This window comes from Melanostigma gelatinosum (genome assembly GCF_949748355.1).
Source record: "Melanostigma gelatinosum genome assembly, chromosome: 7".
In the NCBI taxonomy this organism is placed as follows: Eukaryota; Metazoa; Chordata; class Actinopteri; order Perciformes; family Zoarcidae; genus Melanostigma; species Melanostigma gelatinosum.
In genome coordinates this window covers 11,242,699-11,528,909 of record NC_136640.1, presented here as the reverse complement: position 1 = coordinate 11,528,909, position 286,211 = coordinate 11,242,699, and the positions used below count along the sequence as shown (strand labels likewise).

The following is a 286,211-nucleotide window of genomic DNA, read 5'->3' as shown; positions in this document are numbered from 1 at the left end:
AAAGATTTTTTTTTTTTTAAATCTCAAATTCCACTTTTCTTAAGAGGTCAAAAGCCAAAAGAGCTGGAAACCACAAACAAACAGCAACACGACTCTTGTGATCACTCATCCGTGAAAAGATCAGAAATGATTAACCAATCATTGACAAACCACGTGTCATATTAAGTGTTAAACAATGATTTCTATGTTTTGTCATCAGATACTTTCTCAACGCGTATCTCTCAAACACAAGAATTTGAGACATGAAGAGACTAAAACGAAGGGATTTTTGGAGTGATCAACACCGACCCATCGCTCTCCCAATCCCCCCCCCCCCCTCCCGTCATGGTCCGAGACCCTCAGTTCGCCTTACTCAGCAGTTTGGTGGGCCCCTGTCAGGTCCCATCACCGCCACATAATACGAGATTAAAGGCCGGCCTCTGCAGCAGAGAGCATCTTGGTTGTGTCTGTGACATCATCACGCCACATTAGACAACAATGTGGCCGAGGATAAACGTGGACACCATGAGGGGGAAGCAGAGGGGGACAGCTTGTGTGTACGTGTTTGTAGGAGTGTACAGAGGAAGTGAGGCAGGCGCAAGTCTAAAATGAGTGTGTGTGTGTGTGTGTGTGAGAGAGACACACAAGAGTAAAACCGGCACTAATGGACAAAAACAAAACATGGCATGCAGACACACGATGATGAGGAGGGGGGACATTAAAGATGACAGTTTGAGACCGTGAGTCGTCATTGCCGCTGCCTTGTCTCGTCAACACGGGCCCCTTCTCCACAAAAGAGGCAGCGACCCACTGAGAAGCACCAATGGAAGGAGGACGCTCCATTTGGTAGAGACACAAAGCTGATATCCCCTAACATGGCCCCCCCCAAAGCCTCAGGCCTCCCCCGATCCAAACGCTGAGGTATCTAACAGCTGACCCCAGTTACAGCCTAGCCCCTCGTGGAGCACACAGAAAAGATGGCTTTCCCCTGGGATGATGGGATACAAGGGAGCAAATGAAAGATTTATACCTCTCCCTTTTTGTCCATGAGCTGCGTGACGCTGGTAGAAGGAGCACAGGTCACGGGGGCTCGCCTCAATTCAAACATCTCCTTTTACAATAACGGAAAGAGATTTGTCACAGTCGTTCAATAACACACGCTGATCCAAGGCCAGGGAAGGTGATCGTGTGACATTGGGTGGAAAGCAGGAGGTAAAAAGGTAACGCGTTTTCAGTCACAGAAAGACAAGAAAACACTCCAAATATTTAATTTACACCCTTGCTGTTAAAAATACTTGGCCAACAGCAGCAACTAATCATTCTTTTAATTATTTAATTATTTTTTCAATTACACTATTTTCTTGAGAAAGTTATTGATCAAGAAAAACGTTGGTCAGCATAAATTTGCGATAAGACTAATAGTTATACTGAATTTACCTCCAAGGATATGTTATTGAATTATTTCCCCAAGAAACAGTGAATATCATCAACATTTCCAGCTTATCATCCAACAATCATACTCTCTCTCCATTCTGGCATTTCTTATCCAGTAGAGATTTATTTATATGATGGTAGGCTGTGGACCAGTTTCTTGCACAAGAGTCAAACTAAATTAGCAAAATGTGCTAATCTAATTTTCCATTGCTTCAGAGTAAATAATGTCATACATTTCAGATTATATACATTTACTTGTTTTAACCTTCAGTGAGTAGATGAAAGAATGAACAAAGACATGCATCAGACACAAGACAAACTCATTGCTTGACTTCAGTGTTCCCACAATGTGCGTCTGCTGCAGGAATGATATTGTACTCAGAAGGAAAACACTCTGACCTCACTTAACATCTACTTTCCTCAACTGCTGTCGAAACAAGTCAGCACTGAACCATGTGACTAACTGGCACACGTCAACATTGCTTTTAAATGCAGCCGCTTCCTCAAATGCACCAGGATGAAGAGTCATAGCAAAGCTTTCCTCTCGCAGTCGGAGCTTTGCTGTTGCTTGTAAACATTAAGAATCCTTTCTCGCTCAGGTTTCTGTGGTGCGATAACACGGACGCCCTCCTCCAGATTCCTGTCATGCTTTAGTTACACTTTCACAATTAGGATATCGTGTTTCAAGCTCTCTGAAACCTGCATCAGCTCCAGCGTACACTCACAATCTGTGAGATGCATACTTACTGGATCCAACATGGTCTTCTGGTCCCAAATGTGAATATTTGCTGATTTTCTTCGTCTTCGATCACAACATAATAAATATCTATCATAGTTTTGTGTTATTAGCTGGGTAAAGATGTCATATTGGGCATTCTGTCACTATATTCTGCCATTTTACTGAGTAACCGATCAATAAATTCATTGAGAAGATAATCAACAGATTAAGCACACAGAACTAAATCCCCTGTTCCAGTCGTAACTGTGGGAGCGTCTGAACAAACACATTCACAGAAAGACACACACAACTCACCACGGCAGAAACAACAGCACCCTTCACAACGTCTGGTAAAGACACGTCAGACATGGAGCTTCTTCTTGCTGCAACACATTCGCCCTCTCTTCTGACTTTTTACAACCGAAGAGAGTCCAGAGTGAAACATGTCTGATGCCAAATAAAACATTCCCTCCACTTCCCTCTCCCCGAACAGCCCGAACAGAGATAACACTTTCTTTTTTAATCTAAATTGACTTTTTCCTGAACTTCTAGGGAGTCTGTTTTCCTCAGCCCGGCTACAGAGGGGGAGAAGACAATCATAGTTCCTTATTCTGCGGACCTTGACTCGTGGGAGGGCTGTACACAGTTGTTTGGATTCATTTTTAACTTGCGTTCAGGTTTGTTGCAGCACAAGGAACCGCTTTACCGAGTAATCGGCCGTGTGTGACGGAACACGTCACCGCGACTGTAATGTTTCGTAAAAACATTCCCTATTTTCGCAGTCTGGAAAAATGCTCAATAAAAAGGTGTCCCGCTGTGGGATCCAATCAGCTCCTCCATGTTAACTGATAAGAGGCAGTGAAATACTGTGTCGCCGGTTTGATTTTCCACCCAGTGTGAGCTCAAGAACACTGCTGATCATAAATGTTTGAACACATACAGCTGATAATGATATGAATCAGCCGTTATTTTGTCAATTACGTCACACCTGTACTGTACCTAAGCGCCTTGTTAAAACTTCATGTTACTGAATAAACTGGATCTGGGTAAATGGATTATACTGTTCTCATGCAGGACAGAAATGGAGGATTATTTTCATAACCTATTTATCTAATAAATGAATTATTAATATTACGTGACAGAAAATTGCACAATTCACTAAAGCCCAAGGTGAAGTCTTCAAATATCTTGTTTTATACAGTCAAAAACTGATGAAAGATGTTCAGTTTACAATGATATTAAAAACTGAAAAGCTGGGGAAAGAGCATGTTTGGCATTTTTTCTCATGAAACTAAACAAATAATTAAATGAACAAACATGCATCTTCCAGATCTTTTCTACCTCCCTCTGTCCTGGATCTAAAATCAAACCATGGGATTAACTTTCCCTCCCCTTCTTGTTTACATGTCGTTTACATTCTGCGCCACAACAGCCCGGGTCATTTGCCTGTAGCCAACAGCTGTGTTTCATAGCTACTGACTAACCAACTTCTGTCTCTGCTGCTCAGATGGAAACTCTTCCTTTTTAACACCTGTGTTGGTGAGCATTTTGTCACGGCCTTGTTCCGAGTCTGTGAACAGCCTGAGAGTTCGGCCTTGCTCTCGGGCAGATTGCAGAGTCACACCGATACCCGAGCGGTTTGCAGAGAACATTGTGTTTCAGTGTGAGGATCGGGTGACAGCTCGTCTTATCTAGTTTGACTCAAGAGTGCCAGCAGCTCAGGTGTTTGTTTCACAGAGGCTCAAGTCACCTGTCGCAGCCAGGGAGCTTCTTTGAACCGAAGACCACAGTTCTATCGCCTCTAGTTCAGACAGAATACCATTAAAAACACACAGCATCTACAACCACAGGCCTTTCATCCAGGTACGGGACTCACAGTGTTGAGCTGCTCCCTGAGTCGCTGTGTGAGCTCGCTGTGCTCCAGCTGGGCTCGATTCTTGTCCCTCTCGGCCTCGCTGAGGGCCCGGGTGAGCCGCTCCACCTGGGCGCTCAGCTCCCTCACATCCCTCTCCAGGTCCAACACCTGGCTCTCCCACTGGGACTGGCAGCCATCCAGCTTCAGCCTCAGCTCATGCCTGCCCTGCTCCAGCGCCTGCACGGGGGGGGGGGGGGGGGGGGGGAAAGAAGTAACGTCAATCCATGAGAACAGTTGATTCAACACGGCTGTTTATACCAACCATAGGTTTGAAATCCTCCTTATCAGCAACAGGATACAATGACAACGTGTGGTTTGAAACAGACTCATTCAGAGCTGTGAAGAATCATGGGAAATGTATGACAGCTGGAATCTGAATGATATATTCCATTAGGCCTGAACCTATAAGTCAATTAATCGATCAATCGGTCGACAGAAAATGAGTCCACTACTTCGATAATTGAGTAATATCTCGAGGCATCAGTCTTTGTCTTAAGTGGTAAAAATAGACTAGTAGCGGATTATGATGTATGAAAATAATAGTTAGTGGCAGCCTTATATTCCAGTCAAGTAGATCTATTCATTAAACTATCTCTCCAGCATATTCGATCAGTTTCAAGGCAGAAACGTCTTTATTGCACTTTGCAAATTACTGCTTGAAGTCGTAGTCACACATGATGAGATTGAACATCTGAATCATCAGCATTCACCCTGAGGAAAGCAACGAGGCCGTGACTTCGTCTGTCGCAACCACTCAGGTGTGTGATGCTGTGCAGCTTCACTACAAATACAAACTTGTTGACAACTTCCGTTCACCTGTCTCTCGCTTCATTGCTTTTAGATTTGTTGTCTTGAAGACAGTCATTCAATTTGGAGAATCCTCTCTGAGGCTCCCTGCTGACGCCCTATAACTGCAGTTTGCTGCGTGTATTAAGTGAACTGCTGATGTTTCGGGGGGAGTTCGTGTGATACTAGTTTGATTCCTCAGCAGCAGGTTGACTATTTCTTCCACAAGCTGTGAAGATCGCTTGCCTGACAAACATTTCAGTAGAGACGTTTCTCTGGGCTAGAAATACTTTTGTGGTCAGTGAACAAAACAAAAGAGAGAGAGAGCAATCAGAGCACAGAGGCATGGACCTGATCAAGGGGAAGTTTAGTAAAGCAACAATTTCACATGGAACATTTCTGCCTGTTTACATGACAGCTACATTTCGGTGGATTCCCTATAAATATATAATACATTGATTTACAATGTATTTTGGACTGTATTGAATTGCTGCTGTAGATCATACAGTACAGTTACTATTGTTTCTCACCCCACCAATGTGTATTTCCTCTATTATTTGATCAGATGATGCTCTCTATTATCAAAATTTAGTGTTTGAAGTTGTCATTTGGACATATAACAATAAAGAAACAGCCAAGTGGGTGTATTTCACATACATATACATAATAAAAACAAGCTGATCTATGGTCTGTATAATTCGTGAAACCCTATTATTTAATATACTGGATTCTTTATATTGGTAAAGTTGCTCTGTCTGGTACAAATGATATCTAGCGTTGTTATTGGCTTCCTTTTTTTAAATCAGGAAACATCCCACTCACTTCAAATATTAGCAGCAACCACGTTGTCAAATCTTTGATAACCACATATTTCACCAGAAGGATTTCACTGTACATGAAAATCATTTGAACTGTTCAATAAAAGCAGATTCATTTTACCTCCAGCTCGTCTGCGTACTCTTCATGAAGTGTGTCGCTCCGCTCTTTCAGCTGACGGTTTTCCAGGAGCAATGCGTTCCCCAGCTGGGCCGCCAAAACAACCTCTTCCTCCTTTTGTTTCAAAGCAGCCACAAGTTCATCGGGCTCTTGATAATCTGTCATTTCCTCCGCTCGGTAGTCGAAGTAGAAATCCTCCTCCAGGTCCATTTTCTTGGACTTGAAGCTCCATTCATCCAGTCGATCCATAACCGACAGGTGACTCAAACAAACGCACACCTCCGGGATAGATTTTAAACACACTGACAAGACGCAGAACCACGTTGACACAGTGCCGCGCGTGTGCCAATAAATTGTCCGTCCATGACACCGGCGTGCTCTGTCAGTGTGGATGTGTGTGGCGCTTTGAGGTTTGGGTTCCACGGCGTCGGTAGGCAGCTCCGTCTGTCACCAGCACATGACTTGTGCGTCTCTTGAGGGATGTGGCTTCACCTGAGCAACTGTTGCCAAACAGACTGACACCTGTCCTCGCGCTCACTGGTTTGTAGTGGAAAATTACCACAAAGCATGGAAACACCTGTGTGAAGAGTGGTGGATGAAGTCTTTTTTTTTTCATTCAGTAAAAGTAGCAGCAGCACTGTGGAAAATGATTCTGTTACAAAGTCCACAAAGTGTTAACATAAAAACATGCTGAAGTACAAGTAGTAGAGAATTGTTCAATTCAGAATTATGTATGTTATATTAATAGATCATAATAATGCATATATTAATGTATGTATCACTTTAATGTTGTAGCTCGGTGGAGCTCATTTTAATTACTTATATACTGCTGTGTAGCGTAATCCATAATAATCTATCATATCTTTTTTGGTGATGATGTTCTGTATAAATAATCTGAATCTGTAACGTAACAAGTAACTAAATGTATGAAATAAATGTACAAAGTACAATATTTTCCTCAGAAAACACATCACCACAATGTATTACCTCAAACATACCCGATGCATTCGATCAACACCTCGCTGGTGTAGTATAAAATATGCAATATAAGAATAAAGTAAAAGTAAAGGTTTCACCAACTCTTAAAACATATGTGGAACATCTAATTGTCCAGTCAGCAGAACATTTTCTAATATCCAGTCTTTCTAATTCTGAATATATTAAACAGTTTCTAAATGGATTTTGAAGAAAATGTATCATATAACGATGTATATATATTAATATTGTGTCGTAAAATGTCAACAAAACCCACTCCTAATCAACTCTTGATCACCTGACAAGATATATTGAATCATATTTAAATGAGTGATACATTTTCGACACTGCACTGTCTGCATGATCTTCACTGCACATATAACCAAAAAACATGTTTTGGATGCCCAGAATATATAATACTTAGGCCTATTGATGATATTTTGACGTATGGCAGTGAATATGACTGTGAGGAAATCACTGTTTCATGCATCCATCCACCCAACAAGTGCTCAACAAGTCCACCGAGAGGGGAGTGTCTGGCTGCTTTGTCTGGCTGCTTGCCAGAGGTGAAAGGTCAACACCCCGCAAGGTTTCATGGAGCAGAGGGCAGTGTCGGGGGAATAAAAGACGCAGCATCCTGACGCATGGCAGGGCCTTTGTTGTCGAGGGGCGGCACAGTTTCTGTATATGGCAGCAGGGGCCAGGCAAACGGAGGAGGCTCAATCTTGATGCACACCGCCACCGTGTTCATTGTTCCTTTTCAGTTTACAGGCTGCTGATGGAGGGGATTGTTGCAGCAAGTGGGACACATGTGGTCAAGCTGTGCTCAATAAGGAGAGGAGACAACACAATCAGACAAAGCTAATGAAGCAGCACGCGTGCTTGTGTGTGTGTATGTGTCAGAGGAAGGGACAGTCTTATTTGTTAAAAGCTGAATATCAACTTCTTTCACCACAAATAAAGATGACCTTTTCTTCTGCTGAGTCAGACCACAGAGGACTCTGCTCTCACAGTGATGGCACCACTCAAGTCCAATGTTTTCTGCTGTACCAGCTTCTGCAGGAGCTGTGAAGAAGAAATTGACCCAAAGCTACCGAAGCACAACCGACAACCATAAAAGCATGGCTCTCTGCCTGCATCAGCAACACCTGTGATGGTGTTGAGGGTGCTGAGGGTGCCAACGAATGCCATTTTTGTCAGAATGAAGATGAAGAGAATAATGTAGCTGAGCCAAAACATGGTGAGGGACATCATGATTTTCTAAGATCACCTCCAGTAAATAAGATCCCCATCATTACGTCCATCAATGACCAGAGGATGAAGGCTGATGTCATTACATCCATAGAGTGGGAGAAATAAATGAAGTTGGGTTTGTGTTTGGCTACTACTCATTTCATATATCCATATTTTCACAAGATGCATTAACAGCGAGTAACACAGTAAAACGCAGAATAGCTCCCAATATACTGGATGATATTTTCACTGTAGCATTAACATGTTGTTGAGGTGGAGCCAATAACAACCTTATCCAGTGCTTCATTGTCTTATGAGTTTTAACTAAAGCTCTCAAATAAATGAGGTGAAGTAAAAAGTACAATATTTCCTCTGAGATGTGGTGGCTTAGAAGTATTAAGTAGCATTGAATGGAAATACACAAGTAGTACAAGTACCTTAATATTGCACTGCAGTACTTGAGTAAATTAGTGTTTGAAGGCCAGTTGTAACGCCAAAGTGTTATTTTATCATTAGTTGTAGTAAATATACTCCAGCCCATCACGGACCTCTAGTGGCTCCTGGTGGACACAAATGTGAAACACAACCCTGATGGATGTGTTCGTAAAGTAAAGAAACTGTGACGCATGTTATATCAGTCTCACTTTTTTGTTTTTTTGTTTTAATACTTCAGTTTATGAGATAGTAGTGTATTGTCAGACAAGAGGAGGCTGGAAAGTGTTCATCTTTAGAAAATAGTTTTAAACTTTTTTTTAAATGTATTACTTGTGTATCAGTGACAGCTTAAATAACTTCTCAAAGTGATCTTTAAAAAAAGCTCTTTATTAATAAGAGCACTGTTTTATTTCCAACATCTTTGATCTGTTTTTTAATTATTGATTTTATCTCATGTTATTGTTGAGTACTTTATTCCATTTTATTTTGTATTGTTTTAATGAAGCCCTTTGTAACCTTGTGCTGATGTGCATATGATGATTATTATCAGAAATATTGACGTTATTATTATCATCATCATGATGATCATTATTATTATTACAATTTTCCATTTTGTATTTTTCTACATGTTTTTATTCGTTGCTTATACTTTTATTGAAATTATTCGATTTACCTTATTCCACATATTTTTGTTGTATATTTTTTTGTAATTTATTTGTACTTGTTTTAAAGCTCGTTGTTGCATGAATTCTTATTTTTATTGACATATTATAGAAGCACTACATACTCCGGCCAGCAGGTAGCGATATGCGACCTTTCATTAAACAATGTAAAAAGAGGAAGCACAATTTATAAACACGCTTGAACTTTCACGAGTTGGGAAGAGCAGCTTTTCTGTAACAGATTTACATCAGCTGTTTCTCATTACAGTGACAATGGACAGGAGCGAAGGGACAGTTTCATCTATTAAAGCTTTGAGGTGAGTAACTGCTTCCTTGTTTGCTGCGTAGTCTCCCAACTTACCTTCGTGCGTAGCAACCAGATCATTTCACCTGTCGTCTCTACTTCCTGCTCAGGTACCCGGGCAGCTCCTGCCTCGCGCGGTGTACCTGTGATGAGCTTCCCTGTCCGCTGCTCACCTGGCTGACCACAGAGCTGACGACTCTCTGTCCGGAGCTACAAGGTTTGAGTTATAACCCTCTGTATAAATAAATAATAAACTGCCTCATCACTATGACCTGAGGTCTTTCACAACGTTGTCCACGTTTAAAAACAAACTTTGTGTCCGTTAAAGTGAGTGTGTCTGTAGTTTATGTCTGGGGTTTGTTTTTGTGGTTCTCCTCTTTGGGAGGGTAGTGGTTTTGTATTTGTTCTTCTTCTATTGTTAAGATAGAATAAGTTAAATGTGTATTCATCCTGAATGAATTAAAGTTGTTGTGTGTCAAGATGCTCAGTGTAAAAAGATAAATAAAAATATATTTATTTATATAAATATTTACCATATGTTCATGGTCAAATGAAAAAATCAATGAAGGATTTTTTTTATGCCAATATCAATATTTGTAAATTCAAAAATGCTGACAATGAGATATTGATAGTATTTTATGTTGTTGCTGTTTTACAGAACCACATAACATACACATTTTTAACAACATTTTTACAAGGATGCCTAAATTGTGTACCCAATATCCAATTTTATAGTTGGCCCATACATCACTCTACCTCTAATAGAAAATATTGCTGTCCTGCACAGACTGGTTGTTGTACTTAGTTAATGGTATTCTTCTGTACTTGTTGCTGCATTCATCTCAATATAAAGGTCTTGTTATAATGTGCTGTATATAAATAAAATGTATTTGTCTTTTTTTTTTTTAGACTCGAGCAGGACCGGCGACGTCTTGCTGGGGGGGGAGTTGAGAACTTTACTCTCAAACATGTTGTCTCCCCTCACTGTGCTGACATCAGAGGTGCTGGGGCCGTCAATCCTCAACAAAGTCACTGGTGAGAAACAACAGGAGTCTTGTGGGTTTACGTTGTAGAGTTGTGTGTTTAAGGTGACTAATGATTGCAGTGCCCATGGATTTGTGCATTTCCTGTCCAACATGTTTGAATGAAGGGTGCTATCTTCTCAGACTGACTGTTCAATCCTTTTAGAGTTCCTTGTATCAGAATTGCAAGCGGCTCAAATAATGAAGCATAAGGAGTTGCATCCTGAGGAGAAAACAACCGGAGACGAGTCTGAAAAAGAGCAGCGAGTTAAAGATGACAGCCGTGAACTCACTGAGTTTTGTCAGGAAGATGAAGACGATGATGACAAAGACAGAAGGAAGATGGAGACGCAGGCAGAATGGATATTACTGCTGCATGCCCTCGACATGGACGCCTCCTTGCAATTTACAGGCGTGTCGAATGAGGTAAGTTTGCTGTAAGAGAGACTGAGATGACCACTGAGAAGCACTGAATGCTTTTTAAAATGTTTTATTTATGCAGGTGGATTCGAGGCTCGCTCGTCTACCGTGTGGAGCGATGACAAACCCGCTTCTTAACACCAGCCTCAGCTCAGAGCAGTGGGTATGTTGCCAGCTTTACCAGATCATCACACATCATATGCGACTCCAAAGTGAGCATTTCAACCGTTGTGTTTCTCAGGCGCAAGTTAAAAAGATCAATCAAGTTCTGTCAGAGGACTATCGCTGTCGGCGACAAATGATGATCAAACGCTTTCAGGTTACACTCGAGTCCTTTGCATGGGGAGAGAAACAAAAGGTAGGCCTCTTACATCACTTCATCTGTTCACAACTCAGTTATTTTAAGAGCAGTCGTAGCAAAGTGGATCATTTGTTTGTTGGGTTTTATTCAGAGTCGTCTGCCCTCACGATGCATGAATCTGTTTTGCCTATAAAATTGAACAAAATAGCAAAATTGTGTCCAAGTTAAGTAGGTAAAATGTTTACAATGTTCACCATCTTAGTTTAGCGCGTTAGCATGCTAACATGTGCTAATTGACACCAAACACAAAGTACAGCTGGGGCTGATGGGAATGTCATTAGTTTTGCAGATATTTAGTCACAAACAATTTCAAAATTGACCGTGGTGGTGGCGCTAGATGAAAAGTTAAGGAATCAACAAAGTTATTACAATTCATCCTGACGGGAACATGAATGTCTCTACCTAATTGCATGACAATCCATCCAAAAGTTGCTGAGACATTTCACTCAAAACCACACATCAAATGTAAGTGGCACTACAGTAAAAGCCGGCAGGATCACCGGAGTCATCGGGCTTCAACAACTGAAGAACATGACTGTTTGCACAATCTGCTCTGTAGGTTTGATTAAATTGTATGTAGTTATAGTTAAAAAAACAATGTCTCTGATATTTCAGTCTGGACCAAAGCGCTGGACCGAGCAACGTTATGTAGATAGAGACCTATAAATTGACTAATCCTCGAATCATCTCCGCTCTTGTTGAAATGTATCTCAACAAACATACCAGTTAAATCAGTTTTTTATTTTTATTTACAGGAGCGCAGCGAAGCTCTGGCCTCGGTGCCTCCTCTTTCTTCTCTCGCCGGCTCCTCCCGAGTCTCCTCGTCTCTCCTGATCGCCGCCAGAGAGGATAAGTTCCTCATCGAGCCGATCAAGGCTGGAAGAAGCACCCCCGTCTACAAGGTACACAGATAGAAAACTGTTCCTGTGATTCTGAATGAAGACATCGTAAGTTTAAAGTACAGATGGCCTCTAATTCCTCTTTGTTCTCACTAGATATTGATGGGCAGCGTACCAGACAGAGGAGGACGACCAGGAGAAATTGAGCCTCCTATGCCAGCGTGGACAGATCGAAAAGCGAAAGGAAACAAATCGGGACGAGGAGGTGGACAGCATCCACGACAGAGATTCTCAGACAAAAAGAAGAAAGGGAAACACGAGTAACATGTCTTTCTCTTTCTGCTTAGTTTGAGAAATAAGTAATAATTTTTCTTTGTTAAAGTCCTTGTTATGAAATAAAAATGGCTGTGGAATGCTACATATGATATGATTTTATAGTTCTAAAGCTGTGCAACATTCTTAGTTATAGTACATATGCATACCTGACTGTACTTTTCTAATATAGCTTCTCATTGCTATGATGTACTGGTATATTATCGGATATTTTTGTTGAGAAAATTAATACTGAAATAAATGTTTTTGTAAAGAATAAACCTAGTAAACAATGTATTGTTTTGTGTTATGTAATGTGCCATGTTTGTAATGCTGTTATGCTTATGACACCAGCAATATTGTTTTACTGTTCAATTACCATTTAATATTTAGGCTGTAGCTCTTGTTTTTAGCAAGAAAACATTACACTGATGTAAATGATATTCTCTTATATTAACTGTTTTTGCAAGACACCAGAGAAACTCATTGGTTTAGCTCTATTTAGTTATGTTTAGCTGAATCTGCCTCCACAATATTCTTTCAGGAAATTGGGGAACTAAAGCACATCTTTTGAGTCAGTCTGATACAAAGTACAGCTGTCCTACGGACATAAGGGCATTACAACATTGCAGTATAAGAACGTTGAACATCATTATGTGTTGGAAGCAGAGTATTTCTGGTCCATTTGCCCAAAAAAGGACACATGTACATTCTGATCTTATTTTTTTATCCCAGTGTCTTGAAATTGGCCACCTGTGCCCTCAGCTTAGCCCTGATAGTCAAACTGAATTGCTATTTTGGTTTACTTTGTTATAGGAAATGCTGAAAAACTGTTGCAGTAATTTCTGCAATAATTAGGTATAAAACCAGGCAACCTCCCTAAACAATAATTAAGTGGCAAGGCATGCTTGTAATGAATGATTTGAAGTTTATAGGAGGCATCTGAAACACAGTGTGAGCTCCATATTTTTCAAAAACAGATATAATACTCAATATAATTTAAATAAATATGGAGCAGCCTACGGTTTACATTTCTTAAAAACATTTCATAACTATTCAACAAAACAAATAATTGGAAGGTGGGCACACCAGTTAAAAATGCATAAACCATATATACATATTGAATACACAGTTATGAAAATCGTCTTTAGGGTAAAGGAAATTAAGTTATTCCAATCAATAAATTACGAAATACATATGCATAGGTGTTACGTCCAAGTCTGTTCCCCCGTAGAGTGTCTCCCTCATTAAAAATGACAGCGCCCCCCTCGGTGGTTAGAGTTCAGGTTAGGGGGGAAACATTGTTCGATTCAACACCGGAAGTTATCCGAGAGACAAATGATGTAACACACAGAAAGTTCCGGACTAGCAAACCTAAAGGTCGACATAAAGTAGCCTGCAGAACTGCGTTTTTATCAGCCAGAAAACTCACAAATATTACCAAGAATTAATAAAATGCCGAGGGGAAGCAGAAGCCGAACATCCAGGATGGCCCCTCCAGCCAGGTAACATTTAATACATGTTTTTAAAACACTTTATTTAGGATGTTGTTCCGGCTGATGTAAGCTAGGTTCTAACAAGTTTAGCTAGCTAGCGTAACAGTTAATGGTTCATGTTAGCTAGTGCTGCTCGGGGACATTATCTGTTAGATTAGTAGCTAGAACTAACTTAGAATGATTATTTTTGAACGTCTTCATGTCTTTTTGTACCAGCAAAGTGATGATCGCTCAGAAGTCATTCAGTAATGAAGGTTACAATGTGTAATCTACGTCATGGTCTTTTGATGTTGCCTGTTATGTGACATCTCAACGTCACAATTAGTTAAACATTTTTTGGATTCGCTTTGAATTTACATCAAACCACAGGCAGCTAGGATCAGTTTCCATTTTGACCAGCATACAAATTCAGACTTCTTCTGAGACATTATTTCCACTTAAATTATTTGTCATTATCTCCCCATCACTTATACTAACTAAATAAGAATTTGCGTGATTTTTGGATTATGTTACCCACATCTCGTTCAGTAAAATAATGTCATAATTTCATAAAAGCTTCGGACTCTAGATACTAAGCCTCTATTGCCAAACTGTCCTGAGGAAACTTATCGATAACCTCAAGTGACACCATATGCTAGAACCACATACAGTTTCACCACTGATATTTAATACTTCTTTCTATTACTCTGTTGCACACTTTAAATAGCTTTTGTACTGTAATGGTCTCTTTTTTTCTCGAGAGTTGATGTTTTCTTGTAATTAGCATTATTAAAAACTTATTTAAACTAATTTCAAACCGCCACTTACAGGTTGTGCCAGCTGTTAACAGTCCTGTATTTCAAATGATTTCCTCTTTCCAGCCGGGCCCCACCACCACAACCTATGGCCAGGGCTGCACCCCCTCCCTCCTATGCCCCGGCTCCAATGCATGCCCCTCCATCTGCTGTGGGTGCTCCAGCCGCAGCCCCCAAGCAGCCTGGTATGTTTGCCCAAATGGCGACTACAGCCGCTGGAGTGGCAGTGGGCTCGGCGGTGGGTCACACCCTCGGCCACGCCATGACTGGAGGCTTCGGTGGAGGAAACTCAGAGCCGGCCAAGCCCGACGTCACATACCAGGTAAATAAACTGTGGACTGAAATAGCCTCAGGGCAGATTAGTGTCTGATGTGTCTGACCCGTGGAAAAGGAGGCGAAGTAGTGATTACTACCAAAACATTTAAATCCGGTAATTGGGGATTACGGATTACTGTAAACCATCTACATAAGCATACTATTACCTTTACCTGGGTATATCCACAGGTATTAATGTACATGTGTGCCAACTGATTCCAGTGTGCTCCCATTTTTGATTTAAAACATCAAGGGAAACATGTGAAAGTTAGCCATGTCGCATTTATTTTTGCACGTGAGACGTCTTCAGATGTTTTGACACTTGCATAACATATCACCATGTTACCGGTAGTCATTGCAACATTTTATGGATGAATGTGTTATTTTTCTGGTTGCATTGACAAGAAGATATCACTTTTTAATCACCATGTTACGTTTGAAACAAATGACAGGAAAATCAAGAACTCAAAATACCCATGCCGACTATATATGTATGAAGGATCCCATAATCTGCCTCGTGTCTTTCAGGAGTCGCAGCAGTCCATGTACCAGGAGCAGCCACAGTCCATGTACCAGCAGCAGCCACAGTCCATGTACCAGCAGCAGCCCCCTCAAGGGCAACAGGCCTGCTCCTATGAGCTCAAACAGTTCATCGAGTGTGCGCAGAACCAGAGCGACTACAAGCTCTGTGAGGGCTTCAGTGAGGTGCTGAAACAGTGCAAGTTCTCTAATGGTGAGTACAAAGAGGACTCGTAATACATTAGATTACACGTGGATTCATAGCTTGTTAATAAGTGGTTATGGCAGTCAAACTGTGCAGTCTTGCACCACTAATGTAATAGTAGAGTTATCATTTTTATTTCACTGTTTTGAAAGACTCAGTCTTGCATTTTAACTGATTGATCCATTGTCTCTGCATTCTTGTTTATTGCTTTTCTTTTTACACTTTATTTGAATAAGGAGGTCTTTGCATGAGCACTTAGTCATTCAGATGTCATAGCCAAATGACTTTGCGTTATTGTGTCATGGGTCTTATGTAATTTGTTGCAATACACAGTGTGGCCATAAGGAGGCGTAGGTTTAAAGGCTTTCTGGATGCATTATATAACTAGCTTTTTTCCCTTGTACTATAGGATTTTTAAAAATGATTAGAAGTATGAAAAGTTGTCGCATTAATCTTTTCTTTTCTCCACAGGTCTATCATGAGACTGAGACAAAACCCTGGAGAGTGAAGAGCACACACAAACTGTAATGAGCCACCACGCTGGATGAATAGGAGTGTTTTAAGAGATCAATAAACGTGCTTTATTTTGACAGCTGATCATCAGTAGACTGCGTCATTGTGTTCATTCTCAGGACAGTGCTGCAGAGTTTGTAATAATAGTCGTATAAATAATGTTTCTATGTTTTGCTGCATTTTGATTTGAGTTGTCATCAGTAGGTTCCATTATCTTCAGTGCTTTTAATTTATATCAATGAACTGCACTTGTTTTTCCATCCTCTGGCTCATCGATGTCTGCGGTTTGTTTGCAACATGTTTAGATTAACAAATAATAAAGCACTTCAATCATAAAACCAGTGTGAGGTGTTATGATCTATTTCACTGCCTGTTATATCTTACTGGACTTTGAAAGAAACGTTGCTATTTTTACATCCACTTCCTTTAATTCGATGCCACAGGGGCCCAGCACCTGTCCAGTCACTCCGGTCTGAATGCACATTCACGAGTCCAATGTTCTGTGGAGAGAGTGCTGCTGGTAATGTAGGACATCTCTCCCTCCCTCCCTCTCTCCCTCTCTCCCTCCCTCCCTCCCTCTCTCTGAATAACTCGAGGAGAGTGCAGGAGCTACGGGGTGTCATTTCATGGATCTGTTTTTTGTTGACACACGTGTGCTGCTGCGGAAGCATCTGTTTATTTTTGGCGTCCGACATTAAAGCTTCACCCTTTCGCGATGGCGGCCGCCCCGCAGAGTCTGAACAGCACCGGGGTTTGACCGGAGACTCTTTGCCCGTCCTCTGACGCTTAATGAACACACCGAGTGATTGTGATGGATAAACCGTAATAACGGGGACTGACCGACACGGGACAAGGTGAGTGACCGAGCGCGTTTGTCATTCTCCTTAAATGCGTTAAAGCTTATTACTGGAGCCCGCAAAAGGTCAAATAGTGACAGGACGAGAGGGTTCTCGTCCTCCATGGCTCTATTAGTCTAAACCCAGATCCAAGACCGTTAATTCGCTTATTATCTGTGACAATCAACACGAGACGGAGCTTAAACACACAACTAATATTACAAAGAAAACAGTGGAAGAGGTCGTTCCATTCATACTAATGAAGGCGTCTATCTGTACCAGCTAACATAATTCATTCTGTATACATCTTGAAACTCTTTCATGATAAGAAAAGAGTGAAATGTGCATTAAATAAATCGCAGTATACTGCAGGAAAGCCCAGGTGCTCCTCAGTCACTTATCTGTATGTATCTCAATATGCTTGAGAGTTCCATTGAATCTATTCAAATTCATTTCGACTCCATTGCATGTGTTTATTGTTGATACGTGGATAGCAACGAACAACCGGAGTCAAATTCCTTGTATGCGTAGGCATGCATGGCCAATAAAGCTGATTCTGATTTATTGTTGCAGTTCATCTGCGATAAGTGATTCTTTTCACGAGAAGAGCTGAAGAGCTCGTTTGACATTTCTTCATACCACGTGACTGAAATAAGTCCAATCAGCAATGATAATCAATTCAAATAACAACACAGGGCTCCTCCTGATGTACTTTAAATAGTGTGTTGTGTCCATTGAAAGTACAAACTGTTTCTGTCAGCGACCTGCTGTGAGAGGAGAGCCATCATGACCAAAGACGAGGAGGTCCCGGACTGGGTGGGAGCCCAGGAGTTCTACGACAAGTACGAGACCAAGGAGATCCTGGGAAGGTATGTTCATAAAGACTTTAATTAGCCCGGAGCAGAGAAGAAGCAAAGTACAGTAATCCTTTAAAGGGGTCACAAGTCAACATGCTGTGAACAACTGGCACACATTGTTGAACTCAAAATTCTTTCCAGTTTTCTAGAATTCTTTTCTAAAAACAGCTCAACTTGTTGGTATTGTTTATCTGATTGAGACACTGATGTGGAAACGAGCTGAATGGTTTCCCAGGAGTTTCCCAGATGTCCCCCTGAGAAATGTCAGCAGTGCCAGAGCTTTCTTCCTCATCGTCATTCACCACCATCTGTCAGACGGTGCTGTTACATAACACACACACAGTGTTCTGGGAAGCCGCTTTCATCAACTCCAGCGCGTTTTGGGTTTTAGTGTCGAGAGCTGCCCCGGATTGGACGGCACCCTGTCGGATGACGTCATTTCACTTCCTTTCTAAACATGCAGGTCGCGAGGTCACCAGATTCGAACACTGTTTTCAGCTGCTCGAGTCCTCTTCACGTGGCTCAGTGAGCTTCACAAACAGAGGATGGAGAGTCACTTTAGTTCCCTCTAAATGGACTTCATAAATAGAAATTACAATGAGGAGATTACAGTCTTTGACTTTCTGCTCATCACATCAAGGCAAGGCACATCTTCCACAGGTAACTGGGTAGTATATAAAGGATAAATATGGAAAAACACATTCAAACATTTTCCTCACACACACACACACACACGTCTTTGAGTCCAGCTGTTCAAACACAACCCTCTGAAGAAATAAATGACCTGACAGCTGTAGATGTCAAGTGCTTCCTCTTCCTCAGGGGAGTGAGCAGCGTGGTGCGTCGCTGCATCAACAAAAGGACGTCTCAGGAGTTTGCGGTGAAGATCATCGACATCACCCCCTCGGACAAGACGACCCCGGAGGAGATCGAGGAGATCAGGGAGGCGACTGTGAAGGAGATCGACATCCTGAGGAAGGTCTGCGGACAGGACAACATCAGTAAGCTTTGTGAATTCAAACTGTGTGCATCAGCAGCTTTATTTAAACGTGAATCTACATTAAAAGTCTCAGAAAGCCAAAAGAGCTTCGTCTGGCCTTTGTCTGACCAACCTGCTCAAGAGGTCGCTTGTGGTCGGTGTTGGCCTTGGCCCTCACCTATCAGGTGTCCTCTTGGTTGTGTCCGTCTTCATTAAATACCGATTGTACCTCAAATGTCTCTGTCTCCTCTCCAGTACAGCTCAAAGACTGCTACGAGTCCAACGCCTTCTTCTTCCTGGTTTTTGACCTGTAAGTGTCAAGTTTTCGACGCAGAAATTCAAGCAAGAGGCGGCTGTTCAAATGTTTTGTTTTCTTTCCCGCAGGATGAAGAGAGGGGAACTTTTTGACTACCTCACAGAGAAAGTTACTCTGAGTGAGAAGGAAACCCGGTCAGTGAGAGTGTTATATCACTGTTGGGCCCATCTACTAAGACGAAAGCGATGAATTGTCCTAATATTCTTAAAAGACCTTTCGAGTTTGGCGTTTGTCGGTTTTAGGAAGATCATGCGTGCTCTGCTGAAGGTGGTCCAGATTCTCCACGGCCAGAACATCGTCCACCGGGACCTGAAGCCTGAGAACATCCTTTTAGACGACCAGATGAACATCAAACTCACCGACTTTGGCTTCGCTGTGCAAATCCAGCCGGGACAGAGGCTCAAAGGTCGGTGAAAGCTGACATGGAAACCAACCAGCACACATTATTACATTATCTGAAGACAAAATCGCTCACACTGACGTATTCAGATCAGAAAGTCCCGTCAGCTGCAGATATATTTGTTTCTATGTTTAAAACCTTCAGTGATGTAACAGCTGCTGCTGGTGGTCGGCTGAGAATCTAGGTCTGGTTGCACGACATGCTCCCGTCTCCCTTAGCTGCTCTTACAAAGGTTAAGATGCAACGGGACACTCCGATGTACTTGCTGTATACTCAGAGCACACACTGACCTTTCAAATAAGACTCAGAGAGCATCAGATCATTATTGGCAGTTGGGAACTGGCAAGTCCAATGTCTCATGGAACTGTGCATGCCCGTATCATTTAGTTTAGTTGGTAAATATGATCAGCTTGGATTACCTCCATTTGGCTCTAGATCTATTTCAGAAAATCTACCGTCACCATGCAACACATGATCTGAAAGTGGCCTTCAAAATAAACATCTGACTGCAAGCTGTGGTGAATAATGTCAACATTTTCTCAGTTGTAGGTAAATGGTATTATGCATATCGATGTCCTACTTGGAGCCACTTGTTGAATGTAATTACAAGTCCTCAAGTTACTGTATTTGTGGGTTAAATTGTCATAATGTGATATCATAATTGTCTTAAGTCCTTTTGCTTGGATAGGAAATACAGGAAAGCCTACATGTATGCTTTTATGGCTCAGGAGTTTGCTTCACACACATTAGATGATCTCTGAGAAACTATTTTGTGAAAATAGTTCCTAATTTTAAATGCATTGCTGTTTTGGAGAGGAATTGGCTGCAAATGTTGTTGTTTTTCCTGTTTTCCGTCTTGCAAAGCACTTCAAGTCACGGCCAGGAGAGGTGCCATTAGCCTGCTACTTTAAATACTCTTCAATAGAAGAACTAATGTACTTTTGTTTAATTAGTTTCCAGAAGGTAGTTCCATCGTACTGCTAGTGGAGTATTGGTATGACGGCTGTGGCTCAGGGTTTAGAGTGAGTCATCCTCTAATCACAAGGTGGGCGGTTTGGTCCTCGGCTCCTCCTGTCTGCATGTGGAAGTCTTCATAGGGATGGGTTAAAGGTCAAAGTTCATGTATGTATGTGACTATTGAAGTAAAGTTACATTTTTGGGGAAATTCTCGTACTCCATCCATTAGATTGACATGAAATCTCTTTTTGTGGTGAAACAGTTTTTCAAGCTTTGTCAATGTGGGTTTTTATATTGAACAAGTTTGATGCGTCTTGTGATGCAGAGGTGTGTGGGACTCCTGGTTACCTCGCTCCTGAGATCATCGAGTGCTCCATGGACGGAGGGCACGCAGGATACGGTACCGCTGTGGACATGTGAGTGGGCGGAGATAAAAAAAATCACACGACACAGCAGAAAGTTATCAGATGTATCAACTGAACAATATACGCAACAAAGCTGTTGTATTAACAAATGACGAAATGATGATTTTTCTCCTGGTTTACGCCTGCAGATGGAGTTCAGGGGTGATCATGTACACGCTACTCGCAGGCTCTCCGCCCTTCTGGCACAGGAAACAGATGATGATGCTGCGTATGATCTTGTGTGGGACCTACGACTTCTCGTCTCCAGAGTGGGAGGACCGCTCGCACACTGTTAAAGATTTGGTACGCTCCTACTGGTTTGACAAAGTACTGATATCGCTTATGACAGTCATATGAAGCTGCAACACGGTTTTAATTACAGAAGATTTTAATAAAACCCTCTGTGCGGTTTCCTCAGATCACCCGGATGCTGGTGGTGGACCCAAAGCAGCGATACACAGCTACAGAAGTCCTCAACCACTCGTTCTTTTCTCAGTATGTGGTGAATGAAGTGCGGAAGTTCACTCCATACAGGCGATTCAAGGTGAGACGTAAAAGACTTTTACTCAAATTCTCAATTCAATTCCCGAACATACCAGCAAGGATAGCTTTCAAACTGTCATACCACACAATGATTTGAAACTTTGATTAAAATATATACGAAAAGGAAGTGTTCACTTTGATCTCAATCTAATTCCAAATTGGCCTCGGGTCACTTTTCATTACAGAGTTAACTTTAAATTTCTTTCAAAGATTATTTTACAATGTATTTGTTCATGAAAACACCTGTGTGGGTGAAGGATGGCAAGTACACTTTCCCCACATTTAATATACCCTCAGTGCTCGAGTGAACTTTGCCCCAATTTTCCTCTTTCAGGTCATTTGCATGACCGTTCTCGCAACGATGCGAATCTACTGCAACTACCGGCGCGCCAAGCCCGTCACCAAGGAGGTGATCAAGAGTGACCCGTACGCCGTCAAGCCCATCCGCAAGCTCATCGACGCGTGTGCATTCAAGATCTACGGCCACTGGGTCAAGAAGGGACAGACTCAGAACAGAGCAGCACTTTTCGAGAACACTCCCAAGGCCATCCTGCTGTCGATGGCTGCCGAGGCCGACGAGTCGGTCCACATCATCTGGTAATGAGCACGCGTTCCTCGGGATGGGAGTGATGCTCGATACTCAGCTTCTGTTGTGTAAAGGAAGCGAACTGGTAAAATATGAAGAGCTACTGCCAGACCAGGTTAACTTAATATGTTTGTCTTAAATGTGGAGAGCCTGTTGTGCTCATGAATTTTAACGTGCAGCATTGTTGGATTGATTTGCCTAAAGAACTGCCAAGTGTGACAAGCTAAATCTGCAACATCACCACTGTTCACTTTACTGGTTGTAGGTCCTAAATGTAGATTGAAGTAACAGATTTACTGGTAAAATGGCAGATTAGAGTAAATATTGAATGTCCTATGAACCCATTCTCAACTGTTTTGACTGAAAATGGACATTCTTTGATGTCTGGAATGGATTTTCTTTGAATACTGTGCATAAATCTCCATTTTCAAACAGTTTCACATGGATTCAATTTTTAAATTATCTCATTCATAAAATCACTTGGACAAGCATTATGCTAACTCTTCTCAGTCAGAACTGTGACAGCCAAAGCAAAACTTGTGGAAATAATAAACAGGTTTGAATATGAAGCAGTGACCCTGCATACTTGAAATGGCATATACTGTATAACTATTTCATTGAGGATGAACCGCACTGAAGTTACTGTGATGTTGACGGTTTAATTATTAGCACTTGCTATGGATTTATTTATTAAAATATGCATTTCATTTAAAACCCCAAGTCTTGTTATTGTAAAGTGTCAGACTTTTTGTGGTGCTTTTGAAATTAAAGATGTGTGTGTTTTTGTACAACAACTTTAAACTAATACACAAGACCCGTTATGAACACATTTACAAGTTTATTACAAAAGAAGAGTGGGGTACAGCTTTAAAGTACAAACAACCATCCGAGGGCAGGTGGAGCTAGTTTTCAGCACAAGACACTGCTTTCCCTCGTGGAGCTGCGGGTTGAAAAAAAAAAAAAGAAGCATTTAGAGTTAAAATAAAATCACAGCGAGGGTTGATAGGTATTTGGATATTTCATCGTCATGTTCTTACCGTGAACAAAAGGAGTCGACTACTTTTCTCATGTTCCTCTTCAGAAGTAGCCACTGCAGAATTTAGAAAATATGAAATTAATACAAAAAAAAAAAAAAAAAACCTGAATGGTGGTCGAGCAGCGTCTTCATTTTCTAAGTGCATTATTGTGCTCATTCCTGTACAGTTGGATGAGGCCGAGGGAAGCACTCACCCAGTCATTATGCAGAAATGAGACTAGGCTTTTGCATGGTGTCTGGCTGTATCCACCACAGACAAGCTGGAACAGAATTCGTCCATGCCTCAGTGGTGACTTAATCACCGCTAGGAATACTAATTATGCTGCATAACAGTGTGCGTGCAAACGTACCATCCTCGGGCCTTTCAGTTGTAGCAGCAACCACGTTTCTTTAGTGATCAGTACCAAGCATGCATTACTGCACTTCTCCGTAAATACATATTCTGACGAATGCTGGAACAAAAAAAAAAAGAAAAGAAAGTACAATAGAGGCTATGAGACAAATTTGTCCGACATGTTATTGAGCTTGTGTATTCTCACACAAGCGAGACATTGTAAGATGGTAACGCTTTTGGGAAAATATCTAAATGAAGGGCTGTATGAGTGATCAATAATAAATAGTTGCAGCCTTGTAAGAATCATATTCAAAAGAGTCACATATCGAAGATAACCACGTTTCTGTATTCACTCTGACGTAAGAATGAGGCACATAATTAGCACTCATTCTGTTGTTGAGTCAGTGTGTGAAAACAATACTTTGGCATGGTGTCTGGCTGCATTTACTACTTCAAGAGTAAAACAGAATTTGGCCATGCATTCAAATACACGTTACTGTGAAGTATGAGTTACCTCTCCGTGTTTCCACTCTTGGCCACATATGGATCAATAATCCCATCTTCAGCCACAGCATCTGTAAGAGAGATAATTTCTGAGAGTCAACACCGCTACTGGGTCATACTAGGGGCTGATAAGTGCTTGTTTTTCATATGTGTTGAGCAATTTCTCCTTTACCAACAATTAACATTCATAACATGTGTGCTCCATATTCTATGATTGATGCCCCGATAGAAAGACATATTCACTTAAATTACCTTCTGAAAATATATGTGCCTTCCATTAGGTGTCCCAGTGGGCCTACCTGCACAATAGCAGGGCCTCCCCTAAGTGGAACGCTGCCATCACGAATGTCATTGAATAAATGTGTGTTGTTCCTACTGTGACATGTCAAAATGCATGCCTTGTGTCTATTGGCACACATTCCCAGTGTTTAATCCTTATCTTCCAGTACAATGATGAACGTTACCGCCTCACCTCTGCCACGTGGTGTGTTTCAGGCTGGGAGCTCCTCCATGATGAGTCGGGTCAGGCCATCTCCTCCAACGTATCCTGTGCAGTTATCACAAACTAGTTAACATAATTCATACACACGCACACACCAAAAGTAGGTTATCTTAATTTACTACTCATGTTGAAAGTCTAGTAACACGACTTTACTCTCTGGGCCCCATATTTGGTAATACAAGTCATTATCTATGCAAATAACTATTCGATTCGTCACGTTATAACGAAAAGTGTATTTACTATCTGACTAATAAACCGTTTTCCTTCAGTCATCCACGCTCAGCACCACGTGCTTTGCACGTCCATATCCAAAACCATTATAACTAAATGCATTCAGACTGATTCTTGCTAGCTAGGATTACCTGTAGCGTGACAGCGTTGTGGGCTCAACTTTGTACTTCTGTTTCCTTGAAAACCTGGACGAAGGAGAGCGACATTTTATATATGTACGAGGGTCTATATGCTGCTGGCCGCTGACTTCAGTGTGGACCAGCCTGATGAGCGTCGTCCACTAAGTAGCACAACGCTTCCTCGTTTTCTTCTTCTATGGTTGTTAATAGCGGTCGGCATCCAAAATGTTGCTTTGCCGCCACCTACTGGAATTTAACTCAAATATCGGCTTACTAAATACAATACTAAATATATTATTGTATATTCCTGCTCGTTGATTAGCCTCCTTGTCAATGTGAGCTATCATATCAATAACATTGATAACAATTCCCAGTTTTAATACAGTGTCAAACTGAACAGACAGTACTTCCTCCAGCTTATTACAGCTATATGAAGTGCTAAGTATTTGAATCCTACAATATTCTTTTGGATGCATCTGTATTTGAGTATGATTGTTTTAGGATTGGGCTGTACTGTATTTCCTTGATACTTCACGTGATTGACTCCTTCATTGCTGCTTGGTTGTGACATTTGATTTAAATAAAATTAGCTGGGCAAAGAAATAAACAAATTAGATGGGTGGCTGTTGGCTCCATTTGCTTTAAACATGGGCAAGAAAGAATTACTAAATTTTCAGAGGGTATGCAGTTGTTATTATTTTCTCTAAACTGACATTTTGCCAGTAAATATGTCATTTTAATGTACGTACGTAAAGCAAGTAAAGGGTTGTACAGTGACATTGTTGCAGTAATGGTTCTCCGAAGTGGGTATAGCCTACTGTAGCCTATACTATTAGAATTATGTACAAAAATAACACAACATAAAATCTATTTGTATCCATACTGTAACTACATATCTTCTAGGACTGCATGTAGACAAAGATTACTCAAAGTAATGGGAGGGTAGCCCCAGCCAAACATGTAGCCGTTGATTAACCGTTGCTGTTGTCATGTAACCGTGCCCAACCAACTGGCAGAGGGCTGGTGGGCGGTACCTCACCGGCTTCCCTCTGATTGGTCCAGAGTTCAGCAGCTAATCGCTGAAGCTCCATTGCCGTTAGTGCCTTACCAACACTGTTCCCACCAGCAAGTATCACACCACAAATGTAACCATTTTTTTTCCAAGACATTAGCGTGGCGTGGCAGCCTGAGTTGTTTACGTTCGACAGTTGACCAACGGCTGTGTGTGAAGCGCTCTTATCAAGCAAAGTGGACTGCTACAGACAGGTAACGTCAACTCCGGCGCATCCTCTCTGAGCTAACAATTATTCGTAACGTAAAGACATGACGTATTTTTACTCCAAAAGGAGCACTGGCTACTCGCTTGATCGAGTTTAATCGTCTTGACGTTTATATATATATATATATGTATATGTATTTTGGTCTCGCCTGCCTGAGGTCCTCTGCAGTGTGCGTAGGGGTGACGCAATCCGTGCAGAGGATGTCCATGCAGCCTCTATGGTTTGTTAAGGCTGTTTTATGTAACGCTTCTTTCTTTTATTTTTTTTTTCTCGCATACCACCGAACCGGGACACGTGTTTAATTTGAGATCCGTCGATGCAGAAATGTTTGCACATATTTCAGTCAAAGGATGCATTTGCTGCTTCACTGGACAGAAGACAAACCACTGCACACATGGCTTAGTTTAAATAAAATCACGCAGCTGCTGGGGAAAATCCCAGACCTCACGTTTAACCAACCAATTCAGCATAGATGACTTCTTAGTATAGCCGGATATCTGTGCCATCAGAGTTATTCCTTTTAGTGTTTTTATATTGTGTACTTTTCTTTTTCCAGCATGATGCCAACTCTTTCCCAGACAAAGGAAGTGTTCCGGAGAGCAGAAGCTGTCTGTTTTGATGTGGACAGCACAGTCATCAAGGAAGAAGGCATAGATGAACTTGCCAAATTTTGTGGTGTGGGGGATGCAGTCACTGAAATGTATGCATATAAATGTTGTCAACATCACCATTGACATGCACTGAAAAGTACAACCATATTTTGATGGTATCTCCGGATTTGTCGTTGAAATATTACGCAAACGTATTGCTGTTTTTCACAATTCAGGACTCGGAATGCTATGTGTGGCTCAGTGACATTTAAAACAGCCCTGACTGAGCGTCTTTCCGTCATCCGATGTTCCAGGGAACAAGTGAACAAACTGATCACGGATCACCCACCTCAGCTGACTCCAGGTATCAGGTGAGTGTGTGATGATGTCATTCAGTGGACCTGGAGTTCCACCCAGTACAGAAATATCGTTGTGCACAGGAGTACTTTTAACCCACTATCTATGGTAAACAACCCTCTGGCTATAATGCTCCAGTGCTTTATGACTGTAGCCATTTAGCACAGAGAATGAAAAAAAGATACTCTTTTAGGAAAACTCAAATATTATATCTTATCTATATCTTATTTGTATCTCTGGTGTTTATAAAAGAAAAACGCAGGCTTCAAACCGTCCAATACAGAATGGTCATTCAGAGTCAGGATGGGTTGTATTTATAGACGGTTAAGTGGAAGTCTTCTTTATTAGATACATATAAATATGAGAGCTAGCGTTAATGCTGTGTATGAATTTAGCATTTCAAGCATTTCCTGCTCCTTTGTACACATGCAGAGATGCTTATTTACACACATCAAGCTGTAAATGTGTGTGTGTGTGTGGCAGTGGTGGGTCATCTGCTGGCCTAAACACAATCACAAAGGTATAGCTATTTTATAATGTAATCATTTTTCATAAATACACTACATGTATTATAATTTATGAAAATATTTTGCTGCCGTGAGCCCCTCCGAAAAAGCACCCAAAAGCACACACAGGCGGGTACTCTCACAGACTCGCGCAGCAGTCAGAGCAGAGAGGAGACGCAGTCTCTGCATATTCTCTGCAGTTGGTGTCTTTACAGGTGTTTGCTTCATTTTTACACAAAACAAATAACCGTAGCTGTGTTTCAGCTGCAGGACAGCAGTGAAGGCCCAGGTATAAAATGCACGGCCCGCCACTGCCCACTGTACAAAAATGTAAGTAAAAACGTAATCAAAATTGAATGTCGATAAATGGCCGTTCCTTTTCATCCAGGGAGCTTGTGGACCGTCTGCACCAGCGAAACATAAAGGTGTTCCTCATCTCCGGCGGTTTCCGCTGCATCGTTGAACACGTGGCCACTCAGCTAGACATTCCCCTGCATCATGTGTACGCCAACCGGCTCAAGTTCTACTTCAATGGTAAGAGCTGGAGGTGACTTTTTGCTTTTTTTTGTTATAAGAGTGGAAAATTGAAGAATAAGTGTATGAAAAAAGCCCCGAGTGGATTGACGAGGCTTGAATCTTTTTAGCTGATATCAAAAGATGCTTAGCTTCGTTCAAAGCCGTCTCTTAGATCTCTCTCATCTCTAATTTGTGCGTTATCCAGGAGAGTATGCTGGTTTTGACGAGAGCCAGCCCACAGCCGAGACTGGTGGAAAAGGAAAAGCCATCAGTATGTTAAAGGAGCAATACGGCTTCAAGACTGTGGTGATGATTGGAGATGGAGCGACTGATCTAGAGGCATGCCCTCCTGCTGTAAGTGTACACACTGCTTAAAACTCTCTCTGTCTTGGTGCTCCGGTGTGATTACAGTGTCGTCTCTTACATCTTCAGAGTGCCTTCATTGGATTCGGTGGGAACGTCATCAGGCAGCAGATTAAGGAAAAGTCTTCGTGGTACGTGACAAGTTTTGGGGAGCTGCTAAAGGAACTGGAAATGATTTGAAGAAGCTACAAGAGTACTGTGACTCATTTTTAACATTTTATATATTGCATCTATGGTTGTGCCTCTGTTTATTTGGTTCCTGCACATTTTCCTTATACGCAATAGATTTTTATCATGAATGGAAATGTTTACATTAGCGAGACCAATGCTACTTTTATACTAGAAGACACTAAAAGAATAACACTGTTCATGTGGAGGTTTAGAAGATTTGAGTATTTTTGCACATCGTGTAGTCAAAGCCTTTAGGTAAGCTAATACAACTCGTGCGTATTGTTACGCAATGAGCAATAGAGATGTTTTATTTCTATATGTAACCAGAGATGTCAATGACTGTTAAGTCATGTAAAGAATATCTGCATTAAACAGGAGAACATGCCGTCAAAGAAGTTGTTTGAACTGCTTTAATCTGTGTCCTTCCCTCCACTGTTCCCGATGAACAAACAAGATAAACATGCTTCCTTTGACAATAAAATCTGATATTACAATGTGCAGCAGCATGACTGCCCACTTAGTGCCACACTCACTCAGCCACTGATGGACAGTGATAGTTGTGCCCCAATAAAACAGTTTCTTAAACTTGGCATGCTGTCTTCACAAGGAAAAAGGGTAGAAGCCATAGTTACAAACCATGACACATGACAGGAACATCCAGAAAAAAAACAATTGAAAAGAGTAGTTTGCCAAAAAAATGTGTGATTTATAATAGACTTCAATCAGATACAAAATTATGAGATTTACATAATGTCATACTTTTATCAGCTATTATTAGCAACAGAAATCTGAATATACAGAGGCATTCTCACTTCACTCAACAAGTGCCACTCAGCACATTTCATAATAAATAAGTTACTATTATTCCCATCTGTCCCCACACAGCTGCTCATCTTTTCAAGTAACTTTGGTTGGTTCTAAACTTGGAGATGGAGTTCTCTTCATGGACCAGTGTTAATGTGGCACCAGACGTTCTGATACAACAACCATCAGGAGGTTTTTAATTGGCCAAATTTACTCAACCTCAAACTGTCAAAGACGTTGCGCATTGCCCTGAAGTGGTTTTGACTCTTGATTGCCGATACATGGCAGGCATTGTTGCCTCCTCGGTCCTGGTGACATCCTGAAGTGATAACACGGGAACAAGAAAAGAAGCGATGTTGTTTGGCAGCACTGACAGGAGGTTGAAACAATGGAACTGATGTAACATTCAAAAAGGGGGACCATTGAGCTCAGCTCTCATTTCACTGCAGAGGGGAAGCCTTCGTCGGGATCATAATCCTGGAATCCATATGTTGAATGAGAGGAACTGGAGAGAGGTGGAAAGGTTTAAAGTATTTTTAAATATTGATCAGGTTCAGCAAGTTCAACATGTTGCTACACAAGACAAGTTGCATAAAGGATTCCAGTCACACAACTATGATCATCACCTCTTCTTTGTTTAGTAAGCGCTTTTCTTTGCTCACCTGTGTAATACACCACCTCGTCCCAGCCCTCCTGCTGCCAGGCGCCGCTCCTCGTGTCTTCTCTGGACTGGAGGTCTTTGTAAGCTGTAACCAACAGGTATACAGATATAGCACTGCTCATAGTAAAGAGATTCACTGCACTAAGAGTCGGTAGTGTTGTGGAAATGTATCATATGGTTCTTTTAGTTATAACTTGTATCGTTTAAACCTGCATATACCACCCTAACCCTCTTCCCATGAAAAGGCTGGGAACCTGGCCTTGGTGGGTGCAGCGGTCGAAAACATCTGCGAGGGGGAGGGTGAAGGGAGAGGAGACGAGATAACGCGCATACATACTCTGCTTTGTCTATTCATTGTTGTTCGACCTCCGAACCATCCGTGGGGAAAGAGCTCTATCCATTCAGCTGAATTATTATTGAAGTGTCTGTTCATTAATTATGCTTTTAATACTTTAATAAGAAGTTTCCATCGCGATTATTTCTCAGAGGGAGGTTTAAAAGATTTGTTTCCACCACAGGTAGCAGTTTTGCTTAATTTAGTGCTGCAAGTTAACATTATTTTCTTTATCCATGAAACAACATATTTTCTTGCTGTGGAATTACCATGTAAACATGAGGTGACATCACCCTAAAAAATAAAGTGGTGACAGTTATAGCAAAGTGCATATTTACAATTCAATCAGACAAGGCGCAACATGAGCATTCACTTGGAGTCATGTTTGTGTCCACCCGATGAATTCCAATTTGATGTTGAATCGAAGTAAGTAATTGTCCATGGAGCTGGAATCTGAACGTACCCCAGAGGTGATGAACCATATAGAGGTTGCCGATCTGTGAGAAAAACCCTCCCACAGCTTCTCTGTTGTGCTGGCGGTATCCAATGGCTCTGGCCCTGCAGACAACAACTTATGTCACAAAGCAGGCAAACACCCAACAGGGCTGCATGTGGCATGAAAAGGAGAAAAGAGCAGGCCCGCACACACAAGATACTGGACAAGTCCTGACAAGGATTTAAAAATCACCATTGGATTGATTCTGGACTGTTCTGCGATTACACAATTGGATTTTTGTTAATGTAAAGTCCATAGTTGCAACAATCCAAAGAAAAATCACATCCAACCATAAGATGTGACGCCATTACTTACTGTATGCATGTTTATGAATCTTAACTTTAGCCAAGTCCATGTGAAATAAGTGGAGTGTTTTAAATCCATTATGTTTCCCCCCCAAAGCAAACATGTTCTTATTCAAATCACAATCTGTCTGGATACAAAACTATGAAGCTTTAGTTCTCCATGTTCTAATTTAAAAAGGAAGTTTTATCTTTCAGTTCCACAAATTCTATTGAAATTGCCTTGAATTGCTTTGCTGGCATAATCTACATGACTTTGTTCAATGGTTACAATAAGCAGAAAAGCAAAGGTATGAAAACAATAGTAGCTTTAGGAAAGAATGACCTCGTCCTAGCATGATCTTTTAATCAAAGGTGGGTTTTCCCCTATAATAATATGAATCATGTCTGCTTTAATATAGAGAAGGGCTATGTGAAGCCTCAAACCAGAAAAGCCTGGTTGATTTTCAAGTTATGACTCATAAAATCATGCAGACGACAGTTAGGAATTCCCAAAAATGTGTTAACTGGACTTCGATACAGAAGAGTTAAAAGTATGACGACGTGTCAGTGACACTGGAGTTATCTGTTAAAGCCGACGTCACTGACAAAGGTGCAAAACAAGTTACGAAATGTAATCCAGTGGGACGAACATCAAAACAAAAATCCACTTCAGGGCAATCAGAGATTAAGAAAAATGTAAAACTAAGGCATTCACGTCTTCAGTTAGCTCAATTGTAATCAACTGCATGTCACAACCTGATAAATGTTGACCTGTTGGCTCTTGCGGCTCGAAACAAGGATCCTCATAATGAATCATGATGAACACACACTTGTAGCGTACATAATATTCCACTTGTATTTGAATCTTGGCTTGAGAGTACGACAGTTCAGTTTAAAAATAGTGCCTCTCTGTGGAATAGCTCTTATTAATGACAGCGTGGTGAGGACGGCTTCATGTAGTGCAACTGTTCTGTAACCACAGTTCAAGTGAATCAAAATGAATCCGGGCTGCCTTACCAGTAATTACCCCACTCAATCATGGTTCCTGGCTGGAAGAAAGAAACACACAACATTCTTTATTACAATAAATGAGCTTTCCAAAATACCGATTGGTAACAGAACTTCTTTCCAGAGTAAACACACGCACGCAAATAAAACGGGCAAAACGTAACACGGGCATTTTGTCATTGTGGAGATAAGCTGCAACAACAACTAATCTTTCTCTGCTGCTTAAAACAGCAAACTGCATTCACTGCATTCACTACATGTCACAGGGAGCACTTACCTGTTTTTCTTGTTGGATTAGGAAGTACGACTTAATTTGAGGGCGTGTCTCGAGCATTATGAAGGACTGAGACTGCTTTCAATTTAACCATTGAGCCGCTGGTTTGCTGATGTCATCTATGTGTCCCAAAAGTAGATACAAAGTGTTTATGGGGGTGGAAAGAACAGCACAAATGGTGACTGTGTGAGCACCCCTCTCATCCTGAATGCTGAAGTCACACGGTCATTACATGTCTTGCAGTAGTTTTATGAGGCCGGAGGTAATCTACAAGTCTGAGAAGCAACGCATGCGACTTGCGATGTAACGACGTGACTGTGATTCGGCAGCGCTGTTCTCCTGATCTGGACTCTGTCATCAGAAGTTGAGCGCCTTGTTCAGTTTAAGTGTTAAAACGTTAGCTGGTGAACGTGAAAGCGTAGCGCTCTCCACTGATGAGGAGGTGACCGACAGCGCTGAAGCCCCAGCTGCTGAGAAGTTGACCAAATTAGACTTTATTCATACAACGAGTGATCAGACAACTTTCCCTCAAACAAAAGTTTATAAAACAAACTGGTTATTCGCTCAGTGATTTACATCACAGGCTCACCCTCCGTCACAGACATCTACATGCGAACAAGTATGTCGGCGTGTGACCCACCCTGAGCTGGTAGGACCGGAGCTCGTAGATGTTGGGGCCCTCTCGGGGAACAGGCTCGTTCCAGAAGCTGAACTCCAGCAGAAGCTGGTTTCTGCGAGACATCAGCATCTTACCCCGCTCCTTCCTGTAAGCTGCGAACTCCTGCCAATGACGAACGGCCACCAATCAATAAGCTTTACTTCGACTGACGGCTATGCTCGGTTGTGAGCACTTAGCAGGGGGAGACACACAAGCAGGAAGTATCTGAGGGGAGTCTTTACCTTGTTCTGCTTGAGCTTGTTCATCACCTCTGTCAGAGCCGGGTATCCACCTCTGTAACGCCACAGATGAACTAGGGGAAGATACACACAAATATATCATAGGTGCATCACAGACACCACAGAGAGGTCAACTGACTCAAAGCAGGACCTTTAAACAATATGATGAGAAAAGGACATTCCTCCAACCCTAAAACCAGTAAACTATAACATTTGACATAATTATTCTCCCTGTGCAAGAGGGTTGGATCAACACACGGCAGGAGTTTCCTAAACTACATACGTCTTTGTGAAATTCTTTTTTTTTTATAATAGATTGTAAAACAACAGTTTGATAGTCTGTACAGGTCATATTAAGCAATGACACTGTATTGTTTTTCATGGGTATATGACTATTAGCCGTACTATCAGGCTAATAATTCAGTATTGCATTATACTTCTGCGGACAACAATTAATGCATCATATAATGTAGTTGTGGCACGAGAAGAGTAAGAAGCACTGACACAGGAATGCTCAGATGAGGTAGTACTACAGTGTCTCTAGGTTTGCATGATGTGCAATACAGCATGCCTGCTGATTTTCAAACTGTGCAGACCTCAGACCTGTCACAATGCAGATGTTTTGATGTTAGTAATCCTACCGGCCTGGTCTTGTTCTCCATACCAGGTGTTCCAGGTGCCCACCAGCTCACAGGGGTAGTACTTATCAGCATGGATGGAGGGCAAAACCTCCTCACTGTGATAAAATGAGAAACATCAGCCACTTACTGAAACATAGTTCAACCACCGGTGCATTTCAATCTGCAGTCACGGCTCCTGAAGACTAAATCCACTTCTTCCCCAACTATAAATAGACAAACTCATCTTAGGTATGAGCGAGGACGGTTTGTGAAGGACTGAAGTCATGCCAGCTTGTCAATGACCTCACAGGAATAGACTGCTCAGAATAGACGAGACAACAGCGTACCAGGTTGACCCGTCTCATACTACTACTACTACTACTACTACTACTACTACTGCAGCTGCCACTACTTGTTCTTAAGTACAAGTATATAACAGCATGCGGCTCAGACGATAATGTGAAATTACACTCACCAGAGCTGGTTGTATGCTTCCAGGCACTCTGGTTTGACATTATGGACTGAAAAAGAAGGTCACACTTAAGAACGATCTCATCATTACTCCAGGACGAACGTTGTTTATAAATGTTGGTAAATTAAAAGTACAAAAACTGGGAGGAGAACTTACACTGAATTTTGTACAGATTACTTTCCTCATTTTTGGTTAGTAGGTTGGCGTGTGCGTCTTTCCTGGGATCAACTTTCCTCACAAACAGCGAATTGAACCAGCTGTCCTTTCCGTGTCTGCTGGTCGATGTCGTAAATCCTCTGCAAACACAAGACGAGTCACGATGAACAACAATTGGATGAGAAATCATTTCATGACCAGTATGAATCTACAGTAAGACCGGCTTCCTTGATAACGTTTATCTGCACTCAGATAAACGTATTATCTTTATTTGAGCCGAAATGCTTCATTACCACGTTCTTTCAGGTTTATGGTTATTGTTGTACGGAACAATAGCCCCATCGTTCACTCAAATATTGAGGCGTTTCCCTTTTTTTTGCCACATTATAATTCTACTAAACTACAACTCGGAGGCAAATATTGTACTTTTAACTCCACTGCATCTATTTGATACCTTTAGTTGCTTTGTAGATTCAGGTTAAAAATACAGTCAACAAATATGATGGATTATTAAAAGGTTAGGCTGATCCCTGGGGGTACAATTCACCAGCTACCCAGCAGCATGCAAAGCAAAATCAATACAAATGATCTCCACCTACACTGGCTGCGACATTACAGTGATGCAGAGCAATGCATCACCAATTCAGATCCAATTATATCACGTTAATTAATGTACATTATTCTGACATTCTGCTGAATGAGTCATGTTGCTGTTAGTAACGTTACTTTAAGTACATTTAAAATGCATGCCTTCTACTTGTAACATAGTGTTTAAACACCTTGATGTCTCTACTTTTACGCAAGTAATAGATCTGATGAATACCACTAACGGTGCATTAACGACGCTGCATCCATCAGAATTATAGACTATTATTAAGACAGACAAACACAACACACACGTTATCCAAACTGACCTTGAGCGTTTGAGAGGCTCAATAACAAAAGATGACAGAAACTTGTATTGTTTCACCTTCACCAGCAAATACACGCAGCTTTAAATGTGAAATATCCGGGTATAAACTATTGTGAGGAGTAAGCTCTGGTGTGGGTTAAAGCTGAAGGCCACTGAGGACTAGCAGTGAACGGGCTAGCTTTGCGCGAGCTCATCGTCCCGACCGCAGAAACCTGCAGAATGACGCACGAGCTGACAACAAGACGCTCCAGAGATGATTACCGAACACGCACACTGAAGACTCGCCCCACCTGCTCCACGCGACGAGCTGTCCGGCCGACTGGGCCCTGCTTGTAGCCCGAGCCAGGCCACCGCTCACTCTGTGAAGGACTCCGGTCGCCATCTTCAACGGTTCGCCAAGCACAGACGCAGTTACCACCTCTGACCACCAGGTGGCGGGGCAGCGCCTCAGCTGTGATACTACTGTGTTAGTGACGGTGAAAAACTCACAGTCACAGGTAAAAAGTACTGTTAAATGCCCTCACCATTACCAGTTCAAAGTGACACCTTCACAATGCTTGTTTTGTCCGACCAGTAGCACAACATTTAAAATTGTTAGAAATATTTCAAAAATAATTAAAATCAGGAAAAGGGAAAAGCAGCAAATCTTCAAATTTGAGAAGCTGGAACCATAAAATGTTTTCAAAAGAAAAGGGAAATTATTATCAAAATGTTCTGTCTAACTAATTGATGAATGGACTCATATTTATAGCTGTACTTGTGGGTAGTTTTATTTATAACAAAATGAGTAAAGTAGAAATAATAGTGTGTATATGCGTAGGAGATAGAAAACAATAATACTACAATAAACAAGTAAATTATGAGAATTAATAGCAGACATTTTGACTTGTCATTGTAGAAAACGTGTTTACATTACACTATCTGGTTATGATCTTTTTCTTCGGAGTATCCTGGTTATGTTTTTCCCATTTGAACATATCAAAAGCCTGGATAAAGGCCTTGTCCCAGTTTTGAAAAACCTGGATATGCTACCTGGAGTACCCTGATAGAAACCAGGATTCTATGGCATCTAAAAACCACATCCAGGTTTTTAAATATTCTTATAAAGTATGGATCATAGTGGCTGAGGAGGTGAGGAACCAAGACACATTAGACAAATATCTCTTTGTTTTCAGAGGTATGATTTGTTCGAAGAAACTTGTCAAGATTTTTCATTGAGGCATCTCATCTTATAAATTAAATATTTGTTGAGAATAATGTGAAGATTTACGATTAAAATGTAGACTTCCGTACTACTGTAGTGAGTTTCCCCTGACAAAGAGTTTTCCAAATCTTTAAGAATTTCTCCGTATTGGTTAAATAACTCAGTTTCTACATTACAATTGCTACATTATCTTCTGACATCAGGACTGTATTGGAGTCTATTTCATTACATTTGTAGCACACTTGTACAGTGAAGGAGACCTCTTGCATGACATTGTTGATGAAGAAAACCAGTTAAGTTGTTACAGCAGATGTTTTAACTTGTCACAGAGAAAACAAAGGTTCAACTGATATAGATAAAGATGGCTCTGTTATTCACATGCTGCCAAGCCAATGAGCCAACACAATAGCAGCGTCCTGGAGCTAGAACGCAACTTAATTAAGGTTATTAATAACACCTGTGCCTTTCCTGCTTTGTCATGCAGAAATGTCTGTGGTCGATTTGAGGGAATCCGTCCCTTCTGTCGGCTTTAATACAAAATACAATATTTTGAATACATCTCAGCAGTTGAAAAACACTGCAACATTAAGAACCGGAACCTTCTAAACAATGATCACACATAGTCATCAGTGTCACTGATGATAAAAGTGAGAACAAAACTTAAATGTTCCAACTTAAGGTGGATAAATACTCACCAAAACATACTATACCGGTTGGACAGCAGGGGGCGCTACAACTCAATATTTAGCACATCAACAGCAATTTTAGTGCACTGCGAAGACCACAGTCCAGTTACATGAACAATATAATATGGACGCCATCAGACTGAATCACACTGTGTGAAACATGTTATCCCATCCTCAAACTTATGGATTCAGATATCTTTACTTCACAGAGCTGTCTCTGCGGTGTGACCTTTGCAATACTGGCATATATATATAAAGCTATATACAGTATAGCTCAGACAAAAACCTGAGAAGATAAGATGCTGATTCTTGTGAGGAAATTTGGTTCTTTTTAAATATTGTACAATAAGGCCTTCAGGAAGAGCACATTAGAACTGTGTAGGATCCAGTTGCTGCAGAACATGGAGAGGTTACTGGGTTGTAACCATGGAGGAATAGTGAAGACTGATTTATTATTTGACAGAGTCACTGTGAAGCTAACGGGGACCATATTGCAAAGGCCTATTTGGCTTTAGGAGAAAGACTTACCATCAGTGGAATTCAGAAACTAGGGATTTGTTTCAAAGTTCAAAGACATGAATCATAGGGGAGTGTTTTCTCTGTGAAACATTTTTGAATATAAACAGGCAAAATGTGGACTTGTCTGGGAATTCAAAGTATGATTGTATCCACTTAAATTGTGCCCTTTTAGTTTGGACATTTTTCGAGGTGGTTCATTTTATTATTTTATGTTGTAGGAAATATCTCAGCATGATTTCGGTAGTTTAACCAACATCCACCATTTTGATATGTTGGACCTATTTCCTGTTTTATATGATTGTATATTTATTGAAAGCCACATGCATCATTAAAGTCCAATAGTGCTCCTATACCCTTTGGAAATCAGCAGAGTTCCTATAATGTCAGTATTAATTTGAATCGCCTGGTCTGTATTTGTATTGAACTTAGTTGGACGTGAAATACTTTCACAAAGGAACATTTTATTCATGGGAGAAGTGAAATCAGCGTTTTACTAAGAACTCCAGTTTGCACATAAACTGTGCCTCATTACTGCTGTAGTCAAATGTATTCTATGGAGTTACATCGACCCGTTGAGTGAACTTTTGATACACTTTGTGCCTGTTTATTTCATTTTTATTACATCTAGTATTTTCTAGTGAGTATTTTAAGGAATTAACTGGTTTGGTTATTCAAAAGAGTCATACTCTGCCATCATTTTCACCAGCGGCATCAACTTTCATGTGATGCCAAACGGTTTATTTCTAGAGCCTTTGTCTCCTGTAGTATGCTCCACCCGAGCAACATCATCGTATAATATCACTTACCAAATAACACCTGATAATGTCATCAACATTGAATATGGTTTTAGCCAGGTGTACATAATAAACTGGCAACTGAGTGTCCATCTTGTGTTGTTTTCATGACTCAATGCAGCTAAATGAAAGTAAATCTTAAGTACAATCCTCACCTTCGGTCCACCAGCTCTTTGCAGACCTTTTGACTTCATCACTCAGTTTTCATTAGCGGATGGAGTTCAATGGTCATGGAGTTGATTCTGTTGACATGCAAACTCAGTTGCTGTTATCATTTCATACTTAAGACTTGTAGGACTTCTTGTTTGTGTTGGCTTAAAAGTGGATATCGAGCTTTGACAAAACAATCCCAACCCCAATGTGCACTTGCTAGCTATTTTATAGGTTTGTCAAACTGCAACAAAGGAAACCTCAGTGGTTAAAAGCTCCAGAAAAAAGCAAGTAAGTGGACACTGATGTTTTTCTTTTGTGAAACAACTTTTTACCGCGTCAAGAATGAATGTTCATGTTGAGGCATATCTTGCCTCTATGTCGGGTCCCACTAGGAGTTAGGAAGGCAGATGTCATATTATCTATAAATTAATGTATATTTTGGATTTTACAGACTTCAGTTTTATTATGCTGTAATTATGTGTTTCTTTCATGTGGCTTCTGTCTTAAACACAGCATTGAACAGCTGCAGCATATATCTCTTTGATTCATGTTCTTCATTTATGTGGTACAAGACGCATGCTGGTGGTGGTTTGGTGCTTCCCTGCAACCCTGAAATCCCTTACAATATACTCAGATTTAGCTTGGACACCATGAGATTCTCTAAACCAGGGCTTCAAGAAGAACAGCTGTAAAAACAGCTGATATGAATCCCCCACTAATGCACCAGAAAACCATGAATGCCATTCATCAGGGAGTTTAGGAATATATTTTTAAAAAATGGTCTTTGCTTAACTCTTTTGAACCCCCAGAGCTAAATCCCTCACTCCAGCCTTGTATGTCCTGGGTGGATCAGCAAATTGAAAATCTCCAAGCCAAATTATCTAACTGGCTGTCTTTGCAGTGTCCCTCTCGCTCCTCTTATTATCTTTGGCTTCACTAAGGACATGCTTGCTGCGAAAAGCTCTCCAAGAAATGCTGTAGGACTTGTGAGAAAATGCTTAAGTTGCGTTTGTCTTGTCGGGGCACAGCAGTGAGTGAACGCAGCAGCACTACTGCACACAGTGGCACTAAAACATGTATCGTGTTTGATGTGAGCTGATTAACATGCTGGAATATGTCTGTGTTTTTATTGAAACGATGAGAAAATGACTGTTGCCAAGAATTACCAGAGTGTGCCCAATCTCAAATGTTCCCTGGAGTGGTATTTCGATTGTTGACAGACCACTGGGACTCAGGCTTAAAACAACGTCGTGTATCTTGATGTTTGTAATTTTTAGGGAACACTATAAATGGAGTCCAGATCAAACACTGACCAATGAAGACAGTGTGATTCTCCTCTCATTCACCATGTGTCTCATGGCCCTACAGACATCTTATGAACCCTTCATGTATGTTTCCATATTGTTAATGTCCAACTGGTTTATCTACAGTATCAGTGCTGGAGGAAGTACTCAGATAACTCCAGCACCAGTAAAGGTCTTGCATTAAAATTGTTTTACATAAGTAAAATATATATTGTGCCTAAAACATAAAAGTAAAAGCACTTATGGTAGAAAATTGGTACCAGTGAGTGTTACAGAATTAAGTACTGATTATTATTACTGTTGTCAATGTCGAGCAAGTTTAAATGTTTTATTTACCCTTTAGTTCATGTATAACAGTGTAGCATATTTTATAGGAGCAACATGTTTTGTATCTTAATCTGCGAAGTAGTAAGTAATTATATTTGACAAATAAATGCAGAGCAGGGAAGAGTACAATATTTCCATTTCAAGCGGTATGAAATTGAAAATGCATCAAAATTGTACGATACCTGAAATAATTGACTCTCTTCCAAAGCACCACTGTCTGTCACAAGTGGCACGACTATTGAAAACAATATACCCAAGAAGAGTAAAGTTACTATTTTTAAAAAACATTTTGACCTTTGACATTGTCATCCTTTCTTCGTCTCACCCCTGTTTGTGTCTGGATATATGTCAGATTTATGTCAAATTTCAAAACCTCTTTATTTACGTTCCCACCATGGTACAGTGTATTTTAGCTGCTGTGCTGCTGCCCTGTTGTAGGCCAGCTATACAAATTCACTGATATGACACATGTTTTCACAGCAATGCAACTTACCGAAAGACAGATGACATTATTTAATCAAACCAATAAGTGAGGAAAAGAGCTATTATTTATGAAAGGCGGAGTCGATGACAGAAATGAAAACTATGGTTTAAGCTCACAAGGGTGAGTCTAATATAAATTATTGAAAATACTGAGTTGTTGAAAGCTACCACACTGTGCCAAATGAACTTTTATGATGTGACATGTCTCTAACATACTCAGATTTATAAATATTCATATGAAAGGGTATGTTTGAGGTTTAACCTTTGTATTGGACAATCAAGTCTCCTTTGTTTGGTCAAGAGCTCTCTGGCTTGCCGATTTATATTTTCTTTTCTTAAATAATCCCTCAATCAGCCTTTGAGAATGAACAGAATGGCGTCTGGGGAAATACAGAAATCCTGTGTGCTTAATGTGGTATTTCATGACGTCGGACTCTTCCGTCGTCTGTCTTTGGTTTATTCTTTCGTCCGTCCAAAGCGTTGCACTCCTTCTCTATGCAGTGATACTTTACCATGAGGTCAGAGGTGTGAATGAAAAATTAAGTGGCCATCGCTCAAGGCCAGAAATAAGGTTTTTAAGAGCCTTCATGACTCTTTTTTGACCTATGAGATGTTCTTCTGGAAGCAATTTAGCCCTTACATCTTAAGACAAACAAAAAGGCATCACAGATCACAGCGGTGATTTTCTCATACATCACAGGCCCCAAGGTCTCTCAACAATATTATTTCATCAAATGGCAGAATAAGAGCATGGGCTTCCTTCCCACAGCTCAACAGTGGGCATGTATGAGATAGCTTCCCTTCAATGGATGAATGGTAGGCCAAAATATTGTCTCTCCTTCATCCTGATCAAACGTTTTGTCACGATTATATCATCCGTCCCATGGCAACTGGAACAGTGTTTTTCAACCTGTTCTGAGCCGCGGTACATTTTTTACATTAAAAAGATCCCGCGGCTCACCAACAACCACAAAAGTTACAAAATGACACATTGTAGTGCCACGGTTGCCATGGAAGGGGACAGAATGTAGTCTAGTACTGTAAACTGAGACACTGAAATGCTCTGTTTTTTTCTGGACCTTCCATCATGTCATGCCATTGTCAGCCTGTGTTACAGTCAGCCTTTATTTGTTTTTTACGTGGTAAAGGATTTCATTTAGATAACAGACGTTTATGACTGAGATTTATGATAAGCTGTTGAGACAACTGGAATACAAAGATGCTATATATTAAAGCTAGGTGCGGTGTAATTGTGCTTCCAAAAGCTGTTAGACATGTCTGTTACAGGGGCTGAATAGATGCCTTTGTTGACAGTATACGTAAAAAATATATTCTATGATTATTATTTTTCAAAGTCACAGTAGTACTGCACCGGGCTGATTAAAGTACACTGATTTGATATGTTATTTCCAATACTATCAAGCGAAGGACTGAAAATGAGGTTAACGTCGGGATAATATTCCAGCTGCAAAATATTTAGGGATCTTCTCTGAATTCCATGCGTAATTTGCATCAGACATTGCATCAGCCTCTCACGAGAGTACTTCATTTTTTGTACATGCGGACATGAATGACATAACAGGTAGAGCGATTAGGATGAACAGGAGAAACTGTGACTTAGTGTGTGAAAATGGCACGGAAATATCATCAATCATTTCATGCAGTGAGAATTACCTCTTCATATTCGGTATTGTAAAACTAGCTGCAGTTACCAATAACATGAGTCAATGAATTGCACTCGCCTTTGTTTGGATCTGATAGATAAATAACCTTTCTAGTTATAGCCGGAATAAACTTTAGACATCTGGTCTGTGTGTCAGTTAAACTACACGTAATGCATATCGTTTGTCTTTTTTTTAATTTATTTTATTGCGATCATATTTTTTAGACAGTTTACAGTCGAGGGTCAGGAAACATGCTTAGGTGCCTGATGCCTAATTCTTAGTTCCTTGTTGTAAGTACCACTGACATTTATCAGCATTTCATAAGACACCATGTTAACTTTCACTCAGCCAAATGTTTTCAGTATTAGGTCACAGGCAGTAGACTTTTTAAAAAGCGTGAGCCAGACTGCACATCTGAATATTATTATCATGAAACACAGTTTCCATGAGTGGAATCGAGATGTATAGTCACAGAGTGGCACGTTAAGTTGAATTTTTAACAAAAACAAAGTCGATGTGTATCCTGGCTGCTTTAGAGATACAGCAAAATGCCATTCACACAGTACCAACAACTGGGACATCGCCAATATATTTTGTTATCTCAACTTAAGTTCATACAGATACCCAACCCAATATTGTTTTCATAAGCTGTCAGAGATCAGTCTGGATTTGGCAAAGATGCACAATTGCAAACCATGTCACAAATGCATTCGATTTAAGGATGTTGGGTCCATTCATTGTGGCGGATAACAACAGATGGTTTTACTTGAAGGGGAAATCCTGTCGGGTTTATTTTCCTGTGGCTTTTTCCTTGTTTGATAATATTCTCATGGTGGTTCGTGTTTATTATGCAGATACACGCATCTCCGAACCAGCACGGTGTTCCAGTAATATAATGAGAAGTTACTCCAAAAAAAGACGATTCTATCATCATGGAAAGATATTCTGACAGAATGTGGCAAACATTGCCTCCATGTGAGAGTGATAAACCTGCTTATGTTCAAAGTCAACAACGTCAGGAAGGAAAAATGCCCTGAAAAGTCAATGAAGCATGTTTAGGTGGAGCCTAGAGTGATATAAACGTGTCGCAATATTTAAGCAGGTAATAAAAAGCTTGTGACAAAACGTTACGTTCTTCATGAAAATGCACTGATTTTGTTGGACTCAAGCTTGTGAGAAACAGAAAGCAGTGTTGGACGACTATATTGTTTGGAACTGCTCTGGTCTGTGCTTACAATTCACCTCATTGTTAGCGCGGAGAAGTGCGATAAAATGTGAGGCGTGTGACGCGTCCAAGAGACGATGTCCTGAACAAAAGGTGAGAACTGTCAAGCCAGAGAGTACAGTTGCTCGCATTAACAGCAGTGCTGCACCACTTCTGTTCTTATCTTTGTTCCAGATGATTTTAATTTCTATTAATACACTGTAATTCTTTGTTTTCTAGCAATTTCAAACGATAATTCCATGTTGGTTTATTATGGGAAAGCGTGTGCAGCATGTGTGAAATTGCTTTAGCCTACACGATAAATCAACAAAACTGGAACTTGGAAAAGGTCAGTGGAGTGGGATTCAAGTTCTTTATGGCTGAAGTTAAGGAAATGATCACTCCGGAGCTCAGTCCTGGAAACTGCATTTCATTTATAATATTTGTTGTAAAATTGATGGGGAAAGAAAAAGACATGCCCAAAGTTTAGCAGCACTGTTTAGTCTTCACGGATTGTCCATATTTCCAAGACATAATGAATTACCCACCACGCCATGTTTTCATTTCCAGTAATCTACTGAAGTCACTGTTACACTCATCTCACTGACGCTTTGACCCGTGGCTCCAAAAAGACTTTCTTCTGTCAGATAAAATGCCTTTTGATCTGTACTTATTGTGAACTGCCAGAAATTCCCACCAGTCAGGGAATGCACTGTATGTTGAACCATTCTGTTGTCTCTTTAGCAGTCATCAAAACAGCTAATGGGGTCCGTGTAGTGTGGCAGCGGCCTCATGTTGGGCTGTAATACTATCTATCTGTAATCCTACCAAGTCTCCCTGCAACTGCAATCACGAACACAATGTTGCAGTCCGGTTTTTCAACGCATAACATTCTTGAGCAATGCTGTTGCTGGATGTCTTTTGACCGTGTATTGGGCATTGGAGTCTGCCAACCCGGCTTTGATGTCTCCAATGCGATTGCAACATTTGAAACACGGCAAACAGGCTCCAACAGAAATCATTTCGTGCACTTTCTGCCAACATGACCTTGGAATTAAGGAGGATCGATTCAGTCTTTTTGAATTGCGATGCTTCCCAGATGTGAATCTTTCTTGTGTCAAGTATTCACTAGAAACCCCAGTTTGACATGAGCGTGTTTGTCTGTTGTTGTCATAAACATGATTCATGTTTGGTTTGTTTGGGGGCATTCGTCTTCTGCTTTTCGTCTGATTTTGGTTTGTCGGTCAGATACTTAACGAGCAAGTCTCCATCTACAGTATGTTAACACAATTTAGAGTTGTTCAGAAAGGTTAATCGTTTCTTCTTGAATCGATAACCTGAGACACAAGTTCAAATAAATATTGTCACGCATTTGGGAGTTTTGAATTGATGGTAAGCTGCTGATGATCTGTGTAATTGAAATATACACATGGCTTTTTACCAAAAGAGCAACATCTTTAATTCCTCTCACAGCACGAGCACAGCTGAATCAATAAGTCCTCGACCAACTGTCGAGAGGATCATCAATTAGTTTAGCAGAAAAGCAGTCGCACCTTCCTCATCAAACCCAATCAAAGCAGACGAGTAGCTGATGGACTGTATGACACCTTTACACTTCATGGGAATTCGATTTTTCTCAGGCCTGTTATTCAGGGGAAAATTTGAAGCAATTCATTATATCCCTTTACAAAATTGTGTATAAACCCCGAGTGATTTGTAGCAAAAGAGTGAAACAAGCACATTTCGGTACAGTCCCGTTGTGCATTTGTGACAGTGATATATGACAAGGGAAATTTATCTGAATGTGATCTCATATTTCTGGCTCTCTAGTTCATCAGCTGCCTTCATGTTTCCCTGGAAAATGCATCAGGTTGCCTGGTTGACAAAAGTAAACATTATAAGCACCTGATATTCATATTATATACATGCACTGTTGGAACAATTATTTATGTAATTCGAATGTATTAGCATTCATAACTGTATTTATAAAAATAATAGTATGAAGAGTTATTATTATATGAAGTATGTAGTACTGAGCCAATGGTGAAATTCAAACCATCTAAACTGAGAGATCGGACGAAATAAAATACTTATTAGAATTAAAAGGAATTACTATTTCTTACTTTATACTGGAGTGACTTTGTTACACCTCTTCCATGTAGAAAACTCAACTTCACATTGACTTGATGGCGTCCCTTATGCTCACTTCATTATAAAAAAATTTTGAAAATATTTTTGAAAGATTGGATAACTGTCTCTACTAGTTTCCATGAGACTCTACTGCATCCTGTTATCTGACAGAAGTTTAAATAACTAACTTCAGTAGTACACATAGTACAGTTTCAGTGGAACATACTGTAACATTCACTGATAAATGCCACATCGTTTGCAGTTGTCTCATCCATACGATTACCATCTGATGCTGTAGTCCCACTTGTCTTTTCAATGTGACTTTTGTGTTCGGATGCGTCAGAACGGACCTCGGACCTGCCTGATCAGATGGTGATCGGATGCATTTCATGGTCAAAGGATCGGTTGTAAAATGGTGGATGAATACATTTTATTTCCTATAAATTCTTAAAAAATAAAAGTCTGTGCAATGTTGGGTTTTCCTCAGCAGTAACTCACCAGGACTCAGACAGCAGGTCTCAGCTGTACCACAGCCCGGTTTTCCTCCTCTCTTCCCTTCGCTCTTGCTCGGGAGAGGAACTCCCATGTGGGGGAAAAATTATGGAGACCTACGTTTAATAAATTTCCTGGATTTTGACCACATGCTGTCCACACCTTACTGGGATCCAAACTCAATGCGTGCCAGGCCACTTCTGCATGTGGTCTGGCTGATCGGATATCAATGTGAGCAAGATTCTATCTGGGAGCGTAAAGAATCGACTGCGTTCTGGCATGATTAGATGACAAAAGTCGCATTAAAAAACCAAGTGTAAATAGGACAACATAAATGATGAACTGTTCCTGCTAAAAGCACATTTAATTCATAATTGAATTCATGTTGAGCAATATTCCTGACATCCTCTGAAACATTTCATTCAGGAGACTATGTGTGTGCCTCCCTTCTTGCCAGTACCTATGGTGTCTGATGTTAGAATGGTTACTCAAGAGCTGAGGCATGACCAGAACCTGGGAGGTTTCCATCTGATGATGTAAAGACAGAAAACAGGTGGCAAAAATTAGACCGCAAGCTTTCCACATGTACTGTTTCCCACTCTGTTCGCTGTGTTGACAGATATTTGACAGATTGTAACCTCCAGTGTTCGGCATCACATTGACAAAAGCCAACGCAGCACCATTTACCGTACTCTTAAGTGGTGATTCTGTAATCGGGTAGAATGGTTTTATAGACGAAATAAATGAAACCCTTTAGTAACAGTAAAAGTAGGAGGAAAGTTGCACTTTTTTCTTTTTTATATTAAGGTTAAGGTGCTGAATCTTAAGGCCTAAATGCACTGAAAAATATAAATGCCGCTCGTCAATTGATGCACTACATGCATCAGATTTGAAATTCCAACAGCACAAAACCAGCAGTATTTTAGGAAAACTTAAATATTACAGATAACCCCTAATCTTTTAAATTGATCTAAATAATGAAGGTCCATGTCTAAAACTATAAAGTGTATACGATTCAGTTATTGATATGATACCGATGAAAGTTGAACTAATGTGAAATTCTGTTGTAGTTCTTGGGACTACAAAAACGTTCAGTCTTCTCGCAGTTGTTCTGTGGTGTTACAGAGTGAATCTTCTCTTACCTCACAAACAATCTTTGTTTGAGTACAGACAACATCCTGCAGAGAGCACAACAACACAACAACAACAACAACAACAACCACATTTTAGTTTGGTCTCTTTTCTCAAGTTACAAATGGAATTCATGTTAAGTAGTGACAGCAGATGTGACGTTTGTCATTTTAACGAGTGAAAGTAACAGTATTATTGTTATGATTCATTGATAAATGATTTATTGAGTAAAATATCGTGCTTTTGATTCCCTTTAGCTGTCTCCAAACAGGTCACTGGGTCCTCATTTGACACTTCAAAATTGAAACAAGGTTGGAATAGAGGCGTGGTAGCGGGTTGAGGTGCCTCATAGCGCTTTCGGTGGCTGAACATTTAAAACAACAGGTGTACTTCAAAACACGCCCGTCAGACGCTTTCAGTGCGTTTGGGCCTTAAGCTTTAATTTGAGTGTGTGCATCCATGTCAGATCATCTATGTAGAAACTGTAAGAAATGCTTCTTGTTTATATCTGTCTGGTCTTAAGCAAGTTAGCTTCCAATTGGATTGTTTGTCTACGCAGTGGGTGTGGCGAAGGGGGTTCATATGAAGAAGTTCATGTCAACGCATACCCACTGGAAGGATGTGAACACCTTTAATGCATCCTTAAAGTATGCGTGGTAAAGTCAACATTCCCACCTCTTCTTTTCATGTTGTTTCAGATGTTTGCCAATTTAGGTTTTCATAATACGGAAGACATCCTTTTAGGCGCACAGTTACAGCGTGTTTGCATTAGTGCGACTTTACACATTCCTCGGGTGAGCTACTCTGCCAGCGCGGTGACAGACGGGATACCGCAGCACGGCTAAAAGCTTATCGCTTTATTTTTTTAATTGTGTTTAGCTCTCCCAGGATTGCTTACATCTATTTCGAGTGATTCATTAACTTCTTAAGAGGAAATGACCCACTGCCTGCCAACTGGTGCTTCATTACTCATTCATCTATTGTGAAGCTAAAAGCTTTTATACGATAGTCATATAAAATGAACATAGACTGATGTAGAACTTAGAATCAACAATTACTGTATTTAATATCTCACGCCAGTAAACACATCAGGAATCTCTTTTAACAGTCAGTGGTCTCTCAGTGCCAATACTTTGAATATTCCAGAAATTGAATTGGATAAATCTGTGTGATAGCTTGTTTAACATTTCAACCGTTCATTTGTTATATATAAGCCAGAATCAGTGACAATGATAACTTGATAAATCTAATACCCATACAAAAAAGCAACCTCCTGAAGAAATGCTGGATAGAGGCCATTTTATATCGATTAATGCTCCTATTAATATGTTTTTTTTTTATAATCATTGACTGATATTTGTCTCTTTTACAATGGATCAGTTTTACACAAGTGAAGTGCTTTAACTTCATCATTTTTAGTTGTAAAAACAAGGATGGCAACTTTTTCACTTGGTTTAAATCCTCCTTTCTCACCTGTCTAAAAGTATGAAGGATGTAATCTCACATTTTAACACATGACACGTGAACAATCATGATTCTACATTCGTTGCTGTTTTCCCTTTTATTTCACTTGTGCACCTCACAACCGAATAAATACTAGCTTTGTGGTATTTCATAAATATGGCTTGAATCAATATAATGAGAACAATGGGCTTTTCTTGTTTCGTTGAATTATCTTGGAAAATAGAGTAAAACATCTCTACTGTACCATGTCAACCCATTAAAAATGAGTTGTTGACACATACAGACGTGTGCATGCACATAATTCATCTCAATAAGAAAAAGCGTCATTTGATTCGCCAAGACTCGGTTCCCTTTGAAATCAAAAGTCTAGACGTTGCTAAGAAAGCATGACATCTAAAACAAAAAACATCACCTCTTTGGCCGTCTCATGCTCCAACTTAGCAGTATGACAGCATTCCCTTACATTCTTGGTCTGCTTGTGTTTGTCCCTGACAAAAAAAAGACATCCACGGATACTTGTCTCCGTGCCTTCTGGCTCGGTCTCATGTTGAGTTATTTTATTACATCAGTCTCTGTACCGTATTGGGCCCAACGTATCATCAGTGTAAAATAAGCTGTTTCACATGTTTTCTCTTGAGCTCTGGACTACTATTAAATATTTAGATGGAACATATGAATGAGCTAATTTTTGACCAGTGATATGATGGTTAGGATTTTGTATATTGGGCTGTTGTACTTCAGTCCTACAGTTGCTTTTTCATGTCACTGAAAACCAGGAGCAAAATGTCTGAAGTTAGATGGTGACCTATCTTCATTTAAACTTGATTTCATTGTAAATATCCATTATTGGACATGGTTTCCTTATATTTCCTTCAGGATCATTGTGGACACAACCACACATAGTTTTGTACACCTCATAACGGTCGATATTTTTGTTGCGTGCTGTATTTAGGTTTTTGAAGCTGGAACCACAGACTTCGTAGTGATCAGTCCAAAGTCAGTGTGTCAGGGCCCTCAGGGGTCATGGTGTTTATGAGGAGGTACGTTGGACACCTCTGTATATTGGTGGTCAGTCACTGAGAGGAGAAAAGAAGGAGCCATGTTTCTTCCCTGATACAGTTACAGTCCCCCTCAACCTAAGACATGTTTGGGTTAAAGATACATGGTGGCCTTGAGGTTTACATACTTGTGCTTTTAGGATACAAATAGCAGTGGTACAAGAAACAAAACCGTAACCGTATCGTATCTCTACTGTCGTTTGTGCTCCGAAACATACAATTCTGCTGAACTTTAACTTTTGGATAAAAAGGCTTATTTGTCTGATTCACCAAACTGATTCACCAAAGTCATGAATTATGATTGGATGTTTACACTCTGTTTCTCGCTATTGCAATTTCATCAATCCGACTCGTTTCACTCTTTAAACAGAACCAAATGTTGGGATGCTAGCCTTGTGACAGTCATCCAAAGGACATGCAGCTCGTTATATTTCTGTGAATAACACATTTTTGTTAAAAAGTAAAGCATGCATCTGCCACTAAAAATGCCACACAAGTATTACCGTAGTATTTTTACAGATGTGGCCAGAAACGTCACGCTGAATTCATCAGCAGCTCTCAGAGCTGTCAAATCAAAACGTTCACCTCCATGCCAGCAGTTTGATCTAAGAAAGGGTCCAATAGGTGTGTACCATGCCATAGTTACACCAAAAGCATTTTTGTGTTATTTTCCTGGCAAGGTCTGTGGAATAAATGTTGGGCTTTTACTGCTTTCTTTCAGTAACATAGTTTGTATTGCCTGACAAAACTCATAACAAGTCAAAATCGTATGGTTGGTATTTTATTTTTGTGTCCATTTTGACACAATGTGTTCGTCAGCTTTGGTTTGATATCACATTGACATTTGATATCACAGCTCTGAGCTTATAATGGCCAGCTGCAGTGTGCTTTGCTTTGTGATTAATGAGTTCATAGTGAAGTCGCCCTGTAGCAGACATGATGTAGAGTGACTTGGAGTTTCCATTTATGTTTTATATTTTCATGCTGGTTCAGTATCCGACCACATGAGTAATCAACAGTTGTTTCTTTTTACAACATATACACACATAGTACATCATGAAACTCTATGACATGTTAATTGATTTCTTATGATCTTACCAAGCAGTTTATGGTCAACAGCTTGTATTTTTCCTTTGCTATAAATACTGGAAGGTGAGCCAACGGGCTGTTATAAGAGTTTGCACTGATCATGCACCATGTGCAGTCATTTGTCAGCCAACAATCCTTCACTCTCTCAAGCTTTCACTGCCTCTCAGAGCTGAGCCGTCTTGACTGATCGAAGCACAGAGGCTAAGGGCACTGATTAGATGAGACGAAAAGCACCCGAACTGGACCAGCGATAACATCGTAAGTATGGGAGAAAGCATGGCAGGAGCAGCGAAGCAAGCCAAAAAAATAAATCCTGACAAAGTGGGCCTTAACAGTAGACAGTAACCCATGTTTGGAGTCCTTTATGAACCTGTTCACCGAAAGCCTTGAGATACTGTTGAACCTGTAGCATTTCAAAAGACACTGGCAGATAGGAAGCATAATTAGATCTGTGATTGTGAAACAACAGCCGCATGTTATGAAATTAATTCCCACAAATAATTAGGTGAACAGTCGGACAACTTATGGTTGAACAGACGCCTCACTCAGGCAGATATGACGGCATAGTTCTCTATAGTGTTATCACCAAGTGGCAACCTCCGGTGCTTAGAAATCTAGCCAACGCAGATGGGCCGCTGGAGAGTTGAGACACATAAGCTGTTGAGCTCCGGTGTACTATTGTGCAATCTTTGTACCAATCATTACCTTTCGTAGTTCATTTCATTGTTGCACGTTTAGTTCAAATTATAAGTTGAATTAGTTTGTAGCCGTTTTGTGTTTGGTTTCTTAGCCAAGCTGCTCTTGAAAAAGAGAAGTAAAGTCTTGACATGGATTGTGTAGTTGAATTGATTTGCAAGTAAAGTTCCAGGGGCTCTGGTTTCCGGCCATATTCCAAAGATATAAATATCAGGTGGACTGGAAATGCATGATTCCCCAAAGGCATTGTTGTGTGTGGCTAAAAGTTGTGATAATTTGACAGAACCTCAGCTCGTCTCTCATGCTCATCGTCTTCCACTCAGTCATCACTGGTGCCTATGAAGTTGGTGCCGTCTTCCAACAAGAAGCTGCCACTCTGCCTTGCGAGTTTGGCTCTGCTCAGGTAGGAGTGCATGTGCAGTTTGTAGTGCTAATGGAAGAGCAGGCCTGAAAGCCCATGTCCTTGTCCACGAGATAGATTTTACATCTATTGTTAGGTGCTCACAACCTATGAGGCCCATAGGCCCAGCTGTACTCCCACCCAGCACTTGTTAGATACGTTGAAAGGAGAAGGAGCAGCAACCACTGTATAGGTGTTGTGCTGGCCTGGCTGAAAGCTTTACTACAAGTACAGATAATGTTGTTCAAGCTGCCGACCCACTGGTGATGGGTGATTCAAAAGCTGGTGTCCATTATTTTTGTGTTCTTTGCTGCCTTCCCAGTTCTTCTCCTCATTGGCTTAGGGTGACATCAAACGGGGCTATTGCCAGTTTTCAAAAATCACAGACAGGAATATCATCCAGCTGGAAAGAGTCAGCGATGACAAGAATAAGCACATCTTCACTGAAAACCCTCCATCTGCATATCTGGATATGATTTTGGAAATTACTGAAGTTAGCGTGATGCTACTACAGCATATCTGCAGTGGTCCTGTTTGATGACACATCTTGTGCCTCATCTATCGCACTGCCAGAGTTTAAGAGTCATTGTCCTTTGTGCTGCTTAACAATGATGTGCTGTCAGATAAGTAATCTGTTAGCATTGATTAAGATGGTCAGGAATCGTAATGAAAGAGAACATACACATATTTAATGTACATTACATCACATTACAGTCATTTGGCAGACGCTTTTATCCAAAGCGACTTATAATTCAGTATCTATCTATACACCGTAGGCACGCGAGCAATTTGGGGTTAAGTGTCTTGCTCAAGGACACATTGACATGTGACCAGTGGAGCCGGAGCCGGGGACATTTTTACTTTTGAAAAAAATCCCCTTTTTCTCAACTGATGTTGCAATCCATATCTATTGAGCCTGTCACTTCTTGAATCCCAACCATCTAGGGTAGCATACAATTGCGGTAAAAGCGAACACATTCCCAGTAAATATATCTGCGAGGGGCCATAAGATACATGCCACTGTGATGCTTTTTAAAAAAGGACGCGTCTGCTGACATTGCTGTACTTACTGAGACTCATGAGAGGCGCTGACCTTGATTTAGGGAATTCCTTTGATGGAATATGGGGGCAAATGATCTCTTTTGGCACAGAGTTGGGGGACAATGTTCGGTCTCAGGTTCTAGTCTGCTACCTCCAGAACTCTGAACAAAACATGGACAGATTTTCTTAATTTTTTAAGATACTAGCTAGTCCTACAGGGACAGGTCCCTTTCTGTAGTGCTACAATGACAAAATATTTACACAAAGTCCTGTAATTAAATGCACATTTCATTAAGAATTTCTGTAAGATGTATCGATCTTGCTTCTCTTGACAGTCTGTATCTCCTTATTTTTTATTATGTAGTCGTTTTAAAGATCCGCTGTGTGATACTGTCTTCAAAAACAGATTGTTTGTTGATTACTGAAGTGCAAATGCACCTATGGTAATGCACCTATAATACAGTTAGGGGTGTTTAACAATGTAATGTACGTCACCTGTTACGTCAGTCTATGGTGGTCAACACATGACATTACAATACACCTTTAAGAAGACGGAGAAGACTGTGACAACAGATAACAGTTACTGCAGAAAACAAAAAGGAAAAAAAACTGGCACATCCTGGTCACATCTTAGTTCACTTTTTCCTCTCGTCATTCCCTCCAAGCCGATTACAGCTGCTGGAAAACAAGAGAACAAGAGGCACTTCAGGAGAATTTGAGTAACATAAAATGGGTGTCTACATTCTGACTAAGCTGGCAGTGCTTACTTAGTTAGCTCACATACAGAACAACAATACCAAACCCTTCCTGAGCATGTTCAGTGGACATATCACAGACATTACGCAGTGGTTTTGCCCATTAAACATTTATATTTCCATGCCAAGAACCACATCCAGAAATGAACTGGCCAGCTTATAGCTAGATGAATGTGAGACAACTGCAACAATGTGCCTAAGGGATTGTCAGGAAAAGGCCTCCACTGTTGAAAAGTGCATCTGTTTCATGAGGAAATGTTCACTCTCAAGAGAATTCTGTCACTGCCACCCAGAGTGAACAGAACTAATGCCTGTCGAAACAGCAGTGCCAGTAAATATTGGCTGAATTGTGTACCTCACAGTGCTGTGCTTCAGTTACACTACCAATTTGATTATGATATACCATAGGTCAGCTTTCATACAACAAGCTTGCTTTGTCTTAAAACATCAAATACAAGAGTCCGCTCCCCTGAAAGTTTGTGAAATCTATGGAAAATGTGACTTGAGCACAAAAGGTGGAAAAAACAGTCGTCACAATAAAAAAGCAGTAAATCGTAGAAGTAGCCATGTGAAAAGTCATGTGATTGATTGGTTTAAAAATGGGTTTTATGTCATATCCAGGGCTCAGTTCCCACGCGTCAAGAAAATGACTCTGATGAAACTACTATTGAGTGCTCATGCTTGCTAACCTAAAGAGCAAATGCCTGCTTAAGGCACAGGCTTACAGAGAGGAGCAATAGGTGTGCATGGCCCCTCCCTGCAAATTCAGTACAGTGTGGTGGTTAGTGTGGCCTTGTCTTCAGGTCAGGCAAGCAGCATACATCATTTCAGGCATTGCCAGTTGAGAAAGTGCATACAAGTGTGGATTTTGCGGCATTACTGTTGCAGCTGCTTAATGCACCAAAACATGATTAACTCCAACATAAATCTTCCTGTTGGATGCTAGTGGATAGAAGTAAATATGGCAAATTTGATTGTGCTTGAACCAATAAAACAAAAGGGATATAAGGAGTGATGTAATTGTGTTGTCTGAGCTACAAAGTACTGCGCTCAATGTAGCTATTTAATGAAAGAAACAGGGTCATTAATGCTTACAGTACAGAGTTCAGATTACAAGAGCAGTTTACATTTGCACTGACGAGCAGCTACTTTCTAATTATTTAGTTCATCTCTCTTATGAAAACAGACTGGAAGGAAAGTGAAATACGTACTTTATGAATGAAACTGTATGCCACAGCTAGTCAAAAAAAAAAGACCTGGTGTTTTTTTAATAAATGGAAAGCACTGGATAATCCGTTGAATAAATGTTCCTTTGGAGACTTAACCATGCACAACATCTCCTGGGAAATTTGGGAACAGGTTATAATTAATAACAGGCCTGCAAAATCAGGCTGGATATTTCGCAATTTGAAGCTGAGCAAATTCTAATTATTACAAGACTGGAAAGCTGGAAAGACATTTGTGGAGCCTTTGAGGATTATGGTGGATGATCAAACAAACTGTTTCCTGACTTGACCATTCTCCATGAATCTATAGTTTTGGTAATTGAGACAAAAGGCATGTCAGTAATGTGTCAGGGTAGACGAGAACAAATCCAAACATTTCCTTTCATTTGAAATTTAGGTAAAGATGTGTGTTGGACAAAAGGATATTTATCAAATTGAAAACAGCTGTGGTTTCATGCCTGCTCTTTATTGCAGATAATATAAAGTTATTGTATATTGGTGTCCTCTGCTCATAGCCTTGTGAAAATGTTGTTGTGTAAACATCCGACCTGGCATGCACTTTTTAGCAGCTGCACAGGGAATGTGATGACTTTTCAACAGAACATACACTGGTTACAGAGCAGGCATATCTGCTTCATGACCAGTCTTAGATGGACAGTTTGATACTGTAATAAACGCATGATGTGGATGGAGTTTTTCTGAAGGGAGCCCTTTGTTGACTTTGCAACCTGTAATTAACTTGCCACTGCAACCACTCCGTATCACCACTGCCCATCATTGGCAATGTTATTATCCTCCCTTACAACAGGATCTCAGCATACGCAGGACAAAAGGTTGGAAAGAAAAGCCAATAACTAAAACCACACATCGCATATCGTCAAATATACTTATAGGCTTTAAAATGCATTTTCTTCTTCCTCTACTTTAGAGATCCTGAAGAACGTGTTTTGTTTGTGACCATCAGAGCACAGTTTGTCTTCCCGTGTGGTCAGAATAAGTTGAGCAAAACAGCTGCTCCTGTTTTTCATTTTGCTCTGCTGCCTTTATTTTAAGAAATCTGCCCCAAACCTCTTGTGTACTCTTTCATATGACTCTATTTTTCTGTTTTGGTCCCCTCTTTGTGTGTAATTGGGTTACAGCTGACTCACTTTGTGTTGCACAAAACAACAGTGGCTTTTTGTTCAAACAAAAGAAAACCATTTCCCTGAGTTGTTTACCCAGAGTATAAGGGTTTAACTCTGTGAAAAGGAAATGTGATTACTGTGGGGTTTCTTTGTTGCTCTGTTTCTGCCGGATGTGCATGTAAGGTGTTTGCTAACACACGATCAATTAGATGATCTGTTGCTGTTGCTTTGATTTGGATTATTTCTTCCCCCTAGTGGTCAAATGGCTTGTTGTAGTAGTTGCTGCTTGTTTCTTTTTTTTTTGGTCTGATCTGTCCTCAGAACATAGATTTTATAGCTTTTGTCATACCTGTAACTGAAACAATCTGGCATCCACCCACACACACACACACATACACACACACACACACACACACACCTACACACACACATACACACGCACACACACACACACACACACCCACGCACACACACACACACACACACACACACACACACACACACACACACACACACACACATAACCTGAAGACCTATTGTACTCTCTGTTTCTTTAAGCACTCAACAGAGTGTCAGATGAGGAGAATGCTGAGAATGAGAGACATAAACAGAGAGATCTGTATTTGGTTACAAAAGTACTCACTACTAGGGTGTCGGTAAGTTCCCAAGATGGATGTCATGATTCATTTTGATTGTTTTGAACAAGCACATTTTTGGAAAGTCTCTTGTTTGAGGGTGTGACCCACTTTGACTTGGTGTGAGAACTTGCTGGCTTATCTTTGCGTTGGGTCAGTTTGTCACAGGCTTTCTACAGTCTGCCGTTGATTCATGGTCACCCATTAGGAACACACACTGAGTAAACTAAGGTATTTAGGACTTATCACATTTGGTGAACTCCCTTTTGTTGGCCACAGAGCTGGCCCCAAGAGTTCCGTTATGGGGGATATAAGGAAGTTATAACAATGTTAAGGAAGTGTGCTAGCGTGCGTGTTGGAAATGAGTGTCACTGCACTTAACTGAGCCCTGAGGAGCTCAAACTAACTGCAATCGAATTTCACTCGAGTCATTTTTCAGAACTTAAATCTGTCGAAGCCAGAAATTCCAATTTCGTTGTTACTTTATGTTCTTTATGACCCGTTTAATTTGGGAAACATTGGTTTGAGTTTATTGGAATGCCCATCATTTTGGCCTCACTTAAACCCACGTGTTAGGTCACCACAACATGTTAATGTTAACATCCCAGTTAATGGTTGAGGTATCCTCAGCATGTCTTTTGCTAGATGTAATATAACATGATGAAAAGTCAGCTCATCACGATTTTATATTGCCCATGAATTTGGCTGCCTTCTCTCTCTCTCTCTCTCTCTCTCTCTCTCTCTCTCTCTCTCTCTCTCTCTCTCTCTCTCTCTCTCTCTCTCTCGTGGCACATTGCTGGACTTGCCTGCCGAAGAAAGCCTGAGAAACACTCTGATAAGCTGAAAATGAAACATTCTACAAATATTTAATAATATTTATTTTGTAATTGACTGATGTGATGGAAACCATTTTTCAGATTCAGAAATTACACTCAATACAATGTGACAATAATATTTAATATCAAATCTTATATCAAAGCCTGGACCTTGTCTAGTTTACCACGATTTGTGGGTGTGACCTTTTTTTTTTTGGTGTCATCAGATTCATATGGATACAACCTATGGGTTTATGAATAAATTGATTACTAAAGCACAAAGTTCTTCATAGATCTAGCCTCTTCATTTGCCCTCAGAGTGCACCAGATTAATGCATTTAACTTTCATTTATCTTTCTAAACGCATGTTTCCAAAGTCTATGAGTAATCGTGTTAAATAACCATGATCTCAATTTCAACCAAAGTAATCAGGATTAGGATGTTGTGCTCCTCCCAAAACAACTAATAATGGAAATGACGGGTGGTTGGATGAATTATTGTTTATTTTTTTTATCCAAATATTGAATTTGTAAACTAAAAACCCCATTTATCTTGTAAGCCCAACAATGAAACAGAGAAGTTACATCGATAAACTGAGTACTAATGGTCATTACAGGAGAGGTTACATTCCTAATCAGTGCTTTTTTTTTTTACACGATGTAACCAAACCCTTAGCCTGGCTTCATCGTCGATGCAATTGTAACCCATGTAGTGAATTCAGGGATCACTGCAAAAGTTGAAGGAGAATGAATCGATAGAGACTTGGATGGTTTACTTGTGTGCATGCAAAGCTGTCTAATAGTTGGAGTCTTGAAGATGTTAATGCCAAACATGAGTCACCATGCCGCCTGGTCTGGCTCTTACCAGAACTCATCAGTTTTCCCTGGGTGCCTGAGCTTCATGCTGATGTTCACTGGAACTTGCTTTGTATACGGAGTGGACTGCAGAGAAACCACATCTGGAGTGTGGTCTGGATGTGTGTATCACACTTTGGATGTAGGCCAGCCTACACAATGTCTGTGTGTGTTGGTGACACCATCGACCATTTAAAGAATGACGTTGGTACTGCACCAGGGCACTCCACCAGTTTGCAATGGTTTTCACTCTGCAGTGTCCCACTGCACAGTAGACAGAGGCAGATAGAAGGCCTCCATCTGTGGTCTGACCATTTTGCAAGTTATTTGGTAGCTGACAACCAATGGATGGACCTCAAACCAATCTGTTCAGTGTCAGCTTTACATCAAGAGAAGATCCAAGAATCTTGGCATGCCAATAATGCTAGAATCACCCAACACAGCTCGCCAACTTCACTGTTTATCGCGTGATACCGATCTCAGAACTGATCCAATACAGCATCCAACAGCAAGATGTGAACACTTACCCAGTGAACAAAGGTTCATTGTACCAATAGAAGACCATGTGTAGAGTTTTAAACAATAATGTCCCCTCCTGCTACAAGGAATACACAAAAAAAACAACACCATCTGTATCACTATACTATCTGTTTGAACCTGAGACCATCACAGGCAGCAAAACCAGTTCACCATGGATGCCACCACTAGAGGTAATATGTTTCTGTTCAGAGAACAGATGTTGAATTTATACCGTGTGACATTGTGTACATACGGTACGAGTGAGTTGGAAAGAGAGATTGGGAGCAATAGTCTATACAATTTACATATTGTTAAATAAAGTTGCATAAACATGTTGAAATTGAAATCACCTTCTTCATGCAGAAGTGCCAGCAACTCAAAGAAATAATATGCCATTATTCCAGCACGGACAATGTAAATAAACATCTTTTTGATGAAGTCACGGTCTGTTTTTCTATACTGTCAATAGTTAGTAAAATCACCTCCCCATTTCTGAGTAATAGTGAGCTACAAGCAGCTAAATTGGGTATTTACATTGATTGCTTGTGGCAACCGAGCATTTATTATAGCTCTCTCTCGAAATCATTTCAAAGTTTTCTGTCGAGTTTACTTTACAAAACCACATCAGTTTCACATGTAATTGTGCATGGCATTTAATACTGACATGAAATACCTCCTCCTGTGCTTGATACTGAAGCACACCCTGCTGAGGAGTTTTCCATAACTGCATTGACATCTTTCCTGGACTCTGTCTCATTTCAGCAGATACACCCGAATCTGTCTGTTTGACGAGCAATGCTGCTGTTGACCAGGTTATTTTAATTGTCATATTGCAACTTGACTGGAGTTGCATGGCTGGTCTCAAATTGGTTGCTGAACTGGGGAAACCACATTATTGGGTTTTAGAGCACAGAAGTAATTAGTATGCCTGTTAGCAAATAAAACCTCTAGTGCCTTGGAAGTTGATATACTTCCACCTCAGTGGGTTGACACGGTTTCTGGCGGTTACCTCAAAAGTTGTTTTTATAGCCTTAATTTCCATTCTACCAACGCCAAAAGTACTTGGAAGGTTGGTGTGGGTTATATTGTGATGCTCTGCCAACTGTGTGCCTGCAGATGGAGACATTAAAGCAATGGTCTTTTGTAAACCTTGGTTGTCTCCCAAGGGAGAATCAAGGGTTTCTGCATGTTGGGCAATTTAAAAGGAAAATCCGCCACCTTCTATGTGGATGTCCAATTAGTGCTGATGGCAAATGTAGTCCCAGTGCATGCTATATTGACCGAGAAAGCTGATCTCTCCTGCTGTGCCTTCATGAACTAGGATGCATTGCACGAGAGTGGCGAGTTTGCTTTGTCTGAAAAAATGGAATGATCACAAAATGTCAATGAATCAGGAAAATATGTCAGGAAATATTCTTAAACCTAAACAGACAAATACAACCGTGCACATCCTGAATTCAAGTTTCTCTGTTACACGGAACTAAGACGGGCTTAATTGCGTCGTTGAGACATCGTAAAACACGTTTCATTCAAACTGGACAGAAATGTCTAGACGCTGTTTTTCCTCCGCTGTATCTCGTGTCTCGTTGGCATCTCTCACACAATTTAGCAGATGATACAAATAGCCCCCAAAACGCCCCGCTGGTCTTGGTTTTCTTTTCCAGTTTATCTTAGGGAATCTGAAGAAGATCTCCAGCAGAGTGTGGAGGGAAACATTCATGCATAGTGACACGGTCACGGCTCGCTCTCTGTGTTGTCGTAGGTGACAGCATCCAACAAAAGCTCCCCACTTTGACATTCATTACAGCAGAATGATTCTGTTTCTGTTGGCATCGGAGGGCAATTTGAGTGAAAGCTCCACCAGTCGGTGTTTGATCTCGGCGGCTCAGATTGTAAAGGGTCTTCGTCGGCCATATCTTCCCCCCCTGCAGCCTAGAGCGGCCTCCCTCTGGCTGAATACGGCTGAATCCAAAACATTGTAAAATGTACAGTGTAAATAAAATCCTCGTCCGTAAATATCACTGCACTCATATTTTGGGATGCCATTTTTCGCCATTGGAAACACAACACAAACAAAGAGACCAAGGACATTTTTGAGTGGTATTGCGAACCTTTTAGCTACTGAAGCTGAAGTAGCACTCTGTAGTTCTTCCTTATCCCAAGTGCATCACTGTCATGGTACTGGAAGAAGAACAGATTTTGCAGCTGCGCCCTAGATATGATTGGCCAGTGACCTAGGACTGCTGAAAGAACAACATTGGTTTTATTTGCGTTTGTCTGCTAGCGTCTAACCACACATTAGCCCAGCCAGATACTTGCACTTCTTTGTGTTAAGTTAAACAAACAGTAAAGTAGCCATTGCCATGAAATACCACTAGTCTTAATTCAAAAACAAAAAGGTACAATTAAGATCAATTATGTACACAGTTAAACTACTGACATCATATTAAGGTGAAACAAATGACTTACCACATTTTTCAATGGTGACATATTGAACTGAGAATATGCTACCGTTGACTATACTTCAAACTACAATACATATTTTATATCAGTTTATCATCTTGAGAAAGGTGGAAAAATTACACTTTGTCAAGCCGTTACAGACACCTAAGTGTTATAAAGAACTCACAATTCATGGTACAATTAATAACAGTAGGTTTTGTGTGACTCCCTCATCATCCCTCATCCAAAGTCGATGTTCAATCCCAGCCTTTTTGGCAAAAACACCATTCAACTCAGCCCAAAGAACGAGTACCAGACATGAGCTAAAATAGACATTTAGACATGCATATAAATGGAGAAAAACACTACCCTGATCCAGAATACACTTTTGCTTCCCGAACAGAATAGTCACCTGGGGCTTATAGTTTTAAATAAAATGTGGAAAGTATAGTACCCAGCAGGACACAGCATTAGGTCAGTGTCTTTATGATGTTTGGCCGTAACCAAGAATCTACTTTAATCATAAGAGCTGAGAGCAGTTTCGAACATATTCAGTGTTTTTTTTGTCATGTATCTAATGAGTTCACTAAATAAAACAGACCTTTCGCTCATTAAAATCCTCATTCCGGTATGTCTGATTTTAGGAATATTATAACAGTTATTGCCATTGGCTATGACTGAAATGGTTTTGCAACATTGATGCAATTGGATCTCAGGTGTGCCCTGAGAAAAAACAAAGCAAAACTAAATTATTGAATTAAACTAAACAATTCATTGAGCTTATATACAAACCTGTTGTGGTAAGTTCATAACCAGGTCTGTCAGTTCAAGTCAAGTCAGTTTTATTTATATAGCCCAATATCACACATTTTTCTCAGGGGGCTTTACAATATGTACAGCATATGACACCCTCTGTCCTTTTCGACCCTCCAAAAACAAACCTCTTTCGTGGGGGAAAGGCCCGTGAATCGAACCCAGGCCCCTCATGCTGTGAGGCAACAGTTCTAGCCACCACACCACCATGCAGCCCAGAATAGAACAACATGATGCAGTTATGAACATAGACAATCCATATGACAAACAGATGTCAAGTTCGTCGAGATGTTTCATCATTTCCTCATGTTTTGTCGATGTGCAGGTGTTTACATAATTTACAGTGCATTGACCTCTCGGGGCCACCATACATTTAATTTGTTTATATTCCTATCACCTATGTGTGTCTGACAACAAGAACTTTTTGAGATTAACAAAACTGTCATTTAGGTTTATGGTCTTGTCAATCAAACCCTTGTATTTTCCATTACGTATGTTCGATCTAACAATAATGCTTGGCTTTGTTTTTTGTGGGAGAATACTTTTTTTTTTAATAACTGGGGAAAATGTAGGTCTATGCTGTACATAGGTATCGAGATGTGCGCATTAGTGGCTTGACAAGTGTAGGGTGATATTCTAAGGACGTCTGACCTTACTTTAAGGATATTAGCATGAGGGAATAAGAAGTCTAATGAAGGACGTCACTACTATGAAGGATACTGTGATTCTTGGAAAGCAGAAGCCATTAGCATGCGTGCAATAGCCCCAGCTGTCAGGTCTGTGTCTGAGAGAGAAATGACTTTGGCTGCAGCTCTTGCCAGTAAAAACTACATCTACTCAACCGCTTCTACTTGAAATTCCAAAAATGTGTCCCAATGCAGAAGAAAAAGATGGACGATGACAGCCTTGTCTGTGGTAAGGTGTTTCCTAAGTTGGCTGTAGACGTGTTGAGGAAAGATGAATCTGCACAAAGACGATTGAACTCCTAATTGGAATCAGTAGGACCGGTTGTGAAGAGACTGTATCGTACAATGATTGATGGTCCAGGGGTCAAGTCTTCTAGCAGTCACTAAGGTTCAGAATGCACTGAGGTTGGTCCTCGCTCTACTTTCGATCTCTGTCACATGACTGACGAGGACAAGTATCCTGGTGAATACGCCGAGAGAGTGCACAGACCAGCAGGCTGATGCTTCTTGGGTTCTGTGCTCTCGGTTATCTATGTGTGATGCGGCCAGTTTTCCTTTTTCCTTGCTAGAACCGCTGGGACTGGCTTGCACACATGGACTGCCAGGCACAGTGCACTGCTAGTTCCAGCGTATTCCTGTAGTCTTGTTCTGATATTTTGGAGACACATGCTGATAGTTGCTGTTCCTCAAAGAAAGGTTACTGCTTGTGTTGAAAACCAACCAGTAAAACATTTGCCGATGGAGAACAGGTAATTATCTAGGTATGTTGCTCCTCCTCAGTCTGTCTTTTGACTCTTAGAGATACGTATGCTCAGTATTCAATGCAAATGCTTGGCTGGCAGACAGTTCAATTCCTTCTGGATGATTTTGGGGGGGGGGCTGTCTATCCCTCTCCCTCCCTCTGTGTGTGTCTCTTTCCCTCTCTCTCTCTTTCCTTGCTGGCAGCAGCGGCTGTACTGTTGGCAGGAGTGACCAGAATAAAAACAGCAACACCAGACACAGAGGGGGGAAAAAGCAAAGTGATCTATTGAACCGTAGTCTTTGCCCTCTCTTAATTACGTCGAGTCTCATATCTTTTTCTCTTTTTTCACCTTTTTTCCCCCACTCTTTAAGACGTCGGGCTTTTGGTAATTAGTTAGAAGAGAATAAAAGCAGCTGATCGGGAGAGGGGTGGTGCATTTTCCAGCGAGATGGCTGACAGAAACATTCTGTTGGTCCTCTTTGGACTCTTCCTCTTAGCACTGATTCAGCCCTCTCTTCAAGGAGGTAAGTGTGAGCTATAGGTGAATTTATTTTTGCTGCATCAATCACAGACTTAGAACAGGTGCAGTGTCTTTATTTCTGCTTCTTTGTCCCTCAGAGACATAAAACCATCTGAAGTACTTAAAAGCTTTTCTGATACTTATCAGCTATAAGGTATCAGTGAGTGCTTTCACTTATTTTGATTGAAACATTTTATTATATGTACAATCCATTGATCATTTAGATGTTACAGTGCAATTTAGTGTAAATTTATATTAAATGTATGGTGTATGGTGTTTAATTTTGCAATTGCATTGCTGGGTAGTTTTGGTTTGATGCTATAAAAGCCACATGCTGCAGAAATGAAAATGAAAGATGATCTTCTGAAGCCCTGAGTAGTGGTGCTCCATCTCACTGCTGTTAAAGAAGACTAATAGATAGAGAGGACGTTTGTTCTTTCAATCATATTTACATGTCCGTTGCTGCTAAATTTAAAGCGAGTTTCAGCATCGTCCATGACTTGACCAGATGTTTTTGTCTCATGGCTTTAAATTTGTATTGAAAGAAATAACCATGCATTTTTTATTTTATTTCCGACAGTTAAATCACATCCTACACACACACATATGCATACAATGTGTATGTTTACATGCCTGCAACCATATTCTATAACATGTCAGGAAGAGAAATTTCTCCAGCTGGTCTCATTCCACTTAGCAAAACCACTTGGTTTGAATTCACCCCCAATGAAAGCTCTGACCTTCTTCTCTTGAAGTAAAAGCACTGTTCTGCCTATTTAAGAAGCAAATTTGAGGGGTTAGCTTCAAGTGCATTTTAAAGTTATGGCTTATCTGTTACAGACGGTGTGAGAGAGGAGTGAGCATGCCTTTCCTCACACTCATTCAACCTGGAAGTTAGCTTTTTCTCCCCTTTCTGCATTGCTTTGAATAGGTTCTTGGTCCGTGTCTTGGCTGAGATTCTTTGAGTTATTCAGCCCTAAACTGGAAAACATGTTGATAGCATCTGGGGCTGTTTATGATGGAATCAAATCCATGTTCTGTTGTACTTATTTTCCTAAAAGTCACAACTGTTGGTGTTCCTTATCATTCAGTGTCCTTTTAGATGCATTCTGTTTAGATTGTTAGATTCCTAAAAGAAACATATTGTCCATATGAAGTCTAATTTGTTCCTAATCATGTTTGTCAGCCTCTAAGTTAATCATGTTGAGAAAGTTTACAAAGTCTGTTTTGGTATGGTCATAGATTGAATCATCTAAGAATGTATTCGCCCCTCTTCTCTCTGCCTCATAGCACATTTATCCTTTCTTCTTTGTACCAGACACATTTTGAGGTACATTCAAGCAACTTATGTAGCAGGTAGAGGCAGCTGATATCAATATTGGCTTTGCAACAAAACTTTGATCTCAAGTGAGTGTTGAGATTGTCTTTCATAACCTGTGGCACTCAAAGTAGTTCCATCTATGTCTGTACAAAAAAACCTCTCTTGGCTGGTCCAAAGGTAAATCATCTGTGAGTAACATTAACCTCATTAACACCCCAATGCACTCGTTTAATGCCTCTGCACAGAAAGCACCTCTTACGGTCGTAAAAATCCAACCCTTGAATGATGGTGTAGCGCAGGGCTTTTGCCATCGACAACTGTAAATTAGTTATGCTCCTAGAGAAAGCATCTGGGAAGGAGTATGTTAATAAATATGCCCCCTGTCATGTTACCCTATAACCTTGTATTGTAATATGTTTGGTGGTGCTCCCTTGTACGACAGAGGAGGTTGTGTTGACGCAGCTTGCACTCAGTGGCCTCTATTATTTATTGCAACATTTGATAAACGAATCAAACCCAGACCTTTTCACTGCCCCAATAAAAGGAAGAGTGAACAGATCATTAGGTATTTGCAGATTCTCTTTGAAATGATGCCAACATTGTTGTTCATTATTTAGTTCGACATTGTAAATGTCCAGTGTACAACGTATCGTGTTTCTCTGTTTCTTAACTTGACATATGTTGTATTCCTGCAGAAAACCTGAACATCCAGCTGGTGGACTTGTGCCAGAGTCATTAGTTTGGCGTTAATGACAGTGGCCGATGAAAAGGGGAATATAGCTGCTCTGTTCCTTCAAAGTCTGCTAAGAACTGAAGGGGTTTTGGGATGTTTTCTTTAGTGCTGCTAGAAGCCAGTTTGCCTCATTTGGGAGGTTCAGCCCTAAGACTTCAGAGGAATTGAATACATTAATCAGTGACACTCGCCTGGCTGTATGTGAAGTTAAAAACAAACAGTGCTGAGTGGATGACATGCTTTAGTTGTGAGATGTTAGATACCGAAACTGAGTGTCTTGATTGCCCAAGCAAGTGGCGCTTCAGGCTTTATTCATATGTTGTGGACACCTCTCTGGCTCTAATTCCTCTTCTGGCAAGGCTGAGTGCCAACCACAGCATACTGGATTAATGTGACACGCACAGTTGGCATCCCAATTACTCCAAAGAAATAGACCATTTGAAGTAACGTCAGAGCAATACATGGAAGTTTTTCCTGTGAGCTTTTGTTAAATTTCTGGAACATCTTTCATGCCGGCCCCACAAAGTCCCTTTAATTTGTTGATGTTTAGTGGTTTGGTGTAATTTGTAGTGAGGTGACCTCAATCAGTAATCATTTGGGAAGGAGCCTTTTGGTTACAACCACTGAGTGACCAAGGTCTGCTATTGTGAAAGAACTGTTATTTTATGTATTCATGTCTTACTCTGGCACACATCCTGGGAAAGTGTTCGGCGATTGGACAATTTCATCCACAGTTTGCATTTTTACATTAAAGCATGTTGGCTGGCTGGGAAGTCACTTTCTGCATCAAAGCACCAAGCCAGAAGCGATTACTAACATTTTTTTCCAATTACCATTTGTACTGTAACTACTGTACTGTTAAGACTGTTATAGTGAGAATACTGGATGATTGGGATGGATAATAGACATGTAATTCAAACGGACTGCATTGTAAATGTCTAGGGTACAACTCCTTTGCACTATACTCGTCAGTTCTGACTGAAGGTAGTTTTATCTTTGCAAACCTGATTTACTGTGTGATACAATCCAAGTCTTTCAGAAATGGATGGCTGCGTTGTAAGAATGTTGGATCACGAGTCAGTGAGTCAAACGCCTACAGGTTTCTCACAAAGGAATCACTTTTACATATGTAGATATACTGCATGTGCAAGTCTGCACTATTGCTGAAAAAACGCATCCATTAATAATTTGTTGAGCTCTTACTCTTTGGTTGTGGATGAATGTCAGTCCTAGCGTCCCAGTCAGATGTTTGGTCTGCAAACAACTTCTGCCAAGTATTCAACAAAGAATCACATTAACTCATATGATTCATTCCAGCCACTCTGCGAGCAGCCCTCGCCAGGCTGTTAGCTGCAACGAGCATCCCCACCGGGCCAGCAGTCTGAAATTGCTCTCGAGAGGAATGTTTTCATCTTGACCCGCCATTGCCCACTGATGTCCAACTCCATCTACAGACAACATGAGCACAACATTAATAGAGAAATTTTTTTTTTTATAAAAAGCCAACTGATGATGAACTGCTGAGACAAGATGATAATAAAATACAATTTAGGTTAAACACATTACGTCAATGTAATCAAAATCAAAAACATGGCACATTAGGCCTTTGGCATCAATAATTGGTTTAAAGCAAACCAAACTATTTTTAAAGTTTTGGTAGGTTTAAGCAACACAAGTACTGAAAGACATGTTCTGTTCCCACATAAAACGTTTGCAGACTGGACTGGATGATCATGAATTCTGTTCTCTTTCACATAAATCATAGATTTTATGCTTTCCCTGTTCAACTATGTAAACTGCTTTTTTCCTTGCCAGGATATTGTAAAGGTGAAACTGCCAATATTTTGTTCATAAATCTGATTGATGATTCCTCACTCAGTTATGTTTTTTTCTCACAATTCAGATGTTGGTCCATAATATTACATTCCAATAGATGATTTCAGTTTTGACAAAAAAAACTCTGAAATTGTTTGCCAGTGCTTACCTCAAACCGATGTTCTACTTTAGAGAAGTGTCACTAAGACAAGGTTGGGCAAGTGTAAAAAGCGAAGGTGGAGTCAAGTTGAGGTTTATCTATATGGGCAACAGGACAGGACTTTGGCAAGAGAAAACCAGAGTTCTGGTTTCCGTTTGTAGTCCGAGTAGTATAGTCACTAATCACGTTTGGTTGTCCATCGTCTGACCGATGGATGGGTTCTGGGATTGGGTTGAGGTGGGTGCAAGAAAAAGATTGACTTTCCCATTTAAATTTTGACTTTACTTAATGCTCCTCACACTCTGCTCTTTCACCCTCCACATGCTGTGGAAAATAGACAGTGGAAGGGGTGGCTGATAGTGGGCCAGTTGTCACATGTCTGATAACGGGAGATGTAAGGGTGCCAGCAACCACAGTGTTTGCTAAAATGCACTGTTGCTCTTAGTTGCAGTATGAGAGCTTTCTATAAAGAGAGAATCCAAACCTCCTCTTTGGGGACAGTGGTTTTGGATAAGTCTGAACTGCAAACAGTTGTCATCTTGCCAAATTCTTTTTCCATTTTATCAAGAGTGATGGCAATAGTGTTGCAGAGTTGGGTAAATGTCAGGTGGTCAAAGTGGTAAAAACACATGCTAATTGTTCCATCAACTCTTTGACATGTCAATATTTTGTGAGAGACCAAATATTAAACAACCACAGCGCAGGGTAGTAGAAGAAGTAAACCTAAACTGTATGTTATAAAGAGAAATTGCAAAAACTGTCATTAACATGGGAGGAACTACGGGAAAAAAGCGTCATAGGCTTTGGCTTTATTCAATTACAAACTAACTTCTTACATCCAATTACCCAACTTCTCTTCTAGTCTGTCTTCATTCATGAACCCAGTAACCCATATCCCCCATAAAAAGTGTTGAAAGACACTATATGATTTCCAAATAGACTATGGAATTCAAGAATCACATTGAATTTTATTGATGCTCGGGTAAAATATCTTGCCAGCCAAATAGTTGATCCACATGTCACTTCATGCTTTCTAGGCCGACACTCAGAACATGACATGATACAATACTAAACTCAAAAGGCGCTGGTCTTTTCCACCTGTTAGCATGTGTCCGGTGGTCATTTTATCAAAATTCACACATATGCTGTTCATGAAAAAGATGTGTATCTAAGCCTATGAGCTTTTCACACATTTCCTTTTTGTGTTGTATGAATACAAATTGAATTCCTCTGGAAACTGAATTCTGGTTACGAAATTACTCCGCAATTCCTGCTGTATTACACTGTAATGGACCTGTCCCGAGCTGAATAATATAGTTTTAAGAAAGAGATTTTAACTTATCATGCTCTAGTTTGCTAAGATCAAATCACTGAAACAGGTCACAACATGGTAATACATTTATTCATCAACATTATTGATATCACAAAAACTCATGGCAGACTCTTGACTGGAGATGACTGGCTCGTCTAATCTGTTGTGCTATACAAGCCAATCTTGTCCCTCGCACACATTCCTGGCCTGGTTCACAAGGAACGTATGCGCATGATGATGATAACTATAATTGAGATAATCATGAAGAAATATTCAAGTTTATTGACGTAGGTCAGGTCACTTGGCGGATGTCAGAATGCCGTATTTGGATGCACGGCCACAATGAACCTAATGCACCCTGTAACAGTGCTACAGTAGCACGATTCTAAGCAAGAGGAAAACTGGAGCAGACACACACTGCCTCCTACGTCGCTTGCTGCGCAGAGACAGGAAATCCTCCTTTTGATTGTGAAATGAAGGAGCAGAATTGAGAACAATCACTCCAACCCCCGTCGTGTGGTGCCTGCACCTGAGTTCTCTGCCATGAAGCCAATGGCATGGGCAACCTGACTGCAAACACATGCACACACACACACACACACATTACTTACATTGGCTAAGCCGCTTCATAATATAATACATAACCCTGGACTTTATTATTTATTCCTCATTTTTATTTGAGCCTGCAGGATTCTGAGTGCTCTTCAGTAAGTCGTCAATATTGCAAGCCAACCCCCAAGAAAACCGATTCGTTCTGTCCAACTCTGAGATCTAAATGAGTCGGGATGAGTGAAAAGTCTACCTCCCTCTCATCTGTCAATATGTTCTTTCAGGGAGGAATTTTGTGTCCAAAGCCACAGCATGCTGCCATTACTGTTCCCATTTAAACTACTGCTGAAAAAATCTAAATGAAGGAAAACTTCCTTGCTTATTTTCTTTACAAGCTAGTTAACCCACATGTATTTGTTCTCAGTATCCTTTATATGCTGTTCTATCTTCAGAACCCAACCAACAGTTGATTCTTAGAGTATACAGTACTTCTAGACAATGCACTTCACTGATTTCTTCCATTGATCGGCACTCACTGCTCAATTTCTTAACCATACCAGTGCAATAGAACGGATGTTATCGTGGCACAAACCCATTGAATATGTCACAGCTAGTTAGTGAAAAGGTCAAATCCTTCTTCATTGCAATGGAGCAATATTGCAGGCATTGCAGGTCTTTTTGGCATTCTTCAGTGGCATGTGGCATGTGTCATAAATTTTCATTCAACTAAATCAGACAGTAATACCTTGTAATGTTCATTCCCCAACGGACACACTCAGTGGACAGAACTCAAAGCACAGTGTTCACACAGTATTCGCAAATAAACGCATGCACGCCTTTGACATGTGGTTTAAATGAATTGGCCTCCCAACACATGCAAGGGACATTAAACATAATCAACGTGGTCCTGCAGGTCCATTCTCTCAATTTTAGTGATATAAACCATGTTTCTTCCCTCAAAAATATAACTTGGTATTTTTGGCCTTAGCTCACCAGCCTTGTTCGATTTAGCTGTTAGTTGTCCCAGAACAACTAGAGGCATTTCTTTTATTTCTGTTGCAGCTCTTGCATACATGAGGCCACCATGTCTGGGATCCAGAATGACCATCTCAGGAATTACTCTAGTTTGCAGCCAAAAATCTGTTGAGAAATGAGGCTAGGGGATGTAGGTGGGGGTTGAGGGTGTCCACGGTGCTGCAGCAGCTTTCTGAGAGAAGGTCTCCAACTGCAATACCTCATCAGAATGAAAACAATTGGAATTGTCTCCTAATCAAGCCTATTAAGTCGTTTTTGTTTTTTGTCTGGCTGGAGCAGCTGTGTTCACGTTGCATTGTGTGCCACATCACTGCTATGACCTGGAGCAGATGTGTATGCCAAGGACAGAATTCCATTTTGAATGTCTTTCACAGATGATCAAAGTGTTTAGACATGTTTATCCAATAAATTGGGTTATTGTCCAGGAATGCTGTTGCAAGCATTGCAATAAAAAAAAGAATAAAAAAAGACTTTTATGACACTTTTAGCTAGTGTCACGAGTGCTGGTGATAGAGGATGACCTTTTCTTTCTCCGTTGTGTGTTCGAGGTGTGTATGTACCACCTGGTGCTGGGATCGGACCAGGAGGCGCCGGACCAGGAACTGGATTCTTTCCAGGTAACAGAGGCTCCAATGACTGTCTGGACCGTTTAAAGAAAAGTAACACAGGCACAACAAACAGAGTCTGTTTGTCTTTAGCAAAGTTATAACAGTTGAATAATACTACTGTAGTCCAGAGGTTTTACTAAAAAGAAACACTAGTATAACAATATCTGAATGTAAATATACTCACAGAAGTAGTATATAGTCAAAAATACTCAAAAACAGCAATGCCAACTTACCAACAACTTACAATGTATTACTTTCATTGCAGTATGGTCCCATTTAGAAAGTAGAACACAGATTTGTAAGCACACGCACGTCTGTATGGACCTCTGCTCGGTCATAATATAAAAGCGAATATGCATAAATGTTTAAAATGACACAAGACACACTCTCCTGGTGTCCTGAAAGAATAGTAGGATCAAAGTCAGCTGGTGTAATGATCAACTGTTCTACCAAAAAACTGTCCATTACATCATGACATGTAGGCCGACCATAACTCTACTTTGTTTGATTGTTGTTTTACAAGGGTCTGCTGGAGGAGTGCCTGTGGGCTATAAACCAGCTAAAGCTGCAGGTGAGTAGAAGAAACATTAGATTTATGATTTCCCCCCCCCCCCCATCTACTGTATACAATATGTCTACAACAATCACATCTGGTTTATAATGAACTGGTGCACTACTGTTCAATGATTTGGATATATATTGTATATTAAAAAGTTTGTTTCTATGTAGAAAATAATATTGTTAAATATTTAGAAATCGGTCTTGAATAGATGTTTCATATTCCCTGATATCTGATGGATTTAATGATGAATCAAATGTTTAACTCATTGCTTTTTGGTTGTTCAATAATTCTTTCAGCTAAATGTAACTTTTAATAATTTACTGAACTTTATTCCAGGTTGATCTTAAAATCGAGCTTCAGAGGTTCATATGCGTAGCTCAATATCAATGAAATCGTTTCCATGTGGTCATGTCAGTCATAAAAGCAGTGTTGCTTTCCCAGGGTCCTGGTTGTGTTGTCCAAATGGCCATTCTAACATTTGTACTTCATGCTCAACCGCAGATATTCTATCTTCATTTCACACCTCCATAGCAGATGAACTCAGCTCTGCATGCACAGTCCACTTCAGCAAGAGTTCACCATCCGTAGGCAGTGTCCTGGCATGGCCTCAGCTCCCATTCGCTGAACAAGTTGTTCCTTGTTCAGCATACTTAGCTAAGTACTTATACGCCTTATGACTGCAGGAAGAAATCATCTGTTGAGACTTTGTAATGATGATCATTAAACTGTTCGTTGAAATTTGTGTGTGTTTGTGATAATTTTTTGTCGAAACACCCAAATGGTGTAACATTCAAAGCATGTTAACTAAAACAAGAAGAAATAATAATTTACAGACACATTCCTTGTAAACACTCAACTTTTTTTCGGTCAGATCTGAAGGAAACACATGGTGAGACTTCCTTGTTAAACCACCACAGGCTACAAATAATTAAAACAATGTGTGTGGGGTCGCCCACTGTTGATTAGACAGTTTAAGGCCTGTTACACATTTCCCAGTCATAAGTAGTGATTATCAGGATGTTAACTGATAATAATGACATGGCAACATGACATGAACATTGTTAGCAAATGATAATGCTAATTATTGTACAACAATAATGACGATGCCAGTATTGATCACGATTACATCTGTCACTATTTTTCAGTAGGAGGTTATGGAGGTGGAGGCCGCGGTGTGGGGCAAGGTGGTCTGGTGCCAGGAGGGGTCGGGTATGGTGGTCTGGTGCCAGGAGGTGTCAGGCAAGGTGGTCTGGTGCCAGGAGGTGTCGGGTATGGTGGTCTGGTGCCAGGAGGTGTCAGGCAAGGTGGTCTGGTGCCAGGAGGTGTCGGGTATGGTGGTCTGGTGCCAGGAGGTGTCAGGCAAGGTGGTCTGGTGCCAGGAGGGGTCGGGTATGGTGGTCTGGTGCCAGGAGGTGTCGGGCATGGTGGTCTGGTGCCAGGAGGCGTCGGGCATGGTGGTCTGGTGCCAGGAGGCGTCGGGTATGGTGGTCTGGTGCCAAGAGGTGTCGGGCATGGTGGTCTGGTGCCAGGAGGCGTCGGGTATGGTGGTCTCGTGCCAGGAGGTGTCGGGTATGGTGGTCTGGTGCCAGGAGGCGTCGGGCATGGTGGTCTGGTGCCAGGAGGCGTCGGGCATGGTGGTCTGGTGCCAGGAGGCGTCGGGCATGGTGGTCTGGTGCCAGGAGGTGTCGGGTATGGTGGTCTGGTGCCAAGAGGTGTCGGGCATGGTGGACTGGTGCCAGGAGGTGTCGGGTATGGTGGTCTGGTGCCAAGAGGTGTCGGGCATGGTGGACTGGTGCCAGGAGGTGTCGGGTATGGTGGTCTCGTGCCAGGAGGTGTTGGGCACCATGGCTTGGGTGCTGGAGGACTGGGTGCAGGTATGAAGATTTTAATAAAGCCTTGCTGACACTTTTTTTAGTTTTAGCAGAGTCAATCAGCATACCATGTGTATAGAGAGATATATGCATAAGAATAAAGAATATGTGTGCAACGGGACACGGTTTTGGAGTTAGAAGCCTTCTGGTTTCTGTTTGTAGTGCAAATAGTCACGTTTGAGTGAGCTTTGGTAAACAGTCTGTGTGGAGAGCGAAAGAGGCAGACAGTATTGGCCGAAATGCATTCTCTGAACCCATCCGCTATCATCTGACGACAATTGAAGTTTCTATTAGCTAAAAAAATTAACTGTGAACAGAGTGTTAACTGGTTTACGATGAAACAATCTGTGTAGACGTCTCTCAACTCCAACTCCATTCTCGTGTCTCAAGTTGCAAGTAAACAATGACCAGAGGTTAACCTTTTGTCTTTCGAACAATAGCTGATGGGTTCCAAGATTGATCAGCATACAGCTGCCTTGAGGAGCCGCTGTCATTACCCATATTCAGGATTTTTCTCAAACATGTAAATATCAGTAATCGAAATAAGGCATGAATGCCTATGAATAGAGACACTAAGAATTTCACAATATTTAAAAAAGTTGAACACTTGTGTCAAACCCTGCCTGTAACCTGTAGGTTTTTTGAATTGGCATTTGAATCTTGACTCTGTAAAATTCCATTGAAACAAAACTTAAAATGTTCTTCAGTTATTTGTGTGTTTTCGTATATATATATATGTATATATATATATATACACATGTAAATGATTTCAATATTACAGATCAAAAGCATAGCCTCACATGCATTTTTGCTTGTTTTGACCCCATAGGACAAGGTGGAAAGCCCCCTAAACCAGGTGAGTTGGTACATTTATCATCATGGTACTGAGGTTTGTGGAAAGTGGTGAAAGTAAAAGAAAGGGCATGTTTTATGTCGTATGTACTTATATTTGTCTTGTGGATTTTATTTACATTGAACAGTTTTATGAAATACTTTGAAGATGTATCGTCACAACCCTGTGTTCTTACAGTACAGCACAGTACAATAGAGTAACAGCTGTAAAGCAGTACTGTAATAGAGGTGAACAGATTTGTTTTGTTAACAACATGGAACATTCCTCAGCACTACATATACTGTTGAAGTGCCTTGGTAGGGAGGAAATGTCATGTGTTGTTATGGGGTGGATAGCGTAGGTAAATGTATAGACTACATTATGTTTCCCACACCAACAGAACAGGAAGACCTACACAGATGCAGGGCACCAGCTGAAGAGAGAAAGTCTTTTGATTGGTTGTCGCCAAGTTTTTCTTATCACCCCTGTGTTTTCGTCGAGGTGGGTTCACACCCGCTTGGCAGCTGGTTGGGGCGTCCTGACTGGGTGGGGCCGTGCAGAGGTTCCACGACTCCTACACCTCTGCTGTATTAGAGAGTGATGATTAGCAAAGTGGAAATGGCCATCAACGCCTGCCAAACAATGGTGCCAGAGCACTGATTAATGTTATTGTATAGTCAGACCCAATACAATATCTGGAAACCTCCGTGTTGAAATTTACCACTACCCTTCTCTCTGATACCATACAGTAAATATTTTCCTTTGCCGTATCACAGTCTGCGCCGCATCGGTGCTTTAGCAATGTTTAGCCAACATTTAATTTCCGTAAGCATTGCTGATACAATCTCAGCCTACCTCTATGTGTTTAGAAAGATAAGGAACAAAGCAATAGTCTTATAGTCCTGATAACACTCGAGTGGGATACAGAAGGGTCCCACCGGAGTGCCCCGCCTCTGCCCTCCAACGAGAGTTTCAGGAAAGCCATTTTGTGAAAATGACCTAATATCCAGTAGTTGTTGGAGGTTTATTTTGGCTGGGATCAGCAGAGCCTTACTTGGGAAGTGGTGCCTTGGCTTTTGTATGCATTAGAGTTCTCCCTACAGTGCATGGCATACAATAATAAAAGGAGCTCCTTGTGTTTTTGAGATCAGTGCAATGTGGGCCCGGCTGCTCGCTCATATTCTAGTCCTGTTGTAGGAAAAAGCTCTTACACACAATTCCGGGTCAGCAAAGGTTTTACACATTTTTAAAATTAAAGTAGTGACTTAAATTTCCCTAAGGGGTTGTAATATGTTCCGCTTCAAGGTAATCGCCATTGTAATGGTGTTTAATGATCTGTCAATATTGGTTTCCATCAGTGGAGACTTTTCCTATTGGCAATTGCCATTCCATCTTTTTTTTGGATATGACAACTTTTCACATACCGTGTAGAAGTATTACATTACTGTACAAATGTACGGCTACAGTTCACCAGCAGGTAAGCCTCTCACAATGGCTGGTTGAATCCGTCTGCTGCAGTTTGTCAGTGTTTGGCTTATGTCCAGAAGAAAATAATATGCTACCAGCATCTGAAAATGTGTTGACCCTTTTTATTAAAGTTGTGTTGAATTTAGTGGCATATAGCGGTGAGATTGCAGATTGCAACAAACGAAACACCCCTCCGCTCACCCCTGTTTGGTTTGTCCCTGTTTATAGAGGACCCGCTCCCTATGTAGATGTAAAGGGCTCATTTTATGACAACAAAAACATTATGATTCTTTATTGCAATTGATTATACACCAATGAAAACATGGATTACTATTATGTTCCATTTCTGCCTACGAGAAATTATGGTTTTGTGTAACAAACCATCGGGAGGGTCAGGTTAAGACACTGGTATAAAGCAGTGTTCTGTTACTAAAGAGACACAAATCCAAAACACTGGTAAACTACTCTTAGATGCACAGTCAGACACACCAGCAAGAGAGCTGCCATTAGTTCTTGTGTGGAAGTCAAGCAGTGACATTATATTCCACAGATACACACCTTGCCAATAATGGAGAACAGCAGCTGGCTATGTGAGTAGCGTGACTGCAGTGAATTGCAGCGTAGCTCATGCAAGACTTTGTAAATGTTAGACTAATTGTGAAGGCGGTCAGCATCCAGCTTTGACAATACACTGAAAGCTGGAAAGAGGAACCTTGTCTTCGCGAACAGCTGTTGGATGTCGTCTCCTTTCATGTGTTCCCTGAAGCAAAGGTGAATTCAATCCTCACGGAGTTATTGCCAAAAATTGGCTTTTTTTTAGGCCTCTTGTCACTTTGTGGAAGACTTTGAGACAGTTAACAAGAACCATAGAGGTTACTGTTTTTGCTTTTGGTGTAGTATTCTTTTACAATTACAATAGTCTGTTTTAGATTGAGAAAGGATGTTTCTGGGTGGGATATCTACCGTATGTGTCCATGCTTAACTGGCCAATTGACTCCCTGAGAACAATACAAAGTGAAGATGATAGAAAGACAACATGCTGTCCATCCCATCTTTCTCTCACTGTCTGAAAACTGACAATGTCACACAACAATCAATCATCAATCATACTACAGACCCACCACCCTTGTGTTTCTAATATTTTGTTCATCCCTATGATGAATGAGGGTCTCCACAACTACTTATAAGAAACAGCTCTCATTATTGCTCTGCTTTGTATTACTTAAAGTGTGTGGGAGGTGTGTTTGAATAGAAAATAGTAACGACTAAAGGAAATAAATTGAAGGCCTGCTGGCAGTAGGATATTTGGGGCTTCCCTTGAGTTGGCTCGAACAGAGCCTCCACGATCGGCCAGCCAAAATATGTTTGTCGTAGATGTTCTTGAGCCTGATTATATGAGCCTGCTACTGTTTACAACCGGTGTAATGCAATACAACTCAGCAGCACCTCAAACTACAGCCTCCTTCATGAAGGTAGGATGCGGTGATGCTCCTGTGACGGCAGACCAACCTGCAGTTGACAGAGAGTGTCAGTAGCTCCTGACTGCAGAAAATACAGAGGTGGTTTTGACTTTTCACAGGCTGTGGCCAAAACAAGCTGGTACTCACTTCAAGGCTTTTGCTATAAATATTGCTCATGAGCAGATCATCACCCACACACTCATTTTAAAGTACAAATTTTGGATAATTTTCAGTATAATGTACCGGTACATCTTTGTACGAGTTAAATCGTACCGCCCGTGAATAAACATGATTATTTTGCTTCAAACCCTCCGGTTCATATTAGGGTCATTGTTTGAAGAAGCATTGAGTGACAACTCTTCACAACAGGAAGAGCGAGGAAAGGCAAAGAAATGGAAAGATAAAATGGACACGGGGAGGCAAGGAGGACAGAAAGGACCTGCAACTCATGCGAACATACCGTGTACTGTGTATATACACACACACACACACACACACAAACATCATATGCATTCATGCATGTACACATGCATCATTCACACACACACATGCTTAGATAGCTTGCTGAAAGAAAAGAGACTGATCGATGACTGATGAAAGTGTTTAGCCAAAAGAAGATGAGCATGGAGGAGGTTCAGTCTCCTGGAACACATGTGCGTTTCATTACTGGAGCTGAACTGTCAGCGACTGGAAGCATCTGCATGTTAATGCGCATAACTGTGAGTGTATGTAAATATGTTCATGTGTGTGTAATTACAAATGTTAGCGCATGTGCACACACGCACATAACTATTGAATATGTATCCAGATATTAGTTTGGGGACATTATAGTACATCAACACACAGACACATGGCATAAGTCAAGTGTTGCTCATTAAATCAAAAGAACGTGAACGATGGCATTTTCCTCTATTCTTACCCACTTATCTTTCCTCCCCGCTTTCTCAATCTGTTCTCCACTGAGTCTCAGTGTCAAGCTTTCAATATCTTGGAACTTGAACTGTCTGCAGAGGAGACTGTTTTTTTTTTTTTATTGTCGGAGCCCACGCCAACCCCACACTCGATTCACCCAATATTTACACAGCCATCACAGCTTGTTTGTTCTCATTGGAAATACATGTTTCCCCAACTATTTATCGTGAATGATGTCACCAGATGTTGTTGTTCGCGTCTTCAACAACAGCTCTCCAGCCTTTCACCAGCCTGTCGTGTGTGGTGTTTGCATGGTAGTTCTCTTGCGAGCACGTTATTACCAGTATAATGGCCTTTGGGTGAGTTGATGAGCCATCCCTTTGCATGCTCTCACAAACTCTCCTCTGCTCCGTTTGCCAGCAAGTCTGGAGCATGGACCACCATCGTCCATCTGGCAGCACAGCCTAAGTGATGTTTATGTAGTGTTGGGGAAAGAGTCCATGAAGACAGATCACCCATTGAATGACCTTGTTGTAGTAATAGGTAGAGGTAGACTATTAAAACTGATGGCCCGTTTTGTGGATTTGTGGCTAAGTAAGTAATTTCTATGATGTTTTCTGGGTTATTGGAGCCCACGCTGGGTGAGTATAGTTGTAGCTGATTAAAATGTCCAACAAAAGGGGGAGAATGTTGCATCATAAGTTGCTTCACAACTCATAAGCATACTTTTAAAATGCAGTAGGATTTGTAATAGTCAATGCAATAGAAAGTCTTTTTTTTTGCTTGTTCCCAGTGCAGTTGTAGTCATTTTTAACAATCTTGTATTTTGAAATGATATGACTCACTGACCTTATCTCACCTCAGAGTATTGGATTTCTGGATTTCTCAATACTTATCCCGACCCGGTGCTGGACTAAATTACTTGTGAAGATGAATGTTTTTTTTAAAAGACTTTAGCTTTGACCGCGTACAGTAGGTGTCCTGATGTGTTAGCCCATGTTGCATAACCTCTGCAAACATGTAATGTACAATTTGGTAAACAGCTTTTCTACTGTCAATGGCAATTACATTTTCACCCTGTTTTCCTTTGTAGAACATCCAAATGTGTTTGTCATATTGAAATGCCACAGATGGCTCCACAAAGATCATAGCCTGTACATGAAGTGCTCTTGAGGCTGACTCAATGAAACTAACGTCAACGTTTCAATGTGCTTGTTTTGAGTTGAGCCGACCTGTTGAACCAGTTGAATTCAGTAGAATTACAGTTAGATGCATATGCGGACCATCTGGAAGAGGAAACACACTTGGCCAACTTTACATACCATGGCTGTGTTTGTTGACTGTTTGTCTGGCCCTGTGTATCATTTGCACAGTTGAACTTCTCTAGGCTGGGAACATACTTATTGGAAATGAGAAGTTAAAAAAAAAAAACAAGATTCTCTCAGTGCACATGTACCCTGTGTACTACTGTATACTCTAATGCTTGCAGTGTGTTTGCCTCGTCCGCATGGCTTTACAGTACATGCTGTTAGTGTGTGTGCCAAGCTAGAATGGGCGATGGTACGAGCTTTGGGTTAAGGATAACTCCTCAGACTCAGGGACTCAGTCTTGGCAGAGCAATTGTGACATTCCTTTAGAAGTGGATAAAACGTAGATCAGCAGAGGCTCTCAACTCTAAGACTGGGAAAAACTGAGAAGTGTTTGGTCGACTTGAAAGCTTATAGCATTGCTTGTTCTGCTCTTTATGACTTGTAGCATAAACAACGACATCACAAACTCACAGTGGATACGGGTCGCATGGTGTCCAAATGAACACAGTTTGAATTAAGGGACAGCACTGATGGTCATAGCACAGATGTGTTTGAAATACAACATGTGTTTGCGGAGGTGAGAGACTCAACAGGATTCAGGCTGGTGAGGTCAGACAGCCACAGACGTCACTGGGCAAAGCAACCTCCAGTAGTTTGGCACGGTGGCAGTGCTTGTAATCCACATAGCGTATAATGGTTACAGTTAACGTTCATTTGGGGCCATTAGTGGGACTCCTCAGAGATGATGTATGTGTTCTCCTGCCAAAATGTGTGGGTTGATGAGACCATCCAAAGTTGCTTCATCGTTGTAAGTCCTTACAACACAACGAAACAGAGCGTATTCTCTTCTTTAGTGTGACGCAATTGGCCCCTATAGAAATTTTCAGAAATGATGCCCCCTACCAACAATGGCTACACTGATTTGGATCTGGACGCTGCCCCTAAAGCAAAGATGTTACAATATGAGGAGACCTTAGACCCTTTCCCTGTTTGTCCATAGGAGCTCTGACAACTGTGCACTTGGGGTCATCTGGAAAAGAGGGAGGCTGAGGCTTTTGGGACCTCTCATTGATAGTGTCAATGACTCCATGGAAAAGGAAAGTGAAAACAATGAAAGGCCAGCCGCCAAAGTCAGCTGGCTTACACCAGCCAGAGTGGGAGACAGATTGTGTGTGTAGTGGTGTGACTTTGTGAATGCATAATTTGTCCAACATGTGACTAGTCCAGCTTTTCGCAGCTCAGTGCCTGTGACTGACAGCACAGAGAACCTGGAAGTGACAAGGAGCAGGGGAGGTCACAGGAGAGGGAAGGGGGGAGGACGTAAGGGGAGATTGAATGTGTCCACTTGTCTCACGCGATCTGGATTCACTACAGCACCTCGCATCATTCTGCTTCATCCAGCTTGTACTGCGTCACCTCGTAGGAATGCAATCCATCCACCAACTTGGAAGTAGAACAGTGTGATAATTTGATACTGATAACAATATGGTGTCATGGCAGTGAAGGACATAGTGGTGGGCTTTGCTTTCAAAGTGAAAATTTATATGGGACCACAGCCGAAGAACAGTATCTTCCTGTCAATCACAGTAAAATGCGGCTCCTCTGGGGACCTCCAGAAGGCCTTTGAAGATGAGTTTATCATGAAGATGTTCCATCACTGTATGTGCTATTGCAGCATTTGCACTGCCATAGCATTCCTCTTTGCTTGTTGCAACCGTCCTTTACTCTTTGTGTGTTTGTGGTTTGATGGTTTGTACAGCAAATCCAGTGTTTAGCTGAAGACTCACTTCTTCTGTGGCTCTCAATTTTTCAAACGGTCCCTTGGCTTTTCAGAAAACAGACATTTGTTCTGAGGCAGTTTGCGTGATTAAAAATTAGCTAAAATAAATAAAACGGTGAGAAACAAGTCTCAAAAATGTCCTGGACATTCCAGAGCTCCAGCTCCAAAGTCTGCTTTCCGCAGGTCTGCCGTCAGTTACAGTGGATCTCTGCCATGGAATTCTTTGCTCTCTTAAATGAAACCCTTCACCAGGCCCAGCGGGTTCACAAAGTAGAAAAATGTGGAGAGGGGGAGAAAAAAGGAGGAGATAGAAAGGAGCGGGCAAATCCATCATTCGCTTCTCACGTTTGGCTTCCTCTGGTTGCTGCTATTAGCACCTCAGGTCTGGTCGGCGCAACCCCCTCACAACTTTTGGAGAGGAAAGAGAGAGAGAGAAAAGAGAAAAGGATGGAGAAACGGGGAGAACAAGAGCAAGAGACTGAAAGTCAATGCTTTGATTAATGTTTCTTGTACTCCTCTGGTTCTGAAACAGAAGATTACCTTACCCAACCCCAATGGAGCACGAGCAAGACTTTCAGTTTGGAGATTGAAACCAGATTATGTCTGTTCACACTGGCTCACATCCATCACTTGTATTGGACCAGAGTTTAAGAACATGACTAGTCACTGAAAGATCTATTCATGCTGTCTGGCCAGTTTTATTCCAGTGTCAGACTTCAATTTAAATACCAATGCACATGAAATGGTACAGAAGGAGGCAATGAGCCTGTACCTCATCACATTTTCATTCCTCTAAAAACAAGACTCCTTCCTTGTCCGAGAACGTCTATACTTGTTTACCCTCACTGAGATCATTCTTAAGCAAGCCGCCACAAATGAATCACCACCATTAGGCGATGCTCAATTAATCACTGCCACATCATCCCAAATTTCACCTCAACAATCTGCAGGTGCACTTGTCACTGCACAGCTGTGAAAGCCAGTGGTCTTTTCTGAATGGAAGCTGGCTAGCAAGCCATGTGTCTGTCACACTTTCTTTTCTTTTTTAAAATCTAAATGGAGGAAACTATGATGCATTGCAGTTCTGCATCACTTACCTTTCAATTTCTTTTAGCCCTGAGTGCCCCCCCCCCCCCCTGTGCAGTATTGGGTTTCTGTTGTCCCCATCATGTATTCAGTGTGTTTACCTTTTTGTAGGGTTTGCTGGTCCAAGGTCTGAAGGCAGTTGGGGTTTCAAGTGGTCTCTCTGGCCTCCTATTATGCCTTGAGAGTTACAGAGAAACTACGTTAGTATACAGAAATCCTTCAAATCAATCAACCAAATACTGGGAGCAGCACCAAAGAAAAGTGATGATTTGATATCAGCATCATGGTGCAGACTTTCCATGTGTGTGGCTCTTGACAACAAACAACGTTGGTGTCGACTTCCAATAATATGTTAGCGAAGATAGGTCTATTTGTGTGAGCTGATGTACTGTAACAATTGTAGTCCAACAAAAGCATGCTTGTTTGAGTTGACAGGATGGTGTAAATATGGCTAAACAGAGAGCTTTTGGACAAAAACTCTACCCTCCTCCCACAATCAGGGGATGGAACCGACAATGGTTCAGATTGTGTTAGCGTGTCCTCTCACTTTGAGCTTGAAAATGCACAACCTTCAGACTAGTATTTGTTACTTGAGAGCGTTTCATTTTCCCGGTGTCTAGTGATATCAGAACTACATACTGTAAAGTTTATTTTCCTTTCGTCCTTGTCTAAACCTTGCCCACGCCCTGCACTCATGGTCACACACACACACACACACACACACACACACACACACACACACACACACATCCTCTCAGGCTGACTTCTGCGTGTCTGCGTCTCCTCATCTCAAATCAGAGAGTTGAGCTCTACGTGGCAGCTGCCAGAGCCAGGTCGGGTTATGCACATGTAAGCACAGGTGGGCCAGATGATGGATGAATAAGCTAAAAGTCTCCACAGCCCTGCCTGTCTCCACTCTCTTCATGTTTCTCTTCCATTGACACGCATAATCTCACAGACTTTGATGTGTATTTCCAACAATCAAAATGACAAAACACATAAACCACATGAGACATTCTGAATATTTTAAGCCAGACAATTGTTTTAAGGGTTTCAGACATCAGCAATGTTCCAAAATTCTTGTAACTATCTTGTTTTTGTCTGTTTCCTTTCAATTATTTTTATGGTTTGTGAAGCTCACTGATAAAAACGGGACAAATAAGACAGATTCATTGTGTTAATGCAAGAGACACTGGCAAAGGGAAAGCCAGAGATCAGTCTGATTTATATAAGAATTGATTACTGCTGTTATTACTTGGAGGTGCATCTGGGGATGGTTGAGCAATCGAGAAGTATCGAGCTGAAAGCTTTGAAGGAGATGGATTATTGCAAGGGTGCCTAGCTTAGCATTTGGGCTCGCATGCTCAGTCTGTTTGCCAAGCTCTTCGCAAGACCAATGCCCACATTTGTTTTGACTAGACTAGGTCATGAAACTCCACACTTCCAACTTTCTCTCAGTCTCTCCCAGCACATTCCTACTCTTCGTCGTTGCACCCTGCAGATTGCTGGACGTAAAGCTCTCACCCTCCAGTCTGATCCCCCCCCCCACGCCCTTGTTCAGCTTCATTCCCAAGCTTACTTGTTCTCACCCCAGATTTCTTGGCTTACAAGTATTGTTGAAAACAAGTTCCTTGGTGGACTAGCCTGCTGGCAGAATTCAAATGTCCTCTTGAATTAGACACATTCATTACTCCAACATGTTTGTCTCTGATTGGGGAACTTGTTCAGCTAACAGCTTCTTTCAATACAACTCTGAGAAAAACAATTCTGAGAATAATTTGCCCAACATGTTCTACAACATGGAGTCTCTTTGTTAGCCCTACAAAACAGGAATATATCACTTTGACAGCTATCTGGAGAAAGTTAAGTTCCACTTAATACATCTAGATTTGAATCAGATCCCACCTTCACTCACTTAGTGCTGATAGGCCAACAGTACTTTGAAAAGTATTCCATATATATTCTACATGCATAATGTTATTGGCTGTACATTTGGGCTTGTCCACTTTTATGGATTGTCCAGTCTTTCAATGCATGAGCAGGTGATGAGAATTTTAGTTTAGGTTCTTTCCCTCTTTACTTACTTTTTCCATTTCCCACTCTTCTCACATTGTTTTGTTCTCGTCAGCAAGCAGAACCCCAAGCTTGGATATAACTAATTAAATGTCAGGCCAAAAGGATTTGCCACCAGGTTAGTTTGGGACTTTTGGTCTTGGAAAGAACAGACTGCTCCCTCCAGTGTTTTGAATACAGCATAACGAGATTATATCCATATTTGTGATCTTTGATCTCTCATGTTTTTTTTTATCAGTGAGGGTCAACTACAGTCCTTTGCTCTAGAAACTTAATTTTATTCAATCAAACTTCATTAAGTACACGTGATATTGTGTCATATTTCGTGTGCTTTATTTTCATTTGAAAGCCACAGTGACGAACGCTATGCTTCTTTTCTTAGACTCCCCTTGCCCTCATCTACAGTTTGTACTACATTTCTTTCTCACTACTCTACTACCTGTCCATCTTTCCCATCCAGGTTACGGCAATCCAGGAGCCGGTGGTGTGGGAGCTGGTGGTCGTGGAGCTGGAGGCTATGGAGGAGGTGAGAGTGTACCCAACATTTAGTTGACAGAAGTGTAGAACATTATATTCTCTGTATAAAAACATACATTGTATTCCTCACTCATCTTTGCTGCTTTGTTTCATTCAGGTGGTTATGGTGGTTATGGTGGATATGGTGGATATGGTGGATATGGTGGCGGCACAGGGGGCTTTTTCCCAAGAGCTGGACAGAAGGCTGCTAAAAGAGGTAGAGCAGATGGCAGAAAATGTCTTGATAGAAATGTAACAGCATCCTGTAAAGGCAGTGATGGCACAAGTTAATTGGTGCCACGAGTTGAATGATTGGTATATTGATTGGTTGATATTCTATATCAAACCCATAATGGCATCCTTTTCCTTTCAAAGATAAGTCTGTCAGATGGGACAACTTAAGGGCCCTCATGAGCTCCGATTTGACACCCAGTGACATTTATGAAGAAGTACTGCATTTAGCGTCACCTACTCTATGGCCGTCCCCTGGTGTGCATGGACCTGGTGGAATGGACTTCTCTTACGTCCTTTGCTACTTTGAGTGTATTTATAAATTGTCAGATGGAAAGATGTTGCTTTAGCTGACCATACAAGTTGTCATATGTCAAAAACATTGCAGAAATCAGACATTTGATTGATTCATCTTATGTAAAATTGATGTCTGCATCAATATTTACTTTCAATTTCAAACCTTGCATCTTTTGTTTATGGATGCTACCATTGGACAACAACAAATGAAGATTCACTTTTTTTCTTGACTTAAAAAATCAAGCATTCCTTCAAAACCTGTGCAGGAGGCTCAATGAATGTGATGGAAACTGGGGGTCATCAAACATGATAATGTAATATTGGCTGTTGGAATGAGACACTGATCCTGCACCACTTGTATTGAGTTTGTTTTGATGGTTGCCGTGATATAGTGTGGCTTTCCACTCAGTTTCAAACTTTCAGTAAAAATGCCTTAAACTCCATGGACCCAAGTTCGGTTCTCATATTTCTCGTGTAGAGGTGGAATGGAAATGGTATGCTATTTAGAATGAACTTTTAGGAAACATTATCTCTTCCTAATGTTACGATAATGTTTTGTGTGGTTTGTTCAGCGCTTTAAGGTTCAAATTGGGGAATAAGTTATCAGTATAGGTAACATCCATCAACTGGCTATGGTGGTCATCTACCCAGCTGCCTGGTTTAGGAGGTAATCACCTGGAGAAATATTCAGTTTGGTTCATGCTTGCTTCAAGCACTGTCCCACATTAAAAGTAGTTGCTGAGACGTGAACATAAAAAAGCACAATAATTAGATTCCTTGGGGATTATTCCCTAAATCTTTTATATTGACGAATACCACTGAAACTCTGGTTGTCGTAATCACAGCTGCAGGAGGCCCTCTGCTACCACATGGAGGTAAGCTGATTCTTGGCCTGATGACAGACTACTGAACAAGCTTGACCTGAGTTCACATGTGTGAACGTTGATAGATCTGCACGCTTTCATGTTATGAGAAAGCCAAAATGAATGTTTTGCATTAATGGTAACTCGGCATGAAAAACACTGTTTGGCAAACACGTACATTTTTATGATGTACCTGAAAACCTTGGACTGTTTGAACTTCAACAGAGCACAGCCTGACCTCAAAGTCTGTGGTGATGAGGTGATGAGGGTGGAGTGGGATTTATTGAGGGATGTTTGGGTGTATTGGGTTCAATATATTCAAAAACAATTTTGTGATGCTAATTTCTCTCTTACTGTACTGAAATATATGCGTTTACAAAAGAAATAGAGTCCGTGCCGTGTATGTGCACATAATGTACTTGAAATTAGGCAGGCTGATGAAGCAGGGCCTCTGCAGGGCCCGATCATGGCCAAGACTGTACTATGGCAAAGAGCCTACTCTAAAGTATTAGTTGGCAATGACAAAACTACAGTTTCTTGAAATCAGTGTGTACTAATTGCATGACACTCAAAATACCAACTAATTCCTATGAAAGAGCACAAATAAGACAAAACATTCCCTCACCAAATCTCCCAGGCCACATACTTAAAGGCAGTGCGCAATGTCTGTCCGGCTAAGTACAGGGAGTTTAAGATAAATAAAAAAATAAAAAGTTTAAACAAACAAACCAATGTGTTTTATCCTGCTGCCAATACTCCCCTTACAAGTGAAGCTGACGGCTCATTTCCTCCATGAGGGGATAGCCAAATAAATGAGGCATTTGATGAGGCAAGGCGAATGCCATGCGTGCTGGCTGCCTTAGATTAAAACTCAACCATGTTGCTTTTGATTATGGTTTCTTTTATAGCTGCTCTCAATACCAACAGTAAATCTAAGAATCTGACTCCCTGCTGAAGAGGTCAAGTCTGGCACAAACCACACACCTGCTCATTACTGCGTTTCAGTATCACAGGGCCCTCTAGCGGCCATGAGATGTTCAACTGTAGAATACTTGTGTTGTAAGGTTTTCATCACTCTGATGTTCAACGACTATGACCTCAAACCTAAAATTGTATATTTATATTCTGGATTTTTGTCTCAAACAGGGACTGGAGGCACTGTGCTTGGGACGGGAGCAGGTCGTGGAGGCGCTGGAACTGGAGCCGCACTACCTGCTGGAGGCAAGACACATGATACATCATTCCTTTAATGTTATTTTGCACTTTTTATGTTTGTCATATTGTGATCTCGGCCTCCCAAGGACTGGAAACACCGCTCCCATTACCTTTAACTTTTCCACTTTAGGATTTAGGAATACCACCAACATCTCATACCACAAATTGGCTCTTCGTCAGGTATAAGACGTGAATGATTTCTCAGACGAAGAGCCACCTTGGGCTCCAAATATATTACTCTTCCTAATGTAATAAAGAAAAAAAAATTCAAGAAAGTGGTTAACTGTGTTGAGAGTTCTTGGGATGCAGGAATCATAGTTACAGTTGTTTGGAGTTAGCACCAAACAAGAAAGATGTTTTTTCACACTATTTGTTTCATCTGCTTTCTTTTCAGTGCCTGTTATTCCTCAGACAGGCCTCCCAGGAGGAGGTGGTGCTGGTGCTGGAAAGAAAGCTGCCAAAGTGCCAGGTTTTTTAGACTCAACAATAAACTCAAAAGGCTGAAGACAGACAGGATGCAGTTCACTAGGCAGCAGAGTCACATCAAATTAATTTTTTCTTTGCATGTGCAACTACCATTGCACTTCAAATACAATATAGTTTATTTGATGTGCTTTACAGCGCAAGGATACATAATAAGGAACCAAATAAACGTTGGATTTATAGTATATACATTACACATGCATACATACATACACTAGCCTGTGAAATGTAATGCCTACATTCTTATTTGTTGTTATAGGTTTTGCTTAACTTTGACTCTGCTGTGCTAGTAAGAGGCTATGGAAAAATTTGCCCATTTTCAAAATCCAACTTCCAATATTATGATCTCTCTTCCAAAGAGGATTTCACTGATAAAAAATATGATATAAACAGCAAAAGAAAGATTACAGACAACAAATGCCAGCAGCACCCGCCTGGCTTTGCTGCATCCTGCCTGGCTCTTTTTGTTGTAGTGTTTTGTCAGAATGATTGACATTTTCCTTTTCAATAAATGCTTTAAAAAACAGATTTTTGCTGCACATGCATGCCAGATCCCTCGCACATTTTAATTGTGGATGCAGAAGTGAAGTACTATCCTCTCATTTGCTCTGGCAGGTGTAAGCGTGCCTGGACTTTACCAAGGTGGACTGGTGCCAGGACAAGGTTTGTCTTATTCATAGATTAATCTCAGGCATTGTTTCTCACTATTTGTCAAGTGTTTAAGCATTGGACTGCTCAATGCTTTTACAAATAAGGACTGTACAGCGATTTATTAATGAGGCTTTTCTTGTGGGGGTTTGGGGGTTGCCTGTGGCTCCTTCAGGGTTTGGTGGACGTGGAGTTCTGCCTGGGGTTGCCACAGGAACTGACCTAAATTCCAAGTCAAGTAAGATTTCATTTTTTAATCATGCTTCATTTTGAATTTCTTTAATCGCCATTGAGGCTAAAAATCCTGAGTGAGTTCTAGCTGGCTGATTCCTTCGGTGTCTAATTGGATTATGTGATTTATCTTATGCAGTTGGAGGGGGAGGACAAGGGGGTCAAGGACCAGGTAACTTTATTTGTGATTTTGCTGTATTACAAACACATATATATATATATGTTTGTATTATTGGTATCAGCTGATTAGGATTAGGATTTAAATTGATTTATTTTGTCACAGGAAGCCGCGGGTACGGTTGGCCGATGCAGCCCGGTGTGTTCCATGGATACCCCCTCAAATCACCAAAATTACAAGGTGTGGTCTGGATCTATAACTGTGTTATTCAGAAGTTGAACTCTTCAGTTCATATAATGATGCTGATGGTGATTTATCCAGCATACAGACAGTCTTACTCGCCCTATAGAAACCTCTATGGGTACGGGCCTAAGGTTTTCTATGATGGGTTTATCACTGGTTACAAAGAGAGGACTCGTGTCTTAAGGGACCCGAGAAACTTTTTATTCATTTAGTTCCAACTTTCTGATGACTCCAAAAGCCGAACTTAGCCTCCATTCACCTGCTTGGTAGAGATTCCAACAGCAATGCTACTGTGCATTTCTGCATTTTACTACTGTATTTTATTTCTTACACTGTTCTTAATTGCTGTTAAATCTCCTTTTCTTTTGCCTTATGTTTTGATGCTTTTAATGGTTTTAAAAGGACTGCACAATATATCGCCATTTCCTCCGGGACCGAGTTCGTGCAAGGCGTACACTATAAAACGCAGATCGGCGGAGATCTTTTCCAGACGTGGTTTGTGTGCGAGTAATTGCAGAATTACGGCAGTGTATGGTTGATTGCGTGCAGCGTAATGTCTCAGGGAGACATCGATTATTGTTTCAATGTATGTTTTAAATCTCCTTTACTTTTTACTACTGAATTTTATTTCTTACACTGTTTCTTTAATTGTTTTTAAATCTCCTTTTCTTTAGCCTTATGTTTTGATGCTTTTAATGGTTTTATGTGAAGCACTTTGAATTACCTTGTTGTTGAAATGTGCTATACAAATAAACTTGCCTTGCCTTGCCTTGCCTTGCCTTGTGCTTCTAGTCCCGCAGTGGATGAGCCAATTCACGCTGTAACTAAACTTTGCTCAAATATAGTAAGCTCGCCAACTCCCACATGTCCATAAAACAGCTGTAAGATCCCATCAATAAAAGGATGACAGGTCTACAAAACTGAATTCATTTGAAAATATCTATTCTGTTACTATGATCTTTTTCTTACGCTACTTTTTATGATCGTCCTCATAATCACAACTGTATGATCACTGAAATGGTGGTCTTGCCTTTAACATATTACTAGTTATTATCTTGCATTTTTGCCTATATCTGATGGTTAAGAGGAGATGATGACGGTAGAGACGGAAAGAGACAGTGGCCAGACATTTGACCACAGTCTTTAGCCACACTGAAACATGAGGTTTTCAGTGTACATGTGATGTGTTTAAATGGCTTACATTCTTTTTTTATTTTGACATCTAGAGAATCGGGTATGTTTTACATTTGTAGAACGTGTGCTTATATAGGTCATATAGAGTCAACAGTATTAACTTGAGACTGTTTCATAACCTGTTACACGTTCCTTGTATTAACTTTAACCCTTTGTTGCATCTGATCATGTGTGTATGCACTGAATCATTCTGGCTCGACATTCTCTCAAATGCTGTTTTTTTCACCTTCAGGCGGCTACGGAGCAAAACCTGGAGGTGGCAAACTGCCTTTTGGTAAAAAATATATTTTTTTAAATATTCTGCAAAAACTTTGGAATATCTGTTGCATCAGCTCAATGATTAATGATGCCTCACATTACAATGTTTCAGGTTACGGCTTCGGAAATGTTGGCGCTGGACTTCCGGGAGGAATAGGTGGCCCCGAGTCAAGGCCTGGATATCCTGTTGGAACTGGTGTGTGTTTTTACGAGTGTATTGTTAATTGATATGGAGTAAAAAGGTAGAATAGACCAAAGAATAGGTAATATATTTTTTCTTTCTGCAGGAGTAGGACCCGGGGGCATCTCACCCGCTCAGGCTAAAGCTGCCAAATATGGTAGCCTACCACATTCATTACCATTTTTTATCAAGGAAAACAAAATACAAGTTGTGTAACATCTGTACAGAATATATGTGTATGTAAAGTGTGTGCTCTCTGCTGCAGGTTTGGGTGGTGTTGGAGGTGTTGGAGGTGTTGGCGGTGTTGGAGGTGTTGGAGGTGTTGCCGGCACTGGTGGTCTGTATCCAGGGCAGGTGCCAGGAGGTATGATGTTTAACAACATACATAAAAAAAGTAAACTAAGTCAATAGCCATGTTAGCCCGCTCATGGCGAAATAGTTTATTCCTCACCAGATATATAATTGTTGGATGGTGGAAAATAAAAAGACATAGTCTTTTTGGAAGAACAATATGGTCAGATGTGGCTTCCATTATTTTTTTATTTAGACTATCTCAACAGGTCTTGCCGATGTGGTAGAGGCAAAACAAGCAGCACTGTAGACCGGAGGTTGTTGAATGATCCTGTTTCACTACCATCTATACATTGTTTGGTGCAGGACAACAATGATAAAGTTAACAAATGAATAACACAAGTAATACGTGATAAACTTTGAGGATCCACAAGAAAGAAAGACAAAAAACTAAAAATGAATAATTGTTCTGTACCAGTGAACTACATGGCTTAAATCTTAACTTTTACTGGGACTTACTAACATCTGCAGTGGTTTAATATCATTTTTTCTTTCTGCAGGAGTGGGACTCAGGGGCATCTCACATGCTCAGGCTAAAGTTGCATAACATCAGTACAGAACATATTAGTATCTTCATAAAGTCTGTGCTCTCTGCTGCAGGTTTGGGTGCTTTTGGAGGTGTTGGAGGTGTTGGAGGTGGTCGAGGTGTTGCCGGCACTGGTGGTCTGTATCCAGGGCAGTTACCAGGAGGTATGATAGCAAAAGACATAAAAAACTAAACTAAAGGTCTAAAGCCATGTTAGCCCCCTCATGGCTAAATAGTTTATTCTACACCAGAAATATAATTGTTGGATGGTGGAAAATAAAAAGACATAGTAGCCAATATCTTTTGAGGAAGGATGGAACATTACATTATGTTCATATTTAGAATACCTCAACATGTTTTGTCGATAGGTTATTTTTGGGGACTGTGTGATAGAGGCAAAACAAGCTGCACAAGTTAAGCAACACTGTTGATGAATGATCCAGTTTAAATGTCATCTATAGACTTTATGTTGCAGAACAACTATGATGGAGTTAACAAATTAATGAATAACACAATTAATACGTGATAAACTTTCAGGATCCACAAGAAATCAATAAAACAATGCAAACAACTGAGATGTTACCAAACTAACTAAAAATGAATAACTCTTCTGTGCTAATGAGCTACATGGCTTGAATCTTAACTTTTACTGGGACTTACCAACCTCTGCAATGGTTTAATATAATTTTTTGTTTGTGCTGGAGTGGGGTCTGGGGCCATCAGCATAAATCAGTACAGAACATTCTAGTATCTTCATAAAGTCTGTGCTCTCTGCTGCAGGTTTGGGTGCTGTTGGAGGTGTTGGAGGTGGTCGAGGTGTTGCCGGCACTGGTGGTCTGTATCCAGGGCAGTTACCAGGAGGTATGATAGCAAAAGACATAAAAAACTAAACTAAAAGTCTAAAGCCATGTTAGCCCCCTGATGGCTAAATAGTTTATTCTGCACCAGAAATAGAATTGTTGGATGGTGGAAAATAAAAAGACATAGTAGCCAATATCTTTTGAAGAATGATGGAACATTACATTATGTTCTTATTTAGAATACCGCAACATGTTTTGTCGATAGGTTATTTTTGGGGATTGTGTGATAGAGGCAAAACAAGCCGCACAAGCAACACTGTTGATGAATGATCCGGTTTAAATGTCATCTATAGACTTTATGGTGCAGAACAACTGTGATAGAGTTAACAAATTAATGAATAACACAATTAATACGTGATAAACTTTCAGGATCAACAAGAAATCAATAAAACAATGCAAACAACTAAGCTGTTACCAAACTAACTAAAAATGAATAACTCTTCTGTGCTAATGAGCTACATGGCTTGAATCTTAACTTTTACTGGGACTTACTAACCTCTGCAATGGTTTAATATAATTTTTTGTTTGTGCTGGAGTGGGGTCTGGGGCCATCAGCGTAATTCAGTACAGAACATATTAGTATCTTCATAAAGTCTGTGCTCTCTGCTGCAGGTTTGGGTGCTGTTGGAGGTGTTGGAGGTGTTGGAGGTGGTCGAGGTGTTGCCGGCACTGGTGGTCTGTATCCAGGGCAGTTACCAGGAGGTATGATAGCAAAAGACATAAAAAACTAAACTAAAAGTCTAAAGCCATGTTAGTCCCCTCATGGCTAAATAGTTTATTCTGCACCAGAAATAGAATTGTTGGATAGTGGAGAATAAAAAGATAGAGCCGAAAATATTTTTTGAAGAAGGATGGAACATTACATTATTTTCTTATTTAGAATACCTCAACATGTTTTGTCGATAGGTTATTTTTGGGGATTGTGTGATAGAGGCAAAACAAGCCGCACAAGCAACACTGTTGATGAATGATCCGGTTTAAATGTCATCTACAGACTTTATGGTGCAGAACAACTGTGATAGAGTTAACAAATTAATGAATAACACAATTAATACTTGATCAACTTTAGGGGTCCACAAGAAATACATCAAAAAAATGCAAACAACTAAGCTGTTACCAAACGAACTAAAAATGAATAATTATTCTGTTCCAATGAACTACATGGCTTGAATCTTAACTTTTACTTACTAACAACTGCAGTGGTTTAATATCATGTTTTCTTTGAGCAGGAGTGGGACCCGGGGGCATCTCACCTGCTCAGGCTAAAGCTGCCAAATATGGTAGAGTACCTCATTCATCACCAAGACAAGTTGCGTAAATCAGTACAGAACATTCTAGTATCTTCATAAAGTCTGTGCTCTCTGCTGCAGGTTTGGGTGCTGTTGGAGGTGTTGGAGGTGGTCGAGGTGTTGCCGGCACTGGTGGTCTGTATCCAGGGCAGTTACCAGGAGGTATGATAGCAAAAGACATAAAAAACTAAACTAAAAGTCTAAAGCCATGTTAGCCCCCTCATGGCTAAATGGTTTATTCTGCACCAGAAATAGAATTGTTGGATGGTGGAAAATAAAAAGACATAGTAGCCAATATTTTTTGAAGAAGGATGGAACATTACATTATGTTCATATTTAGAATACCTCAACATGTTTTGTCAATAGGTTATTTTTGGGGATTGTGTGATAGAGGCAAAACAAGATGCACAATTTAAGCAACACTGTTGTCATCTACAGACTTTATGGTGCAGAACAACTGTGATACAAATGAATAACTCTTCTGTACTAATGAGCTACATGGCTTGAATCTTAACTTTTACTGGGACTTACTAACCTCTGCAATGGTTTAATATAATTTTTTGTTTGTGCTGGAGTGTGCTGGGGCCATCAGCGTAAATCAGTACAGAACATATTAGTATCTTCATAAAGTCTGTGCTCTCTGCTGCAGGTTTGGGTGCTGTTGGAGGTGTTGGAGGTGGTCGAGGTGTTGCCGGCACTGGTGGTCTGTATCCAGGGCAGTTACCAGGAGGTATGATAGCAAAAGACATACAAAACTAAACTAAAGGTCTAAAGCCATGTTAGCCCCCTCATGGCTAAATAGTTTATTCTACACCAGAAATAGAATTGTTGGATGGTGGAAAATGAAAATACAGAGTAGCCAATATTTTTTGAAGAAGGATGGTACATTACATTATGTTCTTATTTAGAATACCTCAACATGTTTTGTCGATAGGTTATTTTTGGGGATTGTGTGATAGAGGCTGTAACAGCCCCGGGGTGGTCAGGGGTGTTACTGGACAATATGCAATACTTATAAAGACACGGAGACGTAAAGACGTGGCAATGAAATACTTTACTGGGATATTGGGAACGACACAGCAGCCACACAGCCAATACAAGTCCGTTAAGCAAGAGAAGGGTCTAGGTGCAGTTCCGGGGTCTGATACACAAGGCGCAATTCTCGTACGGTCCAGGGATGGGGCAGGGGCGTCGTTCTCCTCCAAGCAGGGGTCAGTAGCCGGGGGCAATCCAGTGGGGGTAGTCTTCCGTTCCAGGGTCGTTGGCTAAGTAGTCTCACAATCTCTCACCGTCTTGAATGGTTTCACCTAAGTTACTTCCCCCGACTTCACATCTTCCTTCTCCTTTTATCTCCGCCCATGAAGCTCCCCTGGCCGGCTCTCTCAGGTGTGCCTGGTTGCGCTGATTGCCTGCTGGCACTAAGGGGGCGTGTGCAAAGTGCAATCCATTTCTCTCTGGTAGTCTGTAGTACCTTCCTGCCATCACTACTCCCTGGGCTCGCCCACCCCGGCTGCCACACACCCCCCCCCTTAAATCTGACCTGGGGGGAGGACTGCTCCAGGAACACCAGGCGTCCCTGCGGGACAAGGCATCGGCGTTTCCGTGAGCGGCACCGGATCTGTGGACGACAGAGAAGGCATAGGGCTGCAGAGACAGAAACCAGCGGGTGACCCGGGCGTTATTTTCTTTATTTCTTGACATCCATACCAATGGGGCATGGTCGGTGACCAGAGTGAACTTTCGTCCCAATAAGTAGTATTTGAGCTCGCCCAGGGCCCACTTGATGGCTAGGCATTCTTTTTCCACTGTGGAATATTTCTGTTCCCTGGGCAAGAGTTTTCTGCTGATGTATGTTATCGGGTGTTCCTCACCATTTTGTACTTGGGCCAGGACGGCGCCTACCCCGGTCTCTGATGCGTCGGTCTGGACCACCAACGGTTTCTCAAAGTCCGGGGTCACCAACACTGGTTCTGAACACAGCACCCTCTTGAGGTTCTCGAAGGCCTCCTCTGTCTCTGCTGTCCACTGGATCCGCTCTGGCAGCCGGTTTCCTGTTAGGTCCGTCAGGGGAGCTGCAAGGGAGGAAAAGTGGGGGACAAATCGCCTGTAATAGCTCGCCAGTCCAATAAATGCCCTTACTTGTTTCTTGGTGCGGGGGCGGGGCCATTCCCGGATCGCCTCGACCTTCCCTACCTGGGGCTTGACGCAACCTCGCCCAATGGTGTACCCCAGGTAATCCGCATCTCGGAGGCCGAGGCGACACTTTTTGGGGTTAGCTGTTAGCCCCGCTCCCCTCAGGGCTCGGAGCACGGCGTCGACCCGACGCAGGTGGGTCCCCCACTCCTCCCCATGTACGACGATGTCGTCTAGGTACGCCGCGGCATACTCTCGGTGGGGCCGAAGGACTTGGTCCATCAGCCTCTGGTAGGTAGGTGGGGCCCCGTGGAGACCGAAGGGGAGCCGTTTGTACTGGTACAGCCCCTCGGGGGTGGCGAAGGCTGTCTTCTCTCGGGCCTCGGGGGCCAAGGCCACTTGCCAGTAGCCCTTCGTGAGGTCCAGGGTGGTAATGAATCTGGCACTCCCTACCCGTTCGATCATCTCGTCCACTCGTGGCATCGGGTAGGCGTCGAATTTGGAGATCTGGTTGAGCTGGCGGAAGTCATTGCAGAACCTGACTGAGCCGTCAGGTTTGGGGACGAGGACGATGGGGCTACACCACTCGCTTCTGGAGGGCTCGATTATGTCCGCCTGCAACATTTTGCGTACCTCTGTCTCAATGGCGGTCCTCCTGGCTTCTGGCACCCGATACGGCCTGAGACGTACCTTCTTCCCAGGTTCGGTATGTATGTGATGGTGGATGAGGTCGGTGTACCCCGGCTCTGGGGAGAAGACGTCCCGGAATCGGTCCACTAGCTCGCGGAGGTCTTGCTTTTGGCTGGGGGTCAGCTGCTCTCCCATGGGGACCTCTACTGCCTCCGTCTTTCCTGTGGTGGGAGGGGAAGAGAGAGAGAGGGAAAATAGGGCCTCACGGGCCACCCATTTTTTTAGCAGGTTAATGTGATACACCTTTGTTGGATGTCGTCGCCCTGGTTGTCTTACCCTGTAGTTCACTTCTCCTATTTTTTCCATTATTTCATAGGGTCCATTCCACCGAGCCAGGAATTTGCACTCAGATGTGGGGACTAATACCAGGACTCGGTCCCCCGGGCTAAATTCTCTGGGCTGGGTTCCCCTATTGTAGACCCGGGCTTGGGCAGTCTGGGCCTCGGCCATGTGTTCTCGAACCATCGGCCAAATTGTTGCCATTCTCTCTCTTACCTCTTCCACGTGTTCCACCAGCGTACGGTGGGGTGATGGCTGGTGTTCCCAGGCCTCTTTGGCCAGGTCGAGGAGTCCCCGGGGCCGTCTTCCGTACAGCAGCTCGAAGGGGGAAAATCCCGTGGAGGCCTGGGGAACCTCACGAATGGAGAACATGAGGAAAGGGAGCAGCTGATCCCAATTACGTCCGTCTGCCTCCATGGCTTTCCGGAGCATCCGTTTCAGGGTCTGATTAAACCTCTCTACTAGGCCGTCTGTCTGCGGGTGGTATACCGACGTTCTTAACTGGTTTACCTTCATTAGCCCGCACAGGTCCCTCATGATTCTTGACATGAAGGGGGTCCCCTGATCAGTCAAGATCTCGTCCGGGATGCCTACACGAGAAAATAACATCATTAATTCCCTGGCAATACCTTTGGTGGCCATGGTCCGAAGGGGAATGGCCTCTGGGTAGCGAGTGGCGTAATCCAGCACCACCAAGATGTACTGGAATCCCTTACTGGACCTTGGGAGGGGTCCCACCAAATCCATCGCAATCCTACTGAAGGGAATTGAAATAATGGGTAAGGGGATCAGCGGATTGCGATGGTGCGGCTGGGGGGCGACCCGCTGGCAGTCCGGACAGCTCCGGCAGTAGTCCTCCACCGTTTTTTTCACCCCGGGCCAGTAGAACCGGGCCTTGATTCTGTCCAGGGTTTTCTCCACCCCCAGGTGGGCCCCCAACAGGTGGGTGTGGGCCATCTGGAGCACCACCGACACAAAAGGGCGGGGCACCAATAACAACTCAAGGGGTGCCCCGTCCTTCATTACCACTTGATACAACAGATTAGCTTTAATGGCAAAGTGAGGGTAAATTAGTTGTCTTACCCCATCCATGGGTTTGCCGTCCACCACGGACACCTGTCGCAGGGCATTTTGGAGGTTGGCGTCCTCCAGCTGGGCGGTCCCGAAGCGTCCCGCTAGAGGGGCAGGCAGGGGTTGGTCCTCGGGGTTTAGTGGGAACAAATCAGCCCAGGCGTCCTCACTGGCCTGGCTTGGATCCCTTTCTTCGGGGGCTGGAAGAGGGTCCTCCTCCCTGGCTGGACGGATGGCGGCTTCCGCGGCCCGGACGGCGGCGCTGGCGGCGCCTTCTGAGAGGGGGGACGTGGAGCTCAGGGGGTCGGCCCCCTGGAACCCACACAACTTTCCGGGTGTGCGGTGTGGTTTTCGTGGTGGGGCTTTCTTCCCGTTGGCCAGGCCTCTCCATAGCCCCGGGAAGACAGTGGAGTCCCTTCCGATCAGGAGGTCCACCGGTAGGTCGGGTACCACCCCTGCCGGTCCGGTGCTCTTCCCCTGGGTGGTGTGAAGCTCTAGGATCGCGGTGGGGTAGTCTCTGGTCTCCCCGTGAATACAGGTGACTGATACGGTACTTTTCAGATAGGGTAGCTCGACGAAGTCGGGGCGGACGAGGGTGACGGCGCTGCCGGAGTCGACCAGGGCGGTCGCGTCATGCCCGTTCGCTCGTACTGGGGTGAGTGGGGCCAAATCGCCCTGTTGGGCCCAACAGGTGGTCAGTAGTCCACAGGGGTGACTAGTCTCGCTAGCTGTGGGCATGGGGGCGTCCCCCCGCTGTGGGCAGTTCCAGGCAATATGTCCCATCTCCCCACAGTCATAACACCTGCGGGTGTCGGGGTTTAACAGGGATCTGCGCTGGGGGGTTTCCACGGGAGGGGTCCTCATGGCCGGCTCTCGTGGGGAATCTCCATGTTTCAACAGTCGGGGCCGGGGGGATATTTCCATCTTGGGCGGTCTTCCCCCACGCACCAGAGCCTGCGCCGCTTGCCAGCCCTCCACTACCTCAGTCAGTTCCTCGAGACTGCGGGGATTTTTTTGTCCTGCCAATTTTTTTGCTTCAAACGGTAATGACCTCAGTAATTTATCCATGATTACCCGATCAAGGGGGGAAAAGGAGAGGGGCTCCGACATCAGCCAGGCGGTAGTGATCCGCGTGATATCATACAGTTGCGCCCTTGGAGAGAGGGTGGCATCATAATTCCACTCATGAAATCGCTGCGCTTTTGTCAGAAGAGTCACCCCGCTACGCTGAAGCACTTCCTCCTTCAGTGCTGCGTAGGTGACGGGTGAAATATTGGCTAGGTCTTGGTACGCCCGTTGCGCGGTGCCCGTCAAAAAAGGAGCGATCAGGTCTGCCCACCGTTCCTCGGGCCATTGTTCACGTTTTGCCGTGATTTCGAAAGTCAGAAGGAAAGCTTCCACTTCGTCACTGGCTGTTTGTTTGACCAGGAAGCGCGAGGGATTCACTCGCTCCAGTCGTTTCACTTCCTGTTGGTTGGTTTGCACCTCCATATATTTTTCCATTTGCTGGTGGTGTTGGTGCTGTGTTTGCTGTTGAAGTTGCAGCATTTGTACTTGCAGCTGCAGTGCCTCTTCGTGCCTCCTCTGAGTCTCCGCATTGCTGGCTATGAGACCTGCGAGAAGCTCCTGCACAGGGTTGGGCGCGGACATTTTGATGTCGATACGACGCGTAATATAAATATTAGATATTGTCCAGAAGCGGGTTAGAATGCCCACATTCTCCCCCAATGTAACAGCCCCGGGGTGGTCAGGGGTGTTACTGGACAATATGCAATACTTATAAAGACACGGAGACGTAAAGACGTGGCAATGAAATACTTTACTGGGATATTGGGAACGACACAGCAGCCACACAGCCAATACAAGTCCGTTAAGCAAGAGAAGGGTCTAGGTGCAGTTCCGGGGTCTGATACACAAGGCGCAATTCTCGTACGGTCCAGGGATGGGGCAGGGGCGTCGTTCTCCTCCAAGCAGGGGTCAGTAGCCGGGGGCAATCCAGTGGGGGTAGTCTTCCGTTCCAGGGTCGTTGGCTAAGTAGTCTCACAATCTCTCACCGTCTTGAATGGTTTCACCTAAGTTACTTCCCCCGACTTCACATCTTCCTTCTCCTTTTATCTCCGCCCATGAAGCTCCCCTGGCCGGCTCTCTCAGGTGTGCCTGGTTGCGCTGATTGCCTGCTGGCACTAAGGGGGCGTGTGCAAAGTGCAATCCATTTCTCTCTGGTAGTCTGTAGTACCTTCCTGCCATCACTACTCCCTGGGCTCGCCCACCCCGGCTGCCACAAGGCAAAACAAGCCGCACAAGCAACACTGTTGATGAATGATCCGGTTTAAATGTCATCTACAGACTTTATGGTGCAGAACAACTGTGATAAAGTTAACAAATTAATGAATAACACAATTAATACGTGATCAACTTTAGGGGTCCACAAGAAATCAATAAAACAATGCAAACAACTAAGCTGTTACCAAACTAACTAAAAATGAATAATTATTCTGTTCCAATAAACTACATGGCTTGAATCTTAACTTTTACTTACTAACAACTGCAGTGGTTTAATATCATGTTTTCTTTGTGCAGGAGTGGGACCCGGGGGCATCTCACCTGCTCAGGCTAAAGCTGCCAAATACGGTAGAGTACCTCATTCATCACCAAGACAAGTTGCGTAACATCAGTACAGAACATTCTAGTATCTTCATAAAGTCTGTGCTCTCTGCTGCAGGTTTGGGTGCTGTTGTAGGTGTTGGAGGTGTTGGAGGTGGTCGAGGTGTTGCCGGCACTGGTGGTCTGTATCCAGGGCAGTTACCAGGAGGTATGATAGCAAAAGACATAAAAAACTAAACTAAAAGTCGAAAGCCATGTTAGCCCCCTCATGGCTAAATAGTTTATTCTGCACCAGAAATAGAATTGTTGCATGGTGGAAAATAAAAAGACATAGTAGCCAATATTTTTTGAAGAAGGATGGAACATTACATTATTTTCTTATTTAGAATACCTCACCATGTTTTGTCAATAGGTTATTTTTGGGGATTGTGTGATAGAGGCAAAACAAGATGCACAAGTTAAGCAATACTGTTGTCATCTACAGACTTTATGGTGCAGAACAACTGTGATACAAATGAATAACTCTTCTGTGCTAATGAGCTACATGGCTTGAATCTTAACTTTTACTGGGACTTACTAACCTCTGCAATGGTTTAATATAATTTTTTGTTTGTGCTGGAGTGTGCTGGGGCCATCAGCGTAAATCAGTACAGAACATATTAGTATCTTCATAAAGTCTGTGCTCTCTGCCGCAGGTTTGGGTGCTTTTGGAGGTGTTGGAGGTGTTGGAGGTGTTGGAGGTGTTGCCGGCACTGGTGGTCTGTATCCAGGGCAGTTACCAGGAGGTATGATAGCAAAAGACATAAAAAAACTAAACTAAAAGTCTAAAGCCATGTTAGCCCACTCATGGCAAAATAGTTTATTCTGCACCAGAAATAGAATTGTTGGATGGTGGAAAATAAAAATACAGAGTAGCCAATATTTTTTGAAGAAGGATGGAACATTACATCATGTTCTTATTTAGAATACCTCAACATGTTTTGTCGATAGGTTATTTTTGGGGATTGTGTGATAGAGGCAAAACAAGTCGCACAAGTTAAGCAACACTGTTGATGAATGATCCGGTTTAAATGTCATCTACAGACTTTATGGTGCAGAACAACTATGATGGAGTTAACAAATTAATGAATAACACAATTAATACGTGATCAACTTTCAGGATCCACAAGAAATCAATAAAACAATGCAAACAACTAAGATGTTACCAAACTGACTAAAAATGAATAACTCTTCTGTACTAATGAGCTACATGGCTTGAATCTTAACTTTTACTGGGACTTACTAACCTCTGCAATGGTTTAATATCATTTTTTGTTTGTGCTGGAGTGGGGTCTAGGGCCATCAGTGTAAATCAGTACAGAACATATTAGTATCTTCATAAAGTCTGTGCTCTCTGCTGCAGGTTTGGGTGCTGTTGGAGGTGTTGGAGGTGGTCGAGGTGTTGCCGGCACTGGTGGTCTGTATCCAGGGCAGTTACCAGGAGGTATGATTGCAAAAGACATAACAAACTAAACTAAAAGTCTAAAGCCATGTTAGCCCCCTCATGGCTAAATAGTTTATTCTGCACCAGAAATAGAATTGTTGGATGGTGGAAAATAAAAAGACATAGTAGCCAATATCTTTTGAAGAATGATGGAACATTACATTATGTTCTTATTTAGAATACCGCAACATGTTTTGTCGATAGGTTATTTTTGGGGATTGTGTGATAGAGGCAAAACAAGCCGCACAAGCAACACTGTTGATGAATGATCCGGTTTAAATGTCATCTATAGACTTTATGGTGCAGAACAACTGTGATAGAGTTAACAAATTAATGAATAACACAATTAACACGTGATAAACTTTCAGGATCAACAAGAAATCAATAAAACAATGCAAACAACTAAGCTGTTACCAAACTAACTAAAAATGAATAACTCTTCTGTGCTAATGAGCTACATGGCTTGAATCTTAACTTTTTCTGGGACTTACTAACCTCTGCAATGGTTTAATATAATTTTTTGTTTGTGCTGGAGTGGGGTCTGGGGCCATCAGCGTAATTCAGTACAGAACATATTAGTATCTTCATAAAGTCTGTGCTCTCTGCTGCAGGTTTGGGTGCTGTTGGAGGTGTTGGAGGTGGTCGAGGTGTTGCCGGCACTGGTGGTCTGTATCCAGGGCAGTTACCAGGAGGTATAATAGCAAAAGACATAAAAAACTAAACTAAAAGTCTAAAGCCATGTTAGTCCCCTCATGGCTAAATAGTTTATTCTGCACCAGAAATAGAATTGTTGGATAGTGGAGAATAAAAAGATAGAGCCGACAATATTTTTTGAAGAAGGATGGAACATTACATTATTTTCTTATTTAGAATACCTCAACATGTTTTGTCGATAGGTTATTTTTGGGGATTGTGTGATAGAGGCAAAACAAGCCGCACAAGCAACACTGTTGATGAATGATCCGGTTTAAATGTCATCTACAGACTTTATGGTGCAGAACAACTATGATGGAGTTAACAAATTAATGAATAACACAATTAATACTTGATCAACTTTAGGGGTCCACAAGAAATACATCAAAAAAATGCAAACAACTAAGCTGTTACCAAACAAACTAAAAATGAATAATTATTCTGTTCCAATGAACTACATGGCTTGAATCTTAACTTTTACTTACTAACAACTGCAGTGGTTTAATATCATGTTTTCTTTGAGCAGGAGTGGGACCCGGGGGCATCTCACCTGCTCAGGCTAAAGCTGCCAAATATGGTAGAGTACCTCATTCATCACCAAGACAAGTTGCGTAAATCAGTACAGAACATTCTAGTATCTTCATAAAGTCTGTGCTCTCTGCTGCAGGTTTGGGTGCTGTTGGAGGTATTGGAGGTGGTCGAGGTGTTGCCGGCACTGGTGGTCTGTATCCAGGGCAGTTACCAGGAGGTATGATGTCGAGCAAAAGACATAAAAAACTAAACTAAAAGTCTAAAGCCATGTTAGCCCCCTCATGGCTAAATAGTTTATTCTGCACCAGAAATAGAATTGTTGGATGGTGGAAAATAAAAAGACATAGTAGCCAATATTTTTTGAGGAAGGATGGAACATTACATTATGTTCTTATTTAGAATATCTCAACATGTTTTGTCGATAGGTTATTTTTGGGGACTGTGTGATAGAGGCAAAACAAGATGCACAAGTTAAGCAACACTGTTGATGAATGATCCGGTTTAAATGTCATCTACAGACTTTATGGTGCAGAACAACTGTGATAAAGTTAACAAATTAATGAATAACACAATTAATACGTGATAAACTTTAGGGGTCCACAAGAAATCAATAAAACAATGCAAACAACTAAGCTGTTACCAAACTAACTAAAAATGAATAACTCTTCTGTGCTAATGAGCTACATGGCTTAAATCTTATCTTTTACTGGGACTTACCAACCTCTGCAATGGTTTAATATCATTTTTTTGTTTGTGCTGGCACCATAGGCTTTATGGTGCAGAACAACTGTGATAAAGTTAACAAATTAATGAATAACACAATGAATACGTGATCAACTTTAGGGATCCACAAGAAATTAATAAAAAAATGCAAACAACTAAGCTGTTACCAAACTAACTAAAAATGAATAATTATTCTGTACCAGTGAACTACATGGCTTGAATCCTAACTTTTACTGGGATTTACTAACCTCTGCAATGGTTTAGTATAATTTTTTGTTTGTGCTGGAGTGGGGTCTGGGGCCATCAGTGTAAATCAGTACAGAACATATTAGTATCTTCATAAAGTCTGTGCTCTCTGCTGCAGGTTTGGGTGCTGTTGGAGGTGTTGGCGGTGGTCGAGGTGTTGCCGGCACTGGTGGTCTGTATCCAGGGCAGTTACCAGGAGGTATGATTGCAAAAGACATAAAAATCTAAACTAAAAGTCAAAAGTCATGTTAGCCCACTCATGGCTAAATAGTTTATTCTGCACCAGAAATAGAATTGTTGGATGGTGGAAAATAAAAAGACATAGTAGCCAATATTTTTTGAAAAAGAATGGAACATTACATTATGTTCTTATTTAGAATACCTCAACATGTTTTGTCGATAGGTTATTTTTGAGCATTGTGTGATAGAGGCAAAACAAGATGCACAAGTTAAGCAACACTGTTGATGAATGATCCGGTTTAAATGGCATCTATAGACTTTATGGTGCAGAACAACTGTGATAGAGTTAACAAATTAATGAATAACACAATTAATACGTGATCAACTTTAGGGATCCACAAGAAATACATAAAAAAATGCAAACAACTAAGCTGTTAACAAACTAACAAAAAATGAATAACTCTTCTGTACTAATGAACGCCATGGCTTAAATCTTAACTTTTACTGGGACTTACTAACCTCTGCAATGGTCTTGGCCGTAAATAACTGCTTTGATGTTTTCTAGTCAGGCTTTCGACAGCACCACAGTACTGAAACTGCTCTTGTTAAGGTTTTCAATGACATCCACTTAAACATTGACAATGGCAGAAGTTCAGTCTTAGTATTACTGGATCTCAGTGCTGCATTCTACACGGTCGACCATGCCATACTCCTAGAAAGACTAAAAATCTGGGTGGGACTCTCTGGCACAGCACTTAACTGGTTTGAATCCTACTTGAAGGGCCGAGAATACTTTGTGTCTGTAGCTGATTACACATCAGAGCTGACTAAAATGACATGTGGTGTTCCTCAAGGTTCAATACTGGGGCCTCTTCTGTTCAACATCTACATGCTTCCACTAGCTCAGATTATGGAAAACAACAAAGTGTGTTATCATAATTATGCAGACGACACACAAATCTACATAACTATGTCACCAGGGGACTATAATCCCATAAAAGGGCTGGGTAACTGCATTGAACAAATCAACAACTGGATGTGCCAGAATTTTCTTCAATTAAACAAAGATAAAACAGAAGTAATTGTTTTTGGTACCAAGGACGAACAATTGAAAATCACCGGTCAGCTTCAGTCACTGATGTTAAAACCCACAAGCCAAGCCAGAAATCTAGGTGTAGTTATGGATTCAGACCTCAACCTGAACAGCCATATCAAGACAATTACAAAATCAGCCTACTATCACCTGAAGAATGTATCAAGGATTAGAGGACTTATGTCTCAACAGGATTTGGAAAAACTTGTCCACGCATTTATCTTCAGCAGACTGGACTACTGTAACGGTGTGTTTACAGGTCTCTGTAAAAAGTCCGTCAGAAAACTGCAGCTGATTCAGAACGCTGCAGCTCGAGTCCTCACTAACACCAGGAGGGTGGATCACATCACCCCAGTTCTGAGGTCTTTGCACTGGCTTCCTGTCCAACAAAGAATTGACTTTAAAATCCTGCTGCTGGTTTACAAAGCACTGAATGGTTTAGGGCCAAAATACATCTCTGATCTGCTGCTACCTTATGAACCATCCCGACCCCTCAGGTCGTCTGGGACCCGTCTACTTTCTGTTCCCAGAGTCAGAACTAAACATGGAGAAGCAGCGTTCAGTTTTTCTGCTCCACATATCTGGAACAAAGTCCCAGAAAGCTGCAGGTCTGCTGAGACCCTCAGCTCATTTAAATCAAGATTGAATACCTTTCTGTTTGCTGCTGCCTTTAATTGAACCACATTCAATTAATATATTAATCAATTTCCTGCATTTCTACATTTTACTACTGTATTTTATTTCTTACACTGTTTTTTTTTAATGTTTTAATGCAATGAATCTTCTTAATTGTTTTTAAATCTCCTTTTCTTTTGCCTTATGTTTTGATGCTTTTAATGGTTTTATGTGAAGCACTTTGAATTACCTTGTTGTTGAAATGTGCGATACAAATAAACTTGCCTTGCCTTGCCTTTAATATCATTTTTTGTTTGTGCTAGAGTGGGGTCTGAGGCCATCAGCGTAAATCAGTACAGAACATATTAGTATCTTTATAAAGTCTGTGCTCTTTGCTGCAGGTTTGGGTGCTGTTGGAGGTGTTGGAGGTGGTCGAGGTGTTGCCGGCACTGGTGGTCTGTATCCAGGGCAGTATCCAGGAGGTATGATGTCGAGCAAAAGACATAAACTACACTCAAAGACTGTAACTGGACATGGTCAGCCTTCACCTAGAACAGATGGCTGACTTTGTGAACTCATCAAATGTTTATGTTGAAATGTGAACTCAAACTAAAGGTTTTGTGGTGGTGGTAGTTGTTCTGAAAGTATACAGCCTACAGTAACACAACCACATCAGGTTTCTCACTGTACTCACAAAAGCATCTTTTTATTTTGTCTATTTTAAGTTTTTGTCAGCAAACTCATTTCAGTTGATTATATTTAACCATGCAGCTTGCTTTAGATAAAAAGGCTCATTAGATAAACTTGTTTTCCACAGGAGTAGGGGGAGTTGGAGGAACAGGAGGCCTGGGAGGCACAGGAGGATTTGGAGGAACAGGTGGACTTGGAGGCACAGGAGGATTTGGAGGAACAGGAGAATACTCAGCTGCTGCCAAAGCTGCTAAATATGGTAATTATAAATGACTATTATCAAATCTCCGGACCTGTCATGTGTTTCCTTTGGGTGTATACAACAGATTCCTGGTATTTAGCGATGTGTGATTCAGATGATACCAAGGCCAGGTGGTAAGCCAAGACTGAGATTGAATACAGAGTGGTTGAGATCACAAGCAATGGTCTGGCTGTCGTGTGTGTGTTTTATTTTTTACTGCTTTGATATTCAAACGCCCAGCAACTCCACGGTCCTGGCAATGCTCAAACCTGGCACTGTACCTGCCATTACATCTTAAATACAACCTGCTTAATAACACTTTCAGATGCAAAGCCAGAGAGAAAGAAGTGATGTTGCATACATCTGCTTGTGTAGGATGCACAGAAAAAGGGGAAGGCTCACTTTGGCTGCTGTGATCTGCTCTTGATTATTAATTTCGCTTGATTGTTCTGAATACAATCAATTGTATTGCCAGCAAACTCACTCTAAATTTTGCTATATTAAGACATGCCAATGTTTTACATGGAAATATGTCTTACACAGGAGCAGGGGGACTAGGAGGCGCAGGGCGACTAGGAGGCGCAGGGGGACTAGGAGGCGCAGGGGGACTAGGAGGCGCAGGGCGACTAGGAGGCGCAGGGGGACTAGGAGGCGCAGGGCGACTAGGAGGCGCAGGGGGACTAGGAGGCGCAGGGGGACTGGGAACAGCAGGGCGACTAGGAGGAACAGGTGGACTGGGAACAGGAGGACTGGGAGGTGGAGGATACTCTGCTGCTGCCAAAGCTGCTAAATATGGTAGCTGGAATTCAATCTCTATAAAAAATATATATATTGCAGACCAAAACCATTGCATTTTAAGTAGTATTTTAAGTAAGTGTGCATGATTACATGATTATTTGTTTTCCATTAAAGGTCCAGGTGGTGCAGGGGTAGTTCCAAGTGGTGGTGCAGGTGGAGGAGGAGTTCCTGGAAGATTCCCCTTTTTCCCAGGATATGGATGTAAGCATGTCCCACAGACCTTTGATCTACATGAGTAATAATATTAATTTGGAAACATTTTAAGATCACGTTTTAACCGAACCTCTTCTGGGCATGTTGTGTTGCAGCTTTGGCGGCTGGTGCTAAACCTCCTAAATATGGTGAGACTGTAATGATTACCATGTCATATGGTGTGGCATGACTTATTTCTCTCATGCACTGCTGATCTACTCACTATTACATGAATCCAATGTTACAATCACGAGTTTTGGAATATTGCGCCTTAAATGCATCATACTGAAGATTTAATTTGGTTTGCTAAAATGGTAATGACAGCAGCTTACAAAAGAATTCTGTCATTTGTAATCTTTCATTCACAACAGTGTACGAGAGATTAGTTCTTTATTCAATCCCAAACAGGAGTCCCAGGAGCAGGCCTAGGAGGAGGCGGAGTTCCAGGGGGAGCAGGACAGGTACTTCCTGGTGGTGGCGGCTATGGTGGTAAGTCATCAAATTGAAAAATCGGAGTATACAAAAAGGTTTTGTACAGTGAGAGTGTTTCTACTGATTTGTTTTAGGACAAGTTGATCAAATTAATTGGGTACGGGACAAGCAAGAGTACCTGGTGTAGTACTATGAGTAGAAGGAAACCACAGCAGAAATAAGCATACAGTCATATAGATACAACACACACATATTTTTTTATTATTTAGAAATGTATTCTGGGTACAGTACAATACTTGCTGTAACTTTTCCTATTTATTATAAGACTTTATTAATTGTTAACTAATGATGGAATCTACTTAACTCCCCTTCAATAGGAGTTTCGGGAGGAGTTGGAGCAGGGTTAGGGACAGGAGGACTCGGGGGGGCAGGAGGAGTACCAGGACTAGGAGGCGGACAATACTCTGCTGCCGCAAAAGCTGCTAAATACGGTAGGTGAAAAGAGCACAACAAACATAGTCAGAAATGAACTAATTCTGGACAGAAGGTTAATGTTTTCAAACTGAATTAGGGGTTTCAGGAGGAGCTGGAGCAGGATTTGGAACAGGAGGCCTGGGAGGGGCAGGAGGAGCAGGAGGAGCAGGAGTAGGTCCTGGATTTGTACCAGGACAAGGTGGACAATATTCTGCTGCCGCAAAAGCTGCTAAATACGGTATAATAAATATAGGCACACATTCAGAGACATTCAATAGTGTATGAACTAACTCTGATAGGAAACGATTTTCAATGACTAAAAATCTATTGTCTTACTTATTTTATCTTATCCTCCTTGTTCTTAGATTTCAATAATTTAACTAATCATGTAACCTGCTCCATCTCGCTTGATTAGGAATTTCAGGAGGAGCTGGAGCAGGGTTAGGAACTGGAGGAGCAGGAGTAGGTGCTGGTTTTGTACCAGGACAAGGTGGACAATATGGACTGGGAGGTACTGGAGGAGCAGGAGTAGGTGCTGGTTTTGTACCAGCACAAGGTGGACAATATGGACTGGGAGGTACTGGAGGAGCAGGAGTAGGTGCTGGTTTTGTACCAGGACAAGGTGGACAATATGGACAATATTCTGCTGCCGCAAAAGCTGCTAAATACGGTATAATAAATAAGCACACAAATACCACACATTCAGAAATGCATAACGTGATTCTGAGTCTCTCTTACTTTATCGTATCCTACGTAGATTTTATTCATTGGTACATAAACTACACAGTCATACTCACTTTATTGTGTATAAACTGATTACAATAGGTAAGACACAATTGTTGTGTATTGTACAACTCATCGAACTTGCTTTATTTTCCTTCATTAGGTGTTGCAGGAGGAGCTGGAGCAGGATTTGGAACAGGAGGACTGGGAGGGACAGGAGGAGCAGGAGTAGGTCCTGGATTTGGACCAGGATTAGGAGGTGGACAATTCTCTGCTGCCGCAAAAGCTGCTAAATACGGTATGATAAATATAGGCACACATTCAGAGACATTCAATAGTGTATGAACTAATAACTCTGATAGGAAATGATTTTCAATGACTAAAAATCTATTGTCTTACATATTTTATCTTATCCTCCTTGTTGTTAGATTTCAATAATTAAACTAATCTTGTAACCTGCTCCATCTCGTTTGATTAGGAATTTCAGGAGGAGCAGGAGCAGGGTTAGGAACCGGAGGAGCAGGAGTAGGTGCTGGTTTTGTACCAGGACAAGGTGGACAATATGGACTGGGAGGTACTGGAGGAGTTGCACCGGGAGGAGTTGGGGCTGGAGGTATATGTGCAGTGTGTATGGAAAAGACAGTAGAAGTACGATGATTTGTCATCATACGAAGTGACAAAGTTTCAAGCTAAAGATATTGATGGGGAAACCAGCAAAATATGGTGAGAACCTGGTAATCATTCAGTCGTCTTATTCAAATGAAAAAGTAATATTTTCTAAATCACCTGCTGACAATTTCCATGCAACGTAAGTGAGGTAGCCCATACCTGATTTCCTCAGTCCACCAGCTCTTCCTGGGGGATCCTGAGGTTTTCCTGGGCCAGATGGGATATGTAGTGTATTCGGGTTCTGCCCTGTGGCTTCCCACCAAATTGGATGTGTCTGGATCACCTCCAAAGGCAGGTGTCCAGGGAGGCATTCTTATCAGATGTCAGACCTCGTCTAATAGTGAACCCAGTGCCCCCGACCATGCAAAGGAAACTTATTTTGACCGCCTGGGTCTGCAATCTCATCCTATCGGTCATTAGCCAAAGCTCAGTCGCAATTGCATAACGGTTTTGGAATCGCTCTCAGTCAGAACCTCACCTGACTTTGCTCTATCAAGCCTCATTGGACCAATTTACCTTGAGTAAATATCATGAGTTATTGCCAACGCAATGTTAGCAATTGTCATCTGACGCTAAGTTACGTCATTCAATTATTGTTTTACTTCTACCATTCACAAACAACAATGACCAATAAACGTACATATGTTGTTAAATAACAGTAAACAGCAGATTATAGGGTCAGTCCCTGACAAAGAACAAGGGCTCCTGTATCTAGACTTGTCATTTTGTAGCGATATTCAGCCGTCACAGAAAGAAATACATTGCAGAGGAAGCAAATGCAAAATTTGAATCTTCCTCTTATTGTTGCTATCCATTCATCAAGACGAGGTAAATACCCCAACAGAGTCAATAGAGGGATAGATTAGAGCCATTATTGTTGGCATTCTAGTTAGAAACAAACGTTCACAAAAGCTGTTTGTGATTTAAAGGAGCAGATAACAGTGGCATCTGTGTGTGCCTCTTGCAGGAGGCGTCACTGGAGAAGGACTTGCAGTGCCTGGAGCTACTCCAGGTACAGTTGTCAAAGGTGGCGCAGATGGTTCTGCTGTCTTGGTGCCAGGTAAAGCTGAGAATACAGTTACATATTTTCTTAGATGACCATTTTTTATACGTTTTACATTGCGAATGGCCTTTTTATTTGTTTTGTTGCTTTTACAGCGAAGGACGCACGGCCTGCTGGAACTCCTAGTCCAGGTACAGTGAAATGCCAAGACTCTGCATTTCCTGGGACATTTCCTGTTCACACTTTTACATGTGGATATTTTAGCTGAAGCTATATCAAGCATATGGGAGGGAAAGTGCCAATTTCCACTTGTATATGGCAATTGCACTCTACCTTGGGGTTACTGCACCAGCACTGTAACATCATTTATCCGCTCCACATTTTTTTCACCCATTTCCTGCCCACAAAACTCACATGTTGTGCTACCAGCTATTGACCACCTCTAGCTAACAGCCTCCCAACTGTGGCTGTATCATAGTCCACCTCACAGCTTCTGCCTTTTCTAGTCTCTCTCACGCGCCGCCTCTTAAAAGTACGATGGATGAAACTGGAACCTGTTGTCTTTTGGCAGAGCCCGCGCCTATAGCTGCAAGTGGCAAGACGCCAGAGGTCCCACGGCCCAGTAAGACTTGCTGTTTGCATGAAACCTTTGACCATCAAGTGAAATCTGTGGTATTTGATATATATTAGGTTGTAGTTGAGTTGTAATGTATTTGCCACTCTGGTGTAGTGTGGGACAGTCCTCTCACTATTTGTTAATGTTATTGTTTCTCCTAAAAGAGAAAGAGTCTTTTATTTATTGAAATAAGTCTTTTGTAGGTCATCGTTTTAAGCATAATCCAAATTTAACATCTTAATGATTTCAGATTTAAATCCTAAAAGCACAATCTGTTGTCCAATCTGCTATATTTTTCATCTGTATGTTTCATGAGAATATACTAACAATTTAAAAGGCCAGCAATTACAGTATGGGACTTACATTTTCAGATTTGAACAATTAATGATTTGTCTTCTCAAATAATGTGTGGACTGTATAAATCTTATTTTACTAAATAATATGCTGCTTCATTTTGGGACTGTGAAGACAGGCACTAAGATATCACTTGACCAACAGTAGGCCACTTGTCCTGTGCTCTCCTTTCCTTTTACTAACACTGACACTCATCTTGATAAATTACTTTCACGCATATGATAGCTGTAATTTCTGGACATTGGCAAATATAATGTATTAATTTAGCAGACATTCAGAAGGAAGGGATACATTAATGCTGGCATGCAATTTCCCACATTTGATTGCTCTTAAATGTTTACACTTCTTTTGACAATATCAGTGCTTGCACTTTTTCCTGACCAGTTTTACTGTTCAAGTTCTACAGCGGGGGATTTTTTAATTCTACATTTCCTGAGTTTACGTTTCATAAAACCATTGCCATGATAATAATGTGACATTTGATCTCCAGTTTTATATCGGTATGAATACTAAATGAACTGTGATTCCCCTGCTGTAGAATACTATCTAGACATACTTCTACTGTCTTGACATTATTTCTTTCTCATGTTAATTGTTTGTTTTATATTATTTTGAAAGGTGTATGTCTTGTTCCTGTTTGTTTTTCCCATACCTTCCTTTCCTTTATAATTCCATCATTAACACTGTATATTTAATTGTTGTTATAGTAACTAAATCAACCAAACAAAAACGTTTTAATTCAAAATTTGCCCTTTTTTTTGTACTTGTGGTGGATGTGTGAATACAGGCGGTGGGTTCAAAATCAGTGCATATTTTTTGCAGTTACTTTATTTAATTCTGTTGTATGTCTGTTTTAATAATGTATCGTCTTGGCTCTTTTGACAGCTGGTGGAATTATTCAGCCTAGTGGTAAGTTTTACATAAAAACATCGTTTTTTATTGATCATTGTACTGAATATATACTTACTACACAAAGCTTAATTTGATGATACTTTTTGTTGTTTCACAGCTGGCACAAGTGTTGGTAAGTATGTAAAAAAATATATTCTCATATTAAAATTTACAACAAAAAACGTAACGATTATTATTTTGCACATCTTGTATTCAGTCAATCGATAAATTACCAACACCCTGTGTATTTATTTATCATAGGTGGAGCACGTGTTGCAGCTCCCTCTGGTGGTAAGAGACGTTTTCTTTTTCTTGTACATGTACATTTAATCTGATCTATTAATCTATTTACAATATTCTGTAGTATTTGTACCAAATGTAGTTTTTTTCTGTTTAAGCTTTATTTTTCCTCAGCGAGATTGCTCTCTCTTCGTCTGTTACCATATTCTATGGAGGATGTTAACTGATGTACCTCTTACCTGTGTTTTAGTTGGTCCGTCAGGCCACGGTCAGCCTGGTGAGTGTAAACTATCTGTTTGTATCTGAGACTTACTGATCTAATGCATATGACTCACACTGTGATATCAACTAATCTCAATGTTTACCTGGTCATGTGACTTTCATGGTTCAAAGAAAGCCTGAATAAATAAATCTAAACAAATGGTTACAAGTCAATTATTATATGTATGAGAATAAAATCACAATAAAAATTTGTTCCACACATAATAATCAAACTAATTTAGTTGCAGTTCAGTCTTAGAAATAACATATAGTGGAAAGCTGACCCATTCTTTCGGATTAATACTATATTTACAGTATTTGCTTTTGTATTCAGTTGTATTTTGTTTTACTTTACGCCACAAGATTTGTTTTCCTTTGACGGAAAGCTCTGCTTTTATTTTTTTAACATTTTGGATGGGCTCTCTTTCTATGCTGTGTATGTTTTTGTCCCTTTTGTCTTCATTTGTATTAATTCGTAAAATGTTGTACATAGCTCATGAATTAGTCTCTTCTATCCTTTAGTTGCAACTGGAGTCCAACAACCAGGAGGTAGGTCAATATTTATACTTTTATTCATTTAACAACTTCATGTTGTTTTTAGCCCTCAAGCTCTGTTTGTCTTTGAAACTTCCACTTTTTCTTAATTATTTACATGCTGGTACTGGTACTTGAGTCACAATGACCACAACCTGTAACTCAGAAAACCGTTTGTAAACAATTGAGAAAAACTGTAATGTGATACAATACATCCATCTGGCCACACGGTGGAGACAAAGACGGAGTGGACAGCTATGGTCAACAGTCCCTGCTGCAGCCAGTGGCGATAATAATACTAAACGTTGCTGTTTTCAGGTGTTGGCGTAGGCACAGGTGGCAAAGCACCTAAACCATTCTTACCAGGTAATGATGGCTGACAAATCATCAATCAGAATTGATCTGTATAGTAATATATTTGTTCTAACATAACATATTTTTTTCCTTCTTGTGTCCCATAATGCATATAGTTGATTTAGCTCATTCCATGGCCACAATATCGACATTAAATTCATTGGTCATTCAGGTACTGAATATTCAGTATTACTATAAAACTGATCTTATCTACTCGATGTGACTCTGCAGCAGAAAAAAGAGCACAGTTGTGTGACTATCTGTTAAGTGATTCAGAATGTTAACCTAACTTTTCCTGAACTTCTACATGCAGCCCAGTGTTTGCACATATCTGCCCACTTTCATACGTCTCGATTTGTATAATTTGTAAATGTATTTTTTTATCTTTGTCTTCATTTCTAAATCAAAACTTCCTAATGATGTTATCAATACACTTTTTATTATCCTATTCAATGTTATAAATCACGCATTCACACACTGTATTTATCTGACTGTGCACATTCTGACAGTTAACGACTCAACTTCAATCGATAAAAACGCTGGTTAACATATTAGGAAACGCTGCATCAGGCCTTTCTCTACCCAATTACACCTCCAATAGACTGAACGGCCATCAGTTGTATGCATCAGCAGGTTTACAGTTGTACAGTATTTCAGCTATTCTGCACTATTTTGCCTGAGATTGACTCGAGACCTAATGTAAGGTGTTTTTCCTGCATTTCATTTAGTCCGACTCAATCAGTCAAATGTCAAGATAAATGTTATTGTCCCGGAGAGGGAGCGTCCATATAAGACAATAAAGAAACATTGAATAAAACGGTCACAAACATACAGTATGGGGTCAAATAAATGTTACATATTGCATACTTTTCAAGGCAGAGTGTAACAGAGGGGGTAAGATTGTGGCCTTCATAACGTTATGAAGTAAAACAAGAAACGAATAATCTTGTGATTATTCTACCTGAAGTCTACATCACATTCCTCTTTTATTTTTCATTAATCTCAGTTTTCCAAGTGATAACCTGTTTCATGAAACAATCCACTGGACTGATTAACTCAATAACTATAATGAGGAATATTCAGTTAAATCTTCACACTTCCAGTCTTCTAACACTTTTACTCCCTCGGTACAGGAGCAGGTGTTGGTCAAGCCGGAGGTGGATATCCCTACGGTGGAACCTATGGAGGCAAGTTTCCTTTTTCTACAAACATTTGTAGAGGTGGTGGAAATTGTCGTGGGTGTGATTTCTATCCTGTCTGTGCTTCAGGTCCTCGTGGTGCTGAAACCACATCATGTTTGTTTTCCATGTGAAGGCTCATACGTTGTTGTGTTGTTCTTTATTGTAGCTGCGGGTGGAGCAGGAGCAGGAATCCCACTGGCAGCCGGTGGTTATCAAGGTCAGAACTCACCTGCATTTCATTTAACATGTAGACGTGACTTCACCCTATAAACACTAGACATATGTGTCAGTTAATGGGGAAACAAAAAGCATATAAACACATGCTTTTGAGTCATATATATTTTTTTCCATGATAACATTCATCACCATTTCTTGGAAGAGGCAGCCCCCGACACAAACTGCAGAAGATGAGCTGACCAACCAGACAATAATGCCACTTTTCTTTGTCATCATGATTCAGGGGGATACAGGCCATATCATCATGGTTATGGCCAGGGTATGTATGAGAGGAGGCTGACAGCACTGTTACACAATGTTCCCCCGACTTAAAAAAAAACAAACGAGAACGTTCCGCCCAGTGCTCAAAGTGGCAGTTGGTCAGGAGATGCCATCGCATGATCGCACTTCCTGTGCAGGAAGCTGACCAGCATGCTGATAAGTTTCTGTATGGGGCTCAGTTTCAGGAAGGAGAAACCAGCCGGATACTTTGATAAAGGAAATCAACTGGTGTTTTAATTTTCCAGTTTTTCTTCACAGGACAGCTATGGGTGAACCGTGTAAGAGTCTTAACCACCACATCTAAGCCAGTTGTATTTCTCTTGTTACAGGTGGGTTGACTTATCCTTCTGCAGTTGGACTGGGAGGTGCTGGTGCTGGTGCTGGAGCTAAACCACCCATACCAGGTAGTGTACCAGGCCTGCTTCCCACTTTAATATTGATAGAATGTTTTTAGTACTGGTTGTATAGTAAAGAATCAAGTGTTAGTCACAAGTGCTGTTTTGTTTCCTTTTATTGTGACAAAGATTCTGCTGAAGATGTTAGAATGGATGTATTGCCATTTATTGTATTAAAGAAACATTTGCGGTATGAAGATAATCTATTAAGTATTTTATGTGCCAAAGGAAAAACGCATGTATTAGTAAAGTGACATTTTACAGAGTCCAGCTCCACCAAAGGCAGTAATCCCTGAAGAAGTACCGTTAGGAGTTTGTAAACCGAGCAAGTCAACAACACAAGATTTCCTGAAGAAGACTGATTAGTGCTGTAGTTATACTGTGTGCAACATCAAAGTGTGACTGTTTGAAGACAACACAAACCCCCGCAGAGTCCTGCCCTGAAAAACAAAACTCTGCCAGAGGACGTTTGGATGAGGTTGTTAATGTGACCTCAGCTCAGCCACTGGCTGAACGTCACTTCAGGGGGAGAAAACTGATAATGAGTTATACCAACTGCACACAAAGTCATAATAGACACATTATCACGATTTGTTTCTTTGCTGTTCATTTCAGCAGGCTACGGCAACCTTGGAGGTGGCGGTGGAGGTGGCGGTGTTTATCAGCCAGGTGAGGAGCGCCGCATGTTTGTTAGATATTTTATGCTCCTTTCCTCCTGTATCATCTCTTTTGTTTTTTTGTTTAAACAAACAAACAAAGAAAAGAAGACACAACAGAGGGTTAATATGGCCCACATTTGGCTTCAGCTGTCCACAACACACTTTACACTTTGGGGAGTGTAGCTTGTGGTCCTTCCTCTCCTCCTCTGCCCATCAGTGAGGATAAAGCTCCAGTAATCACAAAGCTACAGCCTCCTCTCACTGCCCCACAGATACTAGACGAGCATTAAACCTTCACGGCCCTAATCCTCCTCCCAATGGCCAGAGAGATATTTGTCTGTGTGACATGCTTCCACAGATGGTTTAATAACTTCCCTCATTTGTCAGTAGAGAAGAGAGCTTTGCCAAATGGAGAATAATTGTTGGCTTCCAGATAAATAGGTCAAGTTGTCATATTCACTGTATGCACTGCATGTATCACTAGGTTATTGATTCACAAAGATGTTTAATGCTTATATATTTCAACACTAATTATTATATTGAATGGTCAAACTCGTATTGTCAGTTTACACACTGATAACATTTTACTGTCAATGAGTCTCAATGGTAACTGCTTTTTCATTTTGCAGGTTGGGTTCCTGTGGCTCCTGGTTATGGAGGAGGTTACCCCCAGCAGTACTACCAAGGTACTAGTGCTCAGTGAAGAGACAAACATTAGTAATGTGCTGCTGGTAAACAGCATTCTTAGTAGTGACCTTTGAGGACCATCGGTTGTGTCATAAATCAGTGGAAAGGACCCAACAGAAGGAATAGAGTCATTTATCTTAAGGAGGTGGAGGTGAAGGAAGACAGTATTAGGATGCTGTGTGTGTGTGTGTGTGTGTGTGTGTGTGTGTGTGTGTGTAGGTGCGTATGTGTGTGTGTGCGTGTGTGTTCTTTTGTGCTTGTTTAGAAGAGAATTTCTTTCATTTCTTGTGAGGAAAATTGGATAAAAACGAAACGCAAGCGGTTTAACATAATAACTATGACATCATTTTGATTTGGTTTCGTGTTCTATACTTTCTGCTCCATGAAATTACACATTACCAAGTTTACTTCAGTATAGTTACTCAGTATAGTTTTTAAACCCTTTTCATTCAGAGTTGGACATCATTGTTTTTGCTGCTAATGGCAGTCAAACATTGAACCAAATACGTTGGCCAAACTGCCTCCACACAGACAAGGATTCAGATCACAGACAGTTCTTTAACTTGTCATCCTTGTTTCTGGGTCAGCAGGCGTATTAATGCCCACCTGTCAACAGTCAGGTAATGCGTCACTTTTAGAGGTGAGAGCAGAAAGAAAGGGAGAGGAGAACTACTGCAGAATGACGGAAAATGTCACCTTCCCCAATGTATTTACCGGTAGATTCTTCTCATCCAGTGACAGAATGTTGACCCGATTAGTTTATGGCTCATTATGTATGTTTGTCAACTTATCTTGTCCCCCTCTTTTCTCCTCCCCATGTGATCTCCCATCCAAAAACATAATTATTTTACAATTTTACTCGTTGACATGAGAGATTGCAATCTCAAGAAATGTCCAATTAAATTAAAAAAGTCCTGCATTTCTGTGATGATATGATTCAATTTGATCTTGAAAACACATACTGTGTTTGAATAATGATGACCTGCCTTTTCCTCCTCTGAGCACCTAATTAAAGAGAGCTGAATTGGATTACTATAGACAGGGGAGGCAAATAGAAATGACATTGATGTTTAATCTAATCTTCCTCCCATTTGCAAAACACATCAGAAGATTTTTTTTCTGTTTCAGAGGACCCGTTATACAAATGGACAAAATCACAAGCGCCTTCCCTCTGCTGAGCTTCAACTAGCATTACTTTTCTGTGTCTTTTAAATGCAAAACACAGTCGGGAAAACATCACTGCGTATGCAAGTCTGGTTACTTGAAGACACTGATAGCATCTCTGGATCAGACAGCTCAGCAGATCTAAGTGACTCTCGTGTGATCTACTACTAATGTCAACTGATTTTCCTCACCACACCCTGGCCAGGATAAATACTGTATATCAAGCACTGTGACAGATCCAATGAGGTTTCATCCTGGCATTACTCTAATGGTACCATCTCATCTCTCATTTGTCTCCGGTGTTGTCTAGGTGGATATGTACCAGCCCCACTGACTCCTCAACAAGGTACCAAACACCCACCTCCTCACATCTCTCCATGCACCCAAAAACACCACATTAGAAAGTGATAATAACTGGTACATAAACTCTAGTCATAAAAGTGTCTCTTGCATCTCAACCTATTTTCCAATTTCTCTCTCTGCTCGTTGGCAACAAGTCAGTTCATTTGGATGAGATTGGAAAAGGGTGGGTTGTCACTGTGTGTGCTTGTCAGTGCAGATGGCACAGCACAACCAGTACCTTGAACTCATGATAATCTGCATTTTCCTGAACATCTGAGATTACGGACGGTGGGATTATTTCACAGAAACACGTCTGGTTTCATAGATAACTACCGTCCCCGCTTTCATCTCTCTCAGTGTCTGATGCATCGACAGCTTTCGAGGACACCTTTGTAAATGTACTATATGTATGAATGAATGAAATTGATTTCCCTCAATGGTTTGAGGGAAATCCTCCCACAGCCCAAAGTTAGTAAGTGGACCTTAAAGGGCAACATCCAGATTTTTCAGTCTGGATGTTCCCCCCTGGTTTCCATCAATAAATCCATCTGCAATTTAATACACGGCCCCTTCTGTCTTTAGTGTATAACAGCTTCTCTGGGAGGCTGGTGGTACAGTATAGTTGCTGTGTGCATGCAGTGGTCAAGCGCCACACATCCACCCGTCGTAAACTCCACTCAGCCGTAACAGCAAAGCCAGGAGACCTCTTGTGGACATGACAAGTCATTAAACATTTGTATAGCATTAGGGAATGTTTAATTAAAGTAATTAGCTGATTCATTTGTTTTTTGTGTTGTTCTGCAGCCAAAGCAGCCAAGTACGGCCCATTGCAGAGCTTCCTTGGTGGTGCAGGAGGAGGAGGAGCAGGAGGAGGAGCAGGAGGAGGAGGAGGGGGAGTCTACAGAGGTAAAGGATTGTTTACTATTGCCAGTCAGTTTGAAAAGAGCAGATGTGTGTTTGAACATGCATTATCTCCTGTGAATTCTTAGAACAGACTGAACTATACTCCTGATGTTTTTTTTGCTGCAGGTGGAGTTGCAGGATGCCGGGGCAAATTCTGTGGCAGGAGGAAGTAGAGGATCTCTTGAGATCCAGTGTGACCTCAAGACACCATGGTGCTACTGCATGATCTAGAATGTACATTTTATATGCAAACAAACCCCGTTAGAAAACATGTAAAGATGTTGGTTTTTTTTACTTACTTGACTTCATCGCCTGTTTTTATACAAACCCACCGACCCAGAATTTTGTACACGCTCCGGTGTGACGTATGTTAGCTGCAGCTTCAACTCCCCGTACTGCACCAGCCCACTTAGAATACAAAGAGTGTGTGTATGTGTCACCGTGTGTCGTTGTGCATGAATGTGCGTGTGTTTCGTGTATGGCTGTACTGTTGTGCGAAAGACTGACTGAACCATCGACTGTCAATGTGACCTATGAATGATTTCTCTTTCCACTGAGGTGAACTGTCCTCAGTGTCACAGCCCACACTGTCGCACCTCGCTGCGCAGAGCTTGTCGTCTCTCTGACATGTCAGAGGGGTTGGGTTGGTCGAGGCTCGTCCGAAAACGGAGGAAATCTGGCCAATCTCAGTGTCGTCTCCGCTGCTATTCTTAGGCCTGCTGGGTATAAAGCAGCGGGAATTGGGGCTCTGGCCAACCCATCTGCTCGCAGTAACTTTGCTGATTCTAGTTGCTATGCAGTTCAGTTTTCTCTGCATTTTTAATGTTGCCAAACTTGTGATGTATGAAGAGCAGTTTCTGCTCTGAGGAACGACATGCTGAAGACGTTACAGGATGTTTAAAAAACATGGGAAAGCCTTCCAAGTATAGATTAATACGTAACTCGGATACTACTCTGGCATTTACATGATGTATGTGTGAATGTTTCATGATGTCTCTTGACATCTGCTTCAAATGTTTAGTCTCATTGCAGCAGTTATTTACATTTATGTAACTTGTCATTACATGATTACTCGAGATTGTTTGCACCATTCTTTGACTCATAGCTTTATTGTTATCAGGAATGTGTGAACATCCTTTTCTTTTGCATTTATTCAGTGTTTAGAATTGTAATACAGAATAAGACTTTGTTTAATGGGAGAGACAAAGTGTTAATGTGAGGCATGAGCTCCCATTGTTCTTCATTTACTTGAGCTGCTTTTAAAAAGGCTTACTGACCAAAGGTGCATGAGCGCTGTTGCCAAGTGACCCCATCTCTTTCTGTAACTGTGTAGTGTATTTTGTACTAATTTGATAAACGCTGGCTTCGGTTCCTTCACTCGGTGCTGTTTAAGAAATGTCTTCGAGCCTCGCTGGGTCAGACCTTGTCTTATGTGCCAAGGGATACTCTTCATCTTTATTTAAAGCTGTTTTTATACGGAGGAACAGTGTGGTTTTGCACTTTTTATATTTCCACGACACACATGTGACTTGTTCCTGGAATCCAGCATTTATTTGCTTCATTAAATAACAAAATACAATGTGTTAAAAGATCTGGTGTTGTCCTATCTGTTTTGTTTTAGTTTTTCTTCATGAGTGCATTCCACTGCAGCAGCAGCAGCAGCAGTTTGTCCTTTGAGTTGATGAAAACCACCTGGCTCAGAGTGTCCAGAGTGGCTCATAGATCAGTTTGCTATAAGCCACATACCACAAAGCAATAATATCTCAGGTGTAAGTCTTGTTGCAACAGTTCTGCTACATCTTTTCTGTTTGTCCCACTGGGCAAAATGAATCAGGAACCATCAGATGTATTGTATTTTAAGACCAGATATGTGAAAAAGTTGGCAGAGCTCTTCATCGTAATGACAACAAACAGATTAGGGGCAGACATTTTGCCTCAGTGGTAACTTCACTGACTGTTATTGTTGTGCCAGCTGGAATTAATGAACTCATGTCGCTGTTCTCTGAAGATCTCCTGGGAGAACCACTGACCCATGATCTGCATCCTGTAGAAGTAGCTTACACTTTTGTTCCAGAAGTCTAATAACGTCCCACTTTAGAAATAGTGTCACAGCGGAACTGCAGTATAATGCTGTAATACATGTCTGTGCTAGTACATTTACCAATAATTGGGAAAACATTTGTTGGGTCTGTCCTGTTGATGTTTGTTACCATTTGATGACGTTGTGTTGCTATTATTGTGTTGTAAATATTTCTTCATCTTAAACTTTTTACTTATTCCTCCCTATTTGTTGAATTGTGTGCGTGCCTGTAGACAATCCCACATTTTTACATGTTCAGCCTCCCTCTGAAAGATTCAACTAATTTTACATTTTACAAGTCTCAGTCGCTGTCAGTGCACACTGCAGCTCATCAGCTGACATTTCAACCAATTTCACCACTTGCAGTACACTTAAACTGCTTTTATCTATTTAACATTTGAGCTGCTTTTATCTTTTACTCTTTAATTTCAAGTAAATGAAAAAAAACATTGTTTCAAAAGCTATTTTTTTATGTTTATGCTTTCCTTTTTTACAATTGAAAATATCAGTGAAATAAATAGAGGTTAAATTATGAAGCAGTTATGTGTTATTTCTAAGCCCCACACAGTGGTGTTCACTGCACTGCACTGGGTCTCTCCTCCCCGCCCCTAAAGCCACGCATTAATGAGAGCAGGGAGGGGTTCCTGGTTGGCCGGCTCGTGTCCTCCTCTCCCCGGCTCAGCTGCTTCATTGGTCAGCAGCTCTCTCGATTGAAGCACCGCAGAAACGTGCAGCCAGCCAGGAGGAAGCTGTGTGGGCCGCCGCAGGGAGGGACCGAAGCACAGCAACACACGACCCCCGAGCGGGCTGCTGTGGTGGTGGTGGTGGTCGGACACCGGTTATCTGTCGACCTGAGGTGGCTGGCTCTCTGTCGGAGCTCGGTGACGGAGAGTGAATGAGGTTGATGCTGCTCTGCTGCACCTGGAAGGACGAACGCATGGGAGAGGAGGAAGGTAAGGAGCCGCTGGCCGCGTGGGGCGGAGGGGCGGGAGAGGAAGAGGCAGCGGAACGGATGCTCCGCCGAAACTGGCACTTAGCATCATGCTTTGCACTGTTTTTCCTACTTTGTGCGTCGCTTTTCGTCAATCGCACTCAGACAACAGTGCAGCAGCATTGGTTGCATGCGCAGCGTCAGGCTCTATGTCCATACTGTGCTGCGACTGAAGACATGTTTTCTCTCGAGTTGATCATGTTTGGATGCGGCGGTCACCCTCAGGCCATGCACAGTAGTCATTTCATCTAAGATGTACACATATATTCTGCTTATAAACAGCTAGTTGCATTAATACAACTAAACCGAGGACTGTGGTGTAATGAATGCAAAATGACAGTTTCATAAGGTGCAGCTTGAAGTTATTGTCTTGCCAAACATCACTTAAAGGTGCTTCAGAGTTGAAGTGATGAGGAGCTGCAGCTCCTTTGGCAAACGCACATCTAACAGCATCAGAGATTACAATCTCCCCGCAACGATCCTCAGCTATCTCCTTCTTTGTGACGGCTATTGATTTAATTACGTCTCTCAGTAGATGATAACAAAGTTTTACCTCGATCTAATTTGTTGAGAGGATCATTAACTGAAGAAATCATTCGAGCACAATGGTTTCCGACCTGGCACCCACCATGAGTACGGGTTGTGAGATGATTAAGTATATTCATGCGACATAAAGCAATGTTCTCTTTTTTTAATTTACCTTTTCCTTATTCTGGACTTTAAAAAAAGGGAATATACAGCTTTTGGTTGAACTGGTCAGAACTAACGCAAGTGGATATTGTTATGTTTGAATAAATGTTGGAATAATTGCTCGAGAACAAGCTTTGGTACAATCATTTCTGTATCACTGTAAATATCTCTTATCTCGCCTTCGATGCAAATCCTCACTGAGGCTCCAGATATCAAACAAACAACACAGAAAATGCTTCATCATTACAGACAACATTCAATGTTAATTTTTGGTAAAAAACCGACTTAAACTTCTCCCCTAAAAGCCCCTTTGTCGCATCATAGTGACAGTAAGTGCATATTGTCACCTTCTCAACATAAATGCAGATATTATTTCAGCTTGTTTTTTTGATTGAAACTTTAAACATTATTACACTTGATCTGAACAGGTGTGGGAATCATAAGATAGGTGCACAACACAATACAGGGGATACTTCAGTACTGTGTGCAAAATATTGCAAACACGATTGTTGCCAATAGATCATGTTAGATTAGAGGTGAATTAAAAAAAGAGAACATTGCTTTATGTAGCATGAATATACTTAATCATCTCACAACCCGTACTCATGGTGGGTGCCAGGTCGGAAACCATTGTGCTCGAATGATTTCTTCAGTTAATGACATGCAAATGCACATCAGCGATTATTTTACACCCCGTCAAAGAACTGCTGTTGATTTGATGCATATTGAACCGTAAAACCCTGGACACCAGTACGCCCTGTAACCTCCGTGTCTCGTGTTTCAGCCGGAGGAAGTTTGCCCGTCTGTGCGGGATGCAAACAGAGGATCTACGATGAGCAGTACCTCCAGGCCCTCAGCAACGACTGGCACACCGTCTGCTTCAGGTCTGTTCAACTCTAAACTCGCCGCCCTCCCGCCACCACATGTTCACGTGGGTTCACAAGTCTTTCAAGGGCAGCGATGAAGTGTCTCCTTGCCCCACTGGATGAATGAATGGATGAGTGTGGAGCTGAAACAATTAGTCCATGACAGGATTGGTGACTGGACAGAAAATTAATCCACCCTTTGTTGCAATTCATCTCCCCCTCTCTCTCCCCCCTCTCTCTCTCTCTCCTCTCTCTCTCTCTCTCTCCCCCCCCTCTCTCTCTCTCTCCTCTCTCTCTCTCTCTCCTCTCTTTCTCTATTATCTCTCTACTGTCCAATAAAGGCAGAAAATGAACACATGAATAAAACAAAGTATTATAAATAATCACAAGTAAGGAGCTTTGATGAACAAACAAAACTGGTTCGTTTTAGTGAAGTTTGGCTTCAACGATTAATTGTTTTTTTCGTCTTTAGAAACCTACAGTAGCTGGTTTCAGCCTTAATTGTGAGGATTGTGTTATTTTCTTTGCCATGCATGACAGCAAATCAAGTAGCTTTTAGTTTTGTATCAAAACAAGCATTTTAAAAATGTCACCATATGATGTGGGAATTATTTTTCACTATTTTCAGTAAATTAGTTTATTAATCAAGCGATTAATCGGCAGATAAATCAAAAAAGAGAATAATCCTGTTTTCTTAAAAGACGTGGAAATTGATTTCGCTGCTAAATTCAACTGTTCTGTTCTGCTTCTGCTTAACTTCAGGCACATTTGTACCTTTTGTGCGCTCTTGGAAACGTTTCAGCAAATATCCACACAATCTTTTGTGTTTAAACTCTTCTCTCGGTCCACCTTTTTACTGTACTGGTGATATGAATACTGCTCTGCCTCCTCCTTGTCTTTTTTTGTGAAACAATCTCCTTTAATTGTGTCTTTTCTTCTTTCTCATGAGTTTTTGCTTTTGGTTGTGACTTTTCTCTTTTGGGTTTTCTCGTCTTTGAGTTAAACTCAGGTTCAAAAGCATTGTTTGAATATTGTTATTGTATCAGGCAAGAGACGTGTTCAGCTGATTTGTTTAACAACATGTGTTATTACTCCTATAACTCCTGTGACGCACCTCACCACAGAAACGATGTCTCTCACACCTGAGCAGCCTGAAAAGCTGTTTAAATAATGTTTACAAAAAACAAATACACATGGAGGCATCATCGAGCATTGACTTTGATTTCAAAGTTATCTGAGACTCTGCTCTGTCTTCCTTATCAACACATGTCAACCGTACTTTGTGCCGGTTTGTGTTTCAGTCTCCGGCAGCGTTCGCTCTACATCTCAGCAGCTATAGATCGATGGGATTGAAAAAGCTCATTTGAAAGAGTGAGCGTGTGAATGTTGAAATTGTTTACAAGTTGCCTTCAGTTTGTTCTCAGTTGGATTTCTGATGAATTGTTCTGCAGCACGTTGTGTGTGTGTGTGTGTGTGTGTGTGTGGGCAGTGAGACTTCATGTGTTTCTGTGTGAAAGATTTGGATTTCAACCAGGATGTTGATTTTAACATTGAGCACAAATCGTGTCTGTTGTTGAACTGATCTTGAGATCAGATCACTTGAGATTAGATATTATTTAATTATTATACATTGCTGTTATAACCCTGGCCTTCAAGCTTAGTAGCTGACCCAGTCGTCACATTTTGAGACTCTTAAAGAACTTCTCATGATGGGATTTACACATGTACAGATTAAATCTAGATTCTCCAGTTGCTTCACAGTCTCTCTGTAAGTTTCACGAGGAGCTCTCACCTTATGGTTGTCTTTGACTGTTAGTATGTATGCTACATGTGTGTCCTCCCGACCGGACTCTAAAAACTGAGTCACTCAATCGTCAGATCAATACAGCCGCCTCAGTTCATATGACACGATGCATTTGAGAACATGAATGTAAAGAGATTCACAGATGGAGGAGACACACTAATGGCCATTGATTCGACACTCCAAACTGAAATTTGAGACTTCCGCTTTTCATGAGATTTTAGATTCTTATATTGGTTATTTGGAAGCATAAAGTATCACACAAACATTTTTCACCACTGGAATTTCCCTTTATTAAAAGAAAACAAATATTTAGAAACTTAAATACAAAATAAATAAGCAGAAACTGAGACTGTTTATTCTGTTGTTTGATGCATTCTCTCTCTCACAATGTGATACCAGGACACTGCAGCAAAAACATGACCAAGCTCTATGACTGATCAATTCAGCGCTGATAATCTCATTAAGATGAGTCAGGAGTAATTCACTTTGAAAGTGGGCCCGTTTTTACAAGGCTCCTGTATTATTAATAGGACACAGTTGTTGATGTTGCTGCAGCTTTCGTTTTGATCTTTTGTAATATCTCCACCTCTTTCTCTCCGTCTCTCACATCTATTGTAGAGGCAACTTTGTTTCTGACAAACAGGAGATCAAACAACTTCTTGTCGAGGAGTTCTGACTGAAACATTTAGTTATTTGCCTCACAACACTCAAAAATAACCGTAGTTCCTGAAAAGATATGGCTGGTCCTGAGGGGCTTGCAGGTTACAGAGGGTCTTCCTGACTCCACACTGAGTGTCAAGTGACATCACTTGAGGCGGTTTATCAGTACAGTGTGTCTAACATTAGCCACATGAGCTAATATTTGTTGGTGATGCATTATGGCCAACGTTAGCTCGCCACAACACATTCAGTCATAGTTTACGAACATCTTGTCGAGCTGTACCCGACAATGGGGATTTTTAAATGCAAAATCGAACGACAGCAAGAACCGCCGCTACCAAACCTCTGCCCCTTATATGTCCTGGACTCGGACAGGCCAAACACAACCGTTTATCCACATTCGTGGTGCCGCATGGGGGTGACATGCTGTTATTGGTCGATGTCGTCTAAGAGGCGGCTCCGGGGGTGCCTGTTGTTGTAGAATCCAATTAACATGAGACATGCTAACTTTAGGGTTTAGAGCAGCGGTTCTCAAACTTTTTCTGTCGCGCCCCACTTTGGAGGAAGAAAAATGTTCATGCCCCACCGCCCCAACAAAATTGTAACAAAATGGTCTTATGTTGAATTTTTATTGAAACATTTTGTGACTCCTCCGTCTGTGCTTTTTCAAATAATAGAATAAAGAAAATTGCAATCACTTTTAAGTAAACCAGATTGCTCCATCAGACAAAAACAAATAAAATGTGCAATCACTTTGTTCGAACAATGCAAATAAAGTTATATCTGTGCAAAAAAGAACGACAATTTGGCAAAAAAAATAGCTGCTTGCAATTGGCTGCAATTAACCTGTTTTGCACCAAACATCTTTTCAAGATAACAATAAAGTGCAACCTGTGAAAAACTAAACAAAACAAGTTTCATACTATCCGCAGATAGTTTTCAGACATAAAGCACAGACTGGTCTCTCCTCATCTCCTGCCGCGTTCACTGTGAAACCCAGAGCAAGATCGTCATCATATGTTCTTCTTGGCTGCTTGCTGTTCGTCTCGGATGCATCGCTTGCGGTTGCTTTTCTGTTCCCGCCAAATGTCTCTTCATTTGGAACACTAAGCCACACATGTGAGTCGCCAAGGATCATGGCCGCGCAAGGATCATGGCCGCGCATGCACAAGCGTAACCTGTTAACGGCGTAACGTAAACATTTACACGAAAGTACAGGCATTTCGCCATGTATTTATTAATTACCGTACTTTAAATATATATATATATATATATATATATATATATATATATATATATATAAAAAAGTAAGGCGACTCTTTTATTTAAATGTTTTTGAAAAGCTCCATCTGCATCGTCAACGTCACACCTCCTTTCACTCCGTTAATGTGAGCCGGCAGATTGCTATGTGGAAAACTCACCTCTCAATGTGTCGTTAATGATTTCCCCCGGCTGGATGTCTGAATGGGAAATCTGAGCAGGCTATCTTCTATTCTGTGTCGTGCGTGTGCGTGTGTGCGTGTGTGTGTGTGTGTGTGTTGATGAGATGGCTGGCTGCCTCAGCGTGGATGAAGAATTGCCTCAGTGGGGTGTCTTTTTTAGGAGTGTATGCATTTTTGCATTTCTCTCTTATTGGAGTGCATTTATGTGTGTGAACTCATTTCCCACCTTTTTTGTTTGTTTGCATTTGTATGCACTTTGTACTTTGACATGAAATAAAAGCACTACTTTGCATTTCGTTGCAACCGGACCATCATTAGGTGCAAACCTGAGCGTGGTGCCGGCTTCCTCAAACTCCTTTTGAGCTGTCGGATATCATCCTGCAGCTTTCAGCCCTTCTGTGGCACAACACACACCAGAACAGTTTAATTAGTGTGAGCAACAAAATCTGTTAAAAAAAAAAGAAAAGAAACAGAGTTGTAGTCTCCTAGAAAGTGTTGCATCCTCCTAGAAATCATCCAGATTTCTCTCTACCTCCCACACCGTGTCTAAAAATAATCGGGAATCTTTCTTTGACCCAGATCCAAATCCTCGGGGAGGAGCAGGATTGTCATAGAAAAGGAGGATTTAAGACGACTACGCCAGTCAGACAAGACTTCCGTGGAGAATTGACTAGTGGGACTGAGAAACGGCGCTTAAATCCAAACTAAAAATATCTAACTGCAGGGCCCGCTGCTGCAATAGAGCACTACTCCAGTGAAGAGGAAGTGGAGACGATAATAGCAGAGGGGAAGGCGAAATTAAAGTGCTCAGAGTGCTGTTTGAAGACTGCAGGGTCCCGAGGGTGGAGAGAGAAATACTCGCTGTATATACAGCAGCCTTCACGGGAACGTGTTCTAACTGAGATCTGTTTTTACATCCTCGGACTTCTGTTCGTCCCGAAGCTCAACTGTAACTGCAAACACCACAGTTTCCTCTTCATTAGGAACGCTGCCGTACCGTTTAGTTATTGTGAGAGCGTGAGTGTCTTTTGTCAGGTATTTTAACATGTGAGCTCTCACAGAACTACGTGAAAAAGATGTTTGTCTTTGACCTTTGACATGGTGTATCCAGTCATCTCTTGTATTTGAGTTTTGAAGTCGTGGTAATCTGTGATGTTCTTGCCCGTTTCACACAAATATAATTAAAAACCAGTTTTGACAACATTTTGCATTTTGTCGAAATCTCTGGCACAGTAAAAACTGACTGCGACACTGGAACAGTGGTTTGTTTATAATGAACAGAAGAAGAAAGGAGCAGTAAACATGACCTGAAAATAATCCACAGTGGTTTTGAACGACTCTTCTGTGTAGTGTAGTGAAACAACCATCTCACAGATTGGAGCAACACCCCAGATGGTGGCATATCATGTAAATATCAACAAGAAAAAAGTCCCAGACTCTTTCGCTCAGAGGATTTTTATCCCAAAAAGAAGACGGGACACAGATGGGACAGGAAACACAAACAGTCAGACAGTCAAACCCACAGGTTAGACGAACGCAACGCCTGTTGTAAACATCCATCGCAGCGCAGCCTACAGGCCGACTTCCTGCTTCACACTTTTCCTTTGCAACGAGTCATTTTACCAACATGCATTCACTTTTGGTTTCATTTCTAAAAAACATGAACAATGGTTCTGTTATACTCAAGTGTCCCAGTAAACCGTGACAGTGTGACAGTGGGGCTAAATGCACAACACCAGGACCCTGAAACTAAAGCAGCTACATGAAATTCAGCTGTTTTTCATTTTATAATTTACTCCTGGGCTTTTCCTTCTGTGACGTGTGTAAATAGACCAACAATATATGAATACAAGTTGCAGGTAATCACTTTTTTTGTGCCAAAAAACCCCCAAAAGTCTTGATCCAAATTTTAGATCCTTGTTTTTGCTTCAAATTTGCCACGCCTCCTTTAATCGTATGTTCCTTTACAGTTCTGCAGTGTGACTAAAAACCCGCTTCTCTGTTCAATTAAACAGTGATTCAAAATTGTAATTTATTTATTCATTCAATATTTGTGAAAAGGCTCTCCAGATGCCTCTCAGTGAGGGCTCTCATCGGGGAGCTCCTGGGTGAGTCTTATTGCCTTCAATGTGGATTTGAGGGAATTCATTTAAAGCAGCTCTTGATATTTGAGGAAAGACACGACGTTAGAAGGCGTGTTGCGTCGTTATGATAGGACTCTGGAGACAGTCACAACCTCTCGTTGCCTCGTGGGAACGAGGAATAAGAGGATTCCTGGTCCTTTGCTTATTAGCATGATGAGCCTTTTGGTTTCATGTTTTTCATTCACTGTGTGGAATTTGCATTTTATTATTATTTCATTGCTAAATTAATTTCTCCATGATTGTCTGTAGCTATACTGATAAGAATAGCTTTAGAAATGTGCATTAAACCAGGTAAAGCTCTGATCGAGGTGTGCTTGATTTTGACTCTGAATACTCGACCCGTGCTGCAGTCTCTCTGCAGCACAGTGCAGCATCGTCCTGCTCCCAATGAAACTACTTCTGCTTCCCAAAGGATGACAAGGGCTTGTGCTTCGTCAGCACTTCAGCTGACAACCTCTTATTTTAAAGTATGCACGTACTGATACATGTATTGTTTTCTGATTTGTTTGGTGATAGATTCATACTCATGTGCTCCCATTTTCGACGCGGCTGTTGTGAAAAGACAGTTGAAACTGTTCACCTCCTTTTCTTAAGGACGAGCTGGCACAAAGCTTGCTGATCCTCCACCGCCACCATGTGCTGTAGGACACGTCTCTGCCTCCATCTGTCCCTCTGTCACCCTGACTCACGTCTGAACGAGCAACATTCCTGCCGCCGTCTAAATAAAAGATAAAGATCACTAAATAATTACAGCCAGAATCATGCGTAGATGTAGCAAAGTCTCAGCTGCGCCATGTCTTTCCTTGCAGCTCTCTGAAGCAGTGAATTCTGGCTCAGAAACAGACATGAAGGGCTGCAGTGACTCAGCTGTTTCTACCTGCAGATGAAGTCTGCCCGGTGACAGAAGCTGCAGGACACGATGGACGATTCTATTTGTCGGATAGTTTACTGAGCTGAGTGAATGGAAAATAAATCTTCATGCAGGACCTCGATACTGAACTCTTGACAGTATTGATGGTTCCGCGATGTTAATGACGCGAGACTTACTGTTTCAGCTTCTCACATGTGAGGATTTGATGCTTTTCTTTATGATATATCACATATGATATTAAAGAGAAATGTCTCTGGGCTTCGTAACTGAATCTGAATGCATCACCTGAAATTATGGCAGGCCCAAAAAGTTGCATAAACATATACGTTTTTGAATAAGGACCCCTTCAATTTGGTTATTAAATAAGCTTGTCAGAGCTCTCTCGCGGACAAACTATGTGACATATATTTATCTGTATACATGTATTAGACATTGGTGTACTTTTATATTGATTTGCAGATATATGCAATAATACCAATATATAGTGTGTATATTAGTGGTAAGTTGATATCAGCTGATTTACTGCCTTTGCCAAATTATCAGCAAGGCTCCTCTGTGTCCAGATGTCTGAGGATGTTCGGATCAATCTGAGCAGTTGGGTCGGTGACGCTGATAGAAGTGTAGACGATATCTGACTCAGCTGGTTTGTGAACAGACGGGTTGCAGCCAGAATGAGACTTTTTGTTTTTGTATCTGTGAGTTCAACTTATGTGATGATAACTGTCGTGTTATTGAACAAAACACCTCAGCTCCTGTGAGGAGGTTGGCAGATTAAATGAGTTGAGAGGAGGTGGAAAGGGTTTAAAAGATGATGCATAAAAGCAACATGTGATTTGAAGAACAGTACATGAAATAAGGAGTTGACATTACCAGGGTGGTTCTAATAAGGATTTAAAAAGAAGAAGAAATGGCCATGGGAGGGGCAGAGGACAGGAAATAGTTGATGGAGAATCATGACCCCTCTGTGCAGCTGCACTGAGAGGAAGTGGAGGAAGGGAGACAGAGACAGAGAGAGTCACTGATGGTTGTGACAGCGAGGCTGGTCGAGCATCAGAGCTGCTGACATGAGTCTGTCTTCTGACCGTCAAAACAAGAGCGTCGCTCCCGCGGGTGACATGTCAGCAAAGGACCGACGCAGCGAAAAGCAAGTCAGAAAGTAAGTGGACCAGTGGAAGTACGTGGCTGGATGTTTGTTGAGTTTCTAGTTTGAGGAGGATGTTACTCAGACCTCATAGATTTAAGGTTTTTTGGGGGGTAATTTTTGCTGTTTATAGAGGGAGAGAGAGAGGGGTGAGACATGCCACAAAGGTCTCTGGGCCCGAACCGATCCCGGGACGTTACAGTTATGTTATGGCATGCTGTCACTGACTGAGTGAAACTTTTAACAAAAAGAGCTTAACTCATGGTCAACTTACCTGCTTGTTCCTGGGCTTTTGACCGTATCACACGGTCTTCTTCCGTAGATGGAGTTTGCTTTGTGGCTATGTAGAATTATAAACGTTCAAACTTTCCGTTCGTCTGAGCACTTTTATGACTTTTAGTCTCTTTTTTGTCTCTTTGTCCGTTTTGCAGTCTGTTGAATAAGACTGCCGCAATTATTGTCATTATCGATTATTCAGACTATTTTCTTGGTTAATTGAGAAATGGTTTGGTCTGTAAAACAAGGTGACGTCTTCAAATGTCTTGTTCGTTCGACAAAAACCAAGAATATGAAATGTATTACACTGTACATGACCTTTGATTGTGCTACTGTGTGACATGCTACAATATGTTCGACCAAGGAAAGAAGCAAACTCTCACATTTGAGAATTTCAGAGCCATCAGACAGGTTCAGCATTGTTCAAATCAATTGAAATAGTTGCCAATTACTTTATTTTTTTGATCAACTAATCAATGAATTGACGAATAGCCGAAGCTCTATTGAATTTAATATAGAGGAAAATGAGATTATGGCAAATTTTTCCAAGTTCTATGCTGATGTGCACTGTTTTTTTTTATCAAACTAACAAAACTTTTTCAAACACTTTTGAAGCTTAAATTGTTTTATTATTTCTTAATATAGAAGTTGCAAAGAATGATCATTATTTACTAATCTATAAAACATTAAATGTGCTCGAACAAGGTTCTATAAAATACCAAAAGCACAAAACGTCATCATTCAGTGTTTGAATTGCGCACCGTGTGAAACCTACAGTATCTTGTACTGTACAGAGTCCGTTAGAAGGATGTAGAGACTGAAAGGTGTCCCTCTGTGGGTTGAGATGATTTACTCGTTTCTCTTTAGGTTGTCTCTCACTTCTCTCATGGCGCAGCACACATCAGTCACACTTCTGTCTCTGGAGGCAAAGACCCGTATTTCTTTGTGACTTCCCTCTTTTGTCAAAGCGAGACAGTGAATCAAACCCTGCTGTCCTGCATGTGACGGACATTGTGTGTGTTGTGGACTTTATTATTATCATTGAATGCTTCTGTCCTGTCACCGGACTTATGCGTGTGTTCCTGTGAGTCAAAATACTGAAGGGTGACTCTGCAAGTTTATTTATACTTGTGTAAATATGTACAAACTGTATAAATATATTAGGTCATGTGATTCTGACCTGGTTCACTGGTTATGTCCTTTTAATATCTTTGGTTTTTGCCACGGCAATTTAGAACATTATTGAATATCTTTTTTCTTTATTTGTTTTGTTTTTATTTTCCTCTGTGTAGCACTTTGAGCTGCATTGTATGCATGAAAGGTGCTATATAAATAAAATGTATTGCTATTATTATTATTTGGCCATACACTGTTAGCTTTTAATGATATTCTCCTTTTCCACTCATCCAGTGACACTTTGCGCTGTGTCTGCACCAAGAACTCCTCGTCCTCCTCGCCGTAGCGTCACCAGGGTTCATACCTGCTGATAACGTTTTCAGAGAGGAGAGAGGAGTCGGCCTGTGTGTTGGGACTTTTTGATTAATCGCCTGCTCCCGAGCTTCAACCTTTGACTCTCACTTCGGTACTTTAATCACACTTTCAAAAAATTCAATTTGGTCCCGTTTGCAGCAGATAAACTCCAGACGTAAACCCTGTATGTGAAGAAAGGAGGATTAACGCCCTCATTTCCTCTCCATCCTGTGAGTCCTGTCACTTTTCTATTGACCTTGGTCGTTTCATAGGAAGTATTTGTCACTTTAAGATACTTTATCATCGAATGGATTTTGCTCAATTAGTTGACATGATGATGGCACCTTCAGGACTTCTCTGTTGGCTTAAAAGTTAAGCATTAAAGGTCATTCCTGAATTCCACTCGGCTGAACTTTTGCCGGAACACAAAGCGACGTCGTCCAGCTACTAGTGCTGCTTTGGCCAATCGAAAGCAGACGTTCCTGGCACATCATTTTGTAAAATGAATGCTGTATTTCTACCATTTACCTTGCGATCGTCATGATGAACGATAAAACAGCAGCTGTTGTGATAACTGCCCTGTGAGTGTCTTGGATCAGGCGCCACTGCTGATTGGTTTAGATGTTGGATCGACAACGTGATGTTTCATATAAACTTTAGATTTTATTTGGGGAGGAATTGATGATATTATTTGGACTGTAATGGTGGCCGATGGTGACTTTCACCAGTCAGAGATGCTGAATACATTCAGAAACTTACAAATATTAAATATAGTTCTTAAAGACTGAATACTATCTGATAGTTCCAGTCTACAGTATCATCAAGTTTTCAGTTTCACTAAACCTTTGCTGACAAGTGGGGTGTGTGGATTCTTAAAATGTCGGTAAAAATACCTGACGAATTAAAAATGAGAATTATTGTTTTGTATTTCTTTGTTATCAGGAGTTGATAAGCCGAACCATGAAGCCTGTCTGATGATTATTATTATTTATATTTAATTCCTTCAGCCTGAACTGACTCACTGCGCTGTTTTCACTTCATGTATTCGTTTCCTCAGTTTGTGTTTAAGCTGTTGGAGACACCCTGAACTACTCTGTTTAAGAGACCCGATGATGAACAGGAGCTCCGCTGTCTCTCCTGAATCCTGCTGAAACACTCATCATGGTTCCCAGAGTTCGCCGAATTATCATTTCCTCTCAGTGGAACAAGTGAGACGACCGTGCTGACAATCAGTCGGTCAGGGCGGCTTAACGGTCACAAAGGGAACTGCTGCGATGCTCGTCGTTCACTCGCAGTCTGCCAGGGCTCCGGTTTACCAGCTAAATGGACCACAGGGCCACAGATAAAGAGATTGTCTCCCACAGCGCAGAGCCAAAGCTACTGAGGGCGCAACTATAGCCGCCCAACCTGCTCTCCTCTGCTGTGTTTCAGTTATTTAATGTAGTGAAAACAAAGTCCTCGAGGGGTTAACGCAGGTCTAAAAGCTGCTGTGTTTGCAGCTTGTGTTTGACAAGGTCAAGGGAATAGGCTGAAGCCTGATTGGCTGAGGGACTTCCTGGTAGAGAAACCACCCAACGGAGAGCAATGTAGGGGTTATCATGTGGTGGTGAGGTAATGCTTCTTTTTTTATGTGAAAGGGTGACATCATCGCTATGGCATTCTGTGTTGCCATGGAGAAGGAGGAGGGTAGGAGAGTGGGGGGATGAAATTAGGGGAACAAAAAAGTGGGCGTGAGAACGGGATAAATGTGTCCTTGAGTGTGTGTGTGTGTGTGTGTGTGTGTGTGTGTGTGTGTGTGTGTGTGTGTGTGTGTGAGAGAGAGAATCAAACCAAACGTCTTAAGCAGTCTTCAATGTAATAGGTAGATTTTGTTTGTTAGTGTGCAAACACTCACACGCACACACACACACATTGGTACGTTCATCCCCGTCCCCGTGTGGGAATCCTTTGGTTTTCATTGAGCAGTGAAAATCTTGGCACTGGACCAGGAATCTCTATCTATTTATGTCTCCTCTGAGGGAAAAGAGAGGGGTCTCCCCCAGACAGTCTTTCACCCGTCTGTCTGTGTGTGTGTGTGTGTGTGTGTGTGTGTGTGTGTGTGTGTCCATCCCTTTATCCCACAACCCCCTCATCTCTTTTCCAGAGGTTGTATTTTCTCTTTGTCTGGGAGGATTTCAGCTTAGCCTGCAAGTAAAGTAACACCAGCTGAGTACTCTGTCATGGATCAGACACGTTTATTTGTCTCGGTTCGCTCGACATTTATTGCCTGACTTTCCTGATTTTACCGGAAGGCCCAGCGGACCGGTGTATCGACTTATTGATCAGAAGTACTCAAAAGCGTTTCTGCTTTCTTTGCAGATAGAAATGTGATGGATGTACTTCTGAGCTTGGCTAAAATGATCGAAGGTTTAATTATTAATGAGGACGTGCACATGTGTGCATGCGTGTGTTGGGGGGGTGTTTGAGAGGTGTGGCTCCTCGTGAATCTTTCAGCTCTGCATCTGTCAGTAATGAACCTGCTCACACCTCCACCAGAACACACACACTGTTTCCTTTTGACTCCTCCTGCTTCCTGTAGCGGCGTTAGCCCACACGTCATTTAATGACCTGTGGTTACATGTACACACACACACACACACACACACAACATAACATGCTGACCAGAGCTGGATGGTCAGCTTGATTTGTCTTGTATTTATTTCACTGGGTGGCATTTGAGTGTTTATCTTGAACGACATCACACTGAGATCCGAGAATATAAAATACAAGTTTGCATATAGTAGCTTCACTGCTTTGTTCAGTTTAGAACTGCAACAATTAGTGAACTAATCGTAAAAAATTGTGAAACAAATGGCAAATAGTCCTAACTTTTAGATCCCAAATGTAAAGATTTGCAAATGTAGGGAATGTCTTTGTCTTTTGGACTGTTAATGAAGCAAACTAGACATTTTAGGATGTCACTTTGGGCTTTTTTTCACAATCCTTTTGACATTTTACACAGGTTTTTTTAACAGTTAATCAATGAACAAATAATTGCAAGACTATTTGACAATAAATTAATCAAATAAATGATGGTTAATTGCAGCCCTGGTTTAGATATGGACTATATGGTACTAGAGATATGTGGCAGGAAATAACAATAGTGCATCTTAGTACCATTTAGTTGATCAGCTGCAGGACAGACTCAAGCATGCTAAACCACGAAGCTCTGCATGCTTCACCAACAAACGACTGAATTTAACCTTGATTAATAATTAATTGTCTATCTGCATATCTGCCATTTAACATGCGCGTATGTGTGTGTTTCTTTGTGACCTCTGCTTTGCCGGGTTCATTTTGATAGGCAGTTAACTGTAGGCCTACAACTAACAATTCATTGTATTGTTGATTAATCTGCCCATTACTTTCCATTATAAACTGAAACGATGAATACATTGTCAAAATAGCTGCAGAATAATTGTTTCAGTTTTAGTATAAACGCACATCAACAAATTAAATAACTACATATGATATATTTGTATGTATATGCTCAATCGTGACATACTGTATGTTAATGCAGATGAGACATTTTTCTACTTTGTTAAGGCCCCTGTAAGTCATCATTTCTCCTTCAGTGTATTTACTCCACCCCTTCAGCAGTTCAGCCCCTCGGGGAATTTGATTTCATTCATTCATTCAGACCTGATGACGCTCATTCACATCAACTGGGACAAATGAATCATGTTAGGTATTGACCTGGGTCAGGCCGGCAGCATGATAAATAGGATGCACAGTCATTCAAAAACATATTAGATCATGGAACTGTCCAATGAGACCATCTCACTGGGAATAATAAACATGAATTATAGTAGACGAATACAATGCAGCATATGGTTAATTCATCTGGCATGCCATGATTGAAAAAAAACATTATTTTAATCCTACAAACACAGACTCACTAAACGACTACATTTTTTTAAGGTGTCAAGTCCACATATTGAGAATCGCAAAAAATGTCTTGTTAAGTATCTCAGAACCCTTCAGATTCACAGTGTCTTGTGAATTAATTGTGACATAACTCAGCTGGAGTCACATGTTAGCAAACACAAACACAGGAAGGTTAGAGGCTTTCTCCGCTTGACCTGGAAAAAGGAATTTATTTCTCTCTCAGACACTTTTAGCTCATTCCATCAGGGATTTGAGCAGGGGGGGGGGACAGGTCCAGATTTGCTAACTCGTCTCCCTCGTTCTCATCCTCTCTGTTATTGGTTGTTTGCTGACCCTCAGGGGGGATCCAGCTGGTTTTCATAGCTTCTGAAATCTGCTTTGCTGCCTCTCACGTGTTCATGGGACTTATTTATGTCTGAGCATCCTGCCTTTTGTTTGTCTTTTGACTTTTATGTCCTTGGTCACTGCGTCTTAAATCAATCAAACGCTCTGGGTATTCAGTCTTTATTGTCCTTACATTAGTCTTTTCTCATACTCTCTTACAGATTTTTTTCCAACTCATTCATTTCTTTGCTAAAGGGCCTGTAATATTTATTAGATTTCACAGTAAGGTGTAAAATAGCGTGTGTGAGCTAGAGAGACTCCTAAGCTTTGTGTTCAGCTAGATTTTCGGAGCATCATGACAGAGTGGGCAAAGACCCTCTGAGTCTTTCACACTGATAATCCTCTTACACGTCCGTGCCGATGCACACACAAACACAGTCGCATAAAAACGCCCAAATGTGAGCACGAACACACATTGACACACTAACTGGGAAAAAAACATTTTTGATTATGGTGGTGGGATTTTATATGTTCATTGAAGTTTTGAGCGTTGCTGCCTGTCTCCTCCACCTCTGAGATAAGATTCTTGTCCTGAAGGCAGAAATTTGGCGTCTACATCTTGGAGTCACTAATGTATTCAGTCATATCAGTAATACTCTGCTGCCACTCCCAGCTCTGCTCCGAGAGGTTTTACTACCAAGGAACTGAACCTCAGAGCTCAAAGATCACTCCTCCCTACATGTGTGTGTGTGTGTGTATGTGTGTGTGTGTGTGTGTGTGTGCGAACACGTCTATGTGCACCTGTGTGTCCTCCCCAGATGTGACTTTGCCCCAGCAGGGGTTTGCAGGATGGGTGTGTGCAGTGAAAGGCAGCTATTGAGTGGCAGAGAGCCGAGGCAGCTGAGTAGCTCGGTGCTGCGGACGTCTTCTGAAAGCCTTGACCCACTTCCGAGTCTCCTCCTCCCCCCATGCTGCTCACCCAAACACGCTGCATACGGAAGCAGCTCTGCCACAATCTGCCGAGCTGCAGTGAAGCTCCGCATGCAGACGCTGGGCAGAGTGGGTGTGCCTGTCTGTCTGATAAATAAATTGTATGCGTGGGTCTGCATGTGGTCTGCATGTGCTGCAAGGTTACATACGTGTTTCACAGAAGGTGCAACACCTCTGGCAAAGTCAAAGTGAGGTGCTGCATCCGTGTCTTTTTGTGCCTGAGAAAGATAAAATGGAGCGGAGTCATATAACTGCACAGCTTCGGGGTCACATTTCAGCCATTTCATTTCACAACAGTGTGGCGCGTGTAGGGCTGCAACTAACGACTGTTACATTATTGATTCATCAGCAGATTATGTTCTCAACTAATAGAACAATTGTTTGGTCCATTAAATGTCAGAAATCGGCCAAAAACTATTTTCCATAAGCCCAAAGTGACTTCTATCGTCAAATATGACAACGAAAATAAGTAAATCACAAAAAGAAACATTTTGCTTGAAAAACCGATCAATTGATGACCACAAAGCTACTGATTCATTTTATTTTTGCAGCCCGACGTGTGTGTGTAAAATTAAATAATACAAGGACAAAATATGCATTGTAATCAACATATTATTATTACTGTTAATGCTGAGGCATTAAAAGAAGTATGACATCGGCAAACGAACGCCACATCAGAGCCAGACACCAAGAACTCAGCAATGTCAATAAAATGAAGAAATTTGAATGATATGTAAATGTAAACAGCACATTGGGATGAGATGAGGGACAAAGTGAATTATTCTGCTCCAGCCTCTGAAGCCATGCACACTCCTTCATATTTTCAGAGCAAACAGTGCTGGTTTTAAGCTGCCATGAGCTGGGAGGCCAGACAGCTGGCTGATGGGAGGGAAGCTCCACTGGGAAGGAGTGGGGACACTCACTTTGTCATGGCCGTTATACACCGGACGGATTTACACAGATTGCAAGCACGCAGATGCAAGTGCACCAACTCGCACATACAGAAATGCTTTTACCATCAGCGAAGGGATTAGCACACATTTAGATTTATGACCCCATGCAGAGCAAATGTCTCCACTGATCCACATCAACGAATGCATGAGGCTGTGTTTACAAACAAGGCGTAATGAAAATGAACACACAAAGACACATTTACTGGTCAAGGGAAGATTAATAATATGCTACCTGGATGATCCTGGTGTGTCAGATGGGCCTGAGTCACGTGAGATTGTTGACTGCCTCTTCCTTTTGATTAGAATTATCATACATCACCAGGAAATAAAGTGTACTCACCGTTTTTTTTATCACCGTTTTGAATAACAAACCCGCCTTTGCAGAAGACTTTGTTTGCTTATTTGCATTGTCACTGGACTAAATGCGTGTTTGTTATAGCCTCCCCTCAGCCCTGTCACCATGTTGTCACCCTCTGTCTGTCTCCGACTCTTTGTCATCCGACCTTCACTCTGTCAGCGTCTCATGCCTATCGGGCTGACATCACTCTGGACAGACCAGACAGAGCTCTACGGGAGAATATGTCTGATGCTCAGACTGCCCGTTCACAAAGTACCGGTATATTGAAAACAGGTTCAATGTTAGAGTAGCAAAACATGTCATGCTGCTGTCTGCCCTGTGCAGGTTTTTAAAAATGTAATTTCTCCTTTTCTTTTTTATTAAGTTGTACTGTGATTTCAACACATGAGAGGCACTTTTTGGAAGGAAATAACACAAGATTCAACTTCATTGTCATTGCACCGAGTACAGGTAGCCTTATGAGACAACGACATGCACTATAATGTGTCCACCGCCCGGGGATAAGAATGGAAGTCTTGATATGGAAGCATGATATCTCTACACCAGTGGTGCCACATGAATAAAAATAACACCGCAGCCATATGACATTGGACATTTCTTCCATGTTTCAAAAGAGGATGAAATTGTTTTCGCGACATCAATTTGTGGATACGGCATTGGACGCTGTAAACATCTTTGTACATCCTACAAACGTTGATACAAGACGCAGTGGTTATATAACGTTATCGTTACTACAACAATTGATATTTGGTGGGACACATCCTGCTGTTAAGTTTGTTTTCCGCCCTGAAAGTGAAGCTATAGCAAGATAAGCTAACTGGCCCATATTCAGCGTTTGGTTGTACTTAGCTTCACCCTCTCGTGTCACTTGTGGTTGAAAAAAGACAAGATGGCAACGACCAAAATGCAGTACTTTCAAACGGCAGTCCACAAGCTGGTGGGTGATATCATGGTGCCTGTACGTCCACTTCTTATATTCAGTTCATGGTCTAAACAAACGTCAAGGATATGTAGATTCATATAAGTTAGACTTTTTATACCGAAGGATGTTGGTTGATGAAATATTTGTACATGGCACAGACAGCACTAAAAAGCTTGTTGCCATTACTGTGTTTTCTTTGGTCCAGTCATAGTTGGTCACAGTGTTTTGTTGTGATCTCTCATTTGTCTGTTCCACCTCATGGTGGTGTGTGGTAGATCCACAAAGGGATTATTATCACCGTGAAAACTATAATTTGAGGCCCTGCATGGTGTCATTAGAAGAGTCAAGTGCAACATCATGTTCTGTCAACACAATAACATTTTAAAGTACCTGGAGGTCTGACCTGCTGATTCAGGGACATACTGATAATGTCGGACACTCTGTTTCCAGCTTTTTCTGCAAATGTAGAAATACACTGTATATACAAATACAATAATAATTGATATTAATCATGATTGTAAATTACTTATTTCACAGACAGTTGATTTTCATTATCAATTCAATGTTTAGTCATTTATCGAGCAAATTTGCAAAATATATTTTGGCTCCAGCTTTTCAATACATCCCTCTGAGTTCTGGTGACCTTATGATGTTCACTTTTTTTTTTTTGGCATAAAAAGATGTTAATTAATTGCTCAACTGCTCGTGTATCTCTTCTTCTGTCAGGTGCTGTGAGTGCAGCGCTTCGCTGTCCCACTGGTATTATGAAAAAGATGGACGGCTCTTCTGCAAGAAAGACTACTGGGCCAAATTCGGGGAGCTGTGCCACGGCTGCAACGACCCGATCACCACCGGCCTCGTCATGGTAAGAGGATCCATCCGCCGACTCTCGTCTCTCATCACCTGCCTGGGTCTTTGTTTGCTGATGAACCTCGAGTTACTCGCACCACGCACATACATGCAAGAGGACAAACACACACACACACCTGAGGCCATGCATTCACAGCCTCACTGGTTGGTGTGTGACAACATACATGCATACACCGAGGATCTGTGCCAGACCCGTAGCTGACCCCGAGGCCTTTGGCTGCTTTATCAGATTGTCTTACAGGCCACCAGTGAAAATCGGATTAGTTGTTGTGACACAGGAGAGCAGAGAGGTTGAATGAGGTCGAATAGATGTGGTCAAAGCACCGGAAAGCAGATAAACAATGCAGTGAGCCTCCGCTGATAAGTGCTGCTGCATTATAGAAAAGACAAGATCCAAGCATCAAAGGAGAGTCGTGTCTATTTGTTGATTAGTGATGGAATCACACACATTCAAAGCTTGAAGAAACTGATTAATACTGTATGTTGTTGAAATAGAATATGTTGGCAAAGGGCTCTGTTTCCCTTTCAGCGAAAAGCCAGCTGCAGCACAAATGCAGGTGCAATGTCATTTTTTTTTTGTGCCTGTTTGGTCATCTCCTGCTCTGAATGAACTCACCCCTGCTGAGCTGGCTGCAGAGGGTGCAGCTGCAATTTTTATGCTTTTTTCAGCCCCCAACACAGACCACCTCTGAGTACAAATGCAAGGCCATTTTCAGGGCTTTGGTTTGCAGATGCACACACACACACACACACACACACACACACACACACACATACACACATATACCTCTCCAAACTGACACACAAACTATCATGTTGAGTTTTGCCTTCTTTCAATCAGCTAAACATGTTGTAATCTACCGTACGAAAGACTAAAATGTAAATTACAATACAGCCTAAACGCAGTTGCATGTCTTATTGTTGATTAGTTAATCAGCAAGCTATTTTGATGATCAATTAATCATAAATATTGTTTTTAGCATGGGTATCCATCACTGCTAAACTTCGTAGAGTTGTTTTTTGTAATCCACGTGTTCAAACCACCCAATGAGGTAAAATTGTAATTATCAGCGATGGCAGCAGACGTGTCAGCTGTGTCAGCTGCGTGAGGCTCATACTCTGGAAAACTACCGCCTGTCTACTTTACATCAAGCTTGACAGGAAATGATCCACAGAAAACACCAACTCATCATTTGCATTCATTAGCATCAGACGCACCAAAATGTTTAAGTCCTTTTTGAAGTAGGAATTAACTTCTTTTTTTTTTCAATTTGTGCTGGTAAATTGTACACAAATATTGTTATTAACTTACGTTTTTTTGATTTATTCTTTGACAAAATATCAGTACTAGAAAGTATTTGTTATTTCAATTTCCTTTTAGATCATTTTAAGACTGTTGATGGTCCTATGAAAGGAGAGGCTGGTTAAAATCTGAGTTCATTCGTTGCACATGAAGCATCTTCTTTGACACATTCGCCTCCCGGTCAGATACAGCAGCCAGCAGCTTCTGGCAGGTCATGTGTCATGGTCACGATGAACAGAAATCATTCATGGCTCGGCCTTTCTCTGTATCTCTGAGTGTGTGTGTGTGTGTGTGTGTGTGTTGTCATTTCCTTTGCCTCCAGACAGCTTGCCCTTTGCAGTGCAATCTCAGTAATGAAACATGTCGGAGACTCTAAAGTGAATGAGGTTGAGAGATTGCAACACTCTTCTCTTTCCTTCTCTGGTTTATTGCTCCTCTTACAGTGCAGAAACACTGATTGACTGTCTCTGCAGTTACACTTTAGTAAATTTGAGATCAGCCTCTCGTTGCCAAGATGACCAGACCAATTGTATTACCATGTCGAGATGAAGGTCAGCTCCCTTTGTCTGTGCCACACCCAGAAAGAAGGAGTCCTCTCCAGTCCTGCACAGTCACTCTGACGTCTGTGCAGATTAGAAGGGAAACACAGTCCTATTTTTAAAATTCACTGATACCACTGCACGCGAAAAGGTTTCCGTCACAATCAGTGAAAACATTTCTGTGATGCATAGATGAGTCTGTAGACATAGAACCCGTGAAGGTGATGCTCTTTAAAAAAAGAAAACACTGTTTTGGAATAGTTTTCCAATTGGTTACTCACAACTACACGTTGGTAGAAAGCCTTGGTATCCGAGTGGTTACAGTACATAAGATACACAGATAGAGGGTCTTTTTTTGTTTATTGTGGGCAAAAAAACGAAAGCTAGAAGCTATGAACAGTGTCAACGCATCTGGCTGAAACACGTTCTTTTTTTGCCCATAATATAAAAGAAAAGACCCTTTTCCTGTGTGTGACGGTGCTTTGTTTCTTCTGTCCTTGCCACTTCTGTGCACCCGATATTGTTCAAGATTTGGAGCCGTTGTCGCTGCCACCTTCTCTTATTTGTTAACAGTACATGCCATATCACCACAACGGCCTGGGTTTGATTCCAGCCTGGGGACCTGTGTTGCACGTCATAGTCCCTCCATTTCTACTTTTTCTCTAAAGGTGAAAACGTGCCAAACACTAATCTTTAATACAATATCCTTAAACATTCTTTTTAATTCCACCAAGGAGGTCAGATTTTTGCCACAGATTGTGTGTTTGATAGTTTAGAGGACATTAATGTTTATTGATGATGAGAAGTTTTTGAGGAGGCCGTGAATCAAGAAACAAGTGATTCGTTTTTGGTTTGGCTTTTTACAATTTGCTCATCGACTACTGTGCTCCCTTGATCGGGCCCATTTCCTCACGTATTTAAATACAGCGAATTGAGGGCGTCATGTTGCTCCAGGGCATCAGGATGCGTGCCGTGTAGCCTCAGGGCCTCAGTATGCCTCAAAAGGGCATTTCGGATGATCTGCAGTTCATAACTGTATGTATGTTTAGATGCAAACAGGTGCAGCTTCATCATCTGCTGCTTCTGCTCCAGTCAGCACCTTCAGGCTTGAGTCAACTGATAGTGACTTAGTTATTCACTGCCCTCACTGAGACTGATTTATGTGCTGAATACTAGTTAACTGACTCTAAACGTCCACCACACCTGTTACTGACAGATGAATGTGCAGCGGCTCCAGCCATCTCCACACTCAGTTTGGGGTCGATCAGCCTTTCTGCAAACAACTCAGGGCCGAGAGCCAGCGGATGGGAGCGGGGCCAGACATCGACCTGGGCCTGTGAGATAATAACTTTGGTTTCACGGTTTCTCCCCCTCGCTGCATTATCTTTGCCACAACAAAGGTATCAGTATGCTCTCAACACTTATGTGTCCATTTGACCAGCAATACATTAAGCCTTCGGTCAAACAGTCTTTGATTTAATCGTGATGGTGTAGATCAGGGATTCCCAAAGTGTGGTGCGCGCACCCCTGGGGGTGCACGAGCCGCCTCTAGGGGGTGCGCGAGAGGGGAAATGTAATGGTGGTCTGATGGTGTGATAATTAATATTAAATATAATTTTTACAAAATAAAAACATGAATGTAACAGCCTGTCTCATGTTTGTCGTTCTGGTGTTGACGATGATATGTCCCTTGAGGGTTGCCGTAGCGAAGGCGCAACCCCCGCCTCTGGCCAAAGGAGAAAACAATAATAAAGAGAGTAGCCGTGGGCTGATACAAGATGTCTAATCTCCCGACTCCAGTTATTACTGTATGATAAGTGCCCTTATACACGAAGCCAAGACGCTCGGTTACATGAATTATAAAAATCCCCCTCGTAAGATTTGAATTTAAAATGAAATTTAATAAATAAATGCCCTTCTGCTCCTGCCGCCAGACTGTCTTTTACGTACACTAGCTAGCCTAACGTCAGCTAACTTCATTCATTCAGCAACATTCATGCAAATATGATAAACTGGCTGAAAATCGGGGAAACTGTCAGGTGGGACATCTGAAGCTATCAGTCATAAAAGAGGAGCGGGACAGAGAGAGAGAGAGAGAGAGAGAGAGAGAGAGAGGAATCGGAGGCGAGAGGAACGGAGAGGCGCGTTGGGGAGAGACCGGGAGAAGAAATCGAACAGGAGTCAGAGGAAGATGAGACGGAGGAAGGGATTGCACAGACAAATCGGGAGCACATAGGCCCATCGTGGAGTCAAGGTAAAAGAAGAGGAAAGGAGAGAGCATTAGACTGGGAAAAAAGAGGAAATATGATGAAAAGTATCTGTGTCTGGGCTTCACTTGGATTGCCAATGCAGATTGCCCAAAGCCACAGTGCGTGGTGTGCAGTGAGGTTCTGGCTAACAGTCTGAAGCTCTTATTTACGTTGCCACCTGAACACCAAGCATGCCAGTGCAAGTCAAAAGCCCCTTACATGTTTATATCGAAATTGGAGGAGTTACAAAACAGCCAAAAACAACTGCAGTCTCATTCTATGTGTGGTTCATTGTAAATTAAATGTGATAATCTGCCTCTGAGCCTGTGCGTGTGTGCTCGCCATCCTGATTGCTCTTTAAAAGTGACGCCTTGTGTAACTGAAAGTTATTGAAACTCTGTTGCATTGTTTCAGGGCGTTTTCACACCTTCAGTGCGTTTGCTTTGTTCTGATTCAGGGTTTATATGATACAATGTTGCAGTTGCCCCTTTGTTCGGTTTGTGTTCACACTGCAACATTTAACAGCGGACTAAATCTTGTAAACAAATGCCACGCGCGAGCAAACTGTTCTCTCATTGGTCCGATTTCTATGCGCTATAAATAGGCTCTGTTGCTTCTTTCTTTAAGATGTGTGGGATTGGGGGTGTGTGAACCCGGTCGGGATGTAGAAGGGGGTGCGCGGCCTAAAGAGTTTGGGAACCGCTGGTGTAGATGCATGTTACTGAGATAATGCACTTGGTTTGTGAGTGAAGTGGACTTGTGGAAAAGGGGAAAAAAGATAAGGTAAATAATAGAGTAAGCTTGTTGGAATTATCTTGAATGATTGGATAAAAGGCTACGTGTTTGACTTGTGTAAAGGCCCGGTTATGCTAGAAAATAACTGGTTTGTATCACTTTTTGTTCGTCAAACGTTGGGATGAAAAAGTGTTTCATTCCACACTCAAAAAATCCTCATCACAGGAGGGAAAGATGCAATATCGGTTCAATAAGGAGATAGCAGTGCTCCTTTTCAGATAGTGTCTCTTGAAAAGCTTCCATAATTAAACCTCTTGCTGTTAGTCCATCAGGTCCCATTATTATCATGACCCATCATGAATTAGCTGTTTTGTGTATTTTTATCATGTGACTGCTTCAGAGAAGCTGTTGGTGATTTTGTTGAATCTTGGGAACTTTATTAATTTCTTCTGTTCTCTTTCTTTGTTTCTGAGATTACAAGAAGTTTCAAAATAGCAGAAGGTGAAATCCAAGACGTTCCCCTAAAATCACAAGTGCTTTTTGGCATCATGTGTACTCATATCCAGATCCGAAAGCTCCCCCAGCACATTGTTTTCTGTTTCGATGTAATGGATACATTTGGGTATTTACCTTAATAATAAAAGGAAAGCAATGAAAAGCAACAATGTAAAATAATAAATAAAACATGGACATCCTTCTCTAAGATACCAGACCTGATCTGGGAAGTGAGACGAGTATTGAGTGTTTTTAGGGAAGTTTGTTTCATTTGAAATGTGCCAGGATTTTACTCATGACGAGTGTTTTCAGTAGCAGATACACACTTAACGTGTTATATTTCATGTAATGGTTTAAACCGCCTAACAGATCAGCGAGAGACAGCAGATCTATATATGTGTCTATGTGGTTAATATTGAGAAATGTAGATGTTTTTGGGGGGTTGGCCACCAAACCAATGGAAAGTCCCATATGTGTATTGTGCTTTCTCAACTCTCACTGGTGTGAGGTAGCTCTGTGGTTGAGTGGGAATCAGCCAGTTGTTTTTATAAATGCCTGATGATTGTTTTGTGTGGGAAGTGTTGGGAAATGGTATTTGATAAGATGTTGTTGCTGCTCAGGTTGGGACACTGTTTTCCTAGCAACAGGACCAGTTGTTGATGATCTCATCAGGGATGTTGAACCCAGTCTGGATACGGCGCTCTGCCACAGTGTTGTCATTTCATTAAAACTCCTGAGGGAGGTCAGAGGTCAGTCTCATATACAGAGGGGAGTCTAATACAGCTGCTGGGGCCTCAGTGTCTTGCTCAAGGGCACTTAAGCCGGATGGCTCAATGCTGTGATGGAGGATCGGACTCAAGTATTTGTGTTGCTCTTCTGTTTTAAACACTGCAGTCAATATCAACACTGAGATTAAGAAATAGCATAACCTGTTCAGTGTCCTTCACTAAAGTGTTATTGAAACTTGTGTAGCATTTCCTCTTTCCAGAGAGGAAGTGTGACGAGAGCAGCAGCCCACAGAGGGGCTGAAACCCCCCTGTGGGCTGCTGGGTTTTACTTCTGAGCTAACCGCCTGCAGGTTTGACTAAACTCCACCGCACCCCATTGGACATGAAGTCACTGATTCTAGTTTTCCGTGATGGTACCAAACGGGAGAATGTCAGAGTTCACACCGCTTGTTTCCGCCTCCTCCAAGGAGCCTAGTGACAGACACGAGGTACTACCAAGGTGCAGATATGTATGTATGCAGGAAATTACAGAACTGAAAGATTATGTTGAAGAGTTATATATGATGGTAGAACTGAAATTAATAACAAAAGGCAAACAAAATGTATTTGCTTTAACAGTGTTTTGACTATAACACTGATGCAGCCATCAGACAGCAGCAGACAGATTCATTAGGATCGCACAAGTATATCGCATGTCTTAATTCATACTCAATGCGATGTGACTGTGATCTGTTCTCTACATTTAAAGAAAGACAATAACGTCACACTTATTCTACATGCGACTTAAGACCGTCTCTGTTGAAAGTGGAGATTCTCGTCACTTTCTTAGTTTCATTTTCACGTGGTCGTCAGATTAGTGTGCAGCGAGAGAATGAACTAATCTATTGACTGTTTCTCTGAATATTGAATTAAGCAGTTTGCAAAATGTCAAACAAGGATTTCGTTGGTAAGCCAGAGAGTTTTAAGAAACAACTAGTGACACGCACACACACACACACACACACACACACACACACTGTGTTCAATGAGAAAGAGCTTCAGTTTGTGATCATAACGGTTGCTCTAGTTATAGTTCATATAATTCATTTCACGTAAAACTACAACTAGGACTAGTGCTGAAACAACTCATCGATTAGGCGATTTACAGACAATTAATGGTCGATGGTTCATTTTGATGATCAATTGAATCATTTAAGTCACACATTTCTCGGTATTTTCTGACCTTTTTAGTGACTTAACGGTTTATCAGTTAATTACCAAATAAAGTCACGTTATTTTCTACAGTCTGCAGCAATAAATGTGTTTACCAAATGCTTTAAACAATGCTATTGTGCCTTTGTTACACTTTTACAAAAGAAATTAAATCCCACATATAAACACAAACAAATTAACTAATGTAGAACATTATTCCCCCACGTAATACCCCATGAGTCAAGGCTGTAGCTGTCGCTCTGCTACTTTTCACTGGTTTGGAAATGAGATTAGCAGCAGCGGGGGCAGAAGAGAAGGAGTGAGGAATTAACTGAAGACATAGGAGATGAAGGGGGGCAGGAAGGGTGTGTGTGTGTGTGTGTGTGTGTGTGTGTGTGTGTGTGTGTGTGTGTGTGTGTGTGTGTGTGTGTGTGTGTGTGTGTGTGTGTGTGTGTGTGTGTGTGGTTGAAGCAGCCGGGTGGGGCGTGTGCAAGAGTGGGCGGGGCCAAACAGGAAACGATGCGGTCATAGCAAAAGTGAGAGAAACGAGGAAGGGAAGGGGAGGGGGGGGGAGCAAGGAGGAGTGACATTGATTCAGAGATGAGCTCAGCTGCAAAGGCGTGGGCTGCTCTTTCTCTCTCTCTCCTCCCTCCCTCCCTCCCGCAGCTCCGTCTCTCCGGCCGGTTAGGCTGCTGCCAGGGTTTTGTTGTGACAGCGGGGGAATCGCCTGCCTCACTAGAATGAACTAGAGCAGCGAGCAGAGTCGCCGGCTCTCGCTGACATGGTGGGAGACTTGTTTTTCTGGAGCTTCTGCTGTCTCAGGCTGTGGAAAAGGGATAAGAAGGTGAGGCTGTTCACTGCTGCTGCCATGAGTTACCGGGTGCCTGATGGGTGATGTACAGTCAGGAGGCAGGGAGGGAGGCTGACTGACTGAAGTGGCCGGTTGAGATGGGTCTGATTTAAAAAGCTGAAGTCTGATGTTCTACGCTGCTGTGTGTTGTGTGCCATTTTAAAGTGGGTCAGTGTATTGCATGTGCCGAATCATTACCGATCTGCTCCTCTGTCACTGCGCTCTAGCTTTTTTCTTTTTTCATATGATGGAAAACTGATGAGCCATGCCACGCGTGCTATTTATAGGGAGCGTTCGTCCTCTGATAAAAGTAGGATTCAAAGTGTGTGAGTGCGCACATTCAGAGATAAGCAACAGTGTCTGATAACTGTGTCACTGCAACGTTTTATTTTTATTCACCACCTACATCCAGGCCACACTGTAAATCACAGTGGCCGACCAACAGAGAGGAGGGAAGAGGCTGAATACATTACGACATGTGAAGCCAAGGCCAGTGGATGCTGTGATAGTTTGTAGCTGAAGGGGGTTTCCACTCAGACAGCATCAATGTGGTCTCCTGTTTTCTCTCTCAGCCTTTCAGTCTAATTGTATTTGCTGTAATGAGGTCTTCTGTAGGAAGTCTAAAAGGGCACCAGGATCATGTCTTCCTTTTGACTTTATTTCTACTCTGACAGCCTTGATTGCAGCAGTGTGAAACATCTTGACCATACATTGTATTTCTATCAGTCTTGAGGAATTCCCTTAGACACATGTTGGGGCTCTGACCCAGTGGTAAGCTCTATCTGTGGGGAGTAGCAGGAATGCACGTGTTGTTTTTTGTTCTTTTTTCCTCAAAACATCCGCACGAGGTCATTTTTTAAACACATGTCTAAAGCTACGTGTTGATTCACAGTCACATATGGACTGTGTGTTTGAGTTTAGCTCATGAAGTTCATTGCGTCAAACAGGAGGGTTAAGCAGAGCCAGATCTCCCGTAATTTAGCGATGCCTTTCAGATGCACCTCCAGCGGTGTTGTTATGAGCTCATCGTTCCACATTTAGCCGGAGCGGAGTGAAGTCAGAGGGTCCAACTGGTGTTTATGTGGGACTTGTTGAGGTAAAGAGACCAGCAGGCATGAGGTCCTGCTGTGTATGAACACATGCACTCACACACATAAGTCAAGTATTTTATAGAGAATGCTCCTCAGCACTTCCAACCTCTGTGTAAATACTCATCTACTTCAATCAGAGGAAAATGTTGAGCGACTACATGTCGTGATTTTACGAAAGGTCTCTCAGACGTATCGTCAGCCCTTTGATCCACTCAACAGACATCTGACGATCGCCTTGCCTTTTCATTTTCAAGTAACTTCTTTTATATCTGAACAGTTGGCGTCTAATGATGCTCTTCATCTGTGTTTTTCGTTAATGACGCTTGGCAGACACACACTCAAGGCCCCTTTCATCACCAGATATGATCGACAAGGGAAATGTGAAGTGATGTGAGGAAAATAGAAACTTTCGCGGGGAAAATCTGAAACGTTTTGAGGGCAAAAAAGAAACGAAATGATTCAGTTTGAAACATAACCAATAATGACTAAAATCGAATTATTAAAATGATTTATCTCTGTATTATTATTATTACAATCTTCAGTTCTAGTGGCCTATGTATGAGTCACTGTATAGTTTTCAACTCAAATCTAAAACGTAACATTAGGTCCAAACTAATTATAATCCGGAGAAGTGTTAACCGAGACCGGCGCTCAGGAAAAGTCAACATGGGTGACTGATGGTCTGGAGGAGTTAAAGCATCCATGACTTATTACCAACATGTTTCTTCACTGTTTAGTGTCGCTGAGAGGATTAGACCATAAAGTCCTCCAGATGGCTTAAAAGGGTCCGTTCACATTCCACAGCTAACTTAAGGCCACACAGATGAATCATTAAAACAAATGAAGCTTAAGGGCCCCGACACGCCAAGCCGACAGTCTCTGTGGATGACTGTCGACTGGACTCTGAAACACACATGTATGTTTGGCAGATATGTTACAACATAAAACCCAATCCAGGCCTCTAAAAAATCGAATTAAACATCTGAGGAGGGAAAATCCCAATTTGGTTAAACTGTTAGCTACTCATAGACAATACAAGCCTGAGTGGAATAGTAGACTTTGTATGAAGGGGTCAGAAGAAAAAAAGATTGGGAAATATGGGACTAAAAAGTTGAGTGTAATAACTTCAGCATGTAAGCTGCAGAAATGTAAATTGTTTCTGAGATCCTCATCATGGCAACTGAACATTGTGGTGCAACTTGACGCAGTTACTTCTGGACCCCGTCGACCCCGTCACCCTTCCCCCGCGGAGACGCGTGTACACAGTTTGGTTCGTTGTCACTAGAAAAGGCCCCGAGGCTACGTGACCGACTTAATTAAACGCAGTCACACACACGCGAGCATGATGAGCTAATTCACAAATAATGAAATACTGTTTGAGTCTGGAAGGTTTGATATGACATAGGCTGATGATTTAGCTGACATTTCTTCTTCTCCTTAACTGTCTTTATTTCTACTCTTTGGAGAGGAAGCATGTCCTAAATGTGAGCACAGCAGCTGTCGCCTGTCAAATGTTGTTTAAGAAAGTGTGTGTGTGTGTGTGTGTGTGTGTGTGTGTGTGTGTGTGTGTGTGTGTGTGTGTGTGTGTGTGTGTGTGTGTGTGTGTGTGTGTCATGCCTGCCTGGCAAGCAAATGGCAGCCACAGCATAGAGCCACACACCCTTTTCATCTCCGTCCAGCTGTCCTCTCTTCCTGTTTGTAGTGCTGCACCTAAGTAACACACACACACACACACACACACAGACAGATTTAAATTTAAAGCCATCCACTAACAACTCTGATGCTATAAATCCTGATAAAACAGTTGTATTCAACTTTGAAATGATCTTTCCATCCCACAGTATTCATATTTTGATTTCGTCTTTCGATTTTCTTCACTCATCTCTCATACATACTTTCGTTTCTCTGATGCGTTGTGTTTACTCCTGCTGGCAATATCAGCCAGTTATTGTTTATGACTCCTTTTTATGAGGCTGCTTGGAAGGCACATAAAGAAATTAAGTCAGTCAATAAGCCCTGCAGCTGCTTTCTTCCCATGTCCATTACAAAGCCATTACATCTGCTCTCTCTCTCTCTCTCTCTCTCTCTCTCTCTCTCTCTCTCTCTCTCTCTCTCTCTCTCTCTCTCTCTCTCTCTCTCTCTCTCTCTCTCTCTCTCTCTTTCTCTCTCTAAATCCTAGATCCTGGGTTCAAATCCCAGCAGTGCCTGACCTGGGTAGTCTTGACTTCAATTTTTTGCTCTCATATTTGAGAAAATGAACGACCATATAACATTTGTCAAAAAGACCTTCACGGAGGTGCTGTGGCTTAGTTGGTCAAAGTGCCTGTCTGGTAAACAGGAGATCCTGGGGTCAAATCCCAGCAGTGCCTCAAAGAGAAAAACAATCTGAGCACTGAATGGAGATCCCCTTTCTATTTGATACAGAGGCATGGGCCCCTGCTGCTGTGGGGGATGGAGTCAGGACTGTCCCATTGTCTATCGAATGTGCAGTAGAACTCGTTTGCCAGGCGGAGGTCGTTCATGGAGTGGGGGGGGGGGGTTTTGGCTTGTAGTTGGTCATCTGTCTGAGACCTCTCCAGACAGAAGCAGAGTCATTGGCTGAGAGCTGGTGTTGCAGTTTCTCCGAGTCGTTTAGCGTCTCTCACCGCCCTCATTCATTCATTGAGGAAAGAAAATCTTTACTTCGCAAAGTGGGGATGTTATCTTACTCTTTTTATAAAAACCTAGTGGTGGCATGTTTTCCTGGTATTTTGCTGGAAGGTTCTGCTCAGATTAATTACTTAAAAAGCAGTTAATTAATATGCTTGTGCAGTGTCTTGGTCCCTGCAGCCCGAGGGCCGTCAGCATGTGTTTATCTGTTGGTGTGTGTTCTTGGTTTCACTGCTGCTCACCAAGGAGGGCGGGGCAGCAGACATATGGCTGTAGGGAGTTTATTGATTCTTTGATCTTCACATTTTCTTCCCTTTTGTCTCAGTTACGCTGTTTACGTTCAGCTTTATGGACCATTTAGAAGTAGGGTTTCTTTTTTCGGGTGATGGGTAGTTCTGCTGTATTTTCCAGTAACTTATAAAGCATCTCAGACTTCTGTCTGCGTCCATGAGCTCATGTTTTGCTCTTCATATTTACAAATATTAGTAAACATTTTATGATCTAGACGTTTTCTCTGAATTATGTATTTAATATGATCTAAATGTGCCCTTTTAAAGAAATAATATGCAAATATAAGTTTTCTCTTTAGATAAGGATACTACACAATGCCACATTTCTGTTTTTTCTTTTGCATTTATTTGATTGCTCTTTGTTCAGCACCCCTCCATGAAATGCCCCGCCTCACTCTTGGTACACTGAATTTGCAATGCAGATCATTGCAGTTGAGAAGTGCTGTCAGAGGGCTCACTCCCCACAACATTTTCTGCCACTTACAGCACAAAATGAAGCCACGAGCACAGCCTCGGGGGAGCACACAGCTCTGGTGGGCCCGGCCCATCGTAGCTCATGTTTAATCATAGAAGTCATCAGGTATGCCAGTGGGTGGCTCATTTACATTGATGGGCGCAAAACATTACCTTAAAGGAGTTAAAAGGGGGTCGATATTGAAATATGTGGAGGTGTGGGCCACTTTATCGATGTCTCAGTCGATCAGAGTCACAAGCAAGGACAAACTGATTTAATGAGCAGCAGTGAAAGTGGGAAGGTTGTTACTCGATGGAGTTGATCTTCTCATTTTGTCGTGATTTATGTGAATACTTTGAGTGTTTGGTTTTCTCTCGTTGGTCTGAAGAACATGGAGAGCTGAAACCTCGTCCTCAGATCTGCCCGTGTGATTAATCTGCTCATTGCCTCCTCTGCTTTTTGGCCATAACTCAATTCCCTCTCTTGTTTGCAAAACTGCCCTAAGCTCTCGGAGGGGGATCTGGCCGCAACAAATTCAATCTCCCGGCTCTCAGTGTTACCCTCAGTGACCAGACCTCGACCTACTTCCCCGACCAGTTATCAAAGCCTCATGGTGCCTGTTGCTCCGGTCACATCAGAAACTCTGTTGTGAATTCTAGTGTTTTTCACTCGAGATCAGAAAACAATCCCTTTGACATCTTTGTTCATCGAATGTTCACAGCCCAGAGAAGGCAGAATGTCCTTTCAACTGTGTCTTTGGCTTTTCTCTTTAACAGGTTGCAGGGGAACAGAAATATCACCCAGAATGCTTCACCTGTCTGAACTGCAGGACGTTTATCGGGGATGGCGACACATACGCTCTGGTGGAGAGATCCAAACTCTACTGGTGAGCCTCAAGCACGATATTATAAGACACGCACACGCCTGACTGTCAAAGTCTGTCAAAACCAAATCACACTGTGAAATGTAAACCGTGTTACATTCCTCTTTAACCGGCCTGATGTTTTAACACTGGCAAATCAAAGCCTGTGCAGTTTATGGTGTGGTAGCTCCGTTACCCGACTAATTCACCAGACTACTATTTTCTTTTTTTAGTTCGTTTTCCTAATTCTCTCTTCTGAAACAAACTAATCCCTTTGAAGTGTAATGAATCCACAAAGAAACGCACAAGAAGCCAAAGCTGCAGTTGATTGACAAAATCTTAAATGTACGCAGCTTATTTTGGTCTTCAAAGACTTTTTGTCGACACAACGACCAACTGCGGCGACAACTGACTCTAATGCAGGGTGGGAATTCACATTCGCACCGTTTGAGATGTGGCGCTTCTTTTTTTTGGAAAGTACAGTTGTTCTAAGCTGGTGACAGAGATGCACTGTGGTGAATCGCTCAAAACACCGTCGATTCAGAGAAGACCATTTCTATGTGTTGTGATGGCTCTAATCGTAAACCCCGAAAATACAAAAATCAGTTCATTATGAATTCAAAGTGCGCTGTGTGTTTTGTAAAAAGGTCATTCAGATTACATTTTCTCTCTTAGTTTTGAATAATTTCATAGCTATTTCATGAGTCAGGGAATAATAGTCATCTCAGTGTTTTCCCAAACTCAGTAAACCAACAACATGTGATGCTATAAAACTGCAGTAATGAGAACTTGATGTTCTCCTTATGATTGCATGGACGGCTTTAGAGCCAGAAAGCTCACTAGGATTCCCCCTTTTTTTCAACATAACTTTCCTCCTTTCCAATCTATCCTTCCCTTCACTTCCTCTCTGGCTCCAGCGGTCACTGTTACTACCAGACCATGGTCACGCTGGTGTCTCTGTCGGACACGCCGGGCTCACGGATCCCTCACACGGTCACACTTGTGTCCATCCCGGCATCCGCCGAGGGGAACAACGGACGCAGAGGACGAGGTTTCTCTGTGGCCATCGACCAGCCGCTCAGCCCGACCAACGGCTACAGCCCCGAACATGGACCCACTGTCAGAGTCTCCCAGTGAGTCCATCTGTCCGTGTTTGTGTGGGTGTTTTACGGATTGTCATTGTGTGAAGAGAGGAGACAGTAACTCTCGGAGAAGAGGTCAGTGTGGTGGAGGACAAAGGATGAGGAAGGGGAGACAGTGTGATAGATGAGATTCATTTAAAATGTATAATAGAGTGGAAGGGAAAGGGAAATGAGCAGAAATCTAACATGCTGTTATTCAAATGAGCTGAGACTGTATCAGAGAACAGGTCTGTGGTCAAACAATGATGTTTCAATGTGTGCAGAAAGGTGTTTGAAGAGATTTTCTGCCTTTCTTCTTTATTCAGGGTGGAACCAGACTGCATCAGTCCAGATGTGAAAAACTCCATTCATGTTGGAGATAAGATCCTCGAAATCAACGGGACGCCCATTCACAATGTCCCTCTGGACGAGGTATTGACCACACTGAAAGATTTGACTCTATTGTACATGCAAACGGAAATCTTCATCTCATTCTTCCTTCAGTGCAGCACTGTTCAGCATTTCAGCAGATTCCATCCATTGGATAATTTCTCCAGCTATCATAATGACCTCTGCTGTTGTAAATGTGCACTGAGCACCCTCACCTGAACTCTTCCTCTCCAGATCGACCTGCTCATCCAGGAGACGAGCCGGCTGCTGCAGCTCACCATCGAACACGACCCTCACAGTCTGGAGGGAGGCTCCTCAGAGGCTGAAGAGCAAGTGGACGGGCCCCTGTCCACCCCGCTGTCGGGGGGCCCCAGCCCCATCCTGCCCATCACACAGCCCCCCAACCCCGACATCAACAGCCTGAGATCCCGTATCATCACGTAAGAAACAGATTTAGTGCGGTTTATTGCAGACTGAGATATTTTTGCTATTTGCTCTACTTCCTGAACCAAAGCCGCTCTCATCCCTAAATCTGTAGATTATATATCTAACTGCCAAAAATGAATTCCTTTAGGTTCAGCTCCAACTCGAGTTAGCACACGATAGAAAAGTTGTCGTGTCTGTTCCAGTCCATTTAAATTGCACCTGTCCTTGATAAGGACAAGCTTAGATGAAAGCTTCTGTTATTCCCGATGAGATCATAGCAGCAGCAAACGTCAATCAAATACTCTTCTCTACCCCTATTGTTCCTCTCCTTCTCCCCTCTCGCTTCCTGTGACTCTTCCCGTCTCCCCTCTCACCCTCCAGGAGGAGCTACAGCATTGATAAGTCACCAGGCTCCAGCAACGCAGCGTCGCCCATCTCCCAGAGGAAGGACATCAATCGATCCGAGTCGCTCCGCGTCGTGTCCAATCAGACGCATCGCATCTTCCGCCCATCTGACCTCATCCACGGAGAGGTGCTGGGGAAGGGCTGCTTTGGACAGGCCATCAAGGTAGATTTGGGCGCAGAGAACACATCTAGCTGTTTGTGAAGTACACCTGCAGCATTCATCAACGTTTTAGAGAAGAAATGTTGTCATACTCACAATGTCCAGAAGGTGGCAGCATTGAGACGGGAAAGAGAAGTGTGGAGAGGCAGGAGGTTAAAATTCTTGGTTATAACATATCCTGGACTTTTCTTTTTTAATTTCCCTTCCTGACATGCAAAAGGGGGAATGACACTCTCACACACTTAATGGTTACCATTGCCTCAGTCTCCCAGCTTGTTGCTCAGCTTGATTGTTTGCATCGTTGCATCTTGTAGGTGACCCACAAGGAAACTGGGGAGGTGATGGTGATGAAGGAGTTGATCCGCTTTGATGACGAGACACAGAGAACATTCCTGAAAGAGGTGAGTGGAGACGGACGATCCCAGATGTTACGTCATTGAGGATTAAAAGATGAACTCAGCTTCCTATTTCGTCTTCCTAAACAGAAATATGAAATCATTAAGTGTTGACCTCAGATCATAAAATAAGCAGCAGGTTCATGAATCATTTCCTTGAACACAAACATAATTCTAGTCAGAAACGAGGGCAGTCTGTACCCTAAAGTTAGAGGAGTGCGTTTGTTGCCTGTTTGAATTTCTGGACCAGCTGGAAAAATCTGTGCTTTTTTTTTTTACCATGACCAGAAGCTGAAAATTGTAGTTAAAATTAGCATCTCCTCTGTGTGAATGTAGGACATGACTGAATAAAAAAGGAAGGGTTCTCTCACCTGAATAAATTAAAGTAAAATGAAATTACCTCTCAAATAGGACGAAAGGGAGCGTTAACAGTCCTTTCTCCCAAAAAAATGGTGGAAGAGCAGAACTCATTTCACTGCCACACAAAGCTTCATTTATCGCCCAATAATCTGCAAACATGACAGAAAATGACTCATACGCTGAGGTTTAGTCTTCCGTAAGACTTGTTGAGTTACTTTTACCCTTGAAGTGATCTGAATTACTTCTGTATCCACTTCACTGCCTTCTAATTGGGATGTTTGAAGTTCAGGAAAATTGTTCCCATATGCGTGAGGGTCGTAGATTTATTTCTAGGTTACAATAACACGGAGTCTTTGCTTTGTAATTGGTGTAGACAACGACAGAGAGGCCATAAAACAAACCCCGACCACAATGAAGCGTGATCATTACTCCCGCTGGCTGTTTGTTTGTAGGTGGCCGAAGCCTCACGTTACTCAGTGTCTTGTGATCTGCTTTGAGAAAAGGAATGCACCAAACATTTCAGACAAAGACATCATGACACTTGAAGGATGATATTTCAGGTTTATCCGCGTGTAACAGAGACTAGCCTTCTCCTCCTCCTCGTTCACACCCCTACCCTCAGGGAGGGAAGTGTTTTACGAGGTGTCATCCTGGAGTAGTGCTGTGAACACACCACACTTGTTGGGCAGCTTTTTCTTTTTCAGGTCTCAACTATGCAGGAAGTTTCTTTGTTGCCTTGCTTATCAAAATAAATGGAGCATACACCTGTAAGCATGTGTTGTGGAGTTCAGTGACAATGGGACAAAAAAAATTGACGAAAGCTGAGATTTAGATCTTAGTTTGCGAAGTAGACGCTGTCCACCTGATTACATTCAGCCTGCACATTTAATAGACTGACTATAGGACTATCAACCTTTAGACAAACAATCTTGAGCAACTAGATTCCCTGAAATGAATTGGTACAATTCATTCCAACTGGGAAAAATCCTCAAACTTTATTTGGAAATAAATAAATAAATAAATGCTTATACTCAACTCAGTATCCTGGAACAAACAATAAGACAAAAGGAATCGATAAACTAATTTACTTTCTCAGCAAGATGAAGAGACAACAACACTCTCACGTCTGTACGGTAAATATGAAGCTCAGCTGAGCACGAAGACTGCTCCCTCGAGAGAAATAGTCCAGCACATAACCTCCTGTAAAACACAGCTTGTTGTTTTTACACTTTGGTTTTTTGTGCAGATTAAACAAACAAGATATAAAATGTTAATTTGTGAGCTTTAGAGGTACTGGTGTGCAGATCTTTGTCACCTTCGGACGGAGCCAGGTGGTGTGTTTCCTCTGGTTTTCACTCTTTCTGCTACAAGCTAACAGGCTGCAGCTACATATGTATGTGTATGAGAGTGGTATCGATCTTCTTATCCAATGGCAAGATAGTGAGTATTTGTGTTTTCCAAAATGGCAAACTATTGCTTTTAATTTCCCCCAGACCTAATGTCGATCAAGATCCTTGTGTGTGCGTAGCGTGTAAATATGTCTGCGTTGTCTCATCAGGTGAAGGTCATGCGTTGCCTGGATCACCCCAACGTGCTGAAGTTCATCGGAGTCCTCTACAAGGACAAGAGGCTCAACTTCATCGCAGAGTACATCAAGGGAGGCACCTTGAGAGAAATCATCAAGAAGATGGTGAGAGGGCAGCGTGTGCCTGCAGACATTTGAGGTTGTCTGCTTCCTGCTCAGTATTCGAGTAGAGCTATTAGTAATTGAGGAAGCGGTCTAGTCTTGCACTGCCTCAGGTTGAGTCTTTTGTAGGTGTAACGTTTTGCTTAGATGTCATGATTCATCAGCGTCAACTGCCACTGAAGACATTGCCGTTTGATGATGATTTTTTTGCTCACAGGACAGCAACTATCCCTGGAACCAGCGGGTCAGTTTTGCCAAGGACATAGCTGCTGGGATGGTGAGTTCATTTTAGTAGTTGAGGTAAACTGTGAAGCCTCCTCAGACAGTGAAATTCCTTGAACTGCAGCAGTAAAGGAAGGTTATCTTCACTGCTGTCTCCCTCTATTGGTGGTGTTAGCGAGTTGCACACACAACACTTCTGCTAATAATGTGCACAATCCTTTCCATCCCCCACTATTGAAATTACAGCATGAATTCCTGCAGGATTAGACCACCACGTCTTAATGTTTCCCCTCCATATGACTACAATGAAGGATTTTGTGCTTGACTGGATCATTGTATTTGCAACACCAGCGACTTGAGATGAAACAAGGCAGGATTGTTCCTCTTGGCATGGGTTGTAGATGACAGCACCACTAAAAGCTTCTATGTTTCTGTCCTCTGCTGTCTTTCTATCTATCCGTCACTCAGACATATCTGCATTCCATGAACATAATCCACCGGGACCTGAACTCATACAACTGTCTCGTCCGAGAGGTAAGAACTTATGCATTCCTGTACGAGCGTGTGTGTGTGTGTGTGTGTGTGAGGACATACCTCATGTATGTACCTATGTTTTCTTTGCGGGTTTAACACCTGTGCCCCTGTCATTTGCTGGGGCACCTCAAAAACTGAGCTTTGCTAGCAGTACCTTGCAGTGGAAACTTCCAGCTTGCCCTACTCAAACAGAGTCAGTACACCTGAAAGTGTTTGGAAAATCCACCTTAAGAGAAATCAGAAGCTTGAAGTTGAATTTCAGGCTTTGTAAAGCTGCTACCTTGAAGCTCTTGTATCACTCTCTCGTGCAGTATTAGGCAGCATGTATGCTTGCAACATAACAATAACCATTTTATGATGCGTTTGATTTTCTTTGTGTAGAACGACACAGTGGTGGTGGCCGACTTCGGGCTGGCGCGGCTCATGGTGGACGACAAGCACGAGGAGAAGTTGTCGCATGGTAAACTGCCCGGCCTCAAGAAGCACGACCGTAGAAAGAGGTACACCGTGGTGGGGAACCCCTACTGGATGGCTCCTGAGATGATCCACGGTACGATACACACGTGTCTTTTTAAGTAATATGGAAATAATAATGTATTCATGTAAACCCATTCACGCCTTCCTAAGATAAAGAAAACTACAGTTGACTATGTGGCTTTCCTCCTAAAACTTCAAAAACAGCCTCATTTTGTCATTTTCCCTTTTCAGGGAAGAGCTACGATGAGAGAGTAGACATCTTTTCCTTTGGCATCATGCTCTGCGAGGTGAGTGACTTTCAGAACGAATAAAAAAGCAACTAGGTTTTTCATAGCTTCATAGCTTTTCCCCCAAAAGCTAAAAAAGTAATTTGTTAAAGTTGCTTTCTTTGTTACTTTTAAAGTTAATCTCGCTTCATTGTTGTAAACTTTGTATTTTGACAGGTTTCGTGCAGAATATGGAAAATGTAGCCATCTGTCAAAATATGTCACGTCCTCCCAATATTTATGAAACATCGATTTAAACTTACGAGGGAAAAGTCGTGCTTCTCCAAAATTCCACATTTTTGCTTTCCATCCACATGATTTACGCTCAACAGTTCAGTTCAGGCTCTCTGAAGCCCCAGCATATGACTTCCCCAGATGCACACCATTAGCCAGAGAATATTCTAGGGATTAGAGGGAGCAGAAAAGCAAAGTTGTCTTCATGTGGCTCCTGACGGGGGCAGACAAACGGTGGTTGTGGTTTGCTGGGAACGATCAGCTTCAGTTTGGAGGGTTTACTGGTTTCAGCAGATCGGAGAAGGATAATCCATGTTTCACTCTTCTTTCTCTTTCTCTCCCTTTTTCTATTTTTTATTTATTTTTTTTGCCCTCTCCAGATAATTGGCAGGGTGAACGCAGACCCAGACTACCTCCCCAGGGCGATGGACTTCGGACTGAACGTGTCTGGTTTCCTGGAGCACTTCTGTCCCGCTAACTGTCCCCCTGCCTTCTTCCCCATGGCTGCTGTGTGCTGTGACCTTGATGCAGACAAACGGTCAGATATCTACAATAAATCCACATTGAATTTTTACCTGAAGGCCCGCTTCACCCAACATAAAGCTACTGATATTTTTAATAAGGAACAAGAACCAGTTCGAGCTAGAATTCTGCAGAAGAGGACTATGTTTTATTGTGTTTTGGGGTGAGACAAACGGTGGTTGTAAATACATAAAGTAATATTTTTAACTGAGATGCCGATGTGCTTTCGTAATCTTTAGGCCGGCTTTCTCCAAGCTTGAGGGGTGGCTGGAGAACCTGAAGATGCACTTGGACATTGGTCTACCGCTGGTGTCTGAAGTGAACCAGCTGCACAAGGCCTTCTGGGTGAACCACAGCATTGTGCGCCCTGAAAACGGCCTGCACACCCACCCCGAACAGCCGGAGTAAGGCTTAACACGACCGGAGGAGTGGGAAGTTGGAGTAACCCCCCACATGGGCAGCGATTATCTGCGATCATCTGCCTCATGGCGGAGCAAAGGCCGGAGGAGTCGTGTTTATGCTCCTCCACGTTTGAAGCTGCGGGCGTAGGCTTGCTCAGGCTTAACGAGCAGACTCGGGGAAAACGTGGATCTGAAAAACCACCTGTGCAAGACGCACACACACACACACACACATTCAAAGTCAAATCAAGAGACATTAACTACGAGAGCTTGATTCTGCTGCACCCGAAGCTAAAGTGGAACGTGTCATATGCAATCAGACCCAACTTTCAAATCGTGACTAGACTCTTGAATCATGTAGATTTAACTTTAACTTTAGCAGTCATACCATTCAAAAATACTTTAGTGTAGTGTGTATATTCATGAGGACAAAGTAGTCCAAAAGACCAGGCATAAAGCAAAGCTTCAGCCTCCTCACTTTGGGTCTCTACACTGTGCAGTACTGTACGTGTTTGCAGGTGTTTCTGTGTGAGTTTGGTTTGATTTTGCTTTTTGGTTTTAGATATCAAAACTGAAGTTAGGAAAAATGCAGAGGAGAGGGGCCCGCCTGTCGCTTAAGACACAAAGGACGAGATCAACTTGCTGACCACTTGTACAAGTCCAACTAAACCCTTCAAGCTTTAACTAATTCACTGAAGAATGCATGAGTGTAAATAATGCTGTCAGGTCACATCCTGGTTCATCGTGTCCTTCTGACCTCATTCGGTCACAAACTGCGAGACCTACATGCGTCTGTGGCCCCCTCCCTCATTTATTGTGTAGCACTCACTTTACATTGAGATCATTTGCATAGATTCGGTACATTTTAAAGAGCTGTTAGCGCATCTCATTCACATTGACGTGGCATCTCATACATTCAAACACATACCAGTGTACATTGTAAATGTTTTAAATAATGTAAATGTACAGACATATTTTATATACGTACGCTACATTGCCATATTTTTATTGGCCGACCAGTTGACATTACGGAGAGTAAAAGTTTGACTGCAGTCGATAGGGCACAGCTGAAAGCTTTTTTGTTGTTTTTTCTACATTGTCGCTACTGTGGCAGGTTAGAGGCTTTTAGCGTTTGAGATAAGAGGAATCTTATCACCACAAAATAGCCCCTACCCTCAGTTTAAGCTCAGTAAATGTTACAGTCTGTCATCCAAAAAAGTGTTTCTCAACACTTGACCTGCCATCTTTTCATGCGCTGGAGTCAATTTAATTGTAATACTGGACTATTAAATCAAATTAAACTTGCTGAGGTAAATCTGCATTTTATCATCAACTCTAATATTATGTGATTTTAGACATTTTGAGGGCAATCAAATGTTCCTCAGTTCCTCACTCTCATCTCATGTACTGTAAAGTAGTTCAGGTGTGATGAGGTCCTGCCTCATCACGTCAGCGGTCTGTCCACATATTTGTCTCTGCTCCTGTGGACGACCCACTGTGTGTTTACATGTACATTCCAGCTGTAAATATCGTGTATATATGCGTCTGTCCGTGCATCTGTCTGCGTGCATTCCATAAATATGCTTCCTCCTCAGAAATCATTTCTTCCACTGTCGGATATCTCTCTTGCACCTTCTAACATTAATGATCTGTCTCGAATCTAAAAATCTTTCTTTTTTTTCAATTTCCTGCTGTTTTCTCAAACTGCATGATGTACTCGATCTGCTCAACTTCTAAACCAAGCTGTTTGCTGTCTCTAAATGATGTGATTTTAAATGAGAAAACTAAGAGTGAAAGACAAAGAAAGTCAAGCTAAAAAGGAAAGAGTAAAAAACACATCATCTGTTTTTTATATATAACCACTGAAATCTTTTTGTATAGATTTGAGTACTTTAATTTGCACTATATTACCAAATGGCTGGTTGAAGCCATGTTTGTTAATTTCCTCTCTTGGCGTACTTGTGATAAGGAAATAAATGATGTCGGTTCAGGTAGATATATATGAATGCAAGACACTGATGGAGCCTTTCAACTGTAAAAATGGGACCTGGGAAATGCATCCTCTTGATAGCGAACCGTTTCTGAATATTTACATGCATTGTTTGTGTGCATGGTTCAACATTAAAGTCACATATCTATGGAAAGCATGACTATATTTTACTTTTCAAGCTTTGGCACCAAAATGTCTTTGCTACCGAGAGGATGTGTTGTCCCAGGTCTGCCTGCTGCCTACAGACTGGTCCTTTGCAAATGATGTTCTGTGTTTTTTCTGACTGCTTTGTTTCATGTGTGACGCCCACAGAGGCTGAAACCCACTGCTGGTATGTCCGATATTAGAGCACTTAAACTGGCCTGACTCACCTTCTCACCTCCTCGTCACACTCCGTTGGCTCAGGGCCGTACTTTTCTGGATCTTTCTTATCAATTCAGTTAACTCAGCAGGCTTAATAGGAGAGCAGGATCCAAACACTTAACAGTGAGACTCACAGAGCATGTAACCTTCTGTCAATGTAAAGTGCTGATAACACAACATATGCTTCTGTAGAACAAGCCCCCGCTGGTTGGTGTGTTCGTCCGTGGGCATGCACTGTACATGCGTGGCTTTGCCGTGTTTCTGTTCTGTCCAGCATGTTACGTGTGTCTGTGAGGACGTGTTGAGGATCAATGAGAATGTTGCCGCAGCACTTCTTTGCAAAGGATCGTTACCTCTGAACAATGCTGTGCCTTTGATGTAAGCTAGCCTTGCCAACGACGCGAAAATGTGAACTGATTTCCTTTTTTTTTATGTCTCATAAGTGCAAGCCTGATTTAAGTAGATTGAATATCATTGTTGATACAATGTTGTATGAGATCTCATCTTGTTCTGTATTCTATTCATGTTTTCCAGATCTCCATTGTTAGTTTGGATATTTTCACATTTTGTTTTTGGTCTTATTTAATTTTTTTTACACAAGCTGTGAAAACAATTCTGCACTTTAATCCTGAACGTGAACATTTAGACTCTGAGGAGGCGACTGTGTTTTTTTCCCCCTTTTGTCACAGCTACAAATAAAACTGTTGCTTCTAAAACAAACCAGAAACTCAAAGTGTTTGTACAATAATGATGATGTCTCTCTCAGTCACTGTTAGTCTATTCATAATCACTCTTATCAACTTCCTCTGCATCTGTAATACTGAAGCACACACAGAGAACAAAGTGTGAGAGCTCCAATACTATGTGTACAATCTGCTGAGGTCACACTAGAAGAAAACTGCATTATTGGCATTTATTTAATGCGTGGGCTACATTGAAGTGGTAAAAAAATAGTGCTTGCGTTTGCTTGGCAAAGAAAAGGTGGATTCATTAGAAATGTGTTAACAAATTGACCGCCAGATGTCACTATTTATCTCAGCTGTTCATTTCTATGGTGAAATTATAAAGTATAAAATAAAACTATAATATGCAGCTGCTCATCACCCTACATGACGGACAGTACGTATATTTCTTAGTGTTACTCATTCTACTGCAACACAGGTGTATTATCGATTTATTTATTTAAATGTATTCATTTGAAAATGTATTTAAAATCTTGATTTCATAATAGTAGTAACTACAAGCTGCCAAATAAATGTAGTGGAATGAAACATTTGAATGAGAAGGTATTCAAGTAAAGCACATGCAACTCAAGAAGTATAATCTTGTACTTTATCACATTCCACCACTGACTGACTTTATACTACCAGTGTTACTAATAATAATAACATGAACGTATGACGATAATATCAGCTAACCTACCACATAAATACATTCATTAACATACGTTTTTTTTAGCTGTCATATTAACATTTACACTGTGCCTCTAATGCTCACAAACATTTGACCGTTGTTCATTTTCATGAGAAATGGCGCATCTTTTTTTACCTGCAAGGTGCAAGTGAACCTTTCTCTCATCGCATCCACGTGCGATTGTTTTCATTCCGACGCCGCTGCTGCAGCGTCTCCTGACGTCACCGGCCTGGGTTGGCTCGTCAGTCTCGAACGGCTGCGCGCGTGCGTATGTCTGAGCGTGCGTGCGTGTGTGTATGAGTGTGAGTGAGCGCGTGCGCGACACAAGGGGGGGACGGACATACACAACACACGGGCTGTCATTTCACCGCAGTTGTGTTCGGATTGAGAGGGGAAATTAAGGAAATACCAAAGAAGAAGAAGAAGAAGAAAAGAAACGAAGAAGAAGAAGAAGGTCGCAGCGTTAACAAACTTTAAAAGATGGAACATTCGTCCAGCAACAACCGGTTTCGGTCCACAATCTTCAACCACGGTGAGTAACGTTGTCCTCGCATCTGAGACGTTTAACTCGGGTGATGCTCTTCTAGTGTCGTACATCGGACTGACCCAAAATTAAGTGAACACCTTCCCTTTAAATCGTGTTTTTATTTTATTCAATAAGGACACACGGAGCTGTAACGTGAGCATGCGCCGTTAAAACTCGTCACAGTCCCGACGAGCCTACAAGTCAAATGTTGTCCCGGTTTGTGAGCCGATGATAAGAGTAACTTACAGCTTGTTAAAGTGTGCAGAGAAATGACACTCTCACCGGACCACAGGGTCCACAGGGTGCACATCCCTGAAAAGCCACACTGCAATTCTACTGTTACGCAAGAGTGGTACCAAGACTCGCCACAATACACTATTTCTGTACCATGAAGATGTGAGTTAGTGTTAGCTGGATACCAATGAACGACTCGCCCCATTACCACACTGTTTGCTTTATTTAACACAAGCAGCTCTGTGTCAGGAAGCTTTACACTGAAACCTAAATGAGATGTGATCACTGCCTCACTCCCACACTAACATAATAACTAACACTGCATTGTGAAGAAGTCCATATCAACACTTGAGATAAATATATACATATAAAAATGTTGCAGGTAGAAAAATAATTTGTCAGTGCTTTCTGGTGGACAATTTAACTTATCAGCCAACATGTACACCCCTATGATATATCTTCATAAGCTAATATCAGCTGATATATCGGACTAGCTCTGCTCCATACTTCCTGTCTGGTGGCATCAAAGAGATTTCGTATCCTGTTTCAAACACAGATCCTCTGTATCTGATCACATCTGGGAACAATGTACGCTACCACCCTGTCCGTCTAATGTTCATACAGGGTATTTTATTTCATCGGTTTAATGATACGGAGCAGGTGAGGCTGCCGAACATCTGGCTCATTGAAGCAGTTGCCCTGTGTGTTTATACTTCTGTGTTGGAGACAGTGGGAGGTGATGACAGCTCTCACCATGTAGTGTGTATGTGATGATTTATGTTTTATTACAAAACATAACCCAAGTGCAAAGAGCTTGAATGCTCAACAATTGTGTTAGAAGCTTCTAATTTGTCCTTTTTATGGGTCCATTGTACTCACACACTGGTCCTGTGTTCATTCAAGTACATGGATATATCTAAATGTAATAGTATATATTACAGCATTGGTTCAACCAGAAACTAGAATACAGGCCTACTTTATTGAGCGCCCATAACCCATTTAATAAGTAAAGCAACATGACAACAACCACTGACATCAGACTTACTCACAAACAAAGTCAGTGAAAGGCACCCAGGAGAAGAGGGAGTGGTGTGGATGGGAGGCACAGTCAGCGACATTCCTCAGGGAGATCCTTGTGGAGAGATGCTCCCGTCCTCGCCGCTGTCTGTGGCTGCGCTCACAGCGTCGTTGGTGAAGGACCTCAGCATGTGGGTCGAGAGATGAACCACGAGAAAAATAAACACGTCAAGCGAGTAGCCGTTATAGCACAGCACCGGAATTTAACGTTGATCTGCAGCTCTGTAATAACATGCGTTCACCTATAAAGTTGCAGCCATTTTTGTTGTTATCTGCCACAGATCTTTCTCTCACAGTGTCCGTGGAGTGAAGCGTACTGATGACAGCAATGTACAGCTCGTACATTACACATTGTCCAGCTGTCAGCTGTTTTGTTTCTGCGGTTCCTAAAGTGGATGTAAATGGTGGCTGAGGTTATGATGGTTCTTCAGTCTTCTGACCTGTGTCTGAGCATAGTCTGCTCTGTGAGCTGACAGGCAGCGATGGGCCCCAGTTTTAAAGTAGTGAATCATTATTTGTAATACTGCCAGTGAGTTTCCCTGGACAGGCAGCTCTGGAGTAAGTTGGTTTTGCCTCTTAAGAACTGAAAGAATCAGTAAATGTGCAAACGTAATGAATAATTATGCTCAACTGATCGCAAAGAGCCCGACTTTGAGCTCACTGCCAGTTTGTTTCCTGAAGCAAAGCACGTGACTTTCACCAGCCGGGTGCAGAAATGGTAGTTTTCCAAAATATATATTTTCCTGTAATAATTACTGTCCCCTATCATCGCGACCCATTCCTCGAGAAGGGACTAATCTGTACAAATGGAAACCTACCAAGAGCCCCTCCACGCTCAGCCTTTTGAAACCTAAAGTTCATGCCGTCTTTTAAGCACGCGTACTTGGATACTTTCACAACATCATCACTCGAGCTTTATCACAGATGTTTGCTAGATCTAGAGATGTGCCGAAGTAGATGTTGCTGGCTGTCTGATTCATCAACGAGTTGCTCTGGGGAAAGACGTATGTCTAAGTAGGTCTGCATCACTAGTTAGTGTAGCAATAAGTCATGGTTAACAACATGTTTACACTATTGTGTCTCTGCTCCTTTCCTATGTGTGACCTCCCGTGGATCAATCGTCCTCCTCTAACCAGACGATGAGGTAAGAAACCAGAGTTTTCCCTCAAATGTGCCGCCGCAGACGAAGTAGGTCGCTGGTGAAAGGAGATTTGGCCTCGATTATCTCACCAAAATGAGCACATTGTGGTTTGTTGATGTCAGCCTATTTTACCCCTGATAGCCTCTGCTGTTCAGGCGGGCTTCTGTGCGGTTTGTGTTCATTTGAAAGGAGTTTATGTTTTAAAGTTTAAAAAAAGTGATTTAAACTTGAGGTTTTAGGATGTCAAGCGTTGCTGAAGTCACAGACCTGCTGTTGTGATTTCCTGTTCACAAAGTGTTCGGCTGAGCATGTGATTCTGCTGTGAATACTCCGAGCTTAGTGTGACTTCTCTCTCTGCTTCTGTGCTTCGGGGTTTCACTTGACACCAAAGAGGAAAAGCTGCATGAGAATGAGGTGTGTTCTCGAAAGCCCAGATTTTCTTGTTCCTTGTCTCGCCAAGTGACAACTGACAATCTGCTTTGTTCGTGTTCTCTGTACATTTTTTTTGTTTTGATAGTTGCCAAACAACTCTCCTATTCTTCAGCAGAGTCCGCCTATCCTCGTGTCTGAGTGTGCTGTTATCACCTTTCCAGCAGCCAGTGGCCTCAGCCACCTCCATGTCAAAAGTGCTGCCCTCCCTCTTCTCTGCTGCCGTTCTATATGTCGCTTGTCTACGTCCGAAAAACCCTGCAGCTGTGTTTGGCCCGACTGAGTGGGGATGAAAGAGCGGGGTGTTTGTTTTGAAGCCCAAACGGTTCACAGACCGGTGGTGAGAGTGGATCCGTATGGGTGTGACAAACACCGGTTTGCTCTTCAAAACCACACCCATTGTGTCTTCTCATTAAGCGCATGTGTGTGTCTCCTCTGAAAGCCGTCGTTCATGTCCAGGTTGACATAACTGAAGTGCCCTTCCCTTGTGCTCTGTAAAACCACGCAGCACCCTGGGGTGGAGCACGAGGGTGGCTGTGGCTTCCTTTTGTTAGCCTAAAAAATGCCACCAAACCTCACATACATGAACACACACAGAATGACGTCACTGCTCGTGGGCAGTGCCAGCTGTGGATAGGGAAGCAGAGGAGAGGACGGTTGTCTCGCTCTCTCGCTCTCTCTCTCTCACTCACACACACACACACACACACACACACACACACACACACACACACACACACACACACTCTCTCTCTCACCATGGTGCATTCCTCTGTGGCTTTTACTCAACTAGCCATTAGCTTCTTGTGCCTTCAATTGCTGCTTGCCACTGCAGCCAAAGTGTAGTCAGTCTATACTTGGACTTTATTAGCCCATTAGCTTGCTAGCTACTGCAGTGGATGCCAGTTTTCCCCCCTTTCCTCTGTTTCCCTTGTAGCTACGTCTGTTTTTCTCATTAGCTGTCACTGCTAGTGTGTGTGTGTGTGTGTGTGTGTGTGTGTGTGTGTGTGTGTGCTCTCGATGCATTCATTGGCCAACTGGAAATATGCTGCACCACTGATTGATATTTAATTGTTGACGAGACACATACAGTACATTTTATTGTGAACAAAGCATTCCATAAATAAGCCTCGGGAATGTCAAATGATGGGTGTGAGACATGATCTTGTGATTTCTACTTACTGTACGTTCACTTCATGCTTCAACGCGTTGAGGACACAATCTCAATACAATCTCTCTCTCTTCCTTCACACATGTAGTCCTATTTGTTATCATGTGAATGCTAACCACCGTACAGTATCAGATGTTAACATTATGCTCCTGTGCAGTAACCCTGTCATCCATGACATTATCTCGGTGAATCCACACACCAACAATAGTGCCACTCTGCTCTGTGGGGCCTTCAGTGAGGGAGGGCGGCGTGTCGCTCATCAGTGAAACCCTAACCCATCATTCTGTGTAACACTCCACCGGGTAGAGTTGTGGGGGCTTCACTCGCCGAGCGCGTAGTGAGATCCGCTGTGTGATGGCACGGTGGTGACGGCTTTAAGCCCGTGGGCTCGTGGGCTCGGCTTTGACAGGCGGCCTTCTGGGTATTTTCCAGTCTGATGCGAGGGCAAACAATCGGGTTAGGGAGCAGGCACGCAACACTTCACTGAATACGAGACCGCAATAAGACAACAATACAGAGCTGGTGAAAGATGAGCGCTTGAAGAGGGACTTGTTGTGAACATTAGACACCATCCTGTGTTTGGTATTCTTCTGGTTGTAAGAGCGCGTTCTTCCTCAAGAAGAAAAGCCGTATTGTAAGGCGACTTTACCTTCCAGTCATTGTTTAGGTTAATATTGGGTTTTATCAACTAACACCATCACAAGGGAAATATGAAATATATGTAATTTATTAGAAACACCATACAGTATTACCAATACATATGCAATTCATGGAAGACATTTTGAGGTGTCGTACAGAGGAAATGAGCGGTATAAATGAATACATGAGTGATGGCAGCTTCAGGTATTGTGCACGCTCACGTCACACTGTCACGACTTCATGGTTCACGTGACTAGATCCGAGCTGTCGTTAATGTTGGGAGTGGCACCGGTGCTTTTCCTACAACACCATTGCCCTATTTGGTTCTCCTCTGACATCCTAGCTTCCTTTGCTCACCGCTTCCTTCCTGTCCTTGCTGGGCCCGCTCACCAGACCCTTCAAGCTAATTGGCCGCTTGTCTTCGTCTCTGCAGATGTCCCACGTCAGCCTGGGCTCTCCAGGCCTCAGGACTCTGTAGAAGTTTTGGTCAGAGGGCGACCTTAGACATTCCTCTAAAGCCTCATAGAAAAGTGCCCCCCCCCCAACCTGCTATTAATAATCTCAGCCCAGTTCCCATGGCCCCCACCACGGTCCCTGCGCTAAGCTAGCAACGCATGAAACGCCGTGGCAACACCGGCCGTGGTCGAGCGACCCAGGGAGGAGAAGCTCTCTGGTGGGTCAGGTGTTGAGGTTGTCAGAGTGGTCCGACCTTCGTGATTAACGAGAGTGAAGGAGTCTTCCTGTATAATCTGTGTCGTGCTCCAGCTGTTCTTTATTTGAGAGACTTCAATTGTCCTTCTAAGGACTGCGTGTCCTCTGCAATGGTGACAACCAGTGATGTAATTCACATCTCTACTGTGGCTGTTTTACATCTTTTTTTTTTTGCATACTTGTGTTTCATGTTCACATTGCACAATTATATTATTTGTAGCATCCATTCCTAACATCGAACCCTCGTAGGACAACTCTCACATTCCTCCAGATGTTTAATCTGTGCTTATAGTTTGTTTTATGTGTGTATAGTTTATGCGGTAATTAAGCCATAATTCCATATTTGGTGACTACAAGCCATATAAGGAAAATTCCCCATAATGCACCGTAGCTCGGTTAAAACACTACCATAAATATTTGCACTTTTGTATAAGTTTCACCGTTCAATGGTTAAGTGGTCTTATTCACAGATGTTAAAGAAGGGACTCATTCTTTCCACTGCTGCTACTGTGAGGAAAGACCTCACAAAATGTGTGAAGGTAAAACACAGTGTGATGAAGCAGATATTGACTTGCTCTAAGTGTTGTTGAAAGACATTTTAGGAACTGTAGGTAATGTCTAAACTCTGAACTTCAGGATATCTTATGGACTTCCCATAAGTCGTGTGTTGCGGTGACGTGCCACACAGCTCAGGCGGTGTATCAACCAGCCCGATGTCCGTTAGGATGGACGGTAGTCTGGGCCGAGAGCCAAGCGGCCGTGATCTTATCTTTGTGCTTCTGGGAGCAAAGTCAGAGAGTTTACTCTAACTGCAGGCACTGTGAAGACAGAGCTGCACATCAGGCAGATAGCAAATTAGGACAGTCGTTAAAATATCAGTATCAGAACAGCTACTTACCAATGGCCTCATGGGAAAGCATCTGACGTGATGTTATCTTATACCACGGGAGTGATGAAGTAAAAGTACCCCGAAAAATGATTGTGAATGATTTTTAATGGAGTGTAGGAATGTTGTTTTAGGTGGATAATGTTTTGCAGGTCACATTTAGACCATCATTTATGTTTTTTTTTAAATGCAGACTAATTGAATTATTCCACATCATGCTAACGGTACCCATCAGCAGCACACATGGCATTCAGCCTTTTGGTTATTTTTAGTGCTTAAGATTTAAATATTAGAAGAGTTAGACATCTTCTGATGGCAGCCATGAGTGCTGAAGTATGTGTGTGATAATTAATGTGTGTGTGGGGGGGGGGGGGGGGGTGTGTGCGATAATGCATAAAGATGACAGTGGTGCGTGTCCAGAGCCAGCGTGCTCCTCAGCTGCAGTGCCCTCCACTCCCCTTAAGAAAACCCTTCCAGACAATCCCACCATGCTGCAGGACAGGGAGGGGAAATGCCAGGCAAGCCAAAAGGAAGAGCAGCAGAGATGGTGCCGATCTCTTCGAGGACAAGGGGGATGTAGTCAAGGACATGAATCCTCTATCTTGAGTCGGTTTGTCAGTGGAAATGAGCCCCTTATCTTCAGCATCTGGGCTTTAGATTTAAAAATGCGTGGATCTGGTACAGTCGGAGATAATGTGGAGGAAAGGGAAAAGGGAAGACCAAACGGCAGTGAAGAAACTTACTATACTCCTCTCACACACACACACACACACACACACACACACACACACACACACACACACACACACACGCACACAAAACAGATACAGATGGTGGTATGAAGCACTTGGGTGTAAGTAAAGCACGGTTTGTGTTAGCATGCTGTAACACAATGATCGATGGAGGAGAGAGGAGGCTGGGAGTTCAACACACTTAACACAAAAACCACAATATTTAGAGAATGTTACTGTGATTTGGGATTCAGTGAGAAGAGGTAAGAGGTAGAAAGAAGAAATCAGTGTGTGCAACTCAACCAGCCAGTGATTTAAATGGTGTCCTTTTTGAATGTGCTGTTGCCTCAACATCACAGACCTCCGGACCGTACGGCCAACATAAGCAGGAGACCCCCAACCTGCGACGGATAGATAGACGCTTCACAAACAAACAGGCAGAGTAGCTGCTCGTCCAGTGAGAGTGAACAGTGTCAGAAATGTAGCAGAGAGCAGAGACCAGGTGCGCTTTTATTGACCATCAGCTCGGTGTGTGAATTTTCCTTCCTCTGACCTGTGTGTGTGTGTGTGTGTGTGTGTGAGAGCACACACGTGTGCGACTTAAACCAAACGCTGAAATAACCACAGCGCCGGCACGCCACCACTCTGTAAATATTTTCTGCTCTTTGAGCGGTGTTATTTAAATATTTTCTGGAGTTTCATAAGTCAAATGTGACGACTCGTTTGAAACAGATTTAGGACTTCATATCCAGTTGAGCTGCAGATGACTCGGCAGCATTGTAGGTGATTTATCTGTGAATTCTGCCTTTTTGTAGAAATATAAGGAGAATATAATATCAGTTGAGATCTGCTCCTTCTTCTGCATACTGATGTTGCTACATGTGTCTAAAATCTCTTTCATCTTTCTTGGCACGTCAGTCTGTTTTCTTTTAAAAGATCCGCACAACTGTTTTGTAATCTGACCGCTTTAGGCTTTTCTATTGAGACTTTTTCTTCTTTTGAAACTGACGTTGGAGAGAAATACAAGCTATTTTTGACGGTCCCATTTTAAACGGAATATTTTGGAACAAACTACTGCTACTACTACGGTAAATGTGGCCGGTATTGATGAGGATCATCATATCTTTTCATCATCTCGTGACATGTTTGGGTACTTGTCTGGGTTTGGATTGGTTTCATGACATTACAACCTTGATCTTAAGGCGTGTAACTGACTCTCGCGGTAAATTCTTTGAAATGTCAACGATTCAATTCTTTCCTGTTGCTCGTGTTGGGATTTGGGACGGAAGTGTCTGAATGTTCTGTGAGAGTTGGGGCTCATAGGAGCTGGGTGAACACCACAACATGTGCATCTTATTGAAGGATCAAAGAGAAGACTCGTGGCTCCTGCCTCCCTCCATCCCGAGAGTCTGCCCCCCCCCCCCCTTTCCCTCCTTCACCTCTTTCCCCTTTCATGTGCTCCCTTCTTTCCAAACATATTATTTTTTTAAACTTTTGTCTTCCGGTGTACAAAGGAGCTCCCGGTCTGAAATAGTCCGTCTCACTTACAGGCATAACTCCCTCTGGCTTTCAGGCTTTTCTCTCTTTAACTTCCACAAAAACACACTTGCATACCTGTGGCATGTTGACCTTCCTACCATCCAGGAGCTCAAACCCCACCGCCGTCCAGCGTCAAGCCCGTCTCTCTTTCCACGTTTCTGAACCAAAAGCACACAGTGAGAAGGATGATTTCTAGGAACAGATCCCGCTTTAGATCTTCATAACTCATGCAGTATGAATGTGAGGTATTCCACAGTCACCGATAGTGAAAGTCGCAATGCTCAAAGATATTTGTTGGCACTTTATCTCTGACAGTCGGTCAGTTCAAAGAGTAATATTCACGAGCCGCTCATGATCACTGTATCTGTTATTAAGACCCTTTCGGGAACTATTGACATCCTTAATTACTGCTCGTCTGAAGCGGGTCCACTGGAAATGTCATTAAGGCTAAAAACACTTCACTATCCACTACACGACCAACACTCAACTTTCTTGACTACAGCATCTTAAAAAGATTGATCAATGTATCAACTGATTCCAATCACAAATACTTCGTACATCCCTTATACCTCTTCCTCTGTTTATATTTCCTATTTTAGTGGAACTCACAGTAAACATTATTACTGGAGATTTAACCAAAAGTGCTTGAGTGTTCAAAAACCTCTGACTGGCAGGAAACCACATTCACTGCTGCTCTGTGTGAGGTAGTTTTAATTACATGCGTCTATCTTTTCGTGTGTGTGTGTGTGTGTGTGTGTGAGATCTTCAAAGGTTGAGAGGACACTGAGTATGGATGCCCATTACTGACTGCTTTATGTAGCTGGCCTTGGTATTTAAGCGCCATAAGGATCTAATGACTTCCTTATTTTCACGGTTGTAAAACCTCTTCCAGTCTCTTTTTTTAGACTCCAGGTCATTGAAAGGAAAGAAGGCAAAACATCCGGTAGTTTTAGCAGATTAACAGGTTGCGACGGGCAGCTCTTTATAGGGCGATACACACCGGCGGTGTTAATTCAGACCTTTCTCTGAGTAGCCTTAGTATTTCTCTTTACTGTTTTTAATGAAACAAAGGCACAGGAAACAAGGTTTGTACAGCAGATGGACCACTTTATAATGTCTGTACTCTGAGGATATTTTTAAGTCAGTGCTGTAACAGAAACTGAGGAGACACTGAATGCCGGAGAGCCCAAAACATTTAATTAGCGATTACGTGTGTAGCTGAGGGTGACCGCTTTACTTTCATCGAAATTAATCAAATCAATTTCCCATAAAATCCAGAGCCCTCTAAGGTCCAACGTGATGTTTAATCTGTATCTCCAGCCACAGACGAGCTCCCAAACTCACACACTGTCAGCCACTCGGCATGTACACCTGCTGTAGTTGAGGTTTGTCAACATCAAGGCTGTTGTGTTGTGGCTCTGATCGTTGTATCATTGTCACTGGTTCCTTCCTGCAGATGGTAACTTTGAAAACAAATGCTAAATTGGATTTTAAAGTATGTGATAGAGGTGATATTATCATAGCACACCACAGTCTATATACCGTATGTAAGAAACAGAGAAGGCAGAGGATGCGGAGAGAAACTGGGATGTAAGGAAGCTTCTGATTGGCTCTTGAATAGAGTGTGAACAATATTTGAACTGATGCAGGGTCAGCTTCTTTTATTTCTTAATTTATACCAACGAGTGGCCAGATTCCAATTGATAGAGTTTGAAAGTTCCCCTCAGGCTCCTGTACCAGTGGTCTCCCACCACAGAAGAGACCTGGAGGGACCAGAAGAGTCCACCTGTTAACCCACCACAGTAGACGGCCAGCTGCCCTCTCGCACCGCCTGTTTGTGATATTTATGATTGTGAGGAATGTGACATATTTAGGAGCCCGCTGAAGGAGGAGGATGTGTTTGTGTAGACGACCTTTGATGATGTATTGTATCAAATTACAAAAACACACTGAGAACATCTAAAAGTTGGTGTTCAAATGAGACCTTGTCACAGTGCAACTTGTCATTTAAGCAGTTAAAATGTCTCTCAGTGGTGTCGCATGTCATGGTGACTAAAGTAGACAAGAGACTGTGTTTCGGGCATCTTTTGAAGTTAGGCAGCACTGGAAGTGGTGTCGTTTGTGGTCCCAAGACAACGGGGAGACACTTTGTTCAACAGTAAGATGCCGCTCTGAGACCATGTTTATCTAAAAGGACACTTATCCACTCAGCCACTTTGGTTACGACATTGTTTTCACTGGAAAAACTACAGCATGAAGATATCTTGGCATTGCATAACATCACCAGACAATGTATACCAATTCCCCCCCCCCCCCCACACACACACACACACACCACTCCCCCCCCCCCGGGGCTTTAGAGAAAGCAAACCTCAAGTATGAATTCCTGTGTGGCATGACGAAGCTTGAGCTGTAAATCTCCGTCACTATAAAACAGAGGGAGCCGGTTTATAGCATGACAGAAGTCTGGCGTGTCACATCTCAGACTTTATTCATCTTTTTGCTGGATTTAGGCAACTTTTCAGCTGATTTACCACCAGCTCTTGTTAGTGTTGGAGCTGCAGCACACCAAATATTCTCTAAATACCTTTCTGAGACAAAGGTTCCCCCGCTCTGAAGGAGCACACTTTCCCTGGGAGTCGTGCCACAAGGGTTGCCCCCTTCTCTGCAGGATTAGCATTGGAGGGAGATGTCGAAGGCTTTTTTTATGTTTCGCCATTCTGCTCCGGTCAGTGCAGTAACAGATGTTGATATTTTTAGAAAGTGGCAAGACAGATGTTGACTGAAATTCAAGGTCTTTGCATTATAAATTTTTTTTTAAACTTAATGAACTTAACTTTGATGAGTTTAGAAGGCGATTCGGGCGCCATGTTTTTCTTTCTGATCAACTGTCTGGTCCCATCTAGAGCCAGACTCCAGCAGGGCCTGGTGAGCGAGCTCCGGCTGCTGGTGTCTGGGCTATTAATAGAGCTAGCCTGAGAATTCAGACTAAGGTCAGCAATCAGATTCCTTGCTCCCAACTTGTGGAAGGAAAAGTGCCTCCCTGAAATTATGCATTTTTCACATTTCTATTCACGTACACTTCCACTCATGCTGATGCTCTGTGAGGTAGGAGTGCCAACCGCTGTGTCCTGCTGCCTACATTAGCTCCCTGCTTTAAGCTTTTATATGAATCAGTCAGAGGAGTGTACTCTACCCACCGGATTGTATCCTCAGCATCCCAACTACATTATATATTTTTAATTCATGAGGTGAAAGATATTGCTGCTGGAGTTCTTCTTCAATCTCCTTCTTAACAGCTTTAACATGAGCTGCACAGTCTGGAGGTCAGTTCTGAGATTATTTTTTTTGTAAACTGATGCAGAGTTCGCAATCGACATGTAGAAACCAGTAAATATAATACCTTATTTATTTGTATTTTTTTTTTATTATATGCAACAATATTCTTCGGTTATGATCAAAATAGTTTTAGGTTTTATTTAATTTTTATTACATTATGTGCAGTTATTTAATTTTCCACATTGCCGTGAACATTTATCTTATAAACTTTTACCAAATGTATCTGGCAAATGTCCATTTCTTCCATTTCACCACTATCTTATAACTTAACTGGCCACATGTGACATTAGTGGTTAGATGGCATTTAATGTATTTCTCCTCTGAAACAGTGGTTTTCTTTACTTTACAGATGTGGCTGACTGGATTATTGTTATTAGCACAGCTGCTGGCTAGACGATGTCCGCTTTGGCAGCAATCTGTCCCCTCACACAGAAGAGATAACACACACACACACAGAAGCGTCGGTGAACATAAACACACACAGTCAAAACATCTGGAGTTCACAGCTTATCTCAAGAGCCCCACTGTCACACACTAGTGTAAACCAATGTCAAACCAGGACGCTTATTCCTCAGTCACAGATGCCCTGCATGGTCCCAATGTAGTCCCTGACAGATTAATGTCTGCACATCATGACCCACACAGATTACCACCCTCTAAAATCGACACATGCGAGGGGTTAAATAGTGCACGAGTGTCAGTTTGACTCCATCTTTGACATCGTTATCTGTGTGTTTGTTTTCCATAGGATAGTTTAGGTTGTGACTTTAAATGTGCAATGACTTTGTGTTTGTATGCACAATGTAATCCGGTCTGATCATTCCTCAATGTGTGCTTTGGTCACTTTGTGTAAATAAAATCTACATTTTGTGTTTTGGGATTCTACTCTGAACATCTGGTGGAATGACTTTGTGAGTGCCACATGGAGCGCTTCTGCAACATGTTGTAAAGTACATGTAATCTATTTCTATGGTTTTCATAGCCATATTTAACTTGAATGAAATGCAGGAATGTGAATTTCATAGGCAGGCTGATCATTTCTGTCCTTTTTGGGGTCATGCCTGCAAAGGACAGAGTGAACAGAGCCAAAGGAAAAAGAAGCAACAACCCTTGTGGATAGTTGTGAGATGTCATTTAATCTCTGGCTTCTCTGTGCAGGAGAGAAAATATCTCTCCTGGAGGACTTCTGTGCTACTTAACGTTGTGTCTCTGCCAGGTGAAAACTTGGTTATCGCTCAGGTTAAAACTCACTTCATCTTCGTACTCTGCAGCCTTGCAAGAATCAGAGGAAACTGCACACGGATGTGAATAATACTGGATTTAACGCTGCATGAACAGACAATCTGAATACACTTTCTTCTCTCTTTAATAGTCTAAACTTTATGTGTACACTCCACTTATCCATCCTTTTTGAGCTATTTCCTACATTATACGACACTAAATCCTCTACACAGGTCCTCTCTGATGGTGCAATGACCCACTTTTAAGAATGAGGGCAGCTTTGAGATTCCATGACAGTTATTGACTTAGCGTTGGCCTTCAAGGAGCTCATAATATCAGCAGAGCTACTGTCTGACATGTATTGCTCAAGTGTTTTCACATCTGCAAAAACCCCAACATGAAACTCTCGGTACATAACTGTACCTGTGGGGTAAGTCACTCTGTGTGAGATGTGTCGCTGACTCTGTGCCGCTTCCTTTTGACACCTCGTTGACTTGAGGTGTGAGTTCTGCTGATGCACACCGTGTGCTATTCATAATTTCGTCACTCTTTCACTTACAAGTCTGGTGACAAGTTTGAGCTTAAAGGCAGAGAAGTGCTAACTTTGACGCTGAAACACTCTCTGCTACAGTATACTGTTGAGTTCATGTGTGAGGGAGCCGGCTATGCACAGCCTACATAAATATTATCATGCCCCACTGGATCTACCCAAACACTCTAGCCAGGGCAGCAGTTACCTAAACAAACTAGAGTGGACGGCCCTCTCTGCAGCTTTTAATGCGTATCGTGGAGCTTGTTGCAAAAGTTGGTTGGAGTGATCCCATCGCAGTAACTTATAGAGTTTATTATTTGATCTGGCTTTTAATTAACCATAAAGGTTTCTGTGTTTCTGAGATGCACAATAAACAAGTCAATCACAGGTATAGAGCATGTGAACAGACTTATAACGTACTCTTATTTTGTTTGTTTGTTTATCATATTCTATCATACATTTTTTATATTTTGTATGATCTATTTTGCTATTACACTGTTTATTGTCGTGCACCAATCACAAAGCCAAGTTCCTTGGCTCAACATACTTAGCGTTTTTGTTTCTGAACCGTACAATGTTTTATATTTGGAGTCAAATGGAGCTAATGCATCATTTCATCCAATGAAACGATGTCGAGTGTTTCAGAGGCCTGGGGGGTCTCTAGGACCCCAAACATCAGGATTAAATGCTGATGATGCTGTTTTGATACTTTAACATTAGGATTGTTAGAGTTCGGTGACACTGCAGCTCCCACCTGAGGTCCGTCAGTTAGCCGGAACCAAACTCGGCGTTTCCTCCTCCTGTCTGACCCTCGCACTCGAGCAATCCTCTCCCTCTTTTCGTCCACTGCTGCTGCAGCAGCAGAGCAGCAGCCAGTGTGCAGCATTACGTTATTAATGTCCGCCTGTACCACTCTGTAGCTCTGCTGCAGCTGGTTGGTCCGTACAGACCAGGAGCAGCTCACGGGCGGTCGCTGTCCTCCACTGGGTCCTGTTTGTTAGTGTGTGTCTGTGTGTGTGTGGTTGTCTTGGTCATCTGCAGAATGGTAAGTGCAGCGTGCCATCTGCATTGTGATAAGAGGAGAGATAAGCTTGGCTACAGGCTACCTGGCATGTTTTCATCAATCTGCCTTTAGTTCTGACCGTCTGATGCTCTGACCAGGTGTTTTTCACAGCACAGTGTCCTCCGAACCAGTCAGGAGTCTCTATAAGGACAATATGTGCTAATGACTGTCTGGACTCCCTCTGTCTCCTCTACCTGCATGTCTGGAGATTGATATGTTACTGAGGTGACAGCGATGTACAGTGGTGTTACAGTCTGGGCTTTTTTCCTCTGTATGGGACTGCTCCTGGCAGGCAGATGTTCCTGTATGTATGTATATATGTATATATTCCAGATGTACAGCAGCAGCTGGCAGAGGACTGTGAATCCTATATGAAGGGGTTGCATGCTAGTTAGCACAACCTATGTTTGAGCTACTGAAGTCACTGGCATCACAGATGAGTTAGTTGGCAAAGCATCTTGTTCGTGTGTGTGGGTAATTGTGTTGAGGTTTCCAAGTTTTTTTATTTTGTTTTTGTGGCTCTTGGTGTGTTCGGGCATCAAGATTAGAGAACAGATTACATCCGGGAGGATGGAGGGCAGATGGAAAGAGAAAGAGGAAGGGGACAATTATGTGTAGTTCATGTTGGAGCCCGGGCCGGCCGGGCACCGCCCCAGAAGTCACCAACGCCATCTGTTACGGGTTGACGAGTATCTCTTGAATCCTGAATCAGAATCAGCAGAAATCATTCACTTTTACCATTATTCTGGATTTGTCGGCTAAAAGAGTCGTCTAACTGTAAATGTTAACTTTACAAAACACACCCGCAGACGATGGAAACTGTTTAATAACCACATGAGAGCAGAGACTGATGAGGCCACATGGTTGCAAATCAGCTCGAGCTGGGCTCATGTACAGGTGAAGGCCAGATGTGACCGCCTCGTTCCTCCAGCCTTTGAAAGAGATTTTTAGAATGTGGAGACGTCTTCTGAACTTATTATGCGAACAGCTTCATAACCCTCAGAGCACGAGGATTCCTCATGCGGTGTCTGGAGCGTCAATCACAGACTCTTGTCGGCTGCCGCTTGTCAATCAGTGATGCTCAACAACATTTGAAATATGAGACGAATGGAGGGATGGCACGATAACCAAGAGCAGTGTTGCTCTTGGCAAATATTGGATCCAGGTGAAACATCCTGATCTTGTTTATTTGGGGAAGAAATGAGCTATTGTATATTTTATCTCCCCAAACTTTCCACGGACAATAGGATGTCTAAGTGGTGGATTTCTAAAATGGTGCTTTCTTGGGAAAGGAGTCGGTACAGAAGGTTCTACCCTCGAACTAAAGTCCTCTCTGCTTCAGAAGAATTTAACACTTTCAAATATCTGACTTCTCTCACTTGAAGTGTTGGTGATAACTATTGTGTAATGGCTGAACCGAGAGTGTACATGCACACTGACTGACCATCTGCTTTAAGGCCTGTCGTGTGTGTATTCACGTGTTTGTGTGTTACATTGAGCTCTTCGCTCAAATTACGGTTCACCGCAGCAGTCTAGAAACCCGTTTGTGCAGCGGTGTGTTGCCTCTTCTTCGGTTAGTATATTTCTGATATCGGCGACATCATTTGCAATAACGTGCATCAGAAATCCTTCATCCTATTATTTCTGAAATCTTTTATCCCAAGAGACTGAGTTCTGATCTGAGTTATTGCAGATGTTGGAGGTTTTCCTGTGAAAGAACATTATGAAATGAGAAAGTTTAATCCTTTCTGTGCTGACTAGTACATGTTACCATCGTCAGCTCAACTATCTCCTGTCCTACTGATCCCTGAGTTTAGCAGAGATCTTTATATTTAGCTAAATCTAACTAGATTTAATTCCAGTTGTAAAAAGGCCTTATAAACACCAGCTCCATCTTACAATATGTTGCATTTAACAACAATGGCTATCGACAACCAGCTCAATAAACACTTGTTAATCTCCCACAAACACCACGCCTGTTTCATAGCTGAACTCTGCTCCCTAGAAGACACATCAGATGATAATGTGTCAATGGAGGTGGTGTGGGAGAACACAGTGCCATGCAAGACACTGACCTGTAACCATCAGGAGCAATTTGGGGTTCAGTGTCTGACCCTTTGACATGTTGACCGTAGAAGCCGGCAATCGATTCGCCAATCCTGCGTTTAGTGGATGAACTGCTCTTCCTGCGGAGTCACAGCACCCTCACTTAATAAAACAGATGGTTGAAGGTGGAGAGATGTGTATGTTAGTTGGGTGGATACTGGGAAACAGTTTTAAAATGCACACGCATCTGCTGGTTTTGGGTCGCACATTCGATGCTTCTTGTTACAGAGCTCAACAAAAGCACGTTTACATTGTACGCCAAGCTCAGATTTGACGAAATAGGGCCGATAATGTCAATGTAGCAGTAAAGCTGAACTTCACAGATTATCTCCCAGGCTTGTGTTTTTGCCTTCGGTGCAAATTTACACCGTAGTCAACCTTGTTTTGCATAAAGCTCATGTTGTAATGAACAGTCAGCCTCCCAACACGTCCTGCCCGGGGGACCGACGACTGCGGTTTCTTAATCCGTTGTTGCAAAAGTAATGAATCTGAGAAACTACTTGTCAGTTTGTTTCCACTTGATTGGTGGCACATTTGGCCAGACGGGAAACCCCGGTCCAGACACTGATGTCATAGCGCTTACACAAAGCCAACACTGTTTCAGCAGATCTGTGGCTCTGACTTCAGACTCCGCCCTCTTCGGTAGCATTGAGATAAGGCCCGGCAGGAGCCAGCACATCGCACACGGTGGGTTTAATGTTCGTGTGATGTGGGAGTTACGCTGGCTGGAGCTCACTGTTGCAGAAGCGAGTCCACGCAACAACCCCGGTGGCTTCCTTTCACCGGGGCGAGCAGAGTTCACCGCCCAGCAGATGTTGGGCTTGTTCTGTCTGTCGTCGCCTTTCGCCTCACAGGTGTTGACTAAATATCAATAGCACCTTTCTAGACAAGGTCCAAGTTTAATCTGGGTTCTTTTCATGATTCATCTCTCTGGAAGTCACTGGAAACCAATGGACGTAGTAACTCCTGGTTCTCATTATGAATGATGGATGAGAATAAACAGTACAACTCATTTAAAAACCCAGGTCTCTGCCAGAGATGGTGATATGAAAGCGCTCGGGGGGGAAAGCGGACCCTTTGTTGTGGCTTCTGTAGAGTAATTCCAGCGTCTTGTGTGTGTGCTTATCTGATTTCGATAAGCACTAAAATCTGCTTGATATTTAGAACAATTGTTTCTTAATTCAGCCAGGCCACATTATACCGTCCACGCTTCTTGCTAATGATGCAGTTCAGACTTCTCAAACTGTTGGAAAAGATTACGCCCACGCCCCAAAACACCGTTCTTACGGCCATAATTGCCTTATTTTCTGCTTTTTTAAAATTAGTTTTGTAGATCTGTGCCCAGATGAATGAGTAAAATAGAGAGAATGTAGCTAAATCACCAGCTATACATCTGCCATCACATGAACACACTAAATACCAGCTATGACCCTCCTAAACCTGTAAATGACTGTAATATACTGTGTGTTTAAAATGAATCAAAGTGAACAAAGGAATTCCTCTCTTTCAATCTGGAAAAGCCTCTCTCCCTTTCTTCAAGTGGAACAGCAGAGACCCCCCCCCCCCTCTCCAGAGCCACATGAGCCTTTTGTTGTACCATGCCACCTTCTCAAGGAGGGGAAAAAACAAAGTGAGAAAAAGCTTTAGCCGCTTTCCAACAGGAATCTCTCCATGTCAGATAAAGAGCCTTAATTGAATGGAGGAGGAAGTGGAGGAAGTGTAAGTTCAGCAGATCCAGCGTTCCTCGCTATTGTTGAGCGATATTTATGTTCCTGGTTCAGAGGGCGTCAGCATCCACTGACTGTTACTGAGCTGCTGAGGCGTTTCATCCAGTTTCTCAAACATGTATATCCAATTCAAAGTTTCTGCATATTTCCTGTTGACCTCAAGCTGCACAGGTTTTCATTCTTTCCTGGATTTTCCTCTCAAACTCGCACTAAGCACCGTGTCGTAGACTAAGTCACGGGACTGCTGGTGCTTGGGGGGGGAGGTTGTCTGTGTGTTCAGAGCTGGTGTGGACATTATGTATATCAGCTTCTAGTGGAAACCATATTGTGGCCATATGATCGTCATTCCAAGCCAACTGTGATAAATACAAGGTTTTCTGTAATGCTTAACAGCTGCACGCAGTCGATTCTGTTAAACATTAACTATATGAGGTTTCTCCATTTGTTATTATATTGTCAAATATATTAATACAAGAGAAAATATTGTTATTCATAACTAAATCGCACTAACTACAACCTTTTTTCTGTTTTATACCTTCACATATCTGTGAGCATCCAGATGTCACAGTAGGAGAAGCACAGGTGTAAATAATAACAGTGGCAGGAACACGTTCAGGTGCTTCAGTTCAGGGTGCTGGTCTTCTCCATGCTGAGTCACTGTCGTGGCTTTTTAACGTCGTCAATGTCAGAAGTAACACTGGTGCTTCTCTGCTACTAAAAGTCAAAAAAGGCCAAAACACACATGTAACAAACAATAAATGCCCTCCATGACACGCCCACAGCTACGTCTACAGCTGTTCGGCTGTAGTCCAGCTGTTTGTTCCAGTCATCAGCAGCAGGTGGCACTGCCCTCTCTCCACTGTGTTCCCATGGGGCACAGCTGCGTCCTCCACAATAAGTAAATGACATTTAAGCACAGACAGTCCTGCTTTGTGGATCAGGCTTCTCTTCTTGGTTTGTCGACTTTAGTCTTTCTCTGAATACCAGCGTTTGTCGGCTGCAGATGTTGATTTGGTTTCTATCAAGGAACTCATTCCAGTCCTGCTGGACCAGAGCCAGACGACCTCCCAATGTAAACGGGGACAAAGAGACAATTTAATTACCGCCGGTCATGTGATCCTCACAGCACCATAGACGGCACTGTCATGCCTGGTGTGTCTGACCCTTGTGTGTGTGCCAACATACAGTATACGTTGATGCATGTCCTTGAATGTGTGCGTGCGGCCTGAGATTGTATATCTGAAGCCATCCATCCCTCGGGCTCTGTCAGCCCTTTCAGACGGTCCATGATAATCCATGATAATCACCCTCATGATGACCTGAATTCCCCCCCGAGTCTTTCCTTACAGGAAGTATCATCTCCTGTCTGTAAGATGAAATGCATGCCCCCCCCCCCTCTCATCCAGGCTACTGCTGTACGTGTCACATTAAGAGGGGGGGGGGGGGGGGGGGGATTTGCCTCCTGTGTGGTTTGTTACACTGGCATGTCTGTTGACCTGATACTATTTGTGTTGCTCTCCGTCTGCTACTTACGCTAGTTATTACTGCTGTGTAAGTTGGCACACTTTGCAGTGTGAGCTATTAAGATTGGAATCGTGTTACGTTTAGTTCTTCCTCCCACAGGCTGAAAATGAATTCTCGGCTAAATTGTGTTTATTTTTCTCTCTCTCTCTCTTCCTCATGTTGAACTGAACTAGTGGAGATCATATCCCAGACACAAGCTGAACTTTTCAAACCAGATCTCTGTCTTTGTGGTTTAGACAAGTCACGGCCTCTAAAATATCTCTTTTTACAAGCCACTCTGGTCCTGGTATTGCCAGCTGGAGGGTCTGGGTTAGATGTGACATTGTAATCTTGTGCATACTGCTGTTGTTTTCCCATATCTTTGATTTTTTTTTTTCCACACCTTTTATTATTTCAGTAGTTTATTATCGGTTGAGACATATCTACACTCCATTCACGCACATTTGTAGTCGTGATGAAGATTTGTTTGTGTGTGCGTTGTGCACAGATCTGTGTGTTGTGATCCCACATGTGTGGCTGTGGGATTTAGGGCACGACAGGCTTGCAGCAAGGTGACAGGGCAGATGTTGCGTCACCTTCCTAAAGCCAGGACGCCTCTGCAGACACGGTCTGCCGTCACTTCGGCTCATCTGCATATCGGCAGCAGATTGGCCAAAACACGAGAGCAGGGCGGGGCTATTGAAATCCTCCAGATGCAGAGTGGCAGTGATCGATGGTGTACCTGTTAAAAAAAAAAAAGAAAGAGGTTTCCAGTCCAAGTGTGTGGGGGAGTTGGAAGAGAACTGGATGCCATCTGATTGGTGAGGCAGAGAAAATATGTGTGCTTATGTAACGTGGGGTGCCCTGAAACTAAAGAAGTGACACGCTTTCCAAAGGCCTCTTTTTGTACTGGTTTCTGTCTCTTCTCTGGCGGTCTGGTGGAACTAAAGCAATACTGGTTCTGAACGGATGACATGGCAGCAAACACAGAAACAAACGGTGATACACAGGTATGTGCTTGTTGCTTTTCTTCGAGCTGACCCTGCAATTAAGTATATCTCTCCGTTTGTGGACCGCTCTGTGTTTCTTTCTTTCTAACTGTCCAACATGGTCGTCTGTGGCTGCAGGTTTCCCCTCTGCTGCATATACACATGTCAGAAAATAGATTATCCACACGTGAGCTGGACATGTGACATGCATGCATGTGACATGGCTTTTTAAGTTTTTACACATAAATAATGATGATTTTTCTGCAGAGCTACTGAGAGGTTTTAGTTTTCCACATGACTGCAGAAACACAGTGTTGAGCTTTTTCCCCTGCTGTCCACCTCTAAGGTGTTAAAGCTCACGTGTATTGATCCGATGTGACGGCTTAATGCATTGAGAGTGTCTGAGTGTCTCTGATGGTGGAAGACTCTGACAGGAATTCATTTGGGGCAGAGATGCAGGTTCCTTTAGTGTTCCTTTAGGCGTCTCTTTCTCTTCCTGTGAGTTTGAACCTGAAGAGAAACTCTTAATTGTGTTTTCTGTTTCACCAAATATGTGGAGTTAGTCACGTGAAAATTTATCAGCTCTATAGTGGAAGTGTGTGGTGAAGGAGGACTATATATCTCTCTCTCTCTGTCTCTCTCTTTCTGTCTCTGTCTTTGTCTCTCTCTCTCTGTATCTCCCTCTCCTTCTCTCCCTCTCTGTCTCTCTCTCTCTTGCTCTCCCTCTCTCTTTCTCTCCCTCTGCACTGAGCCAGCTCCACACAGAGTCCTGCTATAACTGTCCAAACAACCACAGCATTCACACAGGGCGCACATGGCTCACTTCACCACCTGCTACTGGCCTCGCCACAAAGGGGAAACCTCACTGATATTCAGCCTTTGCTTTCCACAACATTCACTTTTTTAACATAGGGATGAACTGAGCATTGTTTCTGGTGAATGCCTTTGAATATCCACATTTATATTCATGCTTTCTTTCTTGAAAGGCTGTCTGAAATGCAACAGGAGCTTAAGATCAGAGCATACAAATCGGTTACTGCACTGTGCGCTCCATCTCCCATACTTGAGCAGCCTCCAGTTTAAGGAAGCATTCCTGCCAGCAGGGGCGAAGCTTGCCAAGGCAAAAATGATTTCAGCATTCATTGAATAATGGCATTGTAATTATTGCAGCTGGATTATAAATGACTCTGTCGACTGCATTTCCTCCCAGGCTGAAATCTGCTTTCATCATAGAAGGTCAATAACAACACGGCGTATAGTTTCTTTATGACTTCTGATTGCATTTCCCATGTCCCCCCCCCCCCCCCCCCCCGAGAGCTGCTGTGTTTCATGCAACAAATCATCATCAGTCAGCACCGTGGCAGCCAAAAGCACTACCACGATCCAACACTAACAAAGCAGCGGAGCAAACCACACAACGTGTTTAGGTTGAAACGGGTTTCATGTCCTTCAATTGTTTCTCAGGGACTGCATGGGCTCGAGTCTCCTCATAGAACCTCCCACAAGTCTCTGACATACTCAAGAGCCTACTTACAATGGTCTCCTTGATAAGCTGTCACTGAGAGGGCATTTGTTTCTGTAGATGTGCAGCAACCTGCCATTTGCCCCTCAGAGTGCTTATTAAATTTCATTAAAAGTATCAGATCCCTGTGTACGCAATAAACTGATCTGTGGTCAAACAGCTGCTTGAGCTCCACTTTACTCAATTCACATGACAAACGGGACATTCCAGCATCTCCTGCAGAGCGCAGATTGAGCACAAGATGAAGTTCAGCACAAGCGTCCGTTAAGAGGCATCGACTCGTGTTGCAGGAAATGCCAAAGAAGCAGCTGTTGACAAAGACGGATGCTTTCATTAAGACTTAACGTTCCTGTCCACATATCTTTGTGCCTAATTTATTGGAAAATGTTTGAAGTAATGTGAGGAAGTATTTAAAGCCACGTAGGCTTGAGTTGTATCACTGTATATGAAGGCGTGTTTGTATCAAGGTAGTCCTGAAGTTGTGTTTTGTCCATGTGTCTCGCTCCAGGGCCTCAGCTTTATTAAGCCGCTCTGGACCTGAACCAGCTCCATGTGGTTTCACCGGGTCTCAGGCTTATTGATCCAAAACTCTGCATGGCATCACAGCTGATAAAGGCTGCTTATTAGTCACGGTGGACCGAACCCTCAAGAGGAACGGAAATGTCAGTTTGGCTAGTTATGGAAATTGTAATTGGTTCAGGTCTCAGCTGTGACTCGTTCCAGTGGGAGACTGTGAGGCCACCAAAGGAAAATGTGTGAAATTGATGTCGGAGCCCATTAGGTTTTATTCTAGATACAGAAGACTGTTTTCTCACACAGTCTAATTAATACTGCAAAGATGCAATCGTACTCAAAGTTAAGCCACAGTGTTTTGTTGGTTCTCTTACTTTTAATTGACGAAGCATGTTGTTTTATTTTGAAAGGAACAATGACTGATGTGTGTTCTGTGTTGTTATGGCTCACCAGAGCTGGATTGATGTTTGTATGGACCGTCAATCATGTGCTTCCTAAGTATATTGATTTATCTGCTACACACGGACAGCCTGACTTTGGTTTCCTATTGGCTGTGATCTGGTAGTGGCCGTGCACAACACAGATATAGATTGTTGGCAGATAGTACATGTTTGACTTTGGATGATATTAGAGTGTTTGACACTTAACTAAGGGCAAACGTCCTAAAACACAAAAAAACTACAATTCATGCATGATAGAAGCCGTCTGAGCAGGGAGGGAACAATGCGAATATATAGTTTTTATTGTTAAAACTCATCTGAAAATGAAAGCTAAAACAAATATGAACAATGTTGGGATATAATATAGACTCATCCAGGCCTATACAATATCACTAATATTTAAAAATGTTGTTAATTATCTAAATTATAGATCTGATTCATCAGGTGAGGTCAGAATTAGGACGGAAAATGGTTAAAATGTCAAAAGAGAGAGAAACACAAGCTATTGGGGTTAATGGGAGCAGGCAGACTTAAAGGAAACATCAGTGAATATTTTATTGGACTATTTATGAACCAATCGCATAACATGGAAAGTATTAATGTATCACGCAGAGAAGTAATTAGCTGCACTCGTCTATATCCATCCAGACGGTGTGATCTTTAAGCTCACCAGGTAAACAAATAAAGATAAATAAAACCATGTGTTGTTTTTAACAGTATAATAACATCAACTGCACACGCAATGTGTATTAATGTTTAGCATGCTTTATGTCATTGCAATGAACCATACTATGTGGTCGGTTTGTTAGCATGCTAAAACTCATATTTTGATTTTAAAAGAAACAATATGTCCCATTGTTGTTGTTGTTGTTGGAAACACTAACAACTTAAATTATGATAATAAACTTCGGCATGTCTGATTGACTTACAATCCAAAGTGTGATTTACAAGCAGCTTCATTGGAAGAAATACAACAAAGTAAAGAATGATCATGTATTTCTTTTTTTATTTGACTGGCTTCATAGGGCCGTTTAGCATTTGTGATGTAAGTTTTTGTCTCATTCTTGGAGAGTTGAACAGTTATAGCACAAGTCCCTGCACAGTCAGACTTCCACCTGCAGTTGATCTGTGGAAAACTGGAGTTCAGCGAGTGACGCAAAAAAAGAGCGATTCAGTGGGATGAAATTCCGGCAAAGGATCGAGTGTTAAACTGCTTCTGTGTGACGGGAGAAACGGGCCTCACGAAGCTCTGGACTAGTGGAAATGTTTGCGTGTGGAAAAAGTTCTCAGTAAGAATCGGATCAAATCTCTCCTCTCGGTTGAACTTCTGACATCACTGAAGCGTAACAATTCTCCCATCTTCATTCTCCTCCAGGAGGGAACGCTAACACTGATGTCGAACCCTGAGCTCTTCACACAGCTGTGTGCCAGGAACACCAAGCAGCTCTGATTGGAAAGCACGACGTCCTCGATAACAAACACTTTTGTGCTTCAGCTGTGATCCATTGCACCTCCTTTTTTCTCTCCTGTCCGGATGTCAAATCGAGAGCTCAAAAGAAAACCTGTGATTCTGGCCTCCTGGGCAGACGTTTATTAAAAAAAGAAAGATTCCTACAACAGTGAAATTCCTTCCGTTCTCGAGTGCCTTAAACCCTTTCCGCTGTAACTGTGTATTTATACCGTAACTATCAAGACTAATAACATCACGGACCGATAAACTGGCTGGTTCGGTTGGAGAGGAAAATGTGGCATCGCGTTCCAGTTTTGACTTCAGAGTGCTCAGTGGAAAGTGAGTCCAGCACCTGCACACAGCAATGCCTCACGTCGACTTAAAGAATGTGCAACCAGATAGCATGTGTGGCTGAGAGGAGAGGAACCTCTGACCCAGCTCAGAAGGTATAGGCTCCACTGAGGGAAAGACACACACACACACACACACACACACACACACACACACACACACACACACACTCTCCTCAAGAAGATAACGTACGTGTAAATGTAAAGGTTTGAAGTTTATAATGCGGCATAAGAAATAGAGAAATGTTCAAAGTGTGTCATCTGCTGCTAAACATGAAGTGTGTGTGTGTGTGGTTTTATCCCAGACACCGCGCCATCGTGTGTGTGTCTTGTGAAGACAAACACCCCGCGGAGGAGACGGTCAGGAGGAGACATTTTTTGGAGCAACTTGCTGCTTAGATTTGCATATGAATGAGGAAGTCTCCTCAATGCTTAATGTGGAACATGAAGGCAAAGTGCGTTGGTATTTAAATAGTTTCTAATTTATTTATTTATAAGCTTAATTAGTGCATTCATTAGCACAGCAGGTTGTGTTTAATATATCATTTTTTGATCATGATGGGGATGCTAAGCAAGTGGCTCTTGGTTGGATATGCAGGTTGTATTCACCGTAGAGGTTTGTTATGACTCTACTGAACCATCGATGTGCACGTATGTTGGAGAATACCATTAATTGTCCTCGTATGTTGTGTTGTGTCTCATAAAGAGCTAGATTCAGCATCACCGGAGCGTGTTCTTGGTGTGAACGGTGATGCGCGGCTCGTCAGTTCTGCTGACCGGGGGGGGGGGGGGGCTCTGACTAGCTCGATGGGGCTGAAGGTCCCTGTGTCCTCTGGGATGGAGGCGTATAAATGCTGGAGCCTCGGGTCTCTGCTTCCTGCTGGATCGGGCATGACGAGCAGTGAACGCGGAGGCAAGAAGAAGAAGAGGCTTTACGTGCTGATTAAAGGTACCACAGGTGAGGCTCTGTGTAGGGGGGGGGGGGGGGGTCTGTGAGTTTGTGATGCAACTTTTGGGATCCCCTTTTACTAAAGATGAAGACTTTTGTGGTTTGACGTTGTTTCTGTATGCACGGCAGTTGTGATTTTCTCAAGAGATTACATCTGATGATCTTGGTTCTCTCACCAAAATCAAACAAAAAGAAGGAAATTGAATTATATTGTTGTCGGCGGTTCTGCTCCAAAGTTGTCGGAGCTTTGCGATCGACCATCTCTTTTATGTGGGTCACAGGATCCGCCATGTTGGACATTGATCTCTGTGCTTTGATTGTAGCACAGGAAAGCAGGTCACTGCTTTTCATACTGTGAAACTATCAATTTCTCCTCTGCCCTAAAGCTCTAAAGCTTAATTAAAACTGTAGGCCGCGGACGGAGGACACGGGCCGTGTACGGGGGAAAGATTACATGTGAGGTTTACAGTGATGGACGGATATCAAACAATCTGTCGAAATTTAGCTTCAGACTTAAAATACTTCCTAGTGGGGACATTACCGCGTAAGCGAATAAAACAAATGGTGATCATTGACTCCAGAGTGGCTCTAAATACCTGACACCCTTGGGCAGAAGTGTGACTCGGCATCTTTTACTTTGCTCTTCATCAAACTTTCAAAGACTCTCTGCATTATGCAGCTGGCACAGATGATCTGTTGGCGCTGACACGGGGCTGGGCTGGTGCATTGTTGGTGCCTGAAACACTGACTGGTCTGGAGTCAGAATGCCATTATGCATCGCTCAATCATCTCTCTCTGGTTCCTCTTATCTGCACTGCACACCATTTCCTCTGGTAAATGGTATGTTGTTGTTTTTCTATGTCGTAACTTTTTTTGCTTTATTTCATTTCTTTTCTTTTCCTCTTCCGTCTTGTTTTATCTTCTTTCCCGATCGTTCCCTCCTTTCGTCCCGTTGCTCCCGGCTCTTGAACCTCACGCACCTTGTTCCCTCATGGCGACCCTCCCCGCCCCCCTTTGTCCCGGTAAACCTCTCACCTGTGTGCGCCCTCCTGGTGGAGATTGCAGAGATTGCAGAGTGCACTGTAGCCCCAGTCGCAATGGAGGACAGTGACCATGAGGCTCTCTCTTCATCAGACGAGCATGACTCCTGCCCTGCCTCCCCCAATCACAGCAGGGGCCGTGATGCTGAACAGGTACCAGTGACACCCCCCCCTCGACTAGCAGGGAGACTTTAGTTTGTGGTAACTGTAGTGCAGAATATGCACAGCATCCTACACTTCAGCTGTGTGTCCTCTTACGCTTCATTTTTAATTTGAGCTTTATTTCTGATAGCTTAGTGTGTATAAGGATGAACTTATGTACTCTAATGCCTGTCCTCTAATAACAACCATAAAGAAAACCTTTTGGCCTCACATTAGCGCTGCAACATTTATGAAGTGCTCAGGAGATTTATAATCCATGATGTAGGAAAAACTCACTCTGCTTCCATTATGTGCATGTCCAAGTATCACAGCTCATTCAATATTAGTGTTAAAGTAATGAAAGAACACACAAATACACCGAGATGTCTGATGTTGTTGCTCACCTAAGATGATCCATCCTCATGAATGATGATGGACGGTGATAACCAGCTGTTCCTTTCATGTCGCATTATTTTACGTCACCATAAAATATCGCGACCGTTTCTAAAAGTGTTGATTTTCCACCCTCTGGATCTCGATTCCCTTCCCCTTCCACAATGAAACCTGAACTTTCCACTCCGCCCTCAGACTCCGTCACATCTGCGCCCCCCTGTGGCAGGCCGGGCGGAGTCGGGTTCGTGTTCAGAGCCCAGCGTGCCGCAGAGCAAAAGTCTGGAGTTTGACTTGTCGTTAGTCCCCAGGCCCAAGAGTCCCTGGGGCCGATATGACCCGTACAACAATAACGAGGTAACGCTGGGTCAAGGAGCCCCAGACAGGATGAACAAGATCTGTGTGGTTCAGTTCTGCTGTGGAGGCGATGTTGTTTGTGTGCTGATGGAGAAGGTTCAGAGGATGTGACTGAGCTGTAATATGTTGCTTTATGTGCTATTTAAAACAGGTAGATTTGTGCTCATGTTCCTCTGGTGGAATAGGTCGTGATTAGTGCTGTGAGATGGTAGTGATGCTTTTTCATTTGGTGTTTATTTCAAACTTTTGTGGGAGTGTTAACCCTTTGGAGTGGTTGATAACAGAGCTGTGTCGTTCTAGTCATATATTCAGGGTAGTGTGTGCTTCCCTGATGTATTGTTTCATCTTTCTGTGTGTTTTTCAGGACCAGGACAAAGAGTACGTGGGTTTTGCGACGCTGCCAAACCAGGTTCACCGCAAGTCGGTGAAGAAGGGATTTGACTTCACGCTCATGGTGGCAGGTAAGTCCTCGTCTGCGCATTACCAGACATCTGATCTTAAGCCCACCTTCTGCTTTGAAGAGGCCTTGCTCTTTACTTCTTTGTTGTTCTTCGTTTGAAGGGGAGTCTGGCCTGGGGAAGTCCACCCTGGTCAACAGTCTCTTTCTCACAGATCTCTATAAAGATAGGAAGCTGCTCAATGCTGAAGGTGAGGGAAACACAGCTTTTGATGTCCTTTTTCTGTTTGTTGTTTTATTGAATATTTGCACCAACAGTGGTCTGTTTGTGTCCTTTCCCTAGAGCGCATCACACAAACAGTAGAAATCACCAAACACACGGTGGATATAGAAGAGAAAGGTGTCAAACTGAAGCTCACCATCGTGGACACCCCTGGGTTTGGGGATGCTGTAAACAACACAGAATGGTACATGTCAAACATCTTTTAATGAAATGCCCGAAAGGAAAGAAAACGACCATTGCCTCCGAGACTGACCGTCCCCGTGTGTTTCTGCTCTAGCTGGAAGTCAGTGGCCGACTACATCGACCAGCAGTTTGAGCAGTACTTCAGGGACGAGAGCGGCCTCAACCGCAAGAACATCCAGGACAACCGCGTGCACTGCTGCCTCTATTTCATCTCACCCTTTGGTCACGGGTATGACAAATCCCCCGTGCTCTCTCGGGATTAGTTAGCCTCCTCGCTCTCTTTTATCGCCCCGAATATTCGGAATGTTCACCTCTTTCTGCTGCAGCGGTGTCGTCTGTGCTGCTGGCTTTTACATCGGACCAGTGACTGCCTTTGACCTTCCCTAAATTGCATGCATGCTAATATCCAACTTTTTATTTCCTGCACAAACACAACCACATCAGTGTTCAGTTTTATTGCAAATCTCCAGCGTACCAGTATTTACTTGCAGCGCAGTCAGTCCCATACGTTGTGAATGCTGTGGCCTCCTGCCTAGAGTTAAACCAGCTCTCAGCCGCCTTCAGGTGAATCTACATCCAACGCAGAACTTTCACTCTAATCATCTGTTTGTGCTGATGTGGTGCTTTTTACCGCAGTTGTGCACATCCACTGTTCCACATCGCTGTGCTCATTGTAGAACCAATGTGCTGTCAACCTCACAGTGCAGTGATGGAGAAAGTGCCCCCTCTGTTGATGAGCGTCAGTCATTACTCATTAGAGACCAAGAGGTCACAGAGAGCAAACCTCTGCCGCCGCTGACCAACAAGAGACGTCTTCTTATGTCTGCAAGTCAATGTCTGTGGGCTGCCAGCATATACTTACAGTCAGGCTCTAAACTAACGTTTTTATCGGCAGAAGAACATCTTGATCATCACCGAGATGCATTATTTGTCATTTGTGGACATTTATGGAAATCTGTTGATCTGTTTTCAAGATATCTCACTGATGGACGTAGTGTCGGTTGACTTTGCGTGTGTTTCATATCTCCTCCAGCCTCCGGCCTTTGGATGTGGAATTTATGAAAGCTCTTCATGAGAAGGTTAACATCGTCCCCATTCTGGCCAAAGCAGACACGCTCACCCCTGCTGAGGTCAAGAAAAAGAAATTCAAGGCAAGGCTGCCTCCCAGTCACTACTCACAACCTCTTCATCCCTGAAATGAAACCGTCGCTGCTTTTACAGTCAAACTGCGCGTTTTCACTCTGTACTTTCCCCGTAGATCCGAGAGGAGATCGAGCAGTACGGTATCAAGATATACCAGTTCCCTGACTGTGACTCCGACGAGGATGAGGACTTTAAGCAGCAGGACCATCAGCTAAAGGTACGAGCCAGAGATGCCAGAAGTCTTCAGGTGAATCACAATAGACTAATATCAAGTACATCATTACACAGTTTCTTTTTCTGAATATGCACAAGAACATATGATGCACAACATATAAACCATGTAACACAAGACCTTGGAAGTCAGTCCACCACTGACTTCACAGTCTTGATGAGTCGACTGTTTTTATCTCTCCTGGCGTCATACGCTGGCAGCGAGGACACACTCACTGCGCCGGTGTTTCTCTCTCTCTTTGCCTCCGTCCTTGATAAGAGCGCCGCGTTAACGGCAGCAGACAAATGGGGATAAAAGATGGAAGAATAGAGATTATGAATGTTATTTATGACAAAAAATATGGAGTGGAGTCTGGATTTGTAGGAGTAATTTGAGAGTACGCGGCAATGAGAAAGAAAGAAAAGGTGGCAGTGAGGAGGGAAATGTGGAGAGGTAAAAAAACCGTAACAACAATAAACACATCTGCACTGCACCACTCACTGGTCCAACCTGAACTCATCTACACCCTCCTCCTGCCAGATTCCTTTGAAGCGTCATTTTCATTTTTTACGATGCTGTTCTGTTCCCCCAACAAGGAAAGCGTTCCCTTTGCAGTGATCGGCAGCAACACAGTGGTGGAGGCCAAAGGGAAGAGGGTGCGAGGCCGTCTCTATCCCTGGGGCATCGTAGAAGGTAGGCCCCGCCCTCATCCTCCGCCACAAGTTCAAGTGTTTTGTACATTTTCAGTCAGCGTTGTCTGCATGATTCAGTACCGGCAGTTTATGAAGAATGCTTCATATCTAGTTTAAAGTGAACCCTCGCTCTCTTTGCAGTGGAGAACCCGGCGCACTGTGACTTCGTGAAGCTGAGGAACATGCTCGTTCGCACACACATGCAAGATCTGAAGGACGTGACCCGGGAGACTCACTACGAGAACTACAGAGCCCATTGCATCCAGAACATGACCCGCATGGTCGTGAAGGAGCGCAACCGCAAGTACGCTTAAACTGAAGCAATGGGGGGAGGGGGGGTCCTTTACATACTGCACTGAAGTATAGAATAAATACTAGACACTTTAATATCAAGAGAGAATTAAAGACCAATGTTTTTAAAGAGCAAATCATTTAAAATGATGGATTTTTCTCTTTATTCATCCTCACGGACACATGTAAATAAGTCGATATCCTGATTATTTTACTTGGTATTTCAACAAGGGCTGTCAATAGCATGAGTTCGATTTAGATTTAAAGAACTTTACGTGTCGTGCTGTGCAGATGACAGTTTTGTGATTGTGCTAAGAAGACTTCTAACACTGATGATCAGACACAGCTCTGGTCTTGACCTGGTGTCTGTGTACATCGTTTCTGGGCACCATGATATCACTCGACAGACGCAGTATGGTTATCAAACATTTTCCATGTTCCAGTGATCCTTAGTAGCCTCCTGTAGTGCACTTAAATACCAATGCCATGTCAGATCCAGATCCATCTAGCCTTTCAGCCTTTCAGCCTCTCTCTTTGTGGTACAATAAATGTTTAATTTCTCTACAACGTGCGTCTCTCTGCAGTAAACTGACCAGGGAGAGCGGCACAGACTTCCCCATCCCTGTGGTTCCCGGAGCGGCTGACGAGACAGAAAAGCTCATCCGAGAGAAAGACGAGGAGGTACGGCACGCCGAACAACAACCGGACTCGCACCACCAAAATGATCACGAGCACGAGTCTGACCACAGTTCTGCCCACCATGAGCCCTCAGAGCCTCAGTCCGACGCATAGACACACCCAGATCAGAGAGATCTCTCTGATGAAGCCCTCTGAGTGTCTGTAGCGCGCTGATGTATTTTTAAATCCATAATCTTTCTTTGAAGGACCATGTTTTCTGAGGCTGACAATGAGTAGCCTTAAAAAACATGAATTGGTGTAATTGTACATTCAAACCCCGACTCCCCTGTCCTTGCAAGTGTGCAGCCTTTGGCCCTTTGAACTGTGGGTAGGAAAAGAACAATGTCTCATAATCCCGCTGAGGGTTTAACCCTGCATTGGTAAGAACTTGGTCCATGACGGGTGCGGTGCATACAAGGAACTAGTATTGTTAGAAGTCAACAATCATTTTTACCCCTAGCAATTATATTTAAAGGCTAAATAAATAGTTGTACAGGGTGTGAGTTTTCATAGTAACCAAAGAAGGCCGATGATGCATCTGTTCATGGTGAATGATCACAATCGTTATCCCCACTTCCCCACTAAATCTATTTATTTTGTCAAATAAAGACGTCATTTCTTTCAAGTTGTTTTTTTTTATTTTATTTTTTTGTGTAACCAATGTGGTTAAACATGCCAACAGAGCTGCAACAAACTATTAATAGGAAGAGATTAAAAAAAATAAATAAATCGTTTCAATCATTGTTCAAATGCAAAACATTTCATGTTTCCAGCCTCTCAAATGGGAGAATTTGTTACTTTTTCTCGTCTTGGATTATAATAACATGAATATTTATATATTATATTTATATACGATGTGTTGGGAAACTGGACAAACGGAAATATTTTGTCTGTATTCGACACATACTGTACTACAGCGAGCACGATCACGGCACAAGACTGTGTGCACGTTTCCTTCAGTTTTACTGGATTTCAACAAATGTTGAGATAAAACAGAGAGAACAAATATTTGAATTTGAGTCTTTTGTGATAAACGGATTCGCTGGATACGAGTACATTTTACTGCCTTTGTAATACACTGTCGTGTAGATTAAGTGGCAGCCGTTCAGCACAGGTCCCGTGATGTAGAAAGAGCCGTCTATTCTCCCGAGTGTTATTGAATTGTCCGTGCACTCGTGTGTAAATAATTAGCCTGTATAAAAGGTTGACGCCCCTTCGATTGCACACTGCCATTATTGCAACAGTAGCTGTGTCTACTGCGGCGCTAACATTCGTCTCATCTCTCCTCACAGTTGCGGCGGATGCAGGAGATGCTGGAGAGGATCCAGGATCAAATGCACACTCAGAAAGACGGCTATTAACACAGGACAGCCCCGCGCCCATGTCTCTCTGTTACTGGGATTCAAAAAAACCCGAAAATGACCCAGGAAACCTTCATTCCTTTCTAGAACATTGACGTCCCTTATGTGTCCACCCAGCCACCAGTTGGATCAAGGACCTGCAAGGAGGTGGTAAGATGTTCTGCAGCTTCCCTCTATCCTCTCTGACATTACGGCACCATTGCTGCCAAAACACTCGACCCTCCACTCCACTGGTTTCTGTTTTGTCAAAACTTTGAAACACTTTGTTTGAATAGACTTTAATGGCGAGAGGGGGTGGAACATGTTGTATTTAGCCACATGATCACAGGGTTATTCTATTTTTACATCTGACATGAGTTTACGTGTGGTGACTTACTCTTTTTTATTATTTGTTTGCATACTGTAATAATTGCATTTTACGATACTACACTCGTACATATTTGTTGTACTGCTTTTCATCTTTTATGTGTTTTATTTAAACTACACAGCTTGACATTATGTCTGGATGATTGTTTTATCTGTGTTTCCCTTCACCTGAGGTTCTTGCTGGTTGATTTGGTTTAATCTTGATCTGAGTTTAGATTCAGTTAAACTTTGCTTCATCAGCGTCTGCATGTTTATCACAGTCGCCACCTCTGCTGCCTGACAGCATGGATGTTAGTGGCTCCACTCAACGTAAGCCAGTCTTAACTCAATGCAACGCTTACTGTTCTGATTGCCATGTCAGCATTTAAATGAATCTACCTTTTTTACAAGACAAAGAAAGTCTATTATTAATTGCAGAATTCCCCCAAAACAGAGTTGTTCAGAGCTGATGACACCTGTTAGTCGGTAGAGAGGATTAGGACTTTGATACCACAGGACCTTCTGATTCGCATGAGACGAGTGTGTAAGGCGACGGTTGCATCAAAGGCCATGCAGTGTATTTATTTAGTTTGCATGTGTTGTGTGAAGGTTTATCAGATTACAGATCAATTTAGTGATCATAAGGTTATTTATGGGCAATGGAAATATCTACTTGATTGTTGGGGAGAATATTTTGAGAGGTGGATTTTTTATTTTATTTAGTTTGGTTATAATTATGTCCAAGGGATATCAAATATTGGATGTGTGCTTATAGCTTAACGTTTACCGTCACGTAACCAAAGCCAACAATGATGAACTTAATTGATTTTCCTTTTCAAAGTGCAAATCTAGTTTTGTATTGACAAGGTAAGAGTAATGAAAAACATTATGGCTTGAACTTGATTATTTTGCTAATCGTTTCTATGTTACGAATATAAACCAATGCATTGTTGTGTGACCTTTATGTTAAAAAAAAAAAAAAAACATTCCTCGAGCTTCTGTCCCGGAGTCAGGTAATACTTTTGTTTCTGATTATTTTTTTTAATTAAATTTGTCTTTTGTTGTCCTACTTTTTGGAGTATATTTATGTAATCAATTTATAAATGAAGACATGTACAAATTCTAATATCGTAATAAAAGATCTCCACCGGACATTGGGTTTAGCTTTTATGTTGTGATAATGTAAGCAGAAATGAATGCTGAGTTAATTTTAATAAACGAGTTTAACCTGTAACACATTTTAATCAACTAATGACATTTCCCACCATTGCACACTGTTATAAACGACCGTTAGGACATCTGGAGGTGTGGCCCCGCCCCCTAGAGTGACGCTCACTAACGAGCACCTGTGGCTCATTAACTGTTTGAATACATTTTTCTAGATCTCCAGAAACAAATCTGTATATAACCAAAGCTACTGTAAACTATAATGAACGTCCTTTTAGCAAAATGCTTTGAGTGAATTTGATGCGTTGTCGTCCTGGTTCAGACCGCGGAGCCTCATTCATGGCGGCTGGACTCTACTTCAGTGTCATTTGTGTGTTCTTCATCGGGATTGGTTGATGACTTATTTGTCGAGTCAAAGATCAGATCAGTAAAATTAGCGGTCTGAGTGAATGTACTCCAAACAAAAACAGTTTAAAATAAATATATTCGAGCTGAATTAATCCGCCAGTGTGTAAAGGCCCTAACACTGGTTTACAGCAGTTTGTGTTCATGTAGCTGCATCTGCTGCCCTCCCTCCTTTTTCTAAACTTTGTTTCAACATACTGTTTTATTTCGACATGTCACTTTTTGTTTTGATATGTACTTTAACTTTTTTTTTCAACATACTATACTGTGACTTTTTGCTGTAAAATTGTCATCAAAAAGTAATGGTGTATGTCATAAAAAGACAGTATAATAGTTAAAGCAGTTTAATACGTAATAGAAAAGATATGACAGACTATAATATGATACTGTTAATGACATTTTGTACAACATACAATACTATGCCTTTGATATACTATATTTTGTCATTTTACATTATATTTTAATGATATACTATAACTGTAAACGTAATATCTTTGGGTGTTGGATTGTTGGTTGGACAAAACAAGACATTTGAAGATGTCATCTTAGACTCCCTATAAAAAAATATCAAGTTTCTCAAACGATGAATCAAGAAAATGATCGCCTGATTAACTGATCATTAACCTCATGCTTAACTGCAGCCATAAATAACTCACGGTTATTCTCACCGTTCTCAAGCACAATCACTTTGTATTGCTGCAATACCAAAAAAAACAACACATTTTGTTAACAAAAAGGCGGCTCCAGACATTTGTAAACATGATACAATTTATTAAGTATATTTTTTATAAATTTCTAATTTTACATATTTTTCCCAGCTGTTTACATGATAGTTAGATCTAAATGCAGCGCAACATTTACAGGCTATATACAACTTAAACTTTCTCCATAGGGAAAACACACAAGTATATCGTTGCTTCTTCAAGTATCTGAATCCCTGTTCATTTGTACACATTTTGTTTTGCTCCAATATGATTTGTTCGATATCATTTGCATAAAACGAGGGTGAAAAAAGCATTACTTTATCTCTGCAATTATTTAGTCAAAAATAAAATGAGTCCCTGCTTCAATCATATTGCATCAGAACAAAATAAAAAAAACAATTACGGGGAGAATACTTTCCACAGTTAATATCAAGGTGGGACGAGGTCTGTGTAGTCGCCGTCCCCCCCGATATACACCACTGTACATGGTCCCAGTTGAAAAAAAACTATTGTCAAATACTAATATCAATTAGTCTGAACATAAAAAGCTATTCTCCAGATGAAACAAGCAACAGTAAATCTTAAAAATACAAAATCGGTATTAAATGTTACACTTTACATACACAAGACACTTTAAAGTAATCGCATATTTCTTCTTTTTTTTTTAAAAGGGGAGGGCTTAACGTCTGATGAGCACACTACTGCACATCCATAGATCATAGATTCATAGATCAGTACATTCAAGTTAAACAAGGAGAACTCCGCATGTTGCTGTTCTAGCAAGTGCTACGCTAAACCGCTGCTCATTGAGAGACTATATAAATGTTCACAGTGCTAGCTTTGGAAAAGGATCATCTTGAAAAAAACACACATTGATTGGGTTGAGATCACTTTGATCCAAACACGTTATGAATGAACAGAGCTTCAACTCTGAGCAAAACAATCCAACATTCCTACTACAACTAGTCGAAGTCCGCAAAGCAGGACAGACGGCACCGCTATATGGCTCCTTTGCTTTCAAGATCATCACTAATCAACAGGCATGGCATGCTTTCACAGCATGCAAACACACATCCTACGACCATTTGCCTTGCAAGACAGCAAAGAAACACACTTAACTACATTGTATGGACCTGTTTTCTTTTTACGTATTCACATTCAAAACCTCTGAACACTCAACTCCCCCCCACCCACCACCACCTTTTAAGCATCAGAGTTTGTATCTCACACGTTTAGTATTTAAACACACTACTGTGTTGTGTTTACATTTAGGGGGCATCTAAAAACGGATTATTTGGCAGAAATATTTAAAAACAAATTAGCAGCTGTAACAAAAACATAAGTTCATCCTGAAACTTGTGAACAGCCGCCAGTAAGTTTGAAGGACAAATACTACAGAGAAGTAACAATTTGAGTGTCCAACACTAAAAACCAAACCCTGACAAAACGGCATATTTTAATTTAAATGGCTGTTTTAAAGATATCCATCGGCATTATACTTAACTGGAAGTGTTTTTTTCTGTCCATTGTCACAGGAATAGTAGTATTAAACTGAACACACGCAGCCAGCAGGGCGCGCTATTGCTGTATGCGCAGTCACTGAGGACTGCAGCGTCTGCTCAGGATGCAGTCCAGTCCGGGATTTGGCTCCAGCCCTGCAGCCGGGAGGAGGAGCTCCTCTAAATCACATTCCCAACCTGCTGGTTATGGCGGGTCTAGCACTCTGATCCTACACTGTCACAGGCTTCACAGCCCAGTGTCGCCTCTCGAGTACATGATCTGCTGTTGGTTTAATCCGCAGCAGTCACAGTGACAACGGGGAGCCGGAACCGTCATGAACGCTGTAACAGGGTGCCCACATGGATACGGTACTTGCGGAGCAACATTTCCCTCTATGGAGCAGTTTCTGCAAAAGCTCATGTGAAAATAAATACTGCTCCATTATTTGCAAGTGAGGGTCTAATCATCTGCCCATATATTGCCACACACACACACACACACTCAACATGACTTTCAGCCGTGTCCTAAATTCAAGATTTCAGGACACCGTGGTGGACTAGCATGGAAAGAGGTTTCGTTGAAGGAATGTTCCTGGCTTTATATCAGCTGCGATGCTTCTTGATGATCGTGAAACTCTGGATCAGAGGTGTCCAGCAGCTCTCCTGCCCTCACTTTTGCCGCGTCGGTGGCCTGGTCTGAGGCCTGTGGTTCTCCCCTATCGAGGGGCGTCTCCGTCTCCCAGCCTTGGTGGTCCTGTTGGCCGTGTTCAAGCCAGCTTCAGAGTGCTGATGGGGAAGGAGGGCATGGTCACCATTGTCACGGGGTTGAGCACCGTCTGACCCACCAGCTGTGGGTGGTGGGTCACCATTTGGGTGCTCACTGCTGTCTGCTTGCCGACAATGGCGGCAGCTGGTTGGCTAGTCGCAGTGCCGTTCATGTGCGGGTGGGCGTGGTTCAGCGTGTGGGTGATGTGACCGACCATGGCCGACTGCGTGACGGCCACCGGTTGGGGGTAGAGGGCCGGTAGATGCTGGCTCAGGTGAGCCACCGGGTGCACGGTGATGTGGCCGATGGGTTGGTGGCCGGGGGCTAACTGGACACTGCTGGTGGTAGTGGCTGGAACCAGGTGGGCGATGTGTTTATGACCCCCTCCCTGGATGACGTGGTTGACCGCTTGGATGACTGAGGGGTGAGACACTGAAGCGTGGGCAATGACTGTGGGGTGTAAGCTGGAGGCGGTCACCATGTGTGTGTGGGTGGGGATCATGGGCTGACCGGGGCCGATGCGAGTGCTGGATGTTGCGAGTGCCAGTGGGGCTGCAGGCTTGGACACCGGCCGATGAGGCGTCAGCGGGTGCAGCGGAGGCTGGTGCAGAGGGACTTTGTGCTGGATGGAGATGTGTTGGGTGATGAAGGAGGTAGTGGCGGGTGTCAGGGTCTGAGTAGGTATTGCAGTCTTGCGCAGCTCAGGTTTCATGGTTTGAGGCACGGTGGGTAAGGCAGTCTGCGCTCTCGCCGCAGTCTCATCTTCCAGGTCATCCTCCATTATGTCTTCACCTTCTGCCACAGCAACAGAGGAAATAGTTCGATCAGTATTATCAGATGCAATGGGATTTCTGCCGTTCATTTCATTTAACCAACACCTACATTTAAAAAGAAAAGCAGTTACAAATGCACATAGGATTTAAATATATTCCTAATGTTTACACAGGGGCATGCCTGTAGGCCCCCAGTGATCCGACCCTGACTGTGAGTCTACCTGAGGCGGTCGAGGTGGAAGCCTGGTCCTCCTCCGGCTGGACCGTCTGTCGGAGGACACGGTCGATTTCAATCACATCCATCCACTGGCTCAGCTCGTTCTTCAGCTCTGCTAATCGCTGATGCGTGGCGATCTTCTCTCTGGCCAGTCGCTCCATGTCGTGCTCGTACTCCTTTTCTTTTCGCTTCAATGTCTGAAAGAGAAAGCAGAAGATGGTCAAACTTTTAAATCATTAAGGTTGTAAAATTAGGATTCAACTCAGGGTGGCCGTAAATTATCATTTTAATCAAACTAACAGCAACCAGTGGGTCCTAGGAAATGTACAACCCATGAAGGAAAATGGTGTGTACTGCTCAAAAACAAAGCACATCACACCAACAAAACGCAACAGAAGACCACCATTCATGTTAATGCTGTCTTTATTGCAGATTAATATGGAATAGGTCTAAGAAATAAAAACCTGTGTGCAGGGAAGGGAGCAAAACAACAGAGCTACAGAAGCACAGGGGGAGGGGAGGGGAGGGGAGGGGAGGGAGGGGGAGGGGGATGGAAGAAGGAGGGAGTGGAGAGACGAGTATGGAAAGTTGTAGGTGCTTCCAGGCAGCAGCTCTCTGTGACCCAATTTCCTTTTAACCCTTTAACCCATCAGCTGACACGTGAGCTGGACTTCTCCGTACACGGCAACGGGAGCAAGAGTTGGAGGAGGAAATGTAGGAAAACGACATCAAACTTCACATGCAAATCAACAAAAGCAACAACCTTAACGAAGCCAATTCCCCAAATGAATAACTGCTGGCTGAGGTTATACAGGCAGCAGGGTCGAGTTACGCCGTCAGGGGATTTGTGTTTTGAAATTGAACACTTCATATAATTTATTACATGTCAAGCTCAGCACGGTCAAAAGTATCCGAACACAGACTCCGGCCTCTGTGGGAGAAGCTCAGGGAAATGACTCTCTGTGGAATCTGTTACCAGTAAGCTGATGACACGGGATCATAAAGCCATTTCCCCAAAGGCTGGACCCCCCCCCCCTTAGTGTTCATGAGTGTATGGTACATGTGCAAGTCATCTTGTGTCAGAGTGCCGGGTTGAGGACAGGGTGCATGTGTTGTGCTTGGCTATTTGTAGAAATATTTCCAACAGCGTGGTCTGTGGCGTCTACAGCAGTGACTCGCGACCCACCTGTTTTCAGTGGGCCGCGGGCCTTTGCCTGAAAAATAAATGTTTTAAAAAGGCTTAAAATATGCCTCATATGGAGCAAATGTACCCACTCACATCTGAAATAAAGATATTGAAAATAACGGGGGGGGGGGGGTGGTGACAAAGGTAAGGCCTTGTGTAATTCAGCACCTGTCTTCAGTCCTGATCCATTAGACAAGCACGAGCAAAGCGGCCTGTGCTTGGACTGCATCAGTCACACAAACTCAGAGGAAGTCCGGTTCACATACTCGTTTGGCAAAAGATAAAAGACACGAGAAGACCGTGATTGAGCCCAATTAAATCCACATCAATGAGACGTTTAATCTGGTTGAATAGGTGAAGAATTCCTTTTAATTATCGGCCAATACTGGTGCATACTGAGAGGAAAAACCAAGTCTATATATCTGCAATAAAATAATATCGGCTTGGCAGTCTGATCAGTCTCGCTCTGCTTTAAGTACTGGTTTTACAAATATGAACAAACACCAAATTAGAATCAAAGTTGTCTGCTATGTACCTCCTTATGAAAGTGGTCGAGTGCTTCTGGAAAGCCACAAGAATTCAAGTTTTTTTTCAAGTCTTTCTGACACACACACACACACTAAAGTTATTGTATTTCAGTTGAGGACTGGAGAGCAGGACTGATGAGACTCCACTGAACAACACGCTGCACATAAGGACACGGATGTGTATCTCAAGACCGGCCTTCAACAGTCAAGAGGAGCTGATGATTATCAGCATTTGAGTGAGAGAACACATCAACACTATCCTCAGTCTCAACAAACCATGGACTGAAATGCCCCCCCCATCTTTGGTCGTCATGGAAACAAGAGGAAAAACCTCCTAATGTTTCCGCGGTAACCTAAAGGAACATGCACACCTTCAGGTGCCCAAAGGTGCTGTTTAGTTCTCTTCTAAATAGTGTTTCAGCATGCAAAGATTTCATTCACAGCCGGGTGTAATAAAAGGGAAACGATGACTCACACGGAGAACAGATGTTCTTAAAAACAACGCATCCATCTCAGAAATGTTGTCAGCAGGGCAGAATGAAATGGTATTCAGAGTGCAAGAAATGTGGGTCACGTGGACCGAGGGCTGGCAGCCTCCCTTTCACACTCGTGTATAAAGCAGGCAACTGTGCACGCCACCAACTATGACTCACGGAGAGAAACGCTCCACAAACACAGAGACCCACTGAACTCTCCCCGTCACAGTGCCGACGGCGGACAGAGCACCGCGTTTGGCTCTCGAGAAGTAGTCAGAGGTTTACTATCTAAACCTGACAACCAAGTCCGTCACAGATGGATCCCACATCACCCTGTTAATCACGTTACCAGGGGCCCCGAGTACCTTTCGTCTCTTCACACATGAGCCTCCGAAACGCCTCCGTCAACGGAGACGAGGCCCGACCTCGTCCTTATTTGACTGTGACAATCTAGATCGGTACAGGGGCAGGGCTGCAGTATGTGTGTGTGTGTGTGTGTGTGTGTGTAAGGTAAACACTGCTCAAGCGCTGTCACAAGCAATGCGAGTGCTGAGCACATGGCCCCACAGAGAACGGAGGAGGGAGGGCGGCAGATAGCGGGGGATTGAAAGAGAGCAATACAAGCTGTACTCACTGACTCACTTTTGCAGCAGACGGCACAAGGCGGGTTTTTCTTAAAGGGCCAGCAGCACAGGAGGCCACGTTGCAGGCACGCTGCACGGCCTGGATGACCGATCAGGTCTTGTGACAGTGTGGTAACCATAAAGCCATGCCTCACTGTGCCTTCAGGCTGCAACGGAGGACTTCACATGGTGCCCGAGTTCAACAAAAACATGCTCGTCTGTGGAAAACAAAAACCTGCTTTTGCACACCGCTCCTCGTGTGCAAGCCTCTGCTGGTCATAGCTGACCTAATTACCTCATCGTGGCTGAGGACCGGTCGCTAGTCCAGGCCATGTACAAGTACACGAGTACTGTGAGACAACAAATCTGCACTACACTGTCACATGGCTGCTCTCATCACATAAAACACAACCCTGATGATCAAAATATTTTCCTTCTTTCCCCAGAAAATCATAATTTCCTTTTGTGCCACAATGAGTAATTTACTTACAAAATGATAAATACACACATCTGCCCTCCACCACTACTCTACATTAGGATTCTCCCCACCAGATGGCACAGCATGTTTCAAACTGGCATTGCGGGTTAAGCAGTGAGTGGAGGAACAAGTTCAGTCAGCGATGAGGAAGGAAATGAAGCGCGCGCAGAGTAAACTGAGCCGCATGTTTACCGCTCCATGTTCCCTCCCTGCTGCTGGCAGCTAAAGCCCAGTGCAACAGCAAGCCCTGCCTGTTGCAGGGGGGGGGGGGGGGGGGTGACGTCATGCAGCTCAGGCTAGCCATGTGCTTGCTGCTCATGTGGCCTTAAAAGCTCAGACAGGCAGGATGTAGGGAGGGAGGGAGGGAGGGGGGGGGGGGAGGAGGGGAGGAGCTCTTTATGCATCGAGGCTTATTTTCACAGCCACGGCTTTCGCAGCACCACTACGGGCTCAGGGGATAGCCTTCAGGAACATGATGTAATAGCTTTTGACGTTTAATAAAAAACCCAAACCCCCATGTTCAGCTCTGTTTACACGAAAACAGCTCAATCTATTTGCATGCAAGGTTCCTGGTCAATTAGTTGCTGAGTCATTTGGACTTGAAATGGAATGACGACGTGAAACTCGAATCTCGCGGCAGTGTTAACACCACCATGATTGCACACATTCAAGTTGACAGATGAACAGGCAAGACAAATCCAATGTGATGCGGAGCCCAAAGCCTCACTTGAACTCTGTGTTTTTTTGTGAACGGGCTGCTTCTCTGCTGCCAAAAACCAGAGGAGCGCGAGGACGGGACTGTATGCAGGCAGGACACGCGTCTGCACCAGCCATGTCGAGAGGACAGTGTGAACACGTGTTGTGTTTTTGGCACAACAAGGACTGCTTTTGTGAAAGCGGGACACACATAATAGAATAGTAAAAGGAGCATGGTTTGGTGGAATAAAATACACCCATACCCCCTAACCCTAACCTCTTCAAATTCACAGCCAATTACGCAAACCCTGAAAATGACAGTTGTGATCGTGCTTCTACGACAAAAAGGAGTCGTTTCCTTTTTAACAAATTCTCCTCCTCTTGGAGAAGAGACTAGCTCATATTGCAGTGTGGCTTCAAGATAATGGACGCTCTCCCTGGTTCAGTAGTCATCGAAAAATGCAAATCAACTTGTACGAGCAAGTCTCGGCAAGATTCACAAACACACATCAGACCGGCGATATGTCATCCGGAGCAGGCGCTCATCGCCACGCCCCCTTTAGGGGGAAACACAATCCGGAGCTTCTACTTTCAACAAACTGGTTGAATTAACAACGCGATGCCGAACAGTTGGTTGCACCAACATGACTCCAGAAAACCCACTGATCTCCGATTCGTTCCACTGCCATGTGCACGTCATGCTTCAAGGGGAAGCTATAACCAAGAAAAGATTTGGATCATCGCCACAGCTGTGCTCCCTTTTTGGAGAAAGAAACTCTCCGTCGCATATGGAGGGCAACAGGAAGAAAAGACAAAAAGCTGTCGTGTAGCGGATTAACCGAGGCTTTGCGGCACATAAATACAGTGTAGCAGCGTCAGCCTGTGGAGCAAACAGCTGCACATCAACAGTCAACACTTAGCTTAACTTGACACAATCAAATATCTAAAAGATGTCTGGACGAGCTATATCCATCCGCTGTGTCTGACGGGGGGAAGACTGAAGAGGCATGTACTGCCAATGCTCAAGTTCAGGGAATGTCGCAAAGATACATGTGTAAAACGAATGTTTGTTCAAGAGACAAATGCATACGAACATGTCAAAATTACAATCCGAACACACGTCAAATTGACGCGCCGATACCTCTCGGGTCCCCCAAAATGAGCCGATCTGAGGTATTTGATGAATGCCGAACACACAACAACCACTCTGTACTCGCGACCTAGACTCGTCTTACCTGGATGTATCTCAGCGCACTCCTCAGCACGCTGAGATTGGAGGTCTTCTTCTCGTCGATGTTGGGGATGTTCTTCTTCAGCGTCTCAAAGCATTCCTTCAAATGTGCTCGTCTGACAGACACAAAACAAAGGGAGCAGATTTGAGACGGCGGGAAATGGCCGAGCCACACCTGGCTTCACTTTTATCAGCAAATGAAAAACACAACAATATTTGCAATTGGTGTCCTTAACTCTAAGCTCAGCATTGAAATTAAACTGCTACAAACAAACAAAACAACAAAGGCACCAGCCGGTTCCGGAGACAACACACTATGTAACTAGTACAATATTATTCAAAGGTAACAGTAGAAATAAGCTCAGATTGCGCTCTCTTTTAGGAGGCCCTACGGTAGACAGGTTGAACCCACCTGTTTTTCTCAAGCTTGTTATGCACTTCTCTTGTGCCTGCCCTGTAAGAGCACAGATGAGAGCACAGTAAGAATTTGGTGTTTAAAAAGGGCAATGTGACAAGAATAATCTAAATCAACCAAAGAAGAGTTTTTCTTGTTGTTGTTTTTTTTTTTTTGCTAGCAGGTAGTTTAGTTACAACGTATCAAAAGATCAATAAATGTCAATAACGTAACAGCTCGACAAATGCTAACTGTTGCTCGTTTCTCTCCATTTCAGATCATTACAAGGCGAATGTTTCGAGTGGTTTTTCGGAGGCTACAGGTCAAATGTACTATACTTTATACATCTTACACACCGATTTACTGATAGACAAAAATCAACAGATCAAATAAAACAACACCCTGTTGTGGTCCTATGTAAGTTATGTGAACAAGTGTACGGACGTACCCTCCCGGCCTCTTCTTGTCGAGCTGGCGGCCGTCATCGGGAGGACTCCCCCGGCTCAGGGGCCCGTTCTGTAGAGGGGCCTGCTGGACGACGGGGCCCGGCTGAGGGAGTAAGGCGTGTTGCTGGGGCAGCGAGACGATGGAGCCGGGGTAGTGCTGAACCAGCTGCTGGTGCGTCTGCTGCTGGAGTTTAGTATTGTTAGTTTGGGCGATGAGCTGTTGGTGGTGATGATGGTGGTGGTGGTGGTTCTGCATCAGCTGCTTGTGGTTGGCGGTCAGCACAGAGGCCGGGTGGTCGGGTTTGGGTTGTGGAGAGCGCGGCAGAACGGTGGCAGCCGGAGGGGAGAGCGCGGCGACGGGCAGGGTGGGGGAGCCCGCGGGGTTGGGGGTGACCACAGGGATGGGGGTGACGGTGATGGGCATGGAGGGGGGAGGCAGAGAGGGGGGGGCGGGCACCGGGCGGCACTCCTCCGCTTTAGAAACATTGTTGATGTGGATCGTCGAGTTGTAGGTCACATCAGAGCGCCTCTGCTCCGCCAACCGCTCCAGATGCAGCTTTTCCTTTAGGTCATCCTCTGTGGAAGAAACGAGGCAAAGTCATCACGCCGGGGATGAAAACACAGACTCTGTGTCGCGTGAAGGAGCAAACGACAACAGCAAATCAGCTGCCGTGTGGTGGGATGCTCTACCAACAGGGTCAAGTTTTCATAAGCGGCCGACAACCGAAGGTCCTCATTTATTTGACATTACTGCTATGGGGCAGAATTTTCTGTGCTTCTTTGTTTAAGGCTAAATGTTTTAGATTTGAACGCATTTACTTGTGTCTTTTTGTTTTGTTTTAGTGCCTCTAATGTGTAATTACTAAATCCTGTTAAAGCTTCAGGCACACCCTGAAAGAAGGTTGTTGCTCTATTGTTGCTCATTTGGGTTGGGGTGAACCGTTTGTAAAAAAAATAGAAGTATTTTATGTGATCGATACCACTTAATATTTCCCCGTGTGTACAGTGAGTAGACCTCAGATTACAATCTGTCAGCGTTGTATTGGTAGAGCAGTTAAGAGTTTAAAGTTCAGGGACATTACCCCCTGAAAAAAATACCTTTCCCTAAAGCTTGGCTCAACTATTACTAAAACAAAATGCAAATTAGATTTGATCTAAAGCAGATGTATACATGCATAGTTTACTTTTTGTCCATTCAGAAATACTTGTAAGGACAGTGATGCATCTAGTACCACTCTTAACAACAATTGAATGGCATCATATTCAACAGGCCGACGCGTCACCATCTGCTGCACGTCTATGTTACGTTACCCTGACACATATTTCCTTCAAAGTACAACGAAGTAGAAAAAGAACAAGATGTTCCGATTACTGTGCCAGACCGCTTTCATAAGACGTTGAACGTCCCGTTATGAGAGACTGATCAGATTGTGATGCAGAAACACACTGGGGGCGCCTTTTTCTGAGAGTAAATGTATGAAGCACTTAGAAAAACAAGAGGATTTTCTATAGACATTATATAACTGCAGCACATAGAGAACCACTGCCCTACTTTTCTCCACACAGTGACCTGCTCTACAGTAGAGAGGTGGGTGGGGGGGGGGGGGGGGGGGGGGGGGCTCTGCTCTCCCAATGCAGCATGGCGGGAGGAGCTGGGAGAGACTAAACAGGAGCTCTCACACTGAGCCTTTATGAAGAACACAAATGTCTCCATAATAATAAAAAGGTGGAGAACTGCAGGCCTTTTTCCAGAATATGTCCTGCTTGCTAACAGATTAGCATTTTGGCTTTCTCACACACACACACGGTTTTAGGTACAAGGTGAGCTTGTTTACTGCAACATGCCTAAAAGGCATAATTGGTTCACGAGCTTCACATTTGAGGAAGGAACACATTATAGAAATGTTACCGATGCTCAAGTGGGGCGATTGACAGAGCAATAGAGTGGTCTCGTGTGACGTCACAGTTTAGCTGTCGGCCATGTTGGAGTACACACAAAGCCACTGGCATGCACGGCTGAGTCGCATAATCTATCGGTGGTGAACTTTTGTGCTGTCTTTGGTTGTGGCAGCAGAGCTGATAGACAAGAAATCATTCTTTCGTTTGCCAGCGGTCATTACACATCAAGGAAATGACACGAAGGAGCTATCCAAGCGACGTCGCGAGAAATGGCTGTCACGCATCTCTCGAGATATAAAGGAATGGAATTTGGCGTACACTAGAGTATGTGCGGATCACTTTATAAGTGGTCAGTGATTTTATTTACAAATTCGTTTGTGAACAGTATTTAATAAAGGAAATATAAATTCCTCGTAACTAAGGAGATCGTGACGTCGGTGAGACCACTCTATTTAGGACGTGTGAAATTGGCGGTGTGCACAGATTACGGTCCATGTGTGAGGGGGGCTTACTGTGGACACTCTGCTCTACAGGTGCTGTTAATGCAGCATATTATGCTTCACTGGCTTTAAATCATCTCAGCTCTCAAGTTACTCACAGACGTGTGATTTATTTGTAAGGATCTCATTTTTCTAATGCTAGTTCTGTCGTGTACAATGTGGATTTCTGAAGGTAACAGTTACATTTCTAAGTGGGTGCAAAATTGAAGAATCGAAGAATTTGTGTTTGTTAAATCTTTGCACTATTGTTTAGTTAGTTCATTTAATATTATTCTATTTTATTGTATATATTGTGCATTTTGTACTGTTATTTGTATTGCCTTGCTTTACCTGAACCTATAAATGCTGCTGTAGATTAATACATTAATAAAGTACCTATCTAATCCATTAGTAGTGACTCTTCTTCACAAGCGATCTCTGGGAGGGGTAGCCCAGCACGCACGTGGTGAAAGGGGCGGGGCCAAACCCCCCCATGCTGTTAACATATGAAGGCGTGGCTGGTCTGCACACGTCATCGACAGACACTCAAAGCGCTCCAAAAGCGACTGAAAGGCCAGGGAGTTTATGTTTTATTGTTATTTATTCATACAAGACACAACCGACCGGACTGAAACATGTACTCGGTGTTTACAGCAGCACAACGCTGCACACGTTTACGGAAACGATTTAAAGGAAGCAGATGCATGAAGGGGAAGCCTGCGAGACACTCGATGTTAGGTCATCATGTAAAACGGGCTCGGCATTCCCTGCGCCACCGCCCTTCATCTCCGCATGTTTTGGTCATTTGACTTTTAAATGTCTCGAAGCAGCGCGTGAACTGAAGTCCGTCACAAATATACCGAGAAGCAAAAAAAAAACCCAGAGAGGGAGGGGACTTTACGGTGCTGTGAGCCGCTTTATTGTTGTATTAACCGGGTCGATGCTGCAGCTTTCAATGCAGTAAACCCCCGATACTGCAGCAGTATGTTTATTATTAGCTATTGTGGACAGCTATGGTTCCAGGCGGAGACAACAAGAGGGGACTAAATCATGCAGCGCGTCTGCACACCATAACGAATATGAAAGGAAAAGTTAAATGTCCCCGATTCACTCACATTCCGCTCAGTAGTCGGTCATATTGATATTTAAGAGCAAAGAACCCGTGATGTGTTAATGAATGAGTTACAGACAAATCAGGGTTTGTCTGTAACTCAGAAAATTAAAGAAGAAAATCACTGAATTGTTGAGTATTTTACAACTGCAATCTCACGGGTACGGATGTTGTATATATTTAGAATAAAATCCAACTTACCACGTGCTTTCTGTTGTTGCTGGGCTTGCAATTCCAGAAACTTGGCCGCTTCCAAAAGCGTTTCGATGCTCATTTCTGTCCAGTTACAAACACTCTGCGGCTTCTTCTATTGCGTTAAACGGCGACGAAGCGAATGCACTACAGGGAGAGGGAACGGACGAACGCTGGAGGGAAAAAACAGGGTAATCGGATACCCCCTCGGTAGGAACTCTACCACTTACGTAGAAGAGTTACAAACAAGATGGCGCTCAAAGTAGTAGGAACAAATAAGGTTTGTGAATCACGCACAAGCGTATGTAACCGCCCACAGGACACGGACACGCTCCCTCCCACAGAAAACACGGAGCTACCGCGAACTGGATCAACAACCGTGTTACAGAACTCCAAGCTCCAGATGTGTGTGTAAACACACACGTTGAAAGTACAACGCGTGGTGCTCAATGCGTGGAAACGTTAAGAGATTTACATCTCATTGATGTATTGTTCAGAGGGAAATATTGTACTGTTTTACTCCACTATATTTATTTGATTACTTTTGTCACTTCGCAGATTTAGATTAATGCTAAATATAATTAACAAATACATGGTTACATTTATGGGTTGATTGCTGTCAAATCATATATTACATAACTCTGAAATGGGCCGTTCAGCAAGAGTACTTTTAGTTTTGGAACTTACAATTGTATGCACGGCTGTCACAGAGTACTGTGGTGTTGCTACTTTAACTGAAGTAAAATATTTGAGTACTTCCCTCACCATGGGGCAACATCTGCAACTTCATAGTTATAAAACGTATGATAGTCTAAAACAATCCAGATTTACCGTATTTGGTCTGGGAATACAAATATAGGTGAGTAAAGATAAATAAACATCCTCAAATTCTTTTTTTTTGTCCAGTCAGAAAGTGAAAAACCTAAAAGATAGTCAGTGTACAATGCTGTGAAAGATTAAAACTAAAACAACAAAAGCAGAGAATTCTCACATTTGAGGGGCTGGATTATCAATTATTATTTCAGCCCAAAATGGCCCAGGAATAGCCAGACTATCGACTTTCTCTCACGCGCACGTGCACACACACGAAGTCAATGTCCTGGTATAACCGAGGGTCACGTAGTGCGAGTAGGAACTAGGCTTCTGCTTGCAACACACAATGGCCCTGGATATCTCGTTGTCTTTTCCTGTTATTCACTCAGCTCTGGTGAGGAAGTACGTTCCCTACAACAGAGTTCTAATAGTGGCCCACGATACTAAAGGTTCTCCAGGCACAGGAAGGGCCGAGGGGCTCCAGGGACATCCTGAATCAAACAGGCAAGAAATACTGGGATCAACTTCTGAAGCCATTCACCGAGAAAACTTCTCATAAAGCAAAAGGATTTAATCTTAAATACAGAAGATCATGACAGGAATATCGTCCCTTTTAGAAGAAAAGCAAACACTGTGCTCTTGTGGCCATTTGAATGTACTGCATCATAAATAAAATACCGTGTGTATAAAAGATGCACAATGAATTCGAAAACATGTTAGAAAAATTTACATTTATTGCAAATGTTTTAAAAAATCCAAGAACAAAAGACCAACTACCTGAAAAGGTAAACGGACCAAGTACAAGGACATTGTGTAAACTACTAATTATCAACTGGAATATATATCTCCAGAAGTCAAATCAACAAAGATAATATTTCTGCTCCTTCAGGGCTTAGCGACAGACCGTAACATGGTGTTCTTCAGGTACGTGCACAGCTGGTTCATCAGGTCTTTGCTCTGACCTTCGACCCAGTGCATCTCAATCACTACATCGCTCTCCTCGAGCATCACGTTCAGCAGACACTTAAACAGGAAGTGCTGGACTGCAGCCGGGCTCGGGGGTCTCTTAGAGGGCGGCTCCCCCTCTGCAGCAGGTGTTTCCTGTGGGACCGTTTCCTGCCCTGTGCAGGTAGAAGGCGTCACGTCCACATCTTCCCCCGGGACGTTTCCTGAGACCTCTTTCTGGTCTGCTGTCGGGTCACGTGTTGCATCTTCCCTCGTCTCATTTGAAGGGGCGTCATTTTCAATCTGCTGACCAGCTGGCTCTTGTGCAGACGTAGTTTTGCTTGGAGCGCTCTCACCCTGGCATTTGCTCTGTCGTGTGGAGGCAGACTGGTTCTGAGACGCTGGGGTTGTTGTTGTTGTTGTTGTTGTTGTTGCAGCAGCTGCAGCCAGAGTGGTTTGAGCGCTGGTTCCAGCACAGTGAGGCGCTCTGGGAAGCTCTCGCAAGTGACGCGACCCTTCGCGCCCTTCGCGCCGCTTCTGTCGTCCGTGGATCCAGGTGTTCTCCAGAGCCGTTAGAAAGAGGCTCTGCTCCTGCTTTCTGCACGGGACGCGCTTGTGCAGCACCTGCAGAGTCACATGAAGACAATCTGACTAATGATGCGGTTTACTGGAGATGTAGGATGTACTAGATGTGTGATTCCTGTCAAAAGCACCCAATTCCACCTCTGCATTTTCACCAGATGCAACTATTTATTGAGTTTGTATTCGCCACGGGAACTAATTCAAAGTGTCAAACAATATCAGTGCACTCTGTCAGAGACAGACACAGATTGAATTTAGCTGTTGGCTGATCTGGTCCCATAAAACCAACGTCTCAGACTCTGCAGAGCAGACTGTGCGGACTTGCTAGCTTAACTTTAACTTTAGAGAGGCTCAAACTTAACCTTGTATTCCTCTTCTAACCGTGGCAGTGCCGCCCTGAAGCTTACCCGCAGGTCACTGAGTGTTTTCATCAGCAGAGCAGCGACGCTGTCCACGGGGCCGCGGGCGGCAGCACCGCCTAAAGCCGAGGCTTTGGCCTGCAGCTCCTTCAGTCCCGCCTCTGGAAGCGTGAACGACAGCGGCTTCTTCACCTTCTCCAGTTTACGCTTCTTACTGGGAGGAGACTGAGACGAAAGGGAGAGAGAACAAGATGATATAAGTAAGGAGTCTATAACATCTCCACTCTGGACGCCTTCAAAAGGGCCCTCAAGTCCCATCTGTTCGCCAAGGCTTTCGGCCCCTAGTTTACTTGTTCTGTTTTTCTGACTGTTTGTCTAAACTGTTTTTGTCTAAACTGTTACTCTTGTAAAGCGGCCTTGGGTCCCCTGAAAGGCGCTATATAAATTAAAGTTATTATTATTATTAGTGTGTTCTGTATTTTGCCTAAATGTATGCCGATGTATTTTCCCCACTTCATTCATCTAATACTTTAGATACATTTTAAACTTGACTACATTCTTTTCTTTAATCTAGTCTGTTCTATTGTTTGTTCTGTTCTGAAGCTCTTCTGTGTTTTTAAGTGACACATTAAGGCACCGTGACTCGATTGCTTGAGAAACTCAGAGATCACAGTCTGTGTATTTGTATCATGAAATGTTTCTGTGAGGAACATTTAACTCATAATGAAACAGTCTGTTGAATACTGATGCCTCAATATAAGTAGAGCAGACGGTCAGAGCGATGACTGGCTATTTCTATGTAGTTTTATTTAATGCTTGTCATCGCCGTTGGATTCCACGCACTCCTTGTCGCTTTAACTACCTCAGGAACCAACAGAGGGCAGTGCTTTGCACAAAGTGCAAGCTGCTCTGCATCTTCTTGGTACAGAGAGACAAAGGCGTTTGCACGCAGGTGACATGCTTGAACACTTAGACAATTGATTGCAACTAAAAGAATCTTTCAACAAATGTCAAATCTCAATGTGTGATAAAGCCTTAAAATACCCCAAACACAAAAAAAAAAAAAAAATCACAAACTAGTATTAATCACGAATGATTGATTACATATATGTGTCACCATCTTGTTTATTTGTACATATAACGTATACATTTGTCTTGAGCTTCTATCACCTGTTGCTCTAAAGCAGGGATTCCCCTGGGGGTGCGCGAGCTGCCTCTAGGGCCGGGGTCTCAAACTCCCGGCCCGTCATTTTATGTGGCCCGCGAATCCGCCAGCAAAAAAAATAAAAAGTTAATTTTTTTTTTTTTTTTTTTTTAAGTTAGACTTGATAATAAATATATCCCCATAGTCGAAATTATGAGATAGAAAGTCGAAGTTATGAGATAGAAAGTCATAACTATGATAGAAAGTCAAAATGATGAGATTGAAAGTCAAAATTATGAGATACTTAAACACAGTCATAGAAGCAGCTCTTTGGCTGGTTACTGTACATTTAACATGGAAATGTATTGTGAGTACATTGAAGACTACTTTAAACTGTGAATGCAGAGTTATTTAACAATATGTTACGAGTAGTGACATTTACAACCGGCCCTTTGTGGGCGACCATGATGCTGATGTGGCCCGGAGTGAAAATGAGTTTGAGACCCCTGCTCTAGGGGGTGCATGAGAGGGGAAATGTAATGGTGGTCTGATGGTGTAATAATTAATATAAAATATAATTTTCACAAAATAAAAACATGAATGTAACAGACTGTCTCATGTTTGTCGGTCTGGTGTTGACGATGATATGTCCCTTGAGGGTTGCCCTAGCGAAGGCGCAACCCCCGCCTCTGGCCAAAGGAGAAAACAATAATAAAGAGAGTAGCCGTGGGCTGATACAAGATGTCTAATCTCCCGACTCCAGTTATTACTGTATGATAAGTGCCCTTATACACGAAGCCAAGACGCTCGCTTACATGCATTATAAAAATCCCCCTTGTAAGATTTGAATTTAAAATTAAAAACGTACAATTTAATAAATAAATGCACTTCTGCTCCTGCCGCCAGACTGTCTTTTACGTACACTAGCTAGCCTAACGTCAGCTAACGTCAGCTAACTTCATTCATTCAGCAACATTCATGCAAATATGATAAACTGGCTGAAAATCGGGGAAACTGTCAGGTGGGACATCTTTTGTTGACGGATGTTCGTTACACACCACAAGAGGGTGCTCAAACCCCACGAGCTGCTCCTGAAACACTTGTTCCTTATTTCTAATCCCCTCTCATGTCACGCTGAGATGGCAGTGGAGGTCATTACCCGACCGAATCTGAATTAAACGCCCTGCAGCGATCATACCCTTCACGACCACTGCAGCAAACAAGTCAGAGCTGCACGGGTGAGTCACTGCAGGCTGGCAGAAATTGGGGAAACAGCCCGGGGGGGGGGGGGCACTCTACTGTGACAGAGCAGACAGAATGGCCGACTGACCTACAAACAGCTGAGGGAAGGAGCAGACTGTGACCGTCACACTGCTGCACTGATCTGAGGCAACTTTTGATTACTTTGAGGCCTCTTCTTTTTAAATCACAGTGTGTGATGAATATATTTGTGTTCTTTCTCTGAATGCTCTTAAGAACAGAGGAATCTGAAATAAAGTACAGTAAATAAATTCACATTCCTGCATCTTAGTATTCATTGAACAAAGGCTCCGTCTTCACTCACGGTAACAGCGTGTTCCTGATCATGTATATATTTTAGTTGGAGTAATGCATGTTTTGAATGAATGTGTTGACGATGAACACTGCCTTGTTACAGCTTCTTGTGTTTCGTATTGTCTCAGACGTCTCTTCCCCCTTTTTCCTCCACACGCTGCAGCTCATTGTGCAAGGAAATCAATGAAATCCATCAAGCCAGACCCGTCTTTGTACGCAGCATCCTTGACACAGATTTGTACAACACATTGGTGTATGAACTCACACACACAGAGTCAACATGCACGGACACAGAGACAGCCTTACAGACAAAGAGCATGAAACCCACATGTGTACAATGAGACATGAAACCTCCACAGAATCACACTGACTCTGCTGCTCTTTCACTCCATTATTAATCCTACTTACACTCTCACCTCGCTGCATGGTCTCCCTCTCTCACACACTCAGAAAATATGGGTAAATGACCAGCCCACAGTAAAAGCCTGGCCTCATTTTAAAAACGAGGCTAGTAAAAGCCTACGAGTCCAATAAGAGCTGTTCTCTTCAGATATGTCATTCAATCATCCATCTTGATGGATGAGTGGGTACGCACACACACAAAAACAAAATGCTGCAGATTTAACCTTCAGGCAAACATTGTAAATCTTCTCCCGACCCCCACTTCCTTCTTGTAAAGTCCCAAAACCCCCCCGAGTGGACTCCTGAACTCTGGACCTTCTTGAACCCTGTCTTGCCAGAGGCCTGTATGAGCAACAACACGCCTCGAGGCCCAGATAAAGCCCGGCGTCCACCGTCTACATGCGCTCTAATCTCACCATCCAGTCTCTCTCTCCCTTTGTCTGTCTTTGCTGGATTTCTTTATCTACATCTTTTCCTTCGACGCAATTAATCCATCCTCTGCATCTTCGGCTCTTGGTAATTAGAATTGATGTGACACATTGGTGGAGTTCCCCTTTAAAGCAGCTTCAGTCCATTTGTACCCAGCTCTGTTTTGAGGACGACTTCTTGGACGTGAGATACAAGTCAACCTTGTGAATCCAGAGTCAGATTGTCTTTAAAGTGAAATAAACCAATCTGCTTAAATAAAGTCAGAACAGAGCAGACAGCAGGGAGAAAGAGAAGATGAATATAGAGTAAAGGTTGTAAAAAGAGGGTGAAGTAGGTCACGTTGGCATGCATGTCACATATGTTATCGTCTATATGGAACTTTAATGAATGAAGTGGAGGAAGAGGAGGAGGAGGGGGGGGGGTTTCAGGAGGAAAAGTAGGCCAATCATTCTGCACAACTGCTTTTATGCTGAACAGGCTGACCGCCTCCACCGGCCTTCATCTCTGACATCACTATGAGCCTTTAGCTGTTGTGGCTTCTTCACTGGCCCTGCTCTCTCACTGGCCAGACGAGGACAACGGTACGGCGTGTGTATGCACGCAGTCCTGCCCTGGCAACTGTTGTCTGGATACAGCATGTTAAAGAAAAGCACATAAACATATTCCCAGAGGAGGAGGAGTTAAGTGCTTCTAATGGAACGAGGCTGAGGGGAAAGAGGATCAGTGTGGCGAGGGGTGAGAGGATGGAGGTGGTACATAATTGAGGAGGAGGCTTTGGGGTGAAATATGGAACCAAATGAAGTCTATTCCTTGGTATCATCATATTGGTACTGAATTTCAGTATCCAGCTACAATCACCACAAGACAATCTGTCAAGGTTTAATTGGGCAATAAGGAGAAATAAAATGAGCTCAGACTTACCGGAAAAATCACGTCATCATAGAAACTCCAAGCCAGCGCCCAGCGCATCGTCCGTCCCTGGCAGAACTCCGTGTGTGTTACTTTAGGTACCTGAGGACAAAAGAACATAAGAGGTATGATTAGATGTGATCAGCACGTCGTCGCTGGCTGCATGCAGCAGATCAATTCACAACGAACACATTACTTCAACAGCAACAATGCTTGAGTGTCCACGTTTGCGATGTGATGAGAAAACCATTTTATATCATTATAGCAGAGAAATTCTGCCAGTAATTTATATATTATATGATTGTTGTATATTATAAAGTCTTGAATGTTTTAGAAGAAAGTAAAACGATTAATGAAAACATCAACCCTTCGTCCATCATTAAAACAGCTGGAGCCACTGAACTAGTCGGCTGAACTGAGTTTGCACAGTAAGTGATAAAATGTAAAACAGCTCGACATAACCAAATAATTTTCAACAGACCGCGACACTATGACGCTTCATCCTTGAAAGTGTTTTTCCTGCTGCGACTTCTGGCTCCACATCTCTAGTAGTGGGCGAGAAAGTAAAGCTCCATGATGTGAAACACTTGAAGTGTCTCTCAGGACCGCTTCAGTAAATATGAGGAGGAGGAGGTACACGAAGATAAAGATCACAGAGCTCTGTATTTGAGATGCACGCATTTGCTAAATTAAAAACACGAGAGACGAGGAGACACTGGAGAGAGGATGGAGTAACGGGTGATAAACACATTAGCATATTAACTAGGCCGGGTTTCTGATTCCACACACTTTAAAAACAGTCTCCTCTCTGGACGTCAGCCAAAGCTGCACTCACTCTGATGAGCGGCGACAGCCCCCCGAAAACCTCTGGAGGAGCTTTGAGGGACGGCAGGTGGAGCTTTTTTCCTTACGAGCATGTGAGGGAAGTGAGTGGCACAGGACCAGATGCCGGCAGCAGTCAGGAGTCATGTGCTGGGCTATTAGTTAGGCTAATGACGCTAATGCCCGTTATCTACAGAGCGCCGTGTGACCCGGTCATGCAGCGCTAACAGAAATCAGCTCCTTCACGGCTTGTTCGTGACGCAGCTTAGTGGGCAAATTTGAAAGAGCTGATGAGTTATACGTTTCGCTCGGTTTTCTGCCGCTCTGATGGCGACGAACCGTCTGCTTCCAACTGTAATACAAATTCCCCGAAGAGCGTTGTGGCTTCAGAAGGCGACGGTTGTTTTAACAAGCTATTATCAAAGCCTGCGCAGAAGGGGCACCTCCCTGCATGAGCGAGCCCAGATCACAAGCTGCGGACGTTTCGTAACTCTTTGATTGCAGAGGATGCAGATGTATTTGTGCGTTCGCCTCGGTTGGTACTCACCCCTTGCTTCCTCAGCTCCTCTTTCAAAGGTGCCAAGCTACATTTCTTCCCCAACATGCAGCTGTACCACCTGCAGACAGAAGAATCCACATCAACCAGCTGCGTGCCGCTGCGTTAGCGGGCATGAACTATCGAGCAGAGATCAAACGAGCAGAGATCAAACGAGCCGAGGTGAACTTTGGGGAGCAGCTCAAACACAGAAAGCACAACACGACAGGAAAAACATCTGTGTGTGTGTACAGTGCACTGATCTTGATCTTGATCGATGAGCAGTAGAGTCCAGCCGGGGAAGATGGAGGAAAGATAAACACACCAGGGAGTCAGACTAGAAGGAAGTAAACCGTGTCACGGTTTGTTTAGTTTTCACTCAACATTGTTTAAAGCTTATTATCTTCATTTAATCGGCACAGTTTAGGAAGTAAAAGATAAAATGTGATGAATAGATAGGTTAAGCATGCATGTATCCTACAAACTCTAGTCTTAAGTTCCACTGGGAACAAACATATTTGTTTTGTTCACCGTCGTAGGTCCTGTCGATTCCAACTGCCAGTTAATGGAAATGTTGACGAATCTGAGTCGCTTCCAAAAGGTGCGGCCCCAGAAATAAGAGTTTGAGAATTAAAAAGTCCCTTTCTGGCTATATATCTGCTGAAAAAGTACTTCTGCCTCCTCTCCATGATTTTTGGGTAAAATTTTATCAAATCTATGTTTTTTTTTGAGTGAGCAAGTCAATCAAAAGAAAATGAATGATCATTTCTTCTTAGGAATTAAAAATAATTCCAAGCAAAAAGCCACTGAAATGTGAGAATAAGACGAGGTTCTAAGTCCCATATTGTTAATTATTGAATATATTTGAAGACGTTGGGCTCAGGTACACCCTGACATTTTATGGACAAAACAATCAAAGACAAATGACTATTGTCTATGGTTAAGAGGAACATAAATCAAGGGACCTAAATGTGATTTTAAGAACGGTTAGCACATTAATAACATCTATTTACACCAGTTTAGATTAATATGAATGTATAGCAGTGCAGGATATTGCATTTCTTTTTTTCCTCTGACTTGTGGCCAAACCTAAGCGCTAGTAAATAGTTATGTTTCTGAATGTACATAAGGTACAAAGTTAGAGTCACGCCCAACGACTGCAGATGGAGTCACATCTTAAAAACAGTTTTTACTTGTGATTGACGGAGAGGACGATGATCTGTAATCAGGCTCGGGAGGTTTGAAGATGCCCGGAGGGGGGGGGAGGGGGCGGGAAGAGCAACATGTCAGCCTCGGTTGACAAAATGAAATATTGAACAGCTCTAATATTCACAGATGTTCCCCACTTTTCGACACAGTGGGGGGGGGCTTCCCCCTTCCACCGGCAGCTTTTCAAACATCCCAGAGTGTGCAGCTGCGTTGGCGTCCACATTCTCTATTGAAGTATGTGTGATTACACTCTTATGAGCAGAGATGGCAATTTTCATATCAATGGCACGATAAATGAAGAGTATCACCTCGTTTCTTTACTGGGGTTTTGGATGCGTGTTATTCTGGGGAAACAAGGTGGCATGCCCTGATCTGACACTAATTACACTTTGGTGGAAAGAAGAGGGGAAGAGGAGCAGGGTGTGAGTGGGGAGGACGTCTCAAAGGACCAATCGGTGAAGCTGACAGGGTTTCCATGGGCACCTGGTGGCTCAGGTGTCCCAGCATGCATTTGGGAGTGACAGAAGCTCCGGTTGGTTTGGCCTGAGCAGCAAACCTGTTAAAAAAAATATATATATACTGGCTACACGAGTGCAACACAGCCACACAGGAGCAGGCAGGTGTTCAGATGGGGCCCTCTCAGGAGCGCTCATCTTTCCAGCGACGCATTATTTAAACCCCCACACACACACACACACACACACACACCCTGTAGGAGGCCAAGCAGGTGTGGCGTGTCTAATCAGCTTTAATAGCGCCACTCTGCAGCTCCCCCTATCCGTGGCTCACTCTGCTGCCCCGGTGACAGCTCTGGGAACGGGGGAGGGTAAAGCGACGGCCGCTGGAGACACTCCCACCCACCCAGCCACCCAAACACAGCTGTTCCCTGTGGTCTCCCGGATACAGTACATGGGTGAGCTTGTGCCACAATCATTAAACCAAGAGTGGGTGACGGCTCCATTAATATGCAGCGACCCATCTGCACGTTTCACCTCTTGGTGTCTTCCCTTCACTGGTGCTCTCAGCAGCCATTAAAACCTCTCCAAAGAGAACCAAAGTGCAGTGCTCTTGTTCATCCATCTGCCACTTCAGATCTGTAGCTGTGCAATATGTAGCTGTGGTTTAAATTTGATCTTACATACAATATAAAATACACCAACGCCTATACGGGAGGAAATCGTGTTTGAGTCAGGTTGGATTTTGAAGATCAGAGTCCGGCTCTTTCTCTCACCGCAAGCGTTTCATGAGCTGCAGGCTGTCGTGAATGATCCTCTTTACGAACTCAAGTTCCCCACCCTCCGCCATGATCTCCGTCACCCCGCCTGTGTTCACCGAGCTGGGTGGAGGTCGCCGTGAGTTCCTGGAGTTCACCCCCTGGAGAGAGCAACAAGACAGACAGAGATTAAGATGAAATCCTATTAGAAGCCTGTTACTGTCGCGTAAACAAACACAGCGAGCAAGTGCAGTGTTGACTCAATGAGCCAAACGCGTCAAAATAAGTCCATTTCTAATGTAAACGTGACACCAGAACAATGTTAACATTGAAGAAGGGAAACACTCACCTTTGCTTCAAGCTGATTGGCAAAGAAAGGAGGGTTGCACATGCAGAAGTCGTACACTATTTCCGTCTCTTCTTTCAAGGCGTCCATCAGGAGAGTCTTCTGAGGGACTTTGACAACTAGGAAAGTGGAAGCACGCAGAGATGAGGCAGGGATTTGTCAGTTCAGTGGTTTAGCTCTTCATGACAGCTCTTGGGAATGAATGAATGAAAAAAACTGTCCAAATCTGTGGCCTTCGAGATGAGACACTGATATTGAAAGCCATTTATTTGTAGCCAAAGTTATGTCGTCTTCCTTAAAGACACACTAGGGGAGCGACTGTACAAACACTTCACTAAAAGGCTGCGGTTTAACGGCTTGAGATTCAGCGTTCGAGAGTGGACCACATTTACCTTTAATGAGGTCAGACATGTTGTTCTGCTCAACGTTTCTCGTCGCGTAGTCAAAGCAGATGTCGTCCACCTCTGTGGCCAGAAAGTACCAGCCGTTCATTGTGGCTCCCAGTAAGGGGTAGATACAGGACGCACCAGTGCCTGAGGAAACACACACAAACACACACACACACGGCAGTTTGAGGATGTGTGTTCATTAGGAAGATGAATGGTTATGTGTTTCATTGGCCAATATGGAAATGTGTTGTTTAAAGTACATGGTAAAGAGATTATAACGGACAATAAATGTCAGTTCCAGCAGCGGTTATTAAATCCTCCACACATGACAACATTGGACACAGCCGCACAACTCGGTCCAGGCTCAGATAAGTGGCACCGGTTAGTAAAGGACACACGCAGCGGTGATCCATCAGGGAGCAGACAGATTCAATCTGCTTACAGAAAGATGCAGGGTCATCAATCAGTGACCCGAGGTCCTAAAGACAGACAGACACACACACACACACACACAGTCTTTTCTCTGACTGAACTGGCAAACACGCTGTGACATGTGGGTGAGGATTTGGCTGCCGAGTGCTGGGAACACTGGGAACGACTGGGCTCATGTGTACCAGCTGGAGGCACCAACTGACATTTTGTGTGCCACACTGAGCTGCTGGAAGCCACATCCAGAACAAACAGGAGCAGGGGTCCCAAATGTAAACTAACTAGGGGACACTCACGTGAACAAACGGGTTGTTTTTGATTTTTTTTTGCTCTCCGTTACATGAAAAGTCAGCTTGATGTATTCGGAGCAGCCTCACCAGGATGATGATCAAAGGTAAACAATCGCACACAGTAAAAGATGGGGAGAACACGAGACAAAGAGCGGCGGTGGTACCGATGTCGATGCCCCTGCGCGGCTGCTTCTGGCCGTCGATGAGGTCCTCCACCCAGTGGATGTAGTTGAGGCGGAGGGGGACGGTGGGGATGAGGCGCTCCAGAGGGATCTGGATGGTCAGACCAAAGTCCTCCTTCAGCAGGGTGCAGGTCAGCGCTCGCACCGCCTGCGGCTCTTTGAAGTTCACACTAGAGGAGCAACAAGGATGGCTCAATGAATTCATGTGCGCATCTAAATCCTACTGCAACAAAGGAAGATTCAGGTTTTGGGGCTTTTATTCCGACTGTTATGATTGTATCCACAATTATTTTTTTATTTAATATAAACCACTATTTTATGAAGTCGTAATTTTTGTTTTCTCCTCCAAATACGTTTTGGTTGATGTTAACCCGATAGTCATCATTACCGATAGAAACGGTGACCAAAGCTTCAAGAATCAAACTTATGTTGAATAAAACTACAATTTCCCTTTAAGGATGATTTCAATTTCGTGACACGCTGATCTTCTCCTAATACTGCACTTCATTAACCCTCTGCTCCTCCAGCCTGAACCTCATTACACACACACACACACACACACACACACACACGACCTTCGAGGTTCATCGCCTTCACTCTGTGTGCTGGAAAAACATTTTATGCTGATTAGCAGCAACTTCTTCTCTCATGTCAGGAGTTTTTTTTTTTTTCCTCTCTGAAACGAATGCATCACTTAAAACACATTTAAAGCTCGACTTTGAATATCTCTGAGCTCAGTTTGTGGTATTTTTGAAATTTTGCAGATATGTGGATGGTATAAAAAAAAAGATTTAAATAACCAGCAAATATGGCTGAAATTATATTTTTTCTAGATGTTTCTCCGATTATTTATTATGACTTATGATTTTGCGAATAAAATGTCCATTGAAGTCGGCAGCTCTTACTTTTATTTTTAACATAAAAAACACGACAAGATAAGACCAGGAGGATGAGGTCATTGATTAAACACAAATACACATAAACACCCACGGTGAAGGAGTTTAGGTGCATTTGCCCCAAAGAATTAAAGCAAAAAGAGAAATAAAAAGTAGAGAAAATAGAGCGTTTTACTGTCTCCATTTATCTTTTTCATTTCCAACAACATAGAAGAAGATTTCAGCCGAGCAGACAAGCCCACCGTGTTGGAGTAAAGATTGTGGAAACAAAAAGCAATAGATGCGATTGGAAATAACATTTTAATCTCAGTGATAAAAGAGACGGATGCAATAGAAAAATATCTCTTGTTTAGGTTTTGTGGTGAAGTTTACTCATCAGCCAACAACTAATCAATGGGATCTCATCTGTTCACGTCAGGGAAAGAAAGATTATTAGAGCTGCTTACCAGAAACCCTGTGGCCCCAAATTATGATTCATGATTAACTGTTTTTTCAGATCAATGATTGGGAGTACAGTGATGGTTGGGCCGGGATATTAAAGGGCACGGCACAACGACGGCCTCCTCACAGCAGATCCAGCAGGTGAAATATGTAAATGTCCAGATAGTCAAATGTATCTGCATGGTAATAACTGCTGGGCTTTCCAGTGCTGCCAATTGCTCAAGTCTAAATGTGGCATCAGAGGTCAAAGTTGTTCATTCTCTTCTATTGCCAAGAACATGTTAAATAATAATTATCTGAACACAAAACCGGTGTGAAAATTGAACATTTCATTAATTAAGGAAGTGAAAATCCTTCCACAGATGAACGTCTCTTATATCCCTTAAATATGACGACTGAATTAAATGTCAGTCAGGCTGTTGCATTTTTAATACCCAATCATGCCTCCTAGTCCCACCCCTCTAACTGTCTGATCTGAGCCCCCACCCCCCTCCTCCTTCCACAAAAACTGAAACAAACCAGATATTTATTTTTATTTTATCTGTTCCTCACTTAAGCCCCAATCACACCCCCCACATTTCTTCTGTTGCTGCCTCTGGTCTGAGCTCGGCCCGCCGCTATCAGTCCTCCACACCGACGCTCCCTAAATGAAGGGAGACGATTCTCCCCCGAGGATTGAATGAGTGTCTCCCCAAGATTACTCTCATCCCTAACTCACCGATTAAATACTTAAAAATCCAGTCGATGAATTCATTGGGAAATACAAAACCACACTAATCCCTCAACTGATGGAATGGCAGACGGGGAAACGGGGGAAATAAGAGCCACATTTCTGCAGACAGCTAACGAGAGCGGGTACCACACACGAAGGGAGACACGAATCCTGGACATCCGTTCATGCAGCAGGCAAAGAGAACAAATGGCAACTGACTCCAGCCTGATCAGTGTGCAATATACTACTGAACCTATTTGTTTAAAGGAAGAGTAAGAAGACTTCTGGACATTAAAAATGTTTTGTTTTCTTGTAAAAGCATGTTTCAAACACATCTGACGGACTCCCAATTTTTTGTAGCATTTTGTAGCCTTGTTACCATCGTGGCTCCGGGAATGTCGGGATGACAACCCATCAACAACCGTTGGATGGATTATCATGACATTTTGTAAGGATTTGCATATTCCAGATGCCTTCCTTCATAATCCTTAAAGTACTGGATTTGCTGTTGTTGAATCTAATGTTCAATTAGATATGATGTTCAATGTCCTGAACAAACTGGAATGCACATACAACTTCGGGAGGAATTGGAATAACTTCGGTGATTCTTTTTGCCACCCATCAGGTCAAAATTTTAATTTGAGCAATACCTCAACCTCAGGTGACCATGGTGAACATCATGGTAGCATGCTGACTTAAGTATGTAGCTCAAAGGACCGCCGTGCACATGTACTACACTCCTACAGAGAGGCCAGCATGGCTGTCAACTATTAATCTTGCTCTTTGATTGATGGCTTAAATGATTCATTTTGATTTTCTGTCGATCAGCTAATCAGACCTACTAATGGTGACATCACTAAATAGACAAATGTTAAATGGAAGTAGATCATGCAGTCTTATAGGACTCTGACAATTCAATATAATTCATCGTCTTTCAATGGAATCATGGTGAAATCATATATTGACATATTGTAATACTCAATTACCTTGTCTCAGTTGATAATAACAATATACTTACTCAAAACCTAGAATATCTGATCAAACTCTGTTAAATATAAACCTGTCTTAATCTCATTACTTTGTATTTGGGTGCATGCATGTAAACATAGCCAGTGTTTGGCTAGAAATCTTCCTTGTTGTCTACAACAAAAGCAGCACATAACTTCTGTCTCGTCGTCTACTTCCCCAATAGTCTAAAGTTCCAGCCCCAACACTACCAGCCCATTGTCTGTCTGTCTGTCTGTGAGCCACAGACTGACAGAGACACTACAAAGTGATAATTAACACCTGTCACACACAGACATCCAGGCAAGCTTTTTCCAGCGTGCCCACACATGCAGATGCTTGGGCCCGTCGTAAGATGATTGACTGGCCACCTCACAACCACAAAGGACCCGCCCACACCGATATGTTCACACACACAGATGTTCAGACTCGCTGCAGTGACACCATGTCAGCATTCATCTGCATAACACAGACAATAACAAGTGATTACCTCACTGAGCAGACGAGGTACCCGTTTCAGAAAAACCCAAACAAAGAGGGAGGAGAGCGTCTCCGCGCTGACAGAGGAACCGCAGACCTCAATAACTGTCAGCTCTTACAATCGGTGGCATTTTGCTTTGTTTTGACAGACATCTGTATCAACTGAACAAAAACTAAATTCATTAAAAAAAAAGACACGTCGACAGGTCTCGCTGAAAAGACTCGACCAGCTTAACCAAGATAAATCGTAAATGCTAAGTAAATAAGACTGGGTTGCAATGCAGACACCAGCAACCCTTTTATGACACTAATAATCTGCACAATATATAAAAAATGTCCTCAAATAAATAGCAGAATTATTATCTAAATGAGGAACCATCGAATGAAAAAGAGGAAGAATTGGATCAAGCCTTTGATGCCAACTTTCCGTGCTCGACAGTTGTACATTCTCGGCAAAAGAGAAACATTGTTGCTAAAATTAAACAGTTTACGACATAAATCTGAAACATAAGTTGCAACAAAAGACCCCGAACGACAGAAGAGGCAAAATTCGATAAAATCTATTTTTTTCCAGATAAAACTCTGATTACTGGAGGAATACTGCAAACTGTACTCGTATATTGTAATAAACGGCAGGTGTAAGTAGCACAGGTGTAAGTAATAACATTAACGACGTCTCGGTAATACACAGGGGGTCTGACTCTGACACACCTGGATTTAATGCAGCCTTTATCAATGAGTCACACCTGTGCTTTACCTGCATTTAAAAAAAACATGCAAAGAAAGAAATGACTTATTTACAAAAACTAAAAGCCTCTGATTTATCCATTTACTCCAAATTAGGTTGTTGTCTCAGGTTTAAATACTTATCTACGTGTTATTAGTTTAAATTTAATCTAGTTCCAGTTTATTTCCCACAGCAGCAGCAATCATGAGCTGACGTTGTTTGAAGTCACCACTAATCACTCACACACACACACACACACACACAGTTTGAGGAGTGAAACAAAGGAAGCTGACGGGGAAGTTTTTGATTGACACGCCAACCTATTGTTACAATTGGAGTTCAGTTTAAACCGCCACTCACACATACTTTGTGAAGTCTCTCCAATGAATAAAGAGAGCATCAAGCAGAGGATGGAGTGAAACGGAAAAGAAAAAAACTTTTGCTGTTGGGTCCATTAATCATGTGTCCAGCCTTTCGTCCTCCTGCTGTTGCCAGAAGCTGAACGAGCAGTAAAGACCAGACTGAGTCAGCAGCAGTGCTGAATGAGATCCTCAGGGCTGCACTCTGGTGAAAAGGTGTTTCTGTACTTCAGTATGCTCACAAAATGGCTAAAAACATGTGGATAATGTATGATATCCTTGATTATTTAATTTCATAACTATGGACATTAATATGCTGCTAACACTAGTCTCCACTCTTCTGGTTTCAGGCTTTGCACAAAGAATTCAGAAGTGAGGTCCGCCACTGGTGTTGGCTGATAACGTGGCGGCCATCACATTACATGCATTCATAAAACAACAGAGTTGGTTGTGTAGGGTTAAAATACTGTGGATATTTCTGAGCTCTGAGGAATGTCCCAGTCTAAATTATTAGGGATGCTTCGATCCACCATTTTTCTCCACCCAACATCAATTCCGACACCTCAACGTCATAGTTTTCTCCATATTTTAAATCTGTGTGGCTCAGTGTGCACGGAGCTCATAGGAATGAGGCCATTGGTCGCTGTGATGCTGAAACGGTCGGCCATGACTGAATGACTGAATCTGAAAGTGGAACCACCGAATTTTATAGTGACACACACCAAAAGACCAAACAATGAAAGTAATAATGTGGGTCGATCACGTCATGGCGGATACCCAATCAGCTTGAAAGGTCAGCATCTGCACTGATACCAAGTTGGTGTCTCAGATCAGTACATCCCTTGTAATTGCATAGTTGTAGTTTCCACCAACTTGGGGCCTTTGCGTGACCCAGCACCATCGTATATATATAACACACCATCCACAAAGTCATAATTTGGACATTTCTGTCACTGAAATCTTCTTTGAGGGGAAAAAAAACAACGGATGCAAAGTAACAAACATGATTTCCGGCAAACAACAAAGGTTTCTTCCATTTCAGTCAATACAAAGACGCAAAATCAAAGATGAGGATGTGGACAGGTGATATAGAGTGTTTATGCAATAAAAACAAAAATAATAAGCTGCTGTGTGGCCATCTCCAATACAACTTAACTTATGATAATAGTTTGAGATTTGAGATCAGGGATGAGTAATATGATACACTTCAGACTTCTTTAAAATACTAAACACACACACACACACACACACACACATATTGCAGTCTCAGGTACTCACACAGGTCGTCCAGCAAGACTGGTGTGCACGTGCTCCTGGAAGTCTGGGTATTTTGAGGCCAGGTAAGCAAAGTCCGGCGGCTTATCTTTGTAACGGTTCCGGGGATGCATGGACTTATTCAGAGCCATGAGCACAGCCCTGCTTTAGATGGAGGGAGAGGGTGAACCTACAGCAACGACAGGCACCAACTAAATATAACGTGCACCCTGATAAGAGCACCGACTGAACCTTTTAACGTTTAACGTAATATGTAGCCAGTATTTGTGCCGGCCTACCTTTTAATGTCGTGTTGTGATGGAGCCTGTTGTTATTTTCCGACTGGTGGTAACTTTGTTGGACTAAACGACTGAGGAGAAAAAGCTCTCACAACTCACGTTGACAAAACGTTGCTCACTCTCTTCCGGGATGTTTGCCGCGTCACCGCGCTACGCCAATGCGTGTTGACGTCATTAAAAAAAGAAAAAAAGGTTCCACGTAAAGTGTCAGATCATTTTACTTTACTTCATTTCATTTTATTGTTACTGTGTAACTTTATTTTACTTCTATTTTATTTGAATTCACTTGATTTTGTTTTTTATTTATTTTATTTGACTTTACTGCGGTTTAATTCTGATCTAATATCTGTTTTGATAAAAGCATTAGTTATCAACAACCTTTTTTGCGTAAATAAAGGTTAATTTCAGTCCTTTCTTTTACAAAAGTAATTTGACTATTTTTCAACATAAACAACTTTTCTTTATCTGAGAATTATTAATTCACGTTTTTCTTGGAACTTAAAACAAATAGTTTTCTGCTTCTTCCTTTGCTGTTCTTGTTTAGTTGTTACCATATACACGCTTTGATTGCACCTTTCTTTTACATTAACATTTATATGATAAATGCAGAGCGTAAATGTTCTTATGATCCATTTGCATTTAAATACAATAAAATGAATCCCTCTGCCTCACTTCAAATGAACTGGAACTCACTGGTGGGAAATTGTGCTCAATTTTGCTCCGAATATACTTTTTCTTTTAAATAAATGTCACCTTCAGTATAATAACAAACAATACAAATGCAGATTTGTTTTTCTTATTTTATTATATCGCAAACAATAAATGACATCCAGGTATATTGGTAACAGTTTGCTGAGTGAAGAGTCAGACCTTAGTGGCGGAAACATCATGAGCTCTCCTGTAGGAGCTGGTTGTGCAGTCTGAAGCCCTCGGCTGTGGTTCACAGGCAGCTAGAAGACGGGTGGAAACGACCCACAGACAGGTGGTCAGAGCCCGTCTGTGGACAGTCAGAGCCCGTCTGTGGGTCGTTTCTCACAGCAGAGCAGAACAGGGATTGTTTGGGACCTGCGAATGGGGAAAAGGGGGATTTTTCTTCATCAGGGCAAACACTTGCCCACAACTCCAGCAGCTGTGTTGTATCTTTATCACAGATTCTTACAAAAGAAGCAGAACACACATCATCCTGACCTTTCATAAACAACCTCTGAGTAAAATCAAGGAAGGGAATACGTTTTTAATTTACATTTTACGGTCTGGCATGTCATAGTGTGTCCCTGAGGAGACTAGCGTCATTATTAACAACAAAAGGAGACTTATTACTCAAGATAAACCAGATTGTACTGACAGACGTCTCCATTTTTGGCTTCAGCTAGAACATTTAACACACAGGCATCTTCCTTATTCATGCCAAATTGTACTACAAAAAAAAAAAAAAGTATCTGCCTCAGAAGTTAGGACAGCAGAAACAGCTGATAGAAAAAAAAAAGAGAAAAAAAAAAGATCTTTGTAAGGGGGGCACACACCAAAAAGGGAGACGTGATTTATATTTCCTGAAAGAGGGTTTCTCCTTTGGGACGTCCTAGTCTGCCACAATCCCATTGCATTTACAGAGGAGGAGGAAGACCTCAACAGAGCTGTCTGAACTCATCGAGCCAGTCGACCAAGGCCACCGCAATGTGAGAGGAACAAGTTGATGCTTTGGGAAGTAGGCTACACGTATCCGCTGTCTTGCTGAGAATAGATGAGTCATGTTTGTGCGATACTTTTGTATTTTACTGGAGAAATATCAAATTCACCATTTACTAAAAATAATATAATTTATTCCCCTTCTTCATAGCTTCTTAGTTCGTTCTGGTCTTAGTCAATTAAGATGTATTTTAGGTATCAATTGGTTTTGATTAATCTATTTTTAATGCAGAATGACATCTCTGGTGAACAAGATTCAAAGAGGCGCTTAATCGTATCAGTAGTTTCTAAGAATTTCTTTAGTCCTAGAGTCTAATGTTTATGCTAAGCTACGCTTCATATATTAATGTATCGATATTCTCATCTCGCTCAGCAAGAGAGCAAATAAGCGCATCTCCTCAAAAATGTCCAACTACTTCCCCCCTCTCACAATTCAAACCAATTGGCCTTCGATGGGATCCAATATTTAAGATTTGTAGAATAAGATCGCGCCAACAGCTCTGCGCCCGGTGCAGGTTCACATGCAGCGGTGCTACATCAACAGGTCACATTAGGCTTTGAGCAGCAGATCACCACATCCAGGACACGCAGAGATAGAGAGAGGAAGAAGCGGCAAAGAAGCGAAGATAAAGATCAGTTAAGCAGTGGAAGTCTTTATTAGCCGAGAACTGCATTGGAATGAAAAGGCTAAATCAGAAATGCATTTTATCAACATCATTAAATTTCAATGTTGCCTTTGGTCATCATTAAAAAGGACCAAAGATTTAGTGAAAACAGGGATGTGCAAGATTAATGAATCACCTTGTCAGCTACAGTTAGAAGCAAGATGTTTCATTGTTTAGTCCTCCAAGGGGAGTGGAATGGTTGTTTCTACAGCGTGGACTGGTTTACAGTTACAGCTCCACAAAGATCAGAAGCTGAACATTCGAGGGAAGCCACTCAGAAGACGCGCGAGTGGATCTGTGGGGTTTGCCTGTAGAGATCCTTGCTGCTCGGGCTTTTCTTTTGTTAGCTTCCTCCCCCCTTACAGTAAGTCTGAAGCAGGATCAAACACCTCAGCATCAGACCCCTCTACAGACAAACACAGCATCCACAGATCACCTAGCACGCCTGCTGCTAGCATCTCCTCACTAATCCTAAATTCCCATCCAGTTCATCCTTTAGTGCGATAATACAAAATTGCCAAATCTCTTAATAACAAGCTAAATTTACATTTCATATTTTCACAGAAAACTGATTTTTTTTTATTATTTTCTTTTTACTCAAAACCATTTTTATAATGCAGAACATATATTGCACCCCTCAGAAATTCGAGATCTTTGCACATCCCAGATATCAAACCCAGGGGGGCTCGCTTTGACTCATCATGGCGTTAATGGTTTTTCTCTTTAGCGGGAGAACAGAGCGTCTTCTGGCCCTACATAATTCCTATGGTATACCGAACCCCGGGACCGGGGACTAGAAGTGGACAGAGGCTTCAGTTCAACCAAAGACTCGCATGCAAAGGTCACAGGAAGTCTTCTCCAAAAAAAAAGGGGGGGGGGGGGGGGGCGCACACCGGGTCAAGAACTGGAGCTGAACTCCTCTCAAGTGATACTGTGAGCCAGGACTTGCTCTCTACGTTTTAACTTTTCATTCCTTGCTGCAGGTTCATTAAATGGGATAATTTACCTAAAGCCTATAGCAGTGGTTCATGTGCCACCATGACAAGAGTACAAAGCTGGTCTTTAAGCCCCCGAAGGTCCAAGGACAACAGTTTGAAGTATTCGTATATACACAGCCATTAAAATATTACCTCGTTCCACATGAAGAGAAATGGTATGCACACTTGAGAAGTGATGTTATAAAGCTAGAGATTATTTCAATAACAAAGCCCCGCAGACAATCTCATCGCATCAGAAATGCTTTTCCAGCCTCGTCTCTTGAAAGTTTTCACCAAGCTAGGCACCAACAGACTACGACAGTGAAGGAGGGAAATTACAGAAAAGAAAGAAAAATTCCAAAATAAAAAAATAGACAAAAATAAATCTTACACATAAAGACACTGTCATTTCTTAAATTATGTTTTTTTTTTTAGTGCCCTACATTTTACACCCAGTCAAAAACATCTGCCTTCGGTTGGTCGGTAAGGCTGCCCCCGTGGTAAACCTATGGTACTTCTAGACGTTATGTAAATTTACAGTATACAATTTTGGATTACCATGCAAGAATACTTTTTTGTGTAACATTTAATAGCTCGATCTACATCCAGGAATAATTTACATAGAAGGACAATAGTTATTGGACCAGAGAGCGCGATAGGTAAATAACCATGGTGGTAAGTGCAGCCGGAGATGATGTGCGGATGAGGTTTAGGTTAGGTGAGGGGGGAGGAGGGGAGGATGAAGGATGGCATTGGGGAGGGGGGATCCAGAGGAGCGCCTGGGTAATTGGGGTGGTGGTGGTCCGATCCTCCAAGGTCAAAATCAGCGGCACTCCCACACTTTTACTGTTTGATCTACACTCCCAGTGACCACGTAGGGAGCAGCCTTGTGGAAATCTGTAGGAGACACAAAAGATCATCAGAACAGAAAGAAAGGAAAAACATTTCAATACAACATCTGAACGCACCTCAGAGAGATGCATGAGAGAACTTTCAGAGTCAAAACCAGAGTTATGAGGTACTAACGGTGGGCTAACCCACGGAAAAGGTCTAAATATTCAGTATTTAGGCAGAAAATACTAGAATCGTACAGACAATGAGCGGATAAGATCTCTGTCATTGACGGCCATTTCCACCTGTGTGAGAATAATTGACCAATCAGAGCTTTGTAGTCGTGATTAAAGAACGGGGACGTCGTCTTCCAGAGCAAGAAAAATAGCTGCATTCATAAAAAGATAATGAAAAATGGCCACAAAAATAGAGAGATTGAGTTGAACTACTTGGGCTCGCTGGTTGGTCGAGACGATAATGTTATTACAGTGTTCCTGTTTGAGACCTTGAAAGTGACATCATTGACACATCGCTCACTACTGGTTGGTTAATGAACGATGAACCGGTTATCAGGCTATTTAAATGCAAACAGCTTTGGGGAAGCCGCTTGTTATTGTGTTAGGACAAATGCGTATTAAAATGGGGGAAAATAATACTTTTTTTTCTCAATGATTTCAAACAAAAGGTGCTTTGTCTTTTTACACACTGCTCCAGAATTCATCACATCAATAGCTCACAGCGATATATCCTCTTTGGTTTGAAGGAGGATTTAAGAGGACTGGCTTTCAAACGGCGTGCCAAGGAGAAGTTGGCTGAAGAGCTCCTCGAGAGAGTTAGCGAGCCTTGATCTGCTGAAAAGCTGCAGATACACAGAGGGGGAGGCGGGAAAATCCTGGAGCGCTGGTCTACCTCTTAAACCCCCAGCTGCTCAGCAACCCTCAGGACCCTGAACACACCGCGGTGGAAGCACCGGGCTTCTTTACCACGATTCAGCCTTCGGCTACAGCACATGTTTGTGAAAGCAGCTCGACTGTCCAATGCACGTTGAATAAAGAGGTTCCTGTTGCACCTCGGGAGACCGACTGGTCAAACAACAAGGATGAGGCTGTTTACATTTGTTTTGAGGGGGTGGGTGAGGGGCTGCTTACCCAGAGAGGTAACAAAGTGTTCGTGGGCACACAGGGTTTTCATGCAGCGCTTGTTCTTGTAGTCCCAGATCCTTAAGGTCTTATCGTCTGCACAGCTCACAATAAACTTGCCTCCAGGGTGGAAGAGGATTCCACGCACCCAGTTATCATGGCCGACCTGGGAGACAAACACACGCTACTGAAGACACTCGCTTCAACAATATACAATGTTTTCTCTGGATCCAAACACATGAACATAATGAAAGGCTTTAGCCGGGGATGGTCCTCACCAGTGTCATAAGGCACATGCCAATGCTAACATCCCACATCTTGATGGTTTTGTCTCTGGAGCCGGACAGCAGGAACGGGCCCGGTTTACCACTCTTCTTAGCCTGGTTAAGAACAACAAAAACAGGAATTGAATGGTGCAAAACTAATACTAAGTAGAATCAACGACCAAATACTAGTAACTATTTTGAATAATATCATCAATTCTTGTTACGCTAGAATAAAAACAGGACTCTTCATCAATGGGGAAAGAGAGATTAGCTTAAATAAATTCATTACCTGCAACTCATTGTCAGGCAAACTGGGACTAACAGTCACTACCTGCTGGGTGGTTTTAACTGCTTCAATGGAGATTGTGTGCAAACAGGCGTATCTAAGCAATAACCAGAGAATCAGTGGAGCCGCGTTTCACTGCTTTGGTCTGTTAAAATGTTTGGGTTTAAAAAGATCAAAGCAGAAATGAAGCAATCGTGAAACTGATTATTTAATAAAATGAGCAAACATCATAATCAAAAAGCCAGATTTCTTCATCTCTACCAAACAACCTTGTTTTGTGTTAAACATTTTATGGGTCAATATATAACATACAAATGTGTCAATAATAATCTATACATTTTCTGCGTAATTTATTCATTTTATTTGTGCTCATTTTTCTGCCAATACTCTCTGTACTGTTTGCATGTAATTAAATTAAAGAACAAAAATACAATAAATTAAGCATTTACTGTACCAGAACATCCCAAATGAATACCTGGGGTGTTTTGTGCATGTTTCACTTCAGTTAACAAACAAAAACACCAGAAATCAGCTTCTGTACAAGCCGAACAGTGTTTTAACTGCTCACAGGTTAGACTGCTGCCGGGGCAAATATTGTTTCAATCTGACAAGTTTACAATTAGACACACTTGAGATCACAAGGCATGAGGAGGGAGGCCATGCTGATATCCAGCCAGATTATGCACTTCACTTCAAGCTGGTCGATTCTTGTAGCGAAAGAACACAGTGTACATCTACAGTGCGTCATTCAACCCTTGCTTATAGATAAACCTGTTTAATTATGAGTAAAACAAGACCCGCGGGCTCGGGCGATTTGGCTCTGGATTCCACCAAACCCTTGAGGTGTGCAGATGTTTCCCTTTACCTCGGAGCCTGTGGCGTCTTGGATGGTGGGGTGGGCGCTCTCCGGTGCCCAGGCGATGCACTCGACCACGTGCTCGTGCTCCCGCAGCTCGGCCTTGCAGTCTTTGGAGGCCACGACCCACACGCGCACCGTCTGGTCGTTGGAGCAGCTGGCGATCAGCGTGCCGTCCTGGTTGGGCCGAACCATACGGACCCACTCCCGGTGGCCCGTGAAGGTCTTCACACAATAGCTGATCCACAGACAACAGTAAAGGAGTCAGCATGTTGTCAGAGTGGATGTGATTAACAGAATAGCATGCTTTACCAACAACAACTGTGGATTCAAGGATGTTTATGGAGGGCACGTACCCAGTTGCCACCTCCCACATTTTCATGGTTTTGTCCCTTGAGGCAGAAACTATGTGATCTCCGTTGGGCATGATGGCTACAGAAGAAACATTGTGGTCGTGTCCTGAAAAACAGAGCAAAACAAGATCTCAGGAAACCAGTAGACTCAACATTTAAATTGAGGCAAAATTCACCAACAATTTTTCAGTTTGTTTTAAGTCTACAGCCACCAACAGTGCAAAAAAAACCCTGGGTTTGGTCGTAACTAGCCAATTAAATGACAAGCAAGGCAGCCAATTAGCTGGAGCTTACTTTGTTCCGCGGAGAATAAGAGATGGCTAATTACCTAGATGCTGGGCCATATTTAAGCTGCTAAACAGATGAAGACAACAGTAAGTGTACTCTAAAAGGCCAGCTTGTCTGTGCGTGTGTGTACATTCACATGCCATTAGGCTATAATGATGGGTGGCAGCGACACAGCAAAGTGCTATCTGGGGCTGAAGAGGATAATTAAACCGCTAACCAATTTGGCACTAATCTATTTTACCACTTAGCATAATTTTCTTAAGGTGTAAAGAAGAAAAAAAAGGAGGAACGGTTGAGTGGATGAATTTAAAATGAATGGAGACGTGGGTATAGAGGAGGCTGGAGAGGAAATGGAGCAAAACTAGACAGCGGGCTCAATTTAACAGGTTTCAGACAGAAATCAGTGTAAACTCAGCTCGTCTGTTTGAGGAAGTGAGCCAGGAGCTCACACCCTCCTTTACAACAACAAAAAAATTGGCAACTGCTAAAATATGCTGCTAATTTTTAACAAAATACAGTATTTAAAACTGAAGCTTGAATGCAAGAAAGCCAGATCGTTTCTCGTCTGTTCGCTAAGGAGGCTTATTTATTTCACTCATTTTCATTGATGTTTGCTTCACAGCCAGACATTAATGGGCACTTCTAGCAGACTGATGAAGAGGAGAACTAAATGCTTCACGTTGTTTGGGCTGCTGCTGGCTGGCTGGCTGGCTGGCTGGGGGGGGGGAATCCTTAAAATCAGCAGGGCCTGAGGGCACATGTAGACTGCTGCAATCATTTACTTGGCAATTAGGGTGTGAAAGTGGGGTGTGTGTGTGTGTTTGTGTGTGTGTGTGCTATGCCTGCAGAGAAGACAGTGAAGATGGGGATGTAGATTGTCAAAATAAAAATGAAATAATGTAGGTAGGCTTATTAAAAAACAATTCTTTACAATTCGCATGACACATTATGAGAGGAGGTGGATCTTGTAGCATATTGTCGTGGGGAGTAGACATGGCGGCTAGAACTACTGATTGTGTGCTGTGAATTGGAACAGATTGAGGCTCATCAACGGCATCAAGTGTGATAACGAACAGCATCTGCACCACCTGAGCCCAAAAGCTACATTTACCATGCATGGTCCGGATGCACTCAAAGCCTTGGAAATCCCACAGCTTGATCGTCATGTCTGCAGAGCAGGATGCTAGCAATTTGCCGGTCTGGTCAAAAGAGATGTCCTGCACCGAGTCCGTGTGGCCCTTCAGTGTGCGCTCAAAGTCCCCCGTCTCGTAGTCCCACACCTGAATGAAAGAGACCATATTCATACTTCATACACGTATGCTGTTCATTTTCACATTTAATCACTTTTCCAAATCCCAGCAAAGACCCCAAATGTCACATCATCTGTTGCCCGGCTGCCCCTCCTTTCTCAGCCGAGCAGCGCAGCAGAACCAGGCTGTCCAGGGAAGTCACATTACGATCCCCAAAAACATGACATGCAAATGGTAAAAACAACCGTACTACAATGACAGTCGCCTTAAGAGCTCGTACACCTCTCAGTCTGCAGACGCTACACACATTTCTGTTGCTAATGGAAGGGACGCATGTGCCAAGATGCTGGTTAGGGTACCAGTCAGGCCTGATAAAAGCAGACACACAGCTTATTGTGCAGAGTTTGGCGATGCCAGTTGGAGTACAAGCAGAATATGGAGTGTACAGTAGTACGCTTCATTTTCTAGCCTGAGAAAGCTGTTGAATTTCAGGATTTCAAGCAGACTGTTTGTCACAGAGGGATAAACCCTCCTTGGTTCCTCTCTTGGGCTAGGGGATTTTGGGCAGACGGCAACCACCCTCTCTTCCCTCCCCCCAGAGGAAGCTACAGACAGTGCAGATGGCCACGAGCGACAAAGTGCAGGGGGGGGGGGGGGGTTATCCCGGAGTAGTTCAGTGCAGTCAACGTGTTTGGAGATGCACCAGGCTTACAGACATAAAACAGTGTTCAGCAGCAGCATCTACAGCACACATAATCCATTAACTAATTGTAACTCAATGCCGTCTCACCAACAGCTCCGCCTGGCACTCCTCCAGGGCATTATTACAGCAGGAAACTTGCCCTACTTCACTGTGATTAATAGTTTAAATTCTTTAAGAGAAAACGCCAGTCAAAGTTCAACAACAACACAGTCTCTGTTTACGTCGGTTATGAAGAAAGCAGCGAGTAAGCAGACACCCGAGCAGTTTGCCCTTGTTTAATTGAACCTAGCCTCTGGTTGACATGTCTGACTGAGCGCAGTCACACAAACCTGCTGATTTGCAAACTGTAAAAGGTTAGAGCTGAACTCAAGGTAACATCTTGACATGCAAAAACCTGCCACGATAGCAGCAGAGAGAGGACGAGGTACAAGGGGGAGGACCAGAGAATGGCAGAATTAAAAGGAGTGAGAGAATAAGTAAGAAACTACAGAGTCAAAAGGGAGGCAGGTACGTCTACAGAAAAGAAAATGTGACACCAAACACATGAATAAGGGAAAAGACGGGCAGTCTTTCTCCTTGTTCCAGATCTGACTGCCTCTTGCATCTCAGATTTAATTAGGCATTAAGAAGTCAGCCTCATCTTTCTACCTCGGTAGATTCATGAGCTACTCAGCAGTACAGGTTCCTGGCCTGTGACTTCCTGGAGTCACTGCTGGGGGCCACCTAACCGTTTCATTAGTGAGCTTCAGACAGGATGGTATTCTGTTAGCTTTGGACAGGCTAGCTGTTTCCAGTCCAACGCCCTTGCTGGCTCCCACTAAATATGCATCGTATGGATAGTAGAGGGATTTTTATGTTTTCACTGAACTTGTTTATTCCACAATTTCCAAATACCGATCTAGGACAAAAAAATAGGCCAACGTGAGCACAATGTCAGGATGAACGACTGAAATGAAACAAAATGGAGTTCATTGTGATCGTCGGGCTACAGGCAATCTCACTGGCATGAGGTGGAAAGCCAATGAGCCTCTGAGTCAGTGGCAGAGAATAAAGAGCACAAGGTCTACTCCTCAGTTAAAAATTTAACAGAGCTCTTAAGGAGGAGGAAAGTAGGACACATGGGGGGGGGGGGGGGGGGGGGGAGAGAGTCGGGCCAGGCCACAGAGAGACGAAGCAGCCAGGAGAGGTGCAAGAAAGCAGGGGCTGAATTTTAGATTTGGGCCCAGGCCTGACTTCTCCTGAAGGATGGGCTGCTCTGATGGCAGGGCAGCTGATGCTTTAAGAGGAAGATAAGTGAAGCAGGATGCTGGGAGGTGGGTTGCAGCGGCAGGGGGGAGGGGTGGGGGTGGAAAAGGAAGAAGATGCCAAAACAGAGAGGAATCCCTGCTGTGTGGGTGTAGCTGAGGAGATGTACACGTGTCTCTCATTGTCTCATGAATAAAATATGGAGAACAAACAGCTCAACAGAGTATTGGCATTGTGCAACGAGGCAAAGGAGACCTGCTGCTGCAAACATAGCCCAGAGACAGACTACGGAGTTTATATGTGGAATCTAGGGATACATAGACGACTTGGAGAAAGAGACACTTGTGTAATCTGGGCGTGTCTAGGAAGGGGAGCTACAGCAAGAGAGGTCACGCTTCAGAGAGGCATAATAGATGGAAGGAGAAAAGCATTAAACAGAGAGAGCAAAATATATATAAGCATACAACATTTTACTTCTTTAACATCAGGATGTTACGGTTGTTAAAATCAACGATATTCTGTACAACAGCATGTCTTGTGTGACTACTGTACATGTTGTACACTAAAGCTCAATTTATGTTCCAGTGAAAGTGTCATGCGACAACATGTGGGCTGACAGATGTGTATTTATAGCTCAGCTGCTACTATAGCAACCTGATATCAGCACAGCTGAGTGTTGTTTACGTTCCCTGAAGGAAATGGAAGCACATGTTGAATTAACGGAGGAGAACAAAAACAGTTTTACCTTGGAGAGAGGCAAAAAAATAAAATTAAAATAAAAAAAAATAAAAAAGGGATTTTTAATCAGGCAGATGAAGAACTGACAAATGTATTGAAGTCAGTTTGCCTAGTCTTCTATGTTTCCATCACCACTCAAACCAGTCTACCAGATGTTTCAGAGAGACAAACCATCAGCATCCAAGTTCTCAGTATGTAGCATTTCAGGGGATCTATTAGCACAAATTGAATACAATATTCACAACTATGTTTTCAATGGTATATAGCTCCCTGACACTAAGCATCTTAAAATGAGCCCTTCATATCTACACAGGGAGCAGGGAACAAGCCTTTCACATCTTCGCATCACCTGAAGGCCACCATAGTTCTCAGACACAATAGTAAACCTGCTGTAAGCAGTTTCTCAGCTTAGCTGCGAGCCACCAGCTCAGTGATTGCCATGTTGAGCCTTTGAGAGACAACAGAAATGCTCCCAATCTCCCATATAGTACCTTTAATGTCTGACAACAAATCAGCTGACACCACTTCCATCAATTATAAATTAGCCTGAAGAAAGCGGTTTTGCTGATTTTGCACACCTTCCCCCAAACACGATAAACTAATCAGCGAATCAACCGATGCGGCTTTACTTTGGAGAAGCTGCAGACTCTCAGCTCTCAATAGGATATGGTCTGAGAAACCCCAAAAACAGTTAAAACACCATTTCAAATAATAATTTTAAAAAAAAGATGGCGGTCATTTGTTCCAGAGCCCCTTTTGAAGGAAAGCTCTGCAACAATTCCTTTTTTTTCCAGATCATCCGGCAGCACTGACCTTTATCGTTGCATCCTCAGAAGCCGACACCATGACACTGAAGACCGGGTGGAAGATGACGCGGGTGACTGGACTGCGGTGGCCACTCAGCGCGTACCGTTCTGGTGGGCGTGGGATCCACTCTTTGGGGTCGCGCTTCTGAGTCACGGGCCCACCCAGGGTGATCTCCTCCTTCGCTTCGTTCAGTTTGGATTCAAGTTCCATCACCTGTGCAGAAAGCGCAGGTACAGGTTAACAGCATAGAGGCAGAGAGTTCAGGATATAGAAATATGCACATAGTATAGACAATGACACCAATACATGAAACAAAAGGTTCTAAGAGTGTTGAATGTTTGTTTGAACTAATAATCATGTAACGGTTGACTTCCTTTCAGTGCCAACAGTGGATTCAGCAATAATATCATGAACCAGTCACAAGACTTAAATCCCCACGAGCATTCTGGGAAGAGAAAAAAGAAAACTCTCCAAACCTTCTTTTGTAATCTAATGACTGAGGTCCATTTCTTTTCCAAAAGGCCAGCATACTTCTTATCCAATTCTTCATTCTGTGGAGGAAAGAGGAAAAAAAGGATATCAGTTAAACATACGAAGAGAGCTCATCAAAGTCGTGGGCTCAGCGTAATCGGTGAGGCATGTGGGAGGGGGGGCAGCTGGAGGTCTTTGGTCTATAGTAAGAAAGAACAGTGAATTATTAACACACCCCTCAAAGGCCAACACTCACTGCCAGACACCGGCAACCTACTGTACAACACACAAACACACACATCCTGGTCTGAATCCTTCTCACACGAGCTAATCTCCTGCAGACAAGAAAGGCTCAGGCAGCTTACAGCCACACACCCGGTAGTGGAGGCAGCGGTGGAACTTAAGTTGTGGCCGTCCCGGCAGACAGACGCCTGATTCCACCTGCAGGCTAATGCCACAAGCTGCCCACGAGCCTTTACATAACGGACCGCATGGCACATGGAGGCCGTCTGTACTGCCAAGAAACAAACAATGTGGTGGCATTTCTTTCTCTGGCGCTACATACAAATAAAAAAACATGCCGATTATTTTCTTGATTAATTGACCACCTGATCACCTTTTCCCAGATCCTACGGTCTTCCATTAACTTGCTTTGACCAACCAACCATCAAATATCCAATGTTATTATCATACAAGACAAAGAAAAGCAGCAAACCTGTAAAGCTAAAGCCATTAATGGCAGAAGAAAAGGGAAGCGTTGTTATTCGATACACCCAATACAACAGTTTTGGTGCCACTGTGCGTACAACAACACCTCGAGGCTGTAACTAACCATCAAAGCATCAAAAACCCACATTGACAGACATCCACGAGTGCCAGTGAGGGAGAAAATTAGCGTTGCACTCCAATTTCACAGCTAGCTCCTCGAGCCTCAGCTGGAAACAAAAGCAGAGCTGGAGGTGTGGAGAGTTGCAGGCACCACCGAGGCTCATCTTTAACACTTCTTAATGACGAGAAGTGATTCCTCGGGCGAACATGAGGTGTATATAAAGACAAAGACATGAACTGAGGCACTGCAGAGAGAGAGAAAACACACAGGGAGAGCAGGGAACCCAGTTTGGACAAGTCTGCCATCATCTAATCTGCCATCTGCCTGTCTGTTACACCAACACACACAAAGACACACGAGGAGTGCCAGACTTCACTGCAGCCAGTCTGTTGACAATGGATAGTAACCACACATATGCAGGCAGGCATGTACATCCTCTTTTGCGAGGTAAATAAAAACGAAAGCACGACCCTCGTTTATTACTCCTACTATGAAACCTCATAGCATTAACCTTAAAACTGCTCTCAAGTAGCCACAATGGTTAAGGTTAAGAAGTTTACTCTGAACAATATCTAACCAGACACAAAAATGGCTCATGTGGCCTCAGGGAAATTGTGTTCCGAATCACTTTAGTTGCTTAGCATGGTGCGCGTTTGTGGTTGAGCGCTGGAACCCAACAGGGTGTACCGTTCCCTCCGTGCCATTCATCCATTATTCAGCCTACTGCCACAGAGGAAATGTCTGGAAGAAGAACGAATGAGGAGACACAGGAGAAGCGGGGGGAGTCACATGAACACTGGAGCTCTGCGATAGTTTCCATTTTCTGATGGAGCTTTGAAATAGAACATTTAATCTTTTACAAGTTCAATGAATCAACATTATTAACAGTAAACACTCTAAAAGTCCACGTTGGCACATTAACCACAGTCATTGTTTCAGTTCAAATCCAATGTGCAGGAGTCCAAAACAACAAAGATGTTATGACAGCAATACAATGGTTGCACTGGACAATCAAGGGTAGCAAACAAAGAGAAGAAGAAAAGGTACAAAATGACAAAGGAGAACTCAGCCCAGGGCACGGTTTCCAGCAGTGTCGTGTGTTATTCAGAAAATTTAAAGGGGGAAATAAACTCAGCTGCCACTTTACTGGGTCCACCTGTACAATCTTAGTGATAATGTGTCGAGCAATTATATGTTTATTATTAAGGTTGTAGATTAAAGGTGGCGTCGTACAGGATTACATTACCGGTATATTGAAAGGTGTTTATAGTTTTTTTGACTTCTCCATTTACATACACGAGGCATCAGCTCTCAATATAATGCAACGCAGTACAACATGATTCTCAATGCTAAAACTAATAACACCTATATGACACATAATACACATAGAAATAGACTGAAATACACTGTACTGTTGTGCCATTTAAACATATTCAACCCCCAAAATATTCTCATTTCACAAGGGCATAAAAAGCACCATGTCCCACTCTGTTGTAAATGTAATATGTACAAGTGGATAAAAGCTTTTCTCAAGATGACCCAGCAGCAGCTTGTAGCATAGACCCCCTAAACAGACAATAATTGGCTGCAGGTGCTCCCGGTCACACCCGCGAACATGTTGACTAATATGAGAAATAAAGTGGAAATCAAGGCATATTGTTGGTATAAATTGGTTCCGATTGGCTGTGCGGATGTGTGTGTGTGTCCACCCGTAATCTACTCACATTATCTAACTCCGCCTCCTTCTTGAAAGTGGAATATGCTTCTTCGTATCCATTGGAACGTAGATAATCGGCTATTGCTCGATTTCTGAAACAGACAAAGAGGGCCCGTAATTAGTTCTCCTGATTAGCAGACAAGATAGTTGTTACAGTGCCACGAGTGATGTAGTTGTATTCAACACTGTAATACAAAAGACAGAAAATGTGCGTGTTCAGGAAACCTGTCAGACAAAAGATGGAAACGTTACAGCTCCAGACTGTGCTATCGTGGTTCTAACTAAGAATAAAAATGCTTGGTATGCAAGAATACAGTCTAGCACTACCTATAACAATACACACAGACAGTCTCCTGCTTTCTCACACACACACCCCTCTTTCCACCTATTTGACACAAATTGGGAACACATAACACATCTGTCTGGCTTCGATAATGAGCTCTTGTTGCTGTGGGCAAATAATGGGAAGGGATGACTCCCCATGGTGCAGATATGGGGGAATGAGAGTCAGCGTACATCCCACCATCACCTACAGACACACAGAGAAAAAGACTGACTGACTGAGAAATCGTGGAGAGGCCGGACAACTGAACCGCTTCTGGATACAGCTCTAACCTTTTACAGTATGCAAATCAGCAGGTTTGTGTGACTGTGCTCAGTCAGACATGTCAACCAGAGGCTAGGTTAAATTAAACAAGGGCAAACTGCTCGGCAAAAGTTTGCAGACAAAACATTCAAAGACTGCACACCTTTCGGAAAGCCGGCACAAAGATGGTGGGGATGGTAGCAGAGGTATGTTTTTATCTAACTACCGGTATTTTAAATATGTGAAGAGAGATGTCCAGATAGGACGGACAATAGACTAGACAAACATGGGCTGCCATAAGGGAACATGTTGGTGTTAGTGTTATTTTACATACCGATCACAGCCATTTTACTGCATGTCTGTTTTGTCAATGCCTTAATACATTTTAATAGAGCAGCCATATTTATGTTGTACAATATGGACTTTAGCAACAACACATGAGGAGGGGATGCAATAACCGAATAGCCAGGTTTCTCGACACATAATAATGTATAGAGAAACCATAATGCTGTGAAACAGAGGGTCTTCCAACTCTAACTATATGATACCTTGACTAGCATTGTTGAGCTAATGGAATCCTTCAATGATCAAACTCATTAGAACACTGGTTATTTCTTCAGGGGAGGTTTTGGATTTGTTTTTCTCTTTACTTTTCCTATTAAAAGAGAAACCAGCTGACTGAAAAAAGACTGCAAAATGAGTCGAAGAGCCCAAACAAAGACACTGAATTCATGAATGTCTGATAAAAATGCTATTTTACTCTGATATTAATACAGTATTTCCTTGATTGCAGCCCTCCTGTGTTCCCCTCCACTAATGCCAGGGGAAGCCAGACAAGCTGTCAGGCAGGCGAGGCTTTGAGGTGCCAATGTGAAGGGGGGGGGGGGGGGGGGGGGTGTACAATCTGTCAGCCTGTGCCCTCTTGGTCAGTGTTAAGCCCTCTGCCCACCTGAATCCCGAAGACAACAGGAGCAGCCCTTATTACAGCTCAAGGTTATCTTCTCCTGTGACCTCAAGTCTAGAACGGGGGGGGGGGGGGGGCAGGCAAAGGAAGCTGCAGGTGAGGCACAAAGGAGGCTTTGATGTTGTGTGGGTATGTCAACCACAGACTGTATATAAGAAGAGGACTGCAGATTTGAAACGTTGAGGTTGGTATTGTAGCAGTCACCATCTTGTTTTGTTTTTTCAACTAGAAGTGACAGGAGAGGGTGGAGCGAAGTACACCCGAGACACATTTAAGCAACTAAAATGCAACACACTTTCATAAACTGGAAACACTTAAGTTGTAAGAGGAACACACAGAACACTCCCAGACTAGACAACGCCGGGCAGCGACCTGTCGTCCACAAGGTAGCCCCGCCCTAAAGCACACCCTGCTTTATAGTCTATTTTTCACTAAATGGGACCATAATACAATGTATACTGAGGTAATAGACCAAGTGAGATTTTCATTTTCTCGTAGACTTCTATACAATCAGAATGAAAGTTTAAGGCACTGACCCCGAGGTTTGTCATCGTTTATGAAGCAAGAGTGATTCCAACAAACCCAACAATAAGATGTCACACCAGCCATTTACAGGCCAATTCAGAGGATGGGGTATTCAGAAGACAACCTAGATGTACCAAACTCTGACCTGACACGGCTGAAAATATTTAAAGAATGTAAAGGCTTTTAAGGGCTCTAGTCAATTCCTTCTATGCAGGAATCTCATCCTTTGCAGGGCTTTGATCAGTTACTGTACATGTAGCCCTATTGAGGATACACGCAAAGTGGCAGATATTCTCCGTTAGTCTCCTTTCAGTCTTGTAAAACTATAAGACACAGGTTGCCTCACAGAGGTCAGTGAGTATGCAAAACACATGGTGGAGGACGAGTAGGTAATCATATTCAAAATATTTAAAGTGTTTGCATGGTGCAAGAACACACAATATGCACAAAACGGCACCACACAGCAAAGCAAGTGAACAAAATGGGGGGCAAAAATCATGCCGTTCAATATATCCAGTCCCCAAAGACTGAGAATAAAATATATAAATATATGTATTTATGTCCACAGGATGGAGAGAAAAGGGGCTGGTTTCCATAGTTACTAGCCACATGTAGATGACGTGATGAGGAGATAGTGAAGAGGAGGCCAGCACATGGACAGAGAAGACACAGAAGAGGGAGGAAGAGCCTGAAAAGCCCACATTGTAGCTGTAAACGTGTTCCATTTCAATAAGATCAAAGGGCTGAAAACAATACTAATCACTCACTAACTGTCCAAAAACCTACAAAAGACCCAGTCTTTATGAAAGTAATTTATATTACATCAATGTTGCGATCAGAGCTGCTCTCTCATGTACTGTAAACCCTTAATGGAGTGAGAGGGAAGCAGTCTGACAGACGGGAAGAGATGACCTCATCCTTCCGAACAGAGAGGTGAGTCAACCACTAAATGTTGAATAAACACAACCCTCCACATGAGCATACAGCGCTCTCAACAGCTACAGACTCTAAATGCTCTAATAAATCTTACACAAAAGGAGATTTTGCTTGCCTGGCTCAGGCCATTGCCCTGTGCCATATATCCGTCTACGAGGCGAGAGTATTTCTAGACCAGACGATGTTGGACCTGTTCAATCTTTCAAAACTGCTGATAAATGTTTAATTGGAGGAAGTTCAAGTCTACTCCCTGAAAGGTCCCTCTGCACATATACAATTCACCATCCTATGGGAGGTTGTGCCAGTGGTTGTTCTTTAAGATGATTGTCATTTTCTTGCTGTTTGCACAGTGGCAGACCAGTGCTGTTGTCTCTGCTAAGTATTCAAGCAGCAAGGTCACAGGCAATGTGATGATTAAACAACTAATTCACATTTCTTTTACCTTCATCTTCCAGTGAAGACTGTGGAAACTTGGCAAAGCGTAGGACTTCCTTTCAGGACTAAAACTGAGCAAAATGTGCAGCTTTATGCAGATATCTTCCAGATTTCCATGTTAGGTACATGAGTGCACAGACGCAACACACCCATGTGATTCCCTCAGTTCCCGTCAATAATAATAACAACTATATTTATACAACACCTTTAAAAACTGAGTTTACAAAGTGCTTTGACAGACAAAGCAGCAATAAAGCAGAAAACTCAGTGAGGCATCGAGCTGGTTCATAAGGTTAACATTTCTCTCACTTTCAATGGGACCGATGGGGTTTAAGGGACTAAATAATATGATTTTGAGTTATTGAGTTGAAGAAAATGGGCCATCCAAACAACTGATATCACTAAGACAGTCTTTCAAGACCTGAAGAATCTAGGACTCTTTTGTAGAACTGGTATGAACAGCTCTATTTACTGAAGGCATGTGTTTATTTAGAGTTGATTGGAAGTCTATAACGAGACAAACACCAGGTACCCAACGTCAGGTGCATCCAGCATCATCTCACATGTCCAAGAGGGTCATGTGACATCATTGGTAAACAAAGATAAACCACTACTTCTGCTAAGAGGTTCGATGTGTAAAAGTAATAAGACATTTTTAGCAAAGCAGAGGGTATGTTTTAGGAGAAGAAGCAGGACGGTGTAGAGCTAAAAAGGTTACGCTTATTCCTCCATCTTAACATCAGAGTACTGAACAGCTGATAGAAGCATTGCACAAAAATCATATGACAGGATTGCATAATTGCCCAGTTACTGTTGCGTCTCCATGAAAACTGTAACCGATCTATTTCTCTTGCTTGACTGATGAGGCGGAGCGCCAGGCGTTGGTGACTGAGACATGAAGCATGTCTCCTCAAGGTAATCACTACCTACACTAACCAGGCAATGAATCAAACATGACATTTTAAAAGATATCATTTCTGCTCTTTATTTCAAATCATCTCATAGCTTCTTAAAAGGGGTGATTATCACAATGCTGTTAATTTCAATGTGAATTGGGAAAGAAAGCAGTCTTCTTTCATATAGGTTGGGAGCAGTGAGGATCAACCCTTAAGCCAGAAGAAGACTTCAAAGTGGAAAGTCTAATACACTCCAAAGAAGAGTAAAGTATCTTTAATGACTATTCTTCACTATGGAGAAAGTGTGTGCGCATGGTCTACACATCAAAATACACCAAGAAATCACATATTTTCTCTAATGGGTGCAAAATGCACATTTTCTGTCACATGGTGCTGACGGGGCTTTGTTGGCCGAACTGAAGCCAAAGCTTTGACGAGTTCAGTGTACTTTCTTAAATCCCATGATGGTGTGTGTAAATAGAGGATAACAAGAACAGGCAGAGTACAGAGAGACCAGGCTTCCCATCACAGATGTTGAAAGGTTAATGAGGAACATATCTACTGAGGAAGGAATCCTTTTTAGTATCTCTGGTTGTATTAATGCTATTGTGGGCAGAGCTGCAAACGAGGACTACCTATTGTCTGGAACTGAAAATGTGAGGCTGAGTGCCGGTGTGTTCCTGCAACTAATGTCTGTGTGCTATCCACATAGGAGGCACCGGTTATACTCTAATGCCAGAGTACTACTACAGCTATATGACAACCATATAAATACTGCGTCTCTGAACCCAACAAGGGAATATTCGCAAATCGGTGCAATGAATGAAAACAGGTATAAGCTTTGGCCTTTTATCTACAAATCTGGTCACCGACACAAAAAGACATGACAATCACCGCTGCCCCTGAACGTAACAGACGCCATACACGTGCGTCTTGTTTACGCTCTAAACTAAATACTAGCGGAGCTTTAGTGAGGGCGGCTGAGCTTGAGCAGCCGAATACGGATACGATCCGACCAGCACCCTCTGGCTTAAAAGCCAACGTATGGAAGTACTTTGCTTCTTCTTCCACCAAACTCTGAGAGGACAAAGAGAATCACAAAGTAGATTTTTTTTTGCCACCGATTTCCGGCCCTACTCAGTCATTGAGAATCAGACCTTTGGCGTCATGTTGCAACATTCATCTCAACGGTTTACGGACACAGCAATACTCTCACGCTACAACCAAACCAAAGCTAAAGTCATGGAATTACTGAAGAAAGCGAGGAGGACAGAAGCAACAAGCTATGCATGGAAGTGTCGATATTATTTATTTGTGAACAACAGCAGCTCTCAGAACACACTGAATTCTGTGTAGGATGCTGCTACAGGCCCAATATTATTTATTTTCCTGTTGGTCCCATTTGAAGTGCTTGGAAATGTAACCCTCCAGTTGACACATCTCTATTTGTTACTAAAATGTAATAAATAATAGACAATGAAGTAAATTCATTCATTTTAAATTATGAATCATTACAAATATGCAGTGTTTTAAAAGCAGCAGATAGTCTGAGAGAAAAAAGAAATTGAATCGTGAGGTGCCTATAGATTCCCACCTCTAGAATATATGTAGTGTAAATATTGAGCAGCTCTAAATATGAGTGAATAAAACAGATGTGCTTTGCCAGAATAACCTCCTCATGCCATAGCTTCGACTGTGCTGTTCTACACTACAATCTTTCATGGTTTAAGTCACCTTTATGTCTCCTGAACAGCCAAATCTTGGCATTTAATCCGTCGTGTCACCACATTCACAGCAAGAGGATACTGGAATAAATATAAAATAAATCACATGAACCCAAGACATGGCGATGGCTGAGGGGAGTTTCTTTGTTCAGCAAAGAGAGTGTTGAAAGGCAAAGACCCATCTGCACATTGGTGCCTCCAGGTCCTTCGGCGGAGCAGATAGTTTGTGTTCCGAGTGTATTTTTACTAAATGCCAGTGGCGACGAGTCTCCTGACCCTGGTAAGAAACACAAATGCGCTTTTCATTGGCTATGTTCATAAAAATAGAGTTGTTATGAGGATGCTACGCAATCACAGCATCTGACTGCAGTGCTGACAAAACAGCACACATCTAGGGGACAAATATTTAGAATACGGTATATTATCGCAAATATAACTGTTATGCTGTCGTTTGGTCGATGTCAAAGAGCAGGTCAATGGAAAGACAAAAACAAGGATAAATTGCCTCTTATTATCGGTTCTTTGACTTCTAAAAAAAAAATATATTCAATGCCAAAAACATTTGTTCTGAAGGCACACATAGGCTAACCCACACGGCTACGCTTACGCCTAGCGTAGACACCACTGATATGTTCAAATGTAATCTCGTAAAACGTAGTTTTGGTGAGAAACTTATATATAGATGTATATTTACAGCAACATAAAATAGATATTAGAGATGAATTATGACCCTTTACACAAGCTTTAATAGTCATTAAAACTACTAATGACAAGATCTGTTTGTCAATAAAAATGCAATCTTTTATTTCCTTATCATTTGAATTGTATACTGTAAGTAAAGTAAAAGGACAAACAACAATATGGATAATCAATGATTGCAATTAGTATCGGTGGGATCAGGGATCGCTAAAAAGGTAGCTTTGCTCCTTTTTTTTTCTTTTGTGTTGATCCAATCAGTCACTCTGATCCATGAGTTACATTTGGTTAATTTCAACATGGCAAACGAACTACAAGCGTCGCTGACCTTGTTGCCTATGCTAACAGCTATTGTGCTGATAGATTTTGCATTTTCTACTACTGCCTACATGCGCAAAGGGGAAGCTAATATTTAAGCGCTTTGGTCATGCTGTACACTGAAATTGTTGCAGTGTATGTAAAAGCTCATGTGAAATGCATTTTTCACGCGTGGTAATATGGACAAAGATCATTTCTCAGACTGTACTGAAGCGCTGGTCTGGAGGGAGATCACCAGAATGCAATGGGAACTAAATCTGTTTGTTTGCTGCATGATGTTAAAAAGGGCTGTGAAAAAGAAAATGAGGTCCCAATGAAACATTTAGCGTGAATAGCAGACTGCACCGGTCACTGTTCCCATTACCCCCTCTGCTGTGTCGCCAGATTCAAAAATGGGCCGCTGGGTTTTCAAGCTGGCTTCCCCTAAATGAGGCTGCCATTTAGGAAATAAGATCTTAGGGGCACTTTAGAGCCGACAAACTCAATGAGCACCAACAGAGCCAAGCGACATCTCCAACGGGAAGAATGCAACAGATGCTTGAATACGACTCAAGTGGTGTGATGGTCCCACACTCGTTTCCTGTAAGCTATATGGGGGCCAGAGACTTGTGCAGCAGAGGAGAAAAGAGGGGTAATGGAGTCCCTGGCAGCTTCCTCTGAATAGCAAATAGTATGAAAGATTAGCATTCCAATAGCTCTCACCATGCCAACAGACCCCTCCTACAGCGCTAATCTAAAAACACAGAAACAGAGTGAGGAATGTTAAGAACCTTGTCATGTGAATCTCATTCAAAATAAACAGCATTTGTTTCTGTTTAAATCGGAGGCAAAAACATAAACCTATTGACAAACTTCTTGAGTGGAAGGTTTTCTTAAGGACTAAAGCTCAAAGAGATCATATCTCCTTCTCATGACCTTGTATCTCACAATGAGTTACCTTAACTTTTTATCCCCCGCCTCAGGGGTTAATTACGAAGCCTGCAGACTCAGCAGAGCCATATTACAAGTCCCTCATTATCACAGTCGGTCTCACTCTACACCACACAGCCCATGTGCAGCTATCTCTTTGTCTGTATGCCACTTCAGTGCCTATGCCAGGCAATTTTTAGGAAGAGCAGTGATTCTTCAGCTGTCTTCCTCGTGTGGTTTTCCTGTGAAATCACTGAGCAGTGAACACAGCGAAAGTGCATGAAGCTCGGTACAACACGTTTTTTTCCTCTACGTATATTTTAGGGCAAAAAAGCGGCACTAAGCTCAACCTAAGGTCACATAGGCAAATTGTGAAAACTTAACATTTTTAGCAGAAGATAGTAGAGGATCAATACATTTGTTGTGGAGAATCAATACATTTGTCCCGCAAGATCTCAGGGGAACTCAGGAACCTTAAACCAGTCATTGATTCTTCTTGAGGAGTACCAAGGAGAAAGAAATAACAAAAATCTCCCTATCTAAACTGATTGGAGTAATCAATACACATATATGCTGGGAAGCAATGAAAATCACAATTAAAACACAAAAATAGAATCGTTCATTAAACTCTTTCTTGCAAGAATAAGAAAAGAGATCTAATGTTTCAAATGTGTCGAGGTGCCATTCCCATTCTGATAAAGCATGGCTGCAACAGAAAATGTTATTCTTGGGGTGCTCGGGTAATCTCACACTTTAGGGTGCCAACCTGCAATAAACCCAGTTCATGTCTGGCAGGGGAAGTTTTGTGCTTGCCTTCTATGAAAAAACACCTTTAAAGCGCCTAACATTGTTCATTCCTTCAAAGTTGCACAGTAACATCAGAAGAATGTGGTTGTACTGGACAGCTGTGAAAGTGAATCTAGTATGAAGGTGAATTCAAACATGTCTCATCCCATGATGCAACACATACACAACATTGTAACTGCAATGTATTAATCCATAAAGTTTTAATCTGACATCTTCACAACTCAGCCACATGTGATGAAAGGTGTGTTGCCGACTTACAGTTCATCTCGTTGCCGTTGTGACAGCACCATGTTGACGAGGCAGAGTGGGCGGGGCTTAGGAAGGATCGGTTGGTAGAAGGTAAATCTAGTGCAGCTGCTGCGCTCTCCTCAAGTCAGGAGATGTGCTGGTCCAAGCAACACGGTCGAGGATGTGTTGCGTACTCCAATGGCGGGCAGTTGGTTTTGTCCAGACAACGATTGAGAGAAGGGGAACGCAGGAATCTGCCCCCCCAACTGGCTGACTCCAGGGACCAGAGAAGAGCCTGCAGACCAGTCAGCAGCCAAGTCTACACTGCATCTGGAGAGGAGAGAGAGAGCGAGAGCGAGGGGAAAGTCAGCATTAGGTATGCATGACGGGTAACATGAAGAGTGGGTGGAGATGACAATGTTTATAGTGCAGAGGAGTACTGCAATGTCTGCACCAAAATACCGAAGAATCTGTCAACGGAAAAAAAATAAGGGAAGCACAAAATATGTATGCTGTTATTTATAACCAGAAAGACAATGTAACTCCCAAAACAAAGCCCATCTATCAAACACCTCCTTTCCAATAAACTACTCTATTTGCTCTTCAGCTCCACTCCCATCTACCTTCATGATCTGTCTGTCATGTCACCAGTCTGGTCTCAGAGCTCTTGCAGCACATTCTTGTCTCAGTGATAAACACAAGAGCTGACCCACATTCCCCGAGCAACATACTTCTACTCCCAGGTTGCCAACGGAAAAAAAAAACAGGACACAGCCGAGCAGGCGCGAGTAACGTCTGTGCTCGTCCAATACCCCAAACCTATGGTCTCATTCGGAGAATGTTGTGATAACTTTTATGGGGAGAAATTTCACATGTCAGCTTTTGCTGTAAAATCAGCTGTTCCTGAGACTGCAAAGCTTTAGCCCACATTTCAATGCAGCTAACAATGTGATGAAGTCCCTTTTATTTCCCACTGCATCGTGGTCTTAAAAGCACTTTACCAAAGCAGGCACCCACTAGAAAATTAACTGTGAGCAACAATAAGCCTCTTAGTCTACTGGGACCAGTCTGACTAAATCTCTGCCAAACCAGTAAACAAAGGTACAAACAAAGCCAATTCACCTCCTTCTAGAGACCAGCAACAAACTGACAGAACTACATCCAGGCACAGAGAGCCAGACACATGTACAGGAGACAATGTGTGTTAGGTGTGAGATGTGCTGCATGTGAAAGGAGCACGAATGAAACATTGATGTGTCTGGAGTAAGCTTGAGGATTGGAAACACCCCACAAAGCTGCAATTCAGGAAAATCCACACATTTTTCATTTCAGCTGATGATGCAGGAGTGACGTTACCACAAGGGAAAATACCTCCTTTTGTTTGCTGATAAGTACCACAGCAGCTTTGAGTTTTGCATATTCAAAACACGATGCCTGCTGCTCAACCAAGTCTAATCAGATGAATTCATAAGCAACCTAACATCGCTAACAACTGACCTATGGACCCTGAAGTCACCACACCTGATAGGTGACAGCAGTCCGAACATCTGCTTAACTCTGACTATGTGTGGATTACGGCAGGGAGGAGATTTTTGGGCTGTTACTGTTTACTCTGCCTTGCTTCAGGGTTACAGCAGTACAACAATATAATTAAGTCGACAGCACTGAAGCTAAAAATGACTAAAGATTCCCGAAACGAAACATCCATTAATAGGCATGTGCCTTCAACGTCAACCTGTAAAACTGCTGTGCTGTGTGAAATGAGGTCATCTGGCAGCTGTCATCGCTGTGAGCATCCATTACTGCGTTAGACTCCCCTCTCTGCAAATCTCATTTGTGGCTTCAGTATTGAGCAAAATGTTTGCACAATCACAAAATCAGGCTAATTGGTTCAGCACAAAATGTGGATGCGTCTTGTTGGAATGGGCCACAGCCGTGGTGCATCTATAAATGTGCCCACCGACGGTTAATAATGGTGATTCCTCCCATTGATTCTCCTGTCTTTGTGTAGCGGCAGGAACTGTACAATAAAGGGCCCCTTACTCTCTAATGGCGCTGACTGCTTTGAGAGATTTTGTTTAATTTCCTGTTGAGTCCTAACAGCTTATCTGTTGTTAAAATGCCATTTTTATGAATAATGGAAAACACCCCCGGTCTGTCAGTTTAAGAATGCAATAACCAAGCGGCAGGTCTGAACTGTAATGAACCACACCCACTGCACCACTGTCTACGCACACAGTCGGTTCTATGTTTAAGCACATGAATTGGACTTAGATTTCTAAAAAATGTGGACCACCAATCATATGATTTCATTGAAAACACTCAAATCAAACCAAGGAAAAGCATGTTTGAATACATCAGAGTAGTCTGTCAGCATATTTTTCCAAAGAGGACGTCACAGAAAAGCAGTCAACTACTAAAACAGTTTGAGACAAAAAATAAAAAAAACTCAATTTACAGTTAATGCATGTAACAATACTGAAGTTGAACACATTAGTAATCTCGTCAAACTGTAACATAGTCCGCAGTACAATATTACAATGTTGCGTCATTTCACCTGCCAAGTATGACAGACAAGGTACATGTGCAATATTTTGATAATCAACACTTCCATGTCTGAACAAAGGAACACACCCCTGAGGAATGTCGATGAGTTTTCTGCTGGTGTCATTCTGTCATCATTCCCTCTAAAATGCAAAGCATCTCAAACAGCTGGAATCTGGACTGCCTTTATTTTCTGTCAATGACTTCACCTTCATATCACCTGTGTCCCGGGGATGTTACCATATCACCTTTCAACCTCTACCCAACGGCACTGAAAGGCTGAATGTTCTGTTAATCATCGCCAGTTTCTGTGAATGGTTGTTCTTGGTAAAAGTACTCAGACACAAATCATCCAAAGAGCTTTATCACTAACAGAGTGAACATCTGGCTCAGCTTTCAATCTGCAGCCTTTGCAACCCGCAGGGTGCACGTGTCAGTTATGTGGGTTGGTAACAATCGGCTAGCCTTACTAAACTATACAGCTAGTGTCCTATCAGTTGTGTTACCTGATGTGAGAGGCCTGATTGGTAGATCAGAATCCCCACATAAGAGACTGAGCAGACAGGAGGCTCACAGGAACAACAACTCAATCCCATACCAAAGCCAACCAGCATACACAAGTGGGAACAACCCAAAAAGACTAGTTAGCCTCCTTCATTTATATGTTTGAGTCAACTGTACAGTACAAGCAAAGTTGCATTTGGCAGCCATAAGATGCTTGTTCAAGTTCTCCAGGATATTTACTTCATGCCAAGACGTTGCAGGTTTAAATTATTATAGCTCTAAATTTAGACTGGAGTCAGTTACTGCTGCCAAATTGGCAAGTATGAAGCATATTCACATCAAACCTTCCAACCCTCAAGTAGGGCTGCACAATTAATCTAATTTTAATCGCGATCACGATTTTGGCTGCCATGATTAAATGAGCATGATCGTCTGCGATATTGACGTTTAAAATGCGTGCTCTGCTACATATCAAATCAAGCGCTTCCTCGACTAACAGTCAGCCGACCACCAGGGGGCGAACGAGATGGGAGATGTCATGCGCGCACCCTGCAGACTCCGCTATTAGTAGAAGAGAGACGGACAACAGAACAGAGAGCAGACGGCCGTGACCGTGTGTCGTGTGAAAGTTAAATCAAATATCAAATATACAGGAGCAGAAGGCGAGGAGCTAGCCCTTCGAAAAGGATCATCATTCGTTGTCTGGAAGATATGCACAGAGTGCGTTCGAGTTGTGTCCGCATAGTAATCGCTAATGCTAAGCGCTATGCGCCGCATAGCGATTAGCAATTGTAGCACATCATGGAAGTGGAAGTGTTGATTTAATTTTGGGTAAAAAGTGTTGATATGATTTTATTTATATTTTCCTTCTACGAGATGCACTGTGATCAGGACCAGTCTGATGCAAAGAGTTGTACATTAGCCTGAATTTAGCACAACAATGGAAGTGGAAGCAGTGTTCTTGTTCATTTAAACGTGAAAGTGCAATAAAAAGATGTTGTCCCTAAAATGAATGAATAATCGTCAAATAATCGTGATCGCAATATTGATCAAAATAATCGCGATTATGATTTTGGCCATAATCGTGCAGCCCTACCCCAAGGCTACTTTGCCAACCACTACAACTGGTTGCTAAAAATATATTCAACAGCAACTAGATGTTGACAGTCGTGTCAGTTTCATGCCAACATTGTCAGACGTTTCTTCACAATCCAAGCGGTCAATTGTAGGTTGACGGGCAGTTGCTGCTAGAAACACGTCAGTAATTGTCACTCAGCTTGCTGGTGGACAACCAGTCTCTGGTAGGTCACCCTCTGTGCTACAGTCAGCTCATGGAAGGAGGGTCATATGGGAATCTATCTGCCCTTCAGCCCGCCACTATCAAAGAGAAACAGACTCAAACCCATTGTTGACACAATATGAAGAGGAGGCCCCCTCTGCAAAACTGTACATCTGGTCTTCTCAGACAATTCTTACTACCGACACAGACTACCCCAACGACTTTTGAAAGAAACAATCTACACAATCTGTGGCTGTCCTTTTCTTTACTCTTCAGTTGCTGAGCTAGCAACAGGTGCCAGCAGAGCAGCTCTTGCAATGGCCGAAGCTTCTACAATTGGTGTTGCGTTGTTTTCATTGCTGGCAGCACTGAATAAAGACTGGTTGCCGGGATGCACTTATTCGAATCAACCTTTGATAAAACTAGGGGCCGACCAGAACGCTTTCAAGTAAACTATACCAGAAATTAAGCATGTCTGTATTTCTAAAGAAAGAGCTGCTGTTCTCATATTAGCTCATGTTTCCAAGAAGTCAGATGGGGTCGAGCAGCTCAAGTCTTATACAATTACTGTGCACTGTAGTTTGAACTTTGAGCCATTTCAACAGCATGGTTAATCTGTAAATCTGGCTTTTCTGACAAGTGAAATATTATCCATCTTAATTATATTTTGTATCACATTTTCATTTAGAAAAAGACACAAAATATCAGGGTTAAATACGGGGTTATTAGATTATAGGTTGACAACATTGAAACAAAAGAGGAAACTATCCTAAACTGAAAGGAAACCAAGAGTCACTCCATTTCACTCAAAACAGGTGGCAAAATATTCCTCAGTGATTTTAGGAATAAAGCCTGCATCAGTGAAATCAACTTAAATACTAATTTGCTAAACGGATAGTTGTATGTAATATTAGCATATTAAAAAAACAGCTGTTAAGATACTAGGTGTCAAAATAACTACAAGATGAAGTAAGGGATCACATTCATGGTTAAGACGAGGTGCATTTGATTCAGTTCAAAACCAGTCCGATTAAAACACAGATGCTCTAACCTGAGGTAAGCAGACAGTATATTCAAGAAGCTAAAAACAGTTTAAGAATGGAAGAAAAAAAAAAGGGAAAAAAAGAATTCAGCAATATCCCATAATTCCAGTTAATCAGCTGTAACGCAGTCCATTCAGGCGACTGGGAAAAATAAACCAGCCAATGCTTTACATCCGATATCACGACAAGGTTGTCCACAATTTCGAGGAGGATTTGCTTGTCGGATTCAGTGTACAACCGCGTGAGTCACCGCTGCGATGATTCTCATTCATCCCGGTGTAAGCACTCGGTCCAACAAATCCTGTCCCGATCACTCAACTATATGGCCACACAACGCGTGAGAAAACGTGCAAACACTTGAGTGCTGGGTATATGCAATACATACAAACTCATCGCCTGAGATGTGCTCCACCCAGATTTTCCAACACGGTGCCAACAAACCGCATGAAGCAGACTAAGTCGCAGAGCTGATGGGAGCTTCAGCTGAGCATACCAGCACCACCAGCGAGTATCCACCAGTATGACAGCAAGTACACTCTGTAGCATGTCATGTCACAAAATATGCAGCAGGGCTGTCTGACGTTCAATTACAATGTTGTTGGTTTTTTAATATCAACAATTATACATCAAATATCACTTCACGCTCTCGCCAAATGCTAACATTGGGCACAGCAGTGATGTGAAGCTGCAACAACAAAATATCCACACGGTGAAATAATTTAAAACGGTAAATTAGTCTAGTAGTATAACGTTAGTTAGGTAATAGAGCTAACGTTAGCTGCCAGCAGTGACGTGTTGTTGGTTGTCGAGGTTTTCAACAGGCTGCACTACTAACTATGCTAATTACTTATTATTACTAACTTAGCATGGAAGCCAGATGCAGCTGTAATTTACGACATGTCTCCTCACTGTGGTCACTTAGGTCGCTTGACGTTAACTATGCCCTGTTATCGTTAACTAATGTTAGCTAAAGTAAACGTTAACTCTGTTATAGTTAGCTAAAGTTAAATGTTATCGTTAGCTAAAGTTAACGTTAGCCGAGTTAGCCTCCCAGACGATGCAGTCCCAAAGTTAGCTCTAACAAACACTCACGAGCTCGTACTATGCCTTAACGTTCAATTAGCTACAATTAACTCATACCGTTGCTGACCAGGACCGACTTGAATGACAGTTAAGTGCACAACATTGCTAATTCTGGACACAACGATGAACTGACAAGGTACCTGCTGCTCCAGTCCAAGCGGCCTATCCGCCATTTTGAGACATAAAAAGGAGGTGCACACATTAACGTTACAGCCACATCGTCATTTTCTCCACCTAAAAGCCGGATTCCTTCGAGCCCTGACCGGCTTCGCAATTGAAAACCACTTGAACTCACCCTATTGTTTCTGCCCGTGTGAATATCCTCAACCGTCTTTAACGGTAACACGACCCGACAGGGCGTGAAATCTCCGCTCCAAATAAGATCTTGTGATGTGGAGGTAAACTGTGCCCGTCTTGTCTCTCAGCTTGTTTTTTCGTCGGCTGCTGCATTCGCCTTCAGCACGAGAGCGCGCATGAAGCTCGCGTTCACAGTATGGCGGAGGCGCGCGCGCCCTTGACAGCAGGAGAAAATCCCTTTGGCTGCTTTCTACGTTTTTTACACGACTTTGTCGGCATCCGTACATGTAGAATAGCAGGAATGTATTTATATATACGAATAATTGAAGCGTTGTATGAGTCTTGCTGTTGTTAAATCTAATGTTGTACATGCAAAAAGATGACAAATTACACTATGTTGAATGTATTGATTGAACTACTATACATCTGACAGTTTATGGTAGGAAGCTGCTAAACATCTTCGTCTCAGCCAGCAAAAATATAATCATACTGCTTATACGGTAATGCATCAGTAATAATACAGAACTACACACCGACATGACCCATTCTGCCACCTAATGAGTACTTCTACTTGTAATACTTAAAAGTAAACAAGTTAACATTGCTATTACTTAAGTAAAATATCTCGTTATTTGATGAGTTATCAGAATCCCAAACAACGCTTTTACTAGTTTTGTTGTATTCATTTTAATATAAAAGCATACTCAAACCAAAATATGATTATTTTGTAAAGAACACACAAACACCACACATCAGAGGACGTGGAGTCAACCACTCTGTCTACGAAGCCTTTGACCAGAAAAGATTTGATCAGCAAAGCGTACAACTTTCAAACAATCATTTCAGACAACTGCAACACTGGGCAAACATTAAACAGCTACTCTATCCAAGACAGAACTATTAACACTGAACTCTAGTAGAGTGACATTACTAATCTGCAGCACCGCGTTAAAAGAGAAACAGTATCTCTGCAGATGACGCGCTTGATCATTCTCAGTGAGTTTCTTCTGTCTTTAACAATTACAATTCCCAAACAATGGACTTCCAGCTGGAGGGACCAACGGGTTCAGAAAGTGCTCAAAAGGAAGCAGTCATTTTGGGCTTTATTCCTAATAATCTGAGGGGGAAAATGCAAAAGATTCCCTTATTTAAATTTGTCATAGTCAACTGAAGCGTGCGCGTATTTGTGGACAATAAATGTCCTTCACGAGACTAATGTTAGTGCGCCACCTTGTGGACACGGTTGAGTAAGACTTTAGTAACAGGGTGAAAAAAAAAAACCTGTCAGTAAGGAAACTGAAAAAACTATATTTTAAGAAAATGAGAAACGTAAAGTTATTAACTGTTATCACCCTAGTTACCATTCAGAAGCATAATAGGTACAATACACACCACTCTGTGCTATTGATGTCAAGACATGTTCAAGGAGCACAATCAGGAAAAATCACGAATAAAATTCACCCAGTCTAAAAAGCTCACCCTTTGTTTTGTTTTTATACAGCTCCCTTATTTTCAGCCGGTACAGTGAGTAGTCAATCTCACACAACTTGTGCCAAGTAAAAGTTCCAGCACCATCTATTGCTTTAATCACATACATTTAGACACGGCAACAATTAAGTAACAAATTGCCATGGAAGGGATACATTGCAATGTATACAAGCGCAAACAAACCTTATCAGCCTCTTTTTGGTACATCACATTGAAGCAGCGCTTCTTTCGTCCCCTTTTGGTGGTGCCGTGGTCGTCGTCACACATCCAAACAGCATGAGAAATTGCACTAAATATTGCTCAATGAACAGACACTGCTGGCGACTTTTTCTTTTTTTCTTATCTCTTCGTTACACATGAAAAGCTAAACCCAATAATGGTGAAAACAAAAAACAAATCAGTCACTACTGCCAATGCTGAGCACCTGTCCAGTGATGAGAAGAGGTTCATTTCAGTACCAATTCCTACATAAACAGATTTACAACATCGGTGGCCATGAATGCGTTAAGAAAAGAGGCATCACCCATCCAACAGGTTTACAATGCGTAGAAAAATAAAACATTTGGAAAGCCAATGTTCGCTTAGCCTCTATTCAAACTATGCAGCAGCAAAAGCAGCAACAGCCCTGGCCAATAGATTTTCTGTTGGACTACACAAAGACACACGCACACACAAACATGCACATATTCTTTCAATGTGTAAAAATAGAAGATTGAACACAGCTAGTATATAGATGGATACATTTACTGCTTAAAAGGTGTATGTTTTATATCTGCGTTTTCCATAAACATCAATCACGTACCGGTCTAAATTCCATCGATTTATACATCTTTTTTTCCCCCACTTCTATATATTTTCTATAAAACAGACATGGCTTAATTTAATTGATGATAAACAGGCCTAAAACACGTTCATACTTCTCCTGTGCACTTTCACAAACTCTATTTTACTTACTAAAGAAAAAATATATATTATTTCCAGCAAATGTAATCAAACTTGTTGAATGCTCGCTAAGGCGTCTCTGTATTGTTTGGCTTGCTTGGAGAAACAGGAACCGTAGGACACAGCAGGCACCCACCGGATGTCATAAATACAAAGGACGGAACGATTAAATAAACAAATCAAGAGTGATGGGTGTCTGCTACAGAGTGGCTCAAAGAAGCCACTAAGGGAATTTACATTCTTACACTCCACTTGGGAAACCTTAAATTTAGTGACTGTATTCGGGTGTTCGTGCACAGTAGAAAGTAGCCCTGAGTTCTAGGACAGAGTAGGCGCTTTATCATTCAGAGCACCGTTGGAGGGCGGGAGGGTGGCTACATGCCCGGGGGTCTTTGAGGCCCTTTAGGAATGGCGGGGCAAAAATATGGTCCTGGGCTAACAGTGCTGCGGGAGGTTTGAGCTGAAAAGAAGCATTATTTTGGAGGGGAATATGATGCAATGGATAAGGCTCTGGTGTACAATGTCACGGCCGTCCTTGGCGTCACTCCCCCGGGCTGCGACCATTCTGTCATGTGCAATCGTATTTCTTGGAAGCTAACACCTTGAGTGACTTCCCATCACCAGGTTCTTGGGCCGGGGTGTTTTTGTCAGATTGCACGTTACATCGATTGTATGTTAGTTCTTTCTCCTACCTCCCTCCCTACCTCGTAGGAAAACTCCCGCTCTGTATCCTTTGTCCTACACATGATGCTGTTTGTTGTCTGGACTTGCGCTGACCCATCCCTCCCCGTTTATCTCAATGCTGATTTAGGTCGCTCGGTTCTCGGGTCCACAGGCTCAGTGACGTGGCTGTTGCGTCACCGCCTCTCCCTGCCCCCATAGCAGAAAGTATCTGTGTTGCGGGCTTGTGTACATTAATCAATGGGAATTTTGTCCTCTAGCTCCAGTGGCCTGTCCTCAGTGGGCTCCTCAATCTTTCCCAGCTCCTGCAGCTGCTGCCGCCTCTGAACCTCCGCTTTCAGGTTCTCCAGATCCTTTTGGCTGGAATGAAATACAAAAAAGAAATTGAACTCCTGTAGAGGAAATTTCCATTTGACCATTTGCAAATTTTGTTCTTTTATTCATCCCCCAACTCATAGCTGTTGTTGTCACTTGTGTCTCCAATCTATTACAATGTACGAAGCCTAAAGTCAACTTTAAAATTAAATTTTACAGAGTCATCATTATGGGCTGAATTTGTATGTAAAGCGATTTAAATAAGGTAATAAAATCCAATATAATATAGCTGCAGTATTCATACTATGGTTTATAATGGCAGATTTCTGTTTATAATAAATATGTTATAAATATGACCTCCCTGCAGGGGTTAAAGTCATTACGTACCTCAGCGGTATAAAGATGATGCCGTTGATAATGTTGAGCTGTTCCAGCACACTGGCCATGCTGGGAGCAGTGAACTGGAAAACAAGAGGAAAAAAAAAAAAAAAAAAAAAGAGTAAGAACATAGCATCACTGCCAAGCGGTGGAGATGAAACAGACGGGAGCACAAAAACACTTCCTGAATCAGAGCAGTCACCTTGAGGGGCGTGATGCTGGCGTTGGAGCCGTTCTTGTAGATCTCATTCATGGTTCTCTGCAGAGCTACGGCCTGCTGGGTGAGATACTTCAGGAACTCTGAGCTCTCCTTGGTCTTCTCGTGTGCCTCGCCCATCTGAGAAGAGTAAGGAGGAATATTTCAGATATCATTTCACCATAACTGACCACGTGTCAGTTCCCGTCAGCATAGAGTCGTGCGGGGCCCCACCTGGTTCTTGTAAATGGTGTAACCCTCCTTCTCGTGCTGCAGCGCTGAGCGGAACTCGGCCTTGCTCTCGTAAACCCTCGCAACCAAATGATGACTGAGAAACAAACAAGCCGTGCAGAACGTAAATCATCATGTCAGCCAGTATTATAACTACTATATGGATATGGACGACCAATCCCTCCACACCTGAGGGCCACTTTAAGGGACCGGGGTCCGTGGTACTTTGTGTTGATAGTCAAGGCGTTCTCCAGGAATCTCAGCGATAAATCGTACTCCATCACTCCATGTAGCACCAGCCCAATGTTGCTCTGTGGAACGAGAGCCAAGAACAAGGGCAACAGCATTGGTGTTATGCCTTTTTCCCGTTTAAGGATTAATCAGCATCGATGCATTACTGTAGAAGCAGTTGGTGGCTTATATAGATCTCAAGTAAAGACTGCACTCACGTCTAGCAGTGCCATCTCTGGGTGGTCCTCCCCAGAAACCAACAACATGAGGTAACGGGCGCGATACAGCAGCTTCAGGGCGGTCGACAGCTGGCCGTTGGCAAAGCAGTACAGAGCCAAGTGCATCTGGGAACAAACAGGAAACACAACTTACAGGTCAGCGAGATATGAATGAGATTCAGCGTGAACTAAACACCTCCTGCATTTGGTGTGATAACTTACATATTCTTGAATTGTGTTGGGGTGCTCGATGCCGAGGACTCTTTCACTCATCAGAACAGCCTTTTGCTGGTTGCTGAGAGCCTGTGGGAGAATACACAACCGTTATTTAGGTAGGACTTCATTTATTACGCTGACATTTGAATTATAATCTTGTATTAACGGGGCGGTCTAGCAGCAAGCTAACACCATGAATTGCCACAGTAAAAACTATTTCTTCAACATTTTTAGGTTTTAACAGAAGCTTTAAATATGAAAAAATAAAAAAGACATTTGGTACAGGCCTACATTTAGTCACACAGTGGGACACACAAAGAGCCAGGTGTCACCACATGTCTGCCTACCTCAGCGTGGTCTCCCATGATATAATTAAGGCGTGCCAGCAGGCGAAGGCATGCACAGATCTCTACATGCATGGCTCCGTACACATTGTTAAAGAGGTTAAGAGCCTCGTTGATCAGCTCGCAGCCCTCCTTCAGAAAACCTGGAAATGTAAAGAAAAGCTAGTTGAGATACAATTAGTTCTGAAAGATAAGATTTTTACAAACCACTCATTCTGTCAAGGTTCATGCATGATTCAATGCAAACATGTCGCACCTTGCTGCACTTTGGCCTGTCCACTCTGGAAGAAGTGGAAGGCATCCGAGGCTTTGGGGTTCACATGCTTCACAACAGGGAAAATATTCAGGATGTCCTCCTCTGTGAAGGCAGGCTTGTGGCGGCTGTCAAAGTTATACTCCTTTATCAGAATCTAGAAGGCAAATCAAAAGGAAGAAAACATTTACAGAAGGCCATTTGGCAAAGTGCCGTCAGGGGCCACTATTGACTTAAATGAGTGTTACCTGGATGCCAGTTTTGAGTGAAATCTCTCTGAGCAGAGTGGTTTTCTGGAAGCCGTATTTCTCCACCACCTGGTCCACACTCTCACTGTGTAAGAAAACATTTAATTTGTCACCAATAACCACAAAATAAATGGAAATGCTAAAGTGTAAAAAGAGAGCTTTAACATCTGTTTCACATCAGCAGAGGGGGGGGGGGGGGGGCTCACCACTGTATGGTGAAGTGATAGTAGCTCTTGGCCTCAGAGGCAATGTTCTTCCACAGCTCATTGGGCGTCAGGCTGGCCCATGCCGTGTTGTCACCACCGCCGGGGACCCTGTTGCGACGCTTGCGGCTTTTACGGCGAGACACCAGCTCGTCGGGAGGCAGGTGGGCGATGGCGTCGGGGAAGGAGCTCAGGAGGCAGTTCAGGAAATGGCTTACGGCGGCAGAAAGAGCAGACAACTCCACGGCCTGCACGGAAATGAGGAAAAAAAAAACGTCAACATACGTTTGTGGGTTTGTCGTTTAAAGAGGCTGGTTATTGTATGTCAGACGTTACCAACCTGGAGGTATGTCTTGAAGATGTGTTTTGCACATCTGGTGATTAACTCACTGATTCCTATTCTCTAAAAAACAAGTATGGGAAACAGAAATATTAGAATGACAAACCACAAAGGCAAAAAGTGGTGGTTGGATTCAGGGGTTCAGACTCACATAGAAGTGCTCCAGCTGGGCTTTGGCCGGGGTCTTGTCCACAAACTCCAGAACAGTGCCCAGATAGCGAATATTGATTCCTCTCTGTCGCAAGGCCTCGGTCAGTGTGGCTCCATCCATGGGTAGAGCGCTGTGGTCCAAACAGTCTTTAACCTAATCATAAAACACACACACACACAGGCTTTTTAAGTCTCATACACAGCCTAAACAATTCAACCACTTCATTACTAGGGTCTGTGGGGGTCGTCTGTGCCACTGACCAGTGATGGGATCTGACAGGACACCAGGAAGGCAGCAGCATCTTTGAGAAGCTGCTTCTGGATATCACCTGCGCTGTCATCTGGGAAACGTACTCCTAATTCAACAACGCATGCATTAGTTTCTACGGTAAATTATTGTTACATTAAGTATTACAGACATATAATATAGATGGGAACTAGCTCTTAGCTCATCACCTTACATTGGTCATTCCAACTAGTTTGTCCTGAAACAATTTGTGTTGTATTTTGAATATTTGACAAATTCCAAAGCTGCCCTAAAATCTTTACCAAAGAAATGTAATGACGTTGATGAAAAAGATTACTTTTGATTCTTGACTGCCTTCTTTTTTATGACTACGTAACCCATGTCCACATCATTTGCTGTAAAGCTGCCGTCAGGCCTTTTCGTAGATGAAGCGTATGATCACTCATCCTTGGTGTGCTTACCCGGGGAGAAGATGTCAGGGTTGAAGCGAATGTCGAACGACGTGTTGCTGATGGAGCCAACTGCCTTGCAGGCATTGAGGACGACCTCACGGCTTTTGGGATCTGTTTGTGATTAGGGGTCAAAGAAATCATACAAACATGTTAAAAGTAACGCCGACAGACACAGTATGGCAAAGGGCCAGTTGACACCAGGTCCACATTAAGCCACGATAGCTGAGCTGAGCTTCAAAGTGGATGTGGAAAACAGAGGGTTCAATAATGTAAACGCACCAAACTTCTGTCAAAGTCTGTGTGTGATCACGTATTGAATTAACAGGGACTGTGCACATTAATACACATTCCTGTCGTTAACCAAACACCTATTTTTCATCAGTAAACTGTATCTTTGATCTTGTTATTCAGTTTATTTTGAGTTTGGTGAACTTGCTGTGGACACGGTCTAAGTAGAGAACCCACCACCACCGACGATTATCGACTACAAACACAACAGGTTAGTTCACTCAGATTACTGGGGTTTAAAAGATTGGATTAATGAACACCGCAACTAATGATTCAGTTTATTGGGTCAAATCACACAGCAAAGGCGTCGCAGGGTGGGACAGTTAGAGGCCGGCTGATTGGGGGCCAACACGCGTCCCCACTACAGGCTGAGGGCGGAGCAGGGACGGCTAGCCCGGTGGAAAGAAGACACTACGGCGCAGCACTTGAAACTTTAACGCTCTACCCGATACTCTGCTGCTCGAATGTTACGCGCGCACACATTCTCTAAAATAGATTTTTTTTTGTTAAATGCCACTTCTCTGTTAACACTTCTTCCACCAGAGTAGCTCTCACTGCGTTGTCCTGGCCTTACGTTTTGGGGGATTTTTTTGGACGTACCAATACAAGATCCATCTTCGGCAACTAAGGTCTCGGCCAGCTCTTTGGCCTGAGCTAATCCTGGAATACTTTCCTCAAGCTCCTTACCCTCCAGTGGGCTCTTGCATTCCCCATTTAGGGTGGCTGCGGGTTCTACAAGCCCGTTGGTGGCGGGCCGCGAGGAGTTCTCTTCACCGGCAGTCGCTGCCTGTGAGGCAGCAGAGGCGTTGCTGTCCGTGGAGGCCTCCGTCGCACTGGGAGAATCCGATGCAGTGGTCTGTGTCTGGGTTGTGTCGGCGCCGCTTTCTGAGGGTGCTTCAGCGGTCTCTGTGATGGCGGGTATGTTAGCCTTAGCTTCCCTGTTTGCTTTCTGTTGCATGAGCTGTAATGCCGCCATCTTCATGAAAAGCAGATATCTGCGGAGGGACAGAATGAGCGGTCAAACGAACGGAGAAGCTCTCCTGATGGTGGGGATGTGGCGACGCCGACACTTACCTGTGCTCAACAAAGGCCTCGATGAGCTCTTGGCGTAGACAGGCCAGGCGGTGGCGGTGCTGGCGGGGGAAGCCTTGGCGTCGACTCTCTGGAGACAGCTCCTCTCCGTCCACAGGCAGGAAGTTGAGGTCAGGAGGGAAGGTGCGAAGAAGGTCCAGGATGTAGTGTCTGCCATCATTTCCGATGATGCCCTTACACTCGACAGATGAGCACAGCTCCACGGACTCACTTTTCTCGTTCAGCACGTTGTGCCTCTGGACCTAAAATGTGAATACACAACGTCTCTTTGTGTGGTTTGTGAGGCTCAACATGATCAGAAATACAGGCCTTGAATAAATAAGGCTGCCGATATTCTTTATATTCTCTCGGAATCTTTCCCTTTGCCTCGCCTGTTTATTTATTCCCTTTTAATATAGCAGCTGTTTTTGGATATGAATGGAGGACACAGAGGATATATCAGGCTTTAGCTTCACAGAAAACAATTACTACTGGATCAATTCATTATTGGTTCTGGTCTTTTCATTAGATTTATAACTAATTATAATTTATGACAAACTATAGTCGTGTTACTGACCTTGAGTGGCCTGCTGGTCTTCTCCAGAAGCTCCAGGTATTTGCTGTGAGACACAACCGTCTTTCCGAAGTCAATGGAGCCGTAGATGACGCTCTGCTCCTGCTCGCGCTCCAGGATACCGGGGATGATGGACTGGGCGGTGACGCGGTAGCCTCTGTAGTCCACCACCACCGTCCCCAGAGTGTACAGACCCTCCACGTCCACGGCCCCGTAAGCCCGTACGCCATTCAAGTCATTGGTGGGCGCGACGTGGGCGGCGGCATCTCCGCCCAGCTCCCGGTAGTGATCCCGTACATCGAAGCCCAGGCTGAAGAAGATGTTGTTCCAGATGAACATCTGCATGCGAGTTTCCTCGCCGGGGTTGATGGCCATTACGTTCCCATCGATGACCGCCATGGCGCCTCGAGTGGCAGCTGCTGCAAAGTCACTATGGACCTGCAGGACAACCAAAAAACAAAACAAAATGGAGGTATTGGTGATTTAGACGAAGATGAAGCTGTTACACATTAAAAAGCAACACATTTACGCATCAGATGGCCCATTAACAGAGTGCGCCAGCCGTTTGGATTATTCTGTGCTGTCGATTGTGTAAAGGCAGCACCTTGAATATGGCCCGCTCCCTCAGCAGGCGTTCAGGCAGGTTCTTCCGGGGAAGCTCTCTGGTAGTCTGCAGCTCCTCGTTCCAATCTCTGGTCTGAAAAAGAATCGGCACAAGAAAAACCCCGTCAACACTGGAACGACTTTATTTGTCTGCCTGGCGTGCTGCTGCGTTCAGCTGTGCCGACCTGTCCGGGTATGTGCTCCTCATAACCCAAGCGGGAGGTGTAGGCGTCCTCGGCTCGCACACAGTCCATGGCGTGGTCTACTTGTGGAGCTGTCCAGCTGTACACCTGGAACGGTGTGGCTATCCTCTCAAACGGGTGTCTCTGGACCCTGCAGCAAAAACGACAAGAGGCATCACTTATGGGGTCTCTCTTCGTACATCTCAGGCAGTTTATCTAAAATGTGCTCTTGTTGGGAGTTCCTACGTCACCAATGTTTTAACCAAACGAATGACCGTAATTATTTTGTCTTGTTTAGTTTGCTTATCGTGTTTTTAAGACTTTGACCTCCTGGCCAGGTCTTGATGGTAAAAGACTATGTGTTTTTATCTGGTTGAATAAAGTAAATGAATGAATTAACTTATAATGATTGCAGAAAAGAAGCACTACAAAAGAGAAATGTCCGAAAAGTAAAGTAGAGGAGCTTTTGTACAGCACCAGAGTGAGGAGAGAAACCAGAAAAGACTGAGGTATTAATATCCCACCACAGAGGATGAGCAGAAACATGTTGTGAAGAGAAAGCGATATTTATACCTTTTCTTTTGCAGGGCGGTGAAGTTCTTCTTGAAGGCCGGGCTGATCTGGCTCAATAGCTCCACCAGAGAATGGCTCAGGAAGCTGGGGTTGGCTGGCTTAGGGTTGAAGGTGTAAGTAGTAGATCTGGAACACACACAGCCATTGCTATTATTATTCACACTGTCACTCTGACAGTTTTTTCCAACAGAGGCCCATCTAGAACCTGAAGAGGAACTTAAAATGGCTGTTGGTAGAAACAGAAAAATAACCCATCTCCAAACCATGGCATCTTTCCCAATTCTGCTTCCCAAAGTAACCCAGCTGTCCGACTGGTAAGTCCATGCTGGCATCCAAAACTAGGATCCTGAAACTCTTAATGCCAAGTGACTGACAAATGCAATGTGTATAAACTTTGTATGAGGAGATTATAGAGCTTGAAAAGGTAGAGAGTCCATTGAAGTGAAAACATGGAGCTGCAACAACATACGAGGTCGAAATGTTGACTGACTGGTTGAGGTAGAAGCCGCGTGTCGAGGCAGTGACGCTGACATGACGCTCCTCCACAGTCACCATGCACAGGTACATGAGGTCGCCGTGCATCTTCCTGTTCCCAGGTGGAGGGTTCCAGCCGCTCATGGTCAGGACCTTCAGGCACTGCATAGGCTGCTGGAGGTATTAAAACCATTAGCCAAAGGAAGTTATTTGTAAATACAGTTTCAATCGACAACTGATACTTTCCCTATAACAGTCAGACAATTCAGCACAGCTTCTCACTTTCCAGTCCTTGTTCGGTGGCTGGAGGGGAACCAGGGGGCGGTCTTTGCTGCCAGGCAGGATGTGCTCTGGGGGGGTGCAGTCAATCTGCTCCAGCTCGTTGCCCTTTTTCTTCCGCTTATCACTATCTGCAGTCACATTAAAAACAAGCTAAATGAATGCCTGCGGTCCACCTGCATGTCGCTATTCGCGCAGGACACCGGACATTCAAATGCACGCTTGAAATTGGCCGTGCAGGACTCGGGCCGTTTATCAACGTCATACCTCCGAGGTCTCCGTCAGTGAAGATGCTGAGGAAGGAGAGGGAGTTGCAGTCCACTCCGTTGTAGGAGTCTGAGGGGTCCAGACTTTTCAGCAGGTCTCTGATGTGACGCACATGGATGCGAGCCTCGCGCACCGTGTACGGCTCTGGAGAGACGAGGGACAAAAGAATCCCAAAGGGTATAAAATGCAGGAAGTGATCAGGCTAATGGTCACTTGTCATAAACTACAACTCAAGTCTGTTTCGTCTTTTGCCAGCAGATACATATCAGTATAGCCTCAGCAAGAAATATATATTGTGCCAAGCTGTGGCTTATTTTTTCCACAAGAGTGAGAGAAACACAGGTGCGAAATAAAAGCCTCTGACCTTCCACCACTTTGAGCAGCGAGTCCTCCTGCAGGCCCTCAATGGACTTGAGCTCAGCGAAGTTGTCCAGCACGTTTCCGTCCAGCTGCAGGGAGAAGCAGGTGCGGTGGCAGGTGTCCTCCCGGTCCATCAACACCTGATGGATCTCCTGCACCATTTCCTGGGGAGAGACCTGGCGGAGGAGAGGGAGATGAAGATAAGTACAGATTCAGCTTGAGATATGCAACCTGCTCTGATTCAGATGAATAGTCTTTAGTTTCTAGTTTCAGGGACACCATTGCTCGCACACCGCGGTGTTCAGACCAAAAACAGCCCTGAACCAGGACCGGTTCCACGTCATATGATCCAGGAAGTCCGGCTTGAGGACTCGATCCATAAGTTTTATATTATGAGAGAGGATTTTACAACTCCGAGAGGTTATCACAGCGGTCATTTTTTCCTTCTCTGTCGTGACAATCGGCAGGAAAAATTGCAGAAATAGACTTAATTCGCCAGTGGCCTTTTTGAAATGAATGAGAGAGTTCAGGGGTTTTTTGAACGAGAAGGGCTTTTGTCTGTCTGAACACCCGGACTAATGAACGCTTGCTTGTCGAGAGCGAATCGTTACCTGCAGATCAAACGGCTCCGTTCCAGGCGCCTGAATCTTGACGTTGAAGCCCGTGTCCTGGATCACTATCACTTCCTGTTCGTTAGACTCGTCTCCTCCGTCCGCCTCACTGTTCCCATCCTGCTTCGAGTCTTCGTCCTCTGTGCGCTCATGGGCCCCATCACCGTTCACCATGGCTGTATCTGCACTGTGCCCTGCAATGGAAAAGACACAAAGGGTTCGTCAGTGACGGTAACGTCCTGTGATGGAGTTAAACTGGACAACTTTGACCGACGACGCAGTTAAAAGCATTCAAACCACATGCATGACTCTGAAACGACACAATACAGGCAGAGAGGACGAACTGATGTTCCCTACAAATCTACAGCTGCCATTAGTTAATAATTTAATCATCAACATTGTTGTGCAATGTAAGCCATCCTACATGCAACAAAAGCATGCAGAGGCCCGATGACCTCATAGATAACCTTATTAAATATGAATGAACGGGTGAGCCGAGATGATAGAGCTCAGGTACAACATTCTAGTACTGTGGTGTTCCTACAGCTAATTCAGATACAAGTTAAACACAAGCTGCAGAATAAGCGCAATGAGATCGAGAATCATCAACCGTACAAACGAGTAACTCGTCGAAAAAAAAACTTGAAACTAAAACAAAGATAACTTAATGATTGTATCAAAAACATCGGACAATAAGTAACCAGGCGTTCTTTTCGGCTGAAACTGCAAACTGCTGAAATCAACACTTCTGCAACACTGAATGGAGTTTAGCCAGAGAGCCTTGAGGGATTCGACAAAAAAAGGTCTCAACATTCACAAGAGGGAATTACTTGCCACTTGCATGGCGGATTGTGGCAAATCCGAGACCTGCAAGTCAGCGAAGAACAGCTGCCCTCATTCTTTTGAGCCCTTAATGATCTCATATTATGCATGCATTATATTTCCCACCTTTTCTAAGCGAAAGAAGAGTTAAGTGGAGAATAAAAACGAGGCCTGCCGGTACATGAATTCAGAGTGTGTGGATGTCTCGCTGTCAGCCGGTGTGTCCTTGCTCGCTGTCAAGGGTACACAGCGTCAGGGTTACTGAAGAGAAGGGGCCCGGGGGAGGGGCGGGGCCTCATAACTGGATGGGATTGAACGCACTGAAATGAGGAGCTGGGAGGGGGGGGGGGGGGGGGGGCAGGAGAGAGAGGCGACCGGCCACGCTCTGAATAATAAACACAACGGCTTGAGAAGGAGGGCTCTCAGTGAAGCGGTCTCTATTTTCAGTAGCAGTACAGAAGCGTTTTGTTTCTTATCAGAGCTGAACCATTTTTGTCTGAGAGGTTGAAGTCAGTCATTTCCCTTATGAACCTGCAAAACTCATAACATTGAAATACTTATAAAGTGTCATAGCAAACAGTTTATCACATCCAGCAGTTACCTCGCAGAATTTGCATTAATTTGGAGTTGTGTCTGTGTCCATTTCATGAATGTAATCTAATATACAGCGTCTTTTAGCTCTGTTCTCAGTCTCCATCGATTCTCTTTAGATGCTACATACTCCACTGTGTTCACCAGGTTGTCTCGAACTGTATAGGTCTGTCGCTTGGTGCTGAATGAGTGGCTTTCTAGAGCTTTTCCATGGAAAACAGCCAAAAAAACAGCACTATAGGCGAGTGAACCAAAATAAGTTACGTTGCCAGCCATAAACTCACTGTAAATCTCATCACTATGAGCAACCCCTTTCACATTGTCATTTGATACAACTTCATTTTTAAAGTATGGATTAAAGCCACTTCATGCAAACACAAAATTGTATAACTGAACTACAATCTGTTGCAAGAGTGCAAAGTATTAGACTTCAGACTGTGATTAATGAGGCAATCCAGCAGCCTGTGTGTTGCAAAACGGACCCCTTTCGCACCACAGCAATGGAAGAAAGTTCAGTAAGAAGAAAGGAGAGAGGAGAGAAGGTAACGAGGAACCCTAACCTTTAACGGGACAAATCTCGTGTCAGGTGTTAGGAGAGACACAGTTGAGATTTCATGTTGAAATGAGATACGGTGGTGAGGCAACTATTAAATCTGATCACAAACTTGAGGTCGGACAGTTGCCAAACAAAAGGTCAAGATAAAGAACCGAACAGATACAGATTAGAGGCAAAAAACACCACAGCAAGTAAAGTTTCACTCTGTAACTGATCCATTCTGACTAATCCTTTGAATCAAACTGCCAACTCATAGTGATCATTCACATTTCTTTCAGGTGATGCAATACTTTTTGCACTTCTCTTGGGAACAACTAAATAATAAATCTAGTGAGCCATCTATCCACTCTGTGGCCCTTGACACGGGGACCCTGGCTGCTGTCATAGCAACACTAACCGGCCAGACAACCCTGAGAACAACAATGACACAAGGTCCATCTGTAACCACAAAGTAAACCTCCTGGTGGACAGAGTCCCGGATTCATGCATCTGCAATGGCATTTCACAGTGAATTCACAATAACAGAGGCTGAATGCAAGGTCCGTTTGAGACAGAAATGAATCACAAAATACTTTCCAGCAATTAATGAAAAGAGTGTTCCTACATGCAAACCCGTGTGCACCTTGTGACATGAGGTTCTTTTAAGTGGTCAGAAGCTTAAAGTACCATTGTTAAATATGATGAACACAATAGAGTGGACTGCGGACTGGTGAGGAAAACATCTAGCCAGGAGAGGAGAAGTGACTCCTGAGATGATCCAGGTCACACTTCACCATCATTAAGCCCCTGAGAACCACCAACAGTGGCCCTCGCCTCGGTCTGTCTGCTCTACCCTAACCCTGTAGCTGTTACAACTCTGCACTGATGGTCCAGGGTTTGCTTTGGTCATCAGACAATTTTATGGCAGGTCATAAGTAAGGCTGCAGCGAAAGATCATTCTAATTCTCTCTATTTATTAAAATCACTTGGGCCACCACCAAATGCCCGTGAAAAGTTCCTAAAGTGAAAGATCAAGTTGCTTATTTTGTCCGACCAACACTTCAAGAGAAAACATATTGAGTTTATTATCACATAAGACAAAAGAAAAGCAGCAAACCTGAGAAGCTGGAGCTAGATAGATATGTGGCCTATCCAATGTGGAAGGACTGAAAGACTGGAGACAGCACATACAGAAGGACTCATCCAGCCAAATAACCAGAGGAATTAAAACACACAGAGCAGTGAGGCTCTCTCGCCTGTGTTTTGAAATGAAACTACACAGGCAGAGACGAGTCAGGGTCCCAAATGTGACACGCGCAGACAGACTCTTTGGTGCTGTAGAAGTTGTGTCACAATAACTTCACAGTCTCACATTATTCTTCCTCTACAGACAACAGTCTGCGGCTGCTCCACTGCGAGCCGCCTGCCCTGCTTTTATCTCCCAGTACACTCACCTGCTCACACGGCTGTTCGTGTATTATTAGCGTAACCTTCCCTCTCTCACGATGCATGCACCACCATGACTTGTTCTACGTCAACTAACTTCCGCTTCCCGGTCGAGGAGGAGCACGCGATCTAATCTTTAGAGTGTAACCGCCACACACGGGGCATCTCTTAAAGTACACATTTAAAAACAAGCACATAGAGTCAACGCGTATGTAACGTAGCTGGTCGGACACATAATACTACATGACACCATGCCCCCCCCCCTCCCTCCCCTGTGTTTATGTGGTGTGCAGCTCCACTGAAGGTGACCTTCACTTCATTCCTGTGACAAGCTGTTACTGAACATGTGCGTGAATACCAGTTAGCCCAACACGCGCTGCTACACTGAGATGAGTGCACGAGTCGCGTGCTATACAGACGGGTCACGCTTTACCAGAATAAACACTAAGTTAGTTGTCAGTACGTTGGTTCGTCTTTAAGGGGCACGAAGCGGCGCGCCGACAGGAGCTGTTTTCTAGCTAGCTTACCGACTAGCCTAACTCACCCAGGAGGCTAATGTTAGCATACCGGCTAACTTGTTTTGGGTTCACTTGCATCGTTGCACTATATGCTAATAGCTATGACCCGGTGGATCCGACCCTGTGAAGGTTGCTCGTTTGCTGATTAGCACAGATGAACAGTTAGCATGTGCAAGGTGGACCATCTGAAGTTGGAGAAGCTACCAAAATGATTCATTCAGGTCATTAGCTGCTATGCAGAAAGACAAGACAACCAAACGTTTAATAAACCACGCCGATAACAGCCGATGCATGCTGTTGTTACTGCGTGTACTCTATGATTCTGTGTTATCAGTGTTTTTATATTGTGGCGTTATGACAGCAGATCTTCGGTCTGCTGCAGAGTCTCACCGCATCCGCAGGAATCCTTCAGCTGGGTCTTGCTGGTTTCTTTGCTGTCCTGGGCTCCATCGCCTGCTTCATCCGCAAGATCGACCGGATTACAGTTAGGCACTGACGCCGGGATGTCATCTGTCTTGCTCACCATGGTCGGCAGTCAGTGTGGCAAACAGAAATCCCCCAGCTGCGTTGCTTGATAATGTGAGTCTGTAGAAGAAGAAAAAATCGGCTTCTCGGGCTAAGTCAGTCTAGTTGGCTACATGCGAAGGGTACACAGCTTACAGAAACAAGCATACAGAGGAGGGAAGGACAGCGCTGTACATGGGGCTGATCACACGTGGTTTTCTCCTCCCCTTGACCTGTTTGCCTTTGCGTTGCACTTCCCCACCCACTGAACGTGGCGCTACGGAAAGCCACAAGCGACAAATTCATGTGATTTCTTTTTTTTGTGACGGTGAAGAATGTATCTTATGCACTGGAAGATAACATAAGATCAATGGCTTAGTGGAAAGACAAAGCATTACAATTATTTTAATGTTATTGACATCACAAATACTGATGCAGAGTGTGATGTCATCAGCTCCTATTAGCCACACTGACCTTTAACCTCCAAACTGACTGAGTTCAGCTCACCAATATGCTGACAGCAGTGGCCTGTGCACAACTCCTGGTTGACCATCTATGGCTGGATTACCCTATTTAGGAACTCTAGGGCAGCGGTTCCCAAACTTTTTAGGCCGCGCACCCCCTTCTACATCCCGACCGGGTTCGCGCACCGCCCCCCCCCTTAATAATAAAAATAAAAAAAGAAGCAACAGAGCCTTTTAAGCCTTTATAGCATAATAATCGGACCAATGAGAGAACAGTTTGCTCGCGCGTGGCATTTGTTTACAAGATTTAGTCCGCTGTTAAATGTTGCAGTGTGAACACAAACCGAACAAAGGAGCAACTGCAACATTGTATCATATTAATCCCTGAATCGGAACAAAGCAAACGAACTGAAGGTGTGAAAACGCCCTGAAACACTGCAACAAAGTTTCAATAACTTTCAGTGACACAAGGCTTCACTTTTAAAGAGCAATCAGGATGCGAGCACACACGCACAGGCTCAGAGGCAGATTATCACATTTAATTTACAATCAATGACCGACTAATGTAGCCAGGATGTCTTCGGACAAAGCATCGATGCGGCGCGACACAGTGTTGTTGGACACCGGGATCATGTCCAACTTTTTTGCTTCTTTCTCCCCAATCATACATTCCACCATC

At 42.6% G+C, this 286,211-nt stretch overlaps 14 protein-coding genes and 1 long non-coding RNA gene across 42 annotated transcripts in view; 7 read left to right on the top strand and 8 right to left on the bottom strand.

Annotated features, from left to right (window-relative positions):
• Positions 1-6,017, bottom strand: part of LOC306780169 (BICD family-like cargo adapter 2) — a gene marked incomplete at its 5' end in the record, with an annotated part of 13,836 nt that extends 7,819 nt beyond the window's left edge. Inside the window, 2 exons of the mRNA XM_079272425.1 lie at positions 4,008-4,223; positions 5,772-6,017. Coding sequence (XP_079128551.1) covers positions 4,008-4,223; positions 5,772-6,017 — 462 coding nt within the window. The remainder of the gene's footprint in view (positions 1-4,007; positions 4,224-5,771) is intronic.
• Positions 6,018-9,255: 3,238 nt separating this feature from the next.
• On the top strand, positions 9,256-12,612 carry LOC306779953 (protein FAM98B). The gene is made up of 8 exons (XM_079272083.1): positions 9,256-9,390; positions 9,488-9,594; positions 10,287-10,412; positions 10,566-10,825; positions 10,902-10,982; positions 11,061-11,177; positions 11,936-12,082; positions 12,176-12,612. Exons 1-8 carry the CDS (start codon positions 9,347-9,349, stop codon positions 12,341-12,343), a joined length of 1,050 nt encoding a protein of 349 aa, XP_079128209.1. The 5' UTR covers positions 9,256-9,346; the 3' UTR covers positions 12,344-12,612.
• Positions 12,613-13,682: 1,070 nt separating this feature from the next.
• Positions 13,683-16,263, top strand: chchd2 (coiled-coil-helix-coiled-coil-helix domain containing 2). Its single transcript, XM_079271748.1, has 4 exons — positions 13,683-13,836; positions 14,688-14,943; positions 15,465-15,669; positions 16,132-16,263. The coding sequence occupies exons 1-4, from the start codon at positions 13,787-13,789 to the stop codon at positions 16,140-16,142; spliced, it is 522 nt and encodes a 173-aa protein (XP_079127874.1). The 5' UTR covers positions 13,683-13,786; the 3' UTR covers positions 16,143-16,263.
• Positions 16,264-16,790: 527 nt separating this feature from the next.
• On the top strand, positions 16,791-22,765 carry LOC306780038 (phosphorylase b kinase gamma catalytic chain, skeletal muscle/heart isoform-like). The gene is made up of 10 exons (XM_079272218.1): positions 16,791-17,027; positions 17,770-17,878; positions 18,689-18,867; positions 19,101-19,155; positions 19,230-19,295; positions 19,404-19,567; positions 20,844-20,934; positions 21,072-21,225; positions 21,341-21,466; positions 21,800-22,765. The coding sequence occupies exons 2-10, from the start codon at positions 17,796-17,798 to the stop codon at positions 22,064-22,066; spliced, it is 1,185 nt and encodes a 394-aa protein (XP_079128344.1). The 5' UTR covers positions 16,791-17,027; positions 17,770-17,795; the 3' UTR covers positions 22,067-22,765.
• A 104-nt stretch (positions 22,766-22,869) lies between these two features.
• LOC306780039 lies at positions 22,870-24,931 on the bottom strand. The gene is made up of 6 exons (XR_013772137.1): positions 24,790-24,931; positions 24,398-24,472; positions 23,936-23,996; positions 23,438-23,539; positions 23,089-23,141; positions 22,870-22,991 (listed from the first exon to the last, which is right to left on the bottom strand). It is a non-coding gene; the product is annotated as an uncharacterized lncRNA (long non-coding RNA).
• A 964-nt stretch (positions 24,932-25,895) lies between these two features.
• On the top strand, positions 25,896-29,112 carry psph (phosphoserine phosphatase). The gene is made up of 6 exons (XM_079272366.1): positions 25,896-26,043; positions 26,614-26,757; positions 26,884-27,018; positions 27,899-28,044; positions 28,232-28,380; positions 28,459-29,112. The coding sequence occupies exons 2-6, from the start codon at positions 26,615-26,617 to the stop codon at positions 28,567-28,569; spliced, it is 684 nt and encodes a 227-aa protein (XP_079128492.1). The 5' UTR covers positions 25,896-26,043; position 26,614; the 3' UTR covers positions 28,570-29,112.
• Positions 29,113-29,245: 133 nt separating this feature from the next.
• LOC306780139 (protein NipSnap homolog 2-like) lies at positions 29,246-35,884 on the bottom strand. 2 transcript variants are annotated; one of them, XM_079272365.1, is made up of 10 exons: positions 35,770-35,884; positions 34,567-34,706; positions 34,414-34,459; positions 33,960-34,054; positions 33,322-33,392; positions 33,062-33,202; positions 32,157-32,188; positions 30,823-30,917; positions 30,027-30,110; positions 29,246-29,869 (listed from the first exon to the last, which is right to left on the bottom strand). In XM_079272365.1, exons 1-10 carry the CDS (start codon positions 35,859-35,861, stop codon positions 29,805-29,807), a joined length of 861 nt encoding a protein of 286 aa, XP_079128491.1. In that variant the 5' UTR covers positions 35,862-35,884; the 3' UTR covers positions 29,246-29,804. The 2 variants fall into 2 exon arrangements, with proteins under 2 accessions (XP_079128491.1, XP_079128490.1); XM_079272364.1 differs by having other exon boundaries at positions 35,752-35,871.
• A 28,300-nt stretch (positions 35,885-64,184) lies between these two features.
• elna (elastin a) lies at positions 64,185-123,073 on the top strand. Of its 18 annotated transcripts, none has more exons than XM_079271865.1 (58): positions 64,185-64,453; positions 71,923-71,991; positions 72,506-72,553; positions 73,690-74,418; positions 75,245-75,271; positions 85,796-85,861; positions 85,970-86,068; positions 88,389-88,463; positions 88,852-88,926; positions 89,556-89,603; positions 89,764-89,826; positions 89,959-89,991; positions 90,103-90,177; positions 91,607-91,648; positions 91,745-91,828; positions 91,920-91,970; positions 92,079-92,177; positions 92,765-92,854; positions 93,471-93,551; positions 94,780-94,830; positions 94,921-95,001; positions 95,489-95,569; positions 101,593-101,643; positions 101,735-101,824; positions 102,312-102,401; positions 103,019-103,099; positions 103,711-103,791; positions 104,319-104,369; positions 104,460-104,540; positions 105,411-105,491; positions 107,582-107,662; positions 107,998-108,129; positions 109,024-109,110; positions 109,218-109,250; positions 109,510-109,590; positions 109,911-110,024; positions 110,105-110,245; positions 110,423-110,677; positions 110,894-111,028; positions 111,209-111,343; positions 112,367-112,459; positions 112,558-112,593; positions 112,974-113,024; positions 114,258-114,281; positions 114,382-114,396; positions 114,525-114,554; positions 114,754-114,780; positions 115,287-115,313; positions 115,617-115,664; positions 116,786-116,839; positions 117,000-117,050; positions 117,294-117,329; positions 117,661-117,735; positions 118,342-118,395; positions 119,015-119,071; positions 120,547-120,582; positions 121,383-121,484; positions 121,608-123,073. In XM_079271865.1, the coding sequence occupies exons 1-58, from the start codon at positions 64,378-64,380 to the stop codon at positions 121,652-121,654; spliced, it is 4,806 nt and encodes a 1,601-aa protein (XP_079127991.1). In that variant the 5' UTR covers positions 64,185-64,377; the 3' UTR covers positions 121,655-123,073. The 18 variants fall into 18 exon arrangements, with proteins under 18 accessions (XP_079127991.1, XP_079127979.1, XP_079127989.1 ...); XM_079271853.1 differs by lacking the exon at positions 94,780-94,830 and adding an exon at positions 94,163-94,252 and having other exon boundaries at positions 102,312-102,338; positions 103,055-103,099; XM_079271863.1 differs by lacking the exon at positions 94,780-94,830 and adding an exon at positions 94,163-94,252 and having other exon boundaries at positions 110,114-110,245.
• LOC306779830 (uncharacterized protein) lies at positions 95,971-98,729 on the bottom strand. Of its 2 annotated transcripts, none has more exons than XM_079271870.1 (2): positions 96,711-98,729; positions 95,971-96,457 (listed from the first exon to the last, which is right to left on the bottom strand). In XM_079271870.1, the coding sequence occupies exons 1-2, from the start codon at positions 98,686-98,688 to the stop codon at positions 96,369-96,371; spliced, it is 2,067 nt and encodes a 688-aa protein (XP_079127996.1). In that variant the 5' UTR covers positions 98,689-98,729; the 3' UTR covers positions 95,971-96,368. The 2 variants fall into 2 exon arrangements, with proteins under 2 accessions (XP_079127996.1, XP_079127997.1); XM_079271871.1 differs by lacking the exon at positions 95,971-96,457 and having other exon boundaries at positions 96,791-96,911; positions 97,033-98,729.
• Positions 123,074-144,134: 21,061 nt separating the features above from the next.
• Positions 144,135-168,333, top strand: limk1a (LIM domain kinase 1a). Of its 2 annotated transcripts, none has more exons than XM_079271332.1 (14): positions 144,135-144,255; positions 157,611-157,720; positions 158,614-158,829; positions 159,144-159,249; positions 159,442-159,647; positions 160,015-160,201; positions 160,513-160,599; positions 162,512-162,643; positions 162,858-162,917; positions 163,331-163,396; positions 163,778-163,946; positions 164,105-164,160; positions 164,754-164,911; positions 165,135-168,333. In XM_079271332.1, the coding sequence occupies exons 1-14, from the start codon at positions 144,253-144,255 to the stop codon at positions 165,301-165,303; spliced, it is 1,725 nt and encodes a 574-aa protein (XP_079127458.1). In that variant the 5' UTR covers positions 144,135-144,252; the 3' UTR covers positions 165,304-168,333. The 2 variants fall into 2 exon arrangements, with proteins under 2 accessions (XP_079127458.1, XP_079127457.1); XM_079271331.1 differs by lacking the exon at positions 144,135-144,255 and adding an exon at positions 152,247-152,344.
• A 29,813-nt stretch (positions 168,334-198,146) lies between these two features.
• septin4b (septin 4b) lies at positions 198,147-204,432 on the top strand. Of its 2 annotated transcripts, none has more exons than XM_079271834.1 (10): positions 198,147-198,239; positions 198,340-198,426; positions 198,519-198,642; positions 198,736-198,870; positions 199,675-199,792; positions 199,900-200,001; positions 200,592-200,688; positions 200,829-200,991; positions 201,563-201,659; positions 202,949-204,432. In XM_079271834.1, exons 1-10 carry the CDS (start codon positions 198,230-198,232, stop codon positions 203,015-203,017), a joined length of 1,002 nt encoding a protein of 333 aa, XP_079127960.1. In that variant the 5' UTR covers positions 198,147-198,229; the 3' UTR covers positions 203,018-204,432. The 2 variants fall into 2 exon arrangements, with proteins under 2 accessions (XP_079127960.1, XP_079127959.1); XM_079271833.1 differs by having other exon boundaries at positions 199,900-200,031.
• A 1,320-nt stretch (positions 204,433-205,752) lies between these two features.
• mnta (MAX network transcriptional repressor a) lies at positions 205,753-218,775 on the bottom strand. Its single transcript, XM_079272249.1, has 5 exons — positions 218,641-218,775; positions 214,953-215,526; positions 214,115-214,226; positions 208,898-209,090; positions 205,753-208,698 (listed from the first exon to the last, which is right to left on the bottom strand). The coding sequence occupies exons 1-5, from the start codon at positions 218,711-218,713 to the stop codon at positions 207,905-207,907; spliced, it is 1,746 nt and encodes a 581-aa protein (XP_079128375.1). The 5' UTR covers positions 218,714-218,775; the 3' UTR covers positions 205,753-207,904.
• Positions 218,776-220,156: 1,381 nt separating this feature from the next.
• On the bottom strand, positions 220,157-237,473 carry mettl16 (methyltransferase 16, N6-methyladenosine). Of its 3 annotated transcripts, none has more exons than XM_079271214.1 (10): positions 237,357-237,473; positions 237,082-237,222; positions 231,166-231,353; positions 230,286-230,426; positions 229,897-230,012; positions 229,566-229,708; positions 227,138-227,207; positions 225,781-225,870; positions 221,379-221,555; positions 220,157-221,013 (listed from the first exon to the last, which is right to left on the bottom strand). In XM_079271214.1, exons 2-10 carry the CDS (start codon positions 237,207-237,209, stop codon positions 220,330-220,332), a joined length of 1,737 nt encoding a protein of 578 aa, XP_079127340.1. In that variant the 5' UTR covers positions 237,210-237,222; positions 237,357-237,473; the 3' UTR covers positions 220,157-220,329. The 3 variants fall into 3 exon arrangements, with proteins under 3 accessions (XP_079127340.1, XP_079127341.1, XP_079127342.1); XM_079271215.1 differs by having other exon boundaries at positions 237,082-237,247; positions 237,357-237,470; XM_079271216.1 differs by having other exon boundaries at positions 237,082-237,219; positions 237,357-237,442.
• Positions 237,474-239,679: 2,206 nt separating this feature from the next.
• On the bottom strand, positions 239,680-268,389 carry LOC306780005 (lissencephaly-1 homolog). Its single transcript, XM_079272162.1, has 11 exons — positions 268,236-268,389; positions 261,518-261,817; positions 252,471-252,555; positions 249,923-249,997; positions 249,453-249,659; positions 245,815-245,983; positions 244,419-244,521; positions 244,072-244,300; positions 242,933-243,034; positions 242,664-242,820; positions 239,680-241,581 (listed from the first exon to the last, which is right to left on the bottom strand). The coding sequence occupies exons 2-11, from the start codon at positions 261,547-261,549 to the stop codon at positions 241,508-241,510; spliced, it is 1,233 nt and encodes a 410-aa protein (XP_079128288.1). The 5' UTR covers positions 261,550-261,817; positions 268,236-268,389; the 3' UTR covers positions 239,680-241,507.
• Positions 268,390-269,712: 1,323 nt separating this feature from the next.
• Positions 269,713-285,242, bottom strand: cluha (clustered mitochondria (cluA/CLU1) homolog a). 5 transcript variants are annotated; one of them, XM_079272659.1, is made up of 27 exons: positions 284,955-285,242; positions 280,653-280,846; positions 280,046-280,217; positions 279,682-279,825; positions 279,418-279,545; positions 279,131-279,309; positions 278,662-278,787; positions 278,092-278,239; positions 277,908-278,000; positions 277,307-277,741; positions 276,733-276,992; positions 276,259-276,653; positions 275,380-275,481; positions 274,933-275,027; positions 274,673-274,825; positions 274,522-274,584; positions 274,185-274,429; positions 273,979-274,063; positions 273,734-273,887; positions 273,481-273,620; positions 273,140-273,220; positions 272,918-273,043; positions 272,658-272,779; positions 272,472-272,565; positions 272,244-272,378; positions 272,051-272,124; positions 269,713-271,708 (listed from the first exon to the last, which is right to left on the bottom strand). In XM_079272659.1, exons 1-27 carry the CDS (start codon positions 285,088-285,090, stop codon positions 271,582-271,584), a joined length of 4,206 nt encoding a protein of 1,401 aa, XP_079128785.1. In that variant the 5' UTR covers positions 285,091-285,242; the 3' UTR covers positions 269,713-271,581. The 5 variants fall into 5 exon arrangements, with proteins under 5 accessions (XP_079128785.1, XP_079128788.1, XP_079128786.1 ...); XM_079272662.1 differs by having other exon boundaries at positions 276,346-276,653; XM_079272660.1 differs by having other exon boundaries at positions 279,152-279,309.
• Between the last annotated feature and the right edge of the window lie 969 nt (positions 285,243-286,211).

What these genes read in the sequence shown, in the direction of transcription:
- LOC306779953 (XM_079272083.1), top strand. Translation starts at nt 9,347, where the DNA reads ATGGACAGGAGCGAAGGGACAGTTTCATCTATTAAAGCTTTGAG. An exon ending in CATGGGGAGAGAAACAAAAG is followed by an intron (nt 11,178 to 11,935) that starts GTAGGCCTCTTA and finishes TTTTATTTACAG; the next exon opens with GAGCGCAGCGAAGCTCTGGC. An exon ending in GAAGCACCCCCGTCTACAAG is followed by an intron (nt 12,083 to 12,175) that starts GTACACAGATAG and finishes TGTTCTCACTAG; the next exon opens with ATATTGATGGGCAGCGTACC.
- chchd2 (XM_079271748.1), top strand. Translation starts at nt 13,787, where the DNA reads ATGCCGAGGGGAAGCAGAAGCCGAACATCCAGGATGGCCCCTCCAGCC. An exon ending in AGGATGGCCCCTCCAGCCAG is followed by an intron (nt 13,837 to 14,687) that starts GTAACATTTAAT and finishes TCCTCTTTCCAG; the next exon opens with CCGGGCCCCACCACCACAAC. An exon ending in AGCCCGACGTCACATACCAG is followed by an intron (nt 14,944 to 15,464) that starts GTAAATAAACTG and finishes CGTGTCTTTCAG; the next exon opens with GAGTCGCAGCAGTCCATGTA.
- LOC306780038 (XM_079272218.1), top strand. Translation starts at nt 17,796, where the DNA reads ATGACCAAAGACGAGGAGGTCCCGGACTGGGTGGGAGCCCAGGAGTTC. An exon ending in CTGAGTGAGAAGGAAACCCG is followed by an intron (nt 19,296 to 19,403) that starts GTCAGTGAGAGT and finishes TGTCGGTTTTAG; the next exon opens with GAAGATCATGCGTGCTCTGC. An exon ending in TACGGTACCGCTGTGGACAT is followed by an intron (nt 20,935 to 21,071) that starts GTGAGTGGGCGG and finishes TTACGCCTGCAG; the next exon opens with ATGGAGTTCAGGGGTGATCA.
- psph (XM_079272366.1), top strand. Translation starts at nt 26,615, where the DNA reads ATGATGCCAACTCTTTCCCAGACAAAGGAAGTGTTCCGGAGAGCAGAA. An exon ending in GCTCAAGTTCTACTTCAATG is followed by an intron (nt 28,045 to 28,231) that starts GTAAGAGCTGGA and finishes TGCGTTATCCAG; the next exon opens with GAGAGTATGCTGGTTTTGAC. An exon ending in TAGAGGCATGCCCTCCTGCT is followed by an intron (nt 28,381 to 28,458) that starts GTAAGTGTACAC and finishes TTACATCTTCAG; the next exon opens with AGTGCCTTCATTGGATTCGG.
- LOC306780139 (XM_079272364.1), bottom strand. Translation starts at nt 35,861, where the DNA reads ATGGCGACCGGAGTCCTTCACAGAGTGAGCGGTGGCCTGGCTCGGGCT. An exon ending in GAAGCATACAACCAGCTCTG is followed by an intron (nt 34,055 to 34,413) that starts GTGAGTGTAATT and finishes ATTTTATCACAG; the next exon opens with TGAGGAGGTTTTGCCCTCCA. An exon ending in TATGGTTCATCACCTCTGGG is followed by an intron (nt 30,111 to 30,822) that starts GTACGTTCAGAT and finishes TGTTGGTTACAG; the next exon opens with CTTACAAAGACCTCCAGTCC.
- elna (XM_079271852.1), top strand. Translation starts at nt 64,378, where the DNA reads ATGGCTGACAGAAACATTCTGTTGGTCCTCTTTGGACTCTTCCTCTTA. An exon ending in TCCAGGGCAGTTACCAGGAG is followed by an intron (nt 101,825 to 102,311) that starts GTATGATAGCAA and finishes TCTCTGCCGCAG; the next exon opens with GTTTGGGTGCTTTTGGAGGT. An exon ending in CTACGGTGGAACCTATGGAG is followed by an intron (nt 116,840 to 116,999) that starts GCAAGTTTCCTT and finishes TCTTTATTGTAG; the next exon opens with CTGCGGGTGGAGCAGGAGCA.
- LOC306779830 (XM_079271870.1), bottom strand. Translation starts at nt 98,688, where the DNA reads ATGGATTTGGTGGGACCCCTCCCAAGGTCCAGTAAGGGATTCCAGTAC. An exon ending in CCTGGCCCAAGTACAAAATG is followed by an intron (nt 96,458 to 96,710) that starts GTGAGGAACACC and finishes TGTCGTCCACAG; the next exon opens with ATCCGGTGCCGCTCACGGAA.
- limk1a (XM_079271331.1), top strand. Translation starts at nt 152,282, where the DNA reads ATGGTGGGAGACTTGTTTTTCTGGAGCTTCTGCTGTCTCAGGCTGTGG. An exon ending in GCTTTGGACAGGCCATCAAG is followed by an intron (nt 160,202 to 160,512) that starts GTAGATTTGGGC and finishes TGCATCTTGTAG; the next exon opens with GTGACCCACAAGGAAACTGG. An exon ending in AGGACATAGCTGCTGGGATG is followed by an intron (nt 162,918 to 163,330) that starts GTGAGTTCATTT and finishes TCCGTCACTCAG; the next exon opens with ACATATCTGCATTCCATGAA.
- septin4b (XM_079271833.1), top strand. An exon ending in ATCTCACCCTTTGGTCACGG is followed by an intron (nt 198,871 to 199,674) that starts GTATGACAAATC and finishes TATCTCCTCCAG; the next exon opens with CCTCCGGCCTTTGGATGTGG. An exon ending in GAGATGCCAGAAGTCTTCAG is followed by an intron (nt 200,032 to 200,591) that starts GTGAATCACAAT and finishes TCCCCCAACAAG; the next exon opens with GAAAGCGTTCCCTTTGCAGT.
- mnta (XM_079272249.1), bottom strand. Translation starts at nt 218,713, where the DNA reads ATGAGCATCGAAACGCTTTTGGAAGCGGCCAAGTTTCTGGAATTGCAA. An exon ending in GCAACAACAGAAAGCACGTG is followed by an intron (nt 215,527 to 218,640) that starts GTAAGTTGGATT and finishes TTTCTTCCACAG; the next exon opens with AGGATGACCTAAAGGAAAAG. An exon ending in GACAAGAAGAGGCCGGGAGG is followed by an intron (nt 214,227 to 214,952) that starts GTACGTCCGTAC and finishes TGTGTCTGTCAG; the next exon opens with ACGAGCACATTTGAAGGAAT.
- mettl16 (XM_079271214.1), bottom strand. Translation starts at nt 237,209, where the DNA reads ATGGCTCTGAATAAGTCCATGCATCCCCGGAACCGTTACAAAGATAAG. An exon ending in CCAATCAGCTTGAAGCAAAG is followed by an intron (nt 229,709 to 229,896) that starts GTGAGTGTTTCC and finishes TGCTCTCTCCAG; the next exon opens with GGGGTGAACTCCAGGAACTC. An exon ending in CAGCTCATGAAACGCTTGCG is followed by an intron (nt 227,208 to 229,565) that starts GTGAGAGAAAGA and finishes TTCTGTCTGCAG; the next exon opens with GTGGTACAGCTGCATGTTGG.
- LOC306780005 (XM_079272162.1), bottom strand. Translation starts at nt 261,549, where the DNA reads ATGGTGCTGTCACAACGGCAACGAGATGAACT. An exon ending in AGGAGGCGGAGTTAGATAAT is followed by an intron (nt 249,998 to 252,470) that starts GTGAGTAGATTA and finishes TTTCCTCCACAG; the next exon opens with AATGAAGAATTGGATAAGAA. An exon ending in ACACTTTGTTACCTCTCTGG is followed by an intron (nt 241,582 to 242,663) that starts GTAAGCAGCCCC and finishes TGTCTCCTACAG; the next exon opens with ATTTCCACAAGGCTGCTCCC.
- cluha (XM_079272659.1), bottom strand. Translation starts at nt 285,090, where the DNA reads ATGGTGAGCAAGACAGATGACATCCCGGCGTCAGTGCCTAACTGTAAT. An exon ending in TCTTCAAGACATACCTCCAG is followed by an intron (nt 274,430 to 274,521) that starts GTTGGTAACGTC and finishes ATTTCCGTGCAG; the next exon opens with GCCGTGGAGTTGTCTGCTCT. An exon ending in CAGAGATGGCACTGCTAGAC is followed by an intron (nt 272,780 to 272,917) that starts GTGAGTGCAGTC and finishes CTCGTTCCACAG; the next exon opens with AGCAACATTGGGCTGGTGCT.